Raw genomic sequence first — 265159 nt, forward strand, 5'->3', positions numbered from 1 at the left:
TAAGACGAGCACTTTTGTTGTCATCGATCCCGGAGCCCGTTGTTTATTCCATAATCCCCTCGAGCCATTAGGAGTTCAGAATAACATGGTACCCCCATTAGCCGCAATGAAGCTAATAAAAAAATCGATTAAACGGGCTGAGATATTCGTCTGATAGGTTGACGTATAGCTTTCCTGTTTCTTAGGGAAATGTTGGCTTGCAAGATGTCTTTTTTGACGACATCTTGCGATATACTGCTCTATTTACGTTTCAACATAAAGGAAAGATTACAAGGAATTATTATCGGAAATGGACTTCTCATGGCCTACTGTTACGAGAATAAGCTCAAATTACTTGATGTGCATCATAAGGAGAATAGAATAATGAAACGACTTTGTCTAAAATGATCCAATGGTGTACTTGGCGTTACCCTTAACTTGGAGTTACATGTCATCTAAACCTAGTTATCGCCAAGTCCAGGTTAACGCCAATAATTTCGTGACAGACGGGGTTGAACCCATAATTTAACTGCAAACAAAGTATTACAATGTACATATTCTGTCTTAAATTGACATAGTTTATGATGAGAGTCATAAACCACTCTCAATTTATCAGAAACTGCCACATGCCGCTAGACTAGACTGAACTTAGAGGAAACGTAAGACAGTTTTCTCCTCGAGCGAGATATTAGTTTAGAGTCTGAGTTTAACTATCATGCAGAATTAGGCATATGTCGTACCCGGGATTTTTTTCTGGCGAACTATCAGAAGTCAGCGACATGTACTGTACAGTGTTGCCGTGAAACCAGTCGGATGCTGCTTTTCGTAAGGTTTCAGTTTCTGTTCAAATGAAGCTACTTTGTCGAAATCATAACGGCAAGCAAAATTGGGTCGAACCGCATGCGAATTTAATAAGAAGAGCACGGGGACTGTTTCTCTCATACGGTCAAGGCAAAGAGAGAAAAACCTGAGAACGTGTTCATGTTCTCAGGTTTAAAGAAATATCTTCTCCGTCACTATTTCTGCCCAACGATGTCTATTATGGAAATAAACAGAGTATAATGGCCGAGTAAGAGACAAATGCGACTATAAAACTGGCGGATAAAACAGACAAAAAATGATGTTGTACGGAGGACGCATAACCGAGCATGATATGGCGCGTATGGACGCAGGTGAACGCATTAGTGTAAATATGTTATATGAGCCTGCCCGTCAGTCTCCTAGCCTGACCACCGCCAAAGTATAGGTGCCGATAGGAGCAGATTTGATTTATCGCAGTGGTGAGATCACTAGTATCTGAGCTGATATTACTCTCAAGGGTTATTAACCTATGTCTCATCAATCAGGGCAAGGTTGGTTAGACTATAAGGCTATGGCATCAATCAACCTGAGTGTGGTCAAGGCGAGTAACCAACATTGGGAAAACACGAAAAAATGATTTCGTTATTCATTACCATGAAGGATGAGCCGAAAGAAACACTCCTGCGTCATACATATATAATATATCGAGAGGCGAAGTATATTGAAAACCATTGGTCATACGAAGATACAAATAAAAAGCGAGTATCGAAATATTGAGCTGACTTTTATATACAGTTTCAAGATTGTAGGTACGTCGCGCGTCCTGCCATCAAGATCGCAGATCGGGTATCAATCTAATACTTTTGCAATAAACGCATTGTAAAGTCGTTTTATTCCTCGGATCAATGACCTCTGACAAGTGGCCTCGCCGATTCCTACCATATCAGGATGTTCCAACTAAGTTGGTAAATGCAAGTCCATCTCAGCTTCATGACACTATCTCGAAAATCTACAATGGATGTATGCATAGCAAATTGTGTTTCTCATCCATTATCACCGGAATCTGTGGAGATAGCTTGAAACCACTAGGGCAGTGGCAGTATCGCTATAGTTAACAAAAGTTCGGGACCATAACAAGGCAATGTAAACGTCCTAAGTAGCATGCATTGTCAGAAAAACGGCTTCTTTATAGCAACGATTTCCTTTCAAGCTTAAGTCCTGGCGGATTAACCAGTGACTTCTTACAGAAATAAGCGACCTCGAAATCAATCCGGCGGAGTAAATGTCAGTGGGACCACAACCAGGCCAGATGGATACCCTTGGTGATAAAGATCATATGCTTGGCCTCACTTTCTATAAGCCAGACACATGAAGAGAGGTCGTGTAAACTGAAATTTTGGCATCGGAGAGAAATACTGTAAAGTGTTGACAGACTGGCCCGCGGCGTCGCGTCAGCGTTTCGTATTGATAACCTACGAAACGATGTTTCTAGGGTCGTAGTTGGTAATCAAAACGCAACAACTGTCAATGACCAATGGGAAATCAAGACGTCCAACATATACATAAGCACTTCAATATCAATTGGGGGAAGGAAACGATTCATTAGTGGATACAAATTATATGTTTCTCGCGTACTGCCGATTTGCTTGATGGTATTCATTGGTTTCCACCTGTGGGGGTGATTTAACCTTGAGAAGGAGCTGTAGATGTTTTGGGACAACTGAGAGCTATTGGCAGCTAAATGGCTTATCCTATTTAATAAACGTATTCACTGTAAAACGTATTCACTTGTTTCATTGACCGCACAGCTCTGCTCTGCCCCATTGTTAAGGTGTGCTGATTCTTTGTATTCCTGACGAAATCAAAATCGGGGACAATAGGGGCCGGACAATAGGCCATAATCTCACTTGAAAGACCATAATTGATCTTGACCCACTGCGTGACAAAGCTTGGATCAGGAACAATGTACCGGCACGTTAACAAAAGGAAACAGCTGGTAATCACTTCCAATTGTAAGCTTCTAATTGCATGTAAGGTTCAACAGCCACTGCGATCATCTCCCTGACACAAGATGAAATTGATTATGAATTTGTTAAGGCTTTACAACTGACAATGCTGCCTTCTGTAGATGGAGAGATAGAAGACCTATTAGTGTTGTTCATCAGCTTAAGGCCTAGATGCGAGCGTGCTTTGACAATAGACCGTGTATTGGACAAAGCCTGACTTCTTTTAACTGTGGGGTAGGGGCAAAATAAGACAAAGGCTGAAGCAGAACGAGCTGAAAAGCTTGGCTGCGATTATATAAATGTAGAGTTCATGTTTTCACACGTAACGTGTCACTGTTCACTTTTCATGCGTGACATGAAGAACGAACAAGTCATTTCCAAAGAGCGGGCTACATACGATTCACGAGGTCACCTTTCACCCTCACGTCGTGTTTTCAAGCCTGAGTCAGTTAACTCGCGACAAGTGAATCATGGCTAGTGACAACGTGAACCCAAAATAACTCCACGATCACCGGAATTCCGGTCACATTCCCTCTGCATTCGGGTTGTCAGTTACAGCAGTCTCAATACATGGGACTTAACATCCTTTACGAAATACGATTGATTTGAAAGTTCTTGAAATGAATTGGACATTTCCCAAGACGGCTATGAACCTGTTGCTAACGAGAGTGTCTATCGATTTTCGATCAAGACGAGAAGTTTTCAAATGATTTAAGTTAAATGGACTATTTACTTGCACTTTTGGCCGTTGATGGTAAAACACCACCGCTGGCAATACGGCTCGGGGCATCAATACTGTCTCAGCTAGCAAGCTTTTCTCAATGCTAAGTTACAGATTCCAAGGCCATTGTGTCTTGCGCTGGCATTGGAAATTACGATTAAAATGGGAGGCCAAGCCTCAGTGAGACAACTGATTTAGTTTAATTCGGGTTCTGAAATTCGAGTCAGTCTCTAGATCATCTAACGAGCCTCCTATTATCTGCTATAGACATGGAAAGTCATCGCTAAAGTGCTTCTGGCTCTTGTCTGAGACAGTCTCGATCGTATTTCATTGAAACTTGAAACTTCAGTATTGCTGAGTAGAACTTTAAGAGAACCCTTTGACATTCGAGCCATTTACCTTGGTCACAATCACAAGGAAATGTCGAGCCCGTTGAAATCTTACAGGAAATCTGTCGGCAAGCAGTTTAAGTTGATTACACTTCCAACATTTCAAGCATTCATGTTCCTGACGGTAGCTACAAGTATCGATTCTTTTGATGTGTAAATCGGCATGTGTCTATCTTAAAACCATTGCTTTGACGCTCAGAGCATGCTGATTAAAGGTTGGGTTCCTTGGAGTCTTGGTTAAGTATTTCAACGATCCCATACCGGAATAATATTGAGAGATTTACAGTCAAGAATACATAGAGGAAGGCATGCTCATCTCGCTTTCTTGCTTCGGGTTATTGAGAATCAGCATCAGGACACTTGGTGTCACTGAAGAGATTGGAATAACAACATCAACTTCGCCGGTAAGATTGATTGACTTGCAATTAGCATCCTGGCAATAAGAAAGTAAAACAAGGCTGCCTCTTTCATCATTCTATCAGGGTAATGAGTGAAATAAATCGCCTCAGTTCAGCTATTGATATCTTTCACAACAAATGAGAGCCATTTGATATCCAATGTTTGTGGAAGACAGCAAGCAACACGACAATTGACTAATTCAGCCGCGCGTTTTCATCAGCTTTCAGCTGTTGTTTTGGAGTTTCAGATGTGTCGTGATTGTAGATAATCTCTTTATCGGTTTATGTTTGTCTGTAGGCCAGTATTATAAAAGGAACGACTTTATGGGATGAAACCTTTCATCCAACTTTCACTTTCTCATTCATTGTTGATTCAGATCATGCATGTTAGCTATTCAAGTTCAAGTCAAACGCCCTGTCAGTGTATCAGCCGTTACATTGAAATAAATGAAAATGTTGATCCTTTTCAGCGAGCATTGATTGTTATTATTAGTTGTTCGCAATTTTAAGCATCCTTTTTTACAGGTATTTACAACAAGGATGAACACATCAACCTCAAATGAAAGCATTATGATGATCCGTTCGGCGTCGATGTAATATATTATTTCAATTGATACAGGAAAGCTCTCAGATTCTCACTTTCAATCAAATACATGCAATGTATAAGGCAAACCGTATTCAACCAGAACACTGTTTCCATTATTGGCGTGATGGCCTTTGATGTTTCCTCTTGATTGAGCACAAGGGAATTTAAAGCGGTATTTTATACAAGTGAGAGTAGATGGTCGTGTCATAATATAGTGTTACACGAAGAATGTCAGTTAGCATTCATTTATTCATATCATGCAATGTTCTACTTATGTTAGTGGCCTTCAAATCACACCGGATCGAGATCTATACGTGGTAAAATCAAACGCGGTCAATGATAATCGCGCCCAGTAGCTTTCCATTGATGGTATCAGTTATCGAAGCCAAGATCATTGGACACAACACGTTCTGGCGGTCGATGCTAAATTCGTATCTCGCGGGGCGATCGAATAAATGAAAAGGCCGCGTCGGTTAAAGGTCAATGGTTTGATAATCAGAAGAATCAAACCAGATTGGTCATGCACATGATACTTAAATCTTCAAGGCTTCTTTCTTTGGTCAGTTCCGAATCCAAAGCACGCACCTTCGGTCATGAATCGATTTGCTGGGATTCTGCCTGGATAGGTGGCCGATACCAAGATGAACCTTTGACGCCACTATATCAGTATTTCTGATTGAAGTTGTCTCTGTCACAGCTCGGTAATTGATGCTGAAATTTGTCTCCCAGTCTCGAATGTGGAATCGTGTTCACGAAGCAATGATCAAGGATTAACAAAGGGAGCTTTATGGTAATCCGAGGACACCGTTCTTAGACCTGTCTGTAAATAAACATAGTTGATGTCCGTTGCTGATAGCAATAGAATTGACTTTGACTTAGTGTTATTGTCTGCATTGCCATTGATCACCAAACATCATAATTTATCATGTCTCCCAAGTGGACGTGATATTCATTTCGAGCCGATCATGTTGCTGAAACCCTGCGCAGGATATCGGCAGACAGGCTTGGATACTCTGAACTCCTCATAGTGTGGTCAAGGAGAAAAGCTTTTCATCTTTCACAGCACAGCTATCACAGAATTAACAAAAGGGATATAATCTATCACAATCATTCGCTAAGATTCGAGATCTCTTATCCATCCTACATAAAGTATGGATGGACGCTTTTTCTTTTTTGTGAGATCTTGTTTCTTATGATAACGATCTCCAGATTGTTATTCAGCCTCATAAGCAAAGTCCCTCTACGTATACATGTATGTCACGAAAAGTCCGGTCCACAAAGGCAAACGGGATTACTTTAATGGGAATGTTGATATTGTTTCGGTCATACTTCAGCCTCATAAGCAAAGTCCCTCTACGTATATGTCATGAAAAGTCCGGTCCACAAAGGCAAACGGGATTACTTTAATGGGAATGTTGATATTGTTTCGGTCATGCTTCAATAATGCGATTGACAAGGGTAAGAAAGCGAGAGATGTTCCACTTAGGGATGTTAATGTCACGTCACGACACGGACGCCGATATGTATGCATAAAGGTGGTCGGATAAATGTTGACTCAGCAAACGTCTTTGATCAACAACGAAATTGTTGCTGACGTTCTTGTCCCTCACGTATATAGTCCATATTGATATGTTCCTTGCAATTACGACGTAACGCTATGAAAACTATGATGTGAAATCGAAGTCTAAAAAGTGAGTCTATGTCTGTGTATTGTTACATTGTTATCAAATCAACATGTACATTCTGTGATAATCCGATGCAACATATTTAGTCGATCCTACACTGCTGACGTAGCCCATGTCAGTGTCCGATTACATTCGAGTTTGATCACCTCGTCGCGACCACTGCTGACTGCATCGTAGTGTGAGTACCAGTTACCATGGGAATATAATCCTATATTAATTAACACATCGTAAATGTGATTGGTATCATTGCCGTAAGCGGGAAGTCATGTGAACTAAATGATATTTCTGATCAACTTGACATCTACCTGGCGAGTGGATAATCGGCTTTTAACGCGCCCTGTAGGTGGTTTCTCGAAGTAGATCTGCTCTCAAAAATTCTGATGAAAAAATTACGTCGGAGATTCTTCTTCTGTCAAAGAGTAGCACAAATGGCAAAGATGTTAGCTTGTACTTATACACGTAGCTCATTTCCAGTTGCTCGTTTGTGAGGAATCACCTGCGACAAACCCTGCACAAATTCGGATGAGTTGATGGGCCTGACGTACATGTATGTATTTCATTGGGCTACTAATGCAGATTGGACATCCTCTCAGCGGTCTATAGAAGCAGAACAATGGTGTCATTGTTGTGAACCCTTTGTGCAGTGATTGTCCGCCGGCGTGTTTAGGTAAAGCTGGCCTCAAAGACATTCGATTTCCTTTGCCCTTTGTCTTTGAGCCCACCCACTCACAGCATAGCGCTGGTACAAACAACCGATTAGCCGTCACCTCTTGCCAATTACTTCTTCTCCACGTGCCAGGAGTAATATGCAGCGCATGAGTTCGTAGTCAGCCGGCAATTACCCGTAATCAAACTATTTCCAATAGACAGGTTTGAGGACCGTCAGATCCCAAGGTGGTCAGTGATGAAATCATTCCAAGTTGTGATTGATAACAGCAATATCCACCGCTCTAACCACGTGAATAATTTCATATCAAGTGAGTAGAATATTGCTCAAGCGATTTTCCCCTTGTGGTCATATTGTCGAACATATTGGTCAGATTATAAATATTAATGGGAATTTTGTATTCTTGCAAGGAGCGTTGTACGATATTTCATTGCTGGTGTTGATAAATGCTCCCTCTCGTTCCCATTGAGGATTGTGGAGCTCTGCTGGTTACTGATTACGGAACTTGCTGAACTCCAGTTTCTCTCCAGAGTCGTCTCAGTCGGGTCGACGGTGTATATCGATGTCCCTTAGATAAGAGAGCCATAACATAATATTTGTCGATAGCGAAGTCAGCTTTAAGACTTTTGAAAGTTGATTTACAGAGACTTTACTACTATACACTAAATGCTCGTTGAGTGGATTTTCCTATTGAAAGATTTATATTTCGAATATGAACCATAAGTCTCTGAAGCGTAACAACACTAACCTTGAATGTTGCAGTGCTAATTGAAATCAGGCCCCTTCAGACATGTCGGGATAAGGACAACTACCGAGAATCGTGCCGTACGCGGTGAAAAAACCCAACTTTTATTATATTTATCAACCACACACAGCACGTTAGTTTCCTGTACGGATTCCTCTTTGAAAAGAAATGTTCCGATATTCGTATCAAAAGCACGCATGTATAAGACTGGCTGTATTTATCGGTGGCGGATGTATACATGTAGCAGCATTCAGTCATGACAGTGTAATGCAATCACTTGAAGTCTTGGAGAAACCCTAGAGTTGATTACTCTTCTCTTTATCTGAAGAGAAACGTGTTTCAAAAGCAGGAAGAGTTTGCTTGCTACAGACAAATGTAAAATGAGGGGAGGGGAGGGGGGTCAAGTTTTATGTTGACCCGATCCGACTGGACACTATTAGCCCAAGTGCATCTGGCTACAGGTACAATGGCAATACAACTGCTTTTGCGCAATTTAGATAGTCTTCAGAACAATGACAACTGCAGTATGTCCAAGATACACAGCAACAGGAATTTGATCCAAACAAAATTGTTTATATTATTACCCCTAATTCATTGATATCCGTTTAATATATGGCTTTGGGCTTTCAGAGGTGTGATCAATCTTCCTGGTTTCCTTTCAAGTTGGTAATTGGCAGGCTGCGGATGTCCTTCTAAACGGTATCCTTGGGGATATGCGCAATAAAACAGACTGTCGTAATAGATTTATCGAGATGAACCGATTTGCATGTTCCTTTTTAAATAAGTGAATCCATCATCATTTCTGCTCCGTGAACATTGCAACCCTAGATGAGGAAGATGTTAAATGATCAAGATTGAGGGAACAGAAGTCATGCGACTATGTGCGTGTCCAATCAAAGGTGTCCCTCAAGGCAGCCATGATGACGTCGTCATAAGAAACGAGACTCGAAATGTCAGGGTCGAAATGCAAGACATCATTAAAATCGTTTTTGCTCAATCAATGAATCATCCCGTGACAAATTAGGTGTCAACGTCGACGGATCGAGTTAAGAAGACTGAGAATGGCACCAGGCATGATTGAAGTTTGATTAAGGCAACGCTGGAGGCATCTTTTTGCTCCGCAGTTGAAATCAGGGACTTCGATTTTTGTATGTGTTCAAGTGGAGGACGGTAGCAACAAGAAATACTAGCAGTGTGGCAAAGGGTGATCACTTACAGCTTGCTACCACGGTACCTGAGCTTACTAAGGAGTATATATAGTATTCTTAAGCAACGTGATAGCAATCTGATCGTTAAAAGCTACAGATTTGGAAGATTTCTCCCGCCTTTGATTCTTCTCGCCAATCTGTATATGTGTCTCGTTTGTGGTAATGGTCAGGGTCAGCGGCGTAAATAATTTCGACATCATCAGTTTGGGACCCAATCTATCAGCTCAATGGCGAGTGGAATTCGCAATCTCACCGTCTGAATTGACCGGGTCGACCCAGAGGTAAGTAAGGTGACCCTTGTGGCTATATGTGTCGGGAAAAGTGGCCATTAGGGTTCAATAGTCGCTCCAATGCATTGGTGATGGTAATGATGGAGTATTCCGTCGTTTGAGAAACAGTTGAATATCCATAGTCACACATTGTACCAAGACTTATAAACGAGGCGACGGTTTACACGATAAGTTCCTCTCATCAGGATGGTTTACGCGCCTTGAGGCCATGGTCTTTGTATTATACACCACAATGATGACAGTTCAAATTGGATTTCTTTGATCTGCGGATGAAAGTGTTGGTGTCACTGACTAGAATACAAGGTTTTGCCGAACAGTTGATCACCTTCAGCCCATTCGCCCGTCAATATCCAATCTTAAGTCAGTAGTCATTTATCTGATTGGCAGATGCACGACAAGTGCATAGTGAGCGGGCAATCATTTCGAAATGTCACTCTCCGCAGCAGAGGATGCGAGTTCTGTCAGGTTTGCGAATCCTTCCACGTACAAGTTGAGCATCGTTTACAAGCTATCAACGTTGAAGTCATTGTAAATTGACTGAGGTGAAGTCACCCACTTAAACAGAACAGTTCCACGACTGATTCTAAGGTCATGCGGCAAGTTTGTCGGCCAATGGTGGAATACGGAATGAACGTAAATAAACGAGACCATCGATTTCCGTTATAAAATCAGCCTTGGATTCTGACAGAGGCGCCATTTAGCCTGTCGTTGCGTCCACAGCTGTTTATCTATGTAATTTGAATCAATCTGACAAAGTACTACTTAAAAGTCAAAGTCAACTTGAATCAATGATACAGATTAGTCAGAGTTACTTTTCATGTATTACGAATGAGCACTAACAGAAGGTTGTTCGAAAATGCATATATATTCATCGAGACAATTCGTGAGGCACTCAGTCTCCGCATTTTATTGAACATCTTTTTGTCCCCGCTGACGGATACGAAGAGAGTTGTTTTCGTTTTCGGCATCGCTCTTGGATTCGTGACCAAAAAAGATAAATCTCCCTCAGGCGATATTGTTGCCTGATGAAGGTAAATTGATGCCGTTTTTTAACAAAGCGGCATAAGAAGTATGAACACCCGTCAATTCCCAGCAGACTATAAGTGTCGAGTTTTGTCATGACTGCTTGCAGAGCTAGGCTTCCGGATGGCGGCAGAACAATACAGCATTCGACAAGAGAAACCGTAAGACCAGAATTACATAGGGTTTACATAGTCATCTCAAAGGCAAATGAAAATGCTATTAAAAGCAACACCTGTCTGTTGCGAATGCTATGATGAAGTAACGTGTCGTGTCTGTACCTTAGATCAAAGATTGTGCTTCTTTGAGAGGCATTCACTTCCATTTTGTAAAACCATTAACATTACATTTGAGCAAATCTTGAAAAGGAACATATTACTCAAAGTGGTTAAGAAGTGGGCGTTTTCTTTTCTTGACTTTTTCGACTTAGTGATGCTGTTGACGTGTTTTGTATTCGTGAGTGGACTTCTTCAAGCGAAACCTGGCTAAGGAGACTGTGTTTATTGTAAAAAGAGATGGAAAGAGATTAAACAACCAATACCCAGTCGAAATATGAAGACATAAGGACAACCACGTCAATCTTGAATGAAAATTACTTAAGTTGGCTTTGTCTTTGCCTTAGAGTAACCCTTTGACGACAATATGTAGTCTTCATTGTTAGCGGAATCTGTATTTAAGCGCTGCAAAGTTCTGTTGGAGTTGAGAGATGGCGAGTCGTGGACCATACGTGATTCCAATCACCCATTACTATTTATCTAGGAGACCATTACCGTACTGTTGGAGTCAAGAGGATGCATACAATGAATTATTCAACAGTCACACCTCCAGAATGGAACAAGTGCTGGTTGATTAAAGTGGATATGAGATATTTGAGCTAGAGACTTGGAATTTGCTAAAATTGAAATCTTTTTCTGCTTGGCAAATGTACCTCTCTATCTGCGAGCGTAAACCTTCACGGTCTATAGTCACGTACTAACTTCCCTTAATTTGGCCGCCACTCATATATCAGCTGTTTATAATTGCAAGTTATGCGATGTTGAAGAAGTGATAGACCTCGAGAAATGTTACATTACTAGTTTGAAAATGTGCGATTTTTTTAATTCAGAATTGAGATCTTCTTACTGAATCTTTTTCGTAATTGAAAGGTGACATTTCTGTCAAAAAGAATCAATTCACTTTAATCGCAGCCAGAAGCAAAAAGAGACTTGTGATGCGATTGAAGGAGATTAAGAAAGAATTAGATTGCAACGGAAGGCAAGAAACTTTGCCCACTTTTTACACCGTTCAGCACGAGTGTTCATTCTTCAGTAATATCGGTTAAGCCACACAATTACAAAAAATGATATCGACATGTTTTGATACAACTCTTAAGGAAAGTTGACATGCAAAATGTTCCGCTGAAGACAAACGAAGCATTGTTCTGACGAGTCTCTCTCTCTTACTAAGTAATTAGAGTAATCCTCAGGGAAGGGTCTATGTCATCTTTGGCGTTCTTGGCCAAGACAATGATCAACACGATTACGGAGAGGCGACTGAAATAAACAGATATTTCCACTACAGGGAGAAGTTTATAATTTCGTGGCTGTAAGGCAGCGTGGTAAAACCTTTTGAATCCCGAAACGCTGCATTTGTTTTGTTGGACTTGTTTGACGAATTCCTATGGCTATTACAAACTCACATATTGTAGATTCGTCCCGCTGATGAAAAAAGCTAAGGAACAGAAAAAGTGAACTGTTACTGCCTCGATACAAAGATAGATGTTTCTTCGCCTTTTATTATAGCTTTTCACAAACTCCATGATAAAGCAACGTGCAACATCTTCATCTGTTGCCAACCTCTTCCACACAATATAGGGACTATGATCGTCTCTATTGATGGCTGCAAGAAACGATGATATACAGTGGTGACCGTCGGGTACTGGTACGCTACAAACCTCGGCTTTCGGCCATCCACAGTAAAAAGTTACAAGGAAATACAATGCTCGAATGTACGCATTGTATTACAAACCATTTATTTTAGGAGACACAAGGACTGTTTTGCTGTAATCAGAGTCTACCTATCATTTATTTATCTTTGTTAGTTCCATCCCTTTGTCTCCTGAAACGGGCTTGTAATCTTTCAAGAAGGAAATTATGTAAAAAACCGTCTGCGGCGTTATTGTAATGCAAGCAAATACGCGTTAAAATGCCTCGCTTCCATCGTCGTTAATGTATAACATTCAACTAAAAACTAATCACACAAAATGATATCGTTTGCATCTGTCACAGCAAGATAGTAATTGACACATTACCAAGCTCATCTTGGCTTATTATTGGCTATAGGATCTCAAAGCTTCCAGGGTGGCCGCGCAACCATCAAAGTATGCAGGCCAATGAGGAAGGCCGAAAAAACTCTGTATCACCAGCGGACGCTTTGCCACTCTCATTGCCTTGTCAGCATCTCGTTTAGTGTATGGAACATCACGCACAAGCGGCAAGGTCCGTTCGTATATTTCCTTATAATTGCTTTAATGAGAGTGATGAAACGTTAATAAGAATTCATCAACATGTAATAGGTAAAATTAGAATCGTACTTGCCCCGTTTTTCTCAAAAACATCATCAAGGTTCGGCTGTGTGATTAGACAAAGGTGGTCATGGAATTGTGACCATCAGCGTCGGTTTCAAATCATTGCAACCGATTATGATCAAGATGCTACTGAACTCCCACGCCTTCATAGGTTGATTAAGAGAGAGTCGTTGTAGTCACAACTAAGGACCATTCGGTGTTGATGTGATGGCTAACCTTCATTTTGACTTCTTTTAGAAAATTTATTTTACCTCTTGATCACTGCGTTCTCCGGCTTGGTGTCGCAACCAAGGACAAATCGGTGTTGATGGCTGATGCTTCTTTTGCCCGGTGCAGGGGATCTCTGCAAGTCGTCTGTCTGCTCTCATAATGGGGCTGTTTGTCATAATGGGCCTGTTTTTCAGTTACTTTCACGGCCCGTGGTTCCCCAGGCTGCCATGATGTGATGATTGTACAAATTGGTCACCGTCGTCTCCTTCGGATCCCCGGTTCTGATCGCAGTTTCCCGGTTATCAACGACGAATAGCTTTGCAAAGGAATCAAGCTGCTCTAAGAGTGCGTACAATGAAAACATGTCAAGGTACTGCACGGATTATTGTCCGCGGTGATGTTCGATAAAATGAAAAGTACATATAGACAAGGTTAAGCAAAGAAAAACCAGTCAAACGCGTAGCAACCATGTTTCGTCCCAAGTTGATGCCACGGACGACTGGGGACTGTTGGTCAGAGATCGCCGCTAGTATAATCCAGACGGTGAAATCCGTCTACGTCTTCATCAACGATTTGCATGTATCGACAACATCGCCGGACAAAGGTCTTCTTATGGTACCACTCTGTTACAGAATAGGAGGACCTCTTGCTACTAACAAAGCTATTCCTCGATTGAAATTCCTGTTGCCTCTTCTTTGATCCAAGATAATGCCCTTCTCAACCGATAGTGATAAATCGTTAGCTGATCGACGACAAGATAATAGGCGCCACGGACGTGCCTTGCTGAAGAGCCCGAGTCACAGTCAGCTTTTGCTTGAATCTGCACGGTCATTATATGAAATACGGTCGTGTTGCAGACCACTGCATCTACTGCAGAATCTAACAATAAGCTCAGTATTTGCAGGCGAAGTTAAATATCCTGGGCAAACAACCTTCAGATGGTCAGTTTAATCCTATTGGCAGCCATTTTGGATTCTGACAACATCGCCATCTTCTGACCGCCATCTTGGATTATTAGGTAACCACTAAAGATGCCGAATATCATGGATAATATATGGTATCAGGACCACAAAACCATTGAGAAAACATTGACTAGAAAAACGCCAGGTTTCCTTTTCCTAAGCCTTGTCCGTCTTATGTCAGAAATACAAAATTCAGATCAAGTTTTGAGTCTCGTCCGTGTGATATCCATCACTTCAAAATGTTCAAAAGGTGGGTGTAACTACATGTAGGGGCCTATTAACTAACATTTTTAACAAGGTCTTATCGAGTCATTGAATTATCTTGTTCCCAAGACGGGACCATTAGATTGTTTTGAAAAGTTGCGGGAAAATATATGCCTCCCCCGGGAATGCTTGGATGTCTTTCCGCCTATCTTCAAGTGAAAACAAGGTTACTTTTGGGGTTGAGGTTTTGTGTAAACTCAAATAACGCGCTGTTTGACTATTTCGCAACGACCACCAAGGGATATTATACAGCGAAAGATTTTACATCGGCAAAAAAATATAGTCTGCTGAATTGTACATCTTCAAGTGCAAATAAACTAGTCAAATCACCATTGAGAGACAATCTTAATGTCTTAGGTTGTCTTTAGAATTGGCGGGTGAACACCCTAAGGCATCATAATGGCACCATGTTAACGGTTCGATGAGTTCCTGCATCTTTTTATGAGACGCAATGTACTGAAATATGCGACAATTTCTTCTTTAAATTATCCAAACTTTTTTTGGAGAATATTCAACAGTCGTCTCACGAAATTGGTACTCTCAATAAATTTCCCCAAGTGTATCCTAATTTTCAATTTCTTAATTTGTAAATTTGTCAGTTTAGACAGCAACTGGCCAGTTTTCTACTTGCTTGAAGCCTATTAATGACTGGGGTCGGAGGCCTGTTATAAAGTGGAGTATGTAGCTTACTCAACCAAAGAATCGTGTCAAGGCTGCATGGTGAATACTAGTACATGTAATTGGCCTAGATATCATAATGATGTTTATGGGGATTGACTACTATCCCAAATGGTATTGATCGCAATTTTTTAGTACTTATAGGTCATGCTATTTCGTGGACGAACACAATCTTCCACAGGTGCGTATATCTTTACTGCTTGTATTACTTTACCGGTTTCTCCAAGAGCAAGACAAGACAGGGCAATCAATCTGTCTGTCTTCGTCAAAGCGCCTCGCAAAGGACCGTTTGAATAGCTGCGATCTTCGATTCAAAATTGAATACAACAATATTCGCTCATTTGCCGTGGTCACCGTTGGTGGCAGCGACTTACGAGTAGATTTCAAACCCAGCGATTACCGGATTCACCCGCAGCCGAGAGATCATTTCGTCGGATAGCAGTGATTATAATCGCGGGTCGCTGCGATTACATCGTTTGTTTCCGAGGCGTCTAACCAAGTCCATCCTACTTTGTCTCTCTAAGTAGCCATCCTTGATTCCTCGTCTCGTTTCAGATTATTATCATCATGGCATGCAAGTCCGCTGAAGCCCCAAAATACGACATAGAAATTGACAAGGAGAACTACGAGGAAGGTGTCTACGCTATTCTTGCCGAGCTAAGACCACAATGGAAGAAGGAGACGATTCAGTTCAGGGTACGTACCGGGAGTCTCTCATTCACATGCCGATTCAGTTCAGGGTACGCACCGGGGGTCCCTCATTCACATGCCGATTCAGTTCAAGGTACGTACCGGGGGTCTCTCATTCACATGCCGATTCAGTTCAAGGTACGTACCGGGGTATCTCATTCACATGCCGATTCAGTTCAGGGTACGTACCGGGAGTCTCTCATTCACATGCCGATTCAGTTCAAGGTACGTACCGGGGGTCCCTCATTCACAAGCCGATTCAGTTCAAGGTACGTACCGGGGGTATCTCATTCACATGCCGATTCAGTTCAGGGTACGTACCGAGGGTCCCTCATTCACATGCCGATTCAGTTCAAGGTACGTACCGGGGGTATCTCATTCATATGCCGATTCAGTTCAGGGTACGTACCGGGGGTCTCTCATTCACATGCCGATTCAGTTCAAGGTACGTACCGGGGGTCCCTCATTCACAAGCCGATTCAGTTCAAGGTACGTACCGGAGGACTCTCATTCACAAGCCGATTCATCAGCGGTGTGTGACAATCCTCAAGTCTCTGTCTCCATGTGGAAGGTTGGTCACCGACGCACGACGCCGATAGATCGGCCATTCAGCAATACTTATTCTCGTCGAAGTTGATCAGTTAACCTCATCGAAGATGCAGCTAGTCACCGGAAATATGTTCGTCGTGGGGAAGGGAACCTTTCGTAGCCCTGAAGCCAAATTCGGAATCCAATGTGTGTTGTTTCGTTTCCCGATGATAACAATGAAAAGTACCATACGACTAACCCTTTCAGGTGATTGCTCAAGGTATCGTAAACCTTATGGTTGTGTGTCACGTGACAGAAGATTGCAAAGATGCTGTTGTTGTAAGAGTCTTCGGCAGTCTAATAGCAGCCGTTGTCAACCGAGACCAAGAAATCAAAGTGAACCAATTGTTCAGTGACATGGGCCTTGGTGCAACCCTGCTCGCCGTCTTCAAGAATGGCATCTGCTCGGGTTTTCTCAAAGGGAAAAGCTTCACGTTTATGGATATGGACAACATTAAAGATTTTGGAACTGCAAGGTAAGCGAGCCAAAATGACAGCTGCTATCAATAGGCAGGTTTCGCAACCCTTATGCGAACGACGAACTATAAATGTCTTTCGTGTCATCAAGTTCATCGGGACACTCGTAAATGGTCTTCTATACGAGTCATCGGCTAAATTTTCGGTTGTCGATGAATTACTTTTACAAACTTCCTACTTCGTCCTTCGTCGTTGCTCGTAAGGGTTGCGGAACTAAACATCATTGCTTCATCTTCTTTAGCTAAGACGAGACAGACTTTGGTGTGTTTCGATCTTTTCTTTGGCGTGCACGGCCAATCTTAATCATCAATAACTTTGGGCTTTTTTTCTGCAGGAAGATAGCGAAAGCAATAGCCGCCATCCACTGCAACAATACTGCTAGCCAAGCAAAGGAACTTGGTATCGGGAAAGGCTCCGACTTCATTGCCTTAGCTGCTGCTGCTCTGGAGGGTTGGCCAATACCCTTCCAAGATAAGGAACTGGAGAAGTGGTAAGCACATTTGCCCTGCTTACAGGTGGAGGTAACGTGATAAGGTCAGTGATGGAAATATCATGCCATATTGCCAATGTTCTGTCCTCACATGTCATTACAATAGGCCTGTACCATCTCCGCCCTGGTATAAGTTAGACAAGGAAATAGACATACAAATGTAAATCTGACGATTTTGGTACAGAGAAGACAGCAATCCAGTTTAAAAAGCTAGCCTTCAATATGTGAAGCCGTATGACCCTTTTGGACAACCTCGACCAGCCCGACCGGTATTGTATAGGACCGTCAACCAATTTCTTTCCAGGTTCTATGAGCGCGTTCCTAAAAAAGATATTCTCAAAGAAGAATTTGCCATCGCGCAAGGGGTAATAGCCGAGATAGATAAGGAAACACATGTCCTGTGTCACGGCGACCTCAACCCTACGAATTTCATGACAGAGGACGACACCGGTAAGTCAGGGTAACTTGCCTTGATTTCCCCCGCACGAACGGTAGAATATTGGATTACCTCCTTCATATAAGATGCAGTGTTCTACCCTCTTCCACACACTCTCACTTCCTACTACTTAACTTTTCTGTTACAAAAATTATGATTGTTTTCTTCAGGTGACATCAGGCTGGTTGATTTTGAATGTGCTGGATTCAATACCCCTTTCTCAGACCTGTCCACCTTTTTCCTAATATCAGCTGCCGGTAAGTTGATCACTCAGTTAAGCCAAGAGAGTGACATCTGCCTCTGAAGCTTTTATCACGGACTCGGTGTGGAGCATTGACTGGCAAGGGCATGTTTTAAAGACTGGCAAGCAACGTCAGGATGGATATTAAGTCTGAGGGTCTATGCCTGCACTTCCAGATGTATAGCAGAGAGCTACATGTATGCTCCAATCGGATCATCCAAGTATCATCTTGACCCTCAGTATACCCACAATGTATTGCCATTGATCAGCTTCCATGCTACGCGGCAGAACCTACGGAGGCCATACCGCTGAAAGTTCAGAATGACGAGCATGGAGTGGTCAACATTCCAGCGAGTGCAAAGAAAAAGAATACATGTATATGTAAAATTCTTCACCCAGCTTGCCGCTTGTGGTCAGTTGCCGGAGATGCCACTGTTGTTGTACTGACCCAGCCATTGCACTGATTGCCAGCGAGTCATCCTTCGCCTTACCAGGCCCACCAGCATTCAGGGTAAATGGTTAAAGGAAGTCCACCTGATGCATTTTCTTGCCAAACCATTCCAGGTCCTATGTGTACTGACTTAGAATCAGCCCAGCACAGCCCAGAATACCACAGGATATTTCTCCGCGCCTATCTGGAGGAAATAAGGCGACAAGATGGCGTGAAGGGCGATGTCAGCGACCGGGAGGTGGAACGATATTATGCCATAGTGGATAGGCTTACTATTGTGAGTACATGTATAGTTTTCCTCTTCTTCATTTTCTTCTTATCTTCTCCCTTTAGTCCTACTTTCCAAGAAAATGGCCTACATCGAGATTTCCAGCGGAAATCTTTGCCTGTGGCGCGTCTACTTGTTTTGCCTTGCAAATGACTGCAACCATTTCAACGAGAGAAAGTCTTTATATCAGGCCCGAGGCAACTGATTAGGCCTTTACGAAAGAGACATCTGACCTTGAAATAAGGGAAGTTGAAGCATGAGAAGTATGGACCTAGCAGAATCAGATCAGTTTATGACTTTAGATATGAGCTTTTAATAATATTCTTTTCAGGCAATGCAATTTTATGGTATGATACTCTGTCCCAGCTATCTGGCTAGCAATCCCAACTTGACGGTGGAGGGGATGAACTTTAAGCAGATTATAACGTAAGTTGTCTCGTAGGAGAGTAGGATCCAGTCCTTTTTACAGGCGTACATTATAGTTTAACACACTGAGAAAGCGATTGCCTGTGGTATGCACTGAAGGTACGCGGATTTTCATAGTTTAGTAAAATAGCAAAAATGAACCCTTCTCACTTACAATAAGCAGGAGTATCAGGTAAGTTCAACACATATGTTTGATATATATGTACCTTGTGACGGTGTAGCTTCAAACAGCCGTTATAAAATACCGTTTCATGATGCAAGATACTGATCATGAGGGGCGTAGCTGGGGGCAGGGCGGGGACGAATGCTACGCCTCTGGTACAGTATATACAGCCATACTATCACTGTAACTGTATTTTCAGGCCATTTCTGTTGCGTTGGGATTACTACGTCAGGTATAAAGACAGAATGTTGTCCAAGATAGATTAGACCAGAGATAAGGACTTCTGCATTAGACATACAATTAGGAGAATTGTCTTTGTCGGACGTCTAGTCTTTCTTAGAATCTAGACGGGGTAGAGGGCAGGTATAAATGCATTGGAATGAATGTAATGGATTTGTTAATTGACACTGTTTTGTCACCTCGTTCTGACACATCTGTAAACTATTATGAGGATCGTTCTTACTCAAGGTTGGGACGAGGACCACCACAGCGACGCCAAGGACTGTCACCTGCGCGAGTCAGACGCGAGCGACATCTCTTGCAGGACAATGGAATCAGTCCTGGCCTGTCGTTCAACGACATGCGAGTACATGTATGATGGATTTAGATTGTGACAAACTGGTTGAAAACATCAAAATAACAACACAAATTGAATTTGTACAATCTTTATATAATATGTTCGCGACAAATTCAAATGTAGAACTCACTAAAACATTGGTGTCTGTGTATAAATAAGAGGTCTAACAAAAGAAATCAACAAGAGGCTCTTATTGCCCTTCACGTGGAACAAAGTGGTACTGCCATTTGGTAGGATTAGTGTACCGGTGTGAAAGTGTTAATGTCGTCTTGAGGCATGGTTCTCTACAGACCTATGACCTTCAACACCACAGATATCAAAAGCGCACAATGGACTTCTTTCTCCCTAGTACATTGTATACTATATTCTGTGATATTTTTAACTGTTAAACCTGTTGATCCTGATTTATATTTTCCATCTGCATGGCTGTCTTGCGTGGGAAGAAGTAGGACATGGCTTGTACACCGCGATGGGTGGAATCCGGGGTCGATGCAGGAAGGAGATGATGGCAGTTGGCCATGACCTTGAAAGGAAATAAGATAAATTAGAGGGAGTGTCTCATAGGCTACATTAAAATTCCAAAGACAGTCTGGTTCAAAAACATATTTCAGCCACACAACAGAGTTAACTGGGAGCAAACTGGCACATTTCATTTGCTATTGGTAGTGACTTGTCTTCATCTGTCTGAATTTTCGCCAATGTACTTGTTCGTTGAATGCTCCAATGATTGGGTACAAATTGGACTTATTGCCCTGGTTAATCCGTCCGAAATTTACATCACTAAATACTCCTGTTTCTCGCTTAGTGGTTGCCTAAGTGCAATTGGATCTTCTTTGTACTTCTCATTCAGACATTAGGGTTACTATACAAGTAGGCTTGGTCGGACCGACTCTACTTTAAAAATTTCTACTCCCTTCTTTCTTGTCCTATTTGAACCAGCCACTGCTACTTCGTTTTTGTGAGTACTGACGCTTGGTACGAACCATCCTCGCCTTTGCAACTGAGGGGCATAACCGCTGAAATTATAAGACAGTTCAAGGTCTAAGTCATTTGCTAAGGTCAAGATCGAGCTGTTCTTCAAATTACTCCCAATAAGGCCAATCCCTGGCTTAGACAACCACAAGATGAATTTGGAGAAGTGGTTGATGGGCCATATGTAGTTAGTCCAGCTGTGTCTACACTCCAGGCGAGCACACTGCTTTACCGTTGGTAAGACCTATTCTCCAGTAACCATATTCGATCATACTCCTCTCAATGGGACAATCTCACTGTTGTAAACTAAAGTAAGAATCTGCCCAACTACACTACGCTTTAAGGGAAGTTATCATCACATGTACTTCAACTCCAGTGAGAGCAACCCCCTTGGAAACAATAACAGTAACTTCATGGAAACAATATCATTATCTAAAAACATCAAGAGTTCAACCTGCTTTCATTTTGCAGTCAATATTAGTTACCACCGTATGCCGTAAAATCAGAGAAGGCAGAATGGTACTGTTTAAACAAGAAGTCTCTCTAACAGCCTCAAAAAATATTGGATCAACGGCACACAGGGCCTCCCAGAGATACTGTCAATGACAAGATATGACTGGGCCTTCTGTAAGATTAGTTTTTCCTCCAAACTCGAGACTGAAAGATTAAAATCATGTGTTTATAGGCTAACAAATGCAAACACTTCCAATGAACCCCCTACAAGAGACGAGTGGCTCTTCGTCTCCCCGACTTTGACACCCTGCTACGAACATATCAATAGATCAGCCAGCGGTCCTTGGTGTCGCCGCGTGGGTTTATGCCCAGTGGAATTGTTTGCAAATATCAGGAAACCACGATCTGACATCCATAATCAGCGTATTCCCTATTCATGCCAATTATAGTCGGGTGCTACACCACAGTCGGGATAGTGGAGCCAAGTAAATGATAGTTTGAATTTAAGACATCTGATGAAATACATAGACACAGAAGACTTCACAGCCGTGTCGCTGTTGTAACTAGAGTATGAGACCCCCTACTAAACTGCCCTCAAAGGGTAATTATCACTGCTTCAATTGCGGTAAGAAATGCCCTCTAAGCTAGCTCACTCCACTTAAAGGGGAGTTATCACTGTTATAACTTTAGTAAAACCTCCCCCAAGGACCACACTCCATCTAAAGTGAAGTTCCCACTGCACTGACTTCAGTGATAGCTACAGTCTGAGATATGAGCCTCCACTAAAAGGGAAAGTCTCACAGCTATGACAATAGTAAGAGGTACCCTTTGGGTGGGACATTACACTTAGAAGAAAAGATAGTGAATTTCCCACTGCATTGACTTCAGTGAGAGCTACACTCCAAGGTATCAGGCCCCACTTAAAGAGAAAGTATCACGGCTATGACCTCAGTAAGATTTACCCTTTAGGTTGGGACATCACAATTAGAAGAAAATGGAAGGCCTCACTGCCAATATTGCTTTCTAACTAAAGTGAAGTTCCCACTGCTTTGACTTCAGTGAGACCTACACTCTATCTAAGAACACCGAGTGTTCAACCTGCTTTCATTTCGCAGTCAATATTAGTTACCACCATATACCGTAAGAACAGAGAAGGCAGAATGGTACTGTTTAAACAAGAAGTCTCTCTAACAGCCTCAAAAAATATTGGATCAACGGCACACAGGGCCTCCCAGAGATACTGTCAATGACAAGATATGACTGGGCCTTCTGTAAGATTAGTTTTTCCTCCAAACTCGAGACTGAAAGATTAAAATCTTGTGTCTATAGGCTAACAAATGCAAACACTTCCAATGAACCCCCTACAAGAGACGAGTGGCTCTTCGTCTCCCCGACTTTGACACCCTGCTACGAACATATCAATAGATCAGCCAGCGGTCCTTGGTGTCGCCGCGTGGGTTTATGCCCAGTGGAATTGTTTGCAAATATCAGGAAACCACGATCTGACATCCATAATCAGCGTATTCCCTATTCATGCCAATTATAGTCGGGTGCTACACCACAGTCGGGATAGTGGAGCCAAGTAAATGATAGTTTGAATTTGAAACATCTGATGAAATACATAGACACAGAAGACTTCACAGCCGTGACACTGCTGTAACTAGAGTTATGAATACCGAATGGTATTTTGATTGGGATGGCAATATTAAAATCGCCTAAGTACATGTACATCGTGAGGTGATGTGCACATCGCTGAAGGTACGCAACGACTGAAATTTCTAACTGCGCAGTTCATTCCAAGCTGAACAAAACTGCAACAAAAACTGTCTAAAACCTATCTAGAGCTTTACCAAACATAGAAAGTAAACCCTACCTTCTTCTGTAGCATTCTTCACTTGATTTTCGAAATATTGAAGTCATTTAATGTTTTAAATCGAGAGGACGTTTTATTGCGATGTTCTTTGCAGGTCGCGTACACACCAACTGACTGGCGTTCAAATCAACCGCGACCGATCATGACCAAGGACAATACATTTGACGTAATAGCATCCGGGCACTTATCCTCTTTCCCTCTCAAGTGAGATTCCGTGAATATGATTGGCTGATACACGTCACGTGACCGAGTGGCATTCACAGTGTTGCCCGCTCCGGCCGATCGACATTTTGCCGTGTCAACCTGCGCATTAGAGCTAATCCAATGAGAGTCTTTTGTTGTGTCCCGTGTTCTGATAATAGTTTGACTGGAATCATTGAAATTGAGCGATAGGGATTAGCATGAATGTACAGCGATTTGAAAAGATATGGAAACATATATTTTGGGATTGTGAAACACATCGATGCCATAGGGTATGTCCATTCATGCCAAAGGCCAGAACGTGAAATCCTGAAGCAATAATCGTTGTTTTCCATTTCGCTGGGCCATTTTGGGTCAAGCTCATCTTGTTTTAAAGAAACTGATGTCCAGACATGCTAAAAGTATTTGAAAGACTGACTTGAATTCGATAAATCCGTGCTTGGACCCAATCTTAACCTTCGTGAAGCGGGGGCCCCGGGTCATTCTAACAGAAGTAACTAGTGATTTTCAATACTCCCCCTCTCGATATTTCACATTTTGTATACGAGGTAGGAGTATAGCAAAAACTTGATCTTAGGATGGGGTGACTGTAAATCTCGTCTCCCGTTGAATTGTTCGATGATGGCGCCATGAGATAGGCCTGGCTATATCACAACAACGTCACTTCCTCATGCCCGACTCTCTGCTTCGTTTCATCAAAACAACAGACACATAACAGTTATTCATAGCATGGACTTTTATTTTCTTTTACCTCAGATCATTCACTTCGTCAAAAATATACAATTTCTAAAAAGTCGTTGTTTCCTGAGTACATTGTATATCTACAAATAATCTCTAATAATATATATATACATTAATCATGAAATGACTAGATAAATAGAGAGTTTTGTTCATCGTTTACATATAATCATATTTGTCCTTAACACTCAACAATGAGTGCATTATTACTATAGTATACTGAAGGAAATCACATACAAATATTTCATTCCATTTATTGACAATAGATGTCACCATTATTAACCCGTCAATCGGTCGACATGTAAAACTCTAAAATCTCCTGTGGATATCCTTCGTTCACTACATGTACGAAATTTAAACATCATAAAATAAGCGTGTATATACGAGATCAGCAATAAACACTAGGAAAATAACTCCATCTTAAGATAAAAATATAAGATCCATGATATTAAAAAATTGTCATTATCCCGTGTGTTCGTTCTATCAAAGTTCTAATTGTTCCGAATTATCCAAGTCTGATACCCAAGTCACATTTCTCAAATACCTCAAAACGGTTGTCACCGTAGCACTGGTTGGGATCAAACTTTTTAGTCCGTATTCACTCCTTGAGATTCTCGGTAATTAGTTGAGACTGCCTTGGTCAGTTGGCGTCCCATAACGATATTTCAAAGTCTATCACATCGTCTTTCAGATACCTTAAATTGGCATCATAGGAAAAGGCGACCGCGGCATATACGGAGACGATACCGTCATCGGAGGGATCATGTGAGATAACAGTTGTAAACTGGTCGTCGTTGGGTGTGGGGAACCGCCCTGTTGACCTGGACTTCCCATAGGTGGCGTTATAATTCGCGGTGACGACATATTTACTGGGTACATGGATGCGGCTGAAAATCTCTGGTGTTCGGAGTAGGGTCCGGATAATTGTGGCGCCGTGGTAAACGGGTAACCGACTGGGACTCCGGTCGGCAAGGGACTAGAACTGTCTATGGAGTAACCAGATGGGATGCAAGTTGGCACAGCGGTCGTATAGGGGGCGGTGGTGTATGGCGGCATGGTGGGTACCTCTGTTGAGTCGCGGCAGGACCGTTTGTCCTTCATACGTCTGTTCTGGAACCAGGTTTTGACCTGAAAATAACGATAATAGGCATGGATGAACATTCTTTTATCCCGCGATGCAAATTCAATCCCAAAAAGAACATGGCGCGCGTCAGATCAGAATCGTTGCAAAGGTACAAAATGTTGTTATACTACACATAGATATGGAAGCTGGGACAGTACTGAGCGTAGAGCCACTAGAGGGCGACCCTGGTATAACATGTCTCCGTGGTTGTGACGTTGTCTTCGGAGCAGGTAAGGTTGATTACTACACTTTGTCGATGACCACATTTGAGAGAAAACATTATCATTTGCTTGGACTTACCTGTTGGTCAGACAGTCCCAGTTTCTCGGCCAAATCTCCCCGGTCACTTGGAGCTAAGTATTTCGTCGTCCTAAACCTTCGCTCTAACTCAGCTATCTGTTCAGCAGAAAACGATGTGCGCGATTTCTTTCGTCTTTGTCCATCTTCTCCGTTGCCATCTGAGGGAGTTTCTGAGGCTGCTGCAATGATAAAGGTTGATTACACTGTTAATGTACAGACATGTCCATAAAGGAAGGAAAGAAATACGTTTTGTACATGTACGTGTGGTTTCAACTTTGTCCAAAAACGGATGTGGTCTATGCTACACAACTGCGGCTATATTGTAGAGAAAACGACAATCCCGATTATCATGTTATGCAAATTTTATGCATCAATGTTGCGGAGCATGTGCCAGTCTGATGATCTTTGTAACATTATCATGCGTAACGCCATCTCAAATTGTCTCTGACAAAGACAGTCCATGACATCTTTTGATGATATTCGTCGTCATCTTGAAGACAGTCAATTGAACATTTGATGTAAGGCAACGTAATGTCACGATGGACAAAAAACAGCATTGTGTCGTAACAAGCAGAATAGCCTGTGTTCTTCGGTATTGTGATTTGAAACATGAAGTTTCTGAGACCAAATTTGAATAAGCAGCAAAGTAAGATACGAGACAAAATTGCTTTACATGCTGTTAGGGCACTGTCACACCACATGCATGACATGGAGTGTTTGTTATCCAAAAAATGTATTAGGTAGTTCAGTTGTTGTGACATTGGAACATAATCGCACATTTTTGTAAATGTCCTCACAATTTTACTGCCATTGTGTTCTCAGACCCCCGCGATTTGAATGATGGGATTTAGGCGTCGCCATGGTTACGGCCATCCATGGATGTGCTTACACGACATCCTGCAACCATATCCGGAAGCGCATTCCCCGCCATGTCTGCCATCTCATTCCGCGTGTGCTAGCCGTATATATCGATTCTATAAAGCGGCCAGTCGCCGGAATCGATAACGATTATAAATCCTTCAGTGCGTAATGGGAGTATGACACGTGCATCGTGCATTTGGAAACACGGATGCACGACTGGTTGAGTTCACAGTCTTCGAGAGGTGGAAAATGACATTGGCAGATAGTCACTGATAGCACTTGTCAGATAGTCACTGTCAGTTCAGAAGAATCAGAGAACGAAATTTATAAACGCCTGTATGTGACGCAGTGCGTTTAAGGGACATTTTGAACATGCATGATGTTATATCATTAGGAGAAAACTCGCTGATCAGATGCCACATATATTGTACTTATCAGTCACACAGTCATGCAGTTGTTTGTCAACTGAAGTGATGAATTCAAAATCTGTTGTGGACAGACGTTATTGCATGTAGAAAACGTCACTGTCCTCAACCGATTCGATCTTGAATCAGGAGTAGTAGATAAAGATACTTCAAAAACGAGATGAAGCATATACTAGCCAAATACAGAGAAGTCCTGGCAATGAAGAAGTAAAAGATAAATGGGTTTAAATTGGAAGTGACTACTAACCTGGTGAAATTGGCCGAGAATCGGGGTGGCGTCCATCAGCACCAGATGGCAAGGATTGCGTTTGCTCTTTGCGTTCCTGGTAGAAATTGTCTCTGTTTTCGGGAGTTACTATCTCCCTGTGTTCGTATGGAGTTTGATCCTTTTGTTCGTGGTGCACAATATCCCTGTGATGAGGTATTTGGCCTCCGAATTCAACTGGAATTTGGTCGCGGTGCTGGTGAGGAAACTGGTCATACTGATGAGGAACCCGTTCATGTTCGGGTGAAATTCGACCACTGTGTTGAGAAGTCTGCTGCCTGTATTCCTGAGAGTTTGAGTCTACGTCCCTGCTATGTGAATCTTGACCCCAGTGCTGAGAAATTCTGGCATTGTCCTCATGAATAAGTTGTTCCCTGTGTTCACGTAAAATCTGGTCCCGGAAATCTGGTTGTGATCCCTGAGTATTCGATGGGAAATCTGACGTTCTTTGCGGCTCCTCCTCATGCAATTTACGTTTGAGATTCAATTCGGAAGGTTGAATAGGTGCTGCAGATTGAAGAGTCGTGAGATTCTGCGAGGTAGGGACTGGTGCGATCATACCACCGTAACGCGCCTGGTAGGTCCTATGGTCGCCGATTGCCGCGGACATCACGGGTGCAGGGATGGGATACAGTCGCGTTCCCGCACCAGGGTACGGTAGATACGGCTCAGGACTAAGGTTGAATCGTTTCGGAGCTTCCGACGGCTTCATGAGGTTCTCGATTGAGAATTTCGTTGTGTTCGGCGCGTCCAACATGGCTGTGTCTCGTTGTGTTGTGATCGCTCGCGTGTTTGACCTGGTATGCTCCTGAGAATCGACTGTCGTGAGAGAGAGCGGTGCGTGTGCTATTGTCGCGATATTAGCATATGAAGACGGCGTCAACAGACGAGTGGCTGTTTTGTGTTCCCCTGGGGTCCTTGTTGACATACGGGTACTGTACGCGTCTCTGAACAGTTTTTCACCACTGATTAGGTCCTCTAGGTTTTGAGGTTAATTACCCAATTGTCCCTAACGTGCTTGGTTAGTTTTCGGCTTGGGCACAACGAACCATTAAATCGGATCGAACAAACTGCCAAAAGTGTGAGAATTAGTGAGTTGGTCCAATCGAGAACTCGTTAAGAATTTCCACGCTGTCCCATATGTTTGCTGAGAAGTAAGTGGTACTTAATATTTAACGCTTGTATTGTTACACCTAAACACACCTAGAACAATTAGCGCTCTTTAACTGATGATTGTCCTAAGGTCTTTTTTAAACTTTGTATTTAACACGAATTAACGACAAGTAAGTAGGTGATGATAATGCCAAATGACAGATCTAAAAGACATTCAAAAACCAATCATGTCTTAAAAACCCAGTAATTGCAATTCACACTTTTACGGACGAGGACAAGTATCAAGTATTCAAAATAAGGTCATGTATGTGATGCTGGCATGGATTTCCCCGCGAAATAATGATTTACCGATATCAGAGTATTTATTATTTGAAAGACTCTGCTGAAATCGAGGTATAGGTTGTCTCACCGCGAGGGAGGTATCGTCTAACTGCACCGAATGAACCCCGGCTTATATCCGCGTTTATGGGACCTCGTTTATTTGTTTATATGGGTGGTTGAGCTTACAATGGAGTAAGCCTTTATTACGGTGGTTTACGCTCAGTATTTTGACTGATTTCAATGCTGTCAATCACCCTGGGTGTGAAACCATTTATCGACGACACGCAAGTTTTTCGTCAAGCCTCATGAGATTTAAAAAGTCAAAAAGGCTCGCTATCCCAGCTCCCATATGTCACTGTTCAGTTGACGTTGTGCTCCATTCCCCAAGGACGATCGATGGGACCAACACTGAAGTTTGAAGATCGGAGACAGTTGCACATCCACTCGATCCGGAAGCAGTGGACTTGGTTGTTTGCACTTCGACCACTCCTCATGCCTTCTCGGGCGGGGCATCTCTATGACGTTGTCCAACAAGTACATGTACCAACAAAGTCACCTAACCTGACCGGAATAACGGTTGGTCGACGATCTCACTGTCGATAAAATGACGTTTACGGACCATTGGAGACCATGTCGGCTCTGTGACGTTATTTACTAAACTGAATGGACCAGAATTAACAACCCTTGAAACGACAGATTTTAGTAAAGCTCTCAACATAATACCCAGGGGTGTTAGTTGCTGATTGGCGCCACTCCACATTATAACGGGTTCTAAACATTCATAAATGCGAAGGGTATCAGGGCCAAGCCAATTTTTTCCTCCACAGATTTTTCGACGACTTCTTTTCTAGATGAACGATGCGGGCACAACAGAAATGCTAGTCACACTGCCCCGAATATGCTTTGAATATTCGGACACCTACACATACACTATATCTTATATACCGTACTTTATCCCAACAAGGCAACGTACAGGGAACTCTTACTTAAGCCGTACTCAGAACACCCTGCTGCTCAGTTGGACCTGCGTAAAGCTAAGACACAAAATGTCTAACTTCAAGTTGGCGACTGTCATGCACTTCTTCTTTTTATATAGAAAACATAACAACTGATACAGTTAAAAACACGGTGATCTATCATAGGCTTCCCTCTTTTTGAAGATACCACTCATTCCTGTCGTTTAGCAATATAACTTAGCGTGGCCTCCGCAAGTTAATCTCAAGTTGTTGTAACGTAGCGGTAAGTGTTTGAGACGGATTGTCCCCAACTTGATAAGTTTGCTTGTGTTTTGCCGATTGAGCGTATCAAATCCAAGACATGTCTATGTAAACTTGAGGTGAAGTCCAGTTGATTGACCAACTTGATTTGATTGATGGGGTCAAATGAGGGCATATTGTAGGCGAGTCACCAAGAAGAGATATTGCCAACCAAATTAATGATGATCCCGAGCGTCAAGCAGAGCTTAGTTTGAGCTGGCTGTGAGTGACATCAATGTGTCTCCGGCAGCGCGTCACTTTGGGCTGGTTGTGACATGGAGGTGTCTCCACCGACAGAATGTCATCAGTGCATCAAGCATTGTCAAGCACAATGTAGCATATATGAAGAGCATATTTATCATTTGCACTCTGTCACAATAATAACAGTCCACCTTTGTCAGCAGACAATAACTTTAGGAGGGAGTTTGTAAAGGGAGTTTGTAAAGAAAGTATAGGAAGACAATTTTCCGGTCGTTAATGGAGAATTTCCCGGTACGTTAGGAACAACAACGAAAATACGCATCACGTGACTTCTTTGAGCCTTATGATTGGTCATGCTCTTCTGCGTCGCATTCTTCAAAAAATACACAGAGCTAACAACAGCGCTTGAAAACAACAAATAAATCGTGTTTTATACACTTTTCCGCCAAAATATCATTGAACTAAGTAATAAGAGTGTTCATTTATGTGCTTGTATTCAGCTTTAACTGTTGTGATTTCGTAAAATGTTGTATTCGATCCGAATCTTCACTTTATTTCAACCTAATGTAATAAATTTTCCGAAAATATTCGTCACCGACTCGCGTCACAAAAGAGAGGCCTAGGCCTACACACTCATGTTATCGCATGCTCGCTGCCCTTTAATGACGTGTAGGCCTACTGCATGCATATGCATCCACTGCCACTGCATTCCACAAGTCTCTGTTTTGTCACTTAAGCAGTCGGAAGTTCTTTCATGGACATTTCGACGAAGACGAACGAACCTGACCAGATCGAGAGCGCACGGCAAGCCTTTGAGTTGACACACTGAACGCGTCAACTACTGTGTCCGTGTGTCACCCTTTGTTTCAGGTGAAACCCTTGACTGGTCAACCGATACAAACTTCAAAATCAAATGCGATGAAACAACGCCATTTCTGATCGGGGTCGGTGATTGTATTGTATATTCTAACCCAAATTGACTTCATGATAAGCAATATTCGTCTTGATACTTTCAGATCTTTAGTCATGGCGACGTCTGTATTTACCCCATACGTTGACAAGGAAAATGTGACTGCTATTGGGATGGTGCCAAGAACAAAGGGTATTGCATCTGGAAAGTCCAACATTAGAGGTAAACGTCTTCAACAGGCCTGTTCTTTTGGGTGGTCAGATAGCACACCATCACAGTACCCTGCCGCCATGTTTTCCTCGTACTGCCCATTCGAAGCAAAATGTGAGACAACTTAACAGCATAGTTGTACAGTTGAATATAAAGTGATTCAAAGAAGATATCTTCGGTGCCAATATCTTCAGGTACAAAAGTATTCTTTGTTAAATTTTTCAGGTGGCAAGATATTTCAGAAGAATACACCACACTCAATACCAAGAAAAGCCCTGGGCGTTGTGAATGGGGATTCGCAGCGGACAACACTTGGTGATATCAACAACAAACTTAAGAAACCACAGAGTGCAGCACCCATAAAGAAACTTTTCTCTGAGACAAGCAGGCCTGGTTCGACAACAAGGAATGCTGTCAAACAGTCACAGGTCAGCACAACTTGCTTTAAATCATGACTTCTGGCACTCTTTTCCTCAATTGAAAAGTACACAACATTTAGTGTGCCCTCACAGCCCTTGGAGAAGTAATTGTTTAGTTGCTGAGTATAGCCTATTTCCCTTTCAACTACAGTCTCAAAAGATTCAGAGCCATGGTCCAGTTCACAGAGTGAAGACGGAACAAAAAACAGTTCCTGTTGTGAAAGAAGTGATAGAGAAAGAGTACATGCCTTCATACCCAGATTCAGATGGTGAGTGAATTGGTTCTGTCCTCTTTCCTTTGCCAGAAAATTCTTCAGCATGATTGGTATTCATCCTTTCTTCAGTTTCTGATGGTCCATTATTGCTTTCAAATCCAACCTTGTCAGCTGTTGGGTACTGACTTTAAAGACGTATCATTTAATTTCAGATGACTTTGAAGATGTAGTCCGTAGATCGGAACGATCGAGTACATACTTTGACAAGTTACTGTCATGGCAGCCATCGAGAATGTGCTCCACTGGCATTTCCTACGACAGCGATGACGAGCCATACACAAAATGTGAAATACCAGAAACAGAAGCTCCCATATTAAACAGTGAATTTGAAGGTGAGTTCCATTCTGGAGGTGTCAATTTGTCCAGGTCAAGTTCTGGTATGCCTAGTTCCATTCCCAACAGAGATATGCATGTGTAATCATGGAGCGAGGGCAGTTAGACAGTCTCCTGGAATCGCTGTGCATGTGCCGTTATCACTTTCATCCATTGACTTGTGGAAATTTCATTTGAGAAGTTAGTGGATTCTTCCAAATAGTGTGTATGGGTGTTAACAAAACCCTCATGCTTCTTTTAGAAGATAGTCATAACTACACTGTCCACTGCTAGTGCTAAATACCATACCTTCTCTTTCAGAATCGTGTCCATTTCTGCTTGACGATCCTTGCAATCCATTGGGTGATATTGCTCTGCCATCACTGGATGATCTTTACTTGCCGGACATGAACGAGGAGTTGGCGACCATGCCAGAGTTTTAGGTCTCCTGGTTTCAATCCAAGACTGTTATTCTGCTCGTGATCACTCATGCATTTTGCATTTTAGTTTTAATACGCAGCCAGGACTTGCACTAATTGTAGCCTGCCACGCTCATGAGTGAGTTTTGATGAGACAGAGGGTTGTTGATTCTTCAGTTTACTTGAATTCGAACACTGGATGACAAATGAAACCAACAGTGTTGCATAGAGACTTTCAGGTGAATGTTCATCAAGTGCCTTGTCATAGTTTTAATAACAGGTTTTTAATTTCAAGTGAGATAGATTTTTAATGTGATGAGACAAGTATTCCTTTTGGTTGTCTGCTGGTGAGTGCATTTCAGTTCTGTGGGATAAAAGGACAGAATTTCCTGGCAATTTTGAATAGAAGACAAGTCTGGTGAAAATACCCATGCATTTCTGTCAAATTGCTTTGCACTTCATTACTTTGTATAGCATCTTCAACTGTATATATTTTGTAATTATTATATTTTATTAATAAAATGTCTTTTTTATGTTATTTCCTGTTGTTCCTCTTGTCTCAGTATGTGTGCTTGACGCACTGAGGACATTGGCTGAAACACTTTGATGTCACAACTCTTTCAAAGACACCTTGATGTCACAACGTGTTTGATTGTTATGTTGAATCAGCTCCTTACATCGCATCATTTGGGGATATAGTTCATTTTATTCTTTTTACTCCACACACAAATACATCTATCTTTGCATTCTATCTCGTACTCCTCATCCCTTACATTTTTCCTGCAACCACCCACCTGTATCCAATCGGCTCCTTTCAAGCCTGTCAGCTCCACAATTTGGTATCTCAACTTGTTGCCTGCCTTGATACCTGAGCTACCTCAGCTTGAAGATCTGACCAGGCGAGGGTTAACACTCTACACATTACTCTAACAGCTACACTACATCAGATATGTTTACTGTAACATTTTGTGGGAGGAATCGCCTGGATGACATTATCATTAATTTATTCTCCGGGTGGAGCCACCTTGTCACAACCCATGCAGCCCCGAGATTTTGGATAGTCACAATCAGACAGTCCTTGTGCATTCGTCCCTTAATTGAGACGGTTCCTGCCTGAATGTAAGAATACTCGACAAGGAACCAATGTTTTTAGTCTAATATTTGATCTTCACGGCCTGTCCTGTCTTGACGCTCTCCTCACACGCTTCTGCTATTCGGCTCACGCTCACCGTGCTCTCCTTGGTGGCGACCAAACCGCCCACGTCCTCTTTGCCTGCAGAGATGAACAATACAATGAACGATTGTTGAAAAGTCTTTTTCAAACGATAAAATGCTCGTGTCAGGATGTGAAATTGAGAAGCGCCATCACAAACTAGACTCCTGTGCAGCCCTTTTCATCATCCCGATTGTCTTCATCGATGGCGACAGAACGAGGCCGGTCCACGCACAGTGTCCGGAGTGTACCACAAACCAATATCAAAATTCTTTAGGACATTAACCCGCTGAGTGGTAGGTTGATCAAGTTCAATGCTAACCCAATTGATAGGTGGGTTATTTTATCAAGTCATATGTCGATCAGACAGTGACAGTGTCTTCGCCATCCAGGACGGCATTGGCACAACTAATATGGAACAATCGAATTACAAACGGGTGGATGAAACTTACCTTCCAGAACATCTAAGAAACAATCGATTGACTTGACGTAACCTTTGGCGTGTCTCTGAGGGAATGAATACTCTATTGGTACCATACTCATCCCTTCAACTGTAGAGTGCTGGAGGTTCGTCGGTCGCTGATTCTCTGCCGTGAGCATACCTTTCGATCCAAATGCCTGAAGACAACAAAAATTCAATGATGTTGTCTATCGATAATCGAGCGATTCAAGAGAAGTACAATGATTCCATCTTGCCCTAAGGCCAACAAATTAGAGACCTTCCCTATGACATACAATCGAGGTGCGTATTATTCTATTTGCAATTTCTCTCAGACGATGTTCCTGCCGGAGTGCCTTACCTCTAGAGTCTGATGATAACCGTACACGCCCATACGACACAGGTCTATAATCGCTATAACTTTGCTTGGAAACGTCAATGATATCGCCACAGTATCAACATCATTCATGGCAGCCACATCCTTCATATGGGCACGGGCTGCTACATAGACCTCGGTGGGGTATTCGCCAAGCAGCCAGCAAATTAAGTCGATGTCATGGACGGCACAGTCGTGGAAGATTCCACCTGCGATGGAAATCACATGTTATTTAGTTGCATGCTCAGTTTGAAACTTGTCTCAGAACTTGACGAGGACAAAACGGGTACAACGCTGAGTACGTAGGGGCTGACGTTTCACTCAACACAAGGACAGAATGTTACCGGGACGTATGCGCGACTAGAGACCACGACGTCTATGAACGGCGAAACGTGCAACTAGGACATAATATGGCGAGGCATCTCACGAACCTGATATTTTGAGGTACTCCATACTTGGTACCGGGTTGTCTCTGCTGCAAGTTTTCACCATGTACATATCGCCTAAAACACCTTTTCTGACTTGCTGCTTGATGCTGTTAAATGCCTCATCGAATCGCCTGAAATGATACCATGAGACTACGGTATTGTTGAAGTGTCGCATTTTGCCTTGCACATGATCATGACTGATTGTGCCATTGTCTCTGGTAATGAAGGCTACTAGCTGATCGTGCGACGAGCTATTAAAAAGGGCTTTGCTGAGAGTTCATTTTTTATGATAAGTATTTTATTACAAATGTTTATACAAGCGTAGACGATTTCGTCCATGACCCTTTTTTCTCGTCATCTATCCCGGATTTATCAATGTCTTCAGTTGCCTGATACATCTCACCTATTGAAAGAGCAGTAGAGTGGCTTCCCGAATTTCTTTGCGTCATCGTAGCACTGTATGACGCCACTAATATCTTGTGATATTGGTTTCTCGGAGAAGACGGCTTTCCCTGTAAAGTGGAAGGAAAATGATACTTGCTTATTATCTTTCTCGTAAAGAGACATAACTAACGACGAGGAGAGAGGAAACAACCGTGTCAACTAAAAATATCCGTCGTTCCCTTAACTCGTGTCTTTTGAGATTTCGCCACCGAAGTGAAAAACGGTCTTCTCAGATAAAGAACCCGAAAAGTTTGTAGCCATATCACAGACTGAAACCTTTGGTATCAATGTATTACTCGGGGTCTTGTGGGCTCAAGATTAATGATTGTCTTTACCTGCCGCCAATGCTCCTCTTATATACGCTTCATGGGTAAATGTCGGTGATGACACGATCACAGCTTGGACCCTGTGGAGGGAAATTGAGTCTCGATGTTTGAGAGAGGGTATCTGCCATGGACTGCAAACATCTTCACACTTATTGATATCTCGGGCATCAGGTTCCAGCGAAGTTATTGCCACGAGTTACAGCTGACATGTTTGAATTAAACATCTGGCCAATCAGTATACTGTCACGGTTCTCGTTTACATTTCACAAACTACAAATGTAATGTAAACCCTTACAGTATTGCTTGTTTTCTTCTGCCATGACTTTGATATCATAATGATGGCCAAAATCGAAAGCCGAAGAATTACAACGTGCGGATACGACCTTCCCACCGAATGATCACCTAAATGGGTCGGTCAGGAGAAGCATTCCCAACCAGTTCTGACAGCAGTACGGAGTCCCGGACCGCGGTCATCTCCAGCATTCCCAAGAGACTAATGCAGTGGCTCACCTCGGATCATTATAAACATTCTCCACCTCGTCACAAGTAGCTATAGAGACCCCCTCCAGATTGTATTCCCCAGCCAACCTCTCAGCAATCGTCCTGTCGGAGTCCACCATCCACAACAGTCGGATTCGCCAGTTCTGGATGACGTTCTTCAGGTGGATTTTCCCGGCCTGACCCATCCCGATGATGGCGAGTCCGACCTTCTTGTCACTTGAACAATTTGTCGTCATATTTGCAAATGCAAATGAAGCTTTTTACTGTACACTACAATTTAACTACTCCAGTTTCGCAAGCCAAACGTCCACTGTATTAAGCCAGTTGTTTGTGAACATTTTTGTAGGCCCACGGGAGTAAGTTCCTCCAGGCCTATACTTCATCGACCGGCAGTGTCAATGGGAATATTGGCTTGAATAGAAGTCAAAAAAATATCCCATTATACGGGCTTTGAAATTGGCACTATGTGAAGATCTGACTTGACGTCAGATGTGAGAAACTAGAGTAATTTATTGATTATGTGGGTCAGACCATGCGTTCATGTCATCTTTCTGTTATCCCTTTTGATATTATCAGAATGATTGTTCAATGTTTGTCCTCAATAGTCGAACATTTTATACCTTCATTCAGCAGTGTATGACCAGTCTTACACTCACTGCTCCTTGATGGTCATGCATTATTGGCTAAGAAATAAAACTTAGGATAGGTTGAATTACCAAAAAAATCAAATGTTATTTCGTTTTTCCCTCAGTGCCATGTCTGGCCTTTTTGCCACAAAGGGTGAGAGTCTGGTGTTGCTTATATCCAGGGCTATTCGTAGATGGAAGCACCATGAGCCTTCAGCAGTAGGTTATAACGAATCAAAGCTTTCCTTTTTGGTAATGTTATGTGTTTCGACAGTTAATTTGAGAAAGCCTACTTCTCAGAAAGACAATTACATTGGTAATCTGATGACTTTCGAGTGTGCGACCCCTGTGGTATTAATCAAGGCGTTAGGAGGCCACTAGCCCATTGTTTTTTAATCAGATATCCCGAGAAGGATACTGAGTGTATATTCAGATCCGTGACTACGTCGACCTTCATGTCCAGCGCCTAAGAGCAGACCAAGATCAATATAAATCTCTCTATCAGTATCAATCTCTTCGCTTAATTAGTGCAGAGATGTTTGATTATCCAGAGTACCTTTCACATCGTTGTATAGCCTTTGTGTGTTATAATGAATCCACACAATGAGCAAAGGTATAAGGTCAGATAACTTTTTTAATGTATCTCATCCGAACCTTTTCTACGCATGCTCGAACATTTCTAATTGATTTCATTAAAATACATGTACTCAGAAATCATTGGTCTAGTAAACATCTCACATTTCTATATCTGAAATACATTTTGGTACATAGAATCAAACCACCGTTACAGCTTCAGTGGCTGATAGATAAATCACATACGAACATTTGTTTCAGGGAGCTAGATCTTACTGGGACTCATATTTCTTCATTTAGCTGAGTGCTTAAGCAGTGGAGACACCTTGTCACAACCCATGCAGCCCCGAGATTATGGAGAGTCACAATCAGACAGTCCTTGTGCATTCGTCCCTTAATTGAGACGGTTCCTGCCTGAATGTAAGAACACTCGGCAAGGAACCAATGTTTTTAGTCTAATATTTGATCTTCACGGCCTGTCCTGTCTTGACGCTCTCCTCACACGCTTCTGCTATTCGGCTCACGTTCACCGTGCTCTCCTTGGTGGCGACCATACCGCCCACGTCCTCTTTGCCTGCAGAGATGAACAATACAATGAACGATAAATTGTTGCAATTCTCGTGTCAGGATGTGAAATTGAGAAGCGCCATCGCAAACTAGACTCCTGTGTAGTCCATTTCATCATCCCGATTGTCTTCATCGATGGCGACAGGACGAGGCCGGTCCACGCACTGTGTGGGTGGATGAAACTTACCTTCCAGAACATCTAAGAAACTATCGATTGCCTTGACGTAACCTTTGGCGTGTCTCTGAGGGAATGAATACTCTATTGGTACCATACTCATCCCTTCAACTGTAGAGTGCTGGAGGTTCGTCGGTCGCTGATTCTCTGCCGTGAGCATACCTTTCGATCCAAATGCCTGAAGACAACAAATGAGATGTGCAACAAAAACTCAATGATGTTGTCTATCGAGCGATTCAAGAGAAGTACAATGATTCCATCTTGCCCTAAGGCCAAAAATGAGAGACCTTCCCTATGACGTAAAATCGACGTACGTATTATTCTATTTGCAATTTCTCTCAGACGATGTTCCTGCCGGAGTGCCTTACCTCTAGAGTCTGATGATAGCCGTACACGCCCATACGACACAGGTCTATAATCGCTATAACTTTGCTTGGAAACGTCAATGATATCGCCACAGTATCAACATCATTCATGGCAGCCACGTCCTTCATATGGGCATGGGCTGCTACGTAGACCTCGGTGGGGTATTCGCCAAGCAGCCAGCAAATTAAGTCGATGTCATGGACGGCACAGTCGTGGAAGATTCCACCTGCAATGGAAATCACATGTTATTTAGTTGCATGCTCAGTTTGAAAATTGTCTCAGAACTTGACGAGGACAAAACGGGCACAACGTATGATGAGCACGTAGGGACCGACGTTTCACTCAACACAAGGACAGAATGTTACCGGGACGTATGCGCGACTAGAGACCACAACGTCTATGAACGGCGAAACGTGCAACTTGAGGCATCTCACGAACCTGATATTTTGAGGTACTCCATACTTGGTACCGGGTTGTCTCTGCTGCAGGTTTTCACCATGTACATATCGCCTAAAACACCTTTTCTGACTTGCTGCTTGATGCTGTTAAATGCCTCATCGAATCGCCTGAAATGATACCATGAGACTACGGTATGGTTGAAGTGTCGCATTTTGCCTTGCACATGATCATGACTGATTGTGCCATTGTCTCTGGCAATGACGGCTACTAGCTGATCGTGCGACGAGCCATTAAAAAGGGCTTTAGTGAGAGGTCATTTTTTATGATAGGTATTTTATCACAAATGTTTATACAAGCGTAGGTCGACGATTTCATCGATGACACTTTTTTCTCGTCATCTATCCCGGATTTGTCAATGTCTTCAGTTGCCTAATACATCTCACCTATTGAAAGAGCAGAAGAGTGGCTTCCCGAATTTCTTTGCGTCATCGTAGCACTGTATCACGCCACTGGTATCTTGTGATATTGGTTTCTCTGAGAAGACGGCTTTCCCTGTAAAGTGGAAGGAAAATGATACTTGCTTATTATCTTTCTCGTAAAGAGACATAACTAACGACGAGGAGAGAGGAAACAACCGTGTCAACTAAAAATATCCGTCGTTCCCTTAACTCGTGTCTTTTGAGAATGGTTGTGCTTGATTTCGCCGCCGAAGGGAATTCCGTTCTTCTCAGATAAAGAACCTGAAAAGTTTGTAGCCATATCACAGAGTGAAGCCTTCGGTATCAATGTATTACTCGGGGTCTTGTGGGCTCAAGATTAGTGATTGTCCTTACCTGCCGCCAATGCTCCTCTTATATACGCTTCATGGGTAAACGTCGGTGATGACACGATCACAGCTTGGACCCTGTGTTTGAATTAAACATCTTGCCAATCAGTATACTGTCACGGTTCTTGTTTACATTTCACACACTACAAATTCACTGTAAACACTTACAGTATTGCTTGTTTTCTTCTGCCATGACTTTGATATCGTAATGATGGCCAAAATCGAAAACCGAAGAATTAAAACGTGCGGATACGACCTTGCCACCGAATGATCACCTAAATGGGTCGGTCAGGAGAAATCTTCCTGACAGCAGTACGGAGTCCCGGACCGCGGTCATCTCCAGCATTCCCAAAAGACTAATGCAGTTACTCACCTCGGATCATTATAAACATTCTCCACCTCGTCACAAGTAGCTATAGAGACCCCCTCCAGATTGTATTCCCCAGCCAACCTCTCAGCAATCGCCCTGTCGGAGTCCACCATCCACAACAGTCGGATTCGCCAGTTCTGGATGACGTTCTTCAGGTGGATTTGCCCGGCACGACCCATCCCGATGATGGCGAGTCCGACCTTCCTGTCACTTGAACAATTTGTCGTCATATTTGTCTATGTCAGTTAACTGAATTAGAAAGTTGTACAAAAACGGTAGGCAACATCCTAATCATTAGGGCCAGTTGAAAGAGGCCGAGCTTCGAATCCACGACTTTCTTGTCACAAGTTCGTGCTCATCCACCGTGTCTCCATTGATCCCGGCGAGGACAGAGGAGCACACAACTGACACTAGGGTGTGACAAGACAGGGATGGAACTGAGTAAAATAATGAACATGTCAATGCCAATGTTTTGTGAATCTCAGCGCCAACGTTTTTTTGTGAAGTGTGGGCTGGAGGGTTGGTGAATGGGTGACGATTACTACGTGTGGAATACAAGAAAGGCCTATATCTAGTTTCCTCCACCACACTGGACTGTAGGCCTACACCGTGTCGATCCCGATGATCTTACCACCACCTGTTGGAAGAGAGTGGTAGAGTTCATCCGTTGGACTTAATCAGATCATTTAGTGAACATGACACAACATGTTTTATCGACTGATAAATTCATCTAAAGGTTTGGTGTCCCGAAGATTGAATTGGGAAGGAAGTGTTTATATCGTTAGTTGGATATCATAGAAATGTGTACTGGAGACTTACGTACCTACCTTACTTTTTTCTGGTGTCAAAGAGGGAATCAAATTTGGAGAGGGCCAATGCAAAAGGCGTTTAGTATGGCTGCAGCTTTAGTATACTGTACACGACAATCTGACTATTTTATTGATTAGCACTGCATGTGGGTCAGACCAAGCAGTCATATCATCCTGCTGTTATCTCATTTGATTATATCAGAATGATTGTTCGACGTTTGTACACAATAGTCGAACTTTTTACACCTTCATTCAGCAGTGTATATATCAGAATGATTGTTCGACGTTTGTACACAATAGTCGAACTTTTTACACTCACTGCCGGCTCCTGACCCCTGCTCCTTGGTGGTCATGATTACTGGCTAAGAAATAACAATTGGCATTATTTGAATAGAGATAAAATGTTATTTTCGCAAATTTGAAAGTGTTATGTATGTACAAATGCACGCGTTATATACATATTCAGTTGTAGTAACTGACTTGTAACAAACAAGAAGCAGTAACATACTCTACAGTTCAATATATCAGTAACATCCAATAATATTCGCTTATTCGACGCTCCCAAGTTTCTGTAAATACTTCGTGGTATCGTGGCCATTGATAATTTTACAGTCCGTTTTACCTGTCTATTGGGTTTGTTTGCGGATGCTCTCAGAAACAAGACTTGTACATGTACGATGCGTGGCCCAAGCACCGGTTGCGGTAATTCAAATTACCATTGCAGAGAGTTCAAATTACCCATTGTTTTGGAGTCGGGTGATGAGGCCAGTCGAATCAAAAATGTCACTTTATCGTTTTCATCGTCCGACATCACTCCGAGATCAGCTCAGAAGGCTGATGAAAAAATTCGCAGGACTCAAAACAAAATGTAGAGTAGATGCCATGAGAGACTTATGTCTTCTTCACAATGACACATAGTGCAGCGAGTAGCGTTGTTACATGGAAATGACGAGTCACACGAAACATTAAACTTTGTCTCCAAACCAGCCTCCAGTGCCAAGTTTGTTTTCACGGTAGATGTTTGTGGTTGTGCTGGTTGTAACAACATTCATAGGTGGCGCCAGCATGTAACCTTTTCGTTTATTGAAATTCTTAAGGTAAAAATATGAAATACACGTACATCATGGATGTCCATTTACAATAAAACGTTCTTAAATCTGAAGAATCAGTAATTTAATATGTATTTTTGTATGATTGGCATTTTTCTCCCATGTCGTATTGTACTTTGTTAGTCAATATATGTGGTGCATACATGTAGCTACAGCTAACTGGTATATGTGCATATTTCTTTGGTTATGGCGGTGAATTACATTGATGTGGACGCTGCTTTCAGCCCTAAGCAATAGAATATGTGTGTACAGAGACTGCGATACCCCTGGAACTCCGTTTTGAGTCAGATATCCAGCATTTCTTGCCAAATGATACGCCCGTGTCCTTCGCTAGACGCTCCAAAAACGAAAGAGGACTGAGGCGTAAAATAATAAAATTACTGTATATACAATGTCAAAGATTGCGCGATATAACGGATGTTCGTGGCGATATTGACAATCTTAAAGGGCGAGTATAGCAAGCCCCGTAGTCAAATGCCCTGTGATTCCACTAGGCTCCGTACATCCGGCTCAGTGCCCCCTTTTTACATGTATAAGACGGTGTAAAGCAGAAAAAGCCTGCAGTGATAATAATGCTGCTATGTTTAAACTTTGAATACGTGTGCACTCTTCTTCTTGCCAATACGTCCACATGATTCCCTCATAGTTTGCCCAAACCAGTCCGCCCAAAAAGTTCTAACACCAACTTCCCAGCAATAGGCTTTCGTGCATCAATGCATAACGTCCGTGCGCGACAACATCCGCGATTTCCACGCGGCCAAAATGAAGATCCGCCGACCCAAAGTAAGACAGTTTTGCATAATCAAAGAGAAGGCTAGGCTTTGTATCAATCAAAAAATGGAAACCAGTACTTCAAAAACTCTCATCATCAGGTTCAGCGTCTTTCTCCTTCGGTTTCACACTCAGTGGCTCTAATCCCTCGCCCTTCCCCGTTAACATATTATACAGCGATGAATCGTTCAAACAGCCTTTAAGGAATTCCTCCTTCGTCAGCTGTCCATCAGAGTTTTCGTCCATCTTTTTGAATATGACCTTTGCCCTCTCATCAGCGGAGACGCCATTTTTCGCTGCGTCGAGATCTGCATCTTGGCCAACCATTTTGTAAATTGCCTGAAACAAGACGGTGGATAGGTTGAATTACCAACAAAATCTAATGTTATTTCCCGAAGTACGTTGACCTTCATGTCCAGCGCCTTAGAGCAGACCAAGATCAACATGATTCTCTCTATCAGTATCAATCTCTTCGCTTAATTAGTGCAGAGATGTTTGATTATCCAGAGTACTTTTCACATCGTTGTATAGCCTTTGTGTGTTATAAGGAATCCACACAATGAGCAAAGGTACAAGGGCAGGGAACGTTTATAATGTATCTCATCCGAACCTTTTCTACGCATGCTCGAACATTTCTCATTGATTTCATTAAAATACATGTACTCAGAAATCATTGGTCTAGTAAACATCTCACATTTCTATATCTGAAATACATTTAGGTGCATAGAATCAAACCACCGGTACAGCTTCAGTGGCTGATAGATAAATCACATACGAACATTTGTTTCAGGGAGCTAGATCTTACTGCGACTCATATTTCTTCGTTTGGCTGAGTGCTTAAGCAGCGACTGCTTCTTAAATAAGAGAAAAATCCATACTGTCTGGCAAAACTTGACCGAGAAAATCGAGATCTGCCGTGCAACTTGTTCAACTATCGGTATCCCCAATTTGCCAATAACGGTGTGTATCTTATTTTTTGGTGTTGGTGGTGATGCGATGTTAGCATCCCCTTCTTCATCCCTCCCACCTATCATCATGCCATACCGCTACCTGTATACCCCTCTTCCACGCCCCCACCGACACACCCTAGTAAACATTCCTAGATTCGCCCCTGAAGTTTTGCACGGTGTGATGGTGAACCTAATTTTCGCTGTAAGTACCTTTGAACACAAGCATCCGCACTTTATGAGGCCGGTGGCGACTACCATTCGTATTTGATCGTCATGATGCCAGCTTAACATTCCAGACTATCGTACCAGAATAATATCAAGCAGCAAAAAACCCTCATCATCGGTTCTATGCTGGTGATCTAAGGCAATCCCCATGCAATCAACCTGCCTTCTTTTAATTTGCACAACGAGCAGAAAAAGATCTGCATCATCATCATTTTGGGACATTCTTTGGGGAGAGTTGGCCAGATGACCGTTGTTCAGCATTCAAGACTTGCTTGTACCACTTCAGAGCCAGCAATATCAACCAATAGATGCTGAACTGTCAGCAGATGCCGAGTCTGAGGCAGAGAAATGAGGTTACTCTAATAGAGTAGAGGAATTTGCCCCTAAGTTTCCGCCGTAGTTTCATTAGGAGAAAAAGAGTAATCCGATAACACAGCGCTCTCATGGATCTCATTTGTACGTGCTCTGAACGTAAAGGTGCAAGTATTCTCCTGGCAATTTGTGGTATTGTCCATCTCCGCTCGGTTAGTGGTCATATCGCCAGTTGCCAGCTTGTCCAATTAGGGGAAGGCGATGGTCGAGGGATGGGGAGGTTTGTTCATTACTGGAATTTGTTGACTGACTGGGTCAGCAGAATGGCCTCTAACCAATGGCTTCGAAGGTAAAAGGAACGTTTTTCCGAAGGAGGCGATTCTTTAACACCCACGAGTAGGCCTATTCTAGTGAAAATAGTAAAAACTTAATTTCTGTTAAATATCTAAAGATGAGCCATATTGTTTAGTTTATTTAGCAGGGACACCTTCAATTCATTGCACAGCCGAGGTCAACAAGATCACCAATTCTACATCAACTTGCTGCTCATCATCAGTCTCGGAATAATTTCTCGCTGGTTTTCTATTTTTAAATCCCAGGCGACTGGTGGAATTCACTTAGCCAGACAAATTGCCTTTGTCTTCTGCCAATTTCACTCATCATCGTTACACATAGAGTGGGAGACGGCATCAACACCTTATCCAAGTCACTCCATGCAATCAACACTCTCCTTCAAAATCATTCCCATTCCAAAGATGGGTTTGTGCAGAAAGCGCTGAAGGGAGACGATTGCCTTTCGAATGATGGCACCATAGGGTGACAGCCATTCGTTCAAAATCTCATCGGAATTGAAACTCGTCTCATATCCCTTGTCTCCATAACAAGTTATTGTATATGCGGAAGCTCTAGATATTCAGAATGCCGTAATTCTATAGGTGATCTCGGTGATATCTGCCACATTACCGAAATGTGGTGTTAGTGAAGTATTGGTTGTCTCCGCTGAGAGTTTTGAATCAATAATGACTTGCTTTTATCATATTCCAGATGAGCTGAAAACTGTTGGATGATACGGTTTTGGCGAGTTGGGAACTGGTGAGTGTTTGGATGTTCTGCGAAGCGACTACAGATGGGACGAATTAGATGAAGAATAAATTTTGTGAGCTTCAGTCTAAACACGTCAGCTTATACTTGTACATGTACAGTACATTTCACCGTGCCAATGTTTGTTAACGGTTGTCTAGCAGTTTACATTAATCTCGACTCCATGGGGATACTTTCACTAAAGAACGGGAGCTCAGTATTATATTTGATAAATTTATCGACGTCGAAGTCTCATGGGTCAAGATGGCTTTTACATTGTACTTTTGTACTAAGGTATTTTACTACATTCGCTTGTGTTGATTGTTATCTCAGTACATCTCACAGCAACAATACAGAACTACCAAATATTCAAACTGGTGTAAATGTATGGCTATTTGCATTACCACCGCGGGAGTCATCTTGGAATGAGAACCCATCTTCTTAGAGTACCTTCGGTGTTACAAAAGCACAAATGGGAAACACTCAGCTATGTAGTTGAATGAGTGAGGGGTAATCGGTCTGTTACAGTGGACGAAGCTTCAGAAAAAGCAATGATTGAAGAGAAATGAGAAGAAGTTACCAACTCCTGATGAACAGTAACACGTTTTAATGGTTTCATGTTCACTTACTCGTATTACTTCGGCCATTTCGCTCTCCTCAATAGCACCATTTCGGTCGATGTCGTACAGTCGGAATGCCAAATCAAGCTTGTCTTCAGGGTTGCCGTCTTGTGTTATACTAATTGCCTGCGAATGAAGTAGATCAGTCAGAGACAAGAACATTATCATGACGACACAAAAAAAACAGACATACAGATTTCATATTGACATTTCAAGATGATAGGGTCTCGAAATGGCCAGTTTCTGTCTTCAGTTACGAAAAATACGCATACGATCAGCTTACCCTCTGAGTAGATCAGCCCAAAAGCAAGGTAAGAGCCCAATATCAGTATTCAACAGGGGTTTAACTTGAGCAAAATCAACTCAAACAAGCTAGACAATAAACATAGGATCCCTGAGCTTTAGGATACATCGTGAGCCATGTATCAACTTCAGAATGTACTCTCCCGACTTTCCCAAATAAGACCACATTATCAGCATCAAGTATTGCGCTATTAGAAGTTGAAGAGTTAAAGTTAAAAAGTGTTTTCCTTTCATGTCGAAAACCGCATTTAACTCGTACAAATGAAATTCCAACAAGACAATAGGTTATTCTAATGAGGGCAATTTAAGGAATATTTTTTAAGGAAATGCACGAAATTTCTGCAATTCTCCCGTCTGCGTTGCCAAGGCCACCGAGAGAGGAAAACCATGTCAAGAGATGGAATGTCAACGAATACACGAAATACTAATATGGGATGAGCTGATGAGGAGGGTTATGTGATCATGTGACTTCTCAGGCTCAGTGATGCTCTGTTGTAAAAGCACACGCATTGACCTTTGCAATCACAGACCCGCCCATGCGTTGCCACGGTTCAGCAAGTGGTTCGTTTCTGTCCATTCGTATCGCCCAATCACCTTATTCCTTATAACTTCCTGTTCAATTGGCCAATGAGAACCCCCCCCCCCCCGTTAAACCAATGAAATCTATAAACTGAACCAATCAGAAATCGTATTTACATAGACTTCCGCTCTAATCGCAGGCCAAATGGGGAAGTGATGAATGCGAGATAGAATTTCGTATTCAGCTTGGTTATTTTCTTGCCCGTGACTGTTTACCGGTGGTTGTCAAGGATGCCTCTCCTTTCAACGTTAATTGCCTTGGTGATCTCACATATGATGAGAAATTTGACACCATTCTATTGACGTTTTTGCTAAAAGCGACTCTGACCCGCCTCGTAATGGAATGGCTAAGTTGTGTACCCGGATATCACGGTCACCAAGCAGGAGTACACACAATCACTGCGTGCGCAGTTAAACCACGACATTGACTTCCGTTTCGGACGCGACTGTGACATTATTAAGAAATTTGATACACCGTGGAAAAGGGGCAGTGAAATCTGCATTTTTATGTTTCCTGTGAAATAGTCAGCAATGCATTTCACTTCTCCGTCGTACCACTTCTTATGTCTACACGACCATGACACCAAAAAGAGACACCACAAAATAACTGACATCGACATCGTGCTGTGCATTATGCATCATTGTTTATTTTTGATCAGCTATCAATTAATAGGTTTCAAAATAAACGACGGTCGATGAACCAGGCGAGACCTGATAGCTCTAAATCACTTGTAATCATCTACATCTGTCGAGCGCCAGTCCTGCTCAGCGCTATTCCTATGGCCAAAAGAACCCCAACAATCGACACGAGATATGCCGCCGACCGTCTCCGACATGAAGTGATCGAAATCGGCGGATGTCTTCGCAGACGGGACCTGATGACATGGAGCCATAATCACTGGGAAATGCCATTGAATTTTTATATCAAACCAAGCGAGTGTAATAGACATGATAAATGTGACTTCGGAGTGCATCTTAGTTACTTAAGGGCTGGCTGCATGCCGAGGCAAAGATGCTCCAGCTAGTTTTAATTTTTAGTTAAACCGCTTCATCGAATTGACGAATGAAGGGAATGGACAGATTAAATGTGTAATTATCCCCTATCATCGCCAAAGGTTTTCCAATATAAGGGAAAGGTAGGGAAGACAATGCCGGACCGACATGTCTCATAATGATATAGAGATATTGTTTAGAGGACAGAGAAGTGCATGTACCACCACTCTGTTCCGATGTACGATATGTCATCCCTGCATGTAAGTTGGTGAAGATGTCATATTCTCCCGTTAGTCCTAGCTGTTAAAGATTATGAAACTGGCCATGCTGTTCACCTCTCCAAGACACCAAATAATTGGAAAAACGGTAATGTAAGGTGACGAGTTTTTTTAGCCAATTACATTGCCACAAATGGGCAGATTCCGGCACCTACACGTTCGTGACAATATGACATTGCTTATTTATCTACTTCCCTCAGTTACAGTTTAGTCCTGTTCTCAACCACCTACATCTCAACCAAAGATTGGACCCATTAATCATTCACAAAAAGTCTGGTTGCTTTCCTATTAGGGCTAAATCTTTCATATCCTGTCCGTACACTAACTTCGTGACTTCAAATTAAATGGCAATTTATTTTCCTGGTCATATTAACCTATGTACGAAAGCGGAAACCACTGAAGCAACATTCAGAGAAAGGTTCCGGCATTTGCTCAAATTCTCATTTATTTTGTGATGAATTATTCACATTGAATTAACCATTAGTGGGCTTGAGTAACTGACGAAAGTTCAGGTCAGTGGTGGCAGGCATGCTGCGCCAAGTCTCTTTCGAAGAACTTGAGCTTTGCCTAAATCTGAGTGTGAGATAGAAAAACGCAACTGGTAAATGGTATTGAAACTTACCACTAAAAATTCCTTAAAATCGATTTTCCCACTGTTGTCTATATCGAATGTTCTGAACAGGTGCTCGTAGAATGATTTTGCTTTGCCATCGGGGAAGAGCTGGGAATATATGTCAAGGAATTTGTTCCGTGAGATTTCACCCTCTGGACAGTCTTTCTGCAAGAAGAAGAACATGGGGGATGGTCGTGTATCACATAGAGCTACAAGGTATACGGCCAAACCTTCACCGAGGCGACGAAGGGGTCGGACACGCCGGCGAACAATGATTTCACAAAGGGCTCGGACCAGCCCGGACAAAGGGGTCGGCCACGCCGGCGAAAAATGATTTTACAATGAAACCATTGTTCGCCGGCGTTTGCGTACCGTTGTCGCTCTATAATGTCTTGCGTATTTACCATTGCGATATTCGGGTTGGTTCAACATTTGAAAGGACATTACATCGCATTTATATGTTTAGTTTGGGTAAAATTACCGTTTTTTTCTGGAAAAGGATGCTAGGTCGTTGAATTCGCTCAAATTTCTATATCTGTCTCATGTTTCATGCCGTCATTCCACAAACAAATTTCAGCAAACCCATGGGAAATTTCAATGCGAAATCGTTTTGGCTTGTAATGTATATCACAAATGTTAAAGTTAAAACTAAAGTTTGGTTTCATTCGTTGCACAAATGGCTTCCCAAGAGCTTCAACTATCATGGCCAACCTATCTTGGATATCTGAATAATTTATCATAGAGCGGAGTAAAAGTCTGCCATAATCAGTGTTATTTCGTGATTCTCTCAATGATGTCTCCGTTGGGATAAGTTGACAATAAGGAACAAACATCGTTCAGTCTCATAATCACGAATTTTCTTTTTTGGATTGGCGGTAAACACGTTAATTTCATATGATGTAGGCTTACATAATGTGCACGATGCCGGTGTAATCTTTTTGAGTGTTTCTATTTTTGAGTGTTTCCCCTCATTGCTTGGGAACGCTAAAAGATAGATTGACAAGTTTTTCTGTGTTTCCCCCTATTGAAAAGTCATAGTCTCTCTAGCTGCCTATTGTTTGGAAACACTGACACATGGGAAACAACCACAGATGTTACACCGGGCTTGAGACAGTTTTTCTTCGCTTCACGTGTAATATACTCGAGAGAGTACATGTAAGTTGTGAGCACATTTTGATGCAGTGGCAATATCCCTGCAACCTCATGTAACGGCTCCTCAACCGATGTACTGAAGTGTGAACAGCGCCACTGATGTTGATTTAGTCGAGGAGATATCGACGCTACATCACACTTTCCTGACATGACGACCAATGACTAAATGACATTGGGATAGGGGAAACTATCAGTGCTGTCCAGAGTCAATAGTAGTGTTTGTTTGGTGAGTGACTGAGGACATTAGCGAAATTAAAACTGCATTCTCTTGGGACGTCTTCGAATAGAGAAAGATGTGTCGACAAATCAATGTTTATTTTGGGACAATATGCATGGCGTGTCTTCACGACGAGTAAGACAGTAAGACAAGAGTCACTTGGACGAATCTTTCATGCACATTATACGATCACAAGGAGACGGAGACAAAAGTGCAAAACTCCGGTCAGTTGATATACAGAGTGATTCAATGAAGTTTTCATTAACATCATCATCGTCAATGTTGTCGATTGTTCAGCCGGATTTGATCTTGGACGCATTGGGTGCGGTAGAAAAGTCCTCATAACTGAGTTTTCCGTCAACGACGAACCCCAGCCACTGGTTAAATATCCCAAGTTGGTCCATCAATTAGTCGCAAATGCCTGTATTCTGCCTAACGGATCAAACATCTCTTGCCCTTATGGACACATGATTGTCTATCAACGCCTGGTCTAGGGCGATTACATATGTTAGTTGATATCCCACCGGGGTACGGGTTATTGGAAGCAATTACAAGCTGACCATCATGAATAATAAAAAAGGAAATCATGCCTTAATCTGGTTAGGTTCAGTAAACCATAAGGGAACATCGTGGGATGTAATTGATTCGGACGTATCTGGGGGCAATAGTATAATATAACACAGCGCCTTTTTATAATGGACTTCACTGATACATGAAAAGACTGTGAAAGTGTTGGAGAATGTGCACTGAGGACAACTGTCAAAACCGGAGACTGTCATTAACGCTCCAGCCTCTTCGTGAGAACCCCCGACCACCGAATTTGATGCCGGCCGGCGCCAGGCGCGAAGAAGAAAAAGATGAACATTTCTACCGCGATGATCTTAAGGTCTATGCGCTTTTAGTGGGATATTTTCAATTTACTTTGGGCCCGGCACGATCTAAACAGGTTCACAATAAGCTTGCTCTCCTTATTTCAACTAATCACCAGAAGCAATGGGCCCCTCCTATTCGGCCAACATTGTTAAACCACCCTTTTCCCAACCTCTGACAGCCACGGATTGATTCTCCGTATCCATCGCTGGAAATGATATCCAGTTCATTTGTCCGATGACTCGTTAAGATATCTCTCTATGATACTGCGATGGGAGGCTGAGAGTTACAGGACATTGATACCGGGGACGTCAGCGTCTCTGATTGAATTGATTTATTTATTTTTTGATTGATTTTGGTTTATTTCCTAGACCGTTCCCGAGACACGAAGACCCGTCTTTTGGTAACAGTATAATGCGAATCACCGGTATACATATATAGAAGAATATGATGCGTATTGCACTAATCAGCAGTACATGTCTACTTGTACATAAAATATCTTTATTGTCGTCGCGGTTGTAATAGGCCATGAAAGATTGAATCGGATGCGCTGTCACGACTACTGTATTCTGCTTTACAAGTTGATGTCCAGGGGTTGCCTAGTACGAATGAATAATTTTGGTGAATAATGTATGAAATATTGGGTGTATACTCTGATTTCGCGCAGAGTCCATGCTGTTCATTGGCGCAATAAAATTCTCAGCAGTATTGAGATAAATAGTACATGCAGATGAATGCATTTGAATCAAAATTCGGGTCACGTCCACCTATCGCTGTGTTGTGTCATGGCAGTCTATCGCCCAGGCTTCGCCTTTAAATCTTTAAAATTTCGAATTAGGTTCAAAGTAATTCCGAAACAAATATGTGTCTTGGGAATCATTGCTCCTCGGTTCTCAGACGGATATTACAAAGTCACGCGATGATTAGTGAAATGTACTGTTTTCAAGGCCGTTCAGCACTAAGAACTTTCTTCATTTAAACTTTCAACTGCACTGATGACCTTGAATTGTACTTAATCGAACACAAAATGTGTTTCGTTGTAAACATGACCGGCCGATATGTTATCTTTCGTTCACACCATATTCAACTGAGTGGATAGTGACATGAGTGATACATCGAGTGTTGATCATACAGATGAACTAGCATGCCAGATATGATGCGTTGGTTATACTCGTATGACCACAGTATTGTACTGAAACCACCAGATATGCAGGTTCGAAATCGTACTCCAATCGATCGTGCAGCTGTTTTCTAGTTTGGGCAAAGGCATCTCCAATGCAGATCAGGAAGGGCCAGACGGTTTTGGTCATGTCACCTGGTAACTGTTTCAATGAAGGTTACCGAGATGATCACGCGGATCCAAGATCACGATGCTCACTCTAGAACTACTGCTTGACGAAGCCATTTCAGCGCAATCACTGCACAACATTCTTTTCAGAAGTTCAACCATGTTCCTTCGGTTCTCCCGCCAGTAACCTGGTCCCGCACTCCCGCGAGACGTATCAAACAAGACTGAATGATTCATTACCTTTTTTGTGGCTATTTAATGATTTTGGGGCCGTCCTCTGGTCAGTGGTGCAATTTCGCTGCGATCTGGTGACACCACGGCCATTCTTCACAATCTTTTCTCGCTTTTATCCGCAAACAAACGACTTCGATGACAGTGTTATGAAACCTTCGGCGAACCTGAAAGAAATAAGCCCCGGAAGCTCTCGGGAGAATCCATGGTCTTCAAGAGCACCGTGTCATGAGCGTAGGTGATTATATGGCGAGGCAGAGATCCCCGATTCAAGACAGATAGTAACTTTTCCGAGACAAGATCGAGAAAAGAATAAAGGAATCTTGACCAGACACTGGTATGAAACATGGTTCCTCATGTGGGCTGCGGTGCTGTGCATGTTTTCATTTCGCTGTCCTGTTTTCAAAAGCCTGACCTCAGCCGAAGCGAGGTATTTCTCTTCTAAAGTGCATTTCCGTCGATAAGAATCATCATTCAAGACTGATTATAGGTAACCGAAGGGACGCGGGCATAACCATTTTCCAAGGGTATTGCTTGACATCTTTGTTCAAAACGCGTCCATTGACTTTGTTTCATGTGTTCGCCACGTGGCGGAATCGGCGCCGCACTCGACAATCACAATCACAACCGCCATGTTGTCATGGCCCCAGGGTTGGCAAGCGACAGGGCCAAGGGAACAGCTCACAGACACAAAGAGAAAAAAAACACGTATCAGTGAAAATTAGTTAGATACATGTAGTCAGTTCGATTAGTAGGCATCATGCATCACGCAAGCCAGCGATTATCTCTACGCCAAGGGGTCGTTAGAAATCATGCAATGGTATATCGTGAATATTCTGAATGGGATGGCCAGGAACGGTATTGCTTTACGTCTACTTTGAAATTTGAGGTCAAAGTTTCAAAGCGCTCACTTCACGTGATGAATGATTAAATGACGAATGTTTGCGTTGTATCAAAATGAACACGCAATGGACACATCAATCCATATGTGATCATTACTGATATTTGATGTCGATGACCATTCCTTATCAACGTAGACACAGATGAAACTGATTTACTCGTCATTGGCCGGGTTTGCATAGAGTTCACGTTGTCACTTCTGACGTATCAAACAGAAATAATTCGGAAATTCCTATAAAATTCTCAAATAAAACGCATGGAAAAGTTTCTTGCACGAAATTGAAATTTGGTTTCCTGCTAATTCTTTGAAGTTATAAACAGCCGAAACGATAGAAAACACCTTCAAATGGTGTTCCATACAGGCTTTTGATTGATTATCGCTAAGTAATCGATTCCGTTGTCTTTCATGTAGACGACAGCAGGCAGAAAATTTTCGTCAGAAGGAACTCCCCGTTTTAGGGTTTGGCACATTGCATGAAGATGGACGTTGCATGTAATCTGCTCGTCGTTCTCCGCCCAGCTGGCGCATCAAACGACATCCGCCATCATCAAATAGAGATCGATTTGTAGATTCCATGGCTGATCAAGCGCGGTTATGGACCTAATGAAATTTGTCAAAGAGATGATCAGATCCTGCTGTCCATTTCTTATGGTAGTTGCGGAGAAAAAGCAGCTTGTCTACTAGATCTCTAACTTTCGGTCATGTCAGAAAGATGGAGGGACGTTGTCATGTTGGCATGGCCATGTTAAACACGAGGCTTGAGGAATGATGCCAATTACCTGCTGCTTTCGGTAAGCATTCTTCATTAACCGCAACGGAAGTCAATACCGGTAAACAAAATACACGTAACGCTAGACCTCTTAGCAACCCAATACTATCCGCGGCGAAGCTGATTCAACCTCTCCTGGAAAAAATGCCTTCAATCCCAAGGTTACCGGCTAAAATATCAGCAGAAGGCAACTTTAAACAGTACTCCATCTCTGCGACATGCTCTCACTGATTTGATGGCTCTGCAGTAAACTCAAAATAGAGGACCGAAGTTATGCGCGAGTGTCCAAAAACTTTTCTTTTCTTGATGTCTGCCACACGTACACCAACAAGCAAAATGACATTGGGTATCTTCATTCACACACAGATATACCAAAGGCATGTAATTGACAGATTTCAGTCAATTCACGTAGCTTCCAGTAAGAAGAGCAGTCATTTGCTCTGATGAAAAGAGATCGCGTGCTCTTCTGGTTTTGGTATGAAAGGGGCTCATTTCTTATCTTTGGGGTTTGGTGTAGACACGAATGTTGGACGGAATACGTTTATCGATCTTCACCATGTGATGCTGAACAGTGAGAATGAAAGAAAGATGGCGTTATTGGGGACAATTATCGGAGTCTCATATCGACAGGGTTGGAAAATGTTCATCTTTGCTGACACTCTTGTCAATAAACTCGTGGCTTCCTCTCAAAGTATCTGGTGACTAAATGGATGATATAAGTCGGTTGATAGACGAATGCCAGATCCACCCGAAGGCCTCGGTCTGTTGATGTCACCCAACTGGTCAATATCGATATCCCATCAACATAGATGGCACACCAGAGATTATTTAGAGCTATGACTGGATGTAGCTGCGATGGCTTGTTATGTTGTTGTAATAGTGTTCTCCTTGGTATTGCAGTCAATGAAGATTCTCCTTCAGTAAAAGCTTTAGGTGAGCCCGCACACTTCCCCGTCGTGATGATAGATCTATCTACTTGCATGGCTGTAGCAAGAACAAACAAAAACCTAGTATCGAAAACCTTGTCGATTGCTGTTGTAGATATTGTTACGAATCAGTTGCATAACACGCATTAGTTCTTCAGTGCTAATGCAACAAGATAAGCATTCATTCGCAAGCATCAATGACTTGATTATTGTCTGCGAAATGACGAACTGATCCGCTGATGTCCTTATTCTCCGCGGAATTGAGTGTTTTGACCTAGTAAACACTCAAACAACCAGAGGCCAACTGCCAAGCCATCCAACCCACCTTATCGACATCCTAACCAAGCCATCAAATTCTCCCATCTACATTAAATCTGACTTCGATCAACACGAGGGTCGTTTATTCGACCACTCTGCACCCGTGACTGTCCGGTCTGGCGCGCTCAGGATAGCAGGCTGTCGGATGTCAGTCCTTCGGGAGGATGTATCTAAATGGAGTACCTTGGCAATGTTTTCTGACTAGGAGAAACGTTGGTTGCATGACGAGTCTAAACACAGTATCATTTCGAAATGGCGGCTGACGCTCAGCCTATTCTAAGACGCCGATGGTGTAGTGGCTCTCTGATTACTTAGCGGTTATATGCATCAGGTCCCTGGTACGATCCCCATTGTCCGTGTGATTCCCTTACACAGTTCTCTTTGCCTTACATGCCTTACTCCACCCAGGTGTGTAAAAGAGTTACTATCGGAAATGCTCAGGTTGTAGCGCTGATTGAGCGCCTCATCTGAGGTACCAAAATGTTTACTGGAGATAGCGACAACGCAGGCCCCAGCATCTTCCCATAACACCAACCATTAACTCGAAACATCAACAGTAAATCTCACTTAGATCCACACCATGGCCATTAATCCGACCCATTGGTGTCATTTGTACCAGAGATGGAGAGACTATTAGAGACGGGCTCCAGGGTACGGAGTACGGCAGGTTGACTGCATTTTTAATCTAAAAGGATATTGAAGTACGACCGGAGTGTGCGGAAAACAGGTGATGTGTGGTTAAGCTTTAGTCAAGAGTTGCCACAACACGGAGCCAGTCTACTGATGCCTGAATTAGGCCTACATCGTGTTGGGATGAAGTCATTCTTACATCACAGCTGGTGTCGAGTCATGATCAGAAGATTCTGACATCTAATCCATCAAGATGAATGTACATGCATTTGTCTGGATTCGTAGGCTTTCAATCGTGAGCATGTTGTTTCTAGATAATAAAACAATCATTCTATTCTAAAGTTATCGCCATAGAGTTTGACACACGCTGTAAAGCAGTTGGAGTGTACGTGCACTTCGATAGAAATTCCCTCAGCATCACGCTTCTGGTAATTAATTCGGTAACATGAATGGCAGGCTGTCATATCCATCATATACCTGCCAAAGTTGACAGATGGGCCGACCTTCGTCCTTTGGCGTCAATCGAATGAAGGATATTAATCAAAGTGTTGGAAGTCCTTTGATTAAGGTCGGGCACTGCAGCTGAGGAAAGACACAAGTTATGATTTCTGAGAGTACAACCATTACCGTTAAACTTATCTTAAATTGTTACCAACATACATATTTTGCATTAAAGTGATGAAGCATGTTGCATAATTCCATTGCGCGTGAAATCCATCCGAAAATATTCTTTTCTGCCGATGAAATTGAAATGATGAACTGGTGGTCCCTTGAGACCTTAACAGCTTCTCGATTAAATAACGACATGGAACGAGCAAATTAAATTGAAACGTCAACTTGCTCATGTATTGTATTATATGTCAGGCGGTGACTGTCGCCGTTGAAAGGTTAGACGATTCAAAGGCACAGCACAAGCAATGTTGTCAAATTACGATGTACATGTACCTCTCATTAAAAATGAAAATATCATTCGCGCTATACTTGAAGAAACGGTCGATGTATGTTAGAGTGCAGCTCGCCCAAAATGCGTTTCGTATTCAAACTTCCAGTGTTGAGTGCCTCCTCTACCAGCGTTGCCGATTGCGACTCTCATTACATGTGATATATACAGTCATGTAGGTTGAACAAGTGTCGGCGGCATTCATCTTCAACAAGGGTGTTCCTATTCAGAATGTTAGATGACAAATTTTGAGAGAAGAATCAATTCGGTTTAGTCATAATGGGAAAATACGATGATACATGCTTGCCACAGTGTGCAATATTAAAGGAAACACCACTCAGATCCGAATTTGTAGTAGCGTGCTTTCCTCATTCGATTTGAAAGTTGCCAGAAGAGAGATTGCATTGAAACACGACATCTTGTCTCCCATTGTTCGACAGCGATGCCCATCACAATCTCCTCTTCCTGTCTGTCTTTTGTAGTTTGGTGTTGTTGTCTTCGACCGCTGTGTGGCTTCATGACTTTTTAACTAATTTGACTTGATGACACATATGAACTGAAAGGCACGTTTGTCAGTATTCTAACTCGATTATTTCATGATAATGCATGTTATATGTAAAGAGATTTTTTTGTTTTCCGTTTTCTCTTAAATGATGCACAATGTGGAGCACACCACGCACGCTTCCAAATCCAGCAATATGTATGCATAACTTGCAAGCAGAGAAAAACATGCGCCGAATTAATCATGTACCACGGAGGGGAAAATTACTGTTTTTCTCAGAACTGATGACAAGGCACTATCATGACTCTGAATAATATATGAACTCGTATCACGAGCATATACATCTATTTTTCTGAGGATATAACTGTCTACTCGAGTCCTCCCAGAAGATTTTGGCAGAGCAATAATGTCAAACCTTGATAATTGGACGTCACTCGTGCAGGCGAATATTTTGAAAAAATAATTGATTTCGTTGCTGGGAATTCTCAGTTAACTCTTTCGTCCCGACTATGTTAAATTGGTCAAAGGTGACTTCGTGTTATGCAAGGTCATGATAATTTAGCAAGGCCTACAACCGGAGAGGTGATCAGTTGAAAATGAAATTACGATAATGTGAGGAGAGCACCTGGGTAATACCAAAATTCTGGAAATCTCATGAATGCACTGAAACCATATAAACCCCACCCTGGCGTTCTGTCGGTAACGGCGTATCAATAGAAAAGACCTAAGAAGCCATGAATTTTTCATCTTCGCGACCACCATCGCTTTGATGAAGTTCTGACAAGTCAACAATATTGCATAATTCATCTTGACGTTTAACAACTGGAAGTCAGTAATGCACCTTTTGAATCAATTGCGGGTTGAAGTGACCCATTACTTCCCACTGCCCAGTGCGACCATTGATAGATTTTCCATCAGCGCTAATTTCCCAGGGGTTCGTCTCCGTCGTTCTCAAAGCTGCCTCCGATAGTCGTAAAGCTAATGATAGGAAGAAAATACTGTCTCGGACTGATGTACCCTTTAGTCAAGGTATCGTGTAGCTTCAACGGCGTCAGCGCCACGATTTCTAGAGGGGAGGTCGTTTTGCTTGAGAGATGGGCGTTTTCCAAAAGTACGACCAGGGACTGACACAGCGAATGTTCCAGTTATATCACTAACGGTTATGCCCCATTACACGGATCGGCTGAAAAGGAACCCCTTGCAACTCCCACCAGACTATTTTCCGTTGGTTCGTGGTCGACCTCTTTTCAGAAATTACTTCCCTACCATTGGTTCGGAATTGGTTATTTCCCATGGCATCGATGTTTTCTCAGATTATTGGGTATGGAACAGTCGTCAATAACCTTATCGCCACACCTTTTGGTCGATTGCTACACTTGCTACCTCATATGGCTGTAACAGCGTAACAAAAGCCGAGCATAGTTTGATTCTTGGTCTGCTTGATACTCGGCAAGACAGGCCTTCCGCGATCGCCGGGCCTACCAACTGAACATTCTGCCGTCCTTCTCCTCGACTTTTGACCAGCTACTTCAGTAAACGTAATCATCATATTTGCTATAAACAAACGACATGGTGTTATCGAGCTAAAAGATGTACATGTATTACTTTTAAAGATCCATCATCTACATAAGACATTCTCTGGTTAGTAGCCTATACATTATCGGCAAAGAGCAGATATAAGAAGGCTAGCTTTATAATACCGCATAAAGATTGCATCATAATAATGTCTGAATAAAAAGCTAGTTCTCTTTTCTTCGCCATCTCATGCGAATGCACTTTCTTTGTGCAGCTACATCTTGCTTTGATGTTGTTGGCGTTGATTCTGTTTGCACGCCAGCTAGCTATTGGGCACTTTGCGGTTAGACATTCGCGTTTATACTCATGTTTGTTACAAACAGAATGTTAAATAAATATAATGTCGTAATTATTTGGCTTTCATTAGCCATGTATATGAGTGCCAGATAGTTCCCTCAGCCTCTTGACCAGCATCCTTTGCTGATCTTCTCAAAGAATGAATAAAATAGTCAAGATTATTCCAAAGTTTTTAATGAGTAATTGTGATGAGAAATCAATGCCTATGCTTTTGCTATAGATATGGTTACCTGATAACTACATAGAACCAGCTGGCCAGATGGAAGTTGTATATTTCATAAACGTATCCATCGAAGCGATCGAGTCGTAATAAACCGATGAAGAGCGTAATGAAGAATTGTGTATAATGCCCCAGGAGCTATTCCGCATTACCACCATTCTCTTTCAACTTTTACCCTTCTTCTATGCGATCAGCTTCATTGGATTCAAGTTTTCCCACTCCTTTTGAATACATCTTACCGCCAAAGGATGGTGCTAAGGCAAAGGCATTGTCGGCCTCTGATCGGAAAGAGTATGACCAGGTACAATTCCAGGGTCTTGTTAGTTAGTTATTTTGCAATCATTCTAGACCTGACAAGGATGATATACAACACTAGAAAGAACCTTGAAACTTCAATTACCATTAACATTACGAAGAGGTCCGTGCCATTATCATCTACATGTATTAGACGCCATCAAAGACAACGTTTGGATTTTTAACGGGTGGATCGTGGCTCACTCCACTGCTCGGAGGGTGATACAGTCGATCGAACGTCGAAAGCCTGGTTTACTGAGATCGTAGGCGAATCTATTTGTTAATGCTTACTATCAATCTATTCGTAAGAAATAATCTATGAATGTTTGCCCGTTAGTAACTATCAATAAACAGCCAAGCGTTAACCACCATTTTGAATGTGGTACGATATCATCAACAATGCATTCTGGAACTTAAATTTACGGGTGCTTTCATATCAGCTCATGAAGCTTAGATTACCATGAATGTGTTACTGGTATTTCTCACCATAAGCAATCGGACGCAGACGAAGAACTAGCAACAGTTATTGAATCTTACAACAAACTATACCAGTGGCATGAAAGACGCGATAGAAGTCGCAATAGCTTTGTATCTTTCATCGGTTTGAGTTTACTTGTAAGACAAGGCAGTCTTGCGAATGCGTAATGTCATTGGAGACGTTTTTCATTTAAAAACCTATTAGTCCAACAAGCACGTCTTATCAGTGAACGTATTCTGATCATACGGCATTTTTGAGACGGTAATGGACGCGGAAATGCAAGTCGAGAGAATATCATTGTAGCCGTACAATGATGAGAGAAGATGGTAGCTTTGGCTTATAAAGACTCTCTTAAAACGCCGTTAAGATATTATTGAGGGCGTTGGTCGGGAAAACTAGCGGTGAACGAGACAGGACGGTTTCCACAGAGGAGGAGGTGCTTTAAATGTCTAAATCTTAACGATTGGTAAAAGTAAGCATCATTTGGCGACACTTGGACACCTAAAGATAACCTCTGACGGGCTTTGCTCAGAAGATTTCATTTGTAGTTGACTTGAATTGTCACCAAAATCTGCTAAAGCAACTAACTAAATTGTTACTACAGCAACCAAACTTACGTGAAATGCCTTATGCCAGTCCTTAATCTGTTTTCGAGAAAACGAAGTTTTATTCAGGAGGTATTCCAAATCCTGGTCAGATATCCGAGCGTTTTTGTTCCCCATTTTCACTTCTGTCTGGAGTTCTCAGCAGTTCTTACTCCTTTTATCCAAAGCAACACTCACAAAAATGTTATCTCCGAATCGTCCATCGAAATGATTCCCGATCGATCCTCCGCTAACTCCTCACTGTCCCGCGGTTAATACTTCACTACCAGCGATTCGCCAGTGCATCAATATATACAGTTGTTTCAAGAACCCTTGGGAAAGAGTTACGGCATCATCCTGACCACGTGTATCTTCTAAATTCGGTTACAGAATCAATTAGACGAGCGGAGATGCCGATGTCATGTCAGTGGTTTATGAGCGACACGGGAATATCATGTGGAGTAGTAATGGCCTTTAAGAGATCAAAGTGCGATAGATGGCAATGTCTTGATGCTTGGCTTGTGAGGTGTGGTCGTGGTGATTGTATCATACTCGCAAGTATAAGAGATACCTAACCATCCACTCTGTGGAGGGATTTCCTTTCGGTGAGTTGAGATCATGCGGTTGACGTTCTTGAGACCCCGTCACCAGAGTCGAGTAACACCCGAGAGAAGTTAAAAATCGGGGATAGGTAAACGAGAAATATAACAGCGATGCTTGGAGGGATTCGACCAGTCATGTCATTTCGATATTGTAACTGTTGCCAAGTGATGTTTTCTCGTTGAGGTCCTTGGTCGATAAAGTCAAAAGAAACTAAGTAATGATCAATGATATATAGATGCCCCTTCGCCATTGAAATAGGCTCTGATCCGCTGTACATCGAGCCTGAGCCCCCGGAAGGGAGATCTAGATGCCCTTTAGCGATGCTATAGTTTTAATGGATCAGGAGAACGGCCAGCACTGACGGATGCCGGTTGAAGCCAATACAGCCATGAGTCAGTTGGTATCCACTGTTTGAAGGTCGCTAATGAGAGACAGAGGATGGGAGACAGACGCTTAGCAAGACAAAAACGGTCATCCCAATGAGTTGGTACTACGACGGCAATGATTGTGCTTAACGTATGGCTTTGACATTGGTGGGTCATTGTCAAATTTTCCTCCAAGGAAATGATCATGTTGGTATTGGGTGGCTGTGACGCAGCTCCAAATTCGTCTTCAGAGAATGGCGTTTGCATGACAAATGATTGTGACATTGTCCGCAGGAAACATATTGGCTACAAGGGGTCTTTATCAGCCCAGCGTCTTATCCACTTGGTGTCGGTGCTCAGTTAGGACAGGCTTGGCACCAGATGGCGTTCTCAGTTCACGAAGCCTTCCTTCTGATCAACAGCTGTGTGATTGAGACCAAGGCTCTCGTTCTGTCCTGAGTGCACAGAGTTTTGTTCCACCGTTTGGTGGCAAGGACATTTCTTGTAGAATGTCTTGGCTCTGTGTCCCGAGAAGACCTCCACTCCACTATACTGATAGATTGTGACATTGTCTCTGGAATGTCTGGACATCTTCAGAGAAAGACCAAATCAAGAAAACTTCTGTAAATCATTTTTAATATAAACATACCTCTGTTTAAAACATTGTAATCTTACAAAATATACTTTTGATATTTATACATTTGGGATGTGAAAGTGCAAAATAGTGAACTATCAAACTTGTACATCAGAACTGAAGGACGGATGAATGATATCACTTTGTCTAAGATATCACAGTTTTATAGCAAACATGTCAAATCTAAATCCATCCGTAAACCCCACATTTGATTTCCCCTTAGAGATTTTAATCAAGTTGTCCTTAAACGTGTTGCCTTTCATAGTCTTCTTGGCACAAAGACAAAGACATATACACAATATAACCAAGAACATATCCAGGACAAGCCATTGAAATACATATTTCATGAATGCACATCTCTTGAGACACTAGATAACCAGATTTGGCAGCGATCTCATAAGTTTTATCACTCCTAAAACTGGTACAAGTATCTAGTCTCTTATTGTTATGAATTTGTCCCCAGTGTCCTCTGATTGGGTGGTCTCGACCGAAACATCCAGGGCAAGTTGTCGACAAGCCAACACAACAGTTAAGTGCTAGGGGAAGTGCGACCAACAGTCAGGCCATCAGTCAGACCAGTAGAGTTCTACAACTGTCGTCAGACAAAGCAACTTCTGCGACAAGAAGCAATTACGTGCAGGACTTCGCACTGCTGCCACCTGGTGCGAAACAGAGGAACTTGAGGGGGTGAACATCTGCTTGATGACCATGCTGGCATAGATTCAGCACTCTGTTTTGACTAACTTATACAAAGTACATGTACTGGCAACTTCAAATTTCTTCCTAACAGAAAAAGGAATCAGTCTATGCTTTCCATGGCAGAGCTTCCAGCCTTAGACCCCTCAGTCCGATCACTACCGGCTGTACTCAACCAAGGCTCCTCCACATCCATCCCTGTGGCCTCGCCATCTGCCTGACACCTCGCGAGGGCTTCTTTTTCCTCATCTGTCAGATCGAACTTTGCAAGCTCTGCCTTCTCTCTTTCCTCTTCCTGGCGTAGAAGCTCCTTTTTACGCTCCTCCTCATGCTGTGCCTTCAACTCAAGTGCCTGTATTAGACGAGCGCCAACCACTCTGGAATTACCGCAATGTTAGAGTGAGAAGAGGCTTTGATAGAACATGCAGAAAGTGGGGAAACACAATATTCAGCAAGAAAGTAAGAACAGGAGCACACAAAGAACTTGTAAGAGATATAAGAAGGAAGACACCAGAGAAAGAAAGTGAAGGGTTTTCTGGAAACAAGAAATCATGGAAAAAGGAAAGTATGACAGTGTCATGCTTGCGGAGCTGAAATGTGCAATAGAAACAAGAGAATGAGAAAGAATAACAGAAGTTAGTTGCAAATGTTCTGAGAGCTCTGGACTCATATAGCTGAAAAGATATCAATCACCAAATGACATGGAGGTCATCATGATGCAAGTCTACAAACATTCTGAGAAGATATTTATAAGAAGGCCGCCCTAAAGTCTCTGGTAAGCACAGCTTAACTACAGCGAGGCAGGTTCTACGAGGACTCCTTTCTCCTTTTCATCTGAGGTTGGGTTCTATTCCTATAAGGTCACTGCCGCATGTACTCCAAGGTGTTAAGTCTACCACAAGGGTCATGGACCAGCAGGGATGGCAGCTACGCCTTCTGCCAACGAAGCATACAGGATGTAAGGTGTATCCGAGGAGTACTACAGGGACCAGCTGAGGGTGTGCTCTATTCCTTAAGCATAGGCAAAGGCCTGTGGCTGAAAGATACAAAACAAAGGCTTGTGAGGTGCAAATAACAACAGAAAATTCACGCCGTGAACCAACACCATAAGATAACAATATGATAAACTTCAGCTAACTAAAAACAGCCCCTTTTTTCACTAAGAACAGAACATTGGCACTCATGAATTAACTTTTTGAAACAGTAAGATCCCTTCAAACTATTTCCTCACACTATCAAGGGATCACCTGGGCCCAGACTGGACGCTGAGTGTTAGAAATGACTTTGGTTGAGGAGCTATGTGTATGCAGGCAGGAGTGATAAGAAGCTCTTTTGTTAGAGCACCTTTACCAATTTACACGAGGAACTTGTTAAGGTACTCCATTGTTTGGGACTAGGAAGGGGGAGGATATTCCAACTTAGGTGGATGTAAGCTGGTGGACTATTCCACTTCAAATGCTCAACAATCGATGGGGGGAGGGGGGGGGGGGGAATAAGCAACAATTATGTGCAGGCAAGAAATGAAAAGACAAAGAAGTTGGATGACAGAACAGGGATTTCTTCATCTTGTGAAATGGGCGGGGATAAACTTGGGATTTCACAGTTAAATCATGGACAATTAAACCTGGGAAAAGAAAATATGAAATTAATAAGTGTTTGGCTTTCCCCAAATTGTGCATACAACGAATATCACACACAACACAAATACATCAAGTAGCTCAGCCACCAATAAAAGGGATTTGTCCTTTCTTCAACAAAATCATGGCTGGTCTCTTTTAAGTCATGTGTCAGATAATCTGCTGTAGTTCTTGAAAACAGGACAACTCTGCAAATGGCACCATAGTCATTCATGAAATTGTACGCAAAATATGACTGTGATTTTGTTGAAAAATAGGTCAAATCACTTCAAAGCCCACAGCTGCACAACATCTGACAGCCCACCTTCCAGTATGAGGGGAGTCTGAAATGCAATAGAGATTTTTTGTAAAATTTATATATGATCACAAAGTGATTTACTCAGCACACATAGCAGAACCATTGACCTATCTTTTCACTCACTTTTTAAGCTGAGAACTGAACAACATTACCACATTATGATCTCACTATAGAATGTAGGCCTATACGTGGATCCTTTTCACTCTAATCAGTTCAATGTCAACCTCCTTACCTCGCGATGTTAGCAGCCAGATTCTTGATATTCTCCATGGTAAAGATTGGATGTCTGTCAGACCCAGCTGGAGACTGGCTGTAGCCAGACATGGCCTTACTAACTGAAATCACGAGAGAAGACATATAGTTGCTGCAGACCGAGTTGGCAGATGAATTACAAGACGCTCTCTCTATAAAGACATGGGTAGCTGCTCTCACAACATCGAAATGATCATTACCAATAACCACAATCGGGACACTTTTGAGTAAAGGCAGTAGGCCCTATTCCTTGTTGGGAAGGTTCTAAGCTATACGAGAAAAGTCATTGAGACAGGAATCCTTGGATGTGTCGTCCTTCAGAGACTTACTCATATTAGTCATAGGTGCATTCATCATCATCATGTCACGAGCGAATGCCACTTTCTCAGCAACAGATTCTTTCACCACTGGTGAGATCTGCAACAGACTCAGGTAGCTTGTCATCTCTGAGAGCTGTTAAGGAAATACTCGTCTCAAACATAGGATAAGGTACCATAGTGGAAGAAGAGTAGCTTGGCTAATGTCGAAAGTGTAACAATCTGTGACAACTAGAAACCACAATGTTTGAATCAAGAGTTACAACATTCATCACAAAAGGATACGAGAAAGTTTCTGGATTGGCACGGCTTCCTCCGTCTCATCAAACTGGATGACGAGACAGTCTGTTTCGTAGTAGAGCCTCTTTCTGAGCTTGTCATTGGAGACGGAGAGAATGTTGTCAAGAGCGTCGGAGAATTCCTTGTAGGTCATCTGTCCAGGTTCGTTGGCAGGATGTGTGATCAACTTGGCTTCACACTACGGGAGAGATAATCATCAAACATGAGAGACTTGTTCAGGTGGGCAGTATGAGACAAGGGATTACTAGGCAAATTGGCTGAAAGGGCTTTATCCTGCCGTGCAAATATGCCACAAAGGTACATTTTCATCAGCTGTGAAAGCAAGAAGATCTAGACTGAGAAGTAATGCTTGATTGTCAACAGACTCTAGGCACGCCCAGTGGTAGGTAATGAATTTTAGACAACAGAGGAAAGTTTGGGCACTCAACTGTTGATACAATACCTGAACCAGTTGGTGGAATAGAGATGGTTTATACTTACATCCAAGAATCTGGGCTCTCGATACTTGAGGATGATATAGAGAATGTACTCATAGACTAGCTCTGCTGAAACCTTGTTCTCTGAGAAGGACACGAAGCCCATGTGTAACGTCTCCAGGTCATCTTCCTGTAAGAGTAGGGGAATATGTGTTCAAACCAGGCTGTCTCGCAACCAACTTTATAGGGCCTCATTCAAAAGATCACCATCACCATGTGCTTGAGCACTGTAGGCACAGAGAGAGACCAGAAGGCTTGGATCTATGAGCGCATACAAGGTAAGGTGTTAGTGACATACAAAAGCTGAATAATCAGACAAAACTTACTGTACAGAATGGGTAGACGACTGAAGAAAAGTTTCTGAAGTCCTCCACATCTCTCCACTGGACTTGCGTGATGAAGTCTGAGAGGAGGAGGATGTAACGGAAAGTCGAGGCATCCAAGTTACCAGTCAGGATGTTGGCCAGGATCTGAACGGTCTGAAATAGAAGGGAAAGTTACACTGTTATCTCCAGCGATCTTCAGTGATGTCAATACGTGAAGCACCTGGTTTAAAGTCAGCGTGTAGAAGTCACACAAGCTACTATATTAACCACAAAGATCCTGGATGTCAGCAGTCCAAAGTTCCACAATCATACAGCGTTAACATAGTCTAGACCCTACCCTATTCATTGATCTACCCTATTCGTTGACCTACCCTATTCGTTGACCTACCCTATTCGTTGGTGCATATTCAAGAAGAGCTGTAATGAGATCATAAGCACTCAAGAAGACGACGTCCTCCTTGAGATAACGCTCACGGAGGAAGGAGTACATGTTGTCCAGGATGCTTTGGTAGCCATCGTCCTCAAGACCATACTCATCCTGCCACAACATATAGGCATAGAACTGTTCGGTGATGGATAAAGTCCGCCGCTGAAAGAAAATTGGACCGTTCTGTTAACTGATCTCATCCAGGGCATCTGGTAATTGACAGGGTATTGGACTATTTTCCAATAATGATAGTCTGATACTTACGACAGTCAATGGCCGAGGTATGACTCTTCTTAACAGTGTTCTGGTGGCGTAATCATCCCATATTCTGTTCAGGGGATATTTCTGAAATAAACAGACGACCACAGCATTAGTTTACCCACAAACTACAACCTTACAAGTTGTCTAAGACAACCGATACTCCTTCAGGCTCAACTGATTTTGTCAGAAGTCAAGAAGTCGGCAAATTTTATCTTTCAAGTTCAGTATGTTTCTTACCATGTGTGCCTCAATGCCCATGCTTGGGCTTTCCCTGAGGAATGACGGTGTATCAGGTAACGATTCCCCCTCACCAATACCTTCCAGTTCACGGTCCGGGATACCGTCGAAACCCTCAAACTGGCGATGTTTCCCTGTCGACTTTCTATCAGCTGTTGTGGGGGTCTGGAGAGTGGTTGCAGTGAAGGGCTTGAAGAATGTACTGAAAATAGAGCAAAATATGAAGTGAATAAGCCCACTACGAAATAGTTAGTTTAGGAGTTGAAAGTCCAAGTCAAAAGGAGATTTGTAGCTTGTTGATCCCATTGTTTTAAGAGCCAATACTTACTCCATCATCTGTTGGTTAATCTTGACTTTGGGCCTTGTGATCTTGAGATGTGTGCAGTTGTGTGGCAAGGGGAATGCTATCTCAGCTCCGCGGACTCTGTGTGGACATATCAGAGTCTAGAAAGAAGAAAAGCTGGCAGGTTATTCTAAACCTTTCTCATTCCATGTGCCAAGAAAAGCTTCAAATGACTGGGAAAAACTGTCAGTATTGTACTTCAAATGGCTCATTCTTAGTGATGTAGTCACCTATCCTGACAAAGTGAGTACTCTTTGATACCTTAAACCTTAAAGTTTCAAATGAAAGCAAACCTTCGTTCAACTGCAGCGTTTTCTGTGAGATTTCTCCCAAAACCTGAGTGCCACTTTACCATGACATAAATGTAGAGTACTGTTTACCTTTTCACCACAGCTCGGGCAATACTTGGCATCTTTGAATTCATGGAACGTCTTTCCCTGATTGGTCGACGTGTACATCATGGCGGCATACTTGCTGAAGACACGCTCCTGCGGGATGAACGGATCAGGCTGTGCTTCTTCTTCATCAACATCTAGACCCTCAGTCAACAGAGACTCTGCAACGGAAGAGGTCACTTGTCTTTATCTTAACTCAAGCTATGGTTCACTTTGAACTAGACTTTTGCTAAGATCCTTCATGCTGTTAACAAACAAGAGTTTTGCCTTCAGATACCAACTCCCTGGCACGAATATAAGTTTTCACCAACCTTTTGATGGGTCTGTGGGTCCTGACTTGCCACCTTTACCGCCCTTCTTCTTTTTCCTGAAAAGTAATCAATGGAAACAGTGGTTTAGTTACTACAGGTCATTCAAATCATGACAAATGGTGGTACCTATATGGTCTCAGCAGGATTGGTCATTCAATTAGTTAGTGGTCAGACTGGCACAAGATGCAATCAGTTATACCAATCAGAGAAGTATGAAAAACTGCTCTGATGAGCAAATTCAACAGACGTTTACGCTCAGTTTCAGATATGAAGTTGTCAGTAACTTCGTACAGAAGCTGGGTAGAAAGTATCAGTATACAGACGAGTGGTTTAAAGACGAGGAATGTTCAATACATACGCAGCGACTGCTGGTTTGTTCTCCTCTAAGATCTGTAACTGTTCCTCCAACATGGTCTTGTGCTGCTTAATCAACTCCAGTTCAGTGTTCAGCTCATCGATGGACTTCTTGAAACGAGTCTGTTTCACTTGTAGCTGGAGCAAAGACGACAACAAAATAACCCTGGTGATATTATACAACCGGAACCTCAGAGGTGACAAGCACTGTCGTTTGTATTACACCACTCCAGCAGCTAGCATAAATGCATGCAAATCATCATTCAATCAATCAGAGTCCACTGAGAATATCTTAGTAGACAACCGATAGGCCGCTGGAACTAACCTCTTGGTCTACTTTTTCTATCTCATCTTCTTGTTTTTCAAAGTCCTCCTGAGACTGACCGTCTGGTACGTGTTTACTGATCAACTCTTCCTTGTGTTTCTCCAAGTAATCATCAAATTCTGAAAGGAAGAGATTAGTGATTAGGGTATAAGTAAGGTGGTGCAATTATGGCCTTGGTACGATTATTAAGCCAATGTGTGTATTAAGTGAAGAACTGAATATAGAAATGAACAAAGCCAGCGAAATATAAATCGGACTCACCTTCAATGGTTGTGTTTTGTACCATTAGTAATTGCTCCTCTAGTTTACAAGCACTTTCTATATTACTGAACAGATGAGCACGCCGCGTGGCAACGACAGGAAGTTTTTCCTTTTTCTTTTTCTTTGTAGGAATGGCATCTATTTCTTTGACCGTAAATGCTGAAACAATGACGAGCCAAAATAACTGAATATGCAAGACATTTGAGTATGTTTGACCTAATTTTAGAATGTTTAGAGTGTCAATAATTACCACGATATATGGACTTTTCAGGGTGACCATAGGGCCGTTTAGACGACGCGAAAAAATCCGGATGCGTCCCGAATCCGGATTAATTTTTCGTCGTGTAAACGCAAAAAGATCCGGATCAATGTGGTTGCATCCGGACTAAAAAGGTACCATCGCCTTGGGTGGTTTTAATCCGGATTCATCCAGATTCGATCCGAATGCGGTCTTTTCGCCTGTCGTCTAAACGGCCCTCATAAGACATTTTTTATTATACTTACCGTCCTGCAGTTCATCATAGCCATCTTTGAACTTGTAGAGGTATTTTATTTCATTTTTGGCATTATTGAGATCGTCCTGAAACATAAAATGAACGTTAAGACATGTTCTCTTCTGGCACTTTGTGATATACAGAGATTCTTTCCAACCAGACAGATCCAGAATTTTCAAGCACAAAACTTACCTTTAGATCCGCAATATCAGCCTCTAAGTTGTTCTGTATTGTGTCTGCTCGGTCTCTCTCTTCGTCCATAGTCCGCTCTTGACTGGAAAATGTCAAACACGAAAACTTATGCTGTCACTTACACATCAAATGAGGACTATAGACAGGAGCTAGGAGGGGTTATACCACCATACATATGTACGTATCGATGTATGTATGGTTCCAGCTTTCAGCCTCACCACATGGGCCAGACCCAGCCGACTTCAGTGGACTTTAAAGCCATTTACGGCCTGGGTTTTACATCAGAGTTTTCATTCTTCTAGATTGGTTGCCAGCCAAGGCTAAGGAGGCCATTCTTCCTAGCTAGGCGGTCGAAGCGGTCATCTTCAGGAGATTTGTACGGTCAAATCCTTTTCAGTTGAGGAAAATACTGTCAAACTGACATTGCTGCCAATTTAGCCAGCAGTACAAGTAGACACTTATAATGTGAACTTCACTTACTATTCCACTGTGTTTTCAAGATTCTGTATATCATCCTCGAGACTTTCAACTGTACTTTTCAGTTGATCAATGTCATTCCTGAGGTTCGTGATCGTCTCTACACTGTCTTCAAACTGCACATGCTTGTCATATAACCTAAAATACACGAAAAATGACATAACAATCGATTTTTGACACGGAATCAATCAAATGAAAACTTGACCCAGAACTTCTGCACCCAAGTACTTCCCAATCCAACAAATTTAGAGGGCAAAACCGCTTACTTTTGTTTGAGGACTTCTATCTGTTCCTGCATCTCCTCAGCTCTTTCATCCCTCTTGTCATAGACCTGCTTTACCAGTGTTAAGTATGGTATCCTCTGAACTGGAGCCTTCTTATTCACTTTCTTCCCGATATCTGTCGTCAGTTGGTCACTGTAGACGGCCTCTGAAAAAAAACGAGGTTGTCTTCAAGAGCGTTACATACTCTGGCTAAAACAGCTAAGGAAGTATATCATGAGGGTCAAGATGATGTCAAAAGACAAACAAAATTGATGTCACGTCTCTGTTCCACTATCTACCCGCCTAGACTCACGACTATTACGCCACCAGTCTGGAGCACTAATAGCTTTGCAACCTGACTGTCAATCAAGTGATTATTACCATATATTTCTTTCATCATGAGTGACACAGTCTGCCTGAATATTCCCATGTGTGGCACCATATTGTCCAGGAGGTGGAAAATCAAGGCCATCCTCTCCTCGGTTGGTTTGGCATCCCTCCCACCTTTCTCCGTCATGATGGTTTCATATTTGGTTGCTGCAATAGAAGATGAAGACATTGATTGAGGATCTTCAATACGAAATAAGAGAGAAGAACAGAGACCATCTATAGGGAAACTGAGGAATCATACTGCCTTCTGTGTCTGGCTGCATCAGAGATTCTGGTCTTTATATTTGAATGGGACAATGCCTGAGACTGACCGCGAACATTTAGACAGACTCAAGGGACAAAGTCACAATCAAGGACAGCTAACGAGTCCATGCAATGTGATTAGGAAGGTTTTCCAGGTCATTACGAAACAGAAAGGGAAACTGACACATAGTCGATCATATCTTACCCAAAGACTTGGCATCCATAAACTGTGTATCCCTGTCTGCCGACATATTGATCTTGCACAGATTAAACTTGGCAGGATTGAAAATTGGATGACTGCTGAAATTATAGCAAAAGGATAGGCCAAGCGGCTATTAAAAGGAAGGGGATTTCAACAAATGATGGTCACTTGGTAAGTAATAGTGGTAGGCCTAATCACTGAAGTAGTACCAGTTGGACCAGTGAGCATACCCAAGGCCGGCAGTAGAAGGCCTGGGCCCTGGCATCTCTCTCAAGTCAATACTCTCATATATTTTGGCCTGTACTGCACCAATTCCGTGGCGTGGTGTCTGTTCCGACCATGATGGTAGCTAGCCCACCCTGATCCCATTGGTAAAGAATTGATACTTAAACAGGGAACGAATGCAAACGGTTTTGATTTTCAAATTGCAACAATGTATATCATTATTAGTCTACTCTGTGTACAGCACCACAGACAGACTGACGTGACAGATCAAGCTGCTGCTTCATGCGTTTTCTACTAGGCTAACGGCAAAACAGAAAGAAAGTTTTGTTTAATGCTTGCTGAGAAAGATGAACATACATATATCATTTACAATAACGTCAATATAATCTCGCATCGATGTATTTTATTGGTCGAACAGAGTGATTTTGAAGAACATTTTGTTGATCTTCTAACCGGAAGTATTGGCCACCTGCACATGCGTAGTTTGGAAAGCTTCCTTAGTTACTGGGGCGCTATGTTTACATGTCTATAAATAGCTTCGGAAACGCCATTAAGACGTTATGACATCATCAATGGAATTCCGAGTGGTAAAATTAGATAAAAACACGTGTATTCGTTGACATTAACCCCTGATTTCCTCAGGATGAATGTAGGCCTAAAAATTCTGTTTCAAACTTGTGGTTCATGCAATTCCAAAAGACTATGATCTTTTGTTGAACTGTCCAGCACTTATGACCGAGCTTAATAGCACAGCGCTAGCAATCATGGCACGGACTGAGATAACCTGTGGGAGACGAGAGAAACCCCAGCAGCTCAGGTCTGACTCTGAGGCAGGTCTGGCTGGCACTGGCTAGGCCTAACGGTAAAACTAGTGGCACCCGTCTTCGGCGACGTTGACGGTAAGGGGAACTGCAAAACATTTCTTAATTTAACATCCACGTTAGTAGCTTCCCCAATAACTGCCCTATAATCCTCCCCCATATGCTCATGTCCGCCGGGCATGATAATCACGTGACCGTCTGACCATGTGCTTTCTAAATTTAGCATATGCCGCCATGACACCTCCTTGAAACACTCTTGATCTAGCCTCACCCTTAGTTACTCTTAAGTTGATTTAGGCGGGAAATTCAAAGTTGTAATACCACGTTGCCATGATCATTCTGCCCTTTCGATGACTTATACGAATGTAATTCCGATGCCTAAAACAAGAATAGCAATACATGCTTCGTGAATAGGCCATGTGCCCCCCCCCATCCGGGTCCTGCCCGCCGGTAGGCCTACCATACAGTCTCAGCGTTGGCCTATGCTACATATACCACATGCCACTTCTTACAGGCCTGTCTTCAGTTCAGACGCAATCCGAGAGATGGGGTTGCTGTTGATTTGTTAATTCCAAACTGGCGGAGGTTGAAATTCTCCAAGGTTAGGCCTATCTGCATGGGTCATCTGAAGAATCTATTGATTGAGCATACTCAATGAATAAATCAGGGAGGGGTATTCATTGATGCGATAAACAAGAGGCCTGCGGCACCAGATCATCCCATGCTGCAGCTCAGTTGGAAGAAGTCAATAGAAGTTGAGAAGTGTGCAGGCCTATACTTCCCGGCCTACATAACTACTACTACCCCACAGCTGATAGACGGATTGGTTCTGCAGAGACGCTTCAAAAAGCCAGAGATCATTGTTCTCGGCTGGCCCATATAACACCATAAAGGATTTTACTTAGGCCTACTCAAAGTTGCCAGAGAGGCCATGACAAACACAGAAAAACGTGTCATTTCAACCTTCATTTATTTAACAATGTCGGAACACACTCGGAAACGGAAACCCCCACACGTTAAACTCGTGTAGATGTTTGAAATTTCCTAAGATGGAATGTCCGGGGAACAAAGTAGGTGTTCTGGCCCCCCAGAGAGCCGACTACCCTCTCTGGGCCAACAAGTTAAATACGGCATGGATTTGACACTTTTTCCGGGGTATCTTCTACTTCTCACCGGGTTAGTAGCCTATAACCCCAACATATGACATACGTAGAGCCTATGTCTACTTGATCTTCGATCGTACCAGGTTTATCTCGAGTATGAGAACATGTCCTTGACAATGAACTTTTTCGATGAGTTTGTACGTCTTGACCGCTGCCACATGCCGGCCTAGGTGACAGTAACATCAGTGGAGAGACAATCGTCTTTCTTACAGTTTGACTAAAAAACGAACAATAAATCAACACGTGACAATAGTATCACACCGGATATCACAATGTGACCATAACCCTCGCCTGGAAGTCCACAGTGCATAAGTGGTACCAAAATTTGTCAAGAAATCGATCACCGATATGAACCGGACGCATACGTGACGTGTGTGGCCTTACAGGGACATGACGACAGCATCACTATTGACATTTCCATATTCCATTGACTGTACTAGGCCTATACGTTTATTCAGCAAACAGAATGTTGGCATAATATCAAACATGAATTTCCAAGAAATCTCACTTGTAGTGTTGCGGCAAATGAAACTTTACATTGCGACAGCTGTGGGTGAGAGGCGGTTTTCATTGATAACATCTGCAATATTAATAGAAATATTGATTCTGATGTTTTCATGATAATTTTGGCTTGAGAACATATTTATGAATCAAATCAAGCCTATGAGAAAGCCTATTAGAGGAGGACGCCCACCATTTTGGAGTGTCCTCTGAGTGCTATGGTGATCATTGCTAAACAGCGAAACACGCGGCACAACCAGCAACGAGTGAAGAACGACCAAAAACGAATGAATTGATGGGACGAAGGCATGATCGGCCTCATGGGATCATACTCGATGTCAGGCGCCGGCCCTTTGTCGCGGCCGTTCATCTGATGATCCTGACCGTCCCGTCTCCAAACGTCGGCCAACAGTTGACACGATGAGGCCAATGTCCTGTTATCAGCTCGGGATGAGTTGATCGTTTGGCTATGGTGTGATAAGGCGACGGTCTGGCAGGTTATCACCCCATCTACAAAAACCTACCAAACCGGGTTTTGTCCATACATAGCGAACTGGTCTACCGAGTGTGACTCCTGTCCTTTTACTTCGAACCTTGACCCGAGCATGGCGAGACAGAACAACCTGATGAATGTTCACTTTGTAGGTCTGCCGAGGACAGGTCATATTGACATGGACAACTGATAACGAAGCGTGGGCATGGCATTCAGTCATCCCACAAAATCAAATACCAGCCTTGCATTAGTTCTGACAAGACGACAAGAAAGTGTTCTATATATTATCGGACACGAGCAGCCCAAAGACATGAGGACGGTGCTCTTGAAACTGGTGCAGGCAAATATATGTCACTTGGGATAAAGTCGGATGGCTTTTTCCAGAAGAGAGTCCAGGTACAGCACTCTCATCCATTGAAATCGTGGTCAAAGAGGGGTGCCTTGACTGTCAAGTCAAAGATATTCTCCCAAATGCCAATGACGTGGGCAAGAACATCATCACTCGTGCAAGACAAAGATACGACCTCACATTTAGGCCAATATCAAGGAATCTGAAGTTTGGGAAACGGGGACGCTAGCTCCTTGATTGTTGTTACAATGCTGCATATTCGGAGGGAACCATGCCAGGTCACCTTTACAATCATCTGTGGGCATTTTTCCAAATATTCTTCACAGAATGACACGCAAGTTATCATAAACAGGATGTTGTGCAGTATTGTTTATTGTTTAGACTTTAACTATAACAGATAAGGATTGAGGACAGGGGGTTCTCCCTAGACTATATGTTGAGGGCATCACATCCACCTCTGACGTCTTGCTTTTAAAAAAACCCAAAGTACACAAAACGCACAAGATTTCCTTAATAAATTATGACACTTTATTTCCAAAACTTTTACACGGCTCATTTGATACATACAAGTTATCTATAAGTGTCAATAACTATTCTCTTATTACCTAAGAACAACAGCTACACCATTGGTGAGAGCAGCTGGTTTTACCAAAAGATGCCATTGTGAAAGTTATTACAAGTTATCACCAACGGTAGGACTTACATAGTACCAATGGAACTTTCTACGATGATGTAAACATAATCGTCGGCACCTTTGGTAGACATCCATTCTGACCAATAGGGTTTCCTACATTTACATTAAAAATCCCAAGCTGCAGAAATGGACCCGTCAAATTGTATTTACAGTGGATTCGATCACATTTGTAGTCTTGGGGATGAAACTAAAAGCACCTGAAAACAGACTGGGATTCTTCCCAAGTCAACTTATCAGAATTTGGTAAAATCAGGTCTGTTACTTCAGGAAGAAGGGATGGGTGGACACATAATTGCTTGAGAAGTTGTTAGCACCAATATTTTAGGCTCCTTTAAAATCCACAAGGCAACCAAGGACTCATTGGCATTAAAATTTTCAAATCGAATAGATTCCAATTCCAGCGTTTTCAGATGCTATTGGCGTAGGTTTGAATCTAAATCAAACCTTAATGGCAGATTAAAACCTTGTCAATGACTTTTGATGAGAAAATACTAGGTTTCTTCTCTCCTATCCACAAATGCATGATATCTGTTACTTATTCACAATATCTACAGTCACATAAACACATGCAGAATGACACGATTGAAGTAATGAATGAAATAAAATAGTCTTGTACCCGCATGAAATGAAGACAAATGAAGACAAATAATTGGCAATATGATAAATGTTCTACTTTCAACTTACAGAAGAACACTGGTCATTGCCTTAAAAACAGAGTCAAAACATTCAACATAAAATCAGCTGTATTATTATAATGCCTTTGCCTTCTTTTGATCCAACATAGATACTGTGTGACAGCTTCACTTGAAAGTTAATGTAACCTCAACATCTTAAATATTGATATAATCTCAACATTCATATCTAAAATGTTGAAATAAATATCATCATTTGAAGTTCTCATTGAGAAATAAAGGATCGTGAAAGTGCCACGATTGTTGACAGTAAACACAGAGTTAAGAAATGAAGCTTTACAGTTACCTACTCGACCTCAAAATTCTAAAATAGATGAATAATTGAAAAAGACACTTGTTCAAAGACTAAAGGTAACCCACACATACATTCGTATTTCCAATATATCATGAACTACAGACAAAAGTAAACCTGAAACTTTACTAAATCAATACACGATGAAAACTGCTCTCGAGTGAGCCAGTTATAGTTTTGAAGACGGACACAAGTTCTTTTCTACATTACAATCTACAATACGTTTTTCATACATACAATCACACCTGGAACTGAAAATTGCATTTAGGCATCGGTATGTTTACGATAAAACCCTTGGAGAAGGTATATTGCTGTCCAACCTGAGCTTTTATAATGTACAGGGTGAGCTCAAATCAATTCTCATGATGACGATGTTACAGTAAATATCAACTCTAAGCTAAATAGTACAAGTAAAACACTACTGAAAGGTGCATAATACTCCTGATAAAGTGTGCTTGGACGTTGGCCTTCAGATAGAGTGATAAAGGCCTACTGTAACCCGGGAATTGTTCGCGACATGGTTATATTTGTGGCAGACGACCTCACTGCAAAAATTCGCACACACACACATATATATTTCGGGAACTACGGGAACTGTAATGCATAAAGTTGATAGTCAAAGTCAAATTCTTTATGTGCTTGTTAATTTTGCGGATCAGGTCGAAGGGCCACAAAGATTGCAAACGTAAAATGTCCGCAAAGAATTTCAGGGTCAGAGTATTTTAAGTCGACCTACCAGATTTGTTCTCCTGCTCAACAGGAGGTACCAGCTGATCACAAATGAATACCCTGTATTAAAATAACATGGAGATCCAACCATACCAGTACCTGAGCTCAGGAAATATCAGAAACAAAGCAGTCTGAGGTGGTCCAGACGGAATCACTACCTCGTACACACGATGATAAAACCATACATAAATCTGATCACTTATTTGTTATCAGAAATTATACAAATGTTGTTTTGAACTATACATGGCATTGTTTACATAGTGTTAAAACAGTTGACCTCAAACCATCCATTTCTTACACATGTTCACTCATGTTTGAAAACTAGCCTATTTTGGACACCGTGCTTTGAAAAAGGTCTTTCCAGCAATCTATCGAGCATGTTGTCATGCAATTGAGCTTCTTTCAAATTCTTTTAACAGTTCTCACAGCCTACTCCAGTCTAACATCTGTCACCATGGCAACCTGATGTCAATAAGGCTTCACTTCAAGCAATGAGACAATCAATGACGTCAGAACCACGATACTATGACACGAATCTTCGACCATGAGTAAACAACTCAACCCACATCACGCTCTCGCACAATGCATTTACTGTAGCATGATGTTCATTCAATTGTGTTGCCATATTTGTATGCCCCATTATGACGTCTGAAGATGCAATGGAAAAAAAAATCCGTACTCGTTTGATCAATTTTCATATTGCGTTTTATCACTACGGTATATGAAGTGTTGAGTACATTTGTATCAAAGAGTGTAAAGAACTACGTTGTTGGTTGTGTATGGCACAAATTATGATGACGAAATTATAGGACCTGATGTACTCTTTCCTAACCAGCCACGGGAAGCCTCCATTATACTATAGAATCGCAAATATAGGCCTAATTGCTCTCTGATTGTTCCATTCTGTCAAAACACAACTGAGCTTTCAGTGTTTTTTAGGTTGTTGACGTTGCAATGAAATGTGACTATCGAATACTGATAGATCTGAAGCGCTAAAGGATCTAAGAAACCATACGCCCATAGAATTGGATTCATACGCCCAAGGAATTTCTTTGAAGAGGTAATTCTTTACACAAAACAACATTATATGTCTACGAGTGCAATATGCCGGTAAGTTCTCTCTGATCAGACACAAGCACCATAACAGTTACGCTATGAATGGACGACATAGGTACATGTACGTAAACAGCATGAGTCACTGACACACTAAACTGGTGATCTTCCAAGTAGGCCAGGAGGTAAGCAGGTCGTCAATGATGAGGAAGGCCTAAGTGGCTTTTTGGTCAAGTTCGAAACGGTCATAAATTGTACAAGTTGTGCATGTCAAGTCTCCGGTCCTGAGATGGCAGCAAAAGGTGTTCGTCAATTTAAAGCTAGCAGTCCTTCAATTTTGGAAAAACAATGAAAAATCTGGTTAGCGTCCGGCAATTTCATTACTCAGTGGTCTCTGGCAACTGGACCAAAGCCAAAATTGCCCTCATATCAGTCCCTGGGCCAAGACAAGCAAATGAAGCAAATAAGTAATAGCATGAAATATTTACAGCACAATACGTCGCACTTCTGGTGAATGTATAAGCTACCAGTTTGCACAGGATGATTCCTCCCAGTGAGAAGTGGAGGAGGGATTGTGAAGTTAAAACGCAACATGATATGACATGACTTTAATGGATGAATTTGTTGACTTTGTTTTAACAGATGAAATCATGAAGTCATCTAAAATATATGACCAGACCTGGCATGATAAACAAACATACCTTTACCACACTACCAATATGATATGACCGAAGTTCATCTCCTCTCATTGTTTGTTTTAAATTCAAATGTCAAGTTGACTAAGATTAAGATGAGTGTCCTGAAGTGTATATGTGTACTATGTTATATAAAATCAATCTAGACTTCAGACATAATGGAAAAACAGCCACTTAAAACTTGAGTTTTTCTGATTCTATCGACCTTCCAACTGATGACGAATATACTTTGAGGAGACTCCCCTTGATGACTATTTATTGACTATCAATCAGCAATGTTGCGTTTGAAACGAACACAAAACATCCCATGAACAAAGCATTATAGATCTAATGATACAACATCTCTATGAATCTCATTGAACTCACATGATATTTAGTCGGACCTCGAGTAGGGAAAGTCGTACAAATGAGATCAAGACAAGCATGATACAAGGTATGAGTACCGGGGATCACGCATACCTGCTGATTTCATACTGGTTCGTTTAGAACAGGGCCAAGTTGCCCTATCGGCGTCAAGAGACGAACGCCAGCGTTGGAGCAACTGAGTGTCATATCTCCTTCAGTAAATCTAATTCACAACAGTAATGCAAGGACTTGACGCCGATGTCACCACACCGATGAGTAACAAGGCCGAGAGGTAGAACTTCTTTCACCTATGGGATTTTTTAAAACAATCAAACTCACGCCCCCTAAAATAAATATAATGAAAATTACAAGTACTTTTTCCTAATTCATCCATTAAGTTTGCTTTACACTGGATTGATCGATATTAACTAATCCATACCGTTGTTATAATAGGAATTTACATCCACCACTTGGACTTGCAGAATACTCGTGGTCGCTTGAGTCACTGTTTGGCATATAGTAGTTCACGATCGTCTCTGCCTCGCGTTGTCCTGTGAGCAATGCACCATGGGTACTTGAATAAAACGACGTGTGCGTGGCTTCACCAGCAAAGAGGACATTTGGCTGGAAAAAAGAAGATACGAGAACATGAACAAGATGCCCTCTTTCTTCAACCCCTGGATCCACCCCCCGCCTCATCCTCAGGAAATCAGGGTTAATGTTCACTTCTCCGGCCCTGTTAGTGCAAACATTAACCCCTCATTTCCTCAGGACGCCCCTGCCTAGATTGGTAAGACGTGTTCAAAGGACCTGGAAATTCTCCCAGTTGTAACAAGAAGATGTTAGAAAGGATTGTACAACGTAGGCCTACTGTTTCATACAGGCAGGCCTACTCTGTGGCTGCTAAGGCCGTGTGGTGAGTGTCTGCTGCAAAACCCACCTTTCCATTGATATTCACGAGGGGCTCCTGAAGGTGTTCAATATCCTCGATGCTGGCTCCAACTGGGATGAACGAATATGATCCACGTGTGTATGGGTTGCTGTACCAGGCAGTTCTGGAAAGATACAGAGGTAGAGGCCATCTTAGATTTAGAATAGAATACTTTGCATTTTAGATAACTGATTTGATGTGCAAAACGTCGCTCAGTCTGCATCTTGATTTTAGATAAAGCCATCAGCCGCATAGGTCAAACAAGATAATTCTGAAATAGAACTTCTCCTGAAAAGAATAAAAGCAATCTTCACAGAGTATATGCACTGTGCCTTGTTTTGGTGGCACCCGCTATATGGTTAGGCAACCATCCACTTGGATTGGCACAAAATATGAATTTCACCTCGGCAGACAAAATCACAATGAGGCAAAGTTTTCAATTGCCACAATGGCTGGAAGCCAGAAAGTAGGTCTGTTCCCGATTCTGACTAATTTTATTTTGGACAGATACAAGCCTTTTCTAAAAGAATTAAGGATTGAATGTGGACCTCTGAACTATAAAGATCATTTCTACAGGTGGCCTGATTGGGTCACTTGACAAAGCATGGGTCTAATGCCCTCACTGACTCATGTCAAAATGAACATACTCGGGCATTAACCTTTCTCTTTGAAGGTCATGTGTACTCATTCTATTTAATGTTCATAATTTCCCCCAAAACAGTACATTCTGGACTATGCCATGTTTACAAATATAGCCAACAACAAGTCAAAATCAACACAACAAATGCACATGTTTAGTTGAGCATTCACTTGCCCATATTACCCCTCAGATTGGGCATATTGACCCCAAACAAATGACACAAAATGACAAAGCTCTCTCTGCTGAACTTGTGCTGACCTCTGACACTGTTTCTCACCTGAGCATGAACTTTAAGACTTTGACCTCAGGAGGGGGTCAAAATCGATATTATCATCATTCTTTGACACAGATTACATGTGCCACAGGTTGTACAGCAGGCAGGCTGTTCAGTGTCTGTTTATAATAGTAACACTGGCAAAAATCAATGTACATGTACACATGGCATGTATGGTGAAGAGAGGAAAACAGGTTACATACACCTAAATCGGATAATATTCTTGAGCAAATCCAATCCACGATCATGATTGATGTGATGAAGTTGACAACCAATGATCAGGATCAATGTTAATGAAGAACAGAAAAGAGGCTTTACATGCTGTACAGAAGTACCATTGGAGCAGAATCCACGATGGACGACACTGCATCCCAGATCAATGTATTGAACTCTAATTTACATACCACGACCATGTCAGCATTTCCATGTATGGTGTGGAGCTAGTGCAACGATCTCTAGAAGCTTCAGGGTATACAGCTTTCTTAACTCAGACTTGTTCCCCTTTAACATGTTAAAGCGAGTTGGTCCTGGCCGACCATGACCACAGCTCACTTGTGTCAACACAGTGATGATGTTCAAGTTGAACCCTGACAACCTGCTGGATCCAGCCAGTTCCTTTGTCCACCTAGTTGTCCTCATGTGACATCACTATTCTATTGTTGTCTCCCAAACCCCTCAGGGGGCCATTCAGACTAACACGCTTTCAATCATTGCTCTCATGATATTTTAGTGCCAGGTAAGCTGTAAGAAGACAGAAGTTCACCAGTGGGTCTTAGTTGGTCTTTCTTTGTCCCAAGCTCTGATGCTTTGACCTTGTCTTACAGCCATTTAACGGAGAATAGACATATTTTCACCCAGAAAGCCCTAAGGTGACCTTTTCTGTCCAGTTTTGACGAGTTTACTTTTGTACCCCACGACATTATTTGAACTTGAAGCTGTAACACAACATGCATTGGGCAACCAACAGACAAAGCTGAACCTCCCATGATCAACACATTAGGCCTACTAGATATTTTGTCCACGAAACTCAGTTTGCAGACAAAGGAGGCCACAGCTGATGTCTATTTTACACCTCAGGGATTGATTGGTAGTGTGACAGCCCATAGAAATATTGAGGCCATCGTATAATCGTGAGATTTTTTCATCACCCAAGCCGAAGGCACAGGACGACACTAGACAAACCAGCCATGTTTTTGACTGAGCATGTCTAGACTTAGTAGACATACAATGCAATGTGAAGCAGGTCAAGGACACTGAAATGGTTAAATTTTAGTCAGAGAGATGAATCGCAGTGCAGTTCATTGTAGCTCTCTGTCCACTCCAAGGAAACACATCTTTGAATTTGAAGCAGATTTGAAAGGCAACCTCCTAGAGCCAATAGGACAATGAGTACAGCACTGGCCACCAACTTTACCCATGATTACATGCCTTACAAAGAAATAACCAACTGTGGAAGGAGAACAGACTCAACCTGAGAGAGCTCAGCAACCTGTTGCGTAGCCATCGCCAGCTGTTCACTTGTTTATCTGTCTATTTTTAACGTCACACCATCAACACACAGCTGTCTATTCTTAAGTCTATTGGGACCTTTGTTGGGCTATAGGCTATCGGCTAAGGAGGCCAGCTCCACCACTTTTAAATGTTGATCAAACCCCTTGTACTGTCTGCTTCCAGCCAAGGCGAGTGGCATGCCATTCTATTCAAATTCCTTGACCTGGTTGCTCTCCAAATGCAGAAATTGTGTAAGGCAAGTATAAGCAGGTAGCCCACTTAATAGCTGAACCTTGCCAGGTTGTACCTACCTCTCTAATCAGGGGAAGCTGCAATTCTGAGAATTTAGCCTCAACACTTTTTTCAGAGGACAGAATAAGTAGCTACTGAATACAATGCATGCATGAACAGGCTTCTACTTGTAGAGTTGTACGCTGTTTAGCGTACTTTAGACCAAGAGAAGGAGCTCAAACTTCTTCAATTTTACATCTTCAGTATTTTCATTATTTTTCAGTGGGAAAGTAAAATTTCTCATGGGATTGATAATTCATACTGTCGCTTTAACGGCCAAGCATCCATCATCAATTTGAGTGATAGCATCGAATAGATGCTTCACAGCAACCTCAGTCAATTAGGGTATTTAATACTCCCATGGGCATTGCAGATTGCACATGTTGCAGTATCCAGGCACTTCAACATAAAAACTGTTCATGCAATTAGTACTAAACAACATAATAAATGGAATGTTCTAGGCAGACATAGCAGCACACTACAAAAATACCCTGAAAAATAACACAACAATACAAAACGATTTTGGTTATGTACTGTATATGCATCTCTTCTGTCGTGTCTGTTCTTATCGTTTCCGTTATGGTTTTTCTTTATTTGAATGATAACACAGTACTCACTTGATGACTTTCTTTGGAAGTGGAATGTCAGATCTTCTCAGGAACTTCTTGAGGACTTTCACACAAGTCTCACCAACAACTTCCTCACTCAAGGTCTCCATATGCATGGCTTCTTTTCCCGTCAGCCAGCCTACAAGTCAAATGCAACAACAAGCCTGGAATTAGTGTTTGCAACCTGACAAAGTGTCAGTCAGACAGTTTGCTCTGTGCCTGTGCTGTCTGACGTGTAATGGATTATTGTTGTAAACAAGCCTGAAGAACTGTGAAAATGGTGTCAGCCAAAATGTAAAAAGTGTTGCACACTTACCAACCAAGACTGTTTGCTGGACTACATCAAAAGAGTGGATCTTCTTCACCCATGACTCACTGATATCCGCATTATCATTTTCGATATCATCCCAGAGAAGCTGAATATTGCGTAAGTTAGGTTCCACGATTGGACTATCGAACTCCAGAATCACTTTGTCTACGACGCCTATCGCAAGTTTGTTTATTGCGTCTACTTTTAACTCTGGTAGAAAAGGGTTAAATAATGTCCGGGCCTTCTCTTTCAAGACGCCAAGTGAGATTGTCACAATAACATGCGATGCATAGAATTTGGAACCATTTTCACACTCTACGCAAACGTCTTCCCCTTTGGGGTTCCAGTGAATAGTCCGCACTGGATGATTCATGAGGAGATTCTCTGCCGGAATTTGCTTTTTGAGAATGTCCAAAATTGCCTCGAAGCCTGGTGGTATCGTGTAATGTATCCCAGGAAGCTCCTCATAACTGCCTATTTCCTGTAACGATACCTCCTCCATGCTGTGGCAGCCGCTGATGCACGTCTCAAGATTTTTGCGATTCCAGAAAATCAATTCGCGTAGTTTTCGATCCTTGCCATGATAACGCTTCAAGGTTGGTTCCATCTCACGATCGAGGAAGGACCCAACGCTGTCATTCTCGTATGGCGTCGGCATATCATGTTGGAAAAATTCTTCCGTCTTTTGCATTAGTTTTCCATACTCCCAATCGACCTCTTTCACAATCTTACTGGGGACGGATTCACCGTTTTCCGTTACCGTTATGCTGTGCTGACAAAGGTTCCCCTGTCGCTGCAGCTGCAGAAGGTCATGCTCATCAGCGATCTTGTAAATTGGGTTTCGCTCAATTCCATGAATCCAATTAGCTCCAAGTTCCACCATACCATTCTTGTTGATTGCACAGGATTCATCTGCAAGAAGAAAATTGAGAGAACATATTGAGAATTCACGTGCACAGTCTGTGAAAAAACAGGGGGGATTGGGATAGAAAACACCAGATTGTTTTGATTCTTTTATAGTACATGTATTCTTGAAATGTTCCATGAATAACACTGTTGTAACTAACATTATTGTGGTTAATGCTCAATGATTGATGCATACTTTGACAGAACTGTGTCATACACTCATCATGGGTGGATTGTTGACTGTACTTCCAGGGTGTAAGTGTCCTTTTATCAGCTTTTAGTGCACCTGCATGTAGTGAAAACTCCCCACACTTCATTCATGTAATCTACTATTACGGAGATTGGACCATATCTTTTTGAGTTGAACTGTACATTTGTACGTCGCTGCAGGCAAACTTTCAACTTCTCATCTCGGCCCATGGTCAAGGGTTTCTGATGTAGAGAACGCAACAAAATAAGTACGATGACATTTAGGGAGCTTGGCACCAAACAGGCAGCTTTAGCTGGGGATTCATTTGACTTCGAACATGAGCCTGAAGGTAAATTAAAACAACATAGTACCAGAAGGTAAGACATCACAAGATTGACGTCATGTATCTGGTGAACACATCTGGTTTGTTTGTTTTTAACGCAGTTGCCATTAGCAACCCATCATCCACAGCAGTAGACAGCCAAGCAATACCTGAGCCAGTAAGACCAATCAATGCATCAGTCACTACATGAGCACATGATAGGCAGCACTGTGAGTGGCTGGCTTCACCTTTTAGGCTCCAACCTGAGTACACGTGAAGGGCTCACCATCGCCATTTCAATTTTATAATGCCAAACTTCTCTATCCGATAAAGGGTTATTCCATGTTTAATCTAAAGACTGAGTAATCCCACCCCTCTTCTCTTGTCACACGATGTGGGGATATTATATCAAGAATTACATGCCGAGAATAATGAGTACACTGTACATGCATTGGTGAAGCTCTATGAACAAATTAGACTCGTTCACACCAGATGGACGAAGCCACTGCTGGCTGAAACAAAAGAACATGCGGTGTGCGACCATGTGGTTTCTTATTTGCAGCTTGTTTGTTGACGAATGACGTTGTGGCCAGCATTGGGTTCCTCCCCCAGCTTTAACGACGTCTATTAGTCTATAAATGTTGTTACTTATGATACAGCGAGCAATGCAGTAGTCCTAGTAGGCCTACAGGCACACTAGACTCAGGCAGTCATACCAAGGTCCAGCTGTCCAGCTGACAATGAGGCAATGAAAATGATGAGCATTAGACCCAGTGTCCATCACTGGCATCAGACAGTCACACAGCATTGCCATTTTGAATTTGACCTCATTTTGACCCCAAAATTCCCAACGAAAAAGAACAAACGTTCTCCACCAAAAATCAAGCAAACAGAGGGAAGGAAACACATGGAAATATCGAGTAAATTCAGGGTACATAAAAAGAACATCAGAAATACATAACAAGACGTTGTAATACGACTGTATCCAAATAAAATTCAAGACTGAAATAGGTCTTCATTGTCCTTAGGTCCTACGTGTTGCCACGGCAGATGTACACAGAAATCGGGTCAAAAAATACTCACCAACATTTTTACTCCAAATTCGCCCTCCAGTGCGACTTGTGGCTTCTAACACCTTGAAATCGGTAAACCCGTGTTTAGTGAGGTAGTCACAAGTAGCTAGCCCAGCTATTCCAGCTCCTATCACCAGTATTTTGGGTGACATTTTGTCGTCGAGATCCTCCATCTCCGCCATAGCCGCCTGTTATAAAATGCTGTGAGGTCACGGCTCCTGCGATTTGTTACATCTTCGATGTACACATCGAGGAATGTCTGAGTTCGTCTAGCAATAACAGGTGACGCCACTATTAGTTAATAAGTTCATAACGCGGGAAATACGAATGCGTAATTTGCAATTAGACTCCCGGGGCAGTCCATTGCGTCATCCTAATTGGATCTCTAGAATGACGCAATGGGCTGCCCAGGTTGTCTGATATCGCTATGCCATGAATAATAGCCGGGATAATAGCGCAGCTGATAATTCATTCCACTTCTCCCCTAGTTTAGATGGTAGGCCTATACGTAAGCACTGTATATTTGTACGAGGTTGGTATGTGTATGGTCCCGTCACCTAAACATGAAGACGACCTGGGGGTTAATGGTCGGATGTCTCGCCAAACTAAACTCATGGAATTAATCCTAGATAGATTCTGTGATAGGCCTATTTTGACCAAGGTGGGGACTATACGATTGCCACGCCATCTAGGCATGGTAATTAGAACCAGCCACTAAATCGAGGCAGCATCCTTTCACCGTTGGGCGTGTCGTCCTCCTTGCTGACCCCACCCCAATAGATGAACCAGGTTTGGAGTTTAATGAGATAACACATGATTTTATTTGCAAATGAACAGGAATCTTTAAATATTGTATATACACATATATAAAGAAAAAAGTGGTTTTAAACAACAGGTTAGTGATATACATGTATTGATAACATTGACAATTACACGCAATACCATTTAGCCGATCTCGGAGACATCTACACTCCGTTCTGGCGATTGAATTCGACTGAGAAAGAGAAACGCTTTTCACAAAGTTAGCCTGAAAAAACAATCAACTTCTGGTACCTTTTACATGATGAATTACATCCTTGCATGCTGATCTACCAGAGGTGTGCATATTATCCATCCTTCATCATGAAATCGATATTTCATATTTCCATTTAGGGATTGACGTTCACCGCCGGTAAGTCGGCATGAGCAAATTACAAAATCGTATTGAGAGCAAAAAACTGCGATGTTGAAGGCGTCCATATGCGTAAAGATCATAGCCATAGCACCACTCATTATATGTATGGGAAAAATAAATAGTCAGTCTTTGTTCTTGTAATTTAGATGTCCAACCTTATAATAACGATGTGACAGTCAGAAATGAATCGTGAGTTTTATTAACGTGTGTAAATACGGTATACGTGTGTAAATACGGTATACGTGTGTAACGTCACCAAAATGGATAAAACGGATTGAGGTTCAGTTACAATCCATAATAGTATTTTTCGAGCATTATCTTACTTTCCTACAAAGAACAACAATTCTCTTGACTTTGTTAATTTCACAATCCGACGAAAAGCTTGTATATAGACTGCTCATTATACTTGTTCCTTTCACATTCTATTGCCACCTGTCCAAACTGTTTTGCAAGGATTAAGAACACGAGTCAATTCAAGTGCCATACATGTACAATCTATAATCCGAGCTTTGGTGGACATGGTCACTGAACCGGGTTTCGACCCCGAGACCACACAGTGTAAATTGAAGTCAACAATTAACAAATTGCTTTGTGAAATCGATAGTATGGTTACTTGTCGTGTTATGTTTTGGAGCATGTATAATCTGACCATGGTTGACTGATGGACTGTATAATTCTTCTCAACTGGCAGTCATAGTGTTCGCAGCGCATGCATGTGTGGGTGTCCAGCGTATGTGTCAGGTACATGGGCATTCATAGTGTACGGCCTGCATGTGTGACTGCCCAGTGTGTATGTCATTCACAAGGACAGCACATACACTGTTTCTCACACACTATTTGAGGGAAGAGCAACCATAAATGCTCAATCGTCTTTCTTTCTCTGTGGAATCTTTGACTTTCCATCAGTTGGCGTTGGTGCCTTTTCTTCTTCTCCATCAGCCGCCTCCCCAGTCTCCTTTTTCTTCGTTTCAGCTTCCGGTTCGCTTTTTGATTCAACCTCTCCGTCGTCCGCTTTGGCTTCTTGGTCTTCGTTTTCCTTTTCTTCCACATTCTTTCCATTGTCATCGTCGTCATCGTTTTTGGTCATCAGTTTATCCAACGCAGTCACGTCAATACCAATTTTATCTCCGATGGCCGTGACCTTTGCCTGGATCTTGTCCTTAGCTTTCTTATAAAGATCGGCAATGTAGTCCACAAGGACCGTAATGGTCATCGAAACAAGGGACAATCCGAAAAGAACCAGTAAAGATGACGCCAAGAAAAACTCCTGGTTTTCCGGGACAAAGTCGCCAAACCCTATCGTACTCATGGAAACGAATAAGAAGTACAACGCATCTCCGTACGACCAGTCCTCAAAACGCGTATAGATGGCAGCGCAACAAAATAGATAAATTCCTACGATGGCCAATGCGACAGAAACTGGCAGATTGAATTCGTCGTCGATCTCGTAGCCATAGAGAAGTGTTTTGCCATCAGCGTCTGCCTCTGTCTGTGCCTCTGTTGATTTGTTCAGGTCTCCTTGTGATTTCATGTCCAACTTCTTCTCCAGGAATTCCACAGCCTTTGTTTTTCGCATTCTGCTGAGCTGACCGGTGTAATAGAAACTGAAAGAGATGATAGATTGAGCAGTTATCATTTATATGGCAGTACTTGTCTTAACTTTGGGCAGATAGAAATGGTTTGACGGAACGTAACAACAGCAGCTGCTTTTACGACGCGCAAATGCACGAGTGTCAATCTTTTCTCGTTACAAAGCGTTGCAGTCTCACATTCCCCTTCCACCTTGTCTCGTTTTGGTCCCAGCTGATTGATAACTGCTCGATTCGCGCTAATTCACCTTGGCGCATCCCATCTCTAATGGCTTCAGACATGTCAAGCAATTGTCAAAGCCGTGGTGGGTTGAGAGGCAGAGGTGAGGCGTCCAGGCGCCAAGTGATAACTACGTGATAACTTGTTTACCGTTTGATCAGAGCAAACAGCCCCTTGATTCCCTTGGTCATCAAGCGTCCAAGATCAGCCATTACCAGGAGGCATAGTGGAATTCCAATTATGGCGTAGATGACCGTGGCCACCTTTCCTCCATCTGTTACCGGGGCTATATGGCCGTAACCTGAAATGAAATAAACATTCGAAGGATTTAAGGGGCATCCTTTTAAATGTGTCTAAGGTCCTCTGTTGTGTCTGTAGTCCTGGCGAGATGCAGAGCACTGGATATACGCTTTTTAGATTTTTTTTTTTTTCGGCCAAGGAAATGTACCCCTCAGAGGTTTATCGGCAAAATGAAAAACCACACATGGCTGAGATTCTGAAAAACCTCTGAGAGTTTTTCGTTTCGCTGACTGCAAAAAACTTCAACTATGTTATTTGTGAAACCAAGGTTGTTAACCACTAGGCTATGTGGGTCCAAACGGACTGGCGGCGATCTTACCTATTGTTGTGTAGACTGTCATAGAGTACACCAAAGCACCAATGAAAGTCCAGACTTGTTTCACTTCACCATCCTCAATATCCCGGGCATGGGAGAAATAGTACTTCATCTTCTCCTCAAAATCGTCTAACAACTCCCTTGACTCCTCGTTCCATTTTCTTTGCCCAAGTGCTTTCCTCATGTCAACCAAGAACTTCTCTCTCGTTGCATTCATGGCAATCGCCTCTGAGGTTTCAAAAGGCCCCTCAAGTGCTGAGAAGATGGCCCCTCCAATCGCAGTATAGATCACAAGAAGGATGATCAAGCCAGCGTGGGATTTCAAAACCTTGTAGATGGTTTTCCCGACTTTCTTGACTTTTTTGAAAGGCGAAGTTCCCTGCTTTTTGGCCTTGGTCGTCGCGTCCGAAGCCATGTCCTCTTGCGTTTCTGTGTCTTCGACAGCTACTGGAAAAATGGAGGTAAAGAGGAATATTATTGTTTGATAGAATTGAACTGGTAGGGATAACCTCTTAGCCTGTTGGGCTGAGCGTTAAACTTCCATTTCCGATGATATCTGTAAAAGCTGCGGAGATGAGATGCGACGATTCTTTATTAGGAAGCCAACAAGTAACGCCTGTTGTTATACAAATGTTATAGAATCGGCATCATGGTGTCCTGGCAATCTTATACGTGTATATGGATTTGAAGTAGACAACCTCTGAAATGAAATGCATGTATTTCGACCAAGATTACTTTGAGGTTTTCGGCGACCTATGAGGCATTTGCAATCAATGTAATTTTACAGGTATCTGATTGGTTTACATGTATAGCAAATTACTTCGACGCCGTATCATCATAAAGAAATAAAGGCCGTGTTTTTCACACTTTTCGCTTTGCATTTGTGTATAACATTTAAATATATACGTATATTTTACAGGTGCTAAGTATTGTTATGACGATACGTCTTGTCATTGCTACGATATTCAATGTGTGCTACGCAATTGACTGTAACTATATACTAGTATCGAAATTATACAGCTCGGCAACTGAACGTAGTCCCAGGCATGCCAGGCCAAGTCTCGCGAGCAAAGCACAACCTCATGCAAACATATTCCCGGTAGACTAGAACCAGACATTTCAGACAACATTTGGCAGAATTATTGACCTGTAAGCAGTTGGTAACCGCGAGATGAATAGCGAACGGGCAAGGAATAGGATGCACTAGTATTGCCCCTCGGACATATCAATGGGTCTGCTGACAATCGTGGCATAAAGAAACTGAGATTTCATAAGGATTTTGAAGCTTAACTGTTGGCATAAGGTGCCCGATTTCCGCATCAAAGTCTGGCGTAAGCAGATATAATATGAGTCATTGCAGTATTTGGCGATTATCTGGTCACTATTTCTTATACTGAACTTCAGATTGCATTAGCTGAGAATGACAGATCCAACTTGCCAAAAAACATAGATTTTCTGAAAACTCCTGGCATTCTCAATAGTTTGTTCGAAAACACTCACTACAACACTTCACGTCTTTCGATGACACATTGATATTCCAATAGCAGCGAGTAGCCGTAGTGCTTTCACGTTATCATGGTAATAGAAGTGGCAGGCTGCGGGCCTCTTGCCTTGTACAACAATGTTCAGATGACTGAATACTATGTAACAATCCAAGAAAATCTCGTTCATACATGAACCCTTCTGAAAGATGCCTTTTAAAGAATACACGCAGCAACTACATGTATACCTTTTACTTCTTTCACCGGTATTTTTTCCGGGCTGGTGTTGATATCCATCGGTCGGACCGACATTCCTAGGCATGAATCCACGTTTATCCCCCAAAGAACATTTGATGGCCGTCTGTTATGATATTCCGCAGTAATTTGTTGGAGTATAGGCCTACAAGTCGGTGAACAACCGACATATGAAAACTGTGGTTGCTATCCCGAAATTAACTAACCTTCTGACATTTCAATATTCATCACAGCAACTAGCTAAACTTTACAAGTTTATTGCGTTGGTGACAATCAGAAATAATGTATGAGAAACATAATTCATGGTTCGAATACCAAGTACAATGTAAATATCCCTAACGTAGTAAATTCAGCGGTGCGGTAATATGAAATCGCTCTTGTATGATGAAAGATGGCTCGCAATCTAGATGAATAAAAACTCTGCAAACTGTAAAAACATGCAGGAATACAATCAGGGTATATACGTGATTATCAATATCCTGCGGACCGGCATACATGTCATCAAGTGGCTTGGGAATCGCGAACCAGATTTGAGTCTGTTGCTCAATAGCCGAATGGCTATCATAGCCGAAGTTTATCCCGATGGACGTTGGCGAATACGAGTATTATATCAACCTCACTGGAAAAGGATGCTGGTCCAGTCTAATACATTCAAGGACACTGTATCTTTTGAACAACAGTCACCAGCTCACAAGTATGCCCTTTGGCCAGCTAACGTGAACGACCATTGGCATAACCTCAACATCGTAAATGACATTTCGCATGATGATTACACTGTGATTCAAAGTAAGTTGTGCTTCAAAGATATAACGCATCTATGATCTTTTGAAGGTACTCATCACTCATCAGCAATGACAATATCTCCTACACCCACATCATCTTCAACATCTTGACCTTCGTGAAAAGGAAATCCATCAGCTACATGTAGCTGAATAATCCGAAAGAAAGAGATAATTCCTCAAAGGAAGACCAAATCGTCACAACGTTAAAATCCATTAGGAAAAATATAAAGAAAGTTGTTTCATTGATAATGTTTAAATTGGGAAGATTTATCAGACATGTTACGTGTTTTTGATGCCAAACAGACATGTTATATATGATGCCAGATTTCACTGGACATTGAAAACACGACGCGGCACGCAATCTCACCATCAGCTCTTCCACAAGGGCAGCAAATATGACCAATTATTACAACCACACTGAAAGGCTAACGAGTCCATCGCATCATAAAGCAAGAATAAGAATAAGTGGTTGATGTAAATCATGTGTTCATCAAGTCCCTTGGTCAAGATTCATCTTCTACCGGCCTTGAGTTTGACATTTCCCTAAACACTGAGCATGCAACAGATAAGACTTCTACTAGTGAAAGATTGTACTAGTCTTTGAGGGTACCAGAATGGTTATTTGTAGATGTATCAACCGTTCAGACTCATCTATCAAAGAAGAAAATAACTTAATATACTTAGCTGTTACCTTTTATTTCATTCTCTGGGGACCCACTTGCCTCCACGCAACCATTTGATTCCACCACCGGTTGGTTCTTGGCATCTGACATCCTTGTATTCGTTTTTTATAGTTTTTAAAGTTAGCTGAGTTCATCGGCGAGAGCCAGCTATGAATGACATATACATGTATCTTCTACTATACACAAATCTGATTTCATTTTTTTCTTCTGAAATATCCATCAAACAATTTGAACCTTCCAGCATTTCAAAGCGTTGTCACCACAATGAGGAAATGGATACATCGTCATTTATCATGAATACTGTAAATTAGATATATTTTGAACCAAAAAAGTTGCAGTTGACTTCCCCTGTTCCGCCCCCGGGGCAAATTTAATGATCTTACCGTGCTAAACGTACTTAGAACTATCAAATGAAATCAGAGCACTCGAAATCAGACAATGCTGAATACATGCATAGCATGATATTGCGAAAAAATACAATAGACAAATTCATTTGCTATACACTGGTCTTGTCCTGACAGTCAAATATCATGAAAGTCAATTGACAGTCCATGCTCGCTACAGGTGACCTGAGACACTTAAACCGGGACAAGTTAAAGGCAAATCGTATGTAAATCCGTCCTAGTGTGCAAGGCACAGCTACTGTTTCCTTCCTCAAATTGCCAAACCAGTGAATTCCTTAGCTAACGACAAGTTTATACTAGACTCCCTTTGATGATAATGAACGAACGTATCCGTTAGCATGAGCAACATCAACCGGGCCATCCAGAATCTGCCGGAGCGACTCCGCTCTTTCCAATCCCACGTAACTCCACAGGATCCTGCGATCAGTCATCTGTTCATTCGATGATAAGTTTGTCCTCCAACGCACATTTGTAAGAAAAAGCTTGATGAAACGAGTATTTTATATCGTTTGTCTCATGAAAAGAAACATGAGTCACGGATTTGCAGACAAGTACATGATTGTATAGATTAACGTGAAGATGACTCTGAGCCAAAATTTGTCAGGGCATAGTCAAGGCACGGGAAACGTACGGGCTGGTATATCGTTTGTTCTAAACGTGACTGTTCATCAGTGAAATCTTCGAAGAGGAGTTTGAAGCAAGCATCGAGCAGGACTAAATCTGCAACAGGAGCAATTCCGATCGCCGCTGGCTAGCCTAAGTGCATCCCCTTAGGCAGTTTGGCGGAATGAGTCGGATGACAGTGGATGAAGACTTCGGGAATTGAAAAGTGGTTCTTGTTACAGGTGGTTGGTGTCTTTCGATGCAACATTGTGACCATTAGTACATCACATCATATCTCCAGCAGAAGACGAGCTCGTGTCGTTACATGTAGGGGCAAGGACGCGTGGCAACCTTGCTCGGAGACTGTGCAACAGGTCTCATCTAAATAGCGTGTCTTTTTTCTTTCTTTACGTCGCGATCCAACTGCACCATCGGTCCCCAGCCACGTTGGGAGTTTCAACCGAAGGATGTGCTTTTACAATCGTCGCTCGAGAATGACTGTATCACTCTCGACTTGAAAACGATAATGTTTCCCTAGAGGCACATATTTTGCAGCAAAGTAATTACCAACAGTGTATTGGGAAGCCTACTGATGCTCTACCCATCTCTATCTCAATATGATGCTTTTTCCACGAGAACGAATGCCAGCAACGACAAAAATGTCGCGTATATACTTAGGATGTTCTTTCCGAAGATACGTGCAGTATACATTGTCATAGATAATGTGAGAGTGCCGAAAAAATCGTTGATAGGGGTTAACTATATAACCGTACATGTACGTGTCTGTACATATCAAAAACCGTTTTTCGTGTTCATTTTTTAGACTAATGCAAAATATTTTAAAACTGTATTTGCACCTACCCAATTCCTTTGAAATAAATCTATTGAGAATTGCTTATCTGGTAATGAGGCATTCAAAGCAGGTTCAGTGTCTGCTGCAGTCCGTGTAGTCTTTTTAACAGGAAACAAACAAATGTAGTTGTCGTAAAATAACTCATACCTGGCAGCAGCTGTTCTTCAACGACTTCTATCAGGTCCCCCTCGACTTCGACCGACTTATGCATTGCTAAAGGGTTCATCAACTTCTCTCGTGTTTCTCTCAATATACTCTCTCCAATGGATCACAGAATGTACAGGTACTATAGCGTACATCGGATAATGGTATGATAAATGATATATAACCACGGTATTTTTTAATCACAGTGAATCATTGAACGCCGGTGTAAATTTTGTCAACAGTGGCAATTAAAATTATATTCAACATACAGTGGTGTGCAAATCTATTCGTACCATAATTCAAGTTATCATTAATTACCCAGCATACAAGATGAACACATGGCGATTTCCAAATATATTACATCAATGGTATATCAAGTTAAATCACGAAAGGTTTTAAATTGATTAATTCGGTTATAAATCAAACATAACGGGTGACGAATTAAAATATAATCCCGTTAAATTATGCACTGCTGCATACTCATCAAAAGCATTTTAATGTTTGGATGGATGAAAAATCACTCAAAGTTTATCTTTTTATGCAGATTATTATAAAGGGGAAACGAATAGTATCCGCTTTTGAATCTACTTCAAGACTTATCCCAGTACTTCTTTGGAGTTCCTGCTTGGATGGTGGCCATCATTTAACTAAATTTAGTCAAAACCTCATCGCATAATGCATTGACCAACCCTAGCACATAATGACCAACTTTATCAGCCTCTAAATCTAGTGCATTGAATGCACTGCATTCAACATGTTGAGTAGAAAACGCCCCGATAGCTTCTCAATGTTGACAAACGCCAAAGCATCAATACATGTAAGCGCTCAACCAAACCAAAAGCTCCAAACTTTTCCCAGGAACATGAAATAAATAATTAAAATGCAATTCAAAGCTACTGTCATGTTTCTGTATGGTTGATGAATTCACACAATATTCCACAGGGGAGTGGACACTGAATCTATGATTAGAAATGAAAAATTATAGCAATTAAACAGCAAGTTCAGATGTATAAGTTATATTTTTCTGGGGTGTATGTGAACAAAACTTTTTTTCCGACCCTCAAAATATGCATAGGTGGCGCCACCCGTTTTTGGGGTGTCGCGACTATCATTTATTCTTTTCCAGGATAATTTCTTTATCTTATATAGAATATTATGAAAAAAGAGCAAAAATTGGTGTCTATCATGCAAGAAGAATGAGCGGAATAAATTATTTCTATCTTTCGTGAGTAATTAATGAAAAATAAAAACTCAAAAAAATTCCTGACCCCGCCAGAAACACCCCGCTGGGCCACACTCCCCTTAACACCGCTAGCGCCGCGATTGCGTCTACCGTTGCTTTGACAAACTAATCAACATAAAATTGATCTTCGCTCCGTTGTATCGTATGTGGCGTTCTTAGCAACGATGGCAGAACGTTTTCGCATTAGATGTCGAGAAACACTCCATCTGGCTGAACATCCCTCAACTAACATCTGTCATGTCTGTTTTTATTGCATATGACCACTAATATGATCAACTATCTTGTTTGTAAGAGTTTTCTGATCCACTTGCGAGGTAAACGAAGTGAAGCCTGATGTGACATAGGCCTAAACTGTAAGATATATTCTTTACTGTTTGTAAAGCAACGTTCGTTATACTTGTGGCTGATCGCTTTGCACAATTCATGACGATATGAACGTCTCACTTCTAGTACAATGCACACCACTGCTTCTTCCGTACCTTTAGTTGTCTCTCTATTCAACTCTGTATTGGACGCTATACATTGATATCATATGAACCATAATAACCTGAGACCAGGGGCCTTAAGATAATATGCCCTTCGGCATCCATTCCAATTCACTATGCACTCAAAATGGTAACTTTACCCCACATCCTTCTAACACCTTGATCAGTAGCTTCCGTCGATAGATGCAGGTAAGTAATGGAATATCAAAATACAACATGAAACAAGTTTCATGCATTTGATTTCATTTGTAACATTTCATGCCAATCCAACACTAAGTAACATCGGCGAACAGGTGTTGTTAGGGTATCGTGCATCGAGGAACATGGTTTGCCAATTTGAAGCAGCTCGGAATGCAATTAGGTACAGTGGAACCCCGGTCGGCGACCACCCCGGTAACGCGACCACCCCGCTATGACGACCAAGAATCGCCGGTCCCGAATGGTTTCCTCTCTAATTACCATTACAAGGCCCCCGGTAACACGACAACCCCGGTACCTAGACTACGAACACTGGATTGGGCGGTCCCAATGACCAAATTCACCCCTCTAACCCGACCAAAGGGCCGATCTGCCGTAATTGGTCGCGACCTCGTCTCCAATTAACCCGGCAATGAACACCTCGGCGCATAGCTCTCTTAAAATTTGTGAATGGAGGTAATTTACACTGTCATGATCTCACAACACGTCCAGTTTGTAACTTTGGGGGCGAAATGCATATGACTCAACTGGCTCCTATTCTATTGAACACGATCACGTAGACCATGTTCAGTCATTCTGAAATCGAGGAAGTCTTTGGCTCAAAGTACTACAGTTGATATGTAGGACCCCCTGCGACAATTCCTGGATTTGTCTCTGGACTGTCGGATTGTCTTCTCTGGACGCGCAAATCATTATGGCATTGTCGAATATGTGGGTGCGCAACCCACCAACGGTCTAGGAATACCAAGTTACAGTGTACATGCATGCAGGGCATTTCTAGGGAATCCACACTGACTTACCGGCGGTGAAGGTCAATCCTCAGCAAGTCTAATCGGACATACGCACACGACGCCGGTAGATATGCATGGGGGAATCACGAATGATATCAAATCAATAACGTTGGTCTATATACGAACGGTTTTCAACACGGTTAAATGTATTTGATCAATGCACCAGGTCTCTCTACCTATCAAACCGCATGCTGAACAGTTCATGTACATCACATACTTACAGCGCTTTCCACCACTTTGGTGCACGACTTCGGAACGCCAAGGATGCGGAATCAACACCGGGGTATTCCTTTGCTATTCCTTCAAGAGGCAGACGATATAGATTGATGACGTCATAGTACCGTCTGCAACGCTCCCTGCATTCTGCTGAGAAGCTCAACAACAGACGGCAGGAGGATGCGTTGACTCTCGCATTGCTTTAGGGAAAGGAGTTATGCATGGTTGTCCTGGGTAAGAACCATTTGCCAAGGAAGAAATATACCCTGGCTACAGATGAGGACCTTTGCACAGGATGACCTGCACCATGAGTACAGATAATGACCTTTTGTCGAACCAGCAGCTCCAAAGCTAGTCTTCCCAATCACAGTAAGAGAGAGATATGGCTGAAGGGGATCTGGCAGACCAACCGTGTAGCCGTATCTTAAAAGACAGGAGAGCGTCAACGGACCTGGTAGCGACACTTGTTGCAATCACAGTGATAGCGATGAGACAAACACAACCAGACCGAATCAGGTCTCGCAGCTCCACCACCTTACCAACACAGTCACGGCCAGTCAAAATCGCCCGGTATCTCCTCTTGTTTCAGTCGGGTGCTGCCTGCAGGCTGAATTCGGTCTTGAATTGACAGTTGTATCTCTCCCACAGTGTTGGCAAGACAGGTGGAGATACCAGATTCGGTCAAGTTGTGGCTGTCCCATATCTTTAACTGTGTCTATCTCATCTCTCTCACCGTGTTGACAATAAAACATGGTAGCGTACCCACGCCCAATTCAGTTTAGTAGTTGCGGCGTTCTCATCTTTCTGTGTCATTTGCAGCGAGACGAGACAGCAACAACCAGACCGAACTGGGGCATGCCAGACTCTCAATCGCTCGTTTGTTTGGCGCTAATCATTCAGCAGTAGAAACCACTTTGTTGTTGTGTCAATGTCAGAAGTCCTTACATCGCCAACGATGTCCTGTTACCACCGTTTTCCTCATGCCTTTATCTCCAACGAAGTTTTGGCAATATACGCCTGCACGACGTCGCGATAAACGGCGATAATAGGATGTGAGACGTTACACGCATTGCGCTTGCCATCACTAACGAAAACTATAACCTGTATACGCAATGCAGTTATCTTAGGTCATAGTTTTCATTACGATTGCAAGGAAAACATACATGACAGGTCACGGCTTTCATTACGATTGCAAGGAAACCATACATGACAGGTCACGGCTTTCATTACGATTGCAAGGAAAACATACATGACAGGTCACGGCTTTCATTACGATTGCAAGGAAACCATACATGACAGGTCACGGCTTTCATTACGATTGCAAGGAAAACATACATGACAGGTCACGGCTTTCATTACGATTGCAAGGAAAACATACATGACAGGTCACGGCTTTCATTACGATTGCAAGGAAAACCACCCATAATAACTTAGTGAGCTGAAACGCTTTCGGAGACACCCAACGTACAAAATCGATTGACTATCACCTTATCTCTTTCTGTCACGCCCACAGAACATCCGCCTCAATTCATCTTTGAATATCTTCAGCGTGCAAGCATAGATGACAAAATTAAAGGCATGGTTAATGAAAGAAATCGACGTTGCTGTGAAACCAAGAAAAAGGAAGGCTTTGTAGTCTTTGGGAGTCCTTAGAAAGAAATACTGGACATTGAGGTATTCGAAATTGCTACTTAATCCCCAGATCACAGAATATGGTAAGGTTGTGAGTAGGTACATAAGGGCTATGAGAAGAAGGCTGAATAAACCTTGTGCCTCAGCTCTGTTTCTCCCTGTAGACGAGATTGCACCATGTGATTTCCAAACGCGGAATATTATAAGGAGACTGGCTACGAATATTATCAACCACGGTATGCTGTACGGAATAAGTACGTCAACCATTTCGACTAGGAAAAACATCTCGAAGGCGGCCATCTTGGGTTGGTAAAAGAAACACACTGGATCATCACTTCCGGTGTAAGACAGGATCTTGTAATAAACCAAAACTGGCGAATTCGAAACAAATAGTGCAAAACATATGAGAAAAATAATGATGTGACGTCTTGTTGTTGTCACTAAACTTCGAACTTGTAAGGGAAACCAGACCCCAATGCATCTTTCTAAAGTATATGCAACGACGATGTACGAGGATATGCAAGTCGTTGTCCTGTTGATGTAGCCGATTAACTTACATGCCAAGAAAGCTCCGGTTGAGAAAGGGTCCTCCAAGTAGTAATAACCGTCTGTATGTCCGTCGATGCCCGTCCGTATCCATGACCACAACCCATACATGAGCGCTCCAAGGTCGGCTACGGCGAGGGGAAGTAGGTACGTTGTAGTTCTTCGATCCTTTCCCAACAAACGACTGAAGACCACAATGGATAGAAGGTTGCCAAAAATGCCGAAAATTACGACCACGCCCAAAACATATCTGTTGATGAATTCTGATAGAGCCAGCGTGACGTCATAAAATGTGTTCGCCATGTTTTCTTCGGTATGAAGTGTGCTGGCTGCATCAAATGATGGCAGTGTCTCAAGGTCCGATTGGCGTGTTGGAAATGCCATCCTTGAGGCATTCAGTGCCTCAATCTGTATGAGAGGAATCATGCTAGAAAAGTACAGTTGATACGTCTATATCATTGATAGCAATGCCAAAGTTAAATGAACGCATCCTTCGAGCACAGACTAACGTATCTCGATAAAGTTGTTCCAAACTCAATCCTCCTTTCAGACAAATACGAAGTGAACCATGGCCGCTGGAGGAGTATGACATTGTGTTATCAAAATGACGATTGGTTTTGACGCAACTCCGGCTTTTCCTTTATAACCTCCGCCAAAAATGGTTGTTGTTGGTGGTGACGAGAAAGATCTGCGGACAGTTAGGAAGATTGTTTTGAAAGTCGTGACAATGTAAACAAACGCAGTGGAACCAGCGAATATGTTGGAGGTCGTCATCTGGCAAACGCGCTGGCAACGTTCCACACACATTCGAATCTGTCTGCTCAGGCTATCGTCCGTACATGAAACAATAGTCGTTTAAATGCGGACCCTATCACAACATCTTTAGCCACACCTCAACAGACTATTTTAGGGTTTACTATTGACCGTATCCAGATTTAGCTTCAGAAAGATGAACCATGAGGAAAAAACGTATTACATGTACATGTATCTAAACTTGGCTGCGTTCTGCTTCATGCAGGCAGGTTTTTGTGTTCAGGTGAACAGCATTTCCAAGGGGGTCGGAGGGGGGTCGTTATCCAATGATACAAGGGCAATTGGTGGTCAATATATAAAAGGTAAGGGGGTTGTTCATAGATGCAGACTCCCCGCGGGGCAATACACGTACATGTGCTTGTTAGCCGCCTTCTTCGATGCAGCTTGGTCTGCTGTGCACTATCATGTAATCCCAAAGTTACTCAAGAAGAAACGAACACTCAATTATCATTAAAAAGTCTCTTTTATTCCGTAATCTACTTCTATTCCAAAATATTATTTGAAAAAGAGTTTTAGCTCACGCAATGATTACCAATCGTTGTCATCGGAAAACTTTACAGTAATTCAATGATCCAATAATAGGTGGCGCCAACATATGTATTTCACCTCAGGTTGAGCAGACATCTACGAACATCGTTTCAGCCAGTTTTGTACAAATTACATAAGGGAAACGCAAGATGAAAGGAACAGTACACTACACGAAAATTTACAGTTTCCTCGTCATAGTCTCGAAGGCACCACCAGTTTTGGTAGCCTGTCGGTAGCTTGTTCGAGATGCGGCCGTTGGCTTACCGGCCAGTTCGGATGCAAACCACCTTCTCGCAAGATACCTAGCATTAGAAACAGTAGTTTGGAAGTAATGATTGTCATGTAGGCCGGCCTTTCATTCAAGATGGCACTGAGTTTATTATTTCTTGATGATTTGATTCTGGTCAACCTGATGTGAAAACAAACAAACAAGTTAATGTTGCTCATGAAAAATGAGCATCTGTCATAACATCTATAGTGATGGTTGTAACAATGTGTCGTCAACAACAAACATGATAATTTCTGAAATAATAATAAACACTTTATATACATCACAGACTATTACCAACACAGGCCTTGAACTAAAACATAATCACATAATCATTTATCTATTTTAGCATATCCTCATTTGTTTCTCGTACGCAAAAATGGAGACAACATAACTATACAAAACAAGGCGACAAACGAGAAGAAAATTATAAAAAGTGCGTCAGACTTCTTCCGCCAATCGAACCAACATTCCTTTAGAATCCATCTCGATATTCTGTAAGCGGCTGTCAATTTGGCCGATATGACTTGCCTCCGCTAATTGCCAGCTGAAGTAACACCAACGCAGACTGTACTGATCTTAACAAGTGTCACGTAAGTGATTTCACAATATGATATAACTCCTTTTCAAATACCTACACCGTTTAGCTCCGATTTGCATGACAGGCTCCAAAGCCAACTCTGTTACATCATTATTTGCTCGTTACTTACTGCTAACTCGGCACCCAACACCGACTTTCAAACACGTTTCTCATGTTCCTTCAGAAATTTGTTTGAACGGCCTTTCCCGTTCCTGGCGCCTTCACGACGATTTGAAAATCTGCTAGAAGCGAAATCATTCGATTTCGATAATAAGCCCGCTTGTTGGTTATGATGATGCAATTCCCCTAGCAGTGGGGAATCGTCTGTAGCTGTCACATGGGTTAAGTACGATTCAACAGAACGAGTCAGATCACAGCGAGGGCGGTTGGCCCTGCGAATACGGCATTTTAATCGGAAACCTGGGGAGGGGTCTGCAAAATGTCTGGCTACAATCTAGGGTTTGCCTCGGGGATTCCACTAAGAATCTAAATCGTTGTATCTGCATAATCTATTAAAATGAAGGAGAACACTTGTTTTAGAGGCTACTGCATGGTATGTTCAACCTTGACATTATCTGACATCGGTTATGTTTCATTGCAGTCAATATAATCTATCATGCATTTCATAACTTATCACATTTTGATAGCTTAGGACATTCGTGCAGGCTGAATAATTCTTCTAATAAAAAACATGTTTATAAAGTTAAGCAAGAAGTGCATAAGTCAACATGTTTGGCCTTAGAAGGTGCCGTAAAAAGAAACTGAGATAGACAGTATGAATCGAAATTATTACGGTCCGATTGATTTTGAACTCTCTCAGTCATAGTATAGCTATGTATTATGCCAAAGAGATATGTAAACTAAACTCTCGAATATAAGTAACAAAATTTAGATAGAAGTTAGGATGGCACAACATATATCACAAGTATGGGTTAGTATCATACACTCAGCGAAGCACTTTGTTAGCCTTGACGGTTTGCTAAACCGAGAAGATGCAAAAAAGAAGGTGAATCTTAGAATGCCACATCCACAGCAAAAACTACGCTGCTTATGAAAATATGTGAACCCGTACAGAGAACTTTTTCCAGATTCCCGATCAGGGCTTAGCAGTATCATTGGGTTAAAGTCCTAACCCTTTGACTATAATTGTAAATTATAAATTTATTGATGGAGATAAAACTTATTTAAGCCAGCGCTGGCGTTTGTCTTCAACGTCGATTAAGGAACTTGGCCCGGCACGACAACGACTTTCACCTTCTCCTGCCATGCCGAGAAACTGCTTTTATTAGCTAATAAAACAGCCAATTTGGAAAAAGTACCCTTATTACGTTTTTAATGGTAATGTCCTCCTGTTCGTTTTAGTAAAAATGCAATTGAGATCGATCGTAGAGTCGAACGATATTACAGCTCAAACGACAAGGATTTCTCTGCACAAGAAAGAAATGCACATGGCACCAAGAACTGATTAAGACTTTATTAATGGCTGATGATATTTGATGACTTTTTACACTCTTTGATGTGAAGATATCCGCCATTAATAGATTACTCAAGCCCCCCGAGGATCCAGCGGGCGCCCGGTCGACTGCAGCGAAGACGCGTCACGCCAAGAAGGCGGAGACGGATTTTGGCTAATCGGTGCGGGGTTGTGATAACGGGCGTATCGGGAGATATATAAACAGTTCATCATTGCCTGAGACGAGTTACTCGCTGCTTCCTCAATGACTTCTCGGTGCCGCTGTTCCCCTTCATTATCGGACAAATACAGGGGTGATACTCCGACTCTGTGGATGCGACATTCTAAGCTTTTAATACAACGGAATGTTCTAAAAATGATCAAATGATACATAAGTGATCAACCTCATTGGCAATTTAACTATACGAGTCCAAAGGTACTATCCCCACGTACCCCCACAAGAAAGAATAAGTAATGTCTGTTACCGGTGAAAACCTCGCTTCTCATTTTTGCTTTAGGCGTAATAGTGAAAAACGATATAGACTGAGACACGTTACAGAACATGACATTTCAAAGCGTCACATGTATTTACTTATGCTTGCTTCAACCGATAAGGCGTCTCAAATAACGACATAAAACATCGACCATTTTACGGCAGGTCATGGTTCAATGGTTTGCGGACATTTGGATTTGAGCTGCCGTTGAGAGCGACCTCAGCCTGTGATCGGTAGGACTGCGACGTGCTGTGCGTTCTGGTGAGCTTAAACGATAGCGACTTATCAACCTGACAACATGGCATCATCTTCATACACAAAATCTTATAAAAAGCGCGCCTAAACTCTGTGTTGAATATACTATAAATGATTGGGTTTAAACAGGAGTTAATGTAACCTAACCACGTTAAACCACTGAAGAGGTCGGGGCTAACACAGTCACCGCAAGCAGAAGCGATGATGTTCATGGTAAAAAAAGGAAACCAGCAGAATAGAAAAGTTCCCATGATGACACCCAAGGTGATAGCTGCTTTTTGATCCGTCACACGCTCACCTGATTCGGGCCCGCAAGTTCTTTTGATATTTTTGACATGTTTCTGTGCATATTTGTACATTCGCCAGTAGATACCTATCATCATAGCACAGGGGACGTAGAAACTAACACAGGAAGATATGACGGCATATGAAGCGTTGAGTTCTAGGTAACATTGGAAGACGCCATTTGGCTGAAGTCGCGGCACGGTGTAGTCATTGCTGAGCGAATGCCAGCCCAGGTGGATGGGTAGAAATGATATGAGGGCCGAACACACCCAGACGCCGGTGATGATGCCAAGGGCGAGTTTATTGGTCATACAGGCCTCGTAACGGAATGGAAACTTGATATGAATGTAGCGGTCCATGCTAATTGTACATAGATTCAAAATCGATGACGTAGAACTCATAATATCAAAACTTATCCAAATGGAGCAAAACATGTTGTCGAATATCCAGTAACCCATGATGTCATTGGCGACGGCGAACGTCATCACCAAAATCGCCACCAGCATATCAGCAATGGCTAAGGACACGTAGAAAAAATTGGTAGTCTTTCGTAGAGTCCGTTCCGTGAAGACGGCTATGACTACTAAAAGGTTACCACCGATGGAGAGAAATATCACAAAAGAACAGACGATCCCTATCATAACCGCCTGCCACCCAGTGTACTTTGGTCCAACCATTGTGTCGTTGAGACCAAATTGAGTTATGTTCACATCCTCCGTGAATGTTATCGGGAACCCACTGGGATCAATCTCGCTGCCACTGTACTCCATGATGGACACAGCCTTCTTCGATGACGATTAAAAGCCCAATTGCTTCAAGGGAAACAGGCAGCAGCTCAATCAACGAAAGACGTGCATGTTCCCAACTGCAGTTTGCTGCACTTGGGACAGGAAATCACTGCACCACTAGCCGGGTCGCGAACTTTTTACTGAATTTGATTAATCCGTCGTCCAAGATCTGTCCTTGAATCACACCCTCATGAATCGACACATCAGGACAGTCTTGTTCTTTCGCGAATCTAGTACATGTATCATAGTATTTATTCCGCTAACCAAACATAACACAGCATCACATATACCGCAAGAAGTTATGCTGCGTCAAATTCGTCTCCGTCTCAAAGATTTATTTCCTCTACTCCTAACAGTCAGGCGTCAACACATGAATACTACCCTGCGGCCGAGCTGCACTGCTGCCACTAGTGTTATGACAGGTCTCAGCGTCGGATGACTATTGGAGAAATATCCGGAAACGGACTGATCTGTTTTTTGAACAGATTGTTATCAAACAAGTTTTGACAGGTTCAATATTCCAAAAGTCCGTTTTAAGTCACTTAATCCTGCGCGAATTTATAACACATTTATCAGAATCTACTTCTGTTCGAGAGAGAAATCACTTGTCGGAAATTGAGAGTAATATTAGATGGGTTGTCACTTTCAAATCACGTAATCCCTTTGAACGCCGTTGCCAAGTTGTTGTCTTTCGCCCACAATTTCGTTCTAAGACATGTTTGACAGCCTAAGATTTGTTCTCGCGAAACTAACTCATCCAGGATTGTGAAAAATAAATTTCAGAGTTTGGTGAAAGTAGAAGGAAATGCCACATCTAATATCTTTCAAGTGTTTGAAGTATGAAACCCTGAAGCATAATATTGAATAAGTGACCGTATCCCTACCTCATCAACTTGTTCAAATACTGTATTTTTTTCCCAATTCCCTCGACTATGAATGTTTGTTCAAAGAATCTCCTATCAGTAAAGTTGACATTCAATTTGTTTTTCTTCTGACGAAGCGCTGAATTCAACTCTGATCACGAACGATTGGAACTGGGTCGTATCACTAGCAGGTTAACCTTCAATTACGCAAACTTATCTATTCCAGCACTGTCATCCAACGACTTTGGCAGGCGAGAGTTTATTCTGTCAGCATGTTCAGATCGATAGAGTCCCTAGCGAGCGTCCTAATTTTTCTGATCACTTCCGCTAGCACTGGCGCGGAAATTGGTCTTTTGCCTTATGTATGTACACTGTAGGCTAAACTGTCCGTTCTAATTAGGGTACGACGGATCAAATTCCCTCACCTTATATCAGGTCACAATGAAAACGTCGACAGAGATTGAGAGCGTTTTGTGATGTTACCCCAGGGAACTTTGTGAGATTCAACTCTGCTGTTGTTAATCCTGGATAAAAAGATCATGAAGTTTCCAAGAACGCTTTAAGTCTCGTGAAATGATTCCAACTGACTGGAAGCTATCAATTAACTGCATGATAATCCGGCGTAGATGTTGAAGAAATCAAGGTTGAATCTGCGAAGATAGTGCCACGCATCACTTTTCGGTACCCGCTAGCTGACGTGTTTAAGTTTTGATAAAGTGCGTGCCTGAAGTGCGTTGGGGAGGTTCACTGACTCCGCCAACGTTTTCTTCCATTTAACTAGATGCTACCGAGCTGAAATTAAAAAAGACAGGTTACAATGTTGTCAATGGCTTGAAGATAAAGCGTTTTCTTTTTAAAATCGATAGCTGCTTTCTTTAAAGGGGTTCATCCGGGACGGGGATAGAAAGTCAACGAATTGCGCAAGCAAAGTTCGTTAATGGGATTCGTTTGCAACATTCGGAAGAGCCTGTCTGTGGCTGCATGCAAAGATAAGTAGGGTTTAAACCCGCATCGATAATGCGCAGAGATGTCACAGCCGTATCTGAAGAAGGAAACTTCTAACTAAGAAACTTGGCTGGCATTTAGCTGAAACTATCGTACATCAAAAAAACAACAACGCCCTCCTCGACAACAGACTCAAGATAAGACAAAACGGCTTGTGTTTTGTTTGAAGTACCCTTGAAGTGTCATCGTTCTTGGAATTCACTCTTGACTGACAACCAACTGAGACTATGTATACACCAAGATGGTGACAACGACCCCCGTCTTGACAACAGCCAAGAAGAGGTGGAAGAGGCGTGTTATTTGTTTGAAGTACCGGTACCGTAGAAGTGTTTTCTCTTAAAGAACCCCGTTGTAAATGGCCAGGGAACATAAAGTCAGTTGCTGTTGCTACATAATTACGCTAATATGTGAAAGGAACAAATCTCTGATGATGTAGCTACTGTCTTGAGAAGCTGGTAGTTTATTGAGAATTGTGATTAAAGTTCATATTGCGACGATTTAATTCCAATTTTAATATCTCTTCATTGACAGTTTTCTCCAAGGAAGGTATTAGTTATTCGGATGAGGTCTGATTAGTTACTTCTACAAGGAGACTTACCGACGCTCTTTGAATATTCATACGAAACGTAATTGCAACTTTTAATTAAAATTCTTAAAAGTTTACGAAGTAACATGATTGGAATATTTTGCTGTTTAGTTGGCCATTGCACCAACTCATCGTTCGAATAGGTATTTTAGTTAAGAAGTTTTAGAAAATGTCGAACGGTGATGGGTAATGCTCGTAGATTTCTTGATTTAGGCCACTTACAATAAGGTATGTCCTCTGAGCAAAGCCGTGGATGATGAGGCCTGTGATCTGCAGGCTACCCGTCCTTCTGCTTATCTGCAATGACAAAGAATGAAAGAACATTAGACTTCCAGATGAGATAAGAGACAGAGTATTCAGAAAAAAACCCGAACTGGGAACGAAGAAGAAAGCAGCTTCACCTACGTCCGAGCAGGCTGCATTTAGACTAGTGGAAGTTTACGCATCATGCCATTCCGCTTAAACATTAAGTTGCATGAGCGAGTGCAACTGCAGTAGGGTTGTTATAAGTTTTGCACATTAGATCCGTATTCCCTGCCGAGGGAGCCAGTTGGCTGAGGTCAATGGTCAACTGAAGAAGGACTGAGTGCTCCGACAAGGAAAATTCGAAGGGTCTCATTAGAATTCAAACAGTATGACATGGTAGCCTTGCTGAGAAATTCATGCTGTATACCCATTAAGCAATTATCGGTCGTTGACTATATGTGCATTATTTAGGTCATATAGAAAGGGTAAAGAGAGACAAATCATTGAACAATAAGAAGCATACATGACCGATGGATTAGACCAATATTTATTCATCCAATCGATCAAATGTCTTCATAGTTGGGAGGTTAAGCTAACAAGAAGAAACTTCTCCCTTGATTATCCATTACCTAATAACGCTGAAGTATTAGTGTTCTAACTACAGAAAGCCAGAAGTTTATACGCGAAATGCACGAAAACAAACGCCCACGAAAATCGAGCAGTTCACAGTAGTATTCCCTTTGCCATCAAGAGACAAGGCCAGTGTGGCGGGAACTCAGCGCTTGAGCCTGATGTACCTTGGAATACGCAATGTTGACATACTCATATCAGATGAACAACAACACATTCAAACACAAGCACCATTTACTCATGCCATCTTCTTGATATTAAAACACAATCCACTCGCAGCTTAACCGCAACAATTCCCCAAATGCCATTCTCAAATTGCTTGATACTATTATTCAAATACGTCCTAACCAACAATGACATTTAGATAAGACTATACGATGAGCGTGACAAGTTTTGAACCACCACAACTCATTGTGACAGCTTGATCATATTGATCGCCTCCGAGATGACCTGATCTGGCGATCTTTCTCCGATCGATCTCTTATCGGTTTAGTTACACCCAGATAAGCGATCTATCTGTGGGCACCATCACGGCTGCATATGTCCAATGAGCCAGAAGTTATCAATGTAACATCCAAAAGGCATTCTCTAGGTAGACTTTAAGTTCAAAGCTTGCTTTGGGTGGCGATTGCCATCTGATTATTCGACTGTCCTGTTGTCTCCCCCAGACTGATCTGTTTGCAGAATGTTGCCGGAAATATCTAATACCAATCCTGATATCGATTTTGGATTTCACATCTAATCGATATGATGAAATCTCTTGGGCTAATTAATTATCCCTTTGGTATTTACCAAAATCCTGATCAGGGCAGATAACAAAATAGAGCAAGCCTCAAAGTCATGAATCAATGTCTCTATATTCGGTGACAAGGACGCGAGCAATCATGAGTTTGGGTAGCAGGGCGTATTCGGTTACTATACTGGGATGATTGAACGCCGTGATTCGTCACGCCCATGGTCACTGAAAAGGACAGTAACTGTGTGAGACAGTCTGTCATCGGATGGGGCAAGCTGCAGCTAGGATGCATTGGTGCATAACAGATGAAACGACAAAAAAGCAACACCGATCTTGACCGAATGATACGCTGAGGTGACATTCTCTCTACTATAACAAATCTCTGAGTAGTGCAGACATTTTAAGAACTGCTCTGGCAATATCGTCCGTGGCCAGATTCATCTGTCAGATAGAAGCTGGCGTCAGTCGGACAAGTCATAACACCGGCCTGTCATTCAGAGCTGATAACGAAACGCACTTTCCCCCTGAGGGCAAGTGCGGTCGTTCTTGAAGGTCCCGTACCGAACCCGTCAGTTTGAGATTCAGAAAGCAATTGCAACAATAATATCAAGAATCCTTGCTTTCGCTCGAAATGGCACACTGGTGCAACTGTTGATTTCATTCACTCGTTTGACACAGAAACGGTGGTCAATGTGTCTACACGATATCATGAACGGAACGTCGAAGGTTTGAGGCCCGTTTACCTCTTTCAAATGCAGCCGGTGAGTATAGCCGGCAGCTAGCGGTACAGGGTACAAACTGCCTTCTCGTCAGGGGCCTTCCAGAAGGAGTTTGGAAGTAAAACGTTTGTCATATGCCAAATCTTGCTGGTCGTTTCATCAAAGGTGACACTATGCCAATAACGTGATTTTTGTTATTTTTGTAATCAGAATGAGAAAATCTGCCTGAAGCTATAACGTACCAACAAGGGCAAATTAGGACTACATTAGCTTTCAGGTTTGTCCGATCAACTCCTTTTATTGGAGTATTGATTAATTGACATTTGATTGTAAGGAATGAAATACTCGGACTGACAGCGAACACTCAACCATGAGGACTGTTTGCAAAGGGGAAGTGCCCCAGAGACCCGCAAGCACTTCTTCGTTGGAACATTAGCCGCGAGGTTTCTAGATCATATAGGTACATGTATTAGAGGCCAACATGAGACCTAAATGGTACAATATATAATCTTTAGGTTATGGGCAAAACCATTAGTTTTTGCGTGAGGTTATTAAGTCCTCGTGTTCAATTTAAGGATAAGTGTTAACCAGGTGCTTTGAGAAGGCATGGTTGAAGAAAATAATACATCGGTCAACTAGGAAGTTGAAGATCCAAGCTCTATTGAAGGAGCTGTTTTACTCATAAGACCTACGCAGCTAATGTTATCGCCGCCATACACCACGTCCTGTCAAACATCAGCTTGGCTTCCCTATTGCTTCAAAATGGAAAGGGATGAAAGCAAACGATCCGTCAAAAATAGCTGTTCTGTATACTGACTGACCAGGGGCCGAGCAAAGTTGCTCAATACCTGTTTACCTTCCTTTTTTAACCTCACTTGTGAACTGTTTTGTGCCGATTTTGGAAGCCATAACCTCTGAGAACCTGCGACCAAACACACGAATCTAAACAGTTTTTATGTTAGAATGAAAATAGGACCCCAACAAAGCAGTATTTGGCATATCGAAATCATGACTCAGTTACCGGTGTTACAGGCTTGGGTCAACAAATTACAAGAATGTACATGTATAGGATGAATAGACACTGTTAAAGTGCTCGTACTTTGTTGCTTACTTGTAAAATGCGGTTATTGCCCATTGTTGAATCAGACATGTCAGACAACGATTGACATTTTGAGAGATATATAAAATGGCAATTTTACGACCCTAGATTACGGAATGTGGTAGACGGTAAAGAAAAGGCAAAAGCCTGATGATATGTCGCCCGGATGTTTAACCAATTTGGGCCTCAGAGCCACAACAAAGGAAGTTAGGTATAAACGGAGACGGCGGGGAAAGGCAAAGGGCAAGATATATACTGTACTTTGAAGAGATTTTGTTCACAGGGACCGCAGTGCCACAACGAAAGCCATGTCGTCGTTCTTGAATTTGGTCTTGCGGAGTGCTCATTTCATGAGTTACGGGTGTGTGCACCAGATGCAATATTAAGCTCTCGGTACATGTATGTACAGCATGTTCTACCGTAGTACAGTTTTCATATTTTGTTCTTCAATTATTCATCGATACAGCAAGTGGATCTAAAATAGTATTCAAGTGCATGCATAAACTATGTTTTCCGTATGGTACGGATTGCACCAATGGTTTTGCATTCGCTGTAGAACAAGGAAGGTCAGCTTTTCAGCTTATGTTCGGCACAACGTTATGCATGTATTTGGATCATACTGCATCAGACATGGTCATGAATGATTTACCCAGCAGTCCAAATGGAGCTGTACTGTCTCATCGTACGACAAATTAGAGTACAACGTCATAATGGCGACTGAGCAACAAATCCACTACCAGCTAGGTATACTTTGTGTCCTCTCGAGATCAGGGCCTACGCGTTCCGATAACTTGACATTGTTACCATTCAATGAGGTCAACTTGGCATGATTTTAGGTAGTCAGTAGATTCGTTTTGATCGAAATAACTGACGAAAACGGCTCTGATGGACGGCAACGTCAGCAGAACTCCATAAAGGCAGTTCAGTCAGACTTGAATTTTTTTAGGTTTTCCGGACACCCGTCTGATACGACGAATGCCCTAGATAAATGATATCTACCAGGATAATATGAATTTCCTTACCTCCTTATGATCATATCAGATACTTCCCCCTTCAATCGTAATATTATGATCCAATAGTTCTGTGAACTTATCCAAACGAACCCTGAATGTCGAATAACACATTGGCTGGAGCTAGTTCGTCGTTAGCCCGAACATTGCCCAAACAGTCCTTTACACAAATAACGGTTAGCAAATCCAAATGAATTACTTTTAGGACTTAAAAGAGGACAATATAATCTCGAAAAGGAAACATAGGTTATTTGATCAAGGTTAGCCCGAATTTGAACAAACTTAAAAATTACTCGTGTTAAGTTGTGTTAAATTAAATCCACAATCGATACTCTGAAGTATGACATAAATGCCTTAGATCACTAAGTGCAATACATGGGCTACTTTGATAAAATACAAATGTCTTTGTGTTTCATGTGACCATTGAAACAACCTGTACCTGGCCCCTTCTCATTGTGAAAACCATATGTCAACAAAAACATAGATATTGACATTCGCTAAGTTATGTCAGGACCAATATTTCCCATACGTATGGATGTTATTACAGTTAAAATCTGCCACAATGCTAGCGAGTGGTTCGAGCAACTAGCCAATACCAATACACTATTGAGTTCGATTGTCATTGATTTGGAATTGCCCTTGTAATCTGTGGCTAATCGATTGGTGATAACCACTTACAAATGTACTCCAGACATAGAAAGCCTAAACTGGTGACATTTGGCTAGTTAAGCAGAATGATCCCTATGATTCTGTCGAGTAGTGATATTTGGCAGGATGAGACAGTGTATTGTTTCAGTCACAGATGCACTCTAGACATATAAAGCCTTGATTAGTTCCTCAGCAAAGTTTGAATGTTGGCAGTGGTATTTGGTGAGCGAAAGAGGTGTACCTCGAAGGCTCAACACGCAGAAAAGATCACCATGACTTCCCCTAAGGCCGAAGTTACATAGACCTCATTCGTTCATTTCCCAGGACTCATTTTCCCCTTTTGCTTTCTTTCCCCTGTGAATGCACGGCCTTGTGGCGTGCATTCACCGAGGAATGAAAGAAAAACCCGGAAAGTGACTCGTGGTAAATGAACGAATGAGGTCTATGTAACTTCGGCCTAAGGTACCATTGTTAAACATGAAGTAATTCTTTGCGTTTAAGGGAACCATGCGTGCAAGCATTATCACCGTTTGTTTAATAGATACATGTATAATTTGTCTCCAGTCATGATCCAGGAAGGTGTCCGTCACGAATCAGATTCAGGCCTGCGAGCTGCAAATATGCAGGAGTAAAAAACTGGAGAAATATTGACGTTCATTTGTCGGATATATCAATCTCTGAAGTATTACGTATTCTCCACGACCGACACGACTACGCACTAACTGGCGTCTCAATCTTATATTTAGTGTTTCATAATTTCACGTAGTCTACTTTTACTTCTAACGCCAATGAATCAGATATATTGGCCACCCAAATATGGTCTCGTCACAGCAAAGAGCGCGCCAAGATCGCTATCAAAGCGGCTTTTGTGTTCTAAATAATGTGTCTTGGCCGTATTGAGTGTATCTTCAGAGCAGCTTTCATGTCATAATGAAAATTAAGATGATGAAGAGACCGAACTCCATGCACTTTAAGGACATGAAACAAAGCATGGATTGCCCGAAACTTCTTAAGAACTTGTTGGTAACATCAGAGAAATTAGCTAACGTAACTCCTTGATGTTAGCGTTCCCTCAACGTAAGATATGCTTCTGACTGAATGGTTTTTGATGACGGTTAATTAAGAAAGTACTCTGGCATGTTACCTGTCTCGATGACGCTTAAGAGCAATGACTCGTTGACGATAGTTTGGCAGATTGCATGACAAAGTAGGCAGGGTGTGTCTAGCGGCTGTCGCAGACAAAGATTCGTGAAGATATGTTTATTTTTTATTTTCAAGACAAAATATTGTGTATTGGAGAATATCAAAAGATTGTTTATTGATCAATATCTGAGTTGGCAAATCCCTTGTCGTGCAATCTTAAATGGTATCATATGACGAGTCGCAGTACAGGGATTAAGCCTCTCTCATCAACTGGAGGGGCCAGTGACCCCTACGTTTTACCGAAAGTAGGTATCGGACTGTAAAAAAACGTTTTTAAAAGTTCAGTATAAATCGACAATAAATATAAGTGTTCGTGAAGGAACTATTTGCACTTCACCAACATGTACACTAGTTGTAGAATAGAAAACAACTATGATCGAATCAAATGCCTACCTGAGATATGTATACAACCAACTGGTCATGGCACCCAATTCACCACAAATGAAATTTGAATGAAAGTAATAATTCGTTTGTAATTCGCTTTGATAATCCATGCCATGTAATGTTTATACAAAGGAACCACTGACCTGCCGAAAGGGATATGTTTACCTTTCATCAAAGGCTGACCAGAAGGCATAAGGAAGCACGATTGTTATCTTTAAACGATATGCCATTTTTATAGAATGATAGAATTTTCGTCATGACTCATATTTTGTCAGAAATCCGTTCCAGTTCATGCATGAGTGGCATACTGTTTGAATGTTCGACTTGCTGTCTTGTGATTGGCTGGTTATCAAATAACAACTATCTCTTTTAAACCATTCAAACAAGATCACGAGCTGTTTTTTGTGCCAGAGTAATAAAAATCTATTCTGCCAAAAAGAAAAATGCTTATTTTTAGGTGCATTCAAACATGCTTTTTAAAGAATGCATTCATAGATCACGTTTTTTAGTGTATCACCGTCAAAGAAAACAATGTTTTTGAACAAAATACTCGAGTCATAAAGATAATCCAAAATCGCAGGTAAAGTTAGTTTATAGAAACTTTAAAGTTCTTGATTATCCTATCTGGGACCATTACGATGACATGTTTATATTGACACTACATCTCGTCTCCCTAGCAGCAAACATCGGAACAAGGTAAACATTTTTAGATTTGAGGAAAAAAACTCAGATAAAGCTGACTGCAAACAAAAGGAAATCCAAATATGAGAAATAAACTGCCTTTTTAGCAGAAAATACATGATATTCTCCGGAAATTAAGGATTGGAATTTATCAATCAATCATAACATTTTGCTGTCAGTGTAATTCTTTACGGATAGGGCTCAGTGGAGATGGGTGATTCCGGGATATTGGTTAAGGCGGGGTACACTCAATATCGTAGCAAGCAAATGCCAAAGTCATTTTGAATAGGATCACAAGAAATTATTGTTTACCAAAGATTAAAAAGTGTCAAATGCGGCAAATTACAGGTTTGCCTGTTGAAACCGTAAACTCTATAACGTTGGAACATGAACGTTCGCTACATGCGTGGTAGGTCCAAGTCACACTACTGCACAAAAAACTATAACCCTCCCTTTAAATTTTTCCGACTTTATTGAGACGCAACCCATTTTACGTGTGTACTATGTAACCTCTCTTGCCCTTTCAGTGCAACAGTTAACAGTGGGTCAGTCTTCGTTTCGTGCTATTCATTCACATTTGCTTCCCCTCAGCTCGAGATTTCTGATATATAGCCCAACCACGACCGTAAAGCGCCAAATATTTCTAGATAATCATTATGTATCATAACTTTAAGAGACTCGAGAGACCTACGAGCCTAACCGCCACACCATAAATCTTGTCCCTTACAAATTGATAACGACATCATCGCTGGTCCATAAAGACAGCTATGTCTGATTACATAATCCATACTTGTATTTTGGTCCGTCAGACACATGTCAACGGCGACACTGAATTGAGTTATAATCATGTCAATTCGTATTATGTGATTATCAATGTCTGTCCCTTAGAATTTCCTTACAGTTTCAGCCAGGGCAAATTAGGAAATGGTCCGAAACCTTGTTTTATCTTTACCAACAATAATGTAGTTTTGCACTCACCAAAGTATCGCAGACTGTTGCAAGCATCTATTTCTACAGATAAAGTGCTACCTTTAACAGCATTACCTTCGCTACTACACGGATTGTGACGTGCATGTTCCTGCTTCTGCGTAACAAATCTGTCCAACAGACATGTGCCTTCTCTTTATAACTTTGGTACCATATACTTAAACATCCAGTAAAAAAAATCCGAAAGTGGTAAAAGCAATCCGCAGTTAAATCAGATAATCCAGTCTCGGATCATATCGAAATAATATTCGTAAAAATCCTTTTTGTCATGAATGCAGCGTAAAAGCAGGAAATATAGCAAATGAAATAATGCCGAGATAAATGTGATAAGTCCTGCACTGCATCCCACTAAGCAATACCAATCGGTAATATTCGTGCAAATCGAGTATGACATCTCATTTACAGGTAACCAACGTAGTAATTCGAAGACAAAAAGGTAGTGATTCGTGCAGTGGGAAAGTGTTTACATTGAATGAGGACAATATTGTCCGTGGCCAAAAGTCAATTCATTTCATTAATTGGTGGAGCTCGCTCATCATTTACTCAACTAAGAGTGATTGAATCCAGAATCCCTCGACACTGCTGCACGAATATTACAGATACTTAGGCTATTGGTAGGAGAGCTCACCAATTGGTACGTCATCGTAACAGTTAATGGTAGTTCTTACTAGATGTCACTATAAATAGATTGGTTTGTCTATATGTTTGAACGTCACCGAAAAAAGGTCTCGTACGTCAAATGCATGGTATGTACATGTACATAAACATGTACATCCATTTCTTCGGTGAATTTTCTTTCAAAATCTGAAACCTTGGCAGTCTGAATTGAATGGACTTTCAAATACTGCTCAGCGAGTAATCTCGTATCACACCATGTGACATTTGAATTTTAATACAGTATCTGGTAATGGCATAGTAAATCTTACTTTACTTATAGGTGCGGGAACAGTGTAATGACACAAGATTGCCGTTTTTATTAGATTCGCGAGAACGAATGTAGTGATTCTGTCTACCTGATGGAAATTGAAATAGAAATATGTCTGAAACTTCCGCACGGCTTGTTTATCAAATGTCTGAGGAACATTTAATGGACTATTTCACCAAGAGGACTCTGCAGGAATACGATGAAATCTCATATAAAAGGCAATGCAATCATTTAAAACAATTCTTGTCTTACACAAAAAGTCTCTGATATTGAAAATGACGAGTGTCATCTCTATTTGATCCACACTTTTCGTTCACTACAAGGTTGTCATGGTACTATACTGGTTGAAAGTTTTGTCACCGTACCAGTGGCGGTGAAGAGTGCTAATCAAATTTCGTAGTCGGTGCGGGTCAGAACTGTATTGGATCGACTCTCAAAGCAACTATGAGAAAGTCCCTGTGAGGGAAGAAAATGAAAATTACGCACTAACTAAACTATCTGCCTCATCCATAGGGCTTTGGAACCGTGAGAGAGTAGCCTAACAAAGAAGCGATATCCCTGTACAACGCACTCTCCTTGAAGCCAACGTGTTCACCGCACTCATCCTCTAAAAGCAAATTAACAGCAATGACAGTGTCTAACGCGGTAAAGAAGCGAGACAATAGGTGTAATTAGAGAAATGTACATGACAGCCAGCTCAAACGCAATTTGAGTGATTGGTTCTTAGTGTGGTTTAGACAGACATTATTGCTGCTTTTCAAAGAGTGAGAGTCAGCTGAGTACGTTGCTTCCTTGGGGATTAGTGCCACAGTTGGTACGTAGAATGTCATTAAATAGATCGGCGGCAAGATCGAGAGCTTAGACTTCACAATCGTATGGGATGGTGGAAGTAATTTCTATCGGCGCGTAGTAGGTGTTAAGAGACTGTGTGTCAGTTTGACCTTCACCGTGATCTCAAGGTTGTGAAGTACAGATTTAAAATCCTAAGCCTGCGGATGAAATGCATGGAATATACATTGTGCATTGCTGTACGATGTTGATAGAGATTCAGGCCCACGTATATCCAAGTATATCTACGCATATCGCAATGTATATCCAAGAAAACCAGTAATCTGATATATATGAAAATCCATTATCGGTGATTACAACTTTTCTATGTTTGCAAAAGTATTGGAAAATGGCTTAATGTGTACGTGAGCCATCTTAACGCATGCAAAAGTCAGTTGGAAGTAGAGGTTACGTACGGCTTTGTGGCGAGATATAGGACACCTAGAAACAGTACACAATGTAGCAATCACGAGGTTTTTTGACGGACAACACTCACCCATTGGTTTTCCAGGCATCTTGAAGTGTAGCGTGCAAAACGGCAATGTCAATTCAAACTCGGCCAACTCATCAATGAACAAACCGATCTCTTAACGACAACAGTATATGTAACTCCGACGACTTGTCTCGAGTCACAGACAGATTTAGACCTTATCCCGACTTCACACGCAATCCACAGATCAATCATGCAATAAAAACACGGTCTCTGCCACATCCCTCATGTCCACTGTCACATCATTAATATCGACTATCTAAGGAGATTACCCTTCATTGGCATTGCGTGTGAGAAGAGGAGACGTAATTTTCTTAAATATCTGCAGCAACAAGCAGAATTATTTCACTTCTTACTGATTCACTCGAATCAAGGCAAAGCTTCTTACTACATTCTGAACTCTGTTGACGAAGTGACGGCCTCATCTCTCTTCTGTGCGACCAATCTCACGCATCGACGATACACTCCCGTCATCACAGGCTCAGCAGAGGGAGAGGCAATTATGATCTCTCTCTCGCCATTACGATTCCCATCGGGGTGATTTCTGATATCGGCTCTCGACAGACCGAGGTGAAGCACTGCAGCTGCAATCGCTGATCACACCGATCAAGTCAATTGTTTCTCGATGTTGTTCTGCCCCGATAAGGCCAGTTCTTGTGGCGTAATTTTTTTGGCAACAGTAGCGTACATCGATATAGGGGATTGGTCAATGCAAGTGCCATAAGAATATTGATACACTTCCTGCTTATAAGGCTAGTCTAAAGAATATTTCCTGGTCTTTCGCAATGGTACAGTACCAAGAATACACGACGGTATGACGGTCCTGTAATTGTTTTAATCATGTTTTAAATGTCTTTCCTATTATTACTGTATGAATGTACTTTTGTAAAGCGCTACTGGCAATTAATTTTTAAGTGGCGCTATAAAAATAATAAATTATTATTATTATTATTATTATAGTTTGACGAGCCATTCCTTCTCAAAAAGGCGTTTATAAGACAATTCTGTCGTTTCAAAGATATGGTCCCATTTGTTCAAAAAAGGTTAGTCACCGACTTGATGCTATTTCTAAGTAGACGTCAAGTCCACTGGATCCAACTGAATAGGGAGGTTGAGAACAGGGACTCAAAGATCCTTATACGTATACGGATAAAACCATGTAGAAAGAGGACGAATGTTGTGTATATTTTTATCCGTATACGTACGGGGATCCATGATAAGTGACTGATCTCAACCTCCCTAATGAGATAAGGTCTGGTAGTGACCTTAACTCGTTTTTAACAACTCGGCTCAAGAGTCAGATAACTGGACCGTTACATTTAAAAGGTTTATCGGCCGGATGGACGCAGCATGAACGGAAACCTCACATAGCGCTCACATAATTTCATTTTTAACACCAACCGCTTGCTAATGAAGACAAATTGCAAGAGTGCAACTGAAGTGGGAGGAATCAGGCTTGATGCTACATTAAAACTCCCACTGGGACAGTTAGACATCAGCCTATCACGGCCGCGGGAAACTGTGTTGCACTTTCTCCATGTTCATATGATTACTGCAAAGCTGTCAAATTAGGTAGTCGCCAAAGTCACTTTCAGCAATATCTGGCAATGTTAGAGACGAAAAGAGACCATGCAGGACAATCACGAATTGGTTGTCCTGAAGTGATTTCCCTGATCGGTATACGAAATACAATAGTGTACGTTCAAGCGTAAGTTTGACAAACTAAACGGATCATGGTGATCAGCCCGATTACTCAATGTACAGTAGGATGATGTATAGCTCCCGGCGCAAGGGCGTTTATCAATACAAAAAAGCATAATTGACTTTGAATCATAATCCCTTTAGCCATCGATCAGTAACTCACAATAAAGTACAACAAGCTGTCAAATCGACTTATTCTTTACCAGTCATGCTTCGGTTGAACAATGACAAATGACAATAGAATACGCCGCTCAATAGAATACGCCTTACTTTGTTCGCTTTGACACAATTTCACACCCGTTTGTTTCAATTCTGGGTGAAGCAGGATTCATTGATATCCCTTGATGCCCCATTTAGCTCTCCCAGTGGAGCAATCAAACCAACAATGGTTATGCGTACACCGGGAGGCGCCTGTCCCCGCGATAACCAAGTACGACCACCGATGGGACATTCTTGACCATCTCAAGCCAGCAGAGCTCTGGTGAGAATGGTACACGTTTTGAATACACAAGACACCTGGCTTAATGGTTGAGGCAGGCACAGCCTTCAGGAAAATGAACCGAACACACTATCCTCATTTGTTTCTCTCAAAACCTCGTAAAGACAATGAACTTGACATATCCTTGACAAGGGCCTATTAGGAGACTTCCTGTAGTCTGCCCCTATCCAATGACAATGACCCAACTGGAAGTTGCTAAATCAGAAGATTGTCCTTCCACGATGCCCATCTATGCTGCTGGCGATCGGAAAGCATTGGGAGCAGCCAAGGGTAAATTTAGCACGGCTTGGACAATCAACAGCCGCGAAACTGTAGACCCGGTCTAGAGTTAAGAGCTCAGCTGTTAGCAACTTCGCCACGCGCACATCCGCCAGGAAATAGAGATGTGGTCGATGATGTTCCGCGTATATCACCGGTAATTATCATTACCAGCACCCTGGGAACACTTCTCTAAATGAATGAGGCCATTTAGCCCATTGTGTTCGGGAAGCCACCGGCTAATAATGAACTCGAGCTACTTCTCATGAGCAGATACTCCGTGGTGTTGACGATGAGTCTTGATCACGAAAGGCAATCTATATTGGCTTATTTTCATGTTGTAATTCGTGAGGGGTTTTTCGCACCTTTTCCTTCATCTGACACTTTGACATTTGGTACAAGTATAAATCGCCAATAGTCTGAGAACTTTTGGTAACACCGACATCCAGCTGAAACGTCCGGGTAACGGTCGCCAAATCCATTCAATACACTTTCAGTATGTAGAAAGCAAATGAATCGTGGTTACTTCGAACCCGAGATCAGCGGTTGCTGCTTTCCGCCTACTGACAGTGGCCGTCAAAGCATGGCCGTCAAAGTGCCCCACTGCTTGCTCATATTAAACGTATTGGTAGTGCATGCCCTTGATGACAGGAAACAAGACATCGACCACTGATGAACCTTCATCCCCTCCACCAACAATGCATGCAACAGTGCTTCCCGTTGTTAGCAAACCATCGAGATATTACCCCAACGTGGCCGATATTTCAATAGAGCGTGATGCTGTGCCTCATACAATCGCTATTGGATGAGATTAAGCAATGATTACAGGGCACTCTGGTCACACCAAGATCTCTTCGCTCCATCGATAGCGGGCGCACTGTTTTATGATTGAGACCAAGAACGGAATAGTATATATGATCGCTCTTTATCTGCCCTGACAAAGACAAGCAATACCAAGGAATTCAATGAAACCACTGAAAGAGCATAACGTGATATCTCTCATCACAATGATACACTCAATGAAGAGATGGCCGTCTCTCGTGACCGCTAGCTGCGCTCTCCATGACCGTGGTAACACACCCTCGTACAATCACTCCCTCGTGTCCAATATCTAATGGGTGCAATAACAGTTTTGTCATGTTCGTGCGTTTGTAAGCATGAGCTGAGATATGGACCGTGATACAGCAAGTTGACTACTGTGGCCGTCAACGCATGGAGGTAAATCGTATCATTTTTACAGCAAGACCTAATCAGCCAGGCTCAAGTGGAGTGCAGTTACTTAAGTGCTACTCGAAGTCCGGGCATGACGGTGGCAGTTTGACATACAGGAAAACCGCCTATCGACTGCACCAACTGTCCGTGACGAACCTCCTTCTTTACACATCAATTTTCTCCGAAATGCGCGAAACACTACCATCGTTGTTTTTTTTCCGACTTTTTCAATGTAGCACGTAATCCTGGTAAATTGGATTAGGTCAATTAGGCCGATCCTGATTAGGTTACACAGTGATAGTTAGGTTAGTGTCAAATGGCTTGAGGCAGGAAAAAATTGAAGTACGTGGGCAGCTAATATAAGGCACTAAAATCGCTTTATATTTGAGAGGAACCAACATTAAAAAGGGTTAGGTGGAGACACTATAAGTCATAACACTTATGGCTTATCGTATGAACCAAGATCCCATCTATGATGACGACGACGACGATGACGATGATGTGCAACTTTTTACGAAGAAGCTGTACTCATGTTGAATCAGTGTGAATGATAGACAGCGAGATCCACGTCTTTAATCAAAATATTATCGAGGACGTTGATAAATTACTTGCCCTGATCACGTTGTCTAAAGGAATGGCAACAAATGAAACATATTAATCATCGTCCTCAATTAGCGTTCTTGTGTCATGGAACTGTCCCGATGATCGAAGTTATGTTATATTCATACAGCAATACCAATTGATCATCTTGATAAGCAAAGTCTTCAAAAGCACGGAAACGAGCGGCCTGATATGTTGAAAGCCGTTGTGATTAGCCTTAGATGAAGGAAGAAATCATGCAAACAGAACTTACCAACAATGCCAACATGTTTGCATGGTGTGGTTCCGTGTTATGTTTATTCGAACAATCAGTGGTGGTTAAATGTTTCACATCAATAAAATCTTCAACAGATAAACTACTGGCTTAAGAAAACCGGAATGTACATTGGGTACATACCACGTTTCTTTGCCAGACGAAAATGAAAAGGCGTGATCGGAAAGTTGAAAATGTCTTTTTGAGGCGGATGTACAGCGTGTTCATGATGTATACTTAAAGTCTTAGACATGTTGATTTATAGTGGAGTTTACTATCGACGTGTAATGAATACGACTTACAACACGGAATTCCCCGTTTTAATTGAAATAATCCCATCATCAACTCCCACGAAGCATCGATAAAAAATGCGATATTGCAGCCTTTTGACTTATCAATCACTTTAATGAGACAATTAGCATGTCTGTCGGCGGAAGTTTGCCATTGATGTCGTCGATTATATCGGAATCTATGTGTCCTGTTGATGTATATAAGTATCATAATACTATATCAAATGACACATTTTTTTCTATTTTGTATTAGGCCATTAGGGTATTGGCATACGCTGTCAAAGATGAAAAGCCATACATAGAGTGTTCGGTCTAGACAATAACGGGATTGATACAGCAGGCTGCGTATACTACGTTAACCTGATCCCATTAATCGTCTACGGACATACGGATGTTCCATAGATAGGTTAAGCTTGCATTCACAGTGGCGAAAATATTCTGGGCCCTAAACATCCAATGGCCGATGGACAAAAACCTGTTCGTATACTACTGTCAGCGAGTAAATATGTCTTAGCACTATCAGACACATGCTTGCAATATTGTATACTCTTTGTCACTAACGTCAAAGAGTAACAACAAAAATATCTTTAGGTGTAACTTCATGACGCCAATATCGTGCTTGTCACTTGAAGAATATCAGTTGGCATGTACACGGCATGGAGGGTGCATGCAGGCGACTGTAAGGATGCCATCAGCTTTCTTCTAGCCTCGTAGAATCGGCGTAGAGAGAAATGTCTATCGTTGGAACTGCCTGAAACGCTCGGGAGGAAAAGTGACGGGAACATAGGCCCCTTATTGGTTATCTATGGCCGCGACACAGCAACATGTAATCTGTTTTCGAACAGTTCTATGTCCTCCCAGATAAAGTCTTCCGAATCGACGTGGCAACTCATCATGACTTTTTTCTCTCGACGTCTAATTAAGACCACCGAGACGGTTTACATCCTTCCCTAATTCTAGTTACAGCTACGGATCTACGTGATGAACATTCTTAACGTGATACGAAGCGATACATCATTAACACAGTTCCACAGAGCCGGCCAGACTAAGTCAAATCAAATGGCTATCTTAACTTTAAACATTCCAGAGCACAATGTTTCAGGCATCACTGGTGATCTGATGACTTCCAGCATTATTCAGTTGAAATATCGTTTAGAAAAGAGAGACATTATTACCGAATATATGCACAGGTAAATTAACAAGTCTAAAATGGCTCTGTTGCCTGATTCGTGGCTAAGATATTCGATGAGGGTAGCGTTCTGGAATATCAAAATAATTCCATTCAGTGAATAGCTTACCTTAGCTTAATTTCTTCCAAGATTGCGTTATTCCCCGGATCGTACACTAATATCTAGTACAGTCAGCTATGGGTAAATCCGTTGAATAGGAGATGATTCTTGTAGCCAACTGTAGCATCAGGGTTATATAGGCAGACTCATCAGTGCAATGGTAAGGCCTGCCTACTTAATTACTCGATCATCTGATGATGATCATTCGAGGTCGACCATTTTCCCCACTGGGTCATTCACCAATTAATCCTTTGCCACAACCATAATGTACTACATTTCATACAATAATGTAACTTTAGAAATATAATTTGGGCGGAAATTAATATCAATAGCCACCTCTCAGAAAATAGATCACAGGACCGCTAAATTCCTTGTCTGAATAATATGGTTGTCTCACTCGTCATATTTTGTCGATTTGGAGTCACAAGCAAAGGATCTACGTACATCCGATTTCGTCCATAAAATACAGGGAAATGTATTATTAAACATAATGAATATGATATATTGCTTTATATTGCATTACAACCACTATTCTATGCCATTGGTATGCTAGGGCAGCCAGTTTTAGGAAGCCAAACCAATTGCCTCATTTGTATTCGGTGTTGAAACACTGTCGGCCAAGAAATGAAATGAGTGAGACGATGTTTCAATCACACTTCGTTAATGTTACCGAGAAGTATATGAATTAATATGACTGAACTAGTTGCGGATACCACTGATATTGTTCGCATGGGCATCATTTGCTAACTAGCGTGACTTACATATTGTTCGCATGGGCATCATTTGCTAACTGGCATGACTTACAAATTGTGATAGGTGGGTAAGACGTACACTCATATCGCGGAGATATTTCAAGTTTTGTGATGCTTACTATTCGTAACTAGGTTTGTGTACAACGTAAAACCTTGACAAGTGTTGGATTGACTGACCACAGCTTGATGGCCAAAATGATTATAGTAGTATATAGTAGTATTGGCCTTTTAATCAATAACCTGATGCATCTCTTGGGCGAAGAGTAATGGCAATTATGTTGACCTGCCATGATATGACATTGATAATATCTGCCAGTTAGCCAGCTGGGATACACTGTAATGAAATTAACACCATAGTATCAGGATGAATATCATATGGTCAATCTGATGTAGAAATCAATACATGTAGCTTTTAAATACCGTATCGAAAATGGATGCCTTAGCCTTTAATAGCCTCACGAATCTCGCGGGTCAGAGGTAATGGGAATTATGGTGACTCCTGCCAACATCGCGATTGCGCGATTATAGAGTCCGCTAAATATGACCGTGATAATGTCTGTTACCACTACCTAGTTATGAATGAACACTTAATGAGGATGAAAATTTTGTATGGTAGTTCCGATGTAGAAATCAATCTCTCTTAACTAGAGTGTAAGAAGTGACAGCCATCGAAAGGAAATTAAATTGGAACCCCGGTCGTCGACCACCCCCGTAACGCGACTACCCCACTATGACTACCAATATTCGACGGTCCTGAATGGTTTCCTCTATAATTTTGCCTTTGAAATTTTTTTTAGAATTTTGAACCTGATGAAACCAACCGTTCTCACACAAAAATTTCAACAGAAATGCTCAAATGCTTCAAGTAACCTCCACATCCTTAACGAGACCTTGCAAGGGTAGTTCAGGCTCACAACTCAGACAAATCAGGTGATTAGGCCAGCCTAGTTTGAAATATACACCTGTTACCTCCCTCTCTACTCACAGTTCACAGCCGTGTATCCATAGCACTCCATACTCATACAGACAGACATCAGTCCGATCACACAATTCGCAATTGTTTTTATCATTAAAGCGCCAACTGAGCCTTTGAACTCTATAGCCAAAGGGAAATAATTAACTAAGTGCCTCCGAAGCCATTTGGTTCAACTTTTTGTCATTTGTATCGGTTTCGTACGATAGCGCTATCGGAAGGAAAATATCACACCCCGATAAACACGTTAGCAAAGAAGATATCATTCTTACCAACAAGAAGACAAAAATACCTCTAGGCTTTTTTTAAGTTCCATGTAATATCACGGATCCTACCTCGCGAACGTGGTTGGTGAAGCCAAGCGTTACGAGTAATGACCCATCATCGAGGTATTAGCTCAGGGTTATCAGAAATACGGAGTGAATCCAAGCATTCTCGCATTTAGATTATGGTTTCTCCAGCTGCCAAGAAGCTACCTAGGTTTCTTCGCATCATTCCGCAGGGTTTTTTTGGAGTGGGAAGACCACGTCTTCAGAACAACCCTTGGAATGATGTTGGTAACACCAGCGCCATGTCTACAGCAGTCCAACACGCACGCCACAGAGGTAATAGAACTCTGTATGATACTACACCAACGTTTCTTATAACATTGGCCAGATCGAAGACAGAATGATTGGAATCTAATTTTATCGCATAGGCTGCTTACTCTCAGATGACTGGTTGGAAACAGTTTGATATTCTCTTCAAGCTGAGCCCTCCAATCAACACATCGCCAGCCGTATCTGTCTCATTTCCACACCATGACCACGACAAACCCCGCAAATTCGAAACGACGTCTAGTATTCTTATTATCACATACAGATATCGTGCACCGTCATGTCGGAACCGATCAGATTAAAGGCGGACTATTGGATTAGACCATAATTAGTCGGCTATCAGGATATTAAACATTTGCTTAGTAAGAAAAGAGAGGCGAATTCGGAAATAAAGGGAAGGTAATTTCACCCGTAATGTCATATTTTCCGATATTACGGCCGACCCTTGCTCTAGTCTTTTTTCTTTCGGTACCGGTACATATTTCTGTAGGCGATTCTTTGTCCTCATATTAGCTGAGGTATCTGCCTTTGTTGTGTGTCAGAGATGCAGCTTGAGAATCGTGTCCGGAAGAATTTCAGTACATGTATATAACTATATGTATTGGTTACATCCCTAAAGACTCCCTTATTTTTTCTTCCAGCAAAACATTTATACATTGTTCTACCAAATGAGAAAGAAGTATTCATTCTTCATTTTAAGATAAGAATATATCGACATATGATCTTTTCCACCGAAGAATGTTTCCTGGTTGTTCTTTTGTCCACAATATGGCTCCCTGTGAAATCAGATACCTCGTTTTAAAGATTATAACGTCCAGCTATGGAACGAATGTGATAGAACTTTATCAATTCAACAACTTGATTACATAAAGAGAACTTTGGTAAAGAGAATGCTTTATCAATTCTTGATAATACCCACCATTGTGCTGCATTTATAGATATATCGTCTTCACCACGGAGCCCCTGTAAGAAAGTGAGACCGTGAATAGCCTGCAGGTCCACTTTTTTGTTGTCACGATACATGAGTTGGTAAACATCCCTTAGATATGAAGATTAGCTTTTCCCAGGGGTGTGATGGCAAGGTTCACGTCAAAGGGACACAAACGGAAAATACTCTTAGTACACGCTCAGTGAAGACTTTTTTGCAGGGTAAGATGGGAAGGCTCATGTCAAAGGGACACAAATAGAAAATACTCGTACTCTCAGTGAAGAATTTTTGAAAGCCATTATGTTTTCCGCGAGATAATGGAAACATGATGTTTTTGTTAGGCTAAATGGTGGATAGTAGCCGTACTATGAGGTCATGCAAATGAAAATGGTGGCTATAAACCGGGCAGATATGTAAAGCATTTACATATTCCATCGTTTGAGTAAACAAACCTAATGCCGCCCTTTCAACACTAACTCTGAAACGATTTCTCTGAGGTGAAATAAACAAGCGCTAGATGATGCCTGCCTGTTCAATGCCAAACCAGCAAATGGTAAAATTCGTAAAAAAAATTAATGTTTTTCAGGTAGGCAACCTGTAGAGGTTTTACAGTGAAATGAAATTAGGCCCAGGTCTTTCAGAACCTCAAATCTATAAAGAAAGATTTCAACGAGATTTATACTAGTATTTGTGGTGGCCGGAAAACCTTATAAATGTGTTTCAAAAACATTTTTTCAACGGGCGAAAAGTCATAAACCATTCCTGAAATTTTTAACAGACGTAACGTATATATTTTCAAGACAACATATGACAGACAACAATAAAAGAACTCAGCCCTAACAGGTCGATTATCAGTTTTTAGATCGAATAGGCCGTGTTGTTATTCACGTTCGCGTCAAATGTTTAGAATAAAAAAAATCGATTTCTAAGAATATCAACAATCGCTATCAATAGTTTATATCTTGAGAAGTATGTTCATGTTTAGTCAACAAGTATAAAAATAAAACCGAATAGGCCTACCTGTAAATTGGAAATTTGGAAATGTCAGGTCCATGCTCTGTTTTCTTTGGGTGCCAGATGTGGTCCCTTCAAACTATTTTTAAGATGATAAGTGCAACGACTGTCAGAGGGGAGAGGCGCTTGGACCTAAAATCGACTAAAATAGAAGTGAAAACACTTACCCTATACACGAGTACCAGCTACATTAGATCCTGTTGAAATGCTGGTCATTCTTGACCTAAAAAAGACAAAGTTATAGGATGAATTTGCACTCACATATCAATGTCCCATCCGAAATGAAAACAGTGATTACCTGTGAACTTTGTTTTTAGAAAAGGGACCTTTTGTATCTGAAGTAGCACTCGGATAATGTCATATCCCGATTAAAAACATCCTCGATACCTTTTCACTGAACAAAAGCTAAAAACTCTGAAGTAGCATAGGTTCTTAGATGTAAACAAGTCATAATTAGTTTCACACTGCAATGTGCAGTGGCCAGAAAATCTCACACAGGCCTTACTCTTGACTCCGCCTCGTGTATATCCAAGTTTACCTAACTGAGTGAAAAGTGCGAAAACAATCCGAATTTGTCATTCAAAACCTTGTTTTTCATGAATGTAATCCCACGGTATCACATCGAACGCAAAGCCTATACCATTAGGCCTGTTCTGCCTTCCCGCCTGAAAACTGCCAGTGTTATTCATTTACTTTTATACCAATTCGATGTATCAAATCGCTTGACTTTCATTAATGGTATACATAGTCCGTTGAGTAAACACCTGTATACCTGAACCTCGTAATACGGTAAATAAACAGGTCTTCGGTTTACAACTTTGCAATAATACTTTGCGCCGTGTTGGTGAAAATAAACGCATGAAATGATATGCCGTACAGGTTCGATCAACTCTTTTTCATCATGCCAGTCTCGAATATTCTAAAAAGCAAAATATAGTGTCGCGACTAGGCTAATCTCACAAGTCAAACTGTTCTGGTAATACATTTGTGTAAGTCAAAGAAGTCTTCATAAACGACTGCAAAATAAGAATACTATCATTGATTAAGGAAACGTCGAGTGCACTTGTATCAGGGATCATCCCCGAAATAGCCTGCTTCTGACGAACGTACCAAAGAAGACCAGGCGAACCAATATCTATAAACTCGTAAGGTCGTTCAATATGTTTCTTCGGGCGGACGTAGCCCCTCCGATCCATTCTTATTGCAGATTTAATCGAATTTTCCGTCAATTATATCTCCGCAAACCAGACAAATCTTCCAGCTGGAGAAGCAAACGTTTTGACCTGTACAACATTGGTTGAACTTCAATGGGACCGGATAACCACTGAGTAATCGAAACGATTCGTTCTGTGAAAGATGGAGAGGGATCGATGGCCAAGATATCGGCAGACCGGCTACGGTCTACGCTGTTGGTCAGTCATGCAAAGACTCGGATCAGCGGACTGTCGAACCATCTGAAATCCGTTTCTATTGGGAATAGGGAAGCTTCTTCTTCAGAAGACCGATGTATTCTGCCACATTATTCGTCAATTCTCTAATGTACTGAGATTTTCTACGCCTTCCATTATATACAATAGTACTATCAACCAAACCAAGACACATCGATTTGACTGGTTAACAAACCAATTTCCTCAATATGACAGGCAAACAGTTTCCGTCATCCTTTTGAGACATCAACTTGACAGGTAATAAACGACAAGTGGAGATCATAACAGAAAGTAACATCTTAGAATTTAGAGTCGATTTCTTCACGTCGAATGAAGTGTCGCCAAGTAGCCAAGTTATGGTGGCATATCGTAGCAGCCAAACTATTCCCACGTAATATGGATCAAATGTGCTATGAGGAATGTAGACCACAGAAACTCCCGCAAGTAAGTGCACTTATGCATAGCGAACATTGGAAAGCAGTTAATAGCTAAATTCTTAGACGAACAAGTCCACCAGAAAGGCTGCGGTGGCCGTCTCAGCAAAACTACGTCCGGCCCAAACGACGAAACTGCTACTTCGGAATTAGATTTACGGTTATTATCGACCCATATCGAATATTCAGAGAAGATTCTTATAAGATCCTCAGTTAAGAACTCATTCAGCTTCGTGATGTAGAAGGCACGTTCCGTCTGAAAAATGTCGTGCTCACCAAGCAGTTAAGAGTTCACGTCGCACAAGCTGTTTTCTTTCAGAGCAATTATGAACTCAGCGTTTTAAAATTGAATTTGTCGCTTCAGATTAATTGGTGAGGAGCCTGAGAAGTTGTAGATCCAGACTTGTACTCCTAGCGGCACTCGAGAATGCTGAATAGAGACAAGGTAACCAGAAAAATGCTCAGATTATCGGAAAATGTTGAGTTCGTGCGATACGCTGACGAGCGCTGCCTGGAGAACCAGAAGGAAGGAAAAATTACAATATGATTTGGTGCAGCATGTGCATTACACAAGCCATTGCACGCAAAAAGGAGCAATGATTTAACTTTATGCTGATCGATGCAGTCAAACTAGCCTGCTAACAGAAACTATGAAAAACGTCGGTGCTGCATCTCGGAAGTCGTTGCCTCAGTGAAGAAACAAGGATGGTAGTGACAACTTCGATAACAAATGTTTTCCTGAATGTGTCCCTGCATGCTGTCAGATTGGATACCGCGTATTGTAAGAGTGACACTAAAAACAAAACCGAAAGAATGCCAAACACGACATGATTCCAAAATATATGCACCAACGATGGCTGAAACATGCTGAAATGCAAAATAAGAGTATGTAAAGAGATGAGAAGACGTGTCCGAGGTGTAGTGATCTAAGTTTAAGAAACCATTACTTGCAGAAAGAAGGGGTGGAGTGAGCTCCTTTGCACTTGGTTACGCGAATCATATCAATACAACTAACGAGTTAGTAGAAAACATGATGGAGTGTTGTGATTATCATGTTGTACTAGTACTCCCTGTGGCTGCTTTGAATGATTCGATAGAAGCTGCGAGGCCTACAAGTTTTAAAGAATGATGTACAACTCGCAAGACTGGTGGAAGAACACAAAAAAATCGAAGTAGGTGGGCGCATTAGCTAGTGACGACTATTGAACATGAACTTGAAACAAAGCCAAAGGCACTTTGCCGAAAAGTAAAAATATAACTGGAAGAACCTGAACGCATCGTCCATCGGCGAACAATGCACTTTTGCATGAATTGTCACCGGGATAGCTAACGAAAAGGAAATCGAAAATACCAAGCACCAAGCATGCAAACAGAAAAGAACACATCAATTGCTGTAATGGCTACACAAGAGGGTAATTGAAGGCGTTGGCGAAGTCCTTTATTTGAGATGAGTGCGAGATGTTGGCCCACAAGTAGAACTAAGGAAAGGAAACTGGTGTTTCGGAGTCAACTTGAAAAGGAGACTACCCTCTTGAGACACCAGATGCTACGTTGGTACCTTCAAAGCAATGCTAATCAGACAGATTTTCTTTTCAAAGTACAAAAGAGTCGAAGTATTATGTACTTAGCGAGGATATCACGAGTCAAACCCTCAAGAGTTATCGCGTAATGACTCCTGCCTTAGATATTGTTCACGGCGGCACAATCCATGGCGAGACTACCTGTACTTTTTCCGACTAATTCAAAACAACCGTCGAATCAAGTAGTTAGTCGTTGAGACATGATCGTCATGCCCAGACTGAGCCGGATTTAATGGTTTTCGTGACTCTTCCAAGACGATGATCATTGCTATAGACCCGCGAGACCCGTCGTGCGATGTATTTTGCTCCGAAGAATTCGTTAAACTAGAAGATCTGTACTGGAGGGGTGTAATTAATCCTGACTGGTTCATTGCCTCTATATTTGAACTCAATTTGTATCTGCTGACTATCAATTACGCGCTGTAAGATATATCCTACAGGTACGAACGAAACGTATGCTATTTTGATTTTTTTTTAAAGTTACTTGCTATCGCACAGCCATTTTAGGAATAGACATACTCAGTTGTTAGATTTCGATGTTGGGCGTTGGCTTCTTAAAGTAACGTCAAGCAAATTATTTTCAGTCCATGTATTAAAACAAAAAAACGAAGTTAAACAATTCGCCTTTGTCTATTTGTCTTGGCAAACAAACTTGCAAAACGAAATTGAATCCAACTCGATTGACATGATTAAGATCTTTATCGAAATTGCAAGGAATCATTTTGATCAATCATAATATCTCATATCAATAAAATTTCTTTCAAACAAAAACGAAATTAGGTCTATTACATTAGTCTATTTGTCTTCGGCAGATGTCAGAACGAAAGACAAAGAATTACTCAATAACGTCCCTCAGCAACAAATGATGTAAAAGCTGAAATAAGAGGGCTGCCAATGCATCATTTAACCAAATTAACTCGTTTCCTGGCGCTGTCATTCTAACAAGATCTTGACAACGATACGAGAGCAATGTTATTAGAAATTAGCTCGGCCTTGAGACGGATGCGATCTCCGTTTGACACAACTGATCTATCTGTACACATTGGCAGAGCGCTATATCGATCCAGTAGCGATATTTTTTAGGTTTCTGTATTTGAATATGACTTTTAAACAAATTAATTGTCACGACATATGGAGATGAGTTGGCCAGATAGTTAAGACATATTGGATTTGTTCTCAACACGACACACTATCATTGTTGAAGAGGTTTTTATTAACGAGTGGTTCTGAGATTCTGGTTCTTTAGCACATGTTTTTATCTGGATTGAATTAAAATGCTGAAAGATAACATTATGTTCTGTGTCATAGTTTAGCTTTAGAAGACACCCCACCTTCAACATACATTGTACGGAGATCGCAGAAGAAAAACTGATTATCGAGACAGCACGTACACATACATTTGCGGCTTTTTACACCACGGGCCCTTCCCTAGCTACATCATCTGTTGTTCACATACATTTGCGGCCTTTTACTCCACGGGCCTTTCCCTAGCTACATCATCTGTTGTTCACATACATTTGCAGCCTTTTACTCCTAGGGCCCTTCCCTAGCTACATCATCTGTTGTTCACATACATTTGCGGCCGTTACTCCACGGGCCCTTCCCTAGCTACATCATCTGTTGTTCACATACATTTGCGGCCTTTTACTCCACGGGCCCTACCCTAGCTACATCATCTGTTGTTCACATACATTTGCGGCCCTTTACTCCACGGGCCCTATCCTAGCTACATCATCTGTTGTTCACATACATTTGCGGCCTTTTACTCCACGGGCCCTACCCTAGCTACATCATCTGTTGTTCACATACATTTGCGGCCCTTTACTCCACGGGCCCTATCCTAGCTACATCATGTGTTGTTCACATACATTTGCGGCCTTTTACTCCACGGGCCCTACCCTAGCTACATCATCTGTTGTTCACATACATTTGCGGCCTTTTACTCCAAGTGCCCTTCCCTAGCTACATCATCTGTTGTTCACATACATTTGCGGCCTTTTACACCAAGGGCCCTTCCCTAGCTACATCATCTGTTGTTCACATACATTTGCAGCCTTTTACTCCATGGGCCCTACTCTAGCTACATCATCTGTTGTTCACATACATTTGCGGCCTTTTACTCCAAGGGCCCTACCCTAGCTACATCATCTGTTGTTCACATACATTTGCGGCCTTTTACTCCACGGGCCCTACCCTAGCTACATCATCTGTTGTTCACATACATTTGCGGCCTTTTACTCCAAGGGCCCTTCCCTAGCTACATCATCTGTTTTTCACATACATTTGCGGCCTTTTACTCCAAGGGCCCTTCCCTAGCTACATCATCTGTTGTTCACATACATTTGCGGCCTTTTACTCCATGGGCCCTACTCTAGCTACATCATCTGTTGTTCACATACATTTGCGGCCTTTTACTCCAAGGGCCCTTCCCTAGCTACATCATCTGTTGTTCACATACAATTGCGGCCTTTTACTCCACGGGCCCTACCCTAGCTACATCATCTGTTGTTCACATACATTTGCGGCCCTTTACTCCACGGGCCCTATCCTAGCTACATCACTGTTGTTCACATACATTTGCGGCCTTTTACTCCACGGGCCCTACCCTAGCTACATCATCTGTTGTTCACATACATTTGCGGCCTTTTACTCCAAGTGCCCTTCCCTAGCTACATCATCTGTTGTTCACATACATTTGCGGCCTTTTACACCAAGGGCCCTTCCCTAGCTACATCATCTGTTGTTCACATACATTTGCAGCCTTTTACTCCAAGGGCCCTACCCTAGCTACATCATCTGTTGTTCACATACATTTGCGGCCTTTTACTCCACGGGCCCTACCCTAGCTACATCATCTGTTGTTCACATACATTTGCGGCCTTTTACTCCAAGGGCCCTTCCCTAGCTACATCATCTGTTGTTCACATACATTTGCGGCCTTTTACTCCAAGGGCCCTTCCCTAGCTACATCATCTGTTGTTCACATACATTTGCGGCCTTTTACTCCATGGACCCTACTCTAGCTACATCATCTGTTGTTCACATACATTTGCGGCCTTTTACTCCAAGGGCCCTTCCCTAGCTACATCATCTGTTGTTCACATACAATTGCGACCTTTTACTCCAAGGGCCCTTCCCTAGCTACATCATCTGTTGTTCACATACATTTGCGGCCGTTACTCCACGGGCCCTTCCCTAGCTACATCATCTGTTGTTCACATACATTTGCGGCCTTTTACACCACGGGCCCTTCCCTAGCTACATCATCTGTTGTTCACATACATTTGCGGCCGTTACTCCACGGGCCCTACCCTAGCTACATCATCTGTTGTTCACATACATTTGCGGCCTTTTACTCCACGGGCCCTTCCCTAACTACATCATCTGTTGTTCACATACATTTGCGGCCGTTACTCCACGGGCCCTTCCCTAGCTACATCATTTGTTGTTCACATACATTTGCAGCCGTTACGCCACGGGCCCTTCCCTAACTACATCATCTGTTGTTCACATACATTTGCGGCCGTTACTCCACGGGCCCTTCCCTAGCTACATCATCTGCTGTTCACATACATTTGCGGCCTTTTACTCCACGGGCCCTTCCCTAGCTACATCATCTGTTGTTCACATACATTTGCGGCCTTTTACTCCACGGGCCCTTCCCTAGCTACATCATGTGTTGTTCACATACATTTGCGGCCGTTTACTCCTAGGGCCCTACCCTAGCTACATCATCTGTTGTTCACATACATTTGCGGCCGTTTACTCCAAGGGCCCTTCCCTAGCTACATCATCTGTTGTTCACATACATTTGCGGCCCTTTACTCCACAGGCCCTACCCTAGCTACATCATCTGTTGTTCACATACATTTGCGGCCTTTTACTCCACGGGCCCTACCCTAGCTACATCATCTGTTGTTCACATACATTTGCGGCCTTTTACTCCACGGGCCCTTCCCTAGCTACATCATCTGTTGTTCACATACATTTGCGGCCTTTTACTCCAAGGGCCCTTCCCTAGCTACATCATCTGTTGTTCACATACATTTGCGGCCTTTTACTCCAAGGGCCCTACCCAAGCTACATCATCTGTTGTTCACAAACATTTGCGGCCTTTTACTCCACGGGCCCTATCCTAGCTACATCATCTGTTGTTCACATACATTTGCGGCCTTTTACTCCAAGGGCCCTTCCCTAGGTACATCATCTGTTGTTCACATACATTTGCGGCCTTTTACTCCACGGGCCCTACCCTAGCTACATCATCTGTTGTTCACATACATTTGCGGCCTTTTACTCCACGGGCCCTTCCCTAGCTACATCATCTGTTGTTCACATACATTTGCGGCCTTTTACTCCAAGGGCCCTTCCCTAGCTACATCATCTGTTGTTCACATACATTTGCGGCCTTTTACTCCACGGGCCCTACCCTAGCTACATCATCTGTTTTTCTCATACATTTGCGGCCTTTTACTCCAAGGGCCCTTCCCTAGCTACATCATCTGTTGTTCACATACATTTGCGGCCGTTACTCCACGGGCCCTTCCCTAGCTACATCATCTGTTATTCTCATACATTTGCGGCCTTTTACACCACGGGCCCTTCCCTAGCTACATCATCTGTTGTTCACATACATTTGCGGCCGTTACTCCACGGGCCCTACCCTAGCTACATCATCTGTTGTTCACATACATTTGCGGCCTTTAACTCCACGGACCCTTCCCTAACTACATCATCTGTTGTTCACATACATTCGCGGCCGTTACTCCACGGGCCCTTCCCTAGCTACATCATCTGTTGTTCACATACATTTGCGGCCGTTACTCCACGGGCCCTGCCCTAACTACATCATCTGTTGTTCACATACATTTGCGGCCGTTACTCCACGGGCCCTTCCCTAGCTACATCATCTGTTGTTCACATACATTTGCGGCCTTTTACTCCACGGGCCCTTCCCTAGCTACATCATCTGTTGTTCACATACATTTGCGGCCGTTTACTCCACGGGCCCTTCCCTAGCTACATCATCTGTTGTTCACATACATTTGCGGCCTTTTACTCCACGGGCCCTACCCTAGCTACATCATCTGTTGTTCACATACATTTGCGGCCGTTACTCCACGGGCCCTTCCCTAGCTACATCATCTGTTGTTCACATACATTTGCGGCCGTTTACTCCACGGGCCCTTCCCTAGCTACATCATCTGTTGTTCACATACATTTGCGGCCTTTTACTCCACGGGCCCTACCCTAGCTACATCATCTGTTGTTCACATACATTTGCGGCCTTTTACTCCACGGGCCCTTCCCTAGCTACATCATCTGTTGTTCACATACATTTGCGGCCTTTTACTCCACGGGCCCTTCCCTAGCTACATCATCTGTTGTTCACATACATTTGCGGCCTTTTACTCCACGGGCCCTTCCCTAACTACATCATCTGTTGTTCACATACATTTGCGGCCTTTTACTCCAAGGGCCCTTCCCTAGCTACATCATCTGTTGTTCACATACATTTGCAGCCTTTTACTCCACGGGCCCTTCCCTAGCTACATCATCTGTTGTTCACATACATTTGCGGCCTTTTACTCCACGGGCCCTTCCCTAGCTACATGGGTGTTGTTCTAACTCTTATATAGAGTGCTGAATCTGTAATCTTGGTTTAAGTTTAACTTCCTCTTAAGTATATGTTTCAGTTGCTAAGCATGGCGTTTCTCAACATTGATTGATAGATTGGAAAAGTGATCTCAAGTCATTTCCAGCAGTCATGTCTAGTATAACCTTGGGATTAGAAATAAGGTTCTTGAAAGGAATTTTTTCCCTCGAAAGCTATTAAAATTTTGAACGCATAACCCTCTCCACTTTAATGGTCATAAGCCGTTCCACTTGTAAAGTGTTCATTCCTCTCAGCGCCCGTCTGAAGTGATGTCGAAGTAATAATGCTTCTTATAATTCTCCACACTCTTTCGTACATTTCCACTCGACTGGAGAGACTATGGATTATGGATTATGGAAGTCATTGGGAAGATCATAAGCTGATACCATGAGGTTTTTTGCCAGCCAAAATCACTAGATATTGTCCCTGCATCAAATGATATAGCTTGCTATCCGTGTCGCGAAAGTTAACGGTCATTTTCCACTCCGTAGTACGCCCTCAGATTATAGTCGACATATCTACGATCTGTCCACGCGTCTATTGCCATCTATCTCTAGAATGGGCTCTCTCATGGGAACAGAGAGTAAACCATCTGAATGGAAGAAGCAGATTATATTTTTATCATCTCTTATAGTAGATACACAGGCAAACAAATCAATAGTGGTTTGAGACATAAAGTAACTTGTCAGAATGAATGTTCGCTGGATGATTGCTATCAAGAGTGTAGAGTTGGCCTGAGGTCCTAAAGAAGAAATCACTGAATAATAGCCAGTGATGGGGGTGATTTACTGCAAAACGATATCTCGGTTAAAACCGGCCAATTATCCCCACAATGACCTTTTCCAAGTTATCTTTGAAGGAGGAAAAAAGGAATGCATATACGGCAGTAACCGCAAGTACAAGTACTTTGTATTAACAGTCTCAAAACATTTGCCAATGATCAAAAACATCTTGTTCTCTTGCAGCGTTATTTTCATAGTCATTGAAAGGTTCCTAACGCGATGTCCCAAGGGCATACAGAAATGTTGCTAAGAGTATTATTTTTCTGATAGTCTCCATCTTTAAGACTTGTTCATTCCGTTAACTTTCTGGCACTGGTACATCGAAATGCAGCAAAAACGATCTATGGAAATTTGTCATCCACATCTTAGCTAATGGTATCTTGTAAGTGCGAGAGAAACAAAACACTTGGTCAATACTATTAGTCAGGCATTCAAGCACTGAATCGTCTCGTTGCATCCTCTCATGGAGATATCTTACAGATCCACAGATAAAACTGTCAAGAACATGGTCACTGCTGGTCCATCAATCTGTCAGTAACTTATATGTTCGCCTATGCATTTTCCTGCTTACGTTTTTATGGCTTGTTTTCCTTGTAAAATGATGTCTTATATACAGATCCCCCAATAAAATCATCATGGGAATTGTCAAGAGCCTGCTTTACAGCGAGGAAAATAATCCGCTGCTGTCATTGTCTCGGCTCATTCATATCCTTTTCCTGCTTTGATGTCAGTCTGTCAAGAGACAACAATAAAATTGCCAGCATCATCAGACATTCGAAACAGAGCGTACATAAATAAAAGCATGCTCTTTTGATATTTCCTTCAATCAAGATATTGTCGCTGATATTAACAGAACATTCCGCCACGTTACACTGATCATGAATTACAGAACACCTGGAGCAATGCTGGTCTCTAGTATAAAGAATTCGTAAACAAACTAGACATGCCCTACACGGTGAAATAAAATACGGAAAAAAGGAGCAAAGCACTCGGGTGCATTGTTTGATCCTCATCAGATTTCTTTTATAACCATAAAGATTTTCCAATAACCACATTTCTCAGTTTTTATTTGACTGCGAATAGCAACATTGACATTTATATCCTGATATACCCGCGGTATAAGCTCTCGTATTTCTTTAGACATTCCTGGGTCCTGGTACTCTTGCTTGTGTAAAAAAATGAAATACCAATGTTTAGAAGCGCTATCAAGGCTTGGATGATTTAATGAAAGCTCTTCTGATCAATTAACGCCTGATTATTCTACAGATCTAAGAGGTGCCACCATACTCGCAAAGCCTTATACAAAGGCTGATTGTGTCAATCATCATCACCAACATCTTTAATATCGTCATTAACAGCGTCATGATCATCGAGAAGCTTTGCCTTTTGTAAAGAAGACTTTCACCAAAATATGCGCTTGTCCTGCCGGAGATATTTTCGAACTTGCATCAACGTCGATAAGTATCTTGATTTCTTCAAGTCATTTAGGCTAATTGCAATTCACAGAAAAACGCTTTTAATTTGTTTGCAACTAACCAGATGCAGAAGAGTTTAGACAAGAGAAAAGAAACACAGTTGAAATAACGTGATTGATTAAAAGAAATACGTCAATGGATATTGCTATTCATTGCTATGTCCGCCACTGATAGACTACGCTGACCCTGAACTGTTGATCCCTACGGGTCCAAGCTTTCTGTAGTAACAGTTTCAACTGCCTAAAGATTCCTAGTGGCATTAAGCGCACTTCTGACAAGAATTACCAGTCTTTCAGAGGCATTAACAGCAATCCGCTCTCTCCGCCATTACAGTGTTTGTCATTGATTGTCTTCCCTTGGGGAAAGGGTTGGATATAGTATCTTTGTGAATGCATCCTGAAAATATGCGATAAAGCCCCTTGTCAGCCTAAGTTCTCTGGCATGTTTATCATGTACATGGATGGTATGAACAGATGTGTTTAAATTCCACATTTTACCTTAGCTCAATGCTTCAACTGGTTCGAACAGTGATCCCACATTATGAAATGATCAGAAAGTGAAGAATCCGACGGTCAGGACGAAAAAGATCGTCAGATACTTATCGTTTTGTTTTGGAAGTGTCACATAGTTGCCCATTTCCTTCATTTTCCATCTTTTTTATTAATGAGAGTCCGATCGAGTCCGAATAGTGAATTAAGGCATCATTCCATATTGTGATGTATGGTCGGGAAGCAAGAACAAAGCATTGTCAACATTTACACCAGACCTCTTGTATTCCCCCTTGTATCTTGCTAATGTACCGGACCCTGAACGCGATTTGCAACATGCCGCGCGTTGATATCATAGAAAATAATCTAAAAGACGTTCGGTTCAGTTGAACAAGAAGTAGTTTTTTAACAGCTTCTTTTCGCACTCTATGATGTTTATCCCTTTCTGACATATCGATGCTCTTTCTGGATTATTATAACTCCTTTGTTCATCTTACAAACAATGGTGTTATATTTAAGGATCAAAGTTCTTACAAATAAAGGTCATTTTTCGAATAACGACTGTAACCTTTTTCCACAACCCGCTGACGCCAGTACTGCCGTCTTAAATATTTCTTTTTGGATAAGTCTTTCAAAGGTAGAGGGAAATGGTATCAGGATCAGTAGAATTTGAATCTGGCAAATACTTTGATTTCTGTAATAACACGAATTGTCAAATGTGTGCGCCTGTGGTAAAAATCAAAGTCAATTTTTGTTTCCCTCCGTTACTCCAACCTCTGAAGAAAAAATCTCCTAGCTTGCTTGCTATGTTGTTCCAGTCGATGTAGCGTCACCTTGAGAGAAGAAGACAACGCTGGCGACACTGTTGACATTGTCCAATACCAGGGCAGCTTATTGGCCACACCTCATTATTACGAGTTCAGCGCGCTCATCAATCGAACGAATACCTTGTAATAATAACAACAACATAATCGTTATTCATACCATTCACTTCAATGATAATCACCATCGGAAAACGTATCTGCGCCATTAACGAAGCTAGCCTAGCATCCTCGTAGCTACTGATCTAGTTCTTGGTCATCCACCCGAGCAAGTGTCGCAGATGAGCTGCAGAATACAAAAATTCCCAAGGAAGCAGTTCTGAACGATCGTAAAGAGATTTCACAAATGCTTGCCCTATAGCATCGACATGCGTTGGTATCATTCATCAGGGCATTTGATAGTCTCCCTGCTACTAATATCAAGATATCTGGTGATTAGAAAAAAATTATCTCGCTACATACATGGCATAACGACCATCCCAGTCACCTGCAAATGTACGAATGTTATAAATTCTATCATTGCAACCTCTTTGGTAGAATGTCATCCTCAAAAAAACATAATTGTACGAAGATTCGCTATTCTATAGGGAAAATCTGCTGAAGCTTTATGAAAAGATGATGTAGAGGTAATATACTTTCGCCAACATCGGAAAAAATGGAGTTTTTTTTACAATGATGATTGCATCCGCTTATGATGTATAGTTTTGTTCGGGCGTGTCGGCTGTTGTTGTGAGCGCACCCGGGTAAACCCCGGATGCTTCATTTCGAAGTTTCCGTCTTCTAGCCTGTTTGGCATTGCCTGGATGACGAGCAAAGACTACCCGGTTTGATTTCTTCTAGACTGGTTATCAACAGGACTTGGAAGGCCAGTTTCCATCTCTTTCCTAACTTATCTGCCTTACAATAGAACTGCGTATGCGACCCCTTGGCTATCCCCTTTACTCCCGACATGCCTCGTCTTTTAGAACTTAGAAAGTTCAGATAAAAGAACACGACAGCGTCTAAGGCATGTTATGGACCATCGCTATAAAAACACACTTAAGACGCAGAAAGACGCAGAAGTCGAGTTTCCATAAAGTATACTTCCCTTTTATATTATATTATGATGCTTCTTTGCATTCTTGCTCATGGCAGTTCAAGACAATACACCAAAGAACGGCGTTTGCAAGTTCTGGTACTTTTAACCTTTACGAACATCGACACCGCACGGAGACATGAGAATGGATTTCAGCCACTATCTACGAAAACGTTGTACGGATATCGGGCCTCCGGAGCTACACACGTTTTGACAATTCATAGCATTATCCCAGGGGCATAAAGAATAACATTGGAAAACTAGGTTTGGCGTAAAAAAGCCGTCTGCCGCTTCGACGGCACAACTGATTGTTTCTGTAAGCAGTAAATAGAGAATGTAAACTTGAGACATATGGATCATCGGCAAATGTCAAAATCCACCAAATCGTGTTTTTTTGTTGTTTTTTTTTGTTGCCCTTCCACTTCATCTACAATGGTATTTGAGGTGAGGATGACTCTCTTCCTGTTGCTCTCCAGTGGGTTTTGAGTGAGGTACCCTTTCTGAGCCATTCCTCAGAGATGTCCTTCATAAACGTAAACACTGAGTGACTGATATCTCATCGAAAGCGATTTCTTAAGAATCGTTTACCGTGTCATGTCCTGATTGGTTTCATTTCAGTTCTGCATGATGTCAATAAACACAAACAACAAAAAACATATAAAGAGTTAGAACTTAAACCTGTTGTACAAGAGATGCCAGGGTTGGATCTTAGCCTCTTATTTCGCTTTTTCTTTTGCGAACCATTTGTCTTGATGAAATCAGAGAATTATCGAATCTTGTCCAACTAATTCGAATAAACAGCAAATTTAAAACATTATGGAAGTTAGGAAAAGCAGAGCGCAAACTCTTTTTTCCCGAATAAGCGAAACAGTCGTGACAAGCATGTTTGACCTACGGGCGAGTGTCAAGTAGACCATTAGCATTATATCGCGTTACTCGCCCACTAGCGGCAATATCAAATGCCATATAATCACCAGGTGTCCATATCAATATTTGCCAAATTTCCGGTGGTTATGGCTCGTAAGCAAAACACTGGCAACCTTATTGATTTCTGGTCGGCAGTGTATGGCTAGCAAGGTGCTGGTTTACGGTGGTTGTTGGCAAGTCAGAGAGGATGACCAACTGTCCCATTGTGATCCTGTTGTTTAGTCAATTGTTGATGTGCGGTCACTACCGAGAGCAAGAGATCCTGGCCCCGGGAACATCGGTACCGAGTTTGTCAGCTTTCAAAGTAAATGACCGCCCCGAATGATTACAAGAGCAAATAAACAAATGCAAAAAAAACAAACCCATGCCTTACTTGCAACTGTCCAAGTGTCAAAAGCTAGCATCTTTTTAAGCGATCTAAATGTGTCATATTTTGACATTCTAAGCCCTAAAACATGCTCAGATTGACAAGCTGGCCGCAATATTTACTGACCAATAAAACGTATTGAAATAATGACTGCCGGGGCCAATCATAAGCCTTTCAATCTTTTCTCCGTATCACCTAATCTGCTGGTAATGTAAAAAGTGCGAAAAAGGCTCGTCATGTCCAGGATGGGATATAATTCCGACAGTGATATCTATCCTGGCCGGAATCCTACGGCAGACTATCAAGATCTAATATGCTAGCTGCACGACCAGCACGAATGATGGATCAAATCGGGGAAGAAACAGCACACAGCGTAGAAAAAGAAGATTTTCCTGACCATTGGATAATGTGCCAATGTAAGAAGATAGGAAATTATGGTCGTCATAGCAGAAAGGGACGTTTTTGCCAAGATTGATGAAGAATTGCACGCGGGTTTTGTTTTTCACTCACACTGCAGCAAGAAACCTTTTTTAGGAATTGGCCAGAGATGATGCCAGAACCGAATTTGATGAACTTAAAACTGTCAGCCAGGATATCCAGATCGGATCAGTTTTTGTTTTGAAGAAATCCTCCCGCTAATTTCATCTTAGAAACAGCGATTCATTACAAACAAAATATCGAGGTACTGAAATTTAATCTTTCTGCTTTGTTCACTGAAAGTATGGTTTTCATTGCAAAACATTTAGGTATTAAAATTTAATCCTTCTGCTATTTTCACTGAAAAGTTATGATTTAGTATGTGACAGCTAGTTTTGTACTTTTATTTAGAAATTTAGTTTCGTCAGCTTTATATGAATTTTATTGGCCGTGCCAATTACCTATAACATTAAAAAGGTATTTTACAATAAAATGTGGAGACAACAAATTACAGGCATAAAACAAATTGACTCATTATATCGTGACGTGTTCAACAAATTAAATGATGCGAAATTATGTTCACAAATTGCAACAGATTATTCCTGGGAATTATTGTCTTATTTGATTAAAAGAGAGAAAAGGCAAAACATCGTAATAAACGAAGTCAATTTCTTTTTATACTATTTTGTATTGAGTTTTCTGGCTCGGATGATAAGGCTATTTAGATGATGCGGTTTGAATTGAAGAGAATAGATGACGAATTCGGTTCGAAGGTAAGTGAAGGTAGGTTTAGTTTAAGCTGTATCGGTCAATAAATCCAGGATTTCTGTTTACAAGCATTAAGTTAAACAAATCGAAAAATAGCACAGATCAAAATTAGTCTAGTGAATTGGGGAATCGGAAGCAGCCATTGCAATTATCTAAGGAATGGGTTAGGATCGGATGATATGGCCAGTCTGGGCGAGTGGAGACTACATTTCGGCTAGCAGAAGAAAAAGACGACATATGTCGAATAATCGGTGGAACTTCTTATAGTCAGCTCATTACATAAGAAACAATGAATACCCCAATTGCTTGGAGAAAACAACCAATCCCAACATGAGACCCGATAAGAACTGATGTAAACTGTTAAAGAGCAACAAAAGAAACACTTGATGAGATTTCGTCCCAGCGCGCCCAACATGTCCAAGCGAATTATAACACCAACGGTTATCATGATTCATTTACAAGAAAAACAAACTCACTACCCAACCTTTTTTTATTGCCGTAACTACTGCATTGTATAAACACTGTTCCATGTTCCACCTTTTTATAAACAAAATTCGTTCATCTAGACTAAACAGGCCTCTTGATCACAAGCTAAAGAATCAATCGCGGTATCCAACTGAGTGAACAACTGCCATTTTGAGCTAGGAGAACTATCGTCATCTTCTACTGTAAGAATCATCGATTTCAGCTGAAAGAATGATCGCCATTTTTAGCTTAAATAATCATCGCCATCTTTAGCTACTACACTGGTTGCCAGTTCGGAAACGGATTGAGTTTAAATTGATGGTGTTCACATTCAAGGCTGTGAACGGCCTGGCGCGCGCCTCTCTACATCAACGAACTCATTTGCCCGTACACTACCACCCGATCACTCCGTTCTGAGACACAGCATCTTCTCATTGAGCGTCCATTCAGGCTAGTAACATTTGGGGCAAGGGCATTCTCAGTGCATGCCCCTCGAATGTGGAACGCGCTAGCTCATGACTTGAGGAAAGAAATTGACTCGAACACTTTCAAAAAGAACTTGAAAACTGTCCTATTCCAAGAACATTTTGGAGTGTGATGAGCGCTTTTGAACATTGTATGCAGTGGGAAAGGCGCTATATAAAAGTTAATTTCATATCATATCATATCATTAGCTAAAGGAAACATCGCCATTATCAGTTTAAAGGAGCATCCACAGGAACTTAGTCTAGCTCAGAAAACACTTTACTTGAGAAGGAAATGATCAATGATGAGGTAAAGCAATGACTTGCTGCTGACATGCAAATCAGCAGCTAATCAAAGTTTATACATTCCGACAAAGTCACCAAGATGGAAACTGTAGACTAAAAGGATTGCAAAGCACTTTACCAATTACTGCAAAGGCGACAAATGTGAGGATAAACGAAAAGGGCGTTTCGCAATGCCTTTGATGCAAGCAACGGATTTAACTTAGTAATTTTTGTTAAGACGAAATCCCTTTCATGAAAATGCTCTATAATTGGCACATCCAAATCTTAGCTTGCTGTTTGAAATCGCTTCGTCCATTTGCCATGTTTACAGCACGGATAAAAAGTCAGCGGTGAAAGTGTTTAACCTTCAATCAACCTCCGCTGTGAAAGTTTCTTTGCAACTTTATTCTAGTAGTTTTCCAGCGATATGCTGTAATTACGTGAGTGTGAAATGAAGGTCACAGGCCGAACCGAAGAGTTATCGACATACGACCTATTCGGCACAGCCTTCCAGCACGGCTGTGGAAGGTCACCATACAGGCCGACCCGATCTTGCCGAAGAGCAATCACATACGACCTATTCGGCATAGCATTTGCATGTTCTGAATTCGAACACTCCATCGACGAGCTACGACATTGCCTTCTCCTCGAAAGGAGCAATCCACAATGGTTATGCTGATGAGTGGCGAAGGTGACATTTGACAGCGTGATGTCTCCTAAGCACGTCCGGACTCCCTGAGGATGACGTCCACAGCTAAGATTAAGGAGGCATGAGGTAAATGGAAATCGTAGGCATAAAGGGTATAGTATGGGTGTTAATAAGCTCTCGTTTGATCTTTGAGCGGTTTGTTCCGCTGCTGTCTGGATCTGTGAGAGATCACCAGACTTTAAAGCCTTTAGATGACTCCAGGTTCATCAATTTTGCAACATGTGCGAGTGCAATGCAAGCAAAACTGTCAGGCTGCGCCCGCAAAAGTTTTTAACACAGATTGAGATGAGGGGTGACATAATCGATGAAGAATGTATGAATAAGCAAGTAACAAGAAGTCGATTCGGAGTCTAACAAGTATAACAGTATTAAGATTAGACGACCGTCAGCAAGAGGAGGTAAATTTGTTTGAACCAGCTGCATGAATACCGAGAGCGAATAGCCGATACAAATCGGATCGGAAAAATCTAAACCACATATTCCGGTACAGATTGTATTAGAGTCAGACTGAATCTAATATTCGCGATGTTAACAGTATTTGTCGTTGCTTTTCAAGTGGATGATTGGCGTTACCCGACATGTTTTGATGGCGAGAGGCAAGATCCGCAAACCCTACAAAGACTTCGAACGAAGTAACAGGTATAAAATGAATTGTATCGTTTTGCCTTTTTAGAATATCCGGGTAATAACGATAAAGAATGTACTCTAAGTCTTTGTATATTCATGACTGACTGAGAATCTGCGAAGTCCACTTATTCATGTCAAGAATGTGTATGCATATTTATGATCAATATCTATATTATCTACCGTCATCAAGCTGTCATCAGATTTGATTGATTGTATTGAAGAAACTCCTTAAGAGTTCCCAAGGGACCATGTACTCCTTTTGTCCAGGATGGGCACTCTATATGATCGCATCACATGGATGGATATACCTAGTGTTTTAATAGACAAAAGAGGACTTGAATTGATTGTTGCTTGGATGAGGAGAGTCCTGGGATTAAGAAGAAACAGACCGTATTTGCCAATATGCTTGAGCTAGTTCTCTTAAATTGCACGTATTGAGCGAAGGAGATAGTCTGATTAATGTCCTTCTCATTTTTTAGATGGCACTATTCTGACTGAACAGAGATTGCCAGGCATTGTTGTGAGAGACGGCAGTGTGACCGTCATCAGAAGGAATGGATAGAAGAAAGATTGGTACAGAATTGACCCGTGGCGATTTCCATGTTTCGCCCCGACATGGTCCGAATAGCAGAACCCGATCTGTCGTAGACTTCTTTCTCATAACAACCTCAGCAGCCGTATCACAGCCACTGGCAGCAACCTCAATCTCTATTGTCTAGCTCTGCCAGATTAGAACAGTAGGGAATGTCGCTGACAATACATAGTTGATAGGAAGCTATTACTTTCCTTTTTTATCCATTCTCTGGTATAATATAGTCGCCAGACAACCCTGTGGAACAAGATAATGTGGCATGAAGACCAGGACTTCAGCATGAGCAACCAAGCTTTCTGTGACATTCTTGAAATAGCAAGATCAATAACTATCAGGATAAGCGAATGATTTCCATTATGCTACGATTAACTCAAATGTTTCAGGTAATCACGTCGGGAAGAGAAAGAAACCAGAGGTGTTTTTTTACGAAGCAGGCGCGTGTCACCTATCGTGGCATTGTGTCAAGGTGATCTTGGACATGTCGCGATGGCTCATCATGGTGAGGGATGTATGTGAAAGATATGTGCATCGTCGGTAGTCGTGTCAACATGGCAGAGAGTGGTGTATAATGTAGTTCTCGTTATACTTGTTTGTCGTACCAGCATGAAACCACTTGACCGTCTCGGCCTTGAACACAAGTCAAAACGGCCTACCTCACCGTCTCAGTCGATGGCTTCAAGCAGCTCTGACCTTCTTAACCCCTGAGGTTGACCGCAGACTGGACTTCCTGCCTTCAGAACTTTCGAAGACAATGATCTCCCTTGCTCAGTGACCACTTATGGTACTATTAATGTCACCTTGACCATCTTCCTCCACCTCTGCAGATATTCCCCAATAGCACAAACTCTTGACAACAGGAATCCATTGTCGGAAAGATGATTCGATAATATCTATGAACTAACTACCTGCACTTATTCGTGACATTGAAAAATGAATTGATGAGAAATCGAACATAAGGTCCACGTTGACCGTGGTTTCAAATTTCCGCACTCAAGATTCGTTGACCATGTTCAATGGCCAATGTCAAGATATGAATGCACCGGCTGGACTTCTTACGATATCCACTCTACTGAATTGATTAATCGGCGGAAGGAAACAGTTAGCCTAATCATTGACTGGACATCCTCAGGGGGAGGGCACGGCAGCGGTAATTAGGGGCCGCAATTCTCATTGCGGACTAATTATCTTGATATACACAATGTGATTATTACAGCGGTCAGATCGATGTTGTTATTTTGTCCCTGCATTATTTAGCGTCAGGTGGCATTGATAAGAATGGCATCGATGGTGCATTGACTAGTTAATCATCTTTTCACTCATTTAACTGTACAATTATGTACGGTATAACACCGAACATGTTTTTTACGATTCTTGAATTATCAATATCTAGGAATTCAGCTCTTATATCATCGAAACTTATGGTTCATTTTGATCAGCTTTCATTGCTTTAGGCTGTTATTGACAAGAATGTTTGATATGATTTCAATGAATAGATGATATAGTGTAGATATCATAAAACGTAATGAGTACATGAGTACATGAAGTAGGCTGCCGTGCAAAGTCGAGTAGATGAAGTTTAGTTCCCTCGACGGGTAGATATTAAGAAGAAAGTATCTTCATGACCTATTCGATAATTTCTGACCTATAATGGCCTAGGTTGGTTCGCCAATGCACCATAGCACTCCGAGTAATGTTTGGATATCGAGCAAAGGCTCTTGAAAATTTACCATTAGTTCTAAATGGAAAAACTGGCAAAACTTTGAAATCGCATAGCATAATCTAATGGTATCGCAGAATATATGATTGATCCATAGGCGAGTCTTGTTATTACTATATATTAATAGCTGAGAGGTTAAACCTCAAAACTAGACCACATCCAACATGTCCCAATCACATACAAGTTATGATCAAAAGTTCAATTTTACCTTCATCACTCCAAACCCTTCCAAACGAATAAACAGCAACGGGAAACCACCGCCGAAACATACGGCCTTGTTAACAAATCTCTTGGCGGGCGCTGCGGAGATTCTCACAGAGATCATGATGGTGTATGATGAATTCGCTCAGATAACCGTCAACGATACCGTAAGAGGAAGACAAATGGGGGGCTTAATTGCGATGTCTGTGTGAGGTATTTCAACCACGTTGATATCGCCAACTCCTGATATCACCAAGTGAATCTGTCGTTATCGGCAGACGAAAGACCTCATGATCTGTGTATCTGATAAGTCCCTTGACTTGAAATATTGTGTATCAGCTAAAACGACATCATTTGCTTTTTAATCAAATTCCTTTGCAACATCTACTCTTGGATCACTACCAATCCATGCTCTCCTTGTGCCTTAATGAATGGTCATTTGTCGGTTGTAGATATCAATCAGAACAACACCTTGACTAAGGATCAAACTTCCAAGCTACCGGTAACCAAGCTCGATATAGCGTGTAAAATGAGAAGGACGCAAAAGCGAAAAGTTAGCCCCAGGAGTGGTACACTTTTTTGTATTCTTGGAATTACAAAATGTGTGTATATACACCTGAAGCGTGTTGAGTTACTATTCCGAGAGAGGCATCATATTTCCAAATGACAGCAATGGGGGATCTCCCCCGAGACACATAGGCCTATAGATCATCGTCTGTAGAATACTCAGGAAACCCTGGATGAAATGTTCAGAAAGCCCTGTAACCTTTTTCATTTCTTTGCCTCTACAATAAGTATATGCGATTGTTTAAGCAAACAATCGAAGAAGAGCAACATGCCCATCTCTTTCGCTCGTGTAGTCGAGCCCTGGGCAAAAATGGCGTCGTTTGACCTGGAACAAAACACCAATGTACATAAGTCACATCGGCTGTATCAGCAGACTGCTGGCTGTATACATATTATTATAGAGCCGAAAATAAACAAACACAAAGGGCCGGAAAGAGGCATATACATGGGGAATACAAAAGGATTAATAGTTTCAGGAGTTATATAAGACCGCTTGGGAAGAGGTTATTGGGCAAGGTGTCGTTTTCAAACAAAGAACTTCTTTGCATGAATTCCTGCCTTTTGTTTGCTTAAATCGCAACGTATACCAAAATCATTTGATCGCTTTGTCAATATCTGGGATTAGCAGTAATCTAACACTTCTAGAGGGCTTAGTAGTTAGGTTAAAACGCAATCCGAGCATTTTAATTGACGATTTGAATGCTGTTCGTTCCATTAAATGCCAAAACATAGCAATTTATGGCTTCTCAATTTCACTTGCCTTGGGACAAATAATTCTCTGAATTGGTATTTGTTCTAAAGAAAACATCACTCAATACATACCTGAATACTCCAAATCTAGATCAAACTACCCTATTTATGTTTGCAAAGCAATTCCCATGAGATATTTACGTTAGGGCCTATTCAGATCTCTGTTTGTAGCTCAATGACATCAAACATTGGGAGATGAATTTGAAGCACTGCAAAAGTTAAATTTACTATTATTTTGCACTTGTTTTGTTAGAACTATAGGTCGACAGCTATTTGACTATTTTCTAGCTACATCCTTACAATATAGCACGCTCTGCACTCATCTCCGAGGAGAATGAACAGAAAGCTTGAGTCTACCATTGCCAAACCAGCCTCAAACATAGCTGCAGGAAGAAGGCCTACGCTACTTGGAGAGTAAACTTTCGCACAGTATTGTATCAAGTCAGCGATCTCCTTCTCCCCCTTGTTTCCATTAACCGATAGTTAAGGGTCGTATAGCAAACAATCTGGGCTCTCAAGACATGTGCTAACAACACTCTGAAACCAATACACCGACTCGAAGACATTTGACGTAATTGTTCACTCTTAAAGTGCCTTTTCACTGATTGCTGCTGAACTTCAAAGATCATGAAAAATACCCATCGTCACCCTCAAGAAGAATACGCCAAGAAAACAGTTGCAAATTCTGCCGGGAAGCAATACTCTTAACTGCGGAAAGTTCAAGAAGTTTTTTTCAATGACTATCGATGCAGGTGAAGGCAAAACTGAGCTTAGAACACGCTCACGATGCATTAAAGCCACCAGGCAGTATTCGCATTTTAGCTAAGCAGTTTGAGTGCAGAAATAAATGACGGATGAAACGGACCATAAGCTGCTTATAAAATGTCACTTATAATCAATATTTTCGTTTAAGACAGATTTTGTGCGGTTTCAATTCAAAAGCGATATAGTTCCTAAACCAAGCGATTGTGGATTTAATGCATTAGTCTGCACTGGTGGTTTCTCGGCATTGGGTTTTGAAGGAAATGTAATGTACGTCTTTTTGTGTGTCGTTCAGATTTCATCCGAAAACCGCGTTTGAGATGACAGTGTATCATTTTCTTTATCCAGATGCTGCGTTTGAGTATAATAGTGCATCATTTTTTAATCAAATCCTAGAAGTCATCAAAAGAAGATGAAAACATTCTGCGAAGATGTTTTTGAAAACGATGTTGCAGGCGCGTTTGGCATACACTACTCAATTGTCCTTCGGAAACATTTCATAGATTCAAATGATGCTCTTTTATCTGAAGAGAATTACCACGATCTTATTTCGCCTCGGGTAATGCCTGAAATAATGAATGCAACAGGGTTGTTTATATTCATAGGTAGTTAGGCGAACATATCAACTATCGTCCCTTTTTGTTTGACCATCTCCTCTAATTTAGCCAGGGGGAACCAGAGTTGTTCAAACGTACTTGCATGACAAATAACGCCAACATCATAAACAAAATGAAATTGTGGCCAATGTTTATCCATAACCAATGCACAGCCACGGGAGATCCTTGATATATCAGCATCTTGTATACCATTAAAAATATGACTGCTGTGTGTAAATAGCGTTTTGGTGACAATGGCTATACCGCCAACAGCTTCAGCGAAAGTGACTCGAAAGCCATGGAGGTGCCTCGTAACCTTGAGCGAGAGCAAATGTATTCAAGGTGTTCTTGTGACAACACGACTTCTCCTGAAACAACAGTGCGACGGACGTGTTGATGATTACCAAGGAACTAATTCTGTCTCGATGCTGGCAATACTGATAAGAAACCGTCCCTTTGTAGTTCCCGAGCGAGTTCATTGCCATTAGAAGATTACATTAAGATATTCTCTGTTTTCTTTATCATGCTATTTTGTATAGTCGGTTTATATATGAACCTAATTGATTCACAAAGTGATTAAGTATATACCGTTGGCTTTCATCATTTTAGTGCATGGAATATCGGAACTGAAAATCAGCATGCAAATAATAAGTACTAACCATTACCGTATTATCATTTTCCTTAAGGTTCTTGGAACCGGGATGCCAAAAAAAGTAATGAAGCATCTCGTCAAATAAAAAACATAGGGAACCTTGAAAACTAAATATCGCATGCACGAGGGATACCTTCTATTATCGCGACCGAATGAATAAATCATAAACAACTGCAAAGTGACAATATCTAATCAATAGATTTGAATAAAGTGGACCATCGTAACTTAACTCGTCACTGATTTATGACGAATTAGCTTGGGATTTTAGGCTATCAATTACACTGGGCGACTGACCTACCATATTATGATATGATAGTAATATCTATTACCGTCTGGGCCTAATTCCGGTTCTGAAAGTAGCAGGAGCGTAGCTAATTTACGAGGCGCACTGTGATAAGGATGTGTGATTTGCAGCATATACGTCTCAATATTTCAATAAATCAGGACATTTAGGAGAGAGTTCAATGGCCATTAGCTATCGCGATCTCAAAAAGCTCTTCGTGATGTGTTTCCTGGGTTCCGAGGTTTCCTCCTTCTTTACACAAACCGCTAAATATCGTTTGTCGAGCTATCAATATCCTAGTCGATGCTCAACTCGCAAATTAATGTTTTTTATCAAGAGCTTCCACCGATATGATCTGGTTTCCTCAGATTGCCATGAAGCTTCGTGAATCTGCTTCCCCTGTAGTAAGTACAGTCAAAGAAAATAAACAATCGCATGCTCTCCCCATGGTGCGTTGCGATCTTTCCCGAGGATATGAAGACTGTATAATCAATGGATTTTTTAACTCATATCATCTTTTTCCTTCTCAAAGACAGAGTTTCATCGGAGTCTGATAAGAGGATCTGAAGGAATAACAACTGCGATGCTACTTAAAGTGATCTCTTCGCATTGAAATGAAACACTGGGCTGTGTGAAGATGCGCTTTATTGTACCAAAGACAGAAAAACACTGTTTGTTTTGAGCTCTCACCAATATCTTATCGATTCGTCTACCATACAAGACCAAACATCATGCTCTACAAATTTATATCACAGGCAGAACATCACGAACAAGTTAACCTTTATGGAGTGCAACCTCTTCCAAGGTCTAATTTGCCATCTTAATTGGCAATTCTGTCGGAGTGGATGATTGCCACTGTATTTGGTTTAGCATCCGACGACTTGGATTTGCTAAGCTAATTAGAGAGGATTTCTCTGTCTGGGTGCAGAGGGTATAGTAGAGAGGGTGCAGCAGTGACAAAGGTTGTTTTATGGTCAAACGTATGTGTAATGAAATAATATCAGGTTTGATGAGCGATACCAAGTATAGATTCTTTAATCTTTACTTCGTGATAGTGGTGGATCACAGAACTGTGTGTAGGATGACGCTAGAATGTAGGCAAAACTAAACTCCCAAAGCAATCGGTTAGAGTACGCCCAGTCATCCTGCAGCACAGAGTAGAATCGACGTCCCTTTAAGCACACCACTAACCGGCAGCTTACTAGCTGACAAGTTTGTCCGTATCCTACGGACAAGTTTGCCCGTATCCTACGGACAAACTTGTGGCATATAATGATCACAAATCTCATTTAATGGGCTGCCGACTTCCTTTCTACAGCGGATTCTGCGAATTTTCATGGCACTTCATGCTTTTCAACATGTTAAATGGAGTTCTATCTCGTATGTCATTTCCATGTTATGTAAGGATCGTCTGCAATGCCATATATCTTCAAAGGAAAGAATGTTGGCCATGTTCAGGCACGCATGATCAATATTTATTACCTATATGCGTGGTAGAAGTATCTAGATAATGTCTTATATCCGTGATACCATGCCACTTTGGCCGGTCGCAGTCGATATTCATCAAAGGGAATCATTCACCGTGGCAAGATGCGTCTGGGTATCCTTAGGTATAAACACCTGTACCACAGATTGATCCACTTTGGCGGTAGGAAGATAACATCAAAATAAAAGGTTCTTTAATCATCACATCAGAAGAAGGATATTTCACGTTTTTTACAAGATGTTGAGCTCAAACTTTTATCGCCCACAAGTAGCCCGACAGACAATTAGGACCCCGAGATCGTCCTCGGTCAACAAAAGTGTAGATTGTATTTCTGCTGAATACCGTTACTTACCCTACAATTCATGGCCACCCTTTTCCCAATTATACATCACATCGTCGGGACCAAGATTGATCAGGGATAAAAACAAAGAAACGGCTGTGAAATGTAAATCCGTTATCCGTGGAACGCCTCATTGTCAAACAGATAGATTGCCACATCGGGCGGGAGAGGGCGATGCCCTTATTTCACTTGAGTCAATGACTCGCGAATCATACAAGAGTATCAGCGCAGAGTATCATTGAAGGATTGGCCTATCAGATTTGTCAGCTTGCCGCCCACTTTAGTGAATTACCAACAATCAGATAAAGTAAGCAGGTCGTCGTAGATCGGATTGTACGAAGCTGTAACCATCTGCTCGAGTAGTATATGGGTCACTCTGGCCAATGGGCCGCTCGAGTAGTATAGGGGTCACTCTGGACAATGGGGTGCTTGTTATATAACAGGCAGATAGAGTCCAATGACCTTGGAAGTCTATTAAAGTGTATATAGGTTATACATTTGCCAAGGTCCTAAATTAGGTCTCTGGCTAAACATCCATCATGATATATTCTCCCCCACCCAAGCCAAGGATCCTCAAATTAAAGAATGTCAAGGATGGAAATACAGGACTTGGGGCCAATTCCTCCCGTGTGCCCTTACGTAAATTGAATTATAAGGAATTCATCTGGAATTAAATTGAGTCGTGGTTGGGTCTGCCTAAGTTCCCTAGACGAAGTCACATCTCTAATCAATCAACTGCTAGAAGGCTAAAAAAGCTTCCATAAAAGCTGGCACAGTGCTATTGAAAATAGTCGCACTCGATCCAATTGTATATTTTTTTAGAAAAAAAAACCTTCTAGCAAAGTCTGACATTGAAGTTGCAATTGACAATAATGATATACAATAAGGCGTCCTCGGGAATACTTATACTAATACATTTGTTGAAATTTTAGTTGACTTCGGTTCCGATATGGTTAGCCTTATCATTCCATTATGTTGCAGACTCCGGCTGACATTCATCTCACTTGAGGCCTGAATCCTTTTCCAATATGACAAACGAAAGCGGCTGGTGTAAAGAAGGGAGGACAATGAGGGAGGCTCAGAGAACGATGAAGCTGTGAGGCATGATAACAGCACTTCTCCAAATAGCGCACTATCTTTTGGATAATCAAAAGTTGACAACTGAAGTCTTATTTGGGTTTCTCATCAGCCTGGGGGGGTCGTGGCTGATAAGCAATCAATGTCGCTTCGATCATCCCTTGAATAAGTGGCAGAGTGGGAGATCTTAGATGACGATAGTTGTGCTTATTCGACGTGATATCTAAAGTAAAGGATGTTAGTCGGGCAAACAAGCGAACACTCTTAGAAAGAAACATTTTGAGTTTCTGACGGCCAACTATCCACTGTCAGACAAAGCGAATGCCGGAGTTCATACGGCCAGTTGGATGGACTTCGATGGAATTATTTAGTTAATTTTCTTTTTTTTCGAACGAGCAAATGACAAAGAAAATTTTAAGAATTCTGATGGCGGATGCCACAGTTTGCTGAATGCGAAGGGGATATATCACTCGCATGAAAATCAAGAATCAAATGCAATTTAAAGTGGTTCATCAAACTCATTGCACATCGGTAAATAATGTTCTGCATAAAGATTTTGGAGTCACCAATAACTTATGATCTATACCGCTGGAGTGGAAAATTCAGGAGCACTGATTCACCATTCTGCCTCATTGTTATTCAATCAAGAGATCCCTGACGATGGAGTGGAGTTGGAATTTGAATATCGGTTTGATTTTATCACTTGAATGACATAGTGCATCAAAATCACGAAGTCGAGTGTACTTCAGTTGTACATCTGTCAGTGAAACTCACCCCCTACAGTCTCGGGATGTAACCTAGTTGAATGCACGCTCTTCATTCACACATTCAACCAACGAATCTGATATCAGCAAAGGACCAATCAATGGTGAAATTGATACTCACACCCCTTGGATTGGAGCAGACACTTTGACCAGGGCGCAATCGCTCTTCGCAGCTTTGATAATATGTTTGGTTTTGCTGTCAAAAGCGATGACAACAACTATATTACCAGAGTGTAACATTAACTTCTCATAAAATGTCATGTATGCGTCAGAGGATGAAAGGAATGGTTTCATAGTGAGCCTTGGGCAACACAGGACGTGAGGCTTCAACCACAACAATCAAAGAACACTTGAAAGATCACTGAAGATATACTTACAAAGGAGGTGTTGCCTTCATCCTGCCTTTTATAATTTTACAATCTTTGCAAATCATTTAATGCCTCGGGCTGCTGAATACTATTTCCACTCCGCTGCATCCACAGTACTCTTATAGCAGTGGTAACAAAAAACACACAAAACTTTCTACTGACGTCGCTTTCTCTCAGGACATTGAAGTCGAAGCCTCAACTATTTGTGTTCGAGTCGGACTGATCGATACACTTTGTCTCAACCTTTCGCTACTTTCCTTAAGCAGGAACTTCCTCATATGTTCTGGCCGATCGGAAGCCCTGTACTCAATAAGGATAAGTTTCGAATGAACATTATCACTTTCGTTCTTTTTCTGCATGAAATCTACATCGATCCCCCAACCCAGCACATATTCCTAGCATTTGCGCCATCGTTGGACTCACACCAACATCCATCGTGTAACCTATCCGTCATCGAAGGGAATAATGCATTTCATTTTTTCTGTTTCCGGTAACTTCCTTGTGATGATAGATTAGTTATGGCTTCAACAAAGCCCAGAGCCGGATACTGCTGTGACAGTTGTTTATGTACCACGCAAGTGTAATTGACGACATGCAGGTTTTAATGTAGCGTCCCAACGTCACTGATCAGGCACGTTGTTGACATTTTTACAAACAAATATTATTAAGTTTTGCCGAATCGCAAAAAAAGGATAAAAAGGCCTGACAAGTTCGTGGTTACAGTTAAACCTCCCAATACTTCATTTCTGACAAGACTGATCTTCAAGTCATACTCGCAGTACATATCAGTTCCAACGTCCTTGTTGTTGCCGGTGTACTAGCTGGATCCACACAGAGATCTACCTCATCAACAATACCGTGTTATTGGTTGCTCATGGGTAACTGTCAGATACAGGTACGATATGGACAATCGACTAAAGCTCCCAGCGGTGTAAGCGATTATGATGGCACTGCTTGGCAATGGCATGTAAAGAAAGAATATTCAGTCCGTCATAACGGAGTGAACAGTTTTCTACAGCGATTGATGCCATCATTGGTATAACTCTACATAACAGGTGTCGTCGTTCCTTAACCAATTCCTACAATCAATCTACCAGCGAGTTGTATATGGCGTACAACGTACAACATCCAAAATTGCACATGAATACCCAATAGGAATTCGATACAGATGGCTAAATAGCAACCATCTTTATCAAGATCCACAATGCCATAGCAAAGAATTTGTCCAGCTTTGGCCCTGGGAGGGTTGGGCCGAAACACACTGAAGTTGCCTTGCTCAGTTGTCGTCTCGTTGAACCTCCACTGTCCCAGACATAATTGACGACTTCAAAAAGTTTAGCAATTCTAGATTCTGCTAATCTCGTTTCTGAAAAATTCTATTAGCCGTTTGTTCGTATTCTATTGGAATCTGCAGGGTTGGATCTCGGGCTGAAGTAATATCCTGTCTCTTTTCTATTTCAGATTACAGCTGATGCGCAGGAAGCAGGAGACCATTCTGTCCTCGTGTGTCCGCGCACTTAATAGAACACGGCTTTTGCTGAAATTCTATCGAATACAATATTGGCTGTTCATCTCAAACTCTGAGGGCGACTCTGTTTTGATTCGTGCTCATAATCAAACTGTTGATGTTGATATAAGTATCCATGTTGATCAGCCGATGTGACAACTTCGTACGACCAACGGCCGTTACTGTTGCGACGAAAGATTAGATTGGCGAAGAGTGGATCAGGCCTTTCTTTGCGCTGAAGGAAGTCGCTTTGTCATTATATCACATACCAGAGATGACAGTCATGACGGCATAACTTGTCACAGCAATATGATAAGTAAGACCGCCGACGCAAAGACCAGATTTTGGATGTCTTGCAAGTGTTGCCACTTAATGTATGTAACGATCAATAGATTTGTGGTCAGCTGGTATGTCCCCAGAATGAGTATGATGTGCAGACAGGTGTTCGAGAAATGATTGATCAGAAGGTCCGTGATACTAATATCGAGTCGCATGTGAAAGTCATGCATGAATATACATGAGCACGTCTTTATGGATTGTAGCGATCATCCATCATTGCAATGAATTGCCTAGATTATCAGGAGGTCCGTTTACAGCAAAGCATCCCATCCCATCAATATATCAATTTTTGATATGACCAAATTTTTGTTCAAGACAATTTTAATGGTCAATGCAAGCTAGCCTATTTAAGAATATTTGGCCCCAAACCAAGGTTAAAGACGTCCATTCCAGTCATTGCCGAATGATAAAGACCGTCAACGGCATCTTCGTCAAACAGAAGAAGTATCCCACACTGCCCCTTCATTGGTGTTTTATCCACAGTGGTTTTCAGTACCAACACAAGAGATGAATGTAAAAAGTGGCCTATACTAATCCTTTGATAAATGTTGTGTCTTTTTAAGCTCGATATCGAGCAACAATATATTTTTTGTTGTACCCTACTTAGACACCTGCCGAACTCGGGAGAGACTTTGATTTTCTTCAGACACATTTTTCTTAGACGGAACTCATGTTTTGCCGATAGTTTTTTATGAAAATACCCATGACATTTGTCGTCTCAGGGTCGTAAGTCGGAACCAGCTGTTTGTGGTGGCCTTTTTGGCAAGTCAAATATCGTAGTTCATGCTGATAGAGAATGTACCAGAAACTAATGCCTGCGTCCAAGGGGCTATCATTTTGACTGGAAATGTTAGAAAACTACTGAGATGCCACGTACAGCACATACATTTATACTTCTATCATTTCGACCCATCTGTCTCCTGAATCAGCCAGTGGGTACATTGTATGATGTATCAGAAATACCAGTATCTGAAAGATTAGAGATTAGACTATTGATCATATGGGAGAGAGATCATGCACTTATTTCAAAACCAATATCCTATTGATTGCATTTATATATTGGCGGGGAAGTTAGATTGGAAAATTATGGCTGTATGGTGGCATATAACTGAGTATGACATAGTCATCCAGTGATAATTTCAAGTCTGCGACATGTGGAAATTATGTCATTTAAGTATCTGATTGAGCGTTACCAGTCAGACAAGGATAAACGTTTCGTGAGTTGTCGCTACAACTGACTATCGTCGCTACATTCTGCTGCGCCACTCATTTCGAAGTCATGTTAGCCCGTAGTTAGATTTACGAGTTGCCCCTTATCTAGATTAAGCTGCGTCTTTTCTAAAAATAGGTCGCTGCAAAAAGCGCACATCTGCACATGTCCTGATTTCATCGATGAACTCCAAATTGGTTTAACACCACTTGACTATCGGAAGATTATCGCACGTATTTTTACAAGCTGTTCATTCCACCACGTGGCGGCACAGCTAGATCTAGGCCATGATATCTCCATGGTGTAGTGGAATCAGTGAGTTTCGAGGAAGTCGTCGCACAACACGCAGAACAGCCGTCCTTGCTCTGACTGACAGTCACAAAGGGCAATTATCTTCTTACAGCTTCTTTTATTAATATAGAATCGGGTAATGGAAAGCGATGACAGGTAACACATTTTCTCCTACCTTTCCTCAATTCAATTCAAGCCAACTTGCACAAAGTACATGCAGACACACGACCGAAAAAATATCTCAAATCGTCGCCAAATTTCATTATGCACGCTCTAACGATAAACAGCCTCCATTGTCAATGCCGCGGAAGGGGTACTGAGGCAATCCATTAGCAGTATTCAACAGAATATTGGCTATAAACGACCTTGCTAAGTCAAAATGCTACTGATATGTTGGTGATTACGCCCGAGGGGATGTACCACTCTATCGAACACCATATCATGATCGCACAGTTTGGTTACCAATGACTTTATAATGATAGAAATTTGTCAATATGCTGTTGCGATAAATCAATCTGCTCAGGGCGTTGTCGGGACATGATATTTAAACAGCTTTTGTCATCTTTGTCAGATTAATTGATGCCGTTTTGATACCCGGCAATCGTTTACTCAGAGCAAATCATCGTAGTGAAAATTTCATGGTGTAAATGTTCACGTCCGCGATGACTCGTATCTGCACCAGGACTGGACTGATAGCAAGAAATGTCTGATCGTGCTCTTGGCTTGCGTCGCTCTCACATATGCTTTCAACTTGCCACGAAAGCCACTTAGTAAGCATCTTAAGACTTTTCCCAAACACATTAAAATACGCTCAATCAAATGTTAATGTCCTGTGCAAATCCCACTTACACGACAAATATCTCGATATCTGTCGGTTTCTTCCATGGTTTTCTCTTATTCGATTTTTGTTCATTCCTGTCCTACCGAACCGTTGAATGAATGGTTCACAGGTTAAGGTGTGCTTGTTACATAATCAATTACCGCCATCTAGCATTCCGCATGAACGTAACTTAGTATAAGCATTCACCGGCATATTGTCCTTGTTTGACCGGCGTATTGTCCTCGATTGACAAAGACTGATTGATTTAATTATGCGTACTTCCTTTCATAGCAAATCATGCACCGCCTTTTTCATTCATCGCGTGCTGCGGGAATTCGAAATGCAATCCTGCTATGTTCCGGATGGATTGTTTTTTACGACTTGAGCGAGGAGTATCTGATTAAGCGAGAGTTGTGGTAAAGACTCCCCAAGAGAGATTCTCAGAAGAGAGCAAATGTTCATGCACGAGTACCAATGATGGTGTGATGCAGTGAAGAGTTAGTCAGTCCCTATTGATAGAGTCTATGCAACCGTTCCAAAATAGCCGAATGATAGTAATACTGACGTTTAACATATGTAAAGCCGAGTGTATGTTGATATAAATGCGCAGAGTGGCATCGAATAATGTACGGTGCGAAGATCAACAGACCTGTTATACATACACTGATCTATTTGACTTCACGAAGCAATCCATCACTTTTACATCAGAGTCCTCGGCGCCCCTGGTCTTTAAAAGGTCACTTCTAAATGAGCTTTCGAATTAAAGTTGTTTGTAGCCATCAAGCTGCTCCTAACACCATTTTAATGAAATTGTTTGGTCCAGCCACCTGAACACAAATACTCTCAGTTATTTCTGGAGTCGAACTGGCCAAGTGAAGCTTGATGGATGTAAAGTATTACCTGAAGAGAACCTTGGTTCGCGAACTCAAATCATGCAGCTGAACGGTGCAAGAGAAGTGAAAATCCTTTTTTAAATATTTTCATGGCGACGAGGTAAGTCTTGGAGTTTAGAAGAAAAAACCAACGTTGAAGTAAACGGAGTCTTACTTGTATTACTGAAGAACATTAATCATAGCTGTTTAAAGTAGTCATTCCACCTGAAGCACCTTGCCACAGGTTGGAATTGTAAGAACAACGCTTGGGTTTCTTCTTGTTTTTTTTCCAACTGTTAAGGCTGTGGATCTGGAATTTGAGGAGACACCAGAAAACCTTTTGATACAAAGCACCACAGATAAGAAATGTCGGTGTTATTTGAAGCTGCTTGAGCGACTTTGCCATGTAGGAAGGTCAGGCAGGAAAAATCTGGGGAAATCATCAGAAAAGTGACAATAAAGCTTTTTTGTGCGCGGCTGAAGTCTGGGCGGCCGTGGACCAGACGTTTTTTAATTATTACGCGGCCTAAAGGGTAAAGCACTCCCTTCTCCTCCTCGACTCACATCTAAGAGCTTGATATAAGTTCTATTCAATCCTCATTGTCTGATCCTGGAGACACTGTGGTTCGCCTTTGTCAGATCTTGGGTTGAATTTCCTATAAGGATATTTTCTTCACGGAACCTCCGGTAATCAAATAAGCCAGGATTGTCAGCAGAGTCATTATACTAATATGGGAAGGTCTGCGAGGGAAAATTGAACTTCAGTCTAGTGCACTGGGTAAAGTACATATTACACTGATGGACTGTGTACTAGCCTGGGAGCAGTTGACCTTATAGTCCTCTTTGCGAACTGATTAATACCTTATTATACGTATCTTGAATCTCTTGACTAAAGTGTGTATAGCGATGAATGACGATTTTTCGCCAAGACTAATCTAGACTGATAAACAAGTACATGTACTATATGCGGACAAAGTTTCAGCAAATGTGCATTCTCGATAACAGCACTGTTCCATTGTGTAGAACTACACTCTATTTTCCTGATCCAACAGTAATGCGAACGCCGTACCCCTTTAAAGAAGATCTTATCTTGGTGTAATCTACCCACAACAGCCTTCACTGGCAAGATTACTATTACTATTTCGTGGCTGCGTGAAAGACACATACGACGTACAGCAACAGAATGGTATGTCAAAGTGTTAATATGAAATGCTATATTAGTAGGTGTAACTATAAATGACCGAAATAGCCAATTGCAGGGAGGAGTAGATACAGTGATGACTGAGATTGATGATTATGGAGATGGAGATCGAATCATACGAAAATGATGAGTAATGGTGTCAAAATGGCTGATATTTACAGCAATTTCGGATCAGGTGTCCGTGTACAAAACGATTTGAACTAGTTGAACTCAACAGAAATAAAAATAATTGTACGTTATTTTCTAACTGACGTAACGTTTGACTTAAGCCTTGACTATCAAATGTATCGTGGATAGGACAGCATAATCATAGATCAACTAGAGAGCATGGTGATTGCACTGGAGTGTGTGCAGTTTTGGATTTCAAAGGAATATCAAAGTACATGATGGAGTATTTCCGATCACAATGTACTAAAGTACATATGCAAACACAAGTTCATCGCAAGTGCGTGCACTAATGCTACTCTTATTTCTTATTCCAAGTACGGCACACACGGCGGCAGTCTCCCGCTAAGTGAAATCAAGCTGTCATATTCTATGTATGTCACATAGACCTTTATCTCAGTGGTCTTTTGTGATCGAGGCGACAGAACGTCAGGAAGTGTCTGGGACCTAAGCGATCAATGTCGTACTGAACACATCAAATTACACGGTGGATTATGATATGATGATACCATAACACACAGCCAATATAAATGCACTTAATGCACTTGAACTGTCCAGGACTGAGAAGAAATCTACTGAACTAAACCCCAAACGTCCAACACCGCACGTTCTTTTTCATATTTTCCGTAAATCTGCCTGAGCGCAACACGGGTGGAGCCTCAGGGAAATCAATGTCGAGTGCGCTTGATTTGCCGTTAATCGTGCAATTAGAAGAGGGTATGACGAACCGAACTAGCAGTCTTCTGGAAAAATGATAATTAGGTTGTTCAATGTTTATTTGATTACGAACTGGCATAGATGTTTCCAATACCTTATCTGAGGGTGGCATTGCACGTTAAGAGCAGGTTAGGAACACTGCATTGTACATAACGTTGTGAGAATGCGGTTATTTTGTGTGCAATACACTCTTTACTAGAGCTATTTAATAACAAGTAAGATGAGATATATTCCCTTCTCCCAAAGCTAATTTCGGAAGCAATTTACCGATCAATTTCTTTTAACACTATTCAGCAATGGCGTACATGTTGTATAAAATGGATTGCGTTGTTCAGTGGTTTCAGGTGATAAGCACCTTTTTCACGCCGCGTCCGGCTCTCCGCAACCTTCATCAAAGCGACCACAATCAAGCCAACACCATGTCCCGAATACTAACCAATTTGGCTGGTCACGAAAAATACACAGAAATACGTTTTGTATTCCCGTCAGTTCTTGTACTGCACTAACAAGTGTGCATGGTTCTCCTATCAGCATTTTTATGTTTTGTTGTCGCCTTAACTGCCCGTTCTCGTGATTGACAGAGGTGCTTCTTCGTAGAGAGTGGTATTCGAATTAATCACCTTTTAGAAAAAAACGGTGCTCTGAAGACCCAAATGATAACCTTGCATCAAAAGACCTATCTGCAGATACTTTTATATTCAGATTACATTAAATGGAAAAAAACTTCTTTAAAAATTCAGATCCAAAAATTTCCTCTATTAAGCCACTCAAATATAAAAATATGAAAGCGATATTCATTATGGCCAACATATGCCCGGATATCAGATATAGTGCAGATATCCTGTTACAACAACCCTAGCAATAAAGCAGCATGCAAAAGGAACGCTTCCCACTCCACTCACGATCTAAACGAATTCGGACGCTGTCAAGACATCTCAATCGACAAGGGTAATCTTTAACGACCTATGTCGTACTCTGCTGAACATTACTACGATGACATTGTAGTAAGATAGGGATTGGGAGAAGGGAATATATTTCATCTATACTTGTTATTAAACAACTCATTAGTAAAGAGTGTATTGCACACAAAATCTTCTTTTAAAGAAGGTTACATGCGTGACATGGCAAATTCATTAATTGGTTTCATTTGCAAGCGACATGAGCTCCTGCATGCATTGAATTTTTTGCCGAACTATATTAATTTCTTTTTTTTCTTGACACATGAGCATCGCTCATTCATTCGAACGGCAAAGATTGGTTAAAGCAGAACAGATAGCTATTCGATCTTGAACTAGGAGATGTCTTAAAATAAGGGCTCTGTCCACATGACCGATAATTTCACAGATTAATCGAAAGACGAAAGCCTATATTTTCTCCAAAAGGTGAATACTATCTATATCACTACAATGTGTACACAATAGTGAGAGAGGCATCCCTATCCAATGGTCGTTTCGGAAGGAAACAGCACTTCCCTTGCCCGTTATATGCATACGTGACGCTTTTTGTGAATTTATCGAGTGATTTGGTTAGCATGGTGCCCATTATCGTTGACCATCATGATTTTTATCAACCCCACGCCTACATATTAATACATACATGTACATGTAGTATCGATATAAACAAATAAACAAAAAAATTACAATCAGCGCAAATCGTAGTGAGCTCGAATGCTCTTTTGAAATGCACGTCTCTTCGCTAAAAAGAAGTAATCAGGCGAGCACGCTCAGATACATTTTTGATAGGAGCTATTTTCGACTGGCCCATTAAACATGTTAACAACTTCACCAGTCTACTCCAATTTGATTTCAAGAACTTTTAACAAAGTCATTACGGTTTGAGGTTTCGTGACCACGTTATCTGATCCAAATTGAATCTTCAATTGTTCACCCCGAGAAGGGTTTCCATATACAATGTACATGTATATCTTTGTTATCCATTCATAGTGACAAAATGAAGAGGCGTTTATGATAGAAACCTAAGGGAAGTCCTATTCATTTAATCAAAATATGATTCAAAGTTCATTTCATTTTAAGTAATTATTTTAGTGCTGGGTCTCATAACATGCATAACTAGTTGCTGTTGTCGTAGTTTTTCGTACGAACGCGGATGCTAGAGTTCAAATGATTAGCACGTACGCGATGTTGATAACATGTACTGCAATACTAAAATGTGATGAGAGTAGGCCCAGGTGTTATTCTCATGCATGGTAACTCTACATAATAACGTAAAGGACACTTTTACACACACTTACATCTTGCAATAACAGTACTGTCCGGTTAGACCAGTGAAAATGGACCCGAAGTAGCCTTATTTACAATCAACATGATCGTTACAAGACCGTGACAGTAACTCTGCCGGAAGCTGTTACAGGGGTAACAGTTGTGTTGATCGTCTGTGCTATCTGCTTTCCAGAAGACCGATGCAAAAATCAACCACCAAGCCTTCCCAGACCATAACCACATCGCGAAATATGAAGAAAAGTTGTTGTTTGCAGTGTTGCGTTCGACTCTACATTCGGGATGATTTAGGAGCCATGGTAGTCGCCCAGGTCAGATTTGCGATTCAAAATTCTGGCCAATCATTGTAAATGGATGGTGATGGCCGGGTTTTTTTCATCCATACTGGAAAAAGATACCACGACAAGGCTGGTTCCGGCAAACTTGATATGACAGCCAGCTAGTCGATTATTCTTGCCACAGCATCGGGATTTATTTGGTTAGCAGCAGACAAACAAGAAGATGCACCCGTATTCTGACATATTATGAAAAATGGAGTAGGCAATAGAATTGTGTGCAATCGCGAGACACTGACGACAAAAAATATCGTAGTCGTGGTACTAAACCATTGCTTATGGTGGAAATTTATCCTACTACCGATCATTCGACACGATAAACTACCAAATCTACTTTCGAGGTGTTCGCGAAAGTAATTTTGATTGGATTAACCAAAAGAAATGGGAGTAATATCGCGAATTAGACATTTAAAGAAAACACATTAGACCCAAAATTGATTCCTTAAATGAAATAGACCCAAAATAGATCTGTGTGATTCATTAATACGATATTTTGTCACAGTAAAATTAATTAAACCCAAAATACTGCTATATTTGCATTTTTATGGTAGCACAACATCTTTATCAAACTCCATATCATTCATCACCGGCTTAATCCGGAGGCATCTCGTTCGAAGCCTTTTACACGTAGAGGAGAATAACCCTAAGGATGTAGCTCGTGTACAAAATGGCTGTAAATATGAAAGAGACCCTACTCGACGATGATATGGATCTCTCTCGCCAACAGAATTAGCAGGTCTGATTTAAATGGGGTTTCGATAAACGATAAATTCAAATAAGTCAATAAGATATTTCTGGAGTCGGATGATGGTACGGACGATTTTCAAACTTCCTAATCGTACTGTTTGCTTGCTTAAAATGAAGTAATTAATTCCTTTGCCAGTGGCCCTATCTCTATCGATGGCCGCTGCTTATAGAATGCCTATGATTCGATATGGATATTTAGAACCTGAACAGTAGTTTGATGTGGTAATTGAATTTTCCGGCTGGCTTGGGGACCCAATCAGATTTTTAACGAATTGGCTGCAGGCTTCGTCCGACATTTGAATAGAGTATGTACGTATGATATTTGCTTGAGTAAATCAAGGTGGACTCTTTCATTATAGGGACGAGTTAGGCCTAAGGCAGGTGTTGTTCTCTTCATCAACTATTCGGGTCAGTATTCATATAAGAAAAAGGCGTAAGAAACAGCTCTTTGAGGTTACTACTTAACTAATTGAATTCCGAAGTCTTCTGCCTGACAGCAGTTATGAGGACAATGCTATGAATAATTGTATCTTCCTCTATGAATGTCTCGATTGAAGTAACCGATTTCAATAAAAAACATATCTATCAAAGTCAATAACGAATACTAGGCCCGCAAGAAGATCCTTTTGCAATGTTCAAAATAAAGCTAAATGGCTACAACAAACATTTCCATCTCATTTCTTAGGAGTATGAAGGATTCGTTACAGGAATGGGGTTACTGTTACCTTGTATATGTCTGTATTTCAAAGAATATGCCGCATTCTTTTACTGATTTTGAAACTTGAATAGTCAGTTTGATTCACCGACAAATGTTAAAAGTTACTATCGATTTAACATTTGGTGAAGCTATCTTACTTTGATTCGAGTTCAACAACTCTTTAACAGAATAAAGAATAAAAGAAAAATAGTTTTCTTCCCTTTGTTATTAACAACGGAAATAGTTTGCAGCCTTCTTCAGATGTCCCGCAGAGAACAAGTGAAATTGGGTAACCCAGTTTTTAGTTCATATATAAAGGAATTGCAAATCAAAGAGCACGATATTCCATTGATATCTCAACCCTTGTTCGAGGCCAATTTGTTTGCCTTATTACTGTTTAGTGATCCAATTATTGACACTGTCATGTCAGTGTCGACATGATCAGTCATTAGCATTTCGGAAGAATTGCTGAATTGAAATGCTTGTTGATATGTTTGTCATTGAAAAATGAATTGATTTTGAACATTTCTAAAGAGTCAATTTGCAGTTCGAGTATCTCGATTTTTGCAACATATGTTCTTTGTTACAATATCATTCATTTTGTAAACATATCTAACATACAATTTACTGGACAGGCATACATCTGTCGGGATCATCACTCCACTATTTCATTTGAGAGATGCAAGAGCAGAGTTCTTGCACACGGTATAGATGGTTGAACTTGATACGTCTGACACCGTACTGTTGTCTGGCCAGGTATTCAACTGAAACACATTGTGGTTGGGGATTACAACTACAATGTACTCATCAAATTTGCAATATGTGGACCATTGTACTGAGTAGAATCAGAGTGGGGTCTTGCACTGCTACAAGCACTCGTTCAGACAGGAGATGCTCTCCGATTACCCCGACTTAAGCAAGCAATATCAGAACTGGAAAGAAAATTAATAAAACAGCATAACAATGACCAGGACTACATCCTGTCTATGAGGCCACCAACAGTAAATTAATTTCTAGTCGACAGTAGCATGAGGCGGCTCGGTGGGGATAATTGTCTTCGCCAGTACAGCTGATGCACAATATCTTAGAAAAGTCTTCCAAATGGAAACTATCGAACAGCGGCAATAACAAAAAAATAATAAAGAACCCGTTGTATGTTTTCAAATTATTCTGCATGAATATACATTTTCCTTGTTGTTCGTGGATGTACTTACCTCCCAAAGCATTTTACATTTGTGATACACAAAACATAAACCTTGTATGATACAATTAGCTAGTAGTATTTGATCACGTACATGTAGTTTGAACCTTAACCGAGCATGTTAGCCATATTACCTCAGGAGTTCACATGCATTACTTGAACACTCCACTGCCAAGCTAAGTCTAAGTTTGCCTGAATGGAAAATGTTGACTGCAGACTTAAGTACGGTACAACATCAAAAACACAGTTTAATACTCTACAGTTAGAGGGAGCATACTGAACTATGCTAGTCAGCTGCAGGATGTAAATCATTATGACCTGTAATTAAATTCATTGACTTTCAATTCAATCTAGATACCTCAGATATTTAGTTTTTTACAGCCATTGTTATATTGATAGTATACCAGATATACAAAAGTAATTAAACGTATGGATCCACATGAATATGGCAAAATAATTAATTATCATTCGAAATGGAAATGTATAGCTAGTCTATCAACCATGGTATATTATCTACTTTTTAGAATCGATCTGGAGTAAATAGTTTTGTATCTATCGTCTCAAAATATACGCATTTTTTTATAAAATGTGTGACAAACACAGAGGTTTACCGCCAAACAAATGATGGGCAGCACATTTGAATGACAAGGGCAATGACTTCCAATAAAGATTAGGAAATCAATGAGATCTCTTCATATACTACCTCGTGTCGATTGAGATCAAAACGCACAGGATTGGGAAGGATGAAACTGTAGCTGTGGTAGGAACAGGGAAATCTAATACGTTCTGAACTACATACCCAAGGTTAATACGTTACCTTTGGTCAAAATGAACTGCTTAGAATAAGCCACGTATGCACAATAGGGAGGTTCCGCACCGCCTACGATTACGATTACGATTACGATTTGTGTATGACGTCATCAATTTTTGCAGCAACGTCATCAGCCCTGAAATCGTCTGCGGCATATTCGGTTCGTTTCTACGACGATGGCGGCTAATCTTCGTAAGTGATAAACGATCATCGAGAACGTCAATTTCATGCACTTCCAAAGTATCCTGGGTCACGTTTTTCACAAACAATATATTTTGACTATGCACTCCAGACGTAGGACCTGCAAATTTCATGGCCAAAGCTGTTTTATACCGTCATGACTGCAATGAAATTGGAATGCAAATTCGCTCTGTTCGTGAGCCGTGGGTTTCTTGAATGACATCAAGAGTATTTTTGCGGAACTGAATTTAGCTGCTTCTCGACGCGATTACGATTACGATTACGTTTTCCGAAATCGTAATGGTAATCGTAATCGTAGGCGGTGCGGAACCTCCCTATTGTGCAGTGAGAATTACCAATTTTCGTGAATGGGCAAAATAAGACGCCAGGCTATCTTATTATGATTTTCACCTTTCATATACTACTATCAATCCCCCAATGGTCGCATATAATTTTGTTGGTCCTTTGACATGCTTCGAGCCAGGATTTCAAGACCTGCAGTCAAGTGCAACAGGGGCAGCATCTGTGATTGACAAGGTCAAAATCGCAATAATGGGCATGCTCCTTTCTGTTCGCTTCATTGGCGAGTTGTTGGGTTCGAAGATGTCAGTCAGTATCGAGTGGACGCAAACTGACAGATATTGAACAGTGCCATTTAGATGACAGATCTCGTCAGGCTACTGTAGGCTGCCTTTTCTCCATTAGCTCGTGTTCATAAAGATGTTTTGATAACGACGATATGTTTTTTCAAGCGCACTTTCATTTGCGTCATATCATTCGTCGCCTCAACAACTCTCTTCGTGTAGGAAACTAGGAACATATTCTGGCACATTTCACAGAAACACAGTATCGGTGACGGATACTAGTGATAAGTCTCTAAGCCCAGACTCTTGTTTCAGTATCACATTATCGACAAATAAAGGTAAACTAGGTTCGATGGCGGCCATGGACTAAGTATGGCAGACGTATTGACGACTGGGGTGACAGGTTTTGTCTGGTCGATGTCAGTGCTTCTCCTCTACCGTCCTGAGGGAGTGGTTACCGGAATTCCCCACCTTATAGGATGTTTAGTCCATATATTGCCTATTGTTATCGAGGAGAGTACGGTTCACATCAGTTGGAGTTTGAATTCTAATTCCAACAATAACATTGTTTTATTAACAGAATGATTATCAAATTAAGGAAGCAGTTGGTACAGCGATTAATGTACCGATCTTACCAATATCCCATGTGTCATATGCTGATGACCAATGCAGCGAAAGTTGGGACTTTGTTCCAACAACCTATTTTCTATGTTGACGACCAATGCCGCGGAAGTTGGCACATTGTTCCAACAACCCGTGTGCTGCGTTGACGACCGATGCCACGGAAGTTGGCTCATTGTTCCAACAACCCGTGTGCTGCGTTGACGACCGATGCCACGGAAGTTGGCATATTGTTCCAACAACCCGTGTGCTGCGTTGACGACCGATGCCACGGAAGTTGGCTCATTGTTCCAACAACTCGTGTGCTGCGTTGACGACCGATGCCACGGAAGTTGGCATATTGTTCCAACAACCCGTGTGCTGCGTTGACGACGGATGCCGCGGAAGTTGGCATATTGTTCCAACAACCCGTGTGCTGCGTTGACGACCGATGCCACGGAAGTTGGCATATTGTTCCAACAACCCGTGTGCTGCGTTGACGACCGATGCCACGGAAGTTGGCATATTGTTCCAACAACCCGTGTGCTGCGTTGACGACCGATGCCACGGAAGTTGGCTCATTGTTCCAACAACTCGTGTGCTGCGTTGACGACCGATGCCACGGAAGTTGGCATATTGTTCCAACAACCCGTGTGCTGCGTTGACGACCGATGCCACGGAAGTTGGCATATTGTTCCAACAACTCGTGTGCTGCGTTGACGACGGATACCGCTGAAGTTCAACAACCCGTGTGCTGCGTTGACGACGGAGTCACGGAAGTTGGCACATTGTTCCAACAACCCGTGTGCTGCGTTGACGACGGAGTCACGGAAGTTCGCACATTGTTCCAACAACCCGTGTGCTGCGTTGACGACGGAGTCACGGAAGTTCGCACATTGTTCCAACAACCCGTGTGCTGCGTTGACGACCGATGCCACGGAAGTTGGCATATTGTTCCAACAACCCGTGTGCTGCGTTGACGACGGATGCCGCGGAAGTTGGCATATTCTTCCAACAACCCGTGTGCTGCGTTGATGACGGATGCCGCGGAAGTTCGCACATTGTTCCAACAACCCGTGTGCTGCGTTGACGACGGATGCCACGGAAGTTGGCATATTGTTCCAACAACCCGTGTGCTGCGTTGACGACGGATGCCACGGAAGTTGGCATATTGTTCCAACAACTCGTGTGCTGCGTTGACGACCGATGCCACGGAAGTTGGCATATTGTTCCAACAACCCGTGTGCTGCGTTGACGACGGAGTCACGGAAGTTGGCACATTGTTCCAACAACCCGTGTGCTGCGTTGACGACGGAGTCACGGAAGTTCGCACATTGTTCCAACAACCCGTGTGCTGCGTTGACGACGGAGTCACGGAAGTTCGCACATTGTTCCAACAACCCGTGTGCTGCGTTGACGACCGATGCCACGGAAGTTGGCATATTGTTCCAACAACCCGTGTGCTGCGTTGACGACGGATGCCGCGGAAGTTGGCATATTCTTCCAACAACCCGTGTGCTGCGTTGATGACGGATGCCGCGGAAGTTCGCACATTGTTCCAACAACCCGTGTGCTGCGTTGACGACGGATGCCACGGAAGTTGGCATATTGTTCCAACAACTCGTGTGCTGCGTTGACGACGGATACCGCTGAAGTTCAACAACCCGTGTGCTGCGTTGACGACGGATGCCGCGGAAGTTGGCACATTGTTCCAACAACCCGTGTGCTGCGTTGACGACATATGCCATGGACAACAACACGACCGTGAGTTTTTCTATGAAGTTACTCTCAAGTGGCTTAAGTACGTCATATTTCACAATTCTATAAAGATGTTATTTCAACCACGATAGTCGTGATGACGACAAGCTGACATCCTTGCCACAGCAGTAGACACAACCTCAACCTTGGCACGCTTCGAGAAGTAACATAATTTCAATTTACTGCCAATTACATCCAATCATCACACGGTAATAGAAATTAACCTACCTTTATTGTGCTGATAATTGATCGAAGACCTTCATGAAATATCCATAGTTGATTTCCTTAAGCTGATTATTGCACGGTAGATTTGAAATTATTCCTTTTAGTGCTGTTGTTGCTGTTGTTATCCTGCAAGCAGAAAAAGACAACGTGTGATGAGAAACTTGATTTTACAATACCGGGTACTAACAGTACTTTCTGTATTCTTTCTAGTACAGACACTAACAGAATGGGCTTTCAATGGGAACTCAACTAAAGCATTTCCCACTACGACAGCATCTGCAGGGGAGCTTATGTGAGAATAGAAACTATCATCAAAAGATACCAACAACACCAGGGGGTGATTTAATTACTGGAGCCGGCTAATTTCATTCTCTACCAACGCGACACGACTTCTGTATGGAATCAGGCCTTAAAGGCAGGTAAACACTGCCGTGATAACATACGACTCATCCAGGTGACTACTAAATGCATGATACCTTAACGCACAAGACTGTTGCACTGCGGAATTACCTACCCAAGGTCATCACCGTGATCAAGGGGTGAATATCAGGCTAACTATACTCAGTAAGAACTTCATGGAGTCCTAAAGATACAAAATGCCCAAATTGAAAGTGCTGCTCCACTTAACAGTGTTGATTACCTTTATTTGTAACGCAGCTGACATGAAAAATTCACTCGAAAATTTCCTCGCTCCTCCTAGATCGAAACGCCTATACGATGATAAGAACAGCCTCGTCATTCACGCTGAAACCGCGTATCATCATGTTACGCAATGATGAACCTGATTGACAACTCAATTTATCCGGGACGGCATGCTTTTATCTTTACCATGTTCTCTCCGTCGCCCTTCATTACCATTGAATAAACCCTTATGAATAAACACTGCACAAACTCTCTTATCTGATAAAGCAACTGCATCAATGATGCATCAAAGACACAGAGGGGTTTTGATCACCGGTTGGGATACTCTCCAATAAATCGAATTGAAATGTTCCATCGTACCGGGGACATCATGGGAAATTACTGCACTAGATTAAGGTTGAATTTATTCTGTGGCCTTGGGTTGCCGATGATTGGTTTGATAAAGAGGCCGCAAGGTCTCACGCATTACCAAAGCATATTTTAAGCTATTTGAAGGATTTCAGAGTTATCATTTCACTTAGACACAATCGTATCTTTGGTTTGATTTGGAGCACGATTTGTCCCTTTTAAAGCCACATTTTAAAGTTTAAGCATGTTTTATAACATAAAACTTTTCCTAAAGGTAAACCTAGTTTTTTAACTAACATACTCTTTTTGAATGAAAACAAGCTTTTTCCATGTTTCTATGTTCAAAAAACATTTATGGCGCAAGCCATCTGTCCAATAACTAGGGAACTGCCTTGTTACTTTGATGGCTTGTGGCATCACAGATTTTTAGTCAGAAAACAACATCGCTCACGCAGAGCTTTACATCTTTTTTCACCAAACCGATGGAATCAACTTTCATTATGTGATCAATCAGTATCAATCGCCTATTCTGGTGACGACCAACATTTGGGTAAATTTATTCGGATATATTTGCATGTCGGATTTGATGCAGGTGCAACTGACACTCGCCGGCTATACAAGTGTGGTCGACAGAAGATAAATTTGTTTAGCTCTCAAGTGTGATTGTTCGGACTCCTGTGCAATGAGTCAGATGACAAGCCAACCAATATGCATATCGCTACGACTAATAATTGTCAACAATAACATGGAACTTGATCATCCAACTGCGATCTTCAGATACTAATAAGCTGGTGATTTCAAATCAATACATCACAGGTAGACCATTTTCCGTGCGCGATTCAATTCTAACTTTTTTGAAAATGAAAAAAATCATTGACAGGCAGCAGCCATATAAATTAAAAAAATACATACTAGTATTATTATAAAGGTTCGTTAAAAAGTTATTTAGACTTTTATACTAGTACAGAAATGTCATACAGTTTATTTACCTTATCAATATCAACACTGGCAAAATCTAACGAGCCAACATCAACATACAGTGAATTTGTTACAGTGACTGAACCGCACCGAATCAACCACGAATGACATTGGCCATTAGAATCTCTCACCGCTGTATTCGTCTACATCCACTGAACTAACTTCACAGAAGGTGACCACTCAAAACCCAAACTAAGTCTTCCATCCAATGAACACAGTCTGGAGTAAGATTTAAAAGTCTTGAACTACTCGGAATACAACTTTTTTGAAAGAAGTGAAGAGTAATCAAGAAAGATCTAAAGAATACTCCTAGTTAGTTTCTTCAAAGAATGCAGATCTTAAACAAAAAGAATACATGAGTTTGGACTCCACTCAATCAACAGAATTACATGCACCAACTTATTGCCCCTACGCCAATACTGATAGGAAGAGCGCCATCAGATAGAAAAGCTAACAGAGCAACTCTCGATTTCCGAAAGAAAACCGATAGATAAAACACTGAGATAAGGAACGTATCCTACCTTTTTCGTGGATGACCAAAAGTCCCAACCACAACAACAATACTAGCACAAAGATTTGTTCTGCTGCCTCAATCACTATCAACAATTCAACGATAGTCCATTTTGCTTTGAAAACGTCCCGTTAATTCCCGACAGCACGTGGAAGATGACACCATGCTTTAGAAGGCGAGAGTAGATTTCAATAGTTACATAGTGAATGCCGAGTTCCAAGCGACAGAAGGTAGATATAGGTGTGGACGCCCTCTATACCAGATTGGAACCTGGAGCAATCATCCGTAGATGCTTTCGATGGTACGATGATCGCTGATCGGTACTGCGGCGTGGGGCTTCAGCACTATAGAACGAGTGAAAGAACTGATGATTCAGCCTTTGTGGTTGATGAAAGACATGCGGTCTATGATAACAGTTTGTAATGACTTATGCGATGTCGAGAACGAAGTTGCGGGTGAAAAGAGATAAATTGACTGCAGTGCCTTTCACTTGCTTGATCTGATTAATATGTTTTCGTCCAGGGACTTGAATGAAAACATCGGGCTACGCTGGCCGACCGAATGGGCAGGGCAGATGAGTCATGGCAGGACATAAATCAATAAAGGGGGGGTGTCCCGTGGCCTTGTTGCTGGAGTGTTCTACAGAAAACCATGAAAACCTCAGTAGTAGTCATTTGAAGACACGGTCAATTCACCGATGAAAAAAATAAGACTGAATTGAAACCTGGCTCAAACTTTGTCATGATAGCAGATCCAGATCCGGATCACTGACAATAGACAACAAACTATCGCGTTGGCTGTTGGCTGATCAACAGAAAATAACGAAGGAAAGGCTACAGCAATTAAGGATCCCGCAAGATCTACTGTGACTACAAACATACCAAGGAAAAAAAACCTCGTGTAGGAACATCGATGCCAAAATTGACTTTGACAAAGTTTGATGGAACTAGAACTGCGTTTTGAAAATAGCTTGATTACCGGTGTAAAAAGCTACAGGGTCCGATTCGACAGTTTTAGGTCACTAAATACGGTGTTCGTTAATGTCAAGTCTTTCATTTCTGAGTACTTATTGAGCAAACATCCTCGACAATATTCTATGCATAGTTTACTTAGTGCGAGCAAGCGAAAAACGATTTTCTCCAAATGATTGAGTGAAAAACGTATTAGTATGAACCATTCAATCAGAAGCAGCAGGTGATTTGATAACATTAGTATAGAAGAATAAGACATAGTTATTATTGTTAAGAAAGCCTAGCCTGGGGTGAAATTGGAGATTTGTCACGAGTAGTCTTTCAAAACATTATCAATGCATAAGAGCAAGAAAAATATGATAATCTATATTTCGTCAGATAAAGCACAGAATGTTAAGGAATGCATGATTGTGATTCTTTTCTTTATCATGTTTTTTCTCAATGTTTATTGGTGACAGTAGGCCTGATAAATGAATTGACGCCCAATTCAACACGCGCACTACCAGCACTTTACTAGTGATAAGCAACCATTGCAAACGATCTACACCGACCCTTCACTATTAAATACAAACGCCGACAACCTAAGAAACAAATACTGAACAAGGCAAGAACGATAGAAACAGATGTTGTCTATGATTCTTCATCAAGCTTCTAACCTATTGAGCGACACATCTTCAACAATTTGGTATTCCCAGGTCACACGTGAACTATATCCCCGCCAACAAAAACCGAAGCAATCCTGTCCGCCATCTCCATCGTTTCATACTCATTGCCTAACGTGAGGTGAACATTTTATGTGATTTCCAATCAGATAGCCACCAACAAAATGACTGCCACAAGGCGAGTTATGCCTATAAATTGCCAATGGCTCTAGTAGATAAAATAACAGTCAAACACATGGGTCCCTGATGAGATACCTCGTCCATAGTGACTGCCAATAGGCTGCTTATTAGGTTTGTTGTATAGATTTCATTCATGTCACCTTATCATAATGTACAACGCAAGCGGTAATGCTGCTTTGAAGGCGATTTTGAAAAAAAATCTTTCTAGGACCCCTGGGTCAGTACAACGTCAGTTACTTCTTTTCCTCTTCTTCTCGGCGTTTGACAACAGATGTATCTTTTGTGTTCCTTTTTTAACTTGACAGTCATTTTGAAATCAACACCGAGAGTCTTGTACAGAATAGCGTTACTTTTGTACTAACTCTCCGCTAAATGAACAAAGCCCCCAGCTCCATCAATCAATTTAACAGACGGCCGTTTTAGATCACTGTCAGCGAAAGGCCAAGCCTCACTCTACTGTTTTAATGCATTTGAGTAATAAAAAAACAACATTTTGCAACATCAGCGTGACAAGCTGTATTCTGATAAGTACCAACTTCCAGCTCGATATTCCCAGTCTACCAATACGTTGTTCATACGAGAGTCCTTTTCGCTTCACTAGTGTATGTACATCATGTACATGAATTGAAAGGCAACTATAATAAAAATTTAATGAGAATGCTGAAATGCTTGAATAATCTTTCTTTCAAATGTAATCAATCATTGAAGGCCGTCGCTTCAACTGTACAGACAAGTTAAAGTAATCGTTCTTCAGAATCCGAATATTCCTCTAGCTTCAAGCGAGGCAAACATTTCCATGTATAGAGAAAGTGACACACTGAATAGTCAAATTAATGAAATGTTCCACCAGTAAGTCAATAGTCAAGAAACGAGTAGGAAATATGTCATCAGATTCATATCAACATGTAGCCACAGAAGAGTCAACTGAGAAAGATGACTTAAACGAACATGCCTCATATTATCCTTTTGTACCTGATCATGTGCGCTCTCTCCCAATGACAAGCTTAAGATACTCTGTTGTACATCGTCAGGGCCCGGTTGTCAGTAACGCTGGCGTTAAGTCTAAGGGCTGAACTGAAGGAGATAACGCCAGGTTAAGTTAACGCCAGCGTTAGTGACATAATTCGTTTTCAACAACCTGGCCCTGGTATCAAAACAGGACAGCGAAACAGAGCTAATTACCAACAAAATCAAAATCAAAACATGCAAAAACAACCAGATGACCTTTTGTTCCTGTTTCCTTTGACATCGTCTTAGTGACAAAAGCCCTCGCAACGGAAGACTTTTTTTGTGAAAAAGATCAGAGTATTTGCCTGTCTGATAGAGGATTATGAAGTGTCATATTTTATCTTTGAAGTTCCCTTCAGCTAATGGTTCCCAGCCAAAACACTCGATGTATGATATGTTCATGTTTTTCTTCCTACAATTACCTATATGACCATCTTTGCCTTCCTGATTTTTTATGCAAACCTGTCTTTGACAGTGAATGGGCAAATAACTGCATCTCGCCTGTCCAAATTGTAACATGGTGGACAGCTACCCCGCCGGCTGCCCGAGGGCGTTCCTTTTTCTGGTCGTTCGTTGTATGAGCTTGTCTGACGTAAGGTAACGAAGATAGACTGACTAATTGTATCAACTAAGATTTTGGTATCAATTGATACATGCATCAATATCAATAATGAATGGGAAATCAACTTTCGTTAACATCGTTCGAAATTCGGATTTTGATATGAAAATTGTTTCCACTGTAAATTTGACTGTATCTCGGTCCTCTTGGCACAAGTTGGTTATTTTCCAAATGAATTTCTGTCACGTTTCACAAAATTAATGAACAGTTTTTGATCGATAATGACTCCATTTGTCAGCCATGATTTATTTCGTTCCGTGTGGGTCATTTTATCTGGAGACCTATTGGAAAATAATTTAAACCCGATTTGGCAGCAAATAACGTGTAAGAGTGTTCGAAGGGTCCATCATCATTAGTTATAGTTATATCTTCGATATCCTAGCAAACCAGATTGGCAGTATCATCTCTTGTGTGATAATACCATTATTTGATTATGATACGGTGTTCAATTTCGAAGTGTATGTTATCCGATTGAGGAGACGGATCGAACCATACCATTTGGTTTGCTCTTGTTTGTTTTTTTAACAAGAGTAGCAGAGTCATTTGTCATGCCATCTTCCCTTATTAGTATGCTAGACTTCCAGAACTACCTCCATTATTGAAATAAATCCGACAGCACGTTTCTGCCCGATGATTAATTATGTCTAGCCAGAATCCCTGCCCATCAGAAGCAGTGGCATTTTACAGAGATGCGTTCAAACTAAGGATGGATGCTGTGATTACTTCGACAGAGTTTTCCGGAGGTCGTGTCACTGGTTTTGACAGCAATACTTCTAACTAGTCCTACTTCCACGGGGTGGCCGTGGGCATTGTCTCAGTCTATATGAATATTTAGATGGCCTTACATTAAGCCATGGAGACAGGTTGCGAGGCATTTGCAACTCCAACTTACTGAAGTGACCAAAGGTTTTGCACTGCCCACCCATAAGCCTCAGATTACTTGGTCAACTATAATTTCCTCTGCTGATGCTGTTATTGTGAGGAGTGAATGTCTATTGAAGCACGACTAGAAGGAATCATTTGCTTGCGGAGATGGCTTAAGCCCCCAGCCTCGCGACCATCGACCATTACTAACCACGGGCAAAACAAGACAGTGTAGTGTCACTGACAGCCTCTATCTATCACACAATTAAACTGACCACACATAATAGCCGTGAAAGACTTGGTACACGTTCATGCCATTTCGGCCGGATGTTAGCTTGACCACGGTGCGTGATAACTGCAGTCGAGAGATACAAGGAGATTAACGACTGGGGGGGGGGGGGGGGGGGGGTCAGCGTGTGGGGAAAGTAGACATTTGATATTTTTTTATTCGATTAAGTTTGATGAGCAGACGTTCGTGATAACATACAGCTAAACGAAGACGTGGAAAATCGATCAACAGTTACCATCATCATCAAAATCCTTATAGGCCTACTATCTGTTTTAGAACTGGGTCGTTGACGGATGATCTACCTTATATCCCCATGGTCGCTCTTTAAGTCATGATATGGGCTATGAGTAAAGTGAGGAAATATCCAGCTAATCCACATGGGCAGCTTTGAAGCAAGCGTTTACCAAACAGCTCTCAATCGACACCGATACTGGTTCGGCTGCTGGCCTTGGAAAGCCTTTTGAAGAGCTACGAACGACGAAGTAAGAAGTATGAAAAAAAGATGTATTTTATCGACAATTCTTACAGCTAAGATGATTTCTCGAGTTTCGTACATGAAGCAAGGAGCTTGATGACACCACAGTCATTCGTACTTCGTTCTCCGTCGTTCGTACGGCGGATTACGAAAACCTGCCTTTTAACAGGCATGCTTGTTTACATGCATTTGACCAGGAAAGTCATTAACCAACGCGTAAGGACTTTAGGGTAATTCGCTACAGAAGCATCCATCAATCCTAACATTATTTCCAGAGACTAATTACCCTGGAGATTGATTGGAAAACGAAATGGACAGCGTGCTTGTCCTCGGCAGTGCACTGGGGCGTGATTGAAAGCGAGGCTGCTCACTCATCATACTTAATGCATGTTTTGACTTTTCCCGTTGTTCTATGACGTAAGTGTGACCTCTACAGCGACCCCGTGTCTTTTGAAGTGCGTAGGTGTCATGGTTACAAAATGCCCAATGCGTCCACGGATGGATGGAAGGATGGAAGGAAGGACGGACACCATTAGAATAGCTATTTGACCAGCTTCGCTGAATTTGTCAACTGAGCTAAAAACATTTGATTTGGCTGCGTCAGACATCAACTTATTACGGAATTCATCAATCTTGATATGGCATGGAATTGGTGATTGTGCTGTGTAATTAGGTTGTTATTAGATGGAACAACACAGATGCGATTAACGCAAGCACCTGAGTCCTCCAATGGTAGCCATCGCTATCATTACAATCCTGTGGATTGTCCAATCAGCAGTCAAAATTCATAAATTCATGGACATCAATCACCAAAGATGTATTCTAAAGAACAATCAAACCCACAGCTCACCAAATGGAACCACCCGATTAAGCTAAGTGTAATTAATGACTCAACAACTCCCGCGCCCATTTGGCAGAAGATTGAGAACGGTGCCTCAGAACCAAGAATTTGAAAATCTTGCCTCATTCTTGAGAAGGATATTGCAAGGAATGGTCATTTTTACTAGTCTCCCTTCACTGCCTTATTCTGATGGTCATGTTCTGACGTTTCAAATATATTGAATTCTGCATCGCCCATAAACTTCTAAATATGTAACTTTGGGTCATCCTATATCAAGGGTAGGATCATATTGGCATGATGTGTTGAGCAAAGTGCAGGCTGCTAAATCAGCGCGCAAAACTACTCTTCTTTCAGAAATATGGTATGAACCTCAGGCTAGCACTCTCACCAGTTTCTTACGTTAATGTACTACCTACGCCCTTAATAATGCATCAAAGTGGCTCTTCTTCTTTCTCTAATGATTCATCTACTAGAGTCTCAGTTATTAATTTCGTAATTAAATCATCTGTTCGGATCTGATCTAGCTTCAACCTGAGTGCACAGAATTGGTTTAGATTAATGTTAGCTGAGTCGGAGAACGCACACAGAGTAATATTTCAATAACCGACACAGTTTATCATCTTTCAGACAAGTCGTCTGCAGTGAAAGGTTGCAGTGATTTAACTTACAACCAAGTCTAATTGAATGAACCGAGCATATTCACGAGTATGTATACATGAGTGAAACTCATCCGTTGACAATAATCTGTACCAAAAATATCAGCTCTCAAGAATAGAATTAGAAACAATATAAAATTAGCAATTCAAGTCATATTCTATTAATGTCTCTCATGAATGAAAGAGTCACGTTATAGAAATCATGAGATCATAACAAATATATCTCCATGTTAAAACACTCTAATATAGATCGTATACTACGCCTCAGCAAATCTGCATCCCGACTTAGAATGAACATGGGCACGTTAGAGGACGTCGTGAATGGACACGAACGGTCGTAATAAGCCTGCCGAGATGATTAGTATGGATACTGTAGGATGCACGTGCTTCCTTGGCATCACGTGAGACGTTCTTGATCAACCAACACAAAGCGAGAGTTGCCAGAGCACTGACGAACAAAGTATATACTATGACAAAGTTGAATATTCATTTCATTCCGCGAACACTTTCTCAAGCAAGTCTAGAAAGTTTGCCACATGATAATGTTACCATCATGACGGTAACATTCCAAACTGCGAATCTCACAACATCTTCTGGATCTTCTGGTGAGAGCGCACTACTTTCAGCCTTGACGGAGTTCATTTCTCACTTCGGTGTTTACGTCACAGCCGTAGTGATGGCTTCAGGGATTTTAGGAAATCTTCTTTCTATCGTGATCTTTTTCAGGCTTCGCCACCGTGACATAGTCACCGCGACCTATCTTGGCCCACTAGCTGTTGCAGATCTCGTCAATCTATGCGTCGGCGTCAATGGATGGGTGGATAAAGGCGTCTACGCCTTTTCTGGAGGTACTGTCTATGTCGAGGAAGCGCTCTCAGACGAGCACTGCAAATTTCGCACCTTTTTGTTTATGTTCTGTGGCTCATTGTCTACTTGGATTCTGGTAACATTCTGTGTTGAAAGATGCTTTGCAGTGTGGCGCCCCTTGAAAGTCGCCTCTACATTTACGCAGAGGAGACGAAAAAGTACCATTGTGGGTGTTATGATAATATCTGTTTTCCTCGGAGCAGCAATTGTTCCCACCTTTAAACTAGTTTACGACTCGGATGCATCTGGGCATATCATTCCTGACTGCCGGCCCGCACTGACGGAGTATTGGCATTTTGTAGTGTTTCCGATGGTCTATTTTGGCTTTTATTTATACCTCCCAATTTTCAGTGTATTTATCCTAAATGCTCTCATCGTCTTCGGGGTGCAGCGAGCTGATCGCGATGCAGGTACAGTCATATCGGGCACCAGTAAGCGCACAAGTCAGAATGAACGAAAGATCATCAAAAACCTCGTCCTGGTTTCCGCTACGTACATCTTTGCTGTGACGCCCCTTTGTGTTGTTGGTACAATACAGATCATGGGCGAGGTTACAAACTGGAGTAACATCGCTCCAGATATGATTGCTTTAGTTCACCAGATGGCAGATTTTGCCTTCACCTTCCACATCATCAACTACAGTGCTAATTACATAATATACGTAGTTTCCTTGGACTTCTACCGGGCTGAGTTTAAAAAGCTCCTCTGCTGCGGATTAGCTCGAAAGAATGGTAAAGGCTAGTTTGATAGGCAATTATTAGTTGGCAGTAATGTGTTGCACGAAGTTGGACTGGGAGCTTCCAACGACCTATAATTGAGAGAAAGGTGCTCAAGTCAGACCGATGTATAAAACCAACTACCAGTCAGTCCACAGTCATGATTTATATTTCAACTTGTTGATGCTCTTCTTCAAGTCCACACAGGTTCGGTATGTAGACTTGGTACGTCCTGACCGTCTCCAATTTGATGATGACCCAGACTAACACCATCATGACAGCTGGCTGGTTCGGCAAACGATCCACTGGTGGCTGATCCGTTTTTCACACTGGTCCGCAGCACCAATCAGAAAGAACATGGTCACAGATTGGTTCTGCAAATGAATCATCGTTTGGGCAGTCACAGGAAAGCAGTCACGTGATCTGCGGATTATATCAAGTCCAGCACCAGAAAGGTTATGAAATGAAGACTCCTTCCTAAGAAATGACGACGAGCAAGAGAAGCTGCATGGTGCCACGATAGACAACATCAAAGAAGCCATACTTGACATCATGGCGTTTAGGTACAGCTTTCATATATCTGGTCTGGTCACCCAAGAATATTATCGAGTATTGCAGAATTCTGATAAAACTAAGAAGTTTCAAGAGCAATGTCTCGATTATCACTCTTGGCAAGATTGGCACCATATTTTAAGAGAGCGATGAAACTCATCACGACACGTTCTCTCAAACGATTGTTAAACGATCTGCGATGACATTTAATAAGACGCCACAACTTCACATATCAGAAATCTCTCTTCCAAACCAAAAACTATTCGATTTCGTACTTATTTGGATCGTAAATGAAGCAATCTATGTCCTAAAAGAGCTATAAAATGATATATATCAATCATTGATATGGCTATCAATCTGTTGAATCGAATCGTCGAATAGTCTTGCAAACATAAAGAGATACCCGAACAAGATGATGTACTCGTTTATCCCTATAATTATTCTATACGCCACGCTATGAACGTGCCGCAGCCTGTTATTAAGCAACCTTGATATTTTGATCATAGTGTTTAGAGGAGGAAGTATCTGGAGACTATATGTATGGCATGATTATACATCAAACGTTAAAAGCCAGTCATGTATACTTTGCATCGACTTCCCTTCCTGCCGTCGAATACGTCATCGGGAGCATATGTGGTGCCAATGCAGTTTTGACTTGTATTGAGTAGTCACGAAGACTGAGACTGCCGACGTGATCTCACACCAGCATACTGGTTGTGACTTTGTCTTTGAAATATCGTTGTTTGATGAATTAAAATTACAAGCTGATCCTAATGAATCTCTTGCGAGTAGTAAGGTACGTCACTCTTGCCGATTTGGGTTTCTATTACAGCATCGTGAAAATTGGATTCACCACGGCCTATTACTTAACGAACAGGAAATAGACGATATCGTTTTTGCGATTTTGCAACCCATCATAAAAATGGACAGCCGAATACTTATTTGCATCACGCCAGATTTAGTACCAATGGCATTATCAAGGTCACTGTTAACAAGCCGTCGACTGCCAAGTCACCTTCAATTTCTACAGTAGTAGCAGCCATGATACTGAAATCACCTTTGGTTTTTCTTATGCCTGCTGTCACTACTGTCGTCATTGGCTAAACCACAGGGGTCTGCCGATAAATACAATTAAATGGTGGAGATGACTGCAATGTGAGCCGATTAGGCGGACACAGCACAAATTAACCGGATCGTTCGCCAAGACAGCTTGTGGAGACATTCGTTCTAATCTTCTCGTTAATTTCGCTAAATGTAACCAGTGAAGCTTGTTGACTTACAGGTCATGCAGCGGGTAGGCAGGAGTCAAAAATGACATGAAATTGGTATCTGTGTTTTTAAAGGGATTTCGCCGCCAACGGAAGAACTGGACATGTATTTCTGATTCACGATGGTTGATAGAGCTGGAATGGTTTTAAAACCTTCTTGATGCGTGCAAATTGGCCTTTTCTACGACGCCCTATTGCTCATTATATCCCCTGTAGATGCACGAATGATGGTTCGTACTCTATGATAATGGCAGTGCGTATCCGGTGCATCAAACGTCTTTTTTCCCTGTCCAAACCTTAAAGGCAGACCAGGCTTTAGGTTGGAGCAAGGTCAACCAGACGAAATGTCACCAAAGGACCGATGCAGGTGTCTTAACAATACACTTCGGCAATATACAATTGGTGTACCGGGAATGTCTTTATCATCAAGTCAAACAAGACCTAGTGTCCTTACTGTGAATATTTCTCAGCCCCACTGCCTGTCACTTCGAAGTATTTAAAATACGTTTTACACGATTAGATATCTAGATCTATTTTGTGCCTCTCAGATATTGCCAAAACCTGACAAGGGCTCGGCTGCTATAAAACAAGTTTGGTAACTAACTTGACCTCTTCTCCTTCAGTTAAGGTCATTAAAACTTGAGGCCAACTTGTAATGCCAGCGTTAGTGGCAGAACATGTTTTGAACAACCCTGCCTAAACAATCACGAGATAACATCACAAATGGAGATACTACATCACATATTCTTGAGCTGTCCAATTGATGGAAATCAACGAGCATGTCTCGATTCAATTCCACACCGGTCGCCCACACCTTGTTCTATCTTAAAATAAATGTAATCAGTTTTTATGATCAAAACAACAACACTCGGGCGTGGTAACCTTACCTCATAAAGCTACAATTCCACTCGCATTCGCAATGTCTGTTACATTTTGCCTCAATTTCTCTCTTTCTTCCATTAATCTACTTTTCTGTCAAAATCACGTCGTGTGTAATTTAAAAACAGGAGTTATTGCCATGTCACGGAGAACCACCGTTAAAAAATAGAAATGACAACGGTACTGAGACGTTTTGTTATTATGCGTCAATCACTCACTGTTTGTGCGGGTATTTCGAAGGAGTCGGCTGGAGAAGAGGAGCTGGCAACAAAGATTCGCTTTCAACATTTGACCTCATTACCTTCGGTGAGTTATAGTAGGATTTTACCAATACATCACAGCGGCAAAGAGCAATCGCACCCCTAAGATCGAAGAGCGAGACCCTAAATTGACAAACTAGCGAGATTTCCTCAGGACCTGATTCCATCTTGTATGCATAGAGTCAATATTTTATCCATCAAGTATGACACCCCGGGTGGCTTGGTGTTTATATTTCGCAAAATGTCAATATAATCATCCGTTGCCATCAGAGAGTCTTGGTGAAATGATCCCTAAAACAAATCAATTATTCAACAGTATGACATGTGGCCGTGGTCGATACAACCGCCCTGAAGGTGTTTTTGAGCTTCACTTTGTTGGTATCGATAAGAACGGATAGCAGTCAAAGAGAAATGTCACGGTCATTCGACCAGTGCATCTTTCTTCTTCCTCTCAGGAATGTTCAATATCGTGTTAATAACATTCTTCACCAGAAACAAATTAAATTTCTCAAATTACTTCAAATAAGCACTGAAGCAATTCATGTTTAATATTTGTTTTCATTAAAGCAAATGGTAATAAATTTCTCTTCGACATTTATTTCCCTTTTGCTGCATTTCGTGTTAGTTTAAGTATGATTAAGACGAATCCAGCCAGAACACATTATCAGTATAACATTAGAAGCATAGCAATGTGAGGTCGCTTATACAGAGCGAATCTGAAAATAATCAGCCAAGATGAATTCACTGAGCTATCTTCCTACTCCTTCACCTTTGTCTCCGCAACGTTTAATGTCAATGGTACTTCTTCATTAGAAACTACCAAGTTTGAATGTAGATTCTTTAGCCCGCAATTGACAAAGTTCCTGTTCTCATTTAAACAACTCTAAATCTTCATTTATCGATATTTGTTGTAAATTTGAAACTCCTTTGTCAGAGTGATCAAAGTTTTCCCTGTTTTTGTTTTATCCAGCACTTTGCAACCGGTAGAACGAGAGATGACAACAACTCAAGCGAGAGACCAGTGATTTTATTACGAGAAACTCAAAGCTTTGTATTTCACTTCTGTCGCCAAAGCTGTGGAAAATGGCAACTAATAATGAGGATCAGCCTGATAGAGTCTTCAGTAATGATATCAGCTGTAGACACTGAGCTACAGGGACGGTCTGAATAGTTCTGGTTCGTCATATTTTAATACGATTTTAACTTTTTGAATGAGAAAGAGCAGAATAGACTTTGAAATATAATCCATGATAGCGAGCGGTGTATTATGTTTCAAGCGGTTGGGATCAAACCTTTGGTTGAAAAACACCTAAAGTGTTGAAATAATTTGTTACTAATCCCAGGGCTGTCCATTTGCACAAAGGGTGGACGTTTTGGAAACTAGTCCCGCGAATAGAAGACACATTAATCGATGTGTCACTGGCCAAAACCGGAGTATGAAAAAAAAATGTTTTACCCACCTATATTATCTTGAAAATACTTGTCACTTCGCCAGCTGTGTCATTATTGACAACTTCTCATGTTAACACGGCCAAATAAGTAAGCAGAGTGATTAACGTCACAGTATGTACCAGGAGTATGATGTTGCAGGTCGTGGATCAGATGAAATTGATATAACCATCCGCAATTAACGGCAAGCGATATTGGGAAAGGTTACCATCGGGTCATCATCGGGCTATCATCAATAATTTACGGAATTGTCATTTGAACGCGACTGGCAGTGAAGGAGAATCGGAAGGAGGGTATACGGATATACAGTGCCGATTTCGAACTGAGTGGACTCCAGTAGTACATGTATTGTCTGCTTTGTCCATTGTTTTGTTTTACTTTAATATTCTCCTAAATAGCAAGAAGGAATAAATAGGCGACGTATATTATATCCTTCTGCGTTGCAATTTAAAATGAACTGCTTTTTTTAACATGAACACCAAGTCGCACAAAATGGTGCTAGATAATGACATTGTCACATCGGAGAGGAGCCGTGCAACAAAGCAAGGCATTCAATTTCACGCCCTGAAGCATCTACGCGTTAGAAATAGAAACTCAGCTTGTAATATCATACTAGATATCTGTCACCTTGACTAATGAACATCCGTTTGTTCATTTTGAAATTAAAATGAAACATTACTATATTTTTGATTAGCTAAATCATCAAAAGTTTTATACAATGGGTTTTGATACGGATTCATTCATGGCTGTATGAAGTCAACATTTTAGATGCGATAGACGGCATGACTGTGGACAGTTCTGTGGAACATATATGCTTTAGTCCTGATGAATACATCACTATCGTAACATCAAATATTAGGAGAAGAAATGAAAGAAAGTCAACGTATGCCTTAAAGGTCTGAACCCTTTTTAGACTGACTCCACATATCAAGGTTGGATTTCAAATTGTGTTGTGTGTTATTTTGTAACCCCTACTATTCTACCGTTATATAGATGGTCGAAAAGATTTTCATAAGGTAAGTATGTTTGCTGACAAATCGATACTAAATTGGTGTCTTCAGCACAGTCTACCACTCAACGCACTAAGGCCGCGTCAGGCTAAATACCCATATACCTTTGACACCCAGAGATCACACCATTTGTGGTAACTACTACAAATTAGCAACAAAATCGATGCCAATGTTGCCAAGTCTTCTGGCAAGTCGATAAATGATCAATCTCTGGATAGGTTAGAGGATACGGCGTCTCATGTTTGACGCAGCCCTTATTAAAGGGTGTTTGGTCGGGCCGGAATCCTTTGAAAGACTAGACATGTCCCTTGGGTGCTACCACCGGTCTTCACCGAGATATTTTATCCACATGGGATGATAATGCCGCGGTTGGATTATCCTTTTTCGCCAAGAATTTTTATTTCCTGATCATATTACTCGAAACGGTTGCACTGAGCTGTCATAAGAGCATACTACAGGATTGTTCGCTCGCAAATGGATATCCCAGTGGCAATTTTGATTACTTTTGATTATTTATTTGTCTTGAGGGCTGGAAAAAGCAACTGCGCCAGCCGTAAAGAGGCATGAAATTCCCGTATGTTTCATTATAGAATTAAACGTAAATCTAATGAAAAGTCTCCGGAAAACTTGTAAATCTAATGAAGTACGTAAATCTGAGGCGTGACCAAAGCTATGGAATGAGCTGCCAAATAGTGTTCGTGGCCAGAGTACCCTGGGTCGTTTTAAAACTACACTAAAAACTCATATTTTTAAGAAATTCTTTTGATTCTTTTTTTTTTTTTTTTTTTTTTTTTTAAATCCCACCAGCACGTTTTCTTTAGTAATGACTTTTATTCTCTCATGTATTAATGTTTTATTGTTTTATTATAAATTGTAAAGCGCTTAGAAGTTTTAACAACGTTAAGCGCTATAAAAATGTTTTTAATAGTAGTAATAATAATAAATCTAATGAAACGTCTCCGGAAAACTTATTCACTCTCATATACATGCATGTGGCCTCCTCCGCCTAATGTCTTCACACACTGTAGGACAATATTGCCCTTCCTTCACCGCCAATTAGGTGAAGGCGTACGGACAGCCATCCATTGCAATCAAAGCTTTTCACGTTCCCTCTCTATCAAAACAATGCCGTGTTGCCTTTGATTACGAGTACATGGGCTGCACGACATATAGCCAAGAGAACCTGACTTGCCGAAGACCAATTCTACTCCAGGATGGAACCTTGGACGTGGTCATTACTCTCGCATTATCATCACATCGGAATAATCTGGCACCCCTAGTGGTGGAGAGGCGAACTAGTTGGCAAGAATTTCGTAGAGACACACGATTCTATCTCCCTTTTTTCGAGAACAACCTCAATCTTGAGTGAAATGGCGCTAAATCAACCAACGGTATTGCAATCCAACGCTACGAAAATGAATTTTAATTTCAAACTTGAGTAACTTTGATGTCAACTTGCATCACTTAACTACAGATCGCAACGTTTCGATTGGAAACGGTTGGCATTTAATCACGACATGATGATCATTGGAAATTCATCACAGGGTTAGCAGAAGTGATCATTCATAAAATCAGTTCGGGATGAAGTGATCAAGGTTGATTTCAAAACATAAACAATGTCGCCATTTTTTTCATCTTTCAAATTTTCAAAGCCAAAATATTTTTGGGACTGATGATGTTTCTTCATTTTGAGCCGAAAAAAAACATGTGAAAAAATATTTGTACTTAAACGTTTTTTCATCTGTAGCATGACAAATTAGCCGCAAAGAAACATTTAAGTCCACATCCTATCAAACAGGTCGCACATAAGACCATCCATTTATTACTGTACACCAGTTGTAGGGCTGTGGGCTGTAGGGCTGTGGGCTGTAGGGCTGTGGGCTGTAGGGCTGTGGGCTGTAGGGCTGTGGGCTATAGGGCTGTGGGCCGTAGGGCTGTGGGCCGTAGGGCTGTGGGCTGTAGGGCTGTGAGCTGTAGGGCTGTGGGCTGTAGGGCTTGACTGAAAGGCTTTAATGACCATTCTCTGGAAAGCTGGTTGCCCGCGAAGTAAACATTGGCCTCCTAAATTTGTCATTTTATGTTTACTTAATTGTAAGCTATTGCATACTTCAGCGAAGATTTTAATTGAAAATGTTACATAGTTACTGAACTTTTTTAACGAATAAACATAATGTATGTTCATTGGTTCGCCTGCTTGGCTGCAGTTATTGCTACATAAACATCATGGTGCCTTTCAAGGTAGTCCAGTCATGACAGCTTCATTTGCCGAGTACATTAGTTTGCAACATTACATCCCCCCATTGACTGGGTTAGGGTTTATACCTCATAAATATCAATTGCTTAAGCCTGCAATCTTCTTTTCGCAATATTCTATTAAGATGGCTGTGGTTTATTGGCGTTTGATTTTTATGTCCTTGACGTGCGGGTCATCAGGTGGACATGGCTTCAGGTCAAACTTAGAGAATGGTTTCTCTTAAGGCTCTCTTAGGGCTAAGGCATTCCCAATGGACCACCGAAGTTGGGATTCGCCGGAAGGGAAATTAAGTTGACATTTATAGTTTCTAAGACGTCAGGGTAGCTAATAATCTGAAAGTACACATTTGAGCTCTTGCGAAGACTGCTTCAATCTAGAGATATTCAGCGACGTTGGACATCAGGTGTTTGCCAGGTGAAATGATTATCTATATGTGTTTATATGCCATATATTTCCATTACCTTGACCCATTAATGGCGCTTCCTTGGCTAAGGGAGAGTTACATTGAGATTTATCGATTTGACGGTTTCTATGTTGTAGCCTTGCACCCACTTTGCATCTACCACTTCAAGGAAATAGTTGATGAATTGCCTTTTTAGCGGGCGTTGACAATGTATTGACGATCATGGTCTCTGTAGCCATACACTGGGGACCATAATCCGTCAGAACGCAATAACGCCGGACACTTTTTCCAGAGTGACATTTTCGACTGCTTTACCGACATTCAAGATTCATAGTGACAGTCATACAATGTCACCTATTCCAGAGAGACATTGTCGACTGCTTCACCGACATTTGAAGTTCATAGTGGCAGTCATGATAGTGTCATCGTGTCCACGTGATAGCTGAGTCGTTGCTCCGGGTGGTACAAGTTCCGTTCCACCGACAAAGTAAGTTTAAAGCATGTATTTACAGAATCAATTAGAGGACCTAAACCAGGCACACACGCTTCGAATTCTCCAGGGCATCATTATGGCACACGAATATTTTGCCTCTCGCTTTGTAATTTGGCGCGAATTGATACAATATCATAGTTTTTATTGTGTGTTATGTCCTAAAGGGCAAAGCATTTTTAATAATTTGCCTGTAATGTACCTGAATGGACGTTTGTAATGCATTATGTATGTTTTTCTGCTGGTGACGTCCGGTATTTTCGGTCAGAACGCTTTCTTGATAGAAAAGCCAGGACCAATCTAGAAGCGTCGTTGACTCACCATCAAGTAATGGAATCATCTCAAAGGTTATGTGTTGTCAACAATTTGGTGTTTTTGTCCGGCTAAGATACTACAATACATAGATTTTCCATAAAAGTGAATGTCACTGTCCTTTGGAGGCTCTGGGGTTCATGTGCGAAATCTACTGCGCCGATTGCTTCAAAGTTAGTTGCGTGTGCAGAAATCGACATGGTGGTTGCAAAATGCTCCGTAATTTCTGACCATCGGTATTCAAGCTGCATATAGGGTGTCAATTAATCTAGCCTATCTATAGAGTTTTATAGCACTCCGATCGTGCAGACGCAACTAACCAATAGAATCATCGAAAATGAATCGTTTTCCCGCAGATGATATTTGTTCTTCGGTGTTGGGGAGCTATTAATCTCAATGATGAAACTAGCTTAGATTCATTGACCTGATTTTATGTGCTGTGGCACTGCAGGGTCACTATACTGAAGTGAATGGTTTGACACATTTTAGGATCATATTGGATGGTTGAACCTTTTTTGCGATTAAGATAGTAAGTGGATATGGCTTCAGTCTTAACAGCCGATTGAGCAATTTCCGCATGTGAAGCGGTGCCTTCATCTGATTGGCTGCTTAGAAATGACGTCATCGAATAATTGCTTGGTTGCTTGCTGTGGAGACAAAGTTAGGATGGCTAAAAACGTGTAATGTGAACTGAACAATTCAGTATCCTGGGCACAACCGGTATGCCGAATGTTGGAAAAATTGCCAGTACTTGAATCACATAACTAAGCGAGATGTTGGCCGTAATGACGTCATTGTGCAGCCAGTCATATAATGTAAGCACGACTTTGATAATCCTCCAAGCATATTTGTACTTGTAGGATATTCTCTCTGCCAGTAGTGACAACCATTACAAAATGACGTCCCGAATGTATCACAGGCACGGACATCATCGCATCAACAGATCAATTAAACGAACAACCTGTCATCACAAAAATACAAGAAAACATGAAAAACCTGCACATGAATAAATAATCTTCACTCACCTGTGTCCACTCCACAAGACTGTGGAGTAGCCGTTTCAAAACTTACCCCCTGTGTGGCCTCGATATGGTACGCTAGGCTCCACTGTACATCTCGTGTGGAGGGATGGGCTTGTCGGTCTCGTCTCGTAATGACGTTAGTTCTTGCTCCTTGAAGTTCGTCACGTTTTTTCAGGCTCTTCGATATCTGCAGAGTTTGGAGGTAAACCCATCCGGCAGTCCGGGCTTACCACGTACATTTGCATGCCTCTACCATCTCTAACGCATTGAAACAGGCTACGATCCGTTGAAAGCCTATAAAAGTCCTGTGAAGGGATGGGCTTGGGACTATTCCATCATAAGAATTACTCGCACAATTTTTTCTTCTTTCCTGATAAAGAACACACATGTAATCGCGTTGAATCACAGGTCTGGTCAATTGCGTGATTGATTGAGTGTAAAGGCCTACTCGCCAAGGCCTAGCTCAATCAACTACAAGACCCTGTTGCGGTGCGATAGTGTCGTGACTCGCATACACGAAGCTACGCGCACTTCTGACTGTTTGACCTAGTTTCCCAGTATTCGCCCGCCTGAGGCTCCTCACGGGATGCAGAGTCTCCAGCAGGGCGTGGCCAACCCATGACGGTCGATGGAACCGGATCCCATTTTAAGGGTTATCGCATATTCAAATTCGGTATAATTGACCTCTTGGCCATTTGCTCATGTTTTGGCATTGAACGATACCTCTCTCATATTCATCCTGTTTATCATAACTGAGCTACATCTTTTTTAGTAGAAGGGGGAAATTACGATAATTGTGAAAATTTCCATAATTTTTATTTTCTCCATTGGACCGAAAACGGAGAACTCGGGGTCTTTTTCAAAGATGTCTTCTTCAAGTTCATCACTTCTACCCTAATATACCAGGTGGAAAGTTACAATTGATTTTGGAAACATATCTGCTGATCTGATGAGAACATGTGAATCAGAATTCTTGACACGTCATATCGTGCTACACCCTATTGACACCAAACAGATTAAAGTATCAAGATGAATGTAAATCAGCCTCGTCCTTTACCACGCTAGCAAAAACCGGATCAGGAATTCCCGGTTTCTCATCTGCTAAGCGGGTTTAGAAAACGCAATGAGGCATGAAGATTTTTTCGAGTCCTAGTACATTTCTCTGTGTATTATGTGTTGCGTAGTTGTTGGAAACATACGATGATGCAACAAAGTCGATTGTAGCAATCCGTTACAAAAATAGACCAGTAAAATCTAAAGAACCAACCGGACAAATGTGTCATTTGGTGTTTTTCATCTTGCCAAAAAAACTTAACGGGTTGCACTTTATGTTTGCCGAAAACCCTTTGATGGTTTTTCAGAAGCTAAAAAACCTTTATTTCTAAGCGTGTAAGGGGTTACGTGTTCCTTGACAGTGATTAAAGAGGAGACGGTGTAAGGATGCGTCTGATTTGGCCCGTTTCCTGCCTGGTGTGTTGATCTGGCGGTTATTCACCCATTTCCGTGTATCATGCTAAGCTGGTGTCATATCCGGTCGTTCGTATCCTGTCGTTGGAATAGATTGTCTTTCCCGATCATGTCGTGGCATGTAGCCTTCATGATCGTCCGTTGTGGATATCCTGTGACACGTCAGAGCTCCCAAGGTTTTCGATTTCCTGTCAATTGAGTAATACCAATGAATTTGACTATTGCTACTATGTGTCCTTGAAATTATTGACACTATCTAGCACTGTCTCTTCAGACTAACTTCATTCTTTCAAATGTCTGAAAACATCCTCTGGAAAACCTATTTCGAAGCGTGCTGCCTGTGGCCTTTGACCTTCCGTTTACGAGGCGGACGCCCTTAACACTAGGCCATTACCCTAGACCATTGTATCGCTATCGTGATCTGCTTGTAACTAGCCGGGGGGAAAAAAATATGAAAAAACATTGTATTTTAGTCACCAAAATACCCTTCGGACACGTCTTCTCTCTTTCCTTACTTGTTACCACGCGCACGAAATTCACATTAGACGCCAGCAAATCAATGGGAGAAATGAACCGATTGTTATATGATATTTAAATGTTGAGGATGTCATCTCGGGATGACATCAATTAGGACTCGTTGTGTTGAGGGTCACATCCTGCGATCGGAGAACAGGACATGTCATTAAGCCAATGTGATGGTTTTCCTGCTTCAAGCTTCTCTCATGACACCTACGAATCAGTCCTTGTCTGTTTTCTGAATGTCAGGTTCACGGATGTACAAAGTCTCTCTCAGAAAAAGCTAAGGTTTTGAAAACCACTGCGAGCCCGGAACGTGATATAGAGCATGAGAAGTGACTTTTTACTCCTGGCTCCATAATTCCTCCTCCCACTACTGTGTTACATATCGGAATCTTAACCATCAAAAATAGATCAGAGAAGCATATTTAACTAGATACTGTTCGAAAGAACTAGCAATCGATTTACATGTACATGTAATTATAAATATATCATAGGGGGCTCTTGGTAATGAAATGTGCTGTAGTTTATTTTTCTCTTAACTATACATATTGATAATGCATCACGTATGTTTAGCCTAATTTGGCCAAACAGTCAACATGGCCGCCTGTTCGTCAGCCCACTTGTTACAGTAACAGAAACTACCACTGCTTTCGGCGGTATCGAGGCCAGTCGATCAAGTTGCTTGCAAGGCCATCTTCGTCTCGAAAGATCAAAAGATACCTCACCTGTTTACCTACTCCCGCCTTTGACATACCTGATCACCATCTCCCTTCCTTGGGAAACAGACCGATAGTGGACTTATTCCCCTTGGGGTGGAACTTGGACCAAATTAATAAGCTGACTAACAACTCTGGTGAGACCCTAAGATGTGGCTGCTATAGCCAACGAGGTTCATGGGTTACTTTGGGGTCATCGTATCAAATGAGACCAGCACCCGCGCAAAGATATTTTCATTGGATGTTTCATGCAGCGATAAGCTTAAGACTTATAGGAAGACTTTGATTCAGTCGACATGATGCTAGTCAATCTCGTTATTCCTCAATCTCGGGCTACTAAATGTGGCAAAAACAAAGAGAGAGAAACAAAGGAACATTCGACTTGAACGCCCCGAAAGTGACGGTAATTTCTTCAGCACACAATGTATAGATAGACAGGAGAGCGTAGGAGAGCATCTCAACTGAGTACCTCGAACCAAAGATCAACATGATTACCAGGCAGGTATTGCAGATTGGGGAGAAAGAATTTGGTTTCAAAGTATTCGTGGGCACAGCACCATCCACCGTTGATAGTGTGCAGGGATTGGGCATATCGTCTATCACGACTTGGGGGAAGGCCCTTTGAAAGCTAGATTTAGCATTGGTTACTTAGTATCCTTCTCATCTGTTGGCCGTAGGCCATAGACCATAGTCAAGCAGACCCATTAATTTTTAAGCAAGGTTTCTGGCAGCTAACGGTTTGCTTAAAAAAATAAAGTCCATTAGTTCATTCAATGTGTCCATTGCCGTTGGTGATTACCCAGTGAATTATCATTACCAGTCATCACAGGTGCACCTGCAAATTGCTTTGTTAGGGATTGGTCTAGAGCATACATCCAATTACCCTGGTTTGCTAACAGTTTCCTAATTGTGCGTGTTTGGGGGAAAAGAAGACTTTGCTCTCTGGCTGTAGTTGGATACGTTTTTTCCTGTGATATATGTTCACCGTTATGGTATACTAGTATATAGTAGGATAAAAGAAAATTCCCACAACCAAAAAAATTAAACTGTACTATAGTGCTTTTCCATGCTCAACATGCTCTCCGGTGGATGCTAAGGAGCAGCTCCGAAGCGCTCACCCAACCTTCCAACTCAATCAGGAGAGGACTGAGTGCCTCGGAAGGAATTCGAATCCACGACCTCTTCCTCAGGAGTCCGGCAGGTTGGTCAGTGGTTACGCCTCCACGCCCGCAGCTTGCCGCCCTGTCATGGTAACGCAAACGCCACTTGGCTTTGCAACCTTTTCGTAATCTTACTTCAAAAGTGAGCGGGCGCCTCTTGAAGATCTCATTCGAGCATGAGGCTCTTAAATTCTTAACAAATGAAAGGAAAATTAAGGGTATCAACACTCAATTGCCAACATGATGAACGACCGATGAAAATAATATGTTGTTAGAGTTATCCATCGAATGAGATCTGGAAAGATCCGCCGAGCTAATAAGTCTTCCATATCAATTTCCCAACTTAACTGATTTCTGTTATGGACCTAATCCCTTCATCTCCGAATCATCAGGGTGGCCACGGGACAACAACAAGAGCTGGTGCTATTTTCTGGACAATTATTTCTCAAGTTTTCTTCACCTTTCAATCATGATTCTGAGGAGCGACATGGCATAATGAATAGGCCTTTGTGCCAGTAGTATGTTATGATAGTACCCATAAGTGACAAGAGGTTGGTCCAAGTACAATTGGCAAGATCTATCATCCGAAAAAACACTTCACGTGGAAACGGAGTAACTTCAAAGAGGCCAACTTGTTCTTTTGTATTAACGTATTGTATAGGTTTTCATTGCTTGCCGTATTTAAGCTTAGCACTTGTTTGTCATGATTACGTGTGGCTCAGTTGGACCGTGTTGTTTACGACGTAAACCATACATGTATACAGAACCAATGCATTCAGATTTATTTACTACTGTGCGGGGCACCAGGAATGACGTCTCCTTGTGTTAGCGGGCATCAGGAAACATCAGTGAGTTTAGGGGAGGGCTGGACCTTTACCGGCAGCGCGGCTTCCCCCTGATGTTTGATACTGATGACACTTACACATGGGTCAGTCACTACTGGTGCCCAACCTGCCGATTTTACTGTATGTATTGCTTTTCGTGTTGTCGTAAAATGTAAATGTTACCCGTATAAGTATATCTGTGATATTGTGGTACTCAATAAATAGATCAAATGTTAGTTACAAAATGTCGTTGATATATTGATTTCACCATGACCCGGTCATCTGAGACCTTATTTGATGGTGCCATATCGTGTTGCTGGCGGTAAATTTGTTGAAACTTCATGAGCAGAGTTATATAGGGTGTGATTGACTCGAGATCTGACAAACAGACCATGCAACACACTAACTAACACTTCTCTGAACCACTCTGTCAATGCTTAAGGCTACAGAGGTTCGTTATGTTAGACTTCACTGCGCCAATCAAAGCTAAAACCCGTACATTGATAAAACGGATTTCCGGTTTGATCAGGTACGATGGTGTAATGCGGTCTGGTACAAACAGAATTGTCATTGTAGCCGTATTATAGACTAGGCCTTATCTCATTGTAAATCACTTTTTATAGTTATGCCGGCTGACTGAACGCCAACAACACACGTTATGTCCGATTGTTTGCCAACTTTGGATGACTGTATACATTGAGCTTTCTCTGTCACTGTTCGTCGCAACCTATGGATTTTCGGTGACTCCATCTTCCAATTGCTCAATAAACACAGTCATGGTCTCCAACAACACACCGCGGAAAGGTGTATAAAACTTCAGGCAAGCAAGTTGAGATAGAGCTGCCTCCAAAAACGTGAGATTTTGAAGACAAGATTATTCCAGCTCACAGTGGACGAACTTACTTGATTGTTCATTAATTAAGCGTTTTACTTCTGTGACTTCTTCTGCTGCGTTTTAATTTACATTATGCACATTGTGTACATTCCTTCATTCTCTGAACTTTGCCACTGGCTTTCGATAAAAAGAGTCCAGAGAGATCCTTTCGAAAATTTCTACTTCCGAAACAGTACAAGATAATATTGATAGAGCAATTCATCATCATGAGAGCAAAACCAATAGTCAGACCTAGAATTGATACAGTCGGGTTCTGTACAATGAATTCAGGAATGATATATGTCCACGTTATCGTTAGACAAGTGTAGGGGATGTTTAACAAGACAGTAAAAGTTGCAACCAGAATGAGCATTGCTATCATGCCGCCATCTTGGCTACTTCCATGTTTCGCCGAAAGGGTGCTCTGTGACTTCCTGCTGTGGTCACGCAGAATGACGATTATTGCAATATTGAGAACTAAAATAATGAAAACGGGTAGTGCAGAATTGACAATTTCTCCAAGGGATTCGAACCAGATGAGAACAGAAGGTAAAACACATCTAGTGGACCCTTCGGTTTTTCGTGGTTGCCGCCACAAGTTTGGAATATTATAGCCACAGACTACAATAGATGAGAGAATGATAATATATCTTGCTCGTCCCATGGTACACCATGATATGGCGTGTAAGGGGAATCGAACAGCTATCCCACGGTCGACGGCAATAATGACCACCAACCACTTGGCAGCCCCGAAGAACACGTCGCCGAAATATCGTGCCAGGATACAATTAATAACGGGAAGTGAGGCGAATAAATCTGGATAAAATCCTGAAAGATATATAGGTAAAAAGGAGACAAGGGACAGAGTATCGCACACTGCTAAAACTCTGAGATAGAAGTACATCACTTTGGTCCGATTCTTCCTTAAGCTCATCACTATAAACGATAACGTGTTACCAAGAACACCTGTACTCATAATGATTGGCACGCTCCATGTTTGTAAATTATCAGCTAACCATAACAACTGGCTGAGCCAATCTGCACCGAAACTTTCAGTGACTTCTGTCATTTTGTAGTCCTGTTGACTTCTCTCTTCCACCTCTTCGTTGCTATCTCCTCTCGCACCAATCCCGCCACTTCGTCACATCAGTCAATCAGTCGTCAATAAGCCTCATTAGCACGGAAGTGTGTTGACCAGAAAAGCAGTCACACAGTTCTTGATGTGCATGGCGAAATGCCAAAAATAACCACATATATGGTGGTATTATATTCATGCTATATGAGAATATCTAAAAGTCATAATAACAAACACGACTGGCGTAAATGCCAGAAATAGTACAACTATTTGAAGAACGAATATATTGACAATGGATCGATGGCATTACCTTCATCCCCCTCCTATGTTACAAAACGCATGACCATTGGTACCCTCCATGTTCGAAAATTATCAGTTAAACATAATGACTGGCTGAGTCAATCGGAACCGAAAATTCATGTCACCGTTTTCATCTTTGCCCAAGTGACCTCTCTCCTCCAGCTTTAGCTTCTGGTCGCGATCTCCTCACAAACAATCACTCAACTTTGTCTCAATCAGTAAATCAGCTACCAAGCCTCATTAGCACGGAAACGTGTTGACTAGAACTTGCAGCCAACAGGGCACATACAGTTTACGATGTGCCCTGTATAAATGCTTTTGGACAGTCTCGGCTCGCCCTATGCCCAGGAAGTATATCACCATCGAGGCGATAGAGACAACTGAGACCCGATCAAAAAATTCACTTTCGATTCGCCAATCAAATCCACAAAGCGTTGATGTAAATCAACCAGAGTAGAAGAACTGTTTTCCGAGTTAGACAAAACGGACCTTGTTCCCACAGGTAGGTGCAACTTTAAAGCAGCGTTACTACGAGGCAGGGTTTAAATTGGTTGGCACTTTCTTCCAACTTCTGTCGATTGTAGCGTTGATTCTAGTTGATAAAGAACTGTCGGCGGAAAACCAAAGGTTCAAATGAGACGACGGTTTTCGGGATCTCAGTTCAGAGAGTATTGACTCTTACTTGTTATTTTCCGTTCTTTCATTTCTTACTTTTCTCAGTTTTCATTAACAGATTGATATGCTGTCATTTTTAAAACTTTGCGACTTGATGTCGATGGAAAAGTCCCCAGAGATCCTTGCGAAATGATTGACTGCCAAAACAGTACAGGACAATATTGATAGAGGAATTCAAAATCATCAAGATAAAAGCGACAGTCAAAAATAGATATGACACAACAGGGTTCTTTCCAGTAAAGTCAGGAATGATATACGTCCACGTTATCGTTAGACAAGTGTAGGGGAGGTTTAACAACACAGTAAATATCGCGACCAGAATAAGCATTGCTATCATGCCGCCATCTTGGTTAGTTCCATGTTTTACCGGAAGGGTGCTCTGTGACTTCCTGCTATGGTCGTGTAATATGATAATTATGGCGAAATTGAGCACTAAAATCGTGACAACGGGAAGAGTTGAATTTATGATTTCCCCCGTAGGGTCGAACCAGAGGAGGTCAGAAGATAAAACACATCTTATGAAGCCTTTAACCTGTCGTGGTTGCCGCCACAAGTTTGGAATATTGAACCCACAAACTAGAAAAGCTGAAAAAATGATAATATATCTTGCCCGGCCCATGGTACACCATGATATGGCGTGTAATGGGAATCGGACAGCTATCACACGGTCAACGGCAATAATGACCACCAACCACTTGGCAGCCCCGAAGAACATGTCGCCGAAATATCGCGCCAGGATACAATTCAAAAGGGGGATTGAGGCGAATAAAGTGGGATAAAATCCCGAGAGATATATAGGTAAGAAGAACAAAAGGGACAGAGTATCGCAAACTACTAGAACTCTGAGATAGAAGTACATGACTTTGGTCCGATTTTTCTGTGAACTCATTACTATAAACGATAATGTGTTACCAAACACTCCTGTACTCATGATGATTGGTACGCTCCATGTTTGTAAATTATCAGCTAACCAAAATAACTGGCTGAGCAAATCGGATTCGAAAGTTAAAGTGACTTCGGTCATTTTGTTGACCCGTTGACTCTTCCACCTCCAGGTTACTGTCTCCCCTTCTACCAATCCCGCCGTTTCGTCTCATTCACTCAATTAACAGCCAAGCACCATTACAAGTGTGTGTTGACAAGAAAAGCAGTCATACAGTCCTTGATGTGCAAAGCGAAGTGCTAAATATCAAAACTCTTGGTGTTATAAAATTCATGATATATATATATAGAGAGAGAAGCTTTTAATAACAGGAGCGTGAATGTCAATAGTAGTGGAACTATTTAAAGAACGTATCATTGGCGAAGGCAAAGGTCCAATTCTCTACAAACGTGTATGTAATCTGCAACCATAGGTGTTGTGGCAGGATGAATAGCAACATTATCCTTTACTCGTTTGACCTTGAAAACGCCACGACCCGAAGGAAATGGCAATGCACCAAGCCCGCGACTCCCATCGAGACATGCGTGTTGGTCTATATGGCAACTGGATCACCTTTAATCGAAACAGCAGAAATGCACTGGGTTAAGTTGTGGCTATCATTCCCACGACGTAAAATACTGGTAGTTGAGAAAGTGTCGCGAATTGCCCGTACAACAATCACTCGGTCGACGGCTCATTCTTCCACACCGGTCTAACCTTTCTCATCTCAGCGTTCCTTGCCAGAATAGCTATGACAAGAAAGCGGTAACCAGGCCCATACCGAGAAACAGAGTCTCGTTTCTTTTCCATCGTTCTCCGAAAACAGAGGTAAAGCAATAGCGGGAAGTTGGTGCCTCTGCGAAACAATTTTCCTAAAGCAAGTACTCGTATGGAGAATTTTGCGTGGTTGACATAGACTCTTCTGGTTGCTCCTCCATTTCTCCCACGACAACATGCTCTTTGCAAAACCTCGCATAGCCGAAGATCTCGAACCAAAGCGTTATTGGTGCAAACCACAACTCAGTCTGGCTTTAGTTAAGAAATCATCTCCTTGCAAAAAGACTCGCTAGATCCCGCCTGAAATGCTTACTTGCGAAACAGTACAGGAAGAAGTTGATGGAATGATTTGACAACATCACAATTAAAAGAACACTTATTATAAAATATGAAATGGTTGGGTTATTCCCAACAAAATCCGGCATGATGTACGTCCATATCATGGTAAGACAGGCGAAGGGCGTGTTTAATACAAACATAAAGGTAGCGACGGCGATCAACAAGGCAGTCATGCCGCCATCTTGGTTAGTTTCGTGTTTTTCCGATAGGTTGCGCTGCTTTATCTTGTTATGGCTGCGAAAACTGATGATAATCACAGTATTCAGAACCAAAATCATAATGACTGGTATCACAGAATTGACGCTTTCGCCCAACGGCTCGAACCACATGATATTGGGAAGGAGAATGCAATCTATATAACCGTCGCTTTCAATAACTCTTCTCCACAAGTTTGGAATATTGAAAACAATCGCAGCGATCGCTAAGAAAAGGACGATACGTTTTGACCGGCCCATGGTACACCAGGACGCGGCGTGTAGGGGGAACCGAACGACTATCACTCGGTCGATTGCAATAATGACCACTAACCACATGCAAGCCCCGTAAATCACATCCCCCCAATATCGCGTCAGAATACAGTAAACTATTGGGTGTGACGTGCCCCACATCGGATGAATTAAACCAATGTAAAATGGTGCAATATACGTTAAGAGGGACAAAGTGTCCAAAACTGCTATCACTCGGAGGTAAAAATACATGACACTACCTCGATTCTTCTTCAAGCTCATCACTATAAAGGCTATGGTGTTACCAAACAAACCAGTGCACGTGATGATAGGGAAACCGATCATTTGCACGGAGTCTCCCATTTGCACGAGCGATGCCGGGTCAAAATTCGAGGTTGTCATTGTCATATTCGTGCTTCCGATGTCGCCGAGGTACGTTTGTTTATTCGCAGGTTTCCGACGCACACGACCTGCCTGAACTGATGACGCCAAATAATCGTCATGTGGCGAGAATATAAAACCAAATACATGTATATTCGTCTAAAGATAACTCGCAGCAGATCAGAATAGTCTTTCTATTCAAAGCACGGAATCTTTAAAAAAGTTATCATATTACTAGATTCATGAATAGATATCGTAGATACATGATGATAATGTACATTATCGATAGTGTATTTCAGATAGCTGATATGGAAGGGGAGGGGCAATTTGTCTTACTGCTTGTATAGATCATTAAGATTGGTGATGGCTTCAAACTTGCCTGTAGCGGAGTCTTTCAATTATTAAAGACTCTGCCTGTAGTAAGGGCATACATGTACGGCAGCCAGATGCCTGATGACTGGATAGCTTGTGGTCCGGCGTTTGTGTTTTCTGACTGGCCACTGGGGGTATTATACATACATGTTTGCTTGCAGCACAAAAGTATTCGCTGACAGATACAGTAGCATCAATTTGTCAATGTTCTCAATAAATGGGTTTGAGGAGAATATAGACAAGTCGTGCTTAGATGTGCCCGGTAGCAATTTCGGCCAAATCCAGAATCGCGCTGAAAATACACTTGCTGACAGTAACTCTTCTCCAAGAACATCACATGCTCATGATCATGACCTTGACCTATGCTCATTTAGATACATCGGTCACCAAGCTTGGACCACGTTCTCTACACGTGCCAAATGTGAAATTCGGTCACTCACATGAGCGAATCCGTGATTGGTCTTCGGCCTCGGAACACCCCCAGACCTGCAGTCTTGTGCGTTTCCTGACAAAATACCAATCATGTGTTCTGCTCACTCGGAAGTAGCACTTACGTGATTCACTGGAAGCTGTCAATGACGTCATTAGGAAAACCTCATTGAACAAAAGCCCGGGTGTGCGCGAATTGCTCTTGGGATACATCTAGACGATGACCTTGAGCATGACCTTGAAACTGAAACTGAAGCCTGAACGATACCAACCATGATTTAGACAGCTTCAGTTAAGAAACTATCGCCTCGTGAAAAGACTCGCTAGATCCCGCCTGAAATGCTTACTTGCGAAACAGTACAGGAAGAAGTTGATGGAATGATTTGACAACATCACAATTAAAAGAACACTTATTATAAAATATGAAATGGTTGGGTTATTCTCAACAAGATCCGGCATGATGTACGTCCATATCATGGTAAGACAGGCGAAGGGTGTGTTTAATACAAACATAAAGGTAGCGACGGCGATCAACAAGGCAGTCATGCCGCCATCTTGGTTAGTTTCGTGTTTTTCCGATAGGTTGCGCTGCTTTATCTTGTTATGGCTGCGAAAACTGATGATAATCACAGTATTCAGAACCAAAATCATACTGACTGGTATCACAGAATTGACACTTTCGCCCAACGGCTCGAACCACATGATATTGGGAAGGAGAATGCAATCTATATAACCGTCGCTTTCAATAACTCTTCTCCACAAGTTTGGAATATTGAAAACAATCGCAGCGATCGCTAAGAAAAGGACGATACGTTTTGCCCGGCCCATGGTACACCAGGACGCGGCGTGTAGGGGGAACCGGACGACTATCACTCGGTCGATTGCAATAATGACCACTAACCACATGCAAGCCCCGTAAATCACATCCCCCCAATATCGCGTCAGAATACAGTAAACTATTGGGTGTGACGTGCCCCACATCGGATGAATTAAACCAATGTAAAATGGTGCAATATACGTTAAGAGGGACAAAGTGTCCAAAACTGCTATCACTCGGAGGTAAAAATACATGACACTTCCTCGATTCTTCTTCATACTCATCACTATAAAGGCTGTGGTGTTACCAAACAAACCAGTGCACGTGATGATAGGGAAACCGATCATTTGCACGGAGTCTCCCATTTGCACGAGCGATGCCGGGTCAAAATTTGAGGTTGTCATTGTCATATTCGTGCTTCCGATGTCGCCAAAGTACGTTTGTTTATTCGCTAGTTTCCGACACACTCGACCTGCCTGAACTGAATCGTCGTATAGCGAGAAGATGAACCAAATATATTCGTTTAAAGATCAGAATAGTCTTTCTATTCAAAGCACGGAATCTTACTAGATTTATGAATGGATATATCGTGGATACATAATGACAATGTGCAGCATCGATAATGTATTTCAGATCACTGATGTGACGGGGGGAAGGTCATTTGTCGTACCAGTGTATGTATAGATCAGATTTGTGATGACTTCAAAGGTGGCTCTTTGTGTCTATCATGTTCCAAGACAAAGTGCAGTTGGTGGTGTGATGGTCGGGCGTTTGTGTTTTCTAACTTGGCCGTTGGAGGTTTTATACATGCGTGTATCCTTGCAGCACAAATGTATTTTAAACGAATTTGCTTTCTAACAAAACAGACAAAATCGTAACCTCGCTTGTGGAAAGTGACTAGTGGGCCTGGGGGACGAGGCCATGTTTGACCTCAGTATGAGTAAAGGGTCTGCTCAGTACAGAAGCAAACATTTTTTATTTGATAGTATCCCACTTGCTGCAACAGCCACGGGAGCGCTGCAGAAACTATTTTTGGCTTTGATAGGCTGTAACCCCTGTCGACCATCAAGGGGAAAACCTAAAAAAGCGTAACTTTTCACTGTACGACTACAGCGCCACGCTATAAACCAGAAAGTGCTTTGCAGGCTTGTCGACATGGCTGGCACCTATCAAAAAACAAATAGCAACCGCATCGCCCAAGTGGTTGTTGCTAGAAGTTGCTGTGTAACTTTCTGTCGACTGGACTTTGCAGATTAATGCTTGGGTCGTCTACTTTACTTGAGTTGTCCATGATTCGTCATGACCTGGTGGCAATAGTATACAGGCCCAAGAGGTCGTTTCGGAAATATTTACTGGCGAGACAATATAGAAAGAAATTGATGGAGTTGTTCATCATCCATAGGCAGTAAAAGAAGCTCATAAGGAAATATGTTAAACTTGGGTTATTCGCGGTGAAGGTCGGTAATATGTAGGTCAGCGTTGTAGTAAAACAGAAGTACGGGACGTTTATTATCAACATGGCAGTTGCGACGAGAATAAGTATGGCTGTCATGCCGCCATCTTGGCTAGTGTCTGCTTTCGTCGAAAGAGTGCGTTTCCGTTTTCGGTTATGGCTGCGCACACTGGTTATTATAATGATGTTGAAGATTAAAACAAAGGCTACTGGTATCGCAGAGTTGACGCTTTCGCTAATTGATTCGAACTGGATCAGATCGGGCACCAGTACGCACTCGATGGAATCTTCAATCACCTTTGGCCGTCTCCACAGATTTGGGATATTGAATGCCGATACAAGGACTCCTGCGGTGATGGCTATACGTTTCGCCCGCCCCATAGTACACCACACCATGGAGTCCAAAGGGAACCGTATAGCTATCACCCGATCCACGGCAATAATGACAACCAACCACATAGAATTACCGTAAAACACATCGCCGAAATATCGCGAGATTATGCAATAGATAACGGGAAAGGATGTGAACTCAGTCCATCCTGGGTCGAACGAGACGACGAAATTTGGTAGAAAAACTGAGAGAGACAGCGTATCGCTTACTGCTAAGATCCTGAGATAAAAGTACATTACACTTGTCCGATTCTTTCTTAAGCTCATGACAGTCAATGTCAATGCGTTTCCAATCACGCCAAGAGCCATGATCGTCGGCAAACACGTTGTTCGTAACGTTCCAGCTAACTGGCTGAGCCAATCTGAAGAGCCGGGGCTTGATGTGGCTCGAGTCATATCAGTGTCCCCATCCATGACATCCATCGCCATTACCTCAGAGATGTTTCAAAGATGTTTCGACCCTTAAATAGAAATACATGTACATCACATTGCTCCGATGATTCGTTGACTGATCTCGGTGAGTTCTTATAAGTAAACTACGGGAGTGGCCGATCCGAGTCACCAGATTGCTCGAGATGATTTCTCCCGCCTGAAAGCGAGAGAAGGTTACCGGGGACTTTCTTATATTGTAAAAGACTATCCCTGGTTCACTTACCGTGATTTTGAAAGCATTTGAATGAATCCTTCGGTTGGTTTCGGTTTCGGACAACTTTTGGTTGCCTTTGGTTTTGCCTACGGGATCAATGCACTTTGGGTACATGGTAAAATGCGTTAGCAATCACGCCGAAGCCACCATAGTAGGCAAACATGTTGCTGGTAAAGTTCCAATTACCTGACTTCGCCAGTCTGATGAATGGATACTTGGGGTGGCTTGAGCCATCTCCATCTTCCGTGCTTACACATCTATTCCGTTTATAGCTTTGACACCACCTCATGTCGTCATTGAGGAATGCGCGGCCTTCAACGACCAAGGTATATTTAAACTCGACATACTACATCGTTATAGCAAAAAGGAAATACATACCAAAATACATTTGAAACCTGGCTTCTCCTGACAGAGATAAGAGCGTCAAATTTATAAATATCAGATGACAAAAATATATGCAAAACATGACTTCTGCTGTCAGATGCAGTTGCATCAATTTGTCAATTTTATCAATAAATGGGTTTGAGGATAGACAAGATGCGCCTGATAGCAATTTCGGCCAAATCCAGAATCGCGCTGAAAATACACTTGCTGACAGTAACTCTTCTCCGTGTACATTACATGATCATGATCATGACCTTGACCTTTGCTCATTTACATACATCGGTCACTAAACTTGGACCACGTGCTCTACACGTGCCAAATTTGAAATTCGGTCTCTCACATGAGCGAATCCGTGATTGGTCTTCGAACTCGGAACACCCCTCAGACCTGCAGTCTTGTGCGTTTCCTGGCCAAAGACCAACCATGTGTTTTGCTCACTCGGAAGTAGCAGTCGGGTGATTCACTGGAAGTTGTCAATGACATCATTGGGAAAGCCCATTGAACAAAAGCCCGGATGTGCGCGGACTAGGTATGTGGGGGACGCTAACAAGGACAGATACACTTCGGACCCCAAAAGTTTGTGATATACATGTAGTTGTTTGCGTCCTTCACAAACATGTATATACCTAGTATGCTCATAAGCTAGACAAAGGCCGCGAAGAGTCCATGTATGAATAGCCGGTCGGCCACCATGCGTCCGTAGAACCAGCGTGATGATAGGAGAAAGGAAAAGGTCCCGTCCTTTAAGTTCTAGCCGCGACTCAAACCCTTGATTGATCCTAAGTTCGACGTATCATTCCCAATGAGGCTTTCATATCAGACAGGGGTTTGGACCTTGTAATAATCAGAACTAACTTAAGATGATTTGAAATGGGATAACGGTACTTTATTTTCGTACATGGAAGCAAGACGTACTCACAGACTGTCAACCTCACTTATATTTACCTTATAGACCCCAGGGAACTAGGTGATTCCACTACAAAATGACCACCGTCAAAAACCGAACTGAAGATTGGTTCTCAATTCAATTCAAATTATAGCAGCATTGAGATAACTTCATGAGAAAGTTATCCTCGCGGTAACCTAATATCATTCCTCATTTCCTTACTTAGTCTCCAGGCCAACACCAGGGGCTTCGAGCACGGCCAGTAGCAAGAAAATTCTCCCCCTCGATCAGTGCTCGATTCTCTTTCAGCGACTTTTATTAAAAAGCTGTCTGAGATCCTTTCGGAAATGCTTGCTGGCGAGACAGTATAGAAAGAAGTTGATGGAGTTGTTCACCATCCACAGCATGATCATGGAATTCATCAAGAAATACGTCAAACTAGGGTTCCTTCCCATGAAGTCGGGTATTATATAGGTCCACATTATTACAAGACAGAAGTACGGGGTGTTTAGGATAACCATGGTCGTTGCAACGAGAATAAGCATGGCCGTCATGCCGCCATCTTGGGCAGTTCCTTGTTTATTCGAAATAGTGCGTTTCAGTTCTCTGCTATGACTGCGTACACTTATGATTATGGTAATGTTCAGAATTAAAATCAGTGACACTGGTATAGCAGCATTGACGCTGTAGGTCACTGAATCAAACCAGACCAGGTGAGGCCCCAGGACGCAATCAATGGAATCGTTAAACAGCTTTGGTCGCCTCCAGAAGTTTGGAGTATTAAAACCTAACAGGAGGACTCCGAAGACAATCACATTACGCTTTGCCCGTCCCATGGTACACCATGATATGGCGCGTAAGGGGAAACTTACAGCTATCACGCGGTCAACGGCGATAATGACGACTAGCCACATAGCAGCCCCGAAAAACAGATCGCTGAAATATCGCACCACGGTGCAATATATAACGGGGACAGGCGCAATCCATGTTGATTGAATGATATAGGGGCTGATGAGTTTAGGTAGAAAGGTTGCAAGGGACACGGTATCACTTACTGCCAAGACCCTTAGATGGAAATACATTACACTGGAGCGATTCTTCTTTAAGCTCATCACGGTGAATGACAATGCGTTACCAATCACGCCGATGCCGAGGATAGTTGGCAAGCATCCTGTTTCTAAAGCGAGAGCCAACTGCCTGAGCCAATCTGACGCGGCAAGACTTGATGGACGTCGTGTCTCATCCAGACCCTGTCCTTCCGGATTCATTTCTCATTCGTGTTTTCCTGTCGTAAGAAGTCACATACCGCATATGTATTGGGAACAGTGCTACCTTCGAAGTAGTCTCTCTATTTAAAGTTGTCAGCAGGAAACGAGGAGATGGAGATGAACAAAATACGAGTGCAATATGAACTCGAGACTATTTGCGTATGGATATGTTTATAGCAAAATGGTAAATGTACGAAAATACATCTCGTTATATATAACCAAGGTTGACTGATTAATATAATCCATCTATCTTTGTAGACGAATGCGAGTAGTGGATGGAAAACACACATCATACTCGATATAGGGCAACCAGGCGTTCAGTTTGAATCTTCAAACTCCTAATGTTGATGATCTCCATTGATGAACTTCAAATAAGCAAAAAGATATAACTATGATTTATCATTTTATTACCATCATCACTGATGGATTCACATCTCGAAAAACCATCACAATCATGCATGATTACAATAAATTACTATGGAATTATATTTACAGTACATTTCACTTCGAAAACACTGGGCCTACATAAGCCTGGTAAAGTGTCGAAGTTAACAATCATTTCTATCGAAAGATCTCTTCTCAACAGAAGGTTAACCAGTTGAAGCAGCGGGCTCCATAATTGGATCGAATAATTGCCTCCAAAAAGTGTACATGAATTGTTGTGGTTTGGGTTGTAGCAGCGACTCTCATGAAAGACGTAGTACTGGGCCTGATAGCACTATATGGATTCCACTACGAAGGGACATCCCTAAGAAATCAACCATACACCTGAATCGGCATTAAGGAGAATGAAAATATACATTCACACTTGACAATTCAATCAAAGATATGGCTCCATTTGTTGAAAGAAAATTGACCCAGCCACTGATGAATGCAGCATCACCAAAAATTCTAAGTTTGATAGTCACTTGGGTCAGAACGCATTCACATTGTCAGAAATATATCACAAGTTCATATAATGTTCACATTTACAGTCTTAATAAGGTCGGAATCGGTATTGGTGTCCTGAGCTGTATCCAGATAGGCCTTGGGTAGGATGCCGTGAAAGTTCTTGAGCAGGGTGAGAAAGTCCATGGGCGAGATGTGAATATCCTTGCGAATGTGAATACGGATAACTATGAAATGCACTTGGAGATTCCAATCCTGGGTAAGGTTGTGGTGTAATGACGGATGTACCTGGCTGGTACGGGCTGGGAGATGTCGCCACGGAGAGAGCAGGAAACGGACTTGGCGAGGAGAGATGTCCGGTGAAGACCGTAGACGGAATGGTGACTGGCGGTAAGTAACCTCCAGGAATCATCTGCGGAAGACCAGGGAAGGACATGGCCTGATAACCCATGGCACTGGCTAGAGCAGGATAGTTCATATGAGCAATGTCAGTGTTCTGAGAGATGTTACGCACCAGTTCCTCGTAGTATTTCTCGTTGATAGCCCAGAAGTTTCCTCTGGTGTCCTTGCGGCCGAGTTTCACGAAACGATCGGAGAGAGACAGGTTGTGCCGTACGCAGTTCTTCCACTTGCTGGTCGTAGTCTGGTAGTACGGGAACTTATACTGGATGAAGTCGTAAATCTGGTGCAGCTGAAGCTTACGTTCCCGTGAGTTCAGAATAGCCATGGCGATGAGAGCAGTGTAGCTGATATTCGGACGTTTCTTGCGATCTGGCGGTGCGTCTGACGTATCTGTCTCGGTCGTGCCTTGTCCCGGGAAGATTGGCGATGTCCTGGCTGTGACCTGTCTTGAGAAGATCGGAGATGTCACAGGCAGCTGCGGGTACAGAGGATACTCATATCTGTTCTGTAGAGGCGTGCTCGTGGAATAAACAGGTGAACACTGTTGCAGCAGTGTCCGCTCCGGCGACGTATATGTAACAAACGCTCCCGGTCCTGGAGACGTTTTCTCGGTCGTGGAGGAGACTTGTGGTTCTACAGACTCCTCAGAGGTGTCGCTGCTGTTGTGTTCGCTGCCTTCGCTGCCCAAAGTCGACGCCAAATGCTTCAGAACGGTCAAACTAGGATCGGTCGAAGATTGCATGATGATGATGTTGATGATGATGATAACGTCTTGATGTTGTATGTTAGAACTTCTAAATCAGAATGATAGCTGAAGGATGTTGGTTGCTATTTATACGCAGGCCTAGCATCAGTCGTTACATAATCAAAGGCCCCTTTACCGCCTCCGATCGATGTTTTTAATATCATTGAAAACACAGAGTATCCAAACTCATTATTAAATGATTATAAACACTTCGAATCAAAGGAATTGCCGCTTAAAGAAGTCAAGATTTGTTTGAAAATTGCTGTAAAAACTGAGAGTGTCCAAACCGTATCAGAAAATTTCTGATTTTCTGCACCGCCTTGATGTGTACGGTGCTTGCAATTAGCTGTAATTAATAATTTCGGCGAACACTTTGATAAACAAATGTTTGCTTTTTAACGGGAGTGCCGCAAAGGAAGTTTTATATTGCTGATCAAATAGATGGCTTGTTAGTTTGTTGTGAAAACATTGTCAAACGATGCAGACACTATGAATGCGATGTGGTTCTTTAGACAATAGGGGGCTGGCGTTGGGTGTGGATAGGGTGTGATAAAGCTACTGTAAGGTGGAATTATTGCTGAAAATAAATATTGTATATAAGATTAAAATGGGAGGGTTTGTTTAACTTTTGTAATTTCTGTATTGTAAACAAAGTAGCGTGTACAAGGAAATATAAAAGTTTGAAATTGAGAAAAAGTGTTTATTTTAATGTGTACTTCTGATCAGTGTTTACGGCCAAGACTGTACTTTAGTCTAAAATGACTTGAAACTTTGGTAGGTTGTGACACATCAAGGTACTTTGGGCTCAGTGAATGAAGCTCTGGGAATATTGAGAATTCGTGTGACTCGGCCAGTTCATACGTGAAATAAGAGATGGCGATGAGGTTGGGCAGGAATTCTCATGATCTCGATAGAAGTGATAGTTGTAGGCGGCCCTTCTATGATAATAATTATATAGTAATGCATTCATTCGTATCATGTCTGTGTGGAGAATAATGCCAGACATGGACGTGTGATCCTCTTTGCCAGATCAACCTAGTCCTCCACGACACACCACCAAAACAAATTCAAAACAATAATTGATGCAAAGGTGCATGCACAATGATTCCAAAACATTTCTATTACTCATTTCTTTCATTTTTTTTTTTTTTTTTTTTTTCGTTCTCTGTGTATGATTTTTATTGCATATTTGTGTTGTCTGCTCCTTATTTGGAGGTTTTTTTACAATAAATTATTATTATTATATTATTATTATTTCTCTATGTACATGTATATGCCTACTTCATGTTCCAACACCTGTATACGGCTTTATCACACCCAGTCCACGCCCAACGCCAGCCCCGATTGTCTTACACCCATGGAGGTACCGCATCCCATTCACAGCGCGTCTATCGCGTTTGTCAATGTTTTCATAACAAACTAACAAGCCATCTATTTGATCAGCAATATAAAACTTCCTTTGCGGCACTCCCGTTAAAAAGCAAACATTTTTTATCAAAGGATTTGCCGAAATTATTGATTAGGCTTATTACAGACGCTGCTTCAATGCTAACAAAATGCGCAGAACGCTAGGTTTGTTTTGACACTCGCAGTTGTAACGTTATTCTAAACAAAGTAAAGCATGTTTTATCTATCTATAAATGTAAATGTAATTTCTTACGACTACCTAAGAAAAAGTTATGATAAAAAATACACAACTTAAAAGGCATGTTACATTAAACATGTCCGCATGTTCAAATGTGCGGGGTGTTTTCAACTGAAATCGCCTATATGACAATACGAAATAACTTTCCCTGTCGGGGATTTGGTCTCTCTTCAGATCTTCACCGCACTGGATACCTAGAATTGTCCATGTTCAGCCCCGACAAACGTGAGCCGTCCAGTCATCGCAACATATGAATGCCCATCAAAACTCCCTGCTCTAGAAATAATATTGACATACTTGACAAGCATATTAAATTACACGATGACATGCTTAGCTTGGCAGGGCTATTTGGAAGTCATTTAGGAGTGGAATGTCTTGTAATTTTGTCATTATAAAGAAACCCTATTGTACCAATATTAAGAACACACCGCTTTAGCGCGGCGAAAATCTGATCCGAAAACGTATCAAAATGGACGCAAACATATCCAAGATGAAAGCGTGATATCTCAAATGGACACACAACAAAAGACTTGAAACTCCATTAAGCGCATTTAATAAGGAAAAAACTGTTTACACTACTTCGGTGGTTATTAAATGGTGAATAGGTTCAGAAAGTCCGTCCCGAGCTGTTTTAGTCATCTTCCTGGCTTATCAATTTGGCCCGATCCCCGGTCAGGGACAGACACGCAGGTGGTGGTGGATATTTTGCGGGCGGAAATCTCCCATTTCGGTCTGGGATCACGCACTCGCGGCCCTCATCAAACAATTAGATACTGATTGACCAAAAGCTGCCCCAATTATAACTCATAACTGCTTCTTAGCTTCCCTCATATTTGCTCAGCCTTTTGCGGAGAGAAATTAAAGTGCTCATGATTTACTCTGTCGGCAAATTTCGTCCTGTTGACGGGAGAGACGAAACCACCTCCACAGACCACCCAACCATCCTCAGCGAGGTGACTGATTCGTCCGCAGGAAGTGACGGGACAAGACGTGTCTCTCCCAGCCTTCTCCACAAAAGGATGCTGTCCTCCCCGTCAAGGTTGTCCGTCACTGCTGTCATCCTGCTATTCAACGTCTTGTCCCCTGTCAAGATGGAATGGTAGTCTCTAAACACGGCTAGACGAGGGTTGGTAGTGGTGTGAACGGATCCCAGGATCCAGTGAGATTCAGGAGGTGTCAGTAGAGACGGACTCATATCGTCGAGGACGGGCGAGGGGGCTGTTGCGCCGAGCATTTTATGTGAAGATTCCATCCACAAACAGCCTGTGGCACCAATGTTGCCATCGTCTATGGTAGCATAGCTCAATGCCGCTCGACCTGAATGTCACAAGAAACTCACCCATGACATGCAGGTTCAACATCAAATAGATCTGAATTATCCTTTCCCTTACAAAACTCAATCAGGGTCAAGCATTAGAAACACAATACCATGACAATTAAATAGTCCGATATTACCCCTGGCGTGATACGAAAACGAACTACACTACTCATCAACTTTTGGCGCAATTGCCCGTAAAATGGTTCGATATCACCTAAACAAGTCCGTTTATAAGCTATCTCATCGAATTCTGTGAGTGAAAGCAGGGCGAATTTGTCACGGAGCTGTACCCATTTGATTGACAGTCCCTAACTCATAAATATTGCATAAAGGTCCAGGTTTCAATGAGCATATGACAGGCGAGATCTGAGGATGATGGATTAGTTTGTCCGGTGCATCCCACCCCGCTCTGCCATTGAGACCAGTTCCTTCCCTATTCAAGCCGTCCCCTACCCCATTCAGCTCGGGTCTATTACACTAGCAAAGCACAAAGTTAGTGTCACACCATGTCAGCCAGAAAATAGCATCAAAAGTGACAACAGGGTATTTAGTGACCACAATGAGAAGTCTGCCATGAAAGGACATTGGTAATGGCTCAAGATTAAACGTTGCTTTTTTCCACGGTGCTTCTATAATTGATTTCCAAGTACTCTGATTCGTGAGGTTGCAGATTACTGTCAACCTTTACTCCGTGGTAACGCATCCCAGCGAGCTGTACAACTGTCTTACAACCCCCTTCGCATCCTAACTCATGCGTTGGCCATCTTGAAGTCAAGAACACTCTGGTCTTCTATCTATCATAGCTATTAATGCGTTAATGAGTTAGAAAATTTCATGTTTACATTTTGAAGTACATCCGATTATCGACATCATGGATGCAGCTCGAATAATAATTTAAACAAAATTGGGAATCATTAACGAACTAGCCATGAACACAAACAAAACTTAGCAACATCAAAATATCTCAATTAATGGGCTCTTGAATATTGACATCAGCCAAAAACGTGATCCGTGACAATGGGAACTTTTTACACAGCGGAAGCATAACGTAAAGTGTATTTGTGCAGTGCACACTATTGACGTGCTAATGGCGGTAATCCGGTCCTCATCCGGGCATTTCGGTCGCGGACGAGACCAGGCGAGACCAGTCCATTGTTTGTCCTCCTCGGCAATCAGGATGCGTTTAAGATCTCTTCCTTTGTAAACTGTCTAACCATTAGCTGGGATAAGTGCTATAGATTAGCGATAATTTATCGATTAGTTGGTACTTCCCGTCAACTGTCTGGACTCGCTTTGAATGGTGAAATTGAATGGGTTAGCTTCAGACCAAAACAATAGTCCATAGGAGTTAATCGTAGAAACTGATTCAACATCAATGAAACGGTACGTCCTTAGCTGCATGGTTCCAAAATGACAAGTTTTAAGGTCAAACCGACCAAAACTATTTTTCTGGCAGCTATGACGCTTTCCATGAAACCTAAATGACCAATGTTTACATTGGTGTCTGTGTAAAAGCATTTAACACTAGGGTAACACAATTATCTCTTAAGAAACCAAGGCTGTTCGTTATGAAATTCTTACATGATACAAAAACTGGCTTCCAATACTCAGTGTACAGTCAAACAGTATTCCTTGCCTCTTGGAACATCACAGTCCCGCCAGATGCGGAGTTTCCATGGTCAAGCGACAAAGACCACACTTTCTTTGTATTGTTTAATTGTCCCTGTTTAATTAATATTCCTTAATGTAATTAACTAGTTGGCTGAAAACTGCTTCATTCATGGGTCCATCACCCTGACCTCGGTACCTGGTCCAAGGGAGTGTAATTGGTCGTTTCAAGGTCACGGAGTTCTCCCTTATGAATCTATGGATAATACTAATAAGATACCCTTCACATCAAATGGGTGCGTTCCCTTCAAAATTTACTGCTATCCCGCGGCTAAATAAGATAATTTTCATAGGATTGTTAAACAAAACATTATATTTGACTAACGAAAGTGAAACAGTTAGGAGTCTTTAAGGGATACAATGTACGTTTCAATTATAAGCAACAGAATAGTTGAAAATGGTCCGGCGTGCATTTTCTAAATGCATTGTCTTGTGTTCAGTCCGTTGGCAGGGAAATGGGCCCGGTTCATTTCGGTGTAATTAGCAAACATTATCTTCTAAACTTTCGACAGTTTTGATTAAATTTGCAAAATACCAAGGCAATTTTTTGTTCGTCCGACAATAGCTCCATTGTCCGTCGGACAATGGGTCATGAATATCAATCTCGCCGCATCATTGCCAGAAAATAACTCATGAAAATCCGAAGCCACGAACCGTGTTCTTCAAACAAAAACAACCAAAAGATGTCGTGACTTAAACAGTTGACAAAATATCCGAGTTTCCCTCACGTCAATGTCAGTGGGTGTAGTATTTCGTATCACGATTGTCGGTTGACCTTGACTGCTTTCTGTTGTTAAACGAGCGCGGCTGTTGGGACCCTTGGCCAGGTGCCCTGCTCAAAGAAACCGGCACAACATTTCTTCATAATGTTCCGCCGATTATTTGATAATTATAATGTCGTGGTAGATTTCAAATTTCAGGTTTTACAAGCAAATGAATGATAACGGTAATTTTGTTTAAAGAACATTCTTGGTGATTTGTTATGCTTGTTTCTCATTGTTCGCAATCATGTTCGAGAACTTCACTTCCCGGAAATATTTTCTGACGAGATTTTGGTTAACCTACCGATTTATTTCTTGCAAAGAATGAAGAATTAACTGATTCGTGAACGTCGTCCCATTACCTCCGTACACAAGACGAAATCTCGAAAATCTTCCCTGAAGGATTTGCTGCTCAGGAAGTACAGAAAGAAGTTGATTGAACAATTGAGGCTGTATGCGACTGACGTCATTGCATATGAAAATATCCGCTGTTGGATCTGTTCCGGGGTTGGTACCTTGTTTACGAGTAGGATTTCCCAAACTATTACGTGGGTAATATAAGGAAAGCATAGGACAAGATAGGCTGTGGTGACCACCATGACCAACAGCATGGCCGCCCTGTCGTCCTTATCGGCCACTGTAGCTTGCAAATACGCCATCTTGTCCTTCCTGGCCCTCAAGCGGTAAAAGATAGAAACATTGAAAAATAAAAGTAAGGCAAATGGTGATAAGACCTTAAGAGTTGTATCAATGATGTCATATGCCCTTCGAACTTCTTTTTGCATCGGTAAGATACACATTATCGCTGTCTGTGCTTTATCGGAACTACTTATCTCGGGTGCGTTACCAAAGATTAAACTGGGCAAAGCCCAAGCAGCCAAGATTATAGTTATACCAACAATAGAATATCTTGCTGTTTTGAAAGTCGTCAACGCTTTTGCCCGAAACGGGAACATCACGGCTATAAAGCGCGTCGAAGTCAACGCAACCAGCAACCAAGAGGACATCGACGGAGCCAACCGTGCAGCAAACAGAATTATGGCGCAAAATGGACGTTTTAATAGGACCACGCTCCTGGACATGAGGTAACCTCCATTTGTCATGACTATACCCATCCCGACTAGATTGACGAAGTCCCAGACTGCCAAAACTCGCAAGAAGAGACAGCTGACGTGTTTTCTGTTTCTCATGACGATCAAGACGAGTACGTTGTTGATGCATCCGAAAATGACGATCGTTGGGATGATGAAGTTCCCGTTTATGGAGAGTATCACTGAGAGGATTTCCTTGGCTTTCTCGGGGCTGGGAATCGAAGTCATCATTGGTATGTGCTTCTGCCACCAACGTCAGAATTGTTAAGATTTCAAACACTATACAAGCAAGAGACGAACTTGAGTCAACTCATCATGACTTGAAACTCATGGTCATTTTTCTCTGCTTGGAAGGTGATGGAAGGATATCTCCATCTAGCAATGAATGATAGTGTGACATTTAAAAAGAATCAGACACACAATTGACTGATGACTGGTAGAAAACCCCTGATGGACGAAACTAACATTGCATATAGACACTCGGTCGGATTCTCCCAGCATTCGATCAGTCGCGATGACAAGATTTCCATTTTCAAATTCAAAAACCTGACAGTGTAAAGAATTTCGTCGCGTAGGTGATTTTATACGTACAGACCATGATTTCTGCTGATGCTGATGCGAGTGTTGCCTGCTGATGATATTCTGAAACTCGACGTAGTTCAGAGCATGCTGCTGAATTGATGCGGATTCATCCAAAGCCATAGGTTTCTTTGATCTATTCAAATCGTCTATATCCTGATATCAGTTAAACATAGATATCGTATTTTTGGACTCAAACAAATGCAAATGTAACAGTTTTTGCAGTGGATGTACACGTATGTATGGTGTAGCCCTACCAATTGCCGCTTTAACTCGATTGCCAGTGCAGGTTTGCACTTTAGGAGGGCCAACCACAAACCCCACCAACTCCCATGCCATCAGTAATCTGAACGAACTAATTTATCAATGACCTGCGTGATCTTGGTCTCCTGACTTGCACTATCGTGTACTTACACAAGACGAAGTCTCGAAAATCTTCTCGAAACGACTTGCTGCTGAGAAAATACAGGAAGAAATTTATGGAGCAATTCACGGCATACGCCAGTGACGTCAGGGCGTATGAGAATATACGCTGTTGGATTTGTTTTGCTGTTGGCACAGAGTTTGCCAGTACAATTTCCCATCCTACTGATTGAGCAATATATGGAAAGCAGAGAATTAGGTAAGCAGTCGTGACCACCATGACCATTAGCATGGCCACTCTGTCGTCCTTATCGGCTACCATAGTATGCAAATCCGCCATTTTACTCTTCCTCGCCCTCAAGCGGTAGAAAATGGAAACATTGAAAAATAACAATAACGCGAATGGTGACACGAATTTAAGAATGTAATCTATGAGATCATAAGCTCGACGAATATCTTCTCTTATATGATGTATACACATGATGGCGGTCTGTGCACTGTCCAAATCAACCTTCGGGGCATTACCAAATATAAGGCTTGGGGAAGCCCAGACGATCGAAATCAAAGTTATTCCAATAATGGAAAGTTTGGCTGTTTTTATATTCGTCCATACTTTAGCCTGCATCGGGAAGTTCACCGCTACAAATCGCGTGGATGTTAAAGCTACCAGAATCCACGAGGACATGGTCGGGGCGAAGTGTGAGACGAAGAGGATGATAGCACAAAAAGGTCGTTTCATTGCAAGAATGCTGCTCGACATGAGATTACCTCCATTTGTGATGATAATGCCCATACCCAGAAGATTCAAGATGTCTGCAAATGCTAAAACTCGTAGGAAGAGACAAGTGACGTCTTTCCTCCGCCGCATGACGATGAGGACGAGGATGTTGTTGATGAAGCCGAATAAGGCTACGGAGGGAAGAAGGTAGTCGCCATTTATACCGAGGATTGCTGAAAGGATTCCACTCTCCTGGTTCGGTATCGAAGTCATCGTTAGGATGTCATCAGTGTTCATTATTCAAAATTCGGAACACCGACCATTCTGTAAACTGAACACTTCTCGTCATAAAAGTGTCGTCATGAAGTGAAAGTCATCGCACTTGGAAACACCGATGGTCGATGTGTCGCCATTCGCAATAGACTACATTATCGGCCGTGTTGCGACATCAGAGAGAATCGACGGGCTTTCTTCATCCAGGCACGATTTCGACCTTCTCTATAAAAAGTAAGCATTCAGAATCACCATTACTATCCTGACGCAGTGGTAGATAAATAGAGGAAGGTGCACGATATGATGACGAAATCAGAGGATAGGGATACCGAGCTGAAGAGGAAATACATGTAGTGTAGCGGCCATGTTCCGTCAGTGTCATCTCGTCTCGTCTCGTTAAATGCGACAGTACAAAAAGTGAACTCTCTCTCTATCATCTACCATCTATAATAGTCTGTAACCTGATTTGATCTTAACACAGAACATTATAAATACATCAAAGAACTCACTCATGGTTGATCACTGCATGTGTGTACCGCAGTTAAAGTTTCCAAAGTACCCTAAGTTTCTTAAAAGTCCGATAGCAGTTTTAAATCTTCAGTTGTGGACATTAGGCTAGTGGACCTTTCCACAAAAGGTAATTTGAAGATTTAATTCTATCTCGATATTCCATTTTAACAACAGCCAACTCAAATCTCCCGTTTTCGAATGCAAAGAGCATTAATTAACCATCACTCTGTGTGACCTCCGTGCCTTGACATGAACCATTGAGTACCGACACAAGACGAAGTCTCGAAAATCGTCTCGAAAGGACTTACTGCTGAGAAAATACAGGAAGAAATTTAAGGAGCAATTCACTGCATACGCCAGTGACGTCAGCGCGTATGAGAATATACGCTGTTGGATTTGTTTTTCAGTTGGCACAGTGTTGGCCAGTACAATTTCCCAACCGATGGATTGTGCTACGTAAGGAAAGCATAGAATCAGGTAGGCTGTGGTGACGACCATGACCATCAGCATGGCCACTCTGTCGTCCTTATCGGCCACTGTAGCTTGCATATCCGCCATGATCTGATCTTTCCTGGCCCTCAAGCGGTAAAAAATGGAAACATTGAAAAATAAAAGTAACGCAAATGGTGATACTACCTTCAGGATCATATCAGTGATGTCGTAAACCCTGCGTATATCTTTTCTCATGTTATGTACACACATGATGGCAGTCTGTGCATTTCCCAAATCTACCTCTGGAGTGTCACCGTAGATGAGGCTGGGCAAAGCCCAAATGGTCGAAATCAAAGTTATTCCAATAATGGAAATTTTTGCTGCTTTTAAAGTCGTCCAGACTTTTGCCTGCATCGGGAAGTTCACCGCTACAAATCGCGTGGATGTTAGAGCTACAAGAATCCACGAAGACATGGTCGGGGCGAAGTGTGACACAAAGAGAATGACGGTACAGAACGGACGCTTAAGCGTCACGATGCTTCTTGACATCAGGTAGCCGCCATTTGTAATGATGACACCCATTCCCAGAAGATTCAAGATGTCAGAGAACGCCAGAACTCGTAGGAAAAGACAGCTGACGTGTCTCCTACGGCTCATGACGATCAAGACGAGAACGTTGTTGACGAGTCCGAAGACAACGACGATGGGGATGAGGTAGTCGCCGTTTATTGCGAGTATCGCCGACATGATGTTCCCAGTCCCCTCCCTGTTCGGGGTCGAAGACATCTTTGATATGTCAACATCAATGAGAATCTCTGTAGCAATCTAATCGCTATTTGCCATCAAAAAGTATCATATTCTACTGCGTCGTGGTTGCAATCCGTGTGTTGACTTGGCGATCCTCGCTGTCGCTCTTGCTATAGGAGATGAGCGAATTCCTTATGAAACGACCATTTCATCCAAACTTCTCTAAGGCACTAGACTGATTTACAATCATTGGGACTTCTCAATCATGAACTCGCCAGTTTCCTCTGATGTGGTACACAGTTTTCATTGATGTGGTAGCCTAAATATGGATTTGATGACATAGGGCGGACAGGGGATTTCGTTGATCGAGGATCCAACTTGCATATCCGCATCATTCAGAAGGGCTGTCAAGTAATGTGAGTCTGCGGGGAGAAGCCAATTTTTGCTATCTCACAGCTAAATGTTTAGTAGAAAATAACCATTCCATTCCCTAATCTGCTGAATCATATCTAAAACCTAGCTCAATATGAATCGTTCTAAAGATAGAGTGTTATATGTTGCCGGTCAAATGACAGGTTTAAATTTGCAAAGTTATTTTGAGAATAGTATAGGAATAGAGTACTTTAGTATTGTCATCTAGATAGCACTCAGCGTACTCTCTTGAAAACGTCCTTTTTGTCCTATCATTGCCAGTTCAGTCCAAAACAGGATGTTGCAGGTTTCTCGTATAAGCGATTATGAAAACGTGACAAAATTGCTTCATTGTGCTTGTCATAACAACATAACGATTTTTATCATTTCATTGTTAGCCCGCTGTTGCGATACCAAGGCATATCAGCAGATATTATAAATTTCAATTTCATTTCATTTTCGAAAATTTCGCTCAGGTTATTGACCTTTGAATTTTCATTGATCTGAATGATGCAATTCTAGAATTAATCGGAAGTAATCTTTTATTGGCTCAGTACACAATTAAATCTGCTTTAGGGTCCGTGTACATTCTGTGCCGTGTACATTTTGTGTACATACATTTTCGTGAATTAAAAACAATTCAATGCTGGAATTTTCATCAAACCTTGCAGAAGTGTAGTCCTATATCTGGTCAATGCCATAAGTGAATTTTAGAAAGTTCCAATGATTCTAAATTGTTTTATTAGCGTTTTCGTGAGATATACCAGAATATGACACGATGCGGGACCGTGTATACTACCTGTGAGAGAACATCTTCCGACCCCGTAAAATCTAGAAAAGGAGTTCCTATTTCAAAAGCGACCTGAATCATGTTAGTTGATATTATTCAAAATCCAAAAAGCCTAAAATGATGTTTGCAAACCAAAAAACGAACAGTCCAGACAGTATTTAGGCATGACAGGGCTTTTTTGAAATGTCGTCATATTTGTCCCACGGTACCACTGAACAGTTAATACTGATCTCAGCCCTTATGCTGGTTGGCGCCATTACGATTCGGCAAGTCTCGATTGATATCGCGAGAGAGGCATTGTAAGCGCGAAACGAGAAATTCACCAGATGCCTTCATGATTGTCGCACGTGTTGCGTGAAAACAGGTGTCACGTTAAAAAAATCACACCGATAAATGATTTTCATCAAATTGTGAAGCACGGAATCTGGGAACGAATGAATTCACTATTATCACTATATGAGATCTTTAAGAGCGGCAAGTATAATAATGTATTTCGGAAATCTCATGTAAAACATGATGAGGGTTTATTTTAGTATTGTGGTGACAAAATGGAACCGATGATACACTCATTGATAAAGTCAGGAAGACGGCGATAGGATCACCGCAAAACCACAACTAACTCGAACTGACAAATCCATCATCGCCTATTTTTATTTCATCTGATTGTGGACTTGGGGGTTTTTTTACAACTTGGAAAAGAACGGCACTGGTCGTGAGAACTAAAGTCACTTGGGTCATAAGTTATATTGTTGGCTCGCTGGAGTTTTTTTAAACATGGCCACATGACAGCAGTTTGAAAGCTCAAATTAATAGGTGCACCGAAAACTCCTGCGTCCACGACTGTAGCTGTTGTCCTTCGATATGGAGGATGTCTAAAAAATCCCCATTGTACAGCTCGAGTTTATATAATGAGGCATTTATTTTAGCACCCTGTACTTTGAAACTGAGGAGCCAGCTAGACAATTCAATATACATGTATACAAGTCTTTGAAGAGCGGAACTGTTAACCTTTGAACATAAACAGTCCTCCCTCCTCTACACCCTTTGAGAAGCTGTCTTAAAAGCAAATGCAATAGTTCTACCCATTTGTCCCGTGGTAGATGTGGTTTACGTAAGATCCTTTGTCCTACACTTTGACTGACAGTCAGACCAAGTTTGCTTCTTTGCCCACTTCAGACACCTGTAATTTCAGTAATGCATCGCAGAAAACGGCCACTTTCGCCGCGCCGTGCACTCAGTGACGCATCGGGGCTGCAACTGCCCGTCACAAGAGTAATCACCAGGTCCGGCCTCCGATATAGGAACCGCGTCTCCTCACAACAATACAAAATGAAGTTTAATCATCTGATGTCTCTTAAAGAAAACATAGTCAATGAACACTTGATTGCCACTAATGTCAGTTTTAACAGTGTAATTATATGGTATGTGTGGGATCGAAATCGCTGGGCGCGGTATGGGCCTCGGGCTCCACTCGGAGGACAGATGGGCCCGAACCCATTCCATGCGTCCAGCAGTCCGAAGAATAACCACGTTTTCATGTCGGGATGTTTCTTCTCTGTTTTGACAAAAGATAGTGTTTTTTCATATTTTCTTATCGCGGGTTGTTAGTTGCATTTCAATTTCGCTGAGCCTTTGTAGTGCTGGGCGATGTTGTGGTTTGGAACACGCTTGGATGGCCAGCTAGTGAAAGATGGACTTGCTCTTCCGAAATATGCGAACAGCCGCCTCAGACATGGCAGCGAGGAGTCCTTCAACTGCGAGGCTGGCTTAGTGTCTTTGAAGTGATGGCTCGTGACCAACCTGACCTAAAACCAAAGTCAAAGTAATGACGTGAAAGTTGCTGCTGGTCAGCAAGATGTTGTCCTGGATATGGCATCAAGATAACCAAAACGCCTGCCTCACAACTAGCTGTCAGGCTGATATAAGTTTTTTAGTCATTCAAAATGCAAAAAGTCCGACCTTTCATCAGTACAGCCTCGGGAGAGAAAGTAATGCAATCGTAGAATTATCATGATTGTCCAATACGAGAGGTCACCCAAACCGATCAACCCAACTATTCATCTCAATAACTTGTTTGCTCCCAACTATTTAAAGAAGCAATTTGTTTCTTTGGTTTGCTGGTCTAGTTTACCAGTAACTCTGAAGGAGTGATTGCACCCACAGATTAGGCAGCTGTCAGCGGGAACCGTAAAAGAACCCGAACCATTACCCCGTCAAAACGCATGCCCAGCTAACCTGTGCGCCCTGAGCGAGAAGACGACTTAACTTTCCCATTAACGCCCGTAACCAAACTGAATTGAATTGTCACCCCCAGTATCATCAACTTGCACCGATCTTATCATAACCGAAATCACTGTAATTTTCAGTTTCATCCCAAATCTTTCCAAACTGGACAGGGATGGTTGGGCAGTGTTGGGCTGATGTCTTCCGGGTGGGTCTGGCGTCAGTCATGTCCAAACTGACAGTGAATTGGCCCTGGTTATCTAAATGACAAGGAAGTGGATTCCTTATCTTCTAAATGTGGTTATGTAAACATGTCGCATCCCACTGTCACTGGCAATAATTGGGTAAATTTTGGTTATATTGGGACGAATGATACTATAATTAAAGCTGATTTTATCAAGGGTTTTGTAAATCGTTTGAGGGAATTGTGGTTGGACCAAGTACATGTAGTTTGTCGGTGTGGGATGGACATTTGCCAAGCTGTTCAGAGAAGAGGCAAACTTGCCTCTTCTCTGAACAGCTTGGCTTTTAATGCACAGTATACTTGTATACTGTGCATTAAAAGGCATCGAAAACTGGCAACAGTTCGCCAATACGACTATTCAGAGTAACTATATTCAGAGAAGGTACCTAGTGGCTTATTGAGAAAGATGAGTGTCAATGTAAGATAACCATCTTATCTTTGCTCAAATCGGTGATGATTTTTTTCCACGGGCCGGTTCGGCCGTGAACATCAGCCAGAAGTCCCTGAGGCCTGGCGTCCAAGAAGCAAGTCATTATCGCTAAATGACGACTGTGGATTCTTCTAATCGTTCTGTCCGCAGAAGCTATTTCTTCCAACCACTAATTCCTCCCTAGACACAGGTTTCACATCATTCTTACAGCGAGTTTGTAATCTACGCTATTAGAGGTTAAATTATCGCCTATTCTCGCTCCGAGAACTAATCACCGAGTGCCGTGGGCGCGGTTTATATCAGCGCGAAAACGCGAAGTGTCAGCGGAAAAGATTGATAAATTTCTCCAAATTACGACCCTGTGACACCACGGATGTGAAAATCACAGAAATTTCAGGATCCATTATGACTCTGTTACAGTTATAGTAAAGTAATGATGCTCAAGTTGTCCGAGGTTAAATAAAATGACTGTTAGCTGGGTTTGTTGGCAATTATCTCTGACAGAGACATAATTACCTCTGGAGCTCCTTGGCGATGAGATATTGTACCCGAATGACCGGATTCATTTGGAGCAAGAACAAGCTAATAAACGGTAAATGATTGTATGGGCGGTTAGAGGCAAGTGCACTACTTTATCAGTACTTGTAAATCATCATTCTGCGTGTTATAACGCAGTTAGATCATGTCTTAATCCGCAGTGATTTCCAGGCCACCTTTTTTTAAAAGGGACGTTTTCACTTTCTCAACTAAGTTAGGCAGACACATCAATCATTTGTTGAGCTGGCGCAGAACCAACAGACAGCAACATCCAGATAGATAGACATAGATATCTCACCAATAACTCTTGGTGTTATGTATACCGTAAAAAGTCATATCTAGGAGGTCAATGATCAGACTGATGACTTGTATGTATCATAAGTCTGGTCGCTGACATCTAACAAACGATTTTAAGGATTTATACCGACATCTTATTTGTTAATGGGATATAATAATGTCTGTAGGACAGAAACATTCCTTTCATGTCGGATCCGATATGGATACAATAATGAGCCATATTAATGGCACTTTTCCCCATAAGTGACCGTGTTAAGTAAAATATTGAGATCTCCAGATTATACGATCACATGCACTGTCACCAATGTATCATAAATCCCTGAGACGTGACTATCAATAACTTTCTAACACTTCATATAAATGTGTTGTAAATCATCAAAATTGAATGTAATTGACTTCGTTCGTCCATCTTTTTGTACCCTTTAAAGCACCTTACTTCCAATTAATCAAACTTTGATGACATTTAAGGCCCGATAATGTCAATGATATTGATCAAATATACTTTAATGAATCATTGATTGATGATATCATTATCGAAACGTCTTCAAAATGGCTCAAGTTCGCCGCCTCAATAAAAGGTAGGACGGTGGCTAGTCCATTATTGACAATGCCGAAATCAAGTCAATGACATCAGAAAACGCTTTTCAGAAGGAAAAAGAACCATAATTTCATTTGGTATTCCAGCTGTATTAGTCTATAGAAGACTGGGCGTTCAACTCTTTTGCTTGTGCCTTGTCACAGTCTGGGACCTGTGCATCTCAAACTCATAAATATCCAAAATCTTTTGATTTCGTGATCGGTCCTAAGAAGGAAAAGGTGGCCGATGTGAAGTTTGCGCCGTCGTATGAGACTACGAGTATATGCTGGAACATGCAACTTTACTTTTTTACTAGTTATTCAGTTGGCCTTTGTCGTGACATGAAGATCGATGAGAAGCGAATGATGGTCGTAATGCACCAGCTTTATAAAAAAAACTGTTCTCAGCAATTACTATCATTATTATCATCATGAGTCTTGGTATAAAACAGTTGCCTGTCCTGTCGGCAGACAGACGTGGAAGTCTGCCATCTCTGTATGTTGAACTAAAACTCATTCTGTCCCATTATCAACTATAATTTTCCCATCACAATCCCCGGATCGTTTTAATTTAAATTTGTGTTTACTTCATTAAACTACAATGGAACATGAAATACACCCGACATAAGAGTTATTAAATTGTGCTAAAGTGGCTCAGGGCGAAGTTTACAGTCGGTCTTTTAGTTACAGTCAAGTGCCACCCCGTTTATCTACCGAATAATACGAGTTTCGGCCGCCTTTTGAGTAATCTTACCGCCATTGAAGAGGACTCGTCATTGTCAAAACACACACACAAATCCTTATTATACTGTCAAGCGTGATGCCATGCTATGGTGTCCCCTCAGGCCAGTTTATGATTTCGAAGAATATTTCCATGAGTTTTGAGATTTTACCGAAAGTGATCGGCGCGAATCAACTGTTTTTAAGAAGACTTCTAGTAAGCATCTTAACCACCATCAACCATCTCAACTAGCAGCGTCTTCTACACATAGTTCTCAAAAATACTTTTCCTCACACTGGTTACTATTTTCACACTTCGTGTAGGTATTGGCAAACTCATCGAAAAAGAATCAAGTGTCGTCTATTAGATATTGGAAGCAGTCCATTTCAATCTCATTAATTAGAGCTTTGAATATACTACGACGCTCGAGGTGTCTCTATCATAAAGCGTTCCTCCCCTAATGGGACAATGGTTTGTCGTTTTAACAACTTTTGGGCTTTAAGTGCGGTAATTGCTATTCGATGAGGACGGCACCGGGGAAATGTTTACTTCCACAGTCCTAATTACTAACAGGATTCTGGCAATAAAGTCAGTCCCTTCGGGAAATCTTGGTAGTCTAAGAGAGGATCATGACATATCACTAAAGCAAGCTAACGTATTAATTTTGATGTTGGTCATTGTTGAGAGATGTGATGATATTTGTTGCGAAGTCAACCGGTCATGTGTTTTTTCCTTCGAGGTACGGACCTCGAACAGATTCCGTTAAAGTCGGGTCTATGAACTAGGTATCAGACTCTGGTAGTATCGACGACAAAAAAAGTGTTTGAACTCAGTCCTTCTGTGAGTTCTATCTTGTTGCACCACAAAACTACCAATTGGATGTTGCTCTTTGATTGTTCGTTTGCCAAGCACATTTAACTTGCAGTAAAATTTCCTTTGGTCATCGCGGTAGACAAGATTCTATGGAATAGAGTATCCGTAAATGCATGGACGCACTTTGAATTCTCAAATAAAAATTTGCCTTTGACATTAAGAATTAGCAAAGTTGGTGAAAGTCCCCACAGGAGCACAATCATAGATCATAAGGTGTCCGCATTGTGTTAAGGCAATAATAAGTCAACGGGCTTTGTCCAAATCACATTTATCATCCAAGACAACAACATTATTATATGCCTTGTGCCAGTGCAATAGAAAACCACTCACTTAGAACCGCCGCTGTCCGATACTTTCTTTATTTCTTTGGTCGCGCATGCAGATAATCGTGAAAAGTCATATATGACAGGTATTTCTTAAGAGTCGGGCTCATCTATCACAAATTTTGACTGTAAGTTTATATATTTCATTTGGCTTTATCATGGCTTCGACTCATTATGCGTGCACTCCAATGGGAAGTGAATTTCATTTTCAATGCGTTATTGTGAATGTCGGACAACATTTACTGCTAAATGTACCTCAATGAAAGGCTAATGTGCATTTTTAGATGTAAACAAATCCGTGACTAGACATGAATTTTACCTCATTTTCAGGGATAGGTTGTATGCCTTACTGTTATTCTTTAGAAAGAAGCTTTAATACGCCTGTTAACCATGATGTTACGAAGGTATTACCCGGGGATCAACGGAATATCAAATGTTTCACTTTTTATTGCTATCAAAAGGCAGCTCATATATTACCAGATATCAGAATGTAATTCACTCAATGTCAACGGTTTCTGTGTTATAAAGAATGCAAGAAGCACCGAAAAAGCACATCTGCAATGGCCGTCAACTTCAGTTTGCAAGGTATACCATATCAGGTTGAAGGTTGGGTTGATCGAATATAGGTACGTGCCGCCACTTTCAACAAATGTGACGGGCGTGGTGGTGTCGCAAAACTATATCCCTGTTGACCAGTAAGAATGATTAAGTTGATTAAATCAACAGCACAGGATGTCAGCTGAACCTGTTGCATATCATTTCGTTTTTATGGAATCACCAAGACATGTTTCCGTTTATGTTTGCTTGAGATGATAAATGGCGGAAAGGCTAGTCACTTTTATGAGTATCAACGCCTCCAGGCGCATCCCATCTGTGTCTTAACGATGTTAAACTATGAATATACGACGCCATTGGAATCTCAGCAACATATGTCACATGACAATTCAAACGAGATATTCCGTGAAGAAGCATTTATGAAGGAGAAAGACAAAGCACGCTTGAGGACGAATGGCCGCTGTTCATACAGGTGCCGCCTAGAAATGGTTCCTAGCGCTTTATGGATAGGACACCATCTATTCATACTTAATTTTGATGAGAATGGCCACAGCTGACGTTTTGTTTTACAGATGTACTCATTTATATTCTATTGAAAGCATCATGTCGGAGACATCGAATCGGTCCGAGATTGAAAGACCAGCGGTGGTGCTCTGACAGATTGAATTTACCAAAGGTGGCAACTGCATATTTGACTTTTGATGTTCCAGTTTTTTATTAATCGCCGGATTAAAGACTTCATTGTTCTGCATGTGTAACACGTGTGTTTGTTGCCCATGTTTCAGTGTTTCTATACAATAGAGAGCTAGAGGTCCCAAAATTAGATGAAGAAGAAGAATCAAACTTTTATGTTTTCTCAGCAATATTTTGTCTATTTTGTCATTTTTGAATACTGCAAATTGGCGATTTCGGGTGGGTTTAGAAAACCCTGTAATTCAACCCAATGAAGTGAGTGAAATGATCGACTAGCCGTCTTAATCAAAGTCCAGTCATAATGGGTCCAACCTGTACAATATGAGCCGGTGAAACAATCTGCTACGGCGAGCTAACATAGGAAAGTTAATGATCTGCTCATATTGATACCGTTTTCATAAATTGATGCGAAGAATATCAAATTTCAATAACAATGAGCCCATCAAACAAGCGCCAGTCGCACGGCAGATTTCTGTAACCAATCACAACGGCTACATCGTCCCTCGCCTACCTCGAACCCATGCGAGGTGAACACAACTTCAGCACGGCGCTGCCTACTCTTGCGGAACGCTATCGAGATTGGAGAATGCCCAAGTGATAATAATTGAATAATTAGCCTATCACGTCCAGGTTATCCAACAGGGATATTTGCCGCGGATCAGAGCACATTGGGGACAGATCGTAGAAATTAAGAGCGCGAGTTGCGGGCCATTTGTAGCATTTGTCATTGAGAGTTGTGACGGACAGGTTTACAACAAACCGGTTAGAAAGTTGAACTATAAAGCCAGAACATTCTCAAATACGCCAGTCTACGGAGGCCAGTCGAATTACTTGTTTAGAAGTTCCCTGCTTCGCTTAAGTACATTATAGGCACCGAAAGTCGTTTACAGGGGAAAAAGTCTCGCAATATTTATTCCCTAAGAAGGAAACACCGTATCGTATAGATCGTTATAACTTTTGGAATCACCTACAGGGAAGGCCTTTTCGGAGATGGAGACACTTCCCACGCACCTCCTCAGCCATCGCACGATTTAGATCGAAAGGATAGGAAACATTGGAAGGACAACATCAAGAAACAATTTCGGACTTTACCTTTTTTGGAAAATACGTTTCCACGGGATTTAGGATGCAGCCGGTAGCACCAAAGAAGAAACCTCATGGTTTCAGTATCGAGTCCCTTGTCGGCAAAGACTTGGAGAAACGTGAGCGAGAAAGAGAATTAGAACGGACAGTGAGTCGAACAAGCGTGAGTAGCCGGTCACCCTCACCGGTAACTGAGAGAGACTCCCCTGAACCCTCACACAGGGCTGGCTTCAAGCCGGTGGGACCTAACACTCTAAAAGGACTAAGACTGCCAGAAATGGGACTCCCTGTGCCTGACGGCATCCCTTGGAATCCATATTCTACATTAGGACTCCCAAATTCTCCACATATTGCATGCCTACCCCCAAATGGACTTCAGGTCTCTCACAGTGCCACCCCAGGGGCCATCCACCCCATGTTTTTCGGGCCTCCCCAAAGAGAGCAGTTAGGACTCAGTATACCTCATATTTATCCTTGGCTGATGTCACGGCATCCAGGAATTTTCGGACAAAGATTTGCAGGTAAGGTTGTTCTTAAAGCGAGATACATGTACTAGTATACATGCATTTTAGGTTTAGAAAGTTGTTCTAATATTAAGTAGAACTTCACCTATCTATGTAGTTTGCGTAGAAAATATTCGTTAAAGATAGCATTTTCAATTCCGACGTGAAGGTTAAGGTACGACTCTTTTCCATTTCCGTTCCTCCCTCGGCTCGCCAAGTCAGTGTTGCCGAAGGACTCGGTGAAAACGGACCAAATATTATATCACCGAGTCCATTTTTTCAATGCCACGACACGAATTCCCTTTTACCTCTTTTTCAGCTAAAATTGAGGCAATTCGAAATTTAATACTGACTGATATCTCGGTGTTAAGTTTTTATTTACCAAATTGTGTCCTTGGTTCGATATTACACCAAGTTAGTTAACTAAGTGACTATGTAAACGTTTCATTCAACCAATACCGCGGTTCCCGTCGATGAAGAAACAGTAAAACGAATGATTTGGCTTCGAAGGGCTTTTGACACGATCCAACAGAGATCCTCTCAGGGAGAATACGACACAGTCATGTTGCAAACCATGTCAGAACCGAACTTGACGTGCACATTTTAACTTCCAATATGTTCATATCGCAATGGCACTATACCGCGAGTTAGATACGAAACAGTTGAAAATTCCGCCACCGTATTATTTCAGTTTGTAAGCTTACTTCGACAGAAACATTACCTTTTATGGGTAATGATAAATATTGACCGTGATGTAACACTAGAATTCTGTATATCGCAAAAGCAGGAAATGGCACCAAGAACAGGTACAGCAAATTCTTTCCACAGATGCCTGAAAACTGGTGAACCAATCTTTGCCCTTGTCCTTCTCACCAATTAAAACGGGTGGAAGATCCTTACACCAGGGTCTTATCGGGGAAAGGGTCACGTTTAAGGGGTTCCATGAGAAAGGGAGGTTCTGGAGGTTATGAGGGCGTTATCTAAATAATCGTACAAAGGTTCTGTGAGAGAGAGGCGGAAATCACAACACGGCGAGGGTCTCAAATCAAGAGCAAAAAGGCTACTTTGATGACGGAGGCTCGAATGCCTGCAACCTGCAACCGATATTCTATCATAAAATAGATTGGAATATTGGAAAATATAGCATTTAAATATCAGGTATTCTATGCTGTGATTGAAGACATCCAATTCTGAGTGTACATGATATGGGGAGTAACAGTTCAGTTTACTTTTTATTAGCATTGGCAGTTACAACAGTTTGACATTACCGTATATATGATAATAATCACATCAAATGTATTTCATTACAATCAGCAAGTATAGATTTAGATCTTTAATCCATTTTGAAATTAGTGACAAAAATTCTATTGTCACTGTTCCCACAATACATGCGGTAATTAACAATTCGTGACATATGCGAAGATAGACTATTGAGAAGTAAATGAATTTGTTCAAATTTGGAATGATGATTTTTTTATGACACACCTGTTGCATGGCAATAAATCTCTCAGTGAAAACGTAATCAGATGTAGTGCGGTTGAACAGGAATTTGAAGTATTTCGAAAAAGACAAGCGTTCTTTTCACATAACACTTCTGATTTGAGGGCGGAAATTTTCTATCTTTGATTTTAGAGTCTTGGCATCTCAAAACCATGACAAAGGCACATGCAGTCATTGGCCTTCGAGATTCGGCCGAAATCACCATCGGAAACCGGAATATTGCCTTCTTTTTTCGAGAAAGCTATACGTTCTTCGTCATGTCTGATTTTGGCGTGGTGTTTTTAGATACTTCAGTTTCAAACGGATGGAAAAAGTTTGTTCAACACTGCAGTCTTATCCGTTTGAAATCACCAAAAGAGTGCCACTTTATCGTGAAAAAACGTCCATAGTGAATCATTCAAAACGCATACCTTAAGTAACGCTCTAATAATTCATTCTGATCAGCCAAATAAAACAAGGACTGCTAGGCGAGACCAGAAAGGTGAAATTAAAGGGCAAATGTTGCTTAAATATCTGTGATCTGCATATACGGGTCGCGCCTGCGGTCTTAAACGACTAATTAACTAACATTCATTAGGAAAGTGATTGTGCTACTCGATATCTGAACTGATAAAGTTACCTGGGCGGGCTGTTTAGGAACGAAAAAAAGTACCAAATGGTATGCATATTGATTCAAACAGTGTGTGCGCGGTTTTCAGCTGGGCGACTAAGTAGTGCCTGTACACTGGGCCTTTTTACATGTTACACTTGTACGCGTGGATCCAAAATTCTAATAAATACCGAATTTAGATTTAAACAACATTATAGTTGCTTTCCAAGGCTTACGTGTTCATGTACGCCAAAACACCTTTAAGCATGTCGTGGCGCCAAGAGAGATGGTCAGCTTGAGTGTGTTCCGCTGAAGTAGACAAGTCCAGATGATACATCGGGATATCTCCTCAAACGACAACATGCAGATTCAACAGTTGGTTCCATGCAGACACGCCCAAGAATTCATTGTGAGATTATCACAAGCAAATAACTAATAATACTGATTTGCGCTCATCAAACATTGTCTTTATTTCATATGCGAAACGGAAGAAGCTATTGGACTTTAATTCATTTCCATCATAAAGTGACAAGAATTTAATAAAATGGGATGCACGCTGTATTGATACACATGGCGGACATGTCACTTAAAGACATCATTCATTCCATAAAATTGTAATTATATCAACATTATCTCCAACTAATAGATTGAGTGTCACATCTCCTGTTTGTCATTCACTTGATTTGCACGAAATTCGATCTTGGCAACTGTTGAATGTATTATCGAAAAGGGAAATGATGTTTATGAACAAAAGGCAATATAAAGTGTGTTGTTAAGGTAGATTGAGCGGGCATTCATCATTAAAACCAATAATTCCCTTGTGAGGAGAAAAGATTTATCGAAATGATGATCAAAATTTTCTCGTCGACTATTGAAGTGGCAAAAGGGCTCGTCCGGGAGTTGAACCCGGGACCTCTCGCACCCTAAGCGAGAATCATGCCGCTAGACCAACGAGCCTTGCATACTGAGTGCAAGTCTACCCACATCTATATACGATGTTTTTCAGTGAAATTAATAAGGTCATGTTGTTCCACGAAAGAAATTACAAAAGAAAGCCTATTGTAATTGAAACAACGCCACCAAGTCTATTACAGCGCCGCGATAAGTACTGAATTCAATTGGTATAATACTCTTCAGAGTTTCAATTAATACGGTCGGGGTACCTAAGGCATAAGGCTATTTGGTCTATTGTTCAGAAGAGAAATGTGATTAGTCTTTTTCTAACATTAAGGTGGATTATCGCTCAGACGTATTGTTATTGTAAACAGCAAATGCAACAACACTTATAAAGACAATGGCAAATCCATAATTGTACCTGTTAGGGGCCACAGTAGACTCACCCAAATCTTTTCTCTAGCGATTTCACCCCTCAATTTCACTAGCGACAAAGGATTCCGGTAGGCTTATTGCTACCGGAATTCGATTCCTCACTGGTGAGGGCGGTAGGTCCGTGACTTCATCATGTCGTCACACGACGACGCCCGCACCGCCGTGCAGTAGATCGGCCAGCTCATTTTGTCCAGCCTCGGTGGACTGGTAGTACCCCAGCAGTTGACAAGCCAAGGAGAGGTCACCGCACTAACAGCCATGTCTCGTATCCTGTCGGCCGCCATGATGAATCGACCCCAACCATAATGTTGTTTGCTTTTAAGGAATTACAATGTCAGCAGTATTATAGGATATTCTTTCGCTTTTTTAAACCTTTTCTCAAAGCCGCCATTAGAAACCAGCGCATAATCGAGAAAGGTTGTTGAAGAAACTTTGTGCAGAGAATCTTGAGTGAAATTTGACACGTTCTTTGACCGCGAATGAATTCTAATCACTTTTTGATTAATGCACAAGGTCAGAGGAAAGCAGTTGCCTTTTCACTCCGGTTACATTGTTTACTTTTTAATATTTTAAAGCTAGAACTCGCATTCTCAACACGGACTTACACAATAGCTTTATGGAATATTTGTCAGTTATTTTACTGCAAGATGAATTAAACATCTTTGAGTTGGATGTTGGTGGAAGATGAATGACTTAACCACAATTGGGGGTCATCAATTATAACTTGGGTTCACTTTCTGGCGTTTTACAGAATGCAACTCGAAAGTGTAGCCCGATGTGTCAATGTCTTCATTGAGATGTGGACATTTCAAACACGTTTGAACAAGCCCCGTGTGTCAACTGGGCTAAATCGCTTCTTAAATTGCCACGCAGAGAATTAAACACTCATCATTATCATTCTAACATCGTATACTTTCATATTCATTAGCGTTGTTATTACCCTGCTATCAAATTCACATTATTCATCATCAGCTTCGTTCCTTTTGAGCCACTCCGAGTCCCTAATTCAGCCAGCCCAAGATGGCGGATACAAAAGATGAAATTGGACTTAAAACAGCGTGGAGCTGGTCCATCATCGGCAAATATGCAATTTCCTCATATGAAACCGTCACATTTGTTAAAAAATTTAAAATTCGAGTTATCTGCGACAAAAGAAAACTTGAAAATTGGCCTTATGGCACTGAACGGTTTGCATTGAGTCTTTTGTCAACCTTAACGGGGTTACATTAGTCAATGCGGCAACAGAGTACCCATGGTTCAACTAAGTAAATACCCCTTAAGTACGGCCTAATTGGCAATCGACCATCTAATAACTCCATCGAATAGACACCGAAGAACGCAAATATACCTTTATGAAAATATAATTATTGAAATCCGCGCGATTGTGACAACAGAAATGACGCATCCTCATGTCTTCTGTGGACCAGATATTAAATAAACATTCCAACAATGAAGTTAATTTAGTCTGAATTTCAACTTGAGTACCACTGGTAACGATTTCGCTTCAATGTCAAGGTAGGGGCTCTGTTGCACAGTTGACGTCGACAGTAACCTTGGCGTTGAGTCGTAATGCCGTAATTGTAAAAAGAAGTTACTGCAGAAGGAGATTTCAAATTTATTTTTGCAATAGGTCACTTTGTCAGTGACTAGCGAGGCATAAGGATAAGAGAGCAACCTGTGCGGTGGGGCTACCTCTCTTCAAGAGTACGTTTGCAACAGCCTCTTTAGAAAGTAAGTTGAGTCCAACAATGTGAAGAAATAGCTATATATTTCAAAGTGACACCTTAACGACTCGGGCCCTGACAATGCATAAGTCCCGTTATTGTGTTTAGGCAGGATGGGACGCCTGATATCGCTAATAATGATCCCTCTGTCCTCGATAAATGGACCCGAATGAATTATCATTTATAAGTATACTTAAAGGTTCCATTAGGTAGATTTACTGTAAACATTTCGTCATGAAAATGTCGGAGTGACGACTCGAATAAAATGTCACTTTCTGTGGACATTGTTGGGAGCGTTTAGAGGTCAGCGCGGGTGCTTCGATATTGTGACTCGAGAATTCGCGGACTGTTTGAGATGGCACGGGCTAAAACCATTTCGTTGTTCGCTATGTTGAGTTTATGCGCACTCCACAAAGATAGCTCGGGACGACTGAGAGATGGTTTGAAGGCAAGCCAGAATGAGTGGTTCTGTATTTATGGGTGGTTTGAATGTCGCAGCATGCGCTCTATGTAATTACTTGATAAACGTCAATAAATGACTGAATTAGCAATATTTCAATTTGGAAATATTTCCAGCCAATTGAAATTAAATAAAAGAGAACTCTAGGAAATTCTGTTTGATGCAGTGCTGATGGCTTATCCGCCTTCAATCGGCTTTTTGTTGTCAAGAAGACTTGCAAGGCAGGGGACATAGCATGCCTTTCAAATATTTCAAAATGATAGTGCATAGGGGGAGTGATATTGATGATAATTAGAGAACCACTTCCCCAAATGTCAACATGAAAAGGCACATTGGGTAGTTCGAGTACTACTTTTTATGGAAGCAGGTCTCACCTCAGCATATCATAAATACCATAAAATCATTTCTAAGAGATCAATTATCAGGCCTTTGCTTGCATGCATGTCACACGCTCGATCACCGATCTCTTAGAAGAGATTTCCAACACTCTCCATACCAAAGTGGCTGTCTAAAATCATCTCAAAAGACATTGAACGTTATTGAAGTCACCTAAAGATTAACCTCTTTTAAATCACCATTCCTAATCTATGAGATCTGACAATCCTGTCAGCAAGCTATTACAACATGTCCCCTTTTGAAATTGATATTATGATCTAGGCCAAGGCGGGCATTTGTCACGAAAGGTTCCCTCCAGGACTACCTGCTGTGCCTCACCATACCGAGATTAGCATTAGTAGATGTCTCTTGTCACCAAGTACAATATCAATAGACAATCTGTTCAGAAAGTCAACCGAAGCGTGTGACCGTCGAGAGTGAGAGAGTAGACTCCTATTGCGCCGGCATAGAACTCCATTGAGGAAAAAAGTCAACGAAAACATTCTGAAAAATCATCATAAACTCCCCTGGATAATTTTACTACCATTAAGGCGTATTTTAGCCCCATTAACCTGCAATACAATGACTTCAAAGCCATTAGTCCGTATCACACAAAGGCATCTGCTGTCAATGTCGGGTATAGAAGTACCGACAGCAACCGTTAAAAAAGCACGAAGTGATATTTGGATCAGACATTTGGTCACAAAAGTCAAATTCATAAAGAATTAAACCCGGGTTGAAAATAATGGTAAGATCAGTTTATCATGAAAATGCGGTGGATTCACGGGAGTCGAACCCGGGACCACCAGATCGAAAGTCCAGCACTCTAACCGTTGAACCAGCAAGGCTTTCACGTCAGGGCGGAGATTTTCGTCGCCTTTCATAGCCAGGCTATGGTGATCTGAACCGTGTGTAAAACAGAGCGAATTTTCATTCACACAAGGTCCAAATCGCCTTGTTGAATACTTCTCCTTCATCATGAGGTGCGGTAAATGTCTATACGTATACGTATATGCATCCAAGTCAGAGGCTTGATAGTCTTACGATGTTGGGTCTACATCTTCCCTGCGTTCGATTTGGGGAATGATTACGGAAAAGCAATACTTGAGTGTGTGAGAACCGCGTTTGTCGAGATTGAATCTGTACTAAAGTGTCATCCTGGTTTTGCTTGCAGGTCCAGACGCCAGTATCCTCCTCCAGCCATTCCGCAAACCAAAGCGAATCAGGACTGCCTTCTCTCCGTCCCAGCTCCTTCGCCTTGAACACGCCTTCGAGAAGAACCATTACGTGGTCGGACAGGAACGGAAGGATCTCGCCTCCAGTCTAAGTCTCACAGAAACACAGGTAAATATGCATATATTGTCGTACAAACAACTCTTCTACTGAATTCATCCTTGAAGACTCGTGCCAGTGATGCTACAATTTCTATTCCGGCTTTATCGAATGTCAGTCGAAACAATGATCCAAGTGTAACCACTGGTCAGACTTCGCAAGCGCCGTTCTGCATGCGCTATTGAGGTGGGGCTTTCCCTGATATCATTCATTTCCAATTTGTGTGATGGCTATCAAATACTATACAGACGCAAGGCATTGACATCGATTGTATTGTTATGGCACGTGTGTCCTGAGAGAGAGAGCAGTGTTATGAATCAGAATAATCTGATTTTAATTTAACCAATTTAAAAAAACACACGAAATAAGCCATTCTGTTTAGTTAATATTCAAATTTGTTGACAGAAAACTTGAAACGCTGACCATAAAATTCGTATTAGGGGTGTTAGCAGAATATTTTGAAAAGGGATAGTGGCAGTGCCTTATGAATAATGAAAATATAAGCCTTCTGAGATTTCGTACAAGGCCCATGGGTAATATTAAAACATACATACCACATGACATTGTCTAGTATTAACGAGCATGAACAAATGTGAGATTCTACATTTCATCTCCAGACCAAGTCTTGCGTGTCTACTAATGTCGTGTTTATTGATCATAGCCTGCCGAGGATAATTCCAATATTTCATTAAGCCTTTATTAAGAGCCTAATTTATTTTAAAAGCCAGCTATCAAATAGATAAATCCGGTTTCATGAATGAAATTCATAACGTCGTTAAGAGCCACGAAACCCAAATCTTTTGTGGCGCGCTCGGCCAGAATGGAAAATTTCAAATTTCCGGACACGACAAACCTGGGTAATTAAATTTATCTCTGCGGTGAGTGGGTCTTTTATGAGCATACGTTGTCTATTATAAGCATTAGGAGGAGTAATTTACTCCATTACAATTTATTAGCGAATGTAATGGCAAATACGAATTGGTTTGTATCAATGATTTGAAACAGTGCCTGGGCAAGCCCGGTGCAGGAGACTCACCAGGGTCTCTAGAACCGCCCGGGGCGTTGGCTCGGCCTGATCGGTCACTGCTCTCCACTATAACCGGCCCAAGATCTCAGGTCGTCATAATATTTTGTTTCATGCGCAAATAGGAAAGCATAGGGAGAGTGGAAACATTTTGATTAGGCGGAATTATTATTCTAAATGTGGTTAAGTGGATAGTGATTGAGCCATTAGGCAGCTTATGAAGCCATTTATATAGAATATGTGTGCTGGATGGGCACATCAGAAAGCTATTAGGGGAGGAACCTGAGCTAATGGCAACAATAATATGGCTGAGATGAAAAGATGGGCGAAGAGTTTTAAAGCTTCTATCGCATCCGAGCGACGAGTGGGGAAATATTTAGTTTGGAGTGAATTTGGTTTATTTTATTGCGTTGTCGACATCGGCAGAATTGGTTTTGAGTATTTTAATATTTTGGCTCAATGGAAAATCTGTCACAAACTATTTAGATAAAATGGAAGGTTTTGATCAGCCCGGTAAAATCCGAAGATGGGAATAAGTTCTAAAAACATAGGTCAGAGCTGTTTCGAGGACACCAGACCAGAACCAAGTCAGAAGCTGAAACACTCCTTCATTATCGTGCACAATACGACGAAAAAACGATAAGATGATGATTAATGATTTGTTATTAGGAAATCACGCATTATATCTCCGGTCAATGCACTATTAGCCTTAACAGACATATAAAATTATTCTTTTCCCCAATTTTACCGCACAGTGTCCCGTAATAATCACATTTGCGTGTTATGATGAAGTTTTGACAAATCACTCAACAATGAATCATACACCACTTGAACACAAAACAAAAAGGTCGGAGCAAACTTGGTCCAATATTACTTAGTCTAATTGCCCGTGCGTGTGAATTTCATCATTATGGGCGCGGATTTTCTAAGTTCGTAGCATTCAAAATGGCCGACAAACAAAAGAAAGTATTGATTGCGTCCATTTTCTATTTCCTATTTTCGGACAGAAATGATAAAGTTGCTTTCGCCAATTAGCGGTTCTTCTGGGTCATTACGCGACCCATTTGCACTACACACCTTAATGGTCAATTGGTCACAACTTTGAGACTTGTGACATGTTACTGCCTGCCTCGCAGCTTAATCATTAACCAATTTTTCATCTTCTCATACCTGGCACCCCAATGCACCCCAATGCACCCCAATGCACCTGTAGACAAAGCGAGTTTAGTTAAATACACAAAACTGCATAAAACTTTGACCTGCATCGCGAGGAAGCTAGTCGTACGACGAATCAATTAATCATTTTTCATTCAAATAAGGCAATATGATGTCAAAATTCGGACAATATTCGCGACGCTTAGTGACACAAACATACACCAAGCAGGTCAGAGACAAGATCACAGAAGGTTAAGCCTTACATTGCTATTAATGATGATTACATTTTATTTGACAACATTATGTTCAATTTGAAATTATGGCTGGTAATAAAGCCCCACGGGTTCATAAGACCGTGACAAATATCATTGTCGGATAAAGCCAAGGTTGCTTGCCTAATCTGTCTTCTACGTTATCAACGGATCTACAACAGACCTACCAAAACACAGAGCGGCGGAGAACATCCTACACTATACAAAGAATATCACAGGCAATTTCATCTTGATCGATGACAAAGAATACACCGTCTGACAAGCATTGTCCGCGCTGACTTAGGGCAGGCCCATCTTTTTGTTCTTTGTAACCATGTCACATCGAATCGAAGAAAGACACTGTTTAACGTCACTATGGCAAATTTGGTCACAGTAGATATTTCTCCCATTATTGCCATGAATGCGCCTGTACCTGGCTTATTTTTAAGGCATTCTTAGACGGAAGGCTATTCCCAGCATCCAAGTCACGCACGTAATCTCACTGGTATTGTCTGCGACGTGAAAGCATCTATTGGTTGTGTTTATGGTACAATTACAGCAGATTACTAACCCTTAATTGGCTACCCTTTTCAACAAACCCTCTGGGAATCTTTATGGGGGTTGAGAGGGCCGTTTTTGACTCCATGTCATCACAAACCTTTATTATGTTATTTTACGAAATAAGTCAGCTGTAGGTACATGTACATGCTATACCTTGCCGTAGGTTCTTACCAAATCCATCGGGATTCCGTGGCGCAACGGTAGCGCGTCTGACTCCAGATCAGAAGGTTGCGTGTTCGAATCACGTCGGGATCAAGATATATTTTTACATTGGTAGTGTCAGATTACAGATCTTTGTCTCTTGAAGCTCCTTGTCAGATTAGATCTTTTTCTGTTGATGCTTGTTCCTTTATCTTCTTTTTAACACTACTTGCTGGTAACGATGAAGCTGCAACTCTTACCCGCAATACTTAGCCAGTTGTAAAAGATTTTTCACTACCGCCACACACCACAAGCACTGCTTCCCTTGGCGATGAGGGCGTTTTATCCGGTACAATACCAGCCTCTCAGCCGCAAGCCAAAATCTCTACGATCAACTTCTATCACATCTCACCCTCATTTGTGTGGTCCAGCCAATTAAAGAGAGACGACAGTATAATTGGGTCGTCATTACGACTGATTGTTATGGAGGAAGGGCCTTGGGCCAGGGACGTGACAATATCAACAAGTCAAGAGACAAGACGCCTGATTCCTGTTGGAGAACCAAAGGCCATATCTCAGGGCTCTAAAGCTTTATCACTGGAGCTTTATCGCTGCCACTGATTTTCCCATGGGGGTAACAATAAACTTTAATCAGATTTGCGTCCGGTATATTATCATGAATTTATTCTTCAACTGATTTTGAAGGTTTGACAGAAGTTCTGATACTGAATTCCAATTCCAAACCGCGCGAAACTCTCGTGATTATTCAATAGAATTGAGACTGATGAGTAGCCATGAGTAAGCTCAACTCAAACTCTACAAATCCCGCACTTGCTTCAGTTGTAGCAGACGAGAAGTCCTAGTGATTACTATGGTATCACTGCCCAGCATCAATTTGATAATCGAATTTTCATTAAGGTTTTATTTGGTCGTCTGCAAATAAACTCAGTGTGGATTTTCGTCCATTTGTTTGTCTGCTTTGTTCGTTTTAAGATTCTGATGTCAGTTATTTCTGGAAATGTTTGCGATGGGATTTTTGTCTGTTGGTTGCGGCCTTATCGGACTTTCTTCACCGGGCCTTCGGATACAGTGTGAATAACCGAATTATCTTTACTGCTGATCATTAAGCTTATTAATAATGATTTGATGGTTTGAACACATGTCGTGGTTTCGGTTTGGGATTATGTTAACGCGGTAGAGCATCTCTACGAATAAAATACGGCAAAAGTACAATCAAGACGTGCGTGGACCAGCTTCCATCCGCACTGTCAGACGGAGTTTGACTATTTTGACTATTGTTGAGCGCAATAGGGCGTTAGGTTTGGCATGCAGGGCTATTCATCTGCAACTGTTTGTTACTGAGTTCATCTTTAGAAGACTATGAGAAGGCTTCAAGTGCATATAACAATGCTACATTATCCTAAAGTTTCTAATTAAACGGTTTTATTGATTAATCATAACAATCATGGTTTATCACAGCAAGTTACTTTTGTAATGACCAAATGTGAAAATTATCGTTCCTGTTTGTATACAGAACATTATTGAGAATATCAGCAGGACTAACCAGGAGTAATTTTGTCCATTGATTACTAATTGGTTAACTAACTCGTTATTGTTTCGTCCCCCTATGGACTGTTTCTGGGCGTTTACTTATACCAACCAACAGGTTTATATCAACAAAGTACATGGGAAAGAAAGATTATGATTTATAGAAAGGCGACTTTAATTCAAGGACATGAGGGGGTGTCCTGTTAAGAGGGTAAACAAACCGATGTTTCAAATGAAAAGGGAACGGAACCTTAAGCTCAACGAAAGGGAAACAATAGAACTTACTGAATATCTAATGTTTGTAATAACCTTAGTTATCTTCTTGCTCGGCCCATTTTGTTACACCATACCGTCAAGTTTTGATAGTTCTATCAAAAGTTTGCCCGTGAGCGTACAAACAAACCCTTCTATCAGCAGTATCAAGTGCCTTCCTTTCAAGTTGCTGAATGCAATTTCCGATCCTTTAAACTTGCCTCTTTCTTGATGAAACCAGCCGTCATGACTGACTGTCAGGTTAAACCCATCAAGAACTCCAACGCGACCTGTCCCTAATCGCCCGTGATCACTGCACCCATAAGGTTCATTTCTCCGCCAAGCCAACCAGAACAGAAAACCTGACAACTTATAGAAACATCACGACCACATTACCACAATGATTGGAAGTAAACTCTGGCAAAATGTCATTCAAGAATCTATATTATGATGAGAGAAAAACTAATGGTGTGTGTAGTGAGTGATGGTTGGGCACAAATTGGAAGAAATTGATGGATAGAAAGTCTAAAGGAAGTGACACTACCGAAGGATATATGACGTGATTTGGTCTTAAAAGATCCCAAGTCATCCTCCAGTAGTTAACAAGAGCCATCAGGATGTCTGCTAGAGTTCGTTACAAAGATGGCGGCTCATTTTACATTTCAATTTGAAGCGGGACGGCCGATCATTGTTACGCTGAGAAGCCTTGATTGAGATGGTTGATAGTGCGGAGCCGTGGTGTTGCGTTGTTACGTTATCATAATGTTTATGTTATCATTTTACTAATGTTTTATAAGGATACATTCGATCATTTCAATATTTTCCATTGATCATAGAATATGAAATTGTTGTAGGCAAGAATCAGAATAACAGACACTGTCCAAAACAATTGTAAACTGAGAATTTGTTGTTGTGGTGGAAATATCATATTGTCATAGAATGTTTTAATTGCTGAAAATCTGAATGTGGAACTGCATTTGAAATAATGACTTGGGAAGAAACTGTTGCTCTGTCAAGCACCAAGGTCATTTGCAATGATTGCTGCAACACACCCGACGAAAAAGCAAATGATCACCAAGTGCTGTTTTCCCTGAATTAATAACTCCAAAGTGTTTTCACGCGCAATTGCTTCCATAACCGATAGAGATGAAGCTCTCTAGGCGTGTCCTACGTTTCCTCCCGATGCCAATTTCCTAACTGGGAGACGTGGTAACGGACAAATCGTGTGCGCCACTTCGCGCTTCGCCAGCCAAGAGTAACACACGCCTGGCTAACAAACTCATGACAAAATCACACGAAAGAGGAAACTGATCATAAATCTTGATCTCGGCATCATATTCATTTTAACCTGCAATTGCTCCATCCGTTTTCGCCACGCCAACCAATACCTTACCAAATGAAGCATTAATTGACTGGTGTGACGGCGAGGCGGTTTGTTTTGCCTGCTAAGTGTCCGTGGTCTTTACCCAACACACCGGTGACAATTTGCCATAATTTATACGTCACTTTGATGGCTATTTTCTTGATATTAAATCCATATATTTCATGATGGAATAAACGAGGCATTTAGCATAGGAAGTGAGTCTAAATTGAAACGTTTTGTTCGTGGCACCATGCAATAGATTCATCATCACAGACGTGAGCGCAACGGCCAAGAACCGCAAACTGGAGCATAAAACTTGAAGGTGAAATAATGTTATGCTTTATTTGGTGTTTGATGGCCATTCTAATAACCAATAACCACCATGGAAACGCAAAGTGGTCATAATCTGTTGATTTGGTTGGCAATATCGTAATTAATTTTGCAATAAGTCAGACAAATTGTTAGTAATCGTGACAAAATATATTATTACATTTGATAAATTATCATAGTGAATTATCATTAATATGGAGTTGGCCATAAAAGCAGTTGTGAAAAACCTACTTGTAGGATAGAAGATATTTCATCATCTAGTACTCTTTCTCAACCTGATACATTTGAACTCCGTAGTTAACCATGGGAAACTGTAATACACCTGCAATGTCACCTTCTGTCTCTTCTACGGAGAAGTCACAGAAGTAATTATGAAACTCGAGCCAAGCTCATCACAAACCTTTTCACCGCTTAATTTTGCTAATCAGCAACATACATTGTGAAAGAACAATCTACTTTTCTGTCTGGCGTGACAAATTGAAATAACTATCTGCAATTATTACAAGAAAAGGAAATTATTCTATTCAGGTATACAAATGATCGATATATGTTCGAACCCGATTCTAATCCATTAATAACGCTAATAAAGGCTTTTTACAATCACCGGATATTCTCGTCAAATCCACAGCACTATAAATCTTTGTCTTATAGTCCAACTAAAGTTATTAAGGATATATCCAAAAGAATCGGGCGTTCATTGACAGGGTTCATAATCAAGGAACATATGGGCTGATTCACATCAACCACATTAATAAATCTGATGGATAGTCGGTGTGTGTTTACCCGCGGAGGCCAAACAAACCTATAACAGGAAGATTACACTGGACCCAAGTGTTGAATTTCATCCATTAAATTCGTGGAACATTTTCCATGATCTAAACAAATAAATTCGTGACAAATATGACATGAAAAATAGGCCTATGTCCACATTTATTGTGGAACGACAGATCAGTAGCATAAACGGTAATAATTGCGCATGCGCACCTGCGCATAGGTCAATCTTAAAATCGTTAAAAAGCTTAAGTTACATTTTTGTTTGACTGTTTCAATTTGGACAAAATTGTCATTTCATTTCGACACTTTGTAAACAATAAGTTAGTTCCTTTGATAAACAGACGAACCTGGAAACAGACTCAGTAACAAAATAATGTGTAAATTGATATTGTGTGTCACGATACTTGTGGTAAAAAATTTAAATACGGTTCGTGGCAGTTTTGCAGATCATTCCAGACCTTACCGACAGGTTCCGTTCGAAATCATTTTCTCAGCATATTCTTTTAGTATCGAAAAAGGAATCGTTTCCGCTCATCGGTCCCTTCTTCGTGCCCTCCTTCTTCAGGCATCTTCCTCAATTTCAAATATTTGTAACTGAAAACTTATTTCGCATTACATTACTCTTTTCAGGTTAAAGTGTGGTTCCAAAACCGACGAACTAAATACAAACGTTTGAAAGCAGAAGAAGCTGAGGGTGGAACCGGAAGTATGGCGCCGGACATGCGCGATGAGATGGAAGAGGAAGAAGAAGAAGAAATCGACGACGACGAAATACTCGACCCTTCATCGCCAAAAATGCCTAAAAGTTCACATCATGTCGACAGATGGCGTGCTGAAACGAACCAGTTATGATTATTTGAAATTCGTGCTTAACTTATTGACGTATTTGAACGCGGGACGTGACGAAAAATATATCATGTGACAGTAAAGGATTTCGCATGACTTTATGGAAACGGGCATTCTGGCAACGGACTCACAACGTTTGGTTACTTTTTCGTCTGCCTGGATGTGTAAATCTATTCAGTGGACGATATCTTGTTACATCTGTTATGAAAACATGAACAGCAGACTCGGGGTTGGACTACATGCACGGTAGCCGATTAGCAAATTTCCCTTCCGAATATCGTCTGCTTTTCGCCGTGTATGATACTGACATTCAGGTGGTTTTGAGACCAACCGATGTAAATATCAGTTCTTGGTGACATTGTGCTATTTGTCCCTTTCCCCATTCAGGAACTTCGTATTTCCGCCGGATCAGGTATTGGCCAATCAGGGGATACATATCATGCTTGTTCGGCGCAGCCAAGCTTGGCAAAGAGGACTACACGGCTTCTGATTCGTCGAGACCGGTCACATGACACAAAGTTTTAGATCACGTCTTCACGATAATGTGCTGTGAAAGCTCCTAGTGTTTTCGTATCTGTGTGCTTTCGTCGACAAAAAGAATGTTGTCAGATGATGACCTGGATGAAAAGAAATACAATGCCTGCTCTCATTTTCCCGTGCTAATTTATATATTGAAAACTGTGCATTTTAATAAACTATTTCTGACATGGCTGGAGCTGAAGAATCAATATGTTACTGTAAATATGTAGTAAGCATAGGAAAGGCTTACCCTTCTATTCACAGCTTTCCAATGTGTCAACAAAGGTGGGGCTATATTTTCCCCTTGGCATGGTTTCCCTCATTTAAGCTTACCATTAGGGAAGAGTGTCCGACTTGAGACCGGAGGGTCGTGGGTTCGAGGCCCGGCCAGCTCCAATTGGTACTTTTTGTGGCACAGTATGTGTGCTCCTTGGTTTCTCATACAGAAAGGTTTCTGTGCTGGGGTGGAGAATAAGTGTAAAGTGCTATGAGACAGTATATACTTGTACTGTGTAAAGTGCTATGAGACAGTATGTACTTGTACTGTGTAAAGTGCTATGAGACAGTATGTACTTGTACTGTGTAAAGTGCTATGAGACAGTATGTACTTGTACAGTGTAAAGTGCTATATTTCATGAGCTGGTAGTGGTATCAGAACGTGGACTGCGAGCAACTCGAGAAAGTGATCCACAAATTCAATGAAGACTACATGGAAATTGTGTTCAACAACCTGAGAGAGAAATTGAAAACAATGTTGTTTTTGTGTGGATATTGGTGCTGTTTATATATAATCATAATTAATTATAATATGTATGGCTAAATAAAGTAAAATGGGTTCTAAATATGCTTTATTCAATTTCTTGCAACTGTCCAGAGTGAAAACTGAACGTCAAAGTTCCTAATTTGGACATACTACACATCATGGAGATCACAAAGATGATTGCTTCAAATTGAACATCTTGGCATTGATATCATGAAATGATGCAGCTAGTTTCACACGCTGTCTCTACAACCTTAAATATTTCTAAGCTGATGTTACCAATTAACTAAGCAAGGTAGTAACAATAAGATACACCACACTGAAGTCGTCACTAAATAGACTGAGGGTGAACTAATGGCTTTAAGTAGGATCGATTTACACTAGATCCGATTAAAACTTTTCCCTCCTTTATCCACTTACTACCATAATTGTAACCAACCCAAGACTATAAACCATCAATCGGCCCCTTAATGGAAAATCTGAGGACACAGCAAACATACAGGCTGTGAGAAGCCACATCGGAATCCGAGAATCGCCAACATGAGAATGGCTTAATTGGTTTTGATGACTCGCCAAACACCACCCAGTGACTTTAACCACCGAATATATGACTCGGTTTCCCAAGTAATATTTTCCTAACACTCATCATTTTGGGAAGGTATGACTTCTTTTGTGACATGACAAAGCTAAAGTGGTACTTTTGTGGCCAAATAACAAAAGAGAGTGGACTATTTCAGCGGATGTTTTGCCGGTGTTGTGATAATTATCACGCGGCGTGCCGCGAATGGTTGGACGAAATTTGAGACGTATGTTTTAGTGGGAATGGAAGGTGAATTCCATAAGAGATTGCCTGCTACTTTAGCGCCTGATGGGGAATCCTGGCGGGAATTGATACGGCGCAACTTGTTTAACCAGGGTTAAGTTTGACTTGTGTAAGCATAAGGGCGTCAGTGAAAGTAACGACTTAGGGTATTGAAGGAGGAGCGGAGTTCCAATGAGGAGGGGTGTCCGAGCGATAGGTTCATCGTTATGAGCTCAAATCCATCAGTTGCTACAGGCGGCCTGTCCGCAGCTTTAGCAAAGGTCCCAGTTCCCAGTCCCAATGACGCCATCACGCAGGAACATAATAAACTGCAGCGGGAAGAATACTCTTATCCGCTCACATATCGTCCAACCATCTCATGGTAACGGCCGATAACATTTTCAACACAATCGAAACCTCCGCGAAAAAACTCATCCATTGATCAGGCGTAATCTTCTCGTATTGATACGAGAATAAGACGGCCATAATTGACGAATAGCAAAAATATGGCTTTATTAGCGCGGCTAATTTTCTCCGCTAATATGTGGTTTACAATATAATTTGCAAACACTGCAACAGCTAGATAAAGCACGACAGTCGTCTCAGCCAATAGTTTTCAATACAACACATCTCACTCTTAGAATGACATGGAACTGTGTACATTTTCATATCATCACAAAAGGAAATGCACTACCAATGCATGCAACGTTTGTAGCACTGGATTTGGGTTTGTTCATTGTCTGCTCGTAAATGCAAGCGACAAAGTCGTCTCGATTGGCAGTGCGGGACTATCTTCGATTAGGTGCGGGGCTATCTTTATTAGCTCATCTGAGGCAGGTACAATGTCCAGCGTGCTTAACCTGTTTAATTTGCGGTAATTGGAGAAAATCGCCATCATTTGCGCTGGTTTTATCTCGTGTGGACAGAATATATTCCTGAAAAGCGGCCGGTTTTATTAAAACCATATCATCTTGATAGCTATGGCAATTACACGCAAAAACTTGAGGCCATGGAAATTACTTTCACTCTGGAGGAAGATTTCAATGATTCGCTGGCTAACTAATTTCGTTACGTCCACACACCTGAGAGATGCTGCTGTAAACAAACTAAGAATTGACCAGACATTTAAACTTCCTACTCCACCCATGTTTCATCTAACCTAATTGGCACACATGACCTTGGATGGTCCAATGAAATGCGAGTGTTTCGTTAGGTGTCAAACATGGCAACCAATATGGTGGCAGTTGGAACGTTCCCTTCTCGAAACAAGTGACGATAGGGAAATCAAGTAATAGCCATCGATATCCAATGATTTTTCGGTTGAAATGTTATCTTTGTATTGAGTTAAAAGCGACCTTATAACCAGATAAGTCTGTATTCAGCAACAAATATCAAGTCAACGGTGAAATTTGATCCAATGCATCCCGTGCGAGTCACTCCGCATTAAGCCACATTACTAGGAAATAACACACACCCAATCACCGCAATAACATGATCGATCGCCACGCAAAAAATAATACCCTCTTTAAGGAAATATTATGATGAGAGAGACGGTTTATTAAATGATAACAAACTCTAATAAGGCTATTCATTATACATCATTAGCTACACGAGCCATCACGCGAACCGGTCGTCGCTTTGCTTGGAGGCTAATGCGAGTTCGCCTCGAGTCATTAGGGTGAATTAGTTAGCAAACCATTATGGGTCCCAGGTAATTATAGGTTAAACTATGGACGATAACCCGACAGTAATACGTGCGTAACCGACCAGCAAATGAAACAATTTGCGCTCCTTAAAGGGAGGAGTTCTGGCCAACCCATTGAGCTCCTATCGGTTTTACGCCACAAGTTTACTTGCAAGGTACCAAGAACGGTTTTCTTTCTTGCTGATGTGTTTTGGACTTGTTTCCGTTCCTCCAAACTTTCAGTCCACCCTAATGGATAGACCCCCTCAATCTGTCCCAAATGGATGCCGTTGTCACGATTGCATTACTTTTCAAAGTTTGTTCCAGTATGTTCCAATCTGAACATCCAATCTTACAGTTGCATTTGGCCAATACTGTCTCATTGAGAGTTACCATTTCAAAGCTCATTTTCGATTGAAATGATTTCCCCATTCACTTAACAATCCAAAGCAATGGTTAGTATACAAAAACTCAGTTACTCAAACTAGATTAGAGTTGACATCAAATGTGGCGGGCTTTGACCACAAAATGAACCATACTTTCCTCGATCATCAGCCTTTTATGATCGCAACGACTGCGAATTACACGCACTCTACTCGACTAATGGACATTTTTAGTAAAATTTAACGACGCTGGGTTATAACCTAAAGGCCGAAGAAAGAATTACAAGAAACTAAAGCTTTGCGTGACCCGTGAGGAAAACTGAGAAAATGGTCATAACCAATTCCATTACCGTCATTTCGTTGGTCGTATAGATACCGTAACTGGCACTGATTATCTCAGCAATGAAAGTTTGCCATTAAAACCAATGCTAAATGGCAATTGAAAAGGGAAATTGCATCGTTAAATAACAAGAAATTACTCAGTCAGCATTGGGACATTTGACAGGATAATGGATCATTTAAGAATTGGACATAATGTAATTCTCCAAGACGACTTGGCTTTTCGTGCGTTTATCATCCAATCTTGGCAAACATCAAAATGAAGCTGCCGTAAATTACCATTTATGAGTAGCATAGGTCACTAATAATTGTGGCTGTAGCATATGATTACGATGTCAGTTTTGCATGGCAACTTATTCCAAATACGTTTGTGGAACTTTTTCCACCACAATGTTCGAGGAGACCAGCAAGCCCGCCCTAACATTGAGATGGGTGAGGGATCTGACATCATGATTAACAAGTATACCGGAAGAAGTTGTGAGCCATCATCCATATTACGAGGCATCATCAACATAAACAGAGTATTTCACTTCGGTAATCCTACCAGTTCTAAACTCAAGATTTATCAACCCATCTGCAGAATTTGAGAATTAGCCTCGTAATTAAGAATCTACGAATGAGTAATGAGTTGCGTGAAAGTCAACAATGCTTAACTACAAAAATAGCCCACGATCTAATGACAGTCGGGACTACTCTTAAAGTTGAGGACATTCCATTGAAATGAAATCAATCGTGGGGTTATCAGTCAAGATGGGGAAGCTAAGTAGCCCAAATAAGCCAAATGTGAATTTAACAGAGGTTCAATGACCACTTGATTGGCAGGCCCAAAGATAGAACCGAATTCGTGGTCATCACGATGTTTATACTGATGTAATGCAAACTTGTGAGATAAAGGAGCAATATCACGTCCGACTGACCAACACTGTGGCCCGGTATAACTTGACAATCTATGACAATTGGGACTGGACTGCGTAATGTTGGCCATAATGACTTCTCCGCCTAACAATTTCTGGATGTCCTCCCCTGGAAGCATCCTCACGCCCCTGCAGTCCAGCTGGGCTGCCACCCACTTAGGTGTGACATGGAGACACGCAATGGTATTCATCATATCGCTTTCTTATAAAGAGTTGAGGTTGACTGTTTGGTGTATCCGTGCTGTTGAGTGACAAGAGAAAGAATTCCTAAAATGCGGAGATTCTGTTAATTTTGATACGTATTTCATTGGGGCGTTGCTACACGGTGGCATCCTGACTCTCATGCGCTGGCGTCACCACTATCGAGCTATTGAGGGAAAACAAAATTGAACACTGACTTCATTACAATAGAGTAGCCTAACACTATTGGCCTACCACTATCTAGTCTATACACCTCAGCATTCGAGGTGAAATCTGGGAGGATATCCAATAACAGTGCTTGGCTTGCCAAAGAAATATGGTTAACAGATTCGTAAAGAATATGAATTGATGGCTAACATAGTTGGAAAATCATATCTTTGCCCCAATTTTTGCCGCGGTATCGATAGAGCTAATGGTGCATACGTCATGTCGAAGTGTTCTGATATTCCTTGCACCTTTTATGAAGTAACTCTTTTACCAGCCACTTTTACTATAAATCATCTAATGAATATGTGTGAGGTGTTTAAAATCCACCCGATTACACCTTACCTCACACCTTCTATCAAGAAATATGAATGTTTTTATCAGTAAAATCCACATCATCTATAGTTGTCAGATTAGAACGACAATCAAAAACACACTTAGAAAGAGATTGGAATAAAATGCAGCCTCGGTGAACCACGACAATTGTGGTCGTGTCCACGAATCGAAGATTTGCATAAAATTTCAATTTTTCAATCAAATGAATGGCGTTAGTTTTCTTAATCATGATGACATGCCCAGATTTCGAGATCAAGGAAGGCAATGTCGCCGAGGCTATTACTGGTCTTAATAGAGATGGTTGCATTATCCGCGGTATTAGTGTAAAGATGTGTCTGAATGACTGGACACAGCCGTTAAGGAGGACCCATTGTCCTTGCTGCATCTCGTGAGATTGCCCGTCTTATTTTAATTCGATTCCATCCAGTTAATATCTTCAGGCGACACTTGGGCACGAATGAAAACATTCGGTCGCCCAACATAGCATAATAGGCCATAATAAGTTTGGATTGCGAGGTCCGTCATCAAATAACGCCATGAAAAATGATTCAATTCCAAAAGGAAGTGCGGCCATTGTTGCGGAAGTGAACGTAGATCGATGCCATTGTTGCAGGCGTGCGCAAACACTTACATTCCCGATATAAGAGGTCGAGTTATTGATAAGATATATTTAATGGCGAAGTAATGTTTTGAGAAGGTGTTGTCATACAATGTCGCAGTATTAGATATTTTGTTGAACCTCACGCATATCTTTGAGAAAACGTAACCAGATCTTGTTATTATTATTAATATTATCATAATCATTATTGTCTTAAAAGGGGACTGTAGGTAGGAGCAGAGGGGCTGATTTGGCCATCTTAAGTTGACTAATATACACAGTAAGGGCCCTTGATCATGTCCGATTCACCACTAAATAATATTCCTCGCACAAGCGTGAATCATTTCGACGTACTGTGAGATGTGAGAGACCCCTATTGACATCTTCGTGTAACTTTATCTCCTAAAACTATTTCTTTTGACATCGTTGACCTCGGTTCTAAAAACATTTATCAAATCGCCTCTTGAACGTTAAAATCAGCTTCAAGCATTATCGAAAATATCCCTGAGCTATATAAATACGACATAATGAGAACAACCGGTACAAATATCGAAATATAAGATACTTTCGAACTATTTCGGCAAATCACCCTGACACCTACGCGACCTAGTCACTCACGGACTGATATTGCAATATGGCGACGACTTGAATGGTGTCAGAGGGATAACATCCCTCGCGCTGCGTTTTTACTATGAGTATGAAAGGCAAAGAAAATCCGGTTAACATGAAAGTCTTGATGGCTCAGCGGTTAGAGGGCTTGACTTTCGATCAGGTGGTCGCTAGTTCGACTCCCGATGTTTTTCCTCATGTTTTTTTTCCTTTCTTGTTTATTTCATTCATGCACACTCATCCTTGTGTAGAAGTAGAAAATGTCCCCCAGGAAAAATTTCCAGCCCTTTTTGTCGGATTAGAACACACCGGGATCGTTCGATGAGAAATGCAGTGACCGAACTCTCTTCTTCCGGCTCCTTGGTCCGCCCTTGTTTGAATTGTTATTATTATTAATATTATCATAATCATTATTGTCTTATAAGGGGACTATTGGTAGGAGCAGAGTGGCGAATTTGGCCGTCTTTAGTTGACTAATATACACAATAAGGGCCCTGGATCATGCCAGATTCACCACTAAATAATTTATTCCTCGTACAAGCGTGAATCGTTTAGACGTACTGTGAGATGTGAGAGACCCCTATTGACATCTTCGGGTAACTTTATCTCCTAAAACTATTTCTTTTGACATCGCTGACCTCGGTTCTAAAAACATTTATCAAAACGCCTCTTGAACGTTAAAATCAGCTTCAAGCATTATCGAAAATATCCCTGAGCTATATAGATACGACATAATGAGAACAACCGGTACAAATATCGAAATATAAGATACTTTCGAACTATTTCGGCAAATCACCCTGACACCTGCGCGACTTAGTCACACACGGACTGATATTTCAATATGGCGACGACTTGAATGGTGTCAGAGGGATAACATCTCTCGCACAGCGGTCTTACTGTGCGAGTTTGTTCAAAAGGCATTTTTTCAAAATATCAATAATAAAGCTAATTTATTGATAAAATGGTTTATAAATGTATAAGAATCATTGTAAATAAAAGAATATATTGCTTTTTGAATGTTTAGTTTTTATTTTAGTTAAGAAATGGTCTGCGAATTATCCCAGCACTTCCGTTACTATTTTTAGCAACAATGGTGTTGATAAATCGTGGTTGATCAATTTCTGTTGTTTATTTCTTGTCAATTTGCCATCAGGCAAAGATATCCTGTGGCTTTTATTATGAAAAGAGTAACCTTGTTTCTGTGGGGCACAAGGAACAATGGAAAGGTATGAACGTGTAATGGGTTGGGTGTTGTTGTCGAAATTGTTCATTCATTCTTTTGATATTATTTTCCATGTAAAATTGTAATTTGTACTAGGCCTTTATTCACTGTGCAATGTACAGTACTGACTTGGCCTATACAGAATCTGTATGCATTTTTCATGTAGGTCATGTCGGTCTCTGCTCTTATGTTGTTTGCGCAGCGCATGGAAATGGCAAGGGGATGATCTCCACCCATGTCGTCTGTCTGACTCTGAGTACTTTGTGGTATGGTTATGAACTTATGGTATGGCAACCACCATCGTGACCATGGACCGGACGGTCATGGTCCCAATCCCATGCATGCATGGACTCGGTGAAGAAGAGGTTGTGTCCTGGTGCAGTGGACGTGGTTAGACTGACCGTCCAGTGAAGAGAGCACGGAACTTTGGTTCCAGATATGACGACGTAACAGTTTGTCCATAGGCCTAACTAACCAATCAGCTGACAGAGCGAACTATCACAACATAACATAACTGTCCTTCTTAAACTCTTTGCAGATAATTTGTGTACAGGATTCAGATAGTTTAGAAGATGTCCTGGCTAATGCTGGTCAGAAGTTGGGCATCTCTGCCGCTCGTATCTTTACAGAGAAAGGAGGAGAGGTGGACGATGTAGCTCTTCTCCGAGACGATGAGGTCCTTTTTGTGTCTCAAGATGAAACCGCTGGTAAGATTGACTAAAAGTTTTTGGTGATTATGGCAAACTACATTTCTCAATTTTTCACTTCGCAGTCTCCATTGTCACATTAAGTTTGACTGTGACATCATTAGGGTGCGTTGAACACAGATATATGAACAGAGATATGATTTCACTCTGGCCATCATGGGTTCGAGTGATGTCTCATCTATCCAGTGCATAATAGTACCATAATGCATGGTATCATATACCATGAGAAGCTATCACTGTTGTGCCCAAGAGCAAATGATAAGGTGACAGGTTTACCTCAACCTTTTATACCCGAGGTGTTGGTTTGAACCGTGAAAGTCGGTGCCTCCTATTCGGTGGATGCTGGTACCCTATTCTAAAACCTTCTCTGCCTTTCGCAGATTTGAGCTCATCGACAGAATCTACCCTGAATGATCACTACCCAATGCTAGCTGTTGAAGAAGGCGACTGGGTGACGCTAAATGTTGGAGGACGTTATTTCACCACGACTAGAAGAACTTTGACAGCTAATGAACCTGACTCCATGCTCGCCAAAATGTTTGATAACTCAAAACCCACAGGTGTGTAATCAAACATTCTGTGTTCAGTCTCGATTTTAGTACGGAGACCCAACAATTCTGTGTTGATTTTAATTCTATCACAACTTAAATTGTACTACATGTAGTTGTCCACACAAAACGTGTTGAAAACTCTTTGGTTCAATTCATTCAAATCAGACATAGCCTGGGTGTATGTAACTCAATCCCTCTTGCATGATAATTATGACCTCCTTCAGGGCTGAATTGGACTAGTCGGAAAGATCCTAATGGAGCATACCTGATAGACAGAAGTCCAGATTACTTTGAACCTATACTCAACTACCTAAGACACGGGCAGCTCATACTGAATAAAGGCATTAATCCTCTTGGTAAGTTTTTTCTCTCTTTTAACTCTCCCATGGTTTTTACTTTGGTCAAATTCTCACACTTACTTTTCCTTTTATGAGCAAACTTTGGCAGGACTAGTCGGGATAGCCATGCTAGGTGTGGAAAAGTTGTCCTTCAGGAAGTTCAGTCACAGTCACGCCAGTGGCATCGTGAAGAGTGTCCAACTTGTGATCAGATGATCATGGGTTCAAAGCTCAGCCAGTGCTTTTCATTTCATATTGTGCACAAATGGTGATTAGATGTCATTATTTACAAGAAGCCTGCTCATTTTGGTAAGGGCTCTGTACAAAATGCATGTTACTTAATCTGTCTTATCTACATGTTAGGTGTTTTAGAAGAAGCCAAGTTCTTTGGTATCATGGGTCTAGCAGAAGATTTGGATTCTATAATCAATGTAAGTCAAATCTCCTGTCGTGAACAATAACCAATATGAAAGACCTCCTTGGCTCCAGACCTTGAAAAATTGGAGGACACAAGTTGAGTTACTTTGAAAGAGCCGTATGTTTGGATGATCGTTTATATGGTTTGTTGAAATTGGAGAGAACGTCGTTTGCTCCTGCAATAACGAGCCAGTAACAATCACATCTTGATAAATGGACAGCGTGACCCTCAACAGCATTCATCACAGAACAGGACAGTGAGAACAAGTAAAGTCTGTTGGAAGCTCAAACATAATTGGCTGGACAGCTGTTGGAAATCCGTTGCTTGCCGTGTGTAAGAACATGTTGGTGCTATAATCCCTGGTGGTTCCTGTCACCATGTTCATTTTGATGAACTTTTGTCCTTTCTGTCTTCAGGAAGACGAGCCTCCTGGCGACCAGACCCCCATCACCAGAAGAGAATTTGCTTTATCTTTGATGTTCACTTCATCAAATAGTCAACTTAGATGCCAGGTACGTCAGTGTTGAATTCATTATTGGTGAAACCCTACGAATTGATCAATATTTGATTTGTATGGAGAATGTATAGCTGAAGTTGTGAACATTATTGACCCCTTCATCAATTCTTTCAGGGAATGAACTTCTCTGGTGCTGATTTATCAAGGCTAGATCTGCGGTATGTGAATTTCAAGCATGCAACATTAAAGAAGGCAAAGCTAGCCGGGACGAATCTATCCTGTTGCAACTTCGAGCGAGCAGACCTGTCACAAGTCATACTGGATGGTGCCAATCTTCTGGGGGCAAAGTTTCTCTGTGCTAATTTGGAAGGTGCTTCAATGAGAGGGTGTAATTTTGAAGATCCTGCAGGGAGTCGTGCCAATATGGAAGGTATGTTCTTTACGATGTTGTTTTCAGCTGACCTCGACAAAAGTGGACTTTGCCTTGATATGATTCCTACCCATGGAGTGCTACCCTCTTGTGATTCATTCCCATGTAATGCTGCCCTCCTGTAATGAAGGAATGGCCTGTTTTTCGGTTACAGGGGTGGCTAGGAATGTGACTATGCTTGATTGAGGATCAGGACATGAGGGGAACATACATCATTGGCCTGTAACTGATGACAACAAATTTGGGCGAGTTTAACTCTGGGAAAATCGCTCCCAATCACTCATTGTAAACTCCGTCCCACATGTTGAGCTTGTACACTTTTAACTATCTCCCTTTCCATCTCGCAGGTGCCAACATGAAGTCTGTCGACCTTGAAGGGAGCCACATGGCAGCTGTCAACTTACGTGTGGCAACTTTAAAGAATGCCAACCTTCAGAACTGCGACCTGAGAGCTGCTGTTCTTGCTGGAGCGGATCTTGAGGTGTGTTTTCTCCAGATTTTGATGAGTGTTTCTATGTGCCACGATGGTTATGTTATGCCAGTTAGGTTTATTGGCCCAATGACTCCCATCTTCAGTCAAAATATAGAGCTAATCAGTGATGTTTGAACATTTCAGAACTGTGACCTCTCTGGGTGTGACCTGCAAGAAGCCAATCTCCGAGGCGCCAATCTGAAGGGTGCAACGTTTGAACTGATGCTGAATCCTCTCCACATGTCGCAGACCATCAGATGACAGTGACGCCACCTATTGGAAAATCTTGCCATGCATTTCTCGTGTGTACTTGATGTAAACAATCATATCAGTATGTATCATATCTTAAAGAGGGAATGATTCACACTCGGCTGAATGTATTTTGTCCTGTAGGAAGGTTATGGTATCGATGAAATTCAGAAGACCTCAATAATCCTGTCTTCTATTGTGGGGGTGGATGATCATGAATACTTGCTATTGCTATAGTCAAAATGTTCCTATATTTATGTATGCATTGGTCACTGTGATGCAGGGAGATTAGGTAGGAGGGAGGTGTGTAAGTGTAAGTTTCATCAAGTGCCCGATAGGTGTCTCTGTTTATCTCACAATGCACAGTTCATGCTTGCACAAGGGCTTCTTCATTCTCTAGTCAAACGGGGCCCAGTTCCCTATAACTGAGCATATTAGTCAAGTGGGTATGACGAACTGGACATCCTAGCTCCTGCCTCGAGTACTCCATTTAGCATGATGGTTGTCCTTATATAATGTATAATCAAAGTATCAATAAAACTTTCAGCATTGGTTGATTATGTTAAAGTTGTTTAGCAATTCGCTATCGTGCATTTCAGCAACACTGACACTATGGCAGGTCACAGTGTCATGGTGCAATGCATTGCCATTGCGTAAAATCATCTTGGAATCACCTGTATCATGTATATTTGAAACAGATTAGTCAATTTTACTAATATTTTTGTCTCTGATGTGAACTAACATGTATAAATTATTGTTAATGTAATGTGGACGTCGTGAGATGTAATCTCTTTTTTAAAGTTTGAATTTGTGTCTGCATCAGTTTCAGGGTTATTTTTAGTTTCAAGTAATCGAGTAGTTCCATCTTTTTAGCCCAGATGGCGCCAACTGAGGTCCCCTGTCTGAGGCTGATGAGGAAACTCACGAAACTCTATTGGGGAGATGTAATCTCTTTTTCACCCAATCATGTATAGAACTGTTCAATGTTAAGCTGGGAAAGACTGGCAATTCTCTGCAGGAAGCAAGATTTGATAGTCATGTAGAACTTGCAGCAGTTGTCAATTTCACCAACACCCTTGCATGATTTTCTGTTGATGCCGTTGCAATTGCTTGCCACATTCATTTGGCCCCCGAGGAAACCAACTCATGTTGATTTGAATAAATATTTTTTTTAATATGATACTTGTCTTCTTCTCTTTGATTTATGATGCAGTCATGGCAGCAGTCTCTTGTCCACTACTGGGTATGAGCGTTTACTTGCCTGAGCATAGACATCAGGCACCAAGGACATCATTTTGTGTCTTGTTCAAATTCAGTTTCTGTCTTGCTGAAGGACAATGTTTATAAGACCCCCTTTAGGAGGGGCTCTTAAGATACACGTGTGTGCGGGAGTATATAATGTAAATGAAGTGAAATAAAGAGAGTAAATATTGTATATCCAACAAACAATTTTTTTTGGTTTTTCAAAATGGCGCTGAATAAATAAATCAGACCAGTTGTAGCGCTGAATTATAAATCAGACCAGTTGTAACAGGTTACGAGAACATCTAATTTAAATCTTCATGGGAATTCGCTACATATGCCTAAGAAATTGGCCAATTATATTGATATTGTTATTAGAGAAATATCCGTCCTAAATAATGACAGAAAAGGGTGGTTTATTTCAATTTTGTGGCGACATGGTCGAGGTCACGTGACATAAACAAAACAATCGCACACACCCGTCCAAAAAAGGCACTTTAAGAAAAACAAATACGTTTTTCCTGCTTAAAACCACACTGACGACTAAGTTATTTTAGTCTACTACCCAAATCTGAAGTATCAAAATGAATTACAAACTAGAACTAGCTCTATTTAGCAAAAGTTGCGTGAAAAATTCGGGTGAGCGACATTCTGAACCCTAGC

The 265159-nt window shown here is 41.6% G+C and overlaps 14 protein-coding genes and 2 non-coding genes across 41 annotated transcripts; 5 read left to right on the forward strand and 11 right to left on the reverse strand.

Moving 5' to 3' along the window:
• Nucleotides 1-15394: 15394 nt before the first annotated feature.
• Nucleotides 15395-20871, forward strand: LOC135489140 (ethanolamine kinase 1-like). Its single transcript, XM_064774338.1, has 9 exons — nt 15395-15530; nt 15731-15871; nt 16661-16929; nt 17265-17420; nt 17725-17870; nt 18027-18113; nt 18662-18825; nt 19148-19242; nt 19605-20871. The coding sequence occupies exons 2-9, from the start codon at nt 15743-15745 to the stop codon at nt 19669-19671; spliced, it is 1113 nt and encodes a 370-aa protein (XP_064630408.1). The 5' UTR covers nt 15395-15530; nt 15731-15742; the 3' UTR covers nt 19672-20871.
• A 3347-nt stretch (nt 20872-24218) lies between these two features.
• Nucleotides 24219-28004, reverse strand: LOC135489139 (homeobox protein Hmx-like). The gene is made up of 3 exons (XM_064774337.1): nt 27176-28004; nt 25643-25821; nt 24219-25347 (listed from the first exon to the last, which is right to left on the reverse strand). Exons 1-3 carry the CDS (start codon nt 27948-27950, stop codon nt 24916-24918), a joined length of 1386 nt encoding a protein of 461 aa, XP_064630407.1. The 5' UTR covers nt 27951-28004; the 3' UTR covers nt 24219-24915.
• Nucleotides 28005-30431: 2427 nt separating this feature from the next.
• Nucleotides 30432-33167, forward strand: LOC135489690 (uncharacterized). Of its 2 annotated transcripts, XM_064775172.1 has the most exons (6): nt 30432-30549; nt 31101-31216; nt 31430-31632; nt 31775-31892; nt 32051-32230; nt 32532-33167. In XM_064775172.1, the coding sequence occupies exons 2-6, from the start codon at nt 31111-31113 to the stop codon at nt 32651-32653; spliced, it is 729 nt and encodes a 242-aa protein (XP_064631242.1). In that variant the 5' UTR covers nt 30432-30549; nt 31101-31110; the 3' UTR covers nt 32654-33167. The 2 variants fall into 2 exon arrangements, with proteins under 2 accessions (XP_064631242.1, XP_064631241.1); XM_064775171.1 differs by lacking the exon at nt 30432-30549 and having other exon boundaries at nt 30977-31216.
• Nucleotides 33145-36708, reverse strand: LOC135489689 (inositol 2-dehydrogenase-like). The gene is made up of 7 exons (XM_064775170.1): nt 36366-36708; nt 35865-35935; nt 35489-35597; nt 35089-35216; nt 34643-34866; nt 34295-34460; nt 33145-33902 (listed from the first exon to the last, which is right to left on the reverse strand). Exons 1-7 carry the CDS (start codon nt 36590-36592, stop codon nt 33784-33786), a joined length of 1044 nt encoding a protein of 347 aa, XP_064631240.1. The 5' UTR covers nt 36593-36708; the 3' UTR covers nt 33145-33783.
• A 410-nt stretch (nt 36709-37118) lies between these two features.
• Nucleotides 37119-41196, reverse strand: LOC135489225 (inositol 2-dehydrogenase-like). 3 transcript variants are annotated; one of them, XM_064774477.1, is made up of 8 exons: nt 41082-41196; nt 40262-40507; nt 39896-39966; nt 39506-39614; nt 39102-39229; nt 38666-38889; nt 38310-38475; nt 37119-38129 (listed from the first exon to the last, which is right to left on the reverse strand). In XM_064774477.1, the coding sequence occupies exons 2-8, from the start codon at nt 40486-40488 to the stop codon at nt 38011-38013; spliced, it is 1044 nt and encodes a 347-aa protein (XP_064630547.1). In that variant the 5' UTR covers nt 40489-40507; nt 41082-41196; the 3' UTR covers nt 37119-38010. The 3 variants fall into 3 exon arrangements, with proteins under 3 accessions (XP_064630547.1, XP_064630548.1, XP_064630549.1); XM_064774478.1 differs by having other exon boundaries at nt 41086-41191; XM_064774479.1 differs by having other exon boundaries at nt 41091-41127.
• Nucleotides 41197-42246: 1050 nt separating this feature from the next.
• LOC135489290 (neuronal calcium sensor 2-like) lies at nt 42247-61759 on the reverse strand. The gene is made up of 4 exons (XM_064774578.1): nt 61126-61759; nt 48910-49065; nt 46144-46260; nt 42247-43286 (listed from the first exon to the last, which is right to left on the reverse strand). Exons 1-4 carry the CDS (start codon nt 61228-61230, stop codon nt 43029-43031), a joined length of 636 nt encoding a protein of 211 aa, XP_064630648.1. The 5' UTR covers nt 61231-61759; the 3' UTR covers nt 42247-43028.
• A 955-nt stretch (nt 61760-62714) lies between these two features.
• Nucleotides 62715-72863, reverse strand: LOC135489527 (uncharacterized). 5 transcript variants are annotated; one of them, XM_064774917.1, is made up of 23 exons: nt 72754-72863; nt 72175-72269; nt 71718-71873; nt 71340-71502; nt 71077-71211; nt 70597-70678; nt 70415-70490; nt 69911-70069; nt 69650-69768; nt 69329-69462; nt 68971-69026; nt 68645-68820; nt 68250-68365; nt 67922-68123; nt 67688-67768; nt 67385-67585; nt 66997-67149; nt 66675-66800; nt 66180-66372; nt 65907-66023; nt 65558-65660; nt 65332-65350; nt 63624-64426 (listed from the first exon to the last, which is right to left on the reverse strand). In XM_064774917.1, the coding sequence occupies exons 2-23, from the start codon at nt 72218-72220 to the stop codon at nt 64403-64405; spliced, it is 2637 nt and encodes an 878-aa protein (XP_064630987.1). In that variant the 5' UTR covers nt 72221-72269; nt 72754-72863; the 3' UTR covers nt 63624-64402. The 5 variants fall into 5 exon arrangements, with proteins under 5 accessions (XP_064630984.1, XP_064630985.1, XP_064630987.1 ...); XM_064774914.1 differs by lacking the exon at nt 65332-65350 and having other exon boundaries at nt 62715-63767; XM_064774915.1 differs by lacking the exon at nt 65332-65350 and having other exon boundaries at nt 62715-63767; nt 72175-72266; nt 72754-72857.
• A 3371-nt stretch (nt 72864-76234) lies between these two features.
• On the reverse strand, nt 76235-87480 carry LOC135488955 (spermine oxidase-like). The gene is made up of 5 exons (XM_064773956.1): nt 87270-87480; nt 84775-85680; nt 84468-84597; nt 81164-81278; nt 76235-80847 (listed from the first exon to the last, which is right to left on the reverse strand). Exons 1-5 carry the CDS (start codon nt 87439-87441, stop codon nt 80668-80670), a joined length of 1503 nt encoding a protein of 500 aa, XP_064630026.1. The 5' UTR covers nt 87442-87480; the 3' UTR covers nt 76235-80667.
• Nucleotides 87481-88037: 557 nt separating this feature from the next.
• On the reverse strand, nt 88038-99278 carry LOC135489673 (TWiK family of potassium channels protein 18-like). Of its 9 annotated transcripts, none has more exons than XM_064775139.1 (4): nt 98998-99278; nt 90862-91305; nt 90393-90543; nt 88038-90037 (listed from the first exon to the last, which is right to left on the reverse strand). In XM_064775139.1, the coding sequence occupies exons 2-4, from the start codon at nt 91271-91273 to the stop codon at nt 89296-89298; spliced, it is 1305 nt and encodes a 434-aa protein (XP_064631209.1). In that variant the 5' UTR covers nt 91274-91305; nt 98998-99278; the 3' UTR covers nt 88038-89295. The 9 variants fall into 9 exon arrangements, with proteins under 9 accessions (XP_064631209.1, XP_064631207.1, XP_064631210.1 ...); XM_064775137.1 differs by having other exon boundaries at nt 99002-99277; XM_064775140.1 differs by lacking the exon at nt 98998-99278 and adding an exon at nt 98790-98972 and having other exon boundaries at nt 90862-91302.
• A 3174-nt stretch (nt 99279-102452) lies between these two features.
• Nucleotides 102453-178129, reverse strand: LOC135489103 (dopamine receptor 1-like). 11 transcript variants are annotated; one of them, XM_064774275.1, is made up of 6 exons: nt 177952-178129; nt 176103-176172; nt 175466-175588; nt 130211-130266; nt 109315-109389; nt 102453-108293 (listed from the first exon to the last, which is right to left on the reverse strand). In XM_064774275.1, exon 6 carries the CDS (start codon nt 106618-106620, stop codon nt 105466-105468), a length of 1155 nt encoding a protein of 384 aa, XP_064630345.1. In that variant the 5' UTR covers nt 106621-108293; nt 109315-109389; nt 130211-130266; nt 175466-175588; nt 176103-176172; nt 177952-178129; the 3' UTR covers nt 102453-105465. The 11 variants fall into 11 exon arrangements, with proteins under 11 accessions (XP_064630345.1, XP_064630344.1, XP_064630346.1 ...); XM_064774274.1 differs by lacking the exon at nt 176103-176172; XM_064774276.1 differs by lacking the exon at nt 177952-178129 and having other exon boundaries at nt 176103-176183.
• A 31901-nt stretch (nt 178130-210030) lies between these two features.
• On the reverse strand, nt 210031-213219 carry LOC135489558 (probable G-protein coupled receptor 139). The gene has a single exon (XM_064774957.1). It carries the CDS (start codon nt 213106-213108, stop codon nt 212146-212148), a length of 963 nt encoding a protein of 320 aa, XP_064631027.1. The 5' UTR covers nt 213109-213219; the 3' UTR covers nt 210031-212145.
• An 865-nt stretch (nt 213220-214084) lies between these two features.
• Nucleotides 214085-215140, reverse strand: LOC135490028 (forkhead box protein pes-1-like). The gene has a single exon (XM_064775675.1). The coding sequence runs from the start codon at nt 215138-215140 to the stop codon at nt 214085-214087; it is 1056 nt and encodes a 351-aa protein (XP_064631745.1).
• A 19441-nt stretch (nt 215141-234581) lies between these two features.
• LOC135489663 (homeobox protein EMX1-like) lies at nt 234582-252409 on the forward strand. Its single transcript, XM_064775115.1, has 3 exons — nt 234582-235525; nt 242659-242828; nt 250846-252409. Exons 1-3 carry the CDS (start codon nt 235048-235050, stop codon nt 251065-251067), a joined length of 870 nt encoding a protein of 289 aa, XP_064631185.1. The 5' UTR covers nt 234582-235047; the 3' UTR covers nt 251068-252409.
• On the reverse strand, nt 238482-238553 carry Trnap-agg (transfer RNA proline (anticodon AGG)). Its single transcript has one exon. It is a non-coding gene; the product is annotated as a tRNA-Pro (tRNA).
• Nucleotides 245991-246062, forward strand: Trnaw-cca (transfer RNA tryptophan (anticodon CCA)). Its single transcript has one exon. It is a non-coding gene; the product is annotated as a tRNA-Trp (tRNA).
• A 7091-nt stretch (nt 252410-259500) lies between the features above and the next one.
• On the forward strand, nt 259501-264434 carry LOC135489120 (BTB/POZ domain-containing protein KCTD9-like). The gene is made up of 9 exons (XM_064774305.1): nt 259501-259636; nt 260171-260339; nt 260720-260899; nt 261115-261246; nt 261592-261659; nt 262063-262158; nt 262278-262533; nt 262881-263014; nt 263150-264434. The coding sequence occupies exons 1-9, from the start codon at nt 259589-259591 to the stop codon at nt 263264-263266; spliced, it is 1200 nt and encodes a 399-aa protein (XP_064630375.1). The 5' UTR covers nt 259501-259588; the 3' UTR covers nt 263267-264434.
• The last annotated feature ends 725 nt before the right edge of the window (nt 264435-265159 follow it).

The sequence above is a fragment of the Lineus longissimus genome, chromosome 6 (assembly GCF_910592395.1).
Source record: "Lineus longissimus chromosome 6, tnLinLong1.2, whole genome shotgun sequence".
Lineage (NCBI taxonomy): Eukaryota > Metazoa > Nemertea > Pilidiophora > Heteronemertea > Lineidae > Lineus > Lineus longissimus.

Excerpts from the sequence above, each read along its gene's own strand:
- LOC135489290 (XM_064774578.1), bottom strand. The coding sequence starts at position 61,230 with ATGGGGAACAAAAACGCTCGGATATCTGACCAGGATTTGGAATACCTC. Across the intron at positions 46,261-48,909 it reads ATTTTAAGGAATTTTTAGTG|GCAATTAGTATAACACAAGA; the intron begins GTAAGTTTCAAT and ends CTTCATTCGCAG. Across the intron at positions 43,287-46,143 it reads AAATGGCCGAAGTAATACGA|GCAATTTACAAAATGGTTGG; the intron begins GTAAGTGAACAT and ends GTCTTGTTTCAG.
- LOC135489120 (XM_064774305.1), top strand. The coding sequence starts at position 259,589 with ATGAAAAGAGTAACCTTGTTTCTGTGGGGCACAAGGAACAATGGAAAG. Across the intron at positions 259,637-260,170 it reads GCACAAGGAACAATGGAAAG|ATAATTTGTGTACAGGATTC; the intron begins GTATGAACGTGT and ends AACTCTTTGCAG. Across the intron at positions 263,015-263,149 it reads TTGCTGGAGCGGATCTTGAG|AACTGTGACCTCTCTGGGTG; the intron begins GTGTGTTTTCTC and ends TGAACATTTCAG.
- LOC135489689 (XM_064775170.1), bottom strand. The coding sequence starts at position 36,592 with ATGACGACAAATTGTTCAAGTGACAAGAAGGTCGGACTCGCCATCATC. Across the intron at positions 35,936-36,365 it reads AATGTTTATAATGATCCGAG|GGTCCAAGCTGTGATCGTGT; the intron begins GTGAGCCACTGC and ends TTCCCTCCACAG. Across the intron at positions 33,903-34,294 it reads TTTCTTAGATGTTCTGGAAG|GCAAAGAGGACGTGGGCGGT; the intron begins GTAAGTTTCATC and ends TCATCTCTGCAG.
- LOC135489103 (XM_064774274.1), bottom strand. The coding sequence starts at position 106,620 with ATGGAGTACAGTGGCAGCGAGATTGATCCCAGTGGGTTCCCGATAACA.
- LOC135489225 (XM_064774477.1), bottom strand. The coding sequence starts at position 40,488 with ATGACGACAAATTGTTCAAGTGACAGGAAGGTCGGACTCGCCATCATC. Across the intron at positions 39,967-40,261 it reads AATGTTTATAATGATCCGAG|GGTCCAAGCTGTGATCGTGT; the intron begins GTGAGTAACTGC and ends ATTCAAACACAG. Across the intron at positions 39,230-39,505 it reads CTCTTCTGCTCTTTCAATAG|GCGATTCGATGAGGCATTTA; the intron begins GTGAGATGTATT and ends GTATCATTTCAG.
- LOC135489139 (XM_064774337.1), bottom strand. The coding sequence starts at position 27,950 with ATGTTGGACGCGCCGAACACAACGAAATTCTCAATCGAGAACCTCATG. Across the intron at positions 25,822-27,175 it reads TTCTCGGCCAATTTCACCAG|CAGCCTCAGAAACTCCCTCA; the intron begins GTTAGTAGTCAC and ends TTATCATTGCAG. Across the intron at positions 25,348-25,642 it reads TGGGACTGTCTGACCAACAG|GTCAAAACCTGGTTCCAGAA; the intron begins GTAAGTCCAAGC and ends CGTTATTTTCAG.
- LOC135489673 (XM_064775133.1), bottom strand. The coding sequence starts at position 94,149 with ATGTCAGATGCCAAGAACCAACCGGTGGTGGAATCAAATGGTTGCGTG. Across the intron at positions 91,306-94,067 it reads CCCAGAGAATGAAATAAAAG|TAGCTGTCGAAGACACAGAA; the intron begins GTAACAGCTAAG and ends CCATTTTTCCAG. Across the intron at positions 90,544-90,861 it reads GACAGTCTACACAACAATAG|GTTACGGCCATATAGCCCCG; the intron begins GTAAGATCGCCG and ends ATTTCATTTCAG.
- LOC135488955 (XM_064773956.1), bottom strand. The coding sequence starts at position 87,441 with ATGGCGGAGATGGAGGATCTCGACGACAAAATGTCACCCAAAATACTG. Across the intron at positions 85,681-87,269 it reads AATTTGGAGTAAAAATGTTG|ATGAATCCTGTGCAATCAAC; the intron begins GTGAGTATTTTT and ends TTCTTCTTGCAG. Across the intron at positions 84,598-84,774 it reads CCAGCAAACAGTCTTGGTTG|GCTGGCTGACGGGAAAAGAA; the intron begins GTAAGTGTGCAA and ends TTTGACTTGTAG.
- LOC135489527 (XM_064774914.1), bottom strand. The coding sequence starts at position 72,220 with ATGTCGGCAGACAGGGATACACAGTTTATGGATGCCAAGTCTTTGG. Across the intron at positions 69,769-69,910 it reads ACAAAACACAACCATTGAAG|AATTTGATGATTACTTGGAG; the intron begins GTGAGTCCGATT and ends TCTTCCTTTCAG. Across the intron at positions 67,586-67,687 it reads TACCTCGGCCATTGACTGTC|CGGCGGACTTTATCCATCAC; the intron begins GTAAGTATCAGA and ends ATTTTCTTTCAG.
- LOC135489140 (XM_064774338.1), top strand. The coding sequence starts at position 15,743 with ATGGCATGCAAGTCCGCTGAAGCCCCAAAATACGACATAGAAATTGAC. Across the intron at positions 17,871-18,026 it reads CATGACAGAGGACGACACCG|GTGACATCAGGCTGGTTGAT; the intron begins GTAAGTCAGGGT and ends TGTTTTCTTCAG. Across the intron at positions 18,114-18,661 it reads TTTCCTAATATCAGCTGCCG|GTCCTATGTGTACTGACTTA; the intron begins GTAAGTTGATCA and ends AAACCATTCCAG.
- LOC135489663 (XM_064775115.1), top strand. The coding sequence starts at position 235,048 with ATGCAGCCGGTAGCACCAAAGAAGAAACCTCATGGTTTCAGTATCGAG. Across the intron at positions 235,526-242,658 it reads TTTCGGACAAAGATTTGCAG|GTCCAGACGCCAGTATCCTC; the intron begins GTAAGGTTGTTC and ends TTTTGCTTGCAG. Across the intron at positions 242,829-250,845 it reads TAAGTCTCACAGAAACACAG|GTTAAAGTGTGGTTCCAAAA; the intron begins GTAAATATGCAT and ends TACTCTTTTCAG.
- LOC135489558 (XM_064774957.1), bottom strand. The coding sequence starts at position 213,108 with ATGAATCCGGAAGGACAGGGTCTGGATGAGACACGACGTCCATCAAGT.
- LOC135490028 (XM_064775675.1), bottom strand. The coding sequence starts at position 215,140 with ATGCAATCTTCGACCGATCCTAGTTTGACCGTTCTGAAGCATTTGGCG.
- LOC135489690 (XM_064775171.1), top strand. The coding sequence starts at position 31,069 with ATGATAAGCAATATTCGTCTTGATACTTTCAGATCTTTAGTCATGGCG. Across the intron at positions 31,893-32,050 it reads TTCATACCCAGATTCAGATG|ATGACTTTGAAGATGTAGTC; the intron begins GTGAGTGAATTG and ends ATTTAATTTCAG. Across the intron at positions 32,231-32,531 it reads ATTAAACAGTGAATTTGAAG|AATCGTGTCCATTTCTGCTT; the intron begins GTGAGTTCCATT and ends CTTCTCTTTCAG.